This window comes from Pseudopodoces humilis, chromosome 4 (genome assembly GCF_049639895.1).
Source record: "Pseudopodoces humilis isolate 2021_Gansu_Grassland_sample_001 chromosome 4, ASM4963989v1, whole genome shotgun sequence".
In the NCBI taxonomy this organism is placed as follows: Eukaryota; Metazoa; Chordata; class Aves; order Passeriformes; family Paridae; genus Pseudopodoces; species Pseudopodoces humilis.
Window position 1 is genome coordinate 39,617,324 of NC_142203.1, and position 288,358 is coordinate 39,905,681.

Below are 288,358 nucleotides of genomic sequence, written 5' to 3' on the forward strand. Positions count from 1 at the left end.
GGTTCTACTTGCGGGAGGGGAATTGGTGATTGTGTGTTGCCTCCCTGTTATTAATTGTGGGAATTCTGCCGCCACCCGGTTGAAGGGAGGAGCCCCCTCCGTTGTATGGGAGGGTCCCGGTTGTGGCGGCTGGACCGGCAGGGACGGATAGGGTGTTCCCCAGCCTTGCGCAGAAAAAACCTCCGAGGAGGTTGCTGCGGTTACGGTGTTTACAGGCGGGGAAAGGGGAAGGGCTGCCGGCATTGCTGCTGGCCCCGACTCTCCCGCTTGAGACACACGTATCTCAGTGGGTTGGTCTCGGGGGCCCAAGGGTGCTGAGGGCACCACCTGATCTGCAGAGGAAGGTCCTGCTGGTCCTCGATACGGGGGTGGTAAGTGATCGAGGGGTTCCCAGGACTCAGCTCTCGACTCACGTTTTTCTTTTTGTTTTATTGGAAATAGCCCTACTCTGACATTTACCCAGAGCTTAGCGTATTCCTTCTCCTCAGGATCTGAGGGGACTTTGTTCTCCACATAGGAGAACAACTTGTTACACGTCCATTTTTCAAATGTGCCTAACACTGGCCAAGTGAGGTGACTTCTCAACTCCTGTCCTCCCCAAACCTCCATACAATAATGTATTAATTTCTCCTTTGATTTCCCCTTCCTCTGGGGACAATCTTCCCAGTGTTTTAGCATCCACCCCAAGGGACTTTCCAGTGGGATGTCTGGTGATTCCTCCCCCTGATCGGAGGAATCTTTTCCTGTGCTTCTTCCTTGAAGCTTACTCTTTTTCTGCCCCATACTTCGCAAATATATTCTTACCTTTCTTCGACTTCTCCGTGAGTCGATATCAGTTTCTGCGTTGTGTACTTAGGAATCAAAATTTGCCGATACTCACCTTTCAGCGAGCTGAGCTGAGGTCTCTTGTAATCGGAACTTTTGATTCTTCCCTGGACCTCTCCCTGGGTCCGTTACTAAGAGGGTTTACCAGCCTCGAGCTCGACAAGACGTCCCTTCCCCTCCAAGTACCTTGCGATCAGTTCCCGAGACACCCTTTGGTCTCAGGTTTTACGAGTGTGTGTCGAGGGAAAAAAAAAACTTTCACTCTGTATCGCTTCCTTCGCGGCCGGCCAATTCCCTCGCGGGAGGATGGAAACGCGGCCTTGAAGTCCGCACTCGCTTCGTGATCAGATCACGTCTCACACACTCGCCCGATCGCCCGCTCAACCAGCAGTACTTACAGCTATTTTCCTGCGTGGGTGTCCCTTGTGCGCACTAGACGTTTTACGAGCAAAGTAAGCCGCGGCTTCCGAAGGCTCCGTGCCTTCCGAGCTCTCCGATCCGGATTTATCCTTTTTATTGTGGTTTTTACCTCTGCCTAAATTTGGTTCGGATATCGGAATGAACTACGGGGGTTCTCAACTCACCAGGCCGCCAAAATCAGCGGGGGTACCCGTCCTGGGCAGCGAGATTCCCCGCAGTTTCTCCGATCCGAGTCACGGCACCAATCTGTTATAAATACAAAGGCAGATTTGGGTTAAATAAAAACAATTTATTATAAAACAATTTCTATAAAAAATAAACAATGAGGAAAAACCACAATAAAACAAACAGCGCAGCGCTGGGTGGACAGGGGTCTATACCCAAAGGTATAGGTGTTCCCAAATCCACAAAGGAGGGTAAACTGTCCGGGGTTTTTATAGGGATTTTTAGCCTTGAGGCCAAATTCCAGGCAGGCACCATTTATCAACAGTCCTTGATTGTCGTATGAATTGATTTCCTGGCGTTGGAGAATAGAGTCGAATGGACGTCCGGACCGAGTCTCCTCATATGTAAAGAAATTCTGAGTGGCTCTTGTGGTTCAGGCCATCCGGATGGGATGGCTGGATCCGGGTTGGAGCCGATGGATATTTCGGCTGGATTTTTCCTTTTGTTTACTTGATGGCTTCCCCCAACGGTAGCCCGCAAGGCGAGGTGTTCAGGTCCGGTGATGAATATCTCGTCGGAGCCTCTCCGTTTTGGCTTGATGTTTCGTGTCCTGTCTATTCTTCCCTGTTGATGGTCACCGAGCCTGTCCTTGTCAGTTTGAGGAGTTTTTTTTTTTTTTTCTGTCAGCTTGATGGGCCGCGTCCTGTCTATTCTTTTTTGTTGATGGGCGCCGGCTAGGATCGTTATCCTTTGAGTGGGAATTCGTGGCTAGATCTGGGAAGGGCTTGTGTGTCATACTGTACTTTATATTTTATATCATTATTGTTATATACATTTATTTAGATTTCTACGAATTTTTACAAGTTCATTTCTCACAAAACATACAAATGGGCCCACAATCAAAGCATGGACTTGACCACTGATGCCGTTGCTCAGGTTATCCATGACTGCAAAGAGTGCACCATAATTAAATAGGCCAAGAGCTAAAGCCCTTTTGGCATTGAGGATGACGGCTGAAACATCAATACAGGGAAGCCTGGCAGACTGATTTGTCTCTGTTCTAGAAGACAGGTGTCTGCTAGGGAGAGCAGGAGCTTCCCTTGGGATGAAAGAATGTAGACCCCCCTCCCTCCGAATTATTATAATTTTGAAATCAAGGGGCTTTCAGGCAGAGATCTGGGGATAGGAATAACAGTTCTTTACTAGTATAACCAGGCAAACAAACAACAATAACTACAGCATTAACAAGAAAACAGAAACAGGGACCCCGTGACAGCTTTCTCCACTGAGAGGGATGGAGGAGAGGTTTTGTTTTCACAAACCCCTCGGGCGGGCAGTCCCGGTGCTCCTGCGGGGCTCTGAGGAACGGTCAGCTGGAACAGCAGGAATGAGCTGAGATCCTGGGCCGGTGGATGAGGTGGATCAGCAGGGATGAGCTGAGATCCTGGGCCGGTGGATGAGGTGTATCAGCAGCTCCGCGGCGGTGCCTGGCACTGCCACACGTCCCGGCAGGGCAGGGGGTGCGAGGCCACCAACAAAGAGGGGAGAAGGAGAAGCAGCTCTGTCTGGGTGATGGCGAAAATTCCCTTCTCTCCACCGCAGCAGCTCCGCGACCCAGCAAAACGAAAATGTCTTTTCCCGAAGCCGAAGAAAGCCAGCCAAAAACTGTCCCCAGCCTCCTTTCCTGCCCTCTTCCCCGCCCTGGGCCCGGCCACTCTTTGTCCTTTATCAATCACCCACTAAATACCCACAGTTAGGTTGTCTCCGCAGCTAATGGTAAAAATTCCACGGGCAGGCCAGAACGACAAAACCAAAAAAAAGAAAAAAAAAAGGACACCTAACCCTCAACATGATTATATCAGACTTCCATGAACTTGTCATGGCAAGCACCATCTGCTGACAGTGATGGAGATGGCTACTGAATGGTTAGAAACCACGTGACCCATGCCACTGCCTAGATTATTGTTTTGGGCCTTAAAGAGCAAGTTCGGTGGTGACTGAAAAAATTAAATCAGGATTCATTCCTGAAGCAAACTTGTAGCCTGGCTACCTACTAAAGGGTCTGACATCAACCAGGTGATCACATTTCCTGTTATGCACAGCCTTCAGGAAAGCTAACTGTCTGTTAAAAACTACGCTGAGAGTAATAGGTGCTGGTACATTGGGCTGGTTTGAAAGTAAACTGGTAGGAGAAATCTCATAAAAGAGATTTCAGGTCAGAATCCCAGTTTAATAGAAAGATTACAATAATGCAATAATACATTAAAACTGGCTTAGACCCACAGAGTCTGACTACAACCTGGCATCCTGTTGGCCAAGGTGGTGGTCACAGTCCCATCAAGTTGTCAGGAAAATTAATCCACAAACATCAGAGGTTTATGTCCAAAAAGGAGACAGAGGAGTCCTTTTTCTTTATTCGAATAAAGGGAGAGGCCATGGGGCATTCCCCTGGGGTATCTCAAATTTTTGGAGGGTGCATCCTCCTTTTTATCCTAATTCCCGGCTGCTTGTCCCTTCTCTTTTTCCCCATAGGCTGAGGTACTTGAGAGGTACAGGCTTCCTGGAACGCCTGACACCTGGGATACCTTCTCCCCCCGCCCCCCCCCCCTCCCCCCCGCATAATCCCTTCTTAATTCTTAACTTTTGTGGAATTGATGGTGCTCTTTCAGTGCCTCTTTGATCTTTTAGTGGAATCCATCCCATTGTTTCTGTTGTCTCTCACCGATAGCTGCATCTTATCAGCAGACCCACAACTTTTACTTGTTTGTAAAGACAAACCCGTCATTCCTCTCAAAGTGGTGATTGTAGTCCTGTTGAAGTTGTTGTGAATTCATGTTGTAAATATTGGCTTTTCACAATTATTCTGATAAATATATATTACATGCTTTCACTATATTCTTTTCTCTCTTAGCAAGTTATAGGCTTAGATAGGAATTCTGAATGGTATGGATGTGTTTCATCCGGACAAGGCAAGACAATGGGAGGATCAAGCTGTGGAAAACAGGCTGTTATCAGCAGCAGGAAATGGAGAGCAAACTGTTATCAAAAAACTGGTACCAGGACGTGGGCAGGGGGGGAAAGATAAGCTCAGCTGCCCTCAGAAGAAGGATGAGGGGCCCAGACCCTTATCAACAACTGACCATCTGCAGAAAAAAGGAAACCAGACTCCAAAAGAATGCTGACCAGCTAGAATAATGATGACCAGCAAAAAAATTATGCTGACCAGCAGAAAATGAGATTGTGCAAGAGCATGATCTAAGAAGGCGGAACCAGGGAGGGGACATGCTTGAATATGCATTAACCACTCACAGCAAGGAGGGGATAAAAAGGGGATCCCTGAGATACCAGGTGTGCTCTTGGCAGCACGCCAAGGCACCCGGCCGTTTTAACCCTTTGCTTTATTTCTTATGTCTCCTAATTGTCTTTTATTAATATTAAATTCTTTTTATAATTTATTAAGTGAATCTCGTTTTTAAGAATTTTGGGGGCTCTTTCTGGGATAAGCACCTCACCTCTAGGACCACCGGAGATCCAGAACGGGGAAACAGGCGCGCCCCTGCTGAGTTCAGCAGACCCCGCTCCGTTTCTCCTAGCGTGGGCCAAGCGGCTGCAGGTCAAAACCCTGAGGACAAGAAGGAGAGGAATAAAGCAAAGGAAAGGGGAAAAGGCTCCCTAAAAACCGCAGTATTTTTGCTCCATAATTCTTGTGCACGAAGACCCAAAGAAGAAGACAGATTGTAAGTAATCTTTGGGGGAGCGGGAAGCGGGGGTTGCAAGATACCCCCGGGGTTACTGGGACTGGGTCTCAGGGGAGGGGTTAGCCCCTTGGGAAAGGGAGCCCAAGGTTTTCCTGGCACAATCCACTGGGAAAACAGAGTAAAATGTGGATTCTTTAAAACTTTGTCAAGTTGAGGATTAAATCCAAGAAATTTGGACTTAAAACTGCCAAACTGAGGAATAATCCAAGAAACTTGAGATATTTGACATATTACAGTGCCCATAGGCGTATATTAACAAGTAACTGGGAAGTAAAGAGCACCTTATTGTCTTGCTGTGACTGGGTGGAGTTGAATGAACAGATGTGAGAATGCGTAAATAGGTGTGATTGTTGCGTTAAAGTTTGTGGGGTTTTTTTTTGGAATTGTGTTGCTAAAGAGGAAAGGTTTCCTGTGCTGTGCTGGAGTAAGAGTGAACACGGGTCGATGTTTTCACAGGGACTAGATCACGATGGGGACACATGGAGTGATTCGCTTCCTCCCTGCGAGCTCCTGTCATGGAGCCCTGGGGTGGGGGGCAAACCAGAACTGGGGCTTGTAGCCCAGGAGCCGCGGGGGTGTTGTATCAAATCTGTTCTCAGCGGGTCTGGTCTCAGAGCAAAGCCAAGGTTATCTTTAGTGGAGATCTTCCCTCCGCGCCTTTCCTCCCCCGCCCCCGGGCAACAAGAGCTGCTTGCGGGGGAGGGATCGCTTTGGTGAGCTGGTATGTGGTTCAGCGTTTGAAGTTGTTTGTTTTTTGGTTTTTTTTAGAAGTTTTTTTTTTGCCCCACTGTGGCGGCAGTGAAAGGTTTTCCTGGGAGATGGTGCTCCCAGGCCTACTCCCTGCCGAGCTATTGGGACGGAGGGGCGGGTCAGCCTCAGGAGTGCAAGGGAACTCCTGGAGCTCTGGCCGGCGGTGAGTCAGGCCAAACCCTGATAAGATCAGGCACGGAGGGTGCCCTGAGGGGATGAATTCAGCTCATCCCTTTTCAGTAAAGTGAGGGCAGGGGGCCGTCTAAGTCTTGGTGCCCCTGGATTGTTTAAACTTATTTTGGAGCTCTCAAGCCGCAGAGCTGTGTTTAGGTGGCTGCCGGCAGGCTGGATTGAACCACAGATGGTGGTTCGGGTTCCCTGCTCCAGGCACAGGGGGATCGGAGGAGCTCTCAGTGACTCCTGGAACCTCCTGAAGCTGTGAAACAGGCCGGGAACATGCCCAATGGTGAGAGAGCCAGGCGAGTCCCTCTGGGACCCAGGTTTTCTATGCCGGGGTCTTATGAGACCTTAGGCACATTAAGTTCTGTGATTCCGAGAGTAAGGACTGGTGTCAAACTGTCTCAGAGAGCTTTTTCTTAGCCAGATGTGTGAGTGAGATATAGAGCAGTACTGGCGTATGGTATCAGCTCCAAACCAAGGGAGCTGCAAGTTGCAAGCCTTTGTTTTCCTGGGTTCTGAGAGAATTCCGTGTATGATGGTGCTGTAAGCTTCTGCAGCAGTAAGCTGTGTCGGTAATTAAAATTTGAGATTTCAGGAAGAGCAGAGAAGCTTTGGAGAGAAGCTTAGAAGAATTCCAAGAAATGCATCCTGGGAGAAAGTGGAAAAAGAAGTAAGCTCTGTTTGTTTTTTTCTTGAGTGACTGCAATATTTATTTTGTAGAGAAACAAACTCATTTCTTAGTATGCCTTCCAATTTCTTTACTTTAGTGAATATCGTAAAATTTTGTAGTTGATTTTAATTTTAAAGGCAAGTTACAGTAATTTGCATAGTAGTCACTTCTTAAGGTGAAAACTTATCAGGTTGTCAATAAGTGTTAGAGCGGTTAACCGTAATGTTGTTTGTGTCCCGTGCTGATGAGCACAGCCCATGGTTCTTAACAGCAGAACCTGGTACCAGCCTAAAAGCAAAATCCTATGGATTGTTGTAAATCTTTTTAACTGCTGCTGAAAATTATTTTATCTCTCTTTTCACAATATGAAATGCTGATCATCTCTCTGATGATTTCTAAAAAAAGTTATTGTGATGGTGTGTTTAAGTGAAGATCAGGCTCAGAACTGCCATGATTTCTTGTTCTTTTGAATTTGCCAAGAAAGTGCACATGTCTCTAGGAGTGCTTGTGTTGTTTTGCAGCTGTGCTTATTACAGAAGCAGAAGTGGACCCAGTTAAAAGATTAGAATTAAAATTGTTAGTCTTTCAAATTGAGAAGAGAATTGTGGAGACTCTAAACTTGGGCTATTTTAATAAGTACATGTGTTAATTTAGAGATGAGTCTTATTTTGTGAAAGAAGAGTTTGAAAACAATTGTAAGACTGGTTCTTGCTATAGATTGTTCATAGTATATAAGCTGCAAGTGTTGTTGAAACATAAAGGTATTGTCAGAAACTTGTCAATGTATCTAAATTCCTGTAAAAATAAAAGACCTGATCATATCTTGTCATAAAAAAGTTACACTAGAGATTATTCACATTAAGCAGCTGTGTGAGGATAGACTCCTTTGTACTTGTAGAAGAAACTTTAGAGAAGAATGATGTCTGTGTCTTCATTTCTAGCTTGACTGAAGATCTGTTCAAGGCAGTAGAAATAGTAATTGCAGGTTTGTTTTAGTTGGTAAAAGTAGATGGCTAGCTGACTGGTCTCTGTGTCTAGCGCCTTTGGGGCTTTGGGGAGGATCCCCAAAAAGGAGGTGTTAGGATTTTGTAGTTGATTCTGAAGCAAAGTAATTTGTGTAGTGGAGATTCTGGAGAGATGTGGTGTAAAGAGTGCGAGATGATAGTGGCAGAGAGAGAGAGAGAGGTTTGCGATGCCTTTCATTAGAGTTGTAAAGATTTTTAGAAAGAGAGTGAGAAGTGTCTTGTTGGCTCCGAAGAGTGTGCACTGGCTTGTGAGGAGAAAAAACTTTCAAGCGCGATTAGAGGTGAGAATTGTGCCTGAAATAGGAGATGTTAGGAGCATCTGGAGCGCTGGGTTAGGAGTTGCTAGGTTTAGGTGTTGTTTTATTGCTTTTATGTAAAGCGGCTGCAGCAGGACCCGGTCCCTGTGAGTGGCGAACAGCGGGGCCCGGTGTGGCGGCTCCCGGTCCTCTCGCACCCGATGTGAAGGGTGCAGAGTGCAGTTCGTGAGGGGCACTGCTGGAGTGGGACCCGCTGTGTCTGTGCCGGGGTCTCGAGGGGTGCGGGGTGCCGGGAGTGCTCGCCGGCCCGGCAGCGGTGCTGGGTGAGGTTTGCTGCTGAGGAGCGAGCTGGCCCAGCAGAGGAGCCCCAGACCAGAGCACTGTGGACTCCGGGCTCTGCCCCTCGGCTGTGGTGGGAGCTGAGTGTGTTTGAACATGCCAGTCCTGTGTGTGAAGGGACAGCACAGCAGGGAAAGAGGGGACACGAGCTTTGCCCCAGGGTCAGCACGCAAGTGACAGCCTATGGGCCCCTCCCTGCAGAGCGAGCTGCTGAAACAGCCTGCTCGGCCCAGAGCTGCAGCAGCAGGAGGGGGAGAGAGAAATAGCCTGAAAAACTGCTGTGAATGGGAAAGAAGGAACGGAACAAAGGCTGAAGAAACAGACCGGTGTATGATGAGACCAAAGCAAAAGTAGTCTAGCTCGTTAGGTTCTGAAAACCTCATCAAAGTGTTTAATTTCTTGAAATAAGATCTCTTTTTCTCTTATTTTTTTTTTCCCTTTCTTTCTTTTACTCTTGTTGTTAAAAGGGGTTTGTTCTAAGAAACCGATAAAAGAAGTTTGTGAAGCTAAACAAGTAAATATTAACCAAAGGGTAAAAAGGTAATGAATGTAATTTATTTGAAGTCAAAACTAACCTAGCCTTTCTTGTTTAACTAATTTGAACACGCAGAAAGAGATTGGCTCCTATGTTAACTGTTAAATTTCGCTTAACCCAAGAATTTTAAAGAATACTGATGGAAAATTTTGATGTGATGTTTTCATTCTCCCTGTGTTATTAAGAAATCGTTTTCAGGTACTACTGATAATTAAGGCAGAGAAGCTGCAATCTGGACCAAAGAGTGAAGTTGGATTCACACCAATATGATCAAAAGACCTGAGGACTGGACTGTAACACCCAAACAGAGTGATACAAACTGGACTCTTGGATAGAGGCCGGCGGTAATGAACTGAAACAATCCAAATGATCCAATGAATGAGCTAAGAATCACGCCTAACTGAGAAGTAAGACCAAGCCTGTATCAGTAGTTTCAAGTCCTGCCTGGACAAGTTCTGTGACACTTTCAATATCCACCTTGGAGAGGAAAAATCCCACTCCAAACAGGAGGACTGGGGCTGTTTTGGTCGGGAAATCCTAGTATATTTTTGCTTTTGCCTGTGATTTGTATAAAGGAGGGGGGGAGAACCACAACTTCCATCAGTGCCACATCATATACCTTGTCTAAATCATCCCAATACGGGACATGCTATCTGGATTAAATATAAGTGTTTAAATTAGAGAATAATAGGTATTATGGTTCACAAAGTTAAGCCTCTCGTTGCAGGAAGTGTTCGGTGCCAAATCTATTAAGAATAACTTAAATGATAACTTTTTTTACAGATGGGAAATTACTAGTGCGTGTTGAGTGGGAAGTACCTGAGGAACGGTGGGAAACTGCTGCTAAAAGGTGTCAAAAGAAATTTGCTTGGAAATTACAAAAGAGGAAGTGACAAGGAAATAGGGGGCAAGACCAGACTGACCACTACAACTCGCCACCGAGAAGAATATAAAACACCTGCTGTGAGCTGCAACCTCATAGGCAGGATTGGTGGGGGTGTAAGTCATACTGGACCCCTATTATTCCTTCTTCTGTCACTTATCCTTTTCCCTTTTGGGACACCAGCAAAGCCATGTTACAAATGCTATCAAAAGCTCTACATGGAATGACACCGGGTTTTCTTTCTTATTACCCACACCAATATCAATAGTCACTGCTGTAACCCATCCAAGTTAAGTGCTTGTATACATAAATGGGAAAAATATTGGATCACAGAAAACTTAGGAGTCAGTGGTACTAGATTGGGAAGCACTTGCCCAAAAGGGGAAAAATGGATTTGCTTCACGGGGGCGGTCAAGGGAAAGACCCAAGAATTGATAAAAGAGCAAATGATAAGAAAAAAGATAAAACCAACACAGAAACCTAAACCTAACTTAACCTCACGTCAGGACCTGTATGCAAGGCTCAAACAGCAATTAAAAGGGGAAATAGATATCTCAAGACTAGGGAAAAACCTGTTTGTGGATTTAGGGGAGAGGATAAGTAAAGAACTTAACATAACGAACTGCTGCGTCTGTGGAGGAGCCTTGATGACGGAGGAATGGCCATGGAAAGGTAGTAGCATAGGCCCGGTGGAACTCCTTAAGTGGAACCGGACCAATATAAGAGGGGGGACTCGACCAGAAGGATGGATTCTAAGTTCAACAGGATAGGGGAAGAATGTTTATAGCGAACTGGTAAGGAATTTATTAAAGAAATAGGGAAAACTCCCTGTAAAAGGTATAAGGTTAGCAATGGAACTTCTACATGGTGGATCCCAGAGGAGCCAACTCTGTATTGGACTCAAGGAAAAGTAAAAGAAAAGAATTGTGTGTATGATAATCGAACCAGACTCTTCAGATGTAATGGTAAAGGGAAAAATCCTTACTCTGGAATCCCAGAAATATCTAAATTTTGGGAAAATATAAATCAACAGAAAAATGACTATTGGAAGGCACCAGATGGCTTATTTTGGATATGTGAGAAAAGTGCATACCCAAAGCTCCCTTCGCAATGGAAGGGGAGTTGTACTCTGATGAGACAGAAATCAGTTGGGGGTGTTAGTTTTGAAGGTCCTAAAAAGAAATAAAAGAGAATGGTTTTGAGCACCTCAAAAAAATGGGGAGATGAGAAATGGCCCGTGAACGCATATTGGAAACATTCTTGGGCACAAGATGGAAGTTGGGGATATCGAACCCCAATTTTTGCATTATGAAACTCCAAGCTGTTGTAGAAATCATAACCAATAAAACAGCTGGGGCTATGGAACTAATAGCCAGTCAGAAATGAAAAGCCAGAGCTGCAATATATCAGAGTAAGCTGGCTTTAGACTATTTATTAGCTAAAAGAAGGGGTGTTCTGTGAAAAAAAAAAAATTAATACATAAGATTGTTGTTTTCAATGACAATAAAAATGCCATTCTAGATATCACCAAAGATATCAGAAAAATGGCCCATGTGCCAGTCCAAAAATGAAAATCAGTAATGACCACTAATTGGTGGGATAATGTATTGGGGATAGAGTAGTAGAAGAAGCTAAGCTTCTTCCCCTTGTAGCAGTGCTACAGCTGGTTTAATGGTTCTTCTTTGTTTAATCCCCTGTTTAATTTGGCTGATCACCAATATAGTTCAAAGCATAGCAAATGCCTATAGACCTGAAATTAGCTACATCTAGAATGGCAAAAACAAAAACAAAAAAAAAATCATAGTATTAAGAAAACAAAATAATGTGAAAAATCTGTTGGAAGAAGCTAAATTGATTTGTGAATAAATGAACGAGTGCTAGAAGCTAGAAAACAAGAATTATTGCTCAAGCCAAATGATTTATAAAAAAAATAAAAGGAGGGGTTGTTGTGAATTCATGTTGTAAATATTGGCTTTTCACAATTATTCTGATAAATATATATTATATGCTTTCACTATATTATTTTCTCTCTTAGCAAGTTATAGGCTTAGATAGGAATTCTGAATGGTAAGGATGTGTTTCATCCGGACAAGGCAAGACAATGGGAGGATCAAGCTGTGGAAAACAGGCTGTTATCAGCAGCAGGAAATGGAGAGCAAACTGTTATCAAAAAACTGGTACCAGGACGTGGGCAGGGGGGGAAAGATAAGCTCAGCTGCCCTCAGAAGAAGGATGAGGGGCCCAGACCCTTATCAACAACTGACCATCTGCAGAAAAAAGGAAACCAGACTCCAAAAGAATGCTGACCAGCTAGAATAATGATGACCAGCAAAAAAATTATGCTGACCAGCAGAAACTGAGACTGTGCAAAAGCATGATCTAAGAAGGCGGAACCAGGGAGGGGACGTGCTTGAATATGCATTAACCACTCACAGCAAGGAGGGGATAAAAAGGGGATCCCTGAGATACCAGGTGTGCTCTTGGCAGCACACCAAGGCACCCGGCCGTTTTAACCCTTTGCTTTATTTCTTATGTCTCCTAATTGTCTTTTATTAATATTAAATTCTTTTTATAATATATTAATTGAATCTCGTTTTTAAGAAAGTGATGGTTGCAGTCAAAAGTGGTGGTTATCCTGTGGATCCATGCAGGGGTGGTGGGGGTCCCAAGTCTCCAAACACCAAGATCATACACAGTCGGCTTCAGGTGGGAATGCTCAGTACCTCCCCCAGGGCAGGCAGTTGCACAATGGAATGATGTAACACTTTGAGTCATTGCAGCTGCCTATTCACTAGTGCCACTGAGTCCATTATGGCCCATTGGAAGAGATGATCCCCTCAGGATCAGTGGGACTGTGCTGGTGCTTATCCAGAAGGAGTTGGCACTGCAGAGTCATTTGAGCAGAAAAAGAAAAACTCACCTCCTCAAAGGGTTTGGCTCTTCTCCCTTATCTCATTTAACACCCAGCTTGTAGCCTGAGGTGACAGGTGTGGGCTGGGCACCTACTACAAACGACCCATCATTAACAGTTTGTCAGAAATGGTGTAGAGGGCAGTAGAATACTCAGTTTGCTAACATCCACATAATACCAAACTAGCCGTTCCTCTCCTGTAACCAGGACATACATTCAAGCATTGTGAAATACATTTAGCAGAAGTCACTTGGCTAGTTAACATTAGAACTGCCATTCGACCTAGCCCTGCCAAATCAAGGTCTCTGTGCACTGTGGAAAAAGAAAATATCCAAACAGTACACAGGAGAAACTGACTAAAAGAAAGGTATTCCTTTGTCAGGAAAGGTTATACCTATTCATGGGATGGTTTTTGCTCAAGAACCTGTCTGGACTTGGTGAAAGCAGAAAGATGGTCAAGTGCAATGTGTACCTCAAGGTGATTTAATCCCAAGTGAAAATAATTCACTATTTGAGTTTTAAGATGGCAGTGTATATGATGACACTGTATATGACCACTGCTATGGCTGCCACCTATTGACGGTATTACAGCAGAAATCTCTTGCTGCTAGTAACGCTAGAGACAAGAGCAGGAATTCATTGTCATGTTAAAATTTACAGCCTAGTCCAAAGGGACCAGGGCTGGAGAATGTAATGGATGCATATTTAAATTATTGCAAAACATGATTTGAGCTGGGTGTTACAGAAAGTCCTACATCAGAAACTACCTGAATCAAAGAAGGATGAATATCATAAGAAGCAGTTGACAGGAGAAGATGTGTGCTAATGGCTTTACAATTTGATGGCTGAGAATATAGGTGTTAATGTCTTTGAAATGGGTCTTAATATCTCTACTAACATCAAATGGCAGGTTTGTTATATAACCCAGACAGACAGACTCTTGAACTTTAGGGTAACAGACAAATAGGTCAGGACCTAGTGTACTGCAGAACCCAGATAGCCTGAACTTCTGACTTTTGGAGGAAAGTGACAAGGGTCCAAGAGCGGGGGAATATGTGGTAAGCAGTTCAGGAAGGCTGTACCTTCCTTGTTCCTCAGCCAATGGGTAAAGGAAGAGGGCAACAGGCAGCTGGGAGTTTAGGATAAAAGGAGACTGCATCCTCTAAAACCTCCAGAGAGAAACCTGATGGGGGTATGCCCCAGTGGATTAATTCCCTTTATTCAAATAAAGTTGCAGGACTCCTCTGTTACCTTTGTGGACACTGGCTTCCCACGTGTGATTTTCTGCACACAGTGTGAGTGCAGCAGTGTGAGTGCAGCAGTGACCTGACCAGAGCTGCCTTCAGTGCCAAATGATTCCATGCAACACACTACTTCTGCATCCTGAGTGACCATCATAACATATGGAGCACAAAGTCATACACCAAATAAACACAGTGAGCATTTTGTGGGCAATTATGGGCATTTCATAAAACTTTTAAGGGGAAGTAGGTATTTGATAAGGTGGGATCTAAAGACACCATAAATTATATAGAATAACTGGTGGAGAATGTTCTAGTTTGCACTGAGGTAGAGATAGATTTCTTCATGGTAGCTAGTATGGGGACAATGTTTTGGATGTATACTGGAAAAAATCTTGGAAATGCAGAGATCTTTTAGTTACTGCTGAGTAGCACTTAGCATCAAGGCCTTTTCTGCTCCTCATACTACCACACCAGCAAGTATTCTGGAGATGCACAATTAGTTGGAGAAGGACACTATATTTGGCCAAGCTCATTTTGGGTCTAAATGGCCAGATCAACTGTCTTCCAGAAAATCTCACCATAAAATATCTAGCAGACAGATTTTCTGATTTATCTGCAAGTGATGCAATCTTTTGCTGATTCAATCTTTCACTGAAGACAAACAGCAACAGTGTCAGCGCTTTTAGTAGCTTAGTAGCTTTTCAAGATGGAGAGTGTCCCAACAATAAAATACTGTGATGACAAAGCAGGTATGGGGTGAGGCTCCAAGAGCTGTGTGACTCACAGTCAAAACAGGAGTCTACTTCAGCTTCCTACCACTTCTGTGCCTGGCCAATCCCATCCGCATTAGCACAAGTATGGCACAAGTATAATCCCAAACTGGCCCGGTTTGTCTCACAAAACCACAGAAAAAGGCAATCCTTAATTCCTTGGTGAACAAGCTTTCATAAAGGAAAACACTATATTTTCTACAACAGGAAAGAAAAACTAGTTATTTAAAAGATACATAAAATACTTGTCTGCTCAAACTGTAGAACAAAATGTCTGCAGTGATTCAAGATCAATACTAAAAAAAATCCAAAACCTACGTTTCTTCAAAAATAAAATGATTTTCTAATGCCCAATACTGTTTTCTTCTTTAAGACCAGTCTTATCATTTATATGCATCTAGTTGATCTTACTCAATTTATTGAGTTGTACTCTTTTACTATTTCTCAACTTCTCTCTCTTATTACTGATAAATTCAGCAAGATCTGCCAGTTATCTTTCCCATTTCACATGCTAAGTTTACTTTTTCTCACAAAAACTGACTAATTGCATCTTCACGCTACCTACTTAGAAAAAAATCTCAGCTGATCAAAATTTAGGCTTTCCAAGCAAGCAGCATGTGTGTTTAGGACATATGACACTTTTAGCTCATTTCCTCTTATTTTTGTCTGATCATGCATAGAAAATGCTAGTATTTGAGCATACGATAATCCATCTAATTGAAATTTAAATGTGAATCACTGACTTTTACAAAAAAACACAGGAATTTTAGTTTCATAAAAAATGACAGAAACTTTAGACAGTCTTGCATGGCTGCACTAGTGAGAAGCTTTTATCAAACCAAAGACTGTTTGACCCACCAGTAATATGACATGAAACATGCTGAACCTGCATAAACTCAGCAATTTTACTGAAGGAGGAGGCAAGGGGTCAGTTTTCATGTTTGGTACCCTCAGCCACACCTACTTACTGGAATTGTTTTGGTAAGATATGCTATCCTTCCTTGTCAGGTCCTTTCCAGAAAGCATCTTATCAGGAAATAGTAATAGAGGGGAAGCCAAAAATATCTTCTGACTGTTAATGCAAAGCACTAGGCTATAAGTTCCTGTCTTGGAAAGGTACCATAAATTATTCTGGGAAGTTTCTGCTATTTACCTACCTTCAAAACCTTTATGCTTGTACACATTTTGCTCAAGAAGTCTGAACTGGAATAGGAAGGTGAATTTGTATGAGGATCACCTCAAAAGGTTTAATAAGAGTCCCTCTTTTTCATAAATATGAATGCAAAATCATGGTGGAAAGAGACCTGTGGAATTCAGCCTGGCTGGGGACCCGAGCCAGCCGACTATTGCCTCTGAAGAGGCAATAGTCATCTATCTGAAGCTGTGGGAAGTTATAGCGTTTTAGAAGTCTTCCCCAAGATACCTCTCTGTTATGTTAAATAAGTTACGTGTCAGTTACAGACTGGGTAATGTTGCTCCCTATATGGTTAGGCTACTAGAATGTTCGTCCTATGAGGTTACATCATTGTGCCTTCCTTCATTCTCGTCTTTGGCTGGTCACCCCCATGGTGCTCTCCCTGGTTATTGTTCTTTGGTTTTTTGGGCATCGTCCCTATTTTCTTTTATTCCTTATTAAAGTGTTATTTTCCTGGTGCCAACCATCACTCCTGCTCCTATTTATTTTCTTGCCACCCTCTGGCCTGAAATCAGGGGGGTTTGTCGCAGCACCTTCATTGCAACAGAATCTTCTTCTCAACAAGCCAGAAAACTGGGTACTTATTCTCTGGGAGATGGCTGCAATATGTATGATTCAGTGACCAAGATCAATGGCTTCCTGGCCTGTATCAGCAATAGTGATACAGTCAGTGAAATCAGTCACAAATGACATAGGACCAGGGCAGTGACTGTCCCCCTGTGCTGGCCACTGATGAGGCCGCCCCTCAAATCTGTTCATATTTGGGCTCCTCACTGCAGGGGCACTGCAAGGGCAGTGAGGCGCTGGAGCGTGTCCAGAGAAGAGCCGTGGAGCTGGGCAAGGAGCACAAGTCCTGTGAAGAGCAGCTGAATTAGCTGAGGCGCTTAGCCTGGAGCAGGCTCAGGGGAGACTTTCGTGTTTTCTACAACTGCCTGAAAGGCGAGTGCAGCCAGGTGGAGGTCTGCCTCTTTTCACAGGCACCAGATGCCGGGACAAGAGGACAGATCCTCAAGCTGCGGTAGGGGACCCTCAGTTTGTACATCAGAAGTAATTTCTTCACAGAAAGGGTGATCAGACGTGGCAACGGCCTGCCCAGGGAGCTGCTGGGGTCACCACGAACGGACGTTTAAGGAAAGACCGGACGCAACAGTTAGCACCATAGTCTACGTGACACGTCGGTGTTGGCCCACGCACGCCTTCCCAGCCCACTCCGAGCAGCACCGTCCGCACCTCCGGGCTCGGCCCTGTCCCGCCCCGCCCGGCCGGGCGCCGAGGGCGGGCCCGCGCTGCCGGAAGACCCGCGCGGATCGGGCGCGTTGAGGGAGCAGCGCCGCTTCCGTCGCGCCACAATGGCGAGCCCTGGGCGGCGGGTGGGCCGGCGGTAGCGGTATCGGGCGGTGAGTGCCCTTCTCTCGGCGGCCGGCGGCAGGGTGAGGCCTTTCCCGGCAGCGGGCGGTCTCCATCGGCGTCCTGTCCCCCTCGCAAGTCGCTTTGCCTCCCTCTTCCTCTCCCTCCCTCCCTTCGTGGCCCTGCCGCGCCCCTGTGCTCGCGGGCTGTGTCCGGCTGAGGCGGCAGGTTTGGGTTATGCTGCGCCACAGTCCCTCCACCGGCGTTGGGGGTCGACAGGAGGGGGCTGGGAACCTTGGTTAGCCTGTGGGAAGACAAGAAGGAGCGAGCCAGGAGCTGCGGCGTGAGGGCAGGGGAGCCCTGGCCCACGTAGTGTGTTTTCGGTGCCGGTATCGTAACACCTGCGCCTGGGTCCCGCTGGCAGCTTGGCCGGCGCTGTCTGATGCTGCTGGCCCAGCAGGCAACTGTGTCCTGCTTATCTGCGACGTCGATGCCTCAGGGCAGCCCCCTGCCCACGCCAGGCTCGCACCTCCTGTCGTGCTTGGGAGCCGGAGGTGAATGTAAACTTCGACTTTTCTGCTTCCTTCCAGGGCAGGGAGGTGTCGTCATCCAGCCTGGCGGCAGGGTGTGGGCGTTGCTTCTGGGGATAACTCTAAAAAAGGCTGCGTTTAGGTCACTCTGAAATTCGGGTTTGACAGTGTTTCTTACTTAAAATAGGAAATAAGTGCACTATGTGCGTTTGAAACTTTTCTTTCCTCTCCTAGCTGGAGCAACTGCATTACCAGAGGTATACATAACTGGGTAAGAATTCTGGTCTTTAGGACAAGAATTCTTTTTGTTTTGTTGCTTGTGTGGGACCAAAAAACTGTCTTCATTTTAAGAGGGACATAAACAGGAAAAGCCTCAGGCCTATAAAATGCAGATGCTGAGATGCTTGAGAGTGCCTTTGTAGCCTGCAGAATTAAAAAAAAAGAAAAAGAGTAAGATAATAGGTACCCTACTCCCATATTAATGGCAATGGAAGGGCATTTTGTGGTGTTTAGGTGTGTGAAAATGCTCTTTACATATCTTTACAGCTTTATATGCATCCTTTAGCACCTACGCATATTTTGAAGGAGAAAATCTTTTTTGTTTAGTTGTATGTGTCTGTTTCTAAATCGTAAAATATTCAGTGTCCATGAGACCACTGCCACTTAACATTTTTTACACAGTCGCTTCCTGTAGTTCCCCTTTCACAGTACACATGGCTTGTTGGCATCATTTGACTTAGAGCTCTTTGGAAGTGTTTTGCAGTAAGAACATGGAGGTAACCAAAGAAAGAGAGGTGGGTATGCAAGCAATTCAGTGGTCCAGATGTTTTAGACAATGCTAAAATAATATGAAATAGAAGTGCTTAATACTGAGTAATGTGAGACCTCACAGTGGTGGTCTGGCTAAAATGTGCAGAGTGCACATTGTTTCTAAGTCATTATATCATGCTTGCCTGATAACTAGATTGCAACTTAGCTTCTGCTTCTCTGTGTCCTCTGATCATGATTTTCATTCTTAACAAGGTGAACGAAGTGTCTGCTGTGGGCAAAGAAGAATATTCTGATACGTGGAATGGCCTCGGGGCCATCCTCGTTTATGCTTCCTTCAAACATTCTTTCAAAGCTTCCCTGCTGAGACTGACGTAGACACTTAAAATTTTCTATCTGTCCTAAAGGCATCTAGACTTTAGTGCCTGGAAAAGCCACAGGCCGTCTCTGCATTTTATGAACTACTAATAGGTGTTAAGACATACTAAGTGAATAGACCTGAGCTTTGGACTGCCTTTTCTTGCCTTGGTACAAGCCAAGGCTTTGATTGTTGAGATTTCCACAGCTGTTAATACCCAGTGTTCATTCCGTGATTGACTTTAACATACAGCTTTTAACTTTTTGATTTCTAGGTAGGAATCACTAAATTGAACAGCAATAACCATGGGAGATGCTGCAAAACCTTGCTTTGCCAAACAAAATAAGGACCAGGAAATTTTGCATCAAGAAGAATTAAAGGAAAGTCCCTTGCAGAAAGACTACCAAGTCATGGGTGAACATGGAAGTGGCTATAGCAATAAAATAGATACCAGCCTGCAAAAGAAAAAGGGAACTCCAGGTCATTATGGAAGCAGTCCCAGGCGAAGGCCACGAAGTGTTTTGAGCAGCCCAAATTCTCTTAAAAACACAACTTACAGTCAAGGGTCAAAGTTAAATGATATCCAAAGAGACCAAATGAAGAAATGGGTGTCTGATGACCACCGTGGTACTTCTGACACCTGGAGAGAGTACCGTTCTGCTGCCTGGATTCCTGGGCATGGCAGGACAAGAAAGGAGTCTTTTCATGAAGGGGAAGGTGCTGGAAACAGAAGTGTAAGACGACAACTTCAGGAAGATTTATTGAGCAAAGATGTGCCAGACATGCAGAGAGGAAATACTGGTAATCACATGTTCCTTTGTTCTAACATAGCTATCCAGTAAAGTAGCCTCCTACATGTGTTACTGAAAAGTAAAATTTCAGGAATAACTGTTAAAGCAAAGAAGTGGTTTTGTTCTCTCACGTATTGCAAACTATTGACTGCACTATATGTGTAGCATGTCTGACAGATTGTTATAGCAAATAATGCAGAACTTGTTTTATAGATTCTGTTGTCTTTGTAGTTTAGCCTGTGAGTGGTAGGAGTAAGTAGACTGCATCATCTGTGTAGTGTCCCTGTTTGTTGTTTTCCATGTACAGTTTGATGGAATCTGTCAAGGCTGGTAAGAGAGCTTTCAATTAAGCTGATAACAGGTTAAGATTTTTGGAGCTACTAATGAGGTCTTTAATGATGTGCCTTAATGAAGATTGAAAGCAACACCATGTCAAATATTGTGAGAGCTCAGTACAGTGATAACACAAATTTAGTTCTTCATATTTAACTTCTCTGTGGGAAATTGGTACTAATAATCAGAGTACAAACCCAAAGCATTGAAATGTTAGGAAGGACAGCCTAAAGGAGGGTGGACTAATCAATACCATTATATTTTCATTGAATGCAAGTAAAGCAGAAAAAGGAGGCTTCAAAGAATATAGAGAATATAACTTGTGTCTAGTGCTGCTAACATGGAATGCCAGTAGACAAGAAATTCTGTCTAATTTTATTCAGGAGGGGGAGCCAAAGACAGTAGTGGTCAGACCCTCTGCTGAGAAGAAAAGCTATTGCTGGTTGATACCAGGAAGTCCACGAGTTAAATGTCCTTTCTCTTGATACTAGCTGTCACTAAAAAGATAAACTGTGAACAGGTGCCCAGTGTCTCTCATTGTTAGAAGTAAGCTGCACACAGCTCAGCCTCACATGAGGAGAGAGTAGAGTGTTTTCACAAGTTTTTTTCTTCAGTTTACTAGATGATTATAATTAACTTTTTTCTGTGAAACTTCAGGAACTCACTGAAATAGATTTTTGGAACCACTGGCAATCATACTTGAGAAGTTAAGGGAAGTGAGCTACTGATTACAGGAAAGGGCAAATATCTCTTAAAAGAGGAATTAAAATAATTGGTGTGCAGCTTAAATCTTGGGAGTCAATTTTGGAACAAATAATATACTGTAAATATTTGAAAAGTACCAAAGATAAGAAGTAGGAAGTAAGAATTTGTTAAGGAAAACATATGCCAAGCCCTAATTTATTTATTTAAAATAATCATCAGTCCTCTGTGAACCTGGGAAAGGCAGTTGGTAGATACTGCTTGTACTAGTACTGTACTACTTTAGATACTCTTATGTGACAGTTCGGTAAGTAAACTAGTAGAAAAGTATCTGGATTAAATTAATGTAAGAGACTTGCAGAGCTAATTAGGTAACTATACTCAGAAGCTGTTGAAGACTGTCAGTTAAAGAAGGTAGTAAGCAAACGTCTAATGAGTGTGGATTCTATTCCATTCAATGTCTGTTGTACTACTCTAATGATGAATGAAGAGAGCAGACATATTGTGTGCTCTGAAAATTGAATATGCTGTGGAGCTGGTAGGAATGGAATGCAGAAAAGCAGGAAGGTCAATTAAAATAACTTTGCACAATTGGAGAAATGACCTACATATAGGAAGTAGTACAAAGTATGTGTAAATGCCATTGTTTAAGTAGGAATATCAACTGTGCAAATAAAGAAGGAAAAGTAACTATAAAGTAATGTTTTTTTCACAGGAGGATCTGAAATGAGAGTGAATCAGAAGATGATAATGAGTAGTCATTTATCATGGGGTTGTGAGGCATGAAAAAAGATTCACAGTCTGAGGTACCCCTTTTCCTGAGTCTTCTGTAAACTCAGTAGCAGTACTCTGTCCAGTTTTTAGCACCCCACTTCTATGAATAAAATGGAAGCTGTGCAAAGAAAAGCAAGAAGGTTGTCAAGACACATAGGAAATGGAAGCTATTCAAGCTGTGAACAATGCCCAATCTTTCTGCAAAATGAAAAGGGTAGGGAGGCATAGTAATAATCTTCCTCTGCTTAGGAAGGCTGTAAAAAGCTGATGTAGTAAACGATATTGTTTCTTTCCAGTAGATGGGACACAAAGGAATGGGCCTAAAATTGAGAAAGAAAGGTTCAGATGAGGAGTCAGGGCAAGTTTGTAGAGGTAAAGCTAGGGAAGTTCTGGAGAGGCTGTCTGGGCAGCTCATGAAAAAGGTACTTGAAGGCCTTTAAGAACAAGTTAGCTGAGCATTGCTCAGATTTGACAGAGTTCGTTTCATCCTGCTACAAAGCACAGGCATGGCATAGGTCACCTCTTAAGGTCCCTTCAGAAGTTCTGTGTCAAGTAGCAAAATTGCTAAAAATGCTTCTTCTAGCATTGAATTGAAATCTTTTGTGTGGTTATCCTTTTCATTACTGTCATGTCTTTTTTATTGTAGCTCATAAGGAAGTTTACCAAATCTGTGACATTGTTTTTAGTACTTTATTTAGTAATTAACCTATAATTAGATTGTTACTGTTGTACCTACTAAATATTAGAAGTATTTATTTAATTTATAAATTTTTTTAAGTTACTTGTTGGCTACAGAAATAATTGGTAAGTAGGTAGTTGTCACAGGCTTTTTTGTGAAAACAGTAGTACACCTCCAGGCTTGCTACACTAATTAGTTAAAAATGTAGTCAAACAGACGTGGCACATCTTTGGAATTTGAGAAGAAGTGTTAGTGCAAATATGGAGGATGTGGGGAAGGTTCAGAAGTTCAGATTTCTGTTTCTGCTCCCTGGAGATTCCTTTGGAGTACTGGTCCTACAACCTATTAGGCCTAAATTCTCTTTATTGCAGCTAAAACTTTTTCTGCTGCTGAAAGAAAGAAATTATATTACCTTTTTTGTCCTGGTACTGTTTATACCACTAACACATGCTGCTTAGTGAGCTGAATCAAGTAACTGGTTACAAATACACAACTCTGTTGTTTCCCTTTGCCAAGTATTAGAGACAAAAATTGTGGTCACAGGAAATAAATTTTGTAAATCTATTCGGAAGAGCAGTTTATCTGGGGTTTTTTTTGGCCTTTCTTAATTATTACAGATTAAATCCTCATGCTATGATAAAAATTTGGGAGAATAAGGAAGTTGCATAAACTTTCTTAGAAGAAGGGAACTTTAAAAATTCCAGGCATTGGGACATCCTGTATAGCTGCACAAGTGAAGGGCAAGGTGTGAAAATCTGATGTGTCTATTTATTCCTGAGATGACTTTTACAGGCTTTGGGCCAGTAGTAGCTTCTGCTTCAAAATTATGATAAAATTTGCTTAAAAGTAGAAGTGGTATTTGCATTAATTTTTTCTAGAGGTTTTGCTGTAAACACAACAAGCTTTTTAAGCATTATTATTATGACAGTTTTACAGCTTTATTAAGCAATATGCACATACTTAGCAAGTCCATTCTTTAGTCTCTGTAGCCAGCAGTGGTGCTTACTTTTTTCCACTTGTTTATTTAATATTGTGAAAGTAGTACTGATCTGTATACTGGTTTAACTGGAAAGCAAACAACATTATCACTGGTAATAATCCCTTGTTAATAAATGGTCATATGTAATCACAACAGTGCCATATCAGAGTGCTGCTTGATCTTATGAATCATTTAGATTGGCCTACTACTACTTTCTAATTCTGCCATACTTGTAGTCTAGCTTATTTGTCTACCAAAGCCTAACTAGGCATCCTGAAATCTTTGGATATATTCTGTCTTTTCACTATAATGACATACAGGTATATCTATTGCATTTAGTTCTATTTTTTTGCCAGTTTTAACCAAGGTATCTAAATAAGGTCATTTTCTTCAGTAAGACAAATTAATTGATTTATTTGTAGTTTGGGACAAAGGCACTATAGGTTGTGATACTAATATACACTTACTATTATCAGACTTGCACAGAACAAATTGTGAAACCATACCAGGTAGGTGAATTGTGCCTTCTTTGACTCTCATATAAGTAGAATGTTAATTAAGGAAATTTTTTTTTAAATGCTGTGTGGCACTGCAGTTATTTGACGTGTTTGCTCTCATAACTCTTTATAAGAAATGAAGAAGCTTAGAAAACTAAGAAGACCAAGAAGAACTAGAAAAGATGAGTATGATCACGATGAAGTGGAAGGTCCAGTCATAGATGAATCTGTGCTGTCAGCAAAAGAACTTCTGGGGCTGCAGCAAGCTGAAGAACGATTGAAGCGAGACTACATTTATAGACTGAAGAAGGTGCCACTGTCTTTACTTGTATAGATAGACCTCTCCTATTTTTTGTGCATATAAATACATTGTAGAGGGTACACTTTGAAAAATATCTCTGATTGTAGCTAGAAAGTTTAGTTACAGAATTTAATTAAAAATATTGTTGTTAATGGATTGTGAAAACAAGAGGGTTTATATTTTGGGTTTTTTTGCTACAACAATAATAACAGTGTAAGCTCAAAAAATGTCTTCTCCTTTAGTTCATGGAATTACATTGGATATTCATTAAAATGCTGGAGTGGTTGTTTGTTCAATTAATAGGGCATTGGATATTTTCTCCTGTAAAAGATACAGTGTTGGGTGTGATTGACATGGTATCGTTCCTCTGACGTTATATTTGATGTGCAGAGTTTTTGATGGCAAATACGGAGGGAAGGAAGCTAAAGTGAATGGGTGTAGATTTCAGAGTTAGTCCTTTGAACTTAGCAAGGGTATTGAATGAAGCAAAAGTAATACCTTTATACTTACAGGGTTTTTTTTATTATCTTTATTTTAGCAACCTCGAAGCTACCCATCAGCAAAATACACCTGCAAATTGTGTGATGTTTTGATTGAATCAGTGGCTTTTGCTCATAAGCATATTAAAGAAAAAAGACACAAGAAAAGCTTAAAGGTGAGTTAAGCACAGTTGTATGTAGTGATATTGATGAAAACAGTAAGATTTGGATCTGGACTTTGCCATGAGGAGTAGGAATAAGCAAATATAGTTGGTATGGTAGAATTAGCAGTTATAACCTATATGTCAGAATTAATATTTCAGTTCAGAAATACTGTAAAAATTAAGCACTTGTGGAGTACTACAGACTTGTTTATGTAAAGCAAATGACTTGTTTATATGTAAAGCAAATTTGTTTTCAGCATAAGCATTGAAATAACTTACTGCGTAACATCACTTTTACCTTTTTCTTAAAATATCTTCTACTTTCTCTGCTTGAAGTGGACAAAAATATGGCTTCTGCAGATTTTCTGGTTTTTCCTCTTTAGCTCCTACCTTTTCACACTTCATAGTGTTGATTTTTTTTAACATGCCAAATACATGCATATATATCTCTGAACATTACTGAAGCCTCCTGGAGTATCAGATTCTTTATTGCTTCAAATTGTCTACATTACTTGGAAAATTTGTGGTGGTGGTATTACTTGGGATGAGTTGTTGGCATTCATTTTAACATGTTAAGCAACGCAAGAAACTCATTAAAACATCTGTCTTGTTATCTTGAAAGGAAAAGCAAGAAGAAAAACTGCTGGCTGCTCTTCCTCCTCCAATGCCTTCCCAAATACAAGCTATTGGTGTTGCTATTGAAAATGTTGTGCGTGAATTAGGCTTAAATAATGAAGATCTAGAAGAAAGGCTTAACATTAAAACAATGATGGAAAACTTGCTGCGTCAAAAATTGCCAGGTATTATTTGCAATTTAAGTGTTAGATATGCCAACTTATTAAAAACAAGATAATAACAAAAACTGGAGAAAAAAAATCAACCAAAAAGATTCACCAACAGCTTATGAAATGAAAACGGAATTAAAAACCTTTGCTCTCTAAATTCTAAAACAGGATGTTAAGTTACTAGTCTGTTGAACAACTTGATGAAGCAATATAAACCTGTATCAGAATTAAGTTACAATGGTATTCATGACCCAAATGGGCCTGTAGTAAAAAGTGATGGTGAAAAGGATGTGGGGAGGATTTGACCTTCATGATAAGCCTTTACCAACAGCAGCATGGAAGGCAGGATTTAGTAACATTTCCAGGCTGTTGAAGACCCTTCTTTTCCTGTTCTTATCAAAACTAGGTTTATTGTTAAGATCTATTTAGAATGCTGTAAGTAGCTGCAGACTTAAAGTCAGGCATAGTATAAATGAAATATAATTCTTTTTGTTGCAGAGTGTTCGTTAAGATTGTATGGCTCCTCCTATAGCAGATTCGGTTTCAAAACTTCAGACATAAACATAGATACCCAGTTTCCTGCCAATGTAAGTAAGGCCATTTTATGAAGTATGTGTTTGTTGTTTTGAATGTTTGCATTTTCATGTAGATTTAATTTATATTGTTTAATTTATATTTTAAATGTTTATATTTAATTTATATTTTAAATATATTTTATAGTGTGGCACTAACACTTTTCCAAAAGCCCATTGGGTAAAACAGAGCTAGTCTGGTCTTAAAATAACATTCATTTCTTAACAGAACTGTAGTCATCAGGCAGTGTAATACACCTTTGTGTTTTATTGAAAATTCTTCTGAAAACACTTAAAACATCTGTACTCTAGCAGTCCTATGAGACACGTGATTATTGATATTCTCTAACAGCTGGAATAAATGACACTTCTGTGATCTTGGTACTGATCCTGGTTTTGTATTGATATATATTCACATATATACATTTTGACTGCTAGGTTATATTTGAGCCATGAAATGATATTATGTTACTTATACATGGAGTAATTTAAGGTCTTTATTTGTCATGTTTTTCTGCATCTTTGTGCTTGAACATTGAAAAGGAATTAAGGACTTGATTCCATACTTAAACTTATGCCTGTGGTAGTTGATTTGGCAGTCCCATTGTTAGAATTTAACACTTCCTTTAGGAAGCAAAGAGTGATGTAAGTTCGTAAAGTGCATATAACTTTAAAAAGCTGTAATTACAGTCTTTAACATGACGTAAGTCCACTTTGTCAGAACTCAGTCATATTTAAGCACACTGAAACAGTAATTCTCGTGGTGGGGGTTTTCTTACCATAATCAAGTCTTTGATAGAGGTAAAAATAACTTTAGTAACAATTACTCCAGGATTATTCTTTTTCCTTCAAAGCAAGCAGAGCTCTTGTTCCTTTTGATACAATGTAATAATAGTGAAGTACACATAGAGGTGGTTTTAAATTTGAGTTGTTGAAAATCACCTTCTTGACAGGTGGTTGATACAAAAACAGCTTTATTCCTTTTTTTGACAGATGACTCAACCAGATGTTCTCTTACTTGTGCAAGAAAGTCTCCAGAACAGTGGTAAGAAAAAATTGCTGCCTTCTCAATTTCATTAAACTATTACTGCTTAGTATTGTTGAATTTCACCTCTGCTGAACAAGTATACCATGTGCAACTCTTTTTTTAGAAAGATATGAGACTGAATAATACTGCAGAAAATAATACCTTAGCAGAACTACTTACTTTTGGTTTGGCAGTCTGTGTTATGACAGCTGAAGTTCTCTTTTTTTTTGATGATGTGAGGAATTCCTAGTGGGAGGCTGTCCTGGTTTAGGGCAAATTTGAGAGAAAACCTCCAAATGGAGTCCCACCAGAAAGCAAATTTAAGCAGCCCCTCCCTCAACTGGTTCAGCAAAAGATTTCCCTGAAGAAAAGTGGAAAAAAGTGTTTATTTAACAAGCAGAGTATGTACAAGCATAAAAAAATGAGTAATATTGAGCAATAAAACCTCCCACTGTTCAAAGAGATAGCAAATCCAAGAATGTCCTTTTCATGGGGTATAGCTCAGTTCACTCAGTCTCTTATCAGTCCCTCTGGCACTGGAAAGTGCTGAGACCCATGCCCCAGTGGGCTACAGGCGTGAGCTCTCAGGGGCTTGGCTGGTTTTTTCAGTCCAGAGCAGGTTTGAACAAATCCAAGAAAAAAAGGAAAAATAAAAAAGACCACGGTCCAGGAAACTTCTCTGCCTCAGCTTGCTAAAAACTAACTAAAAGCAAAGGAGAGCTCTGTCCCACTGTCTGTCCATGCTGCAGACAGCACAGTCCAGGAGCAGGATGCAGGGGAGTGAGTGCCATTTCTGGACACAAACTGCGCACTTCTTCTTTCCCCACTTCGCGCTCAGAGCCAGTCTTAAAGGTGCAAAATTTAATATGTAACATAAACAAAGCAACTGGGGATAGAAGCATCATAAAGTCACCCCAGGACAGAGGCTTTCTTTTACATTGTAAGTGAAGATGTCATTGCACATGAGGTAGACTCTGCTGCCATCCCCAGCCTGCTCTATTAGCCATTAGCCACAGAAAGCAGCCTAAGTTCTTTAACGTGTAACAGAAACACAGTAATTTACTTTTACATTGAGGTCTCTTTTTCTGTTATTACCTGCATGTGTCTCAGTGCAGGTAATGGCCATGTACAGATGACTGCATACAGACACATAGGGCTTTTTTCAGATAATGAATTTAACTGCACGTTAATACAGGGAAGTAAAGTTTAAGATTCTTTTTAAAATGCACTTACTCAAACCAAGCATATGCAGACAAGAAAAAAAATGAAAATATTGTAGGGGGGGAATGAAAATTCGATTGTTTTTAAATGTAGATTGCAAAAAGTAGCTTCACTGCTTTCTTGCCTTGCTTTTGAGCCCACAGTTCAAGAACCAGACCGTATGGTTCAAAACACATATATTTACTGACCTGGATTTTCTCAGTGGCACCTCTGCCATTGTTGTATGTGCATTTTATTGTCTGGATCATTACGGTCTTTGAGAATGGGGTTATTTTTAAGTTAGATTAGAGGAAGAAGACCCAGATGTCATAAGAAGTTGGGATCACTATTGTATCACAACAGCAAGTAATATTTGCATTAATGTGTGCAAAGTATTCCCCATAAGTTATAAGATGCAGAGATAGAGCATTAGGTGTTTGTGGTATCCCAGTGGCAAAAGTAAGATAATTTTTAATGAAATCAGGTGTCCAGTTGGCCAAGTAACATCACAAAGATCTTGACATTTCAGAATTTTTGAATTAAGTATCTAAAATTATTTGATAGTTTTCTCCCCTCCTAGTGCAGTGAAACCATGAGGTATCAAAAATTAAGTCCAGTTTGGATCAATCAACACCACTAGGAGAGAGGACTAGGGTGTCTGACAGCTGAATCATATTGGGGAAATTACATAAAGATAAGAAGAAAAAAATAGAAAAATCACAGCAAAGGACATCACATCATGTAGGCAACCTGTTCTATATTTACATAAAAGATTGTCAGATAACCAGGAATTTTTTTTTTTTCTATTGTAGTGATGTAACACTATGTTTTTTTATTTTTCACACTAATGTTGTTCCATAGGTGTTGTAGGTCTCTCTGCATGCCTGAATTACTGAAGCTCTTAACCAAAATATACTTGCTTAATTATACCTACTATGTATATGAATTTTGAGAAGTTCTGTTTTTTCTCGGTATTTTCCTAACAGTGCTTGTTGTATAGACCATATTCTTCCCATTATATGTGAAACACTTAAATCACATGTACTTTATTTTTCCTCAATATTGGTCATTGTATTAGAAACTGAAATATTACCTGTGCTCTTCTAGTTGCATCCCGTTCAATGTATTTTTTGTCTACACCATGCTTAATGTGGTTTCTTCTTTTTCTTTTTTCTACTTAGACTCTTTTATGGAAGTTGATGCAGATTTCCATGCTAGAATACCAGTGGTGGTGTGCAGAGAAAAGCAAAGGTCTCGGTTGTCACTTTGTGTGTTCTAATAGTATATAGCAATGTAAATTATATTTCCACCTGATAAATGACGTTTCTGTACTAAATTATTACAGTTCCATGGATCTTGAAACACAAACTAACACTCATGGGCAAGTCATTCCTAGCCTAGAATAAGAGGGTAAGGGTTGTTCTGTCCTCAGCTGTGTATTTCCCAATCCCTTCAACCATTACGGCTTCCAGCATGTACCCTTACCCTTCCATTTGGGATTATTGCTTAAGCAGAAACTTTCCTTTCTTATAGGTAGCATAAACACCATATTAAATGATAGATTTCTGTAAGGATAAGAGCAGTTTGCTTAGCTTCACTAGTATACTGAGAACAAGTTAAAAATATTTTATTTTGCCCATTTGATGAATGTCAATTAAGATTCATGAAACATTCTATAAAACACCTACTGATAAAAATATTACCAGTTATTTGTTGCTACCTTGATTTTTCAGTGTTTAAAAATATTTTATGTTGTGTGAAAACAGCATAGAAAATGTTTGATGGTGGGTGTGGGAAGACATTTTTGTTTCATGAAGGAAATTAGTAATCTAACTTTTTAATTCAGTAAATTGATATTAGAAAAAAAACTTGAATTGTATCTTAAAACACTTGTACAGAAAATTACAATGCATATATTCTCAAACCATAAATCAAATAAGTATTGCATGCTGCTTTTCATGCAGAGATGCTGTCTTTGAGAGGCTGTCAAGTCTTTCCTTACAGCCTTCTGCTACACTGTTCTGTGAGGTGTTATCTAACCAATGGGTGTTCTTACAGAACCTTCAAAATCTTTCATTTCTTTTTGCATTTTAGTGGCCTTATTTGTAAAGTGAGTGCAGGGAATGAGAATGCTTGTCTGACAACAAACCATTTGGCTACACTTGGAAAGCTGGAACCTGCCATCGTACCTTTAGTGATTGCCTTCAGGTACTGGGCAAAGGTGAGAGTCATTTGTATTCCCTCGTCTGTAAATAAATACTGAATGAACTTTGATATTATGCCTGTAGCTATAGTACAGAGAATGACTGTTGAAACAGACCTTGGAAAAAGAGTTGAAATAAGGCATAAGTTTTTATAAATTGTAAATATTATAAATCATGTAATTATTAATTATATTGTTGTGTGATAATGTTCCACTAAATCTCAAAAGTGGAATTTGTAGCTTCATTCAGTGGCATGCAGACTGTAAGTATCCTGCTCTGTTATCAAACTAGTTAGAGGAACATACATGAAATGGAATTGCTAGTTTCTCATAAACTTAATCCATCATGAAAAAAAAAGAATAAGCTGTTTACCTCTATTGTAGGTGAAAACAACCTTGTGAATTAACATAACTTGCTGAAAAATTTGTGTGTCTGCAATTAAAATATTAATTAAAAAAATTAAAAACTTTTGACTTGTACTGTTTCTATGCAAAAGGAGCTATCGTTTTTTGCAAATGTGCTGTATGATGACTGTTTTCCCAGTCTGGGTTCTATGGCTCTTAGACTTGAAAACATTATGGTAATATGGTAGTAACTGCAGTAAATATGCAGGCCTTGAGAACAAAATGCATCTTGTAAGAGCTTGAAGATACCTGCGTTCCTGTAATATTCAATGTGACTGACTTTGAAACAGTAATTACAAGAATACTTTTCATAGTATCACTTGAAGATTTAATGACTGCACAATTTGTTTTTACAGTTATGCTGTGTTGATCGTCCTGAAGAAGGAGGCTTGTCACCTTATGTGTTCGCTTTAATGGTTATTTTCTTTCTACAACAGAGGAAAGAGCCTTTTCTGCCTGTCTATTTGGGATCATGGGTATGTGTATTAATACACTGAAGAGTATAAATGAGAGGACCAGTTGCTTGTGCTGGTATATAATCTGTCAGCTTTATGCTACTCCGAGCAAGCCATAAGCAAGCCATTTCTGCAGGAATTAAGAATGTGAATTTGTGTGTGAATTCCTAGCTCTAAGGTTGCATTTCACAATCCTAGTCATTGAAGTAGTGCTCTGTTGCACCTTCTGTGAATAAGGAGAGCTGGGTGTTGAACAACGCATTTTGCAGCAATTTACTTCCTCATTTTTTTCAGCCTTTCCTCCAGACTGTTGAGAACTCAATCCACATAGCTACATCCCAAAACAATGTCTTGGAATTTGCTATCTAATTCTCCAAAACATAGACCATGGCTGGGGAGCACACTGGTGTGATACTGACTGAAGGGATCACATTAGGAGTTTAAAGCATGTATTTCTTTGGTTTAGAAACTGAAATGCATCTTGATGTCAGTTGTATTATGGATGCCAATCCAGAATCCAGTTATCCAGGCCACCAATTATGTATCACATTCATGGCACCCATTTTTGTACTTGCGGTCTCTTGTTATGTTTAGCTCACATGTTCCAGTTCCTGTAACTGATTACACGAATCATGCAGTTAACAATTTTCTCTACTACATTCCTGACTCATTCAAAAGCATATGCACCTTCTGAATTGGAAGAGAAAAATATCCTATTGTATATGCCCGCATAATTAAAAGATACATATTCATGCTTATCTAGTGTGTGAAGAAAAGTTTGCATGACACAGAATTACAGAATTTTCTGGGCAGTCAGTTCGAGTGTTTGGTCACCCACACAAGTTCTTCCACATATTCATAGCTTCCTGCATCAGTTTCTGCCCATTGCCTCTTGTCTTATTGTTTGGCACCATCTGGCTCCATCCTCTTGACACCCTCCCTCCCTTCACTTAGTTAGACATTGATGAGGTCCTCTCTCCATTGCCTCTTCTCAAGGCTGAAAAAGCCCAGCTCCCTCAGCCTTTCCTCATAAGTGAGGTGCTCCAGTCCTTTAATTATCTTTGTAGACCTTTGCTGGACCCACTTCAGGGGCTCCATGTCTCTGTTGTCCTGAGGAACCCAGAGCTGGACACAGCACTCCAGTTGTGCCTCACCTGGGCTGAGTAGAAGGACAGGATCACCCCCCTCATCCTGTTGGCAGTGCTCATCCTAATGCACCCCAGGTCACCATTGGCCTTCTTGGCCACCAGGTCACACTGCTGGCTCATGGACAGCTTGTTGTCCACCTCCTGGTGGTTCTTCTCAGAGCTGCTTTCCAGCAGATCTGCCCCAGCCTGTGCTGGTGCCTGGGGTTTTTCCCCAGTGTAATGCAGGACCCTGCTTTTGTCTTTGTTGAATTTCAGAATTCAGTCAAGGTAATTTCTGCCCATCTCCTCATCCTGTCAAGGCTCTTCACTCTGGGGTATCGGCCACTGCTCCCAGCTTTGTGCTGTCAGTGATGTGCTGAGGAGGCATCTTCTCTTTGTCTCAGTCACTGCTGAACATATTAAACAACACTGGGCCCAGTATTGACCTTTGGGGAGCACCACTGGTGACAGGCCCATGTTTAGACCCTGTGCTACTGATTACAGACCTCTGGGATCTGCCATTAATCCAGTTTTCATTCCACCTCACTGTCCATATTTCCTGAATGTGGACATTAGTACACCCTTCCAAGAGCACTGAGCTCATGAGAGTTTTTTGTAGAGAAGTATGGGGAGGAGAGAGAAAAACGTTGTGGCACATTCTAGACATGCAACACCAGTTTTTAAACTTTGTTCTACTATGATGTGGGAGCTAATAGTTCACATAATGTTTAGCTTTGTTTATGTTTTCATTTCTTCTAGATTGGAGGATTCTCATTAAACAAATTAGCTAATTTTCATCTGAGAGAAGTCAAGAATGATGCTGTGATTTGGGAGTACAACCCTACTGATGACTCTGATGTGCCACAGGAAACTTCCCCTAGAAGGGGCAAGGTCTGAACTTTTAAATTTCTGTAGTAGTCTAGCAGATATTACTGTTCTCAAAATAGAGCAACCTTCTAATTCAGTTTTGTGTTTATGTTTCAAAACCATGAGCTGAACTAAGAGATTGCACGACTGCTTGCTTCAAGGTCTGTTGCGCTTAGCTCTTGGTGCTAAGGAGCTGGTGGGAAAATAGATACGATTTTAAACTCTTTGATAAGACCGTGAATTTTAATCCTTTGCGGAGAATATAGTTTACAGAAGCAATTTTATCTTGGAATTAGATTAAGATGTGAAAAACATTTCATCTTTTGTTTTGTTTAAATTGTTTAAATAAATTACTTCTATTATAACAACTTTGTAAGAAACAGTATCACTATGTGATTGCATGTTCTAAGAGTTAATAACTCAGCCTGGACTTTGCTGAAAAATAGGCTGTATAGTCCATTTTGTCCTGTGAGATGAGATGCATGTTTTTCTTTGAAATATACAAATTACAGCATAAAGACGTAAAGAAGCAACTGTTATCAATCACTGATGCTACTCTTTGCCATTGCTGCATGCTGTCGTTATGATGTTTTGTACTGTATCTTCCAGCTTTTTAATTGTAGTTTCTATTGCAATTGCAGGAGTCAATTACCAATGATAAATTCTGCCACACTAGATTACAGATGAAATAAAAGAACTATGACAGTTAAATGCCTCTGCATTAAATATTATTTAAGGTTTTCTTCTGTAATTGACAGGTTCCCTTAGTATTTGATTTAGGTCAGCAGTGTTCAGCACCCATTGGTCAGCTCTGGCTTGAACTGCTTCGTTTCTATGCTTTGGAGTTCAGTATGGCTGATTTGGTTATTAGCATACGACTCAAGGAACCAGTGTCTCGTGAATTAAAGGACTGGCCTAAAAAGCGCATTGCTGTGGAAGGTATATAAATATCTCAACAAACTTCAAAGAATTGTAAATTAAATTTTTATATGGTGCTGACTTGGCTGTTGATATAGTGTGTTACAACTTAGAAATTTTTAATATTGGACTGGTTATATAGTAGAATATAGTAGAATATTTTTTTAAAAAAAATCAATTTAATATTTCTGTTGGGTATTATTTTAAACATTATCAGAAATAATTAAGGGAACTTAAAAATTGTCTTCAGCACAATTTGTAGATCTTGTGTCCTTACACAATGTTTAACAGTTACTAGCAACTCAGACTCTGTAAGCATATAAGTGTATTCTTTTTTAAAGAAGTTAACTCTTTCACTGCTGGCTCACTTCTTCTTTCTACTAGACCCATATTCAGTCAAAAGGAATGTGGCAAGAACTCTGAACAGCCAGCTAGTGTATGAGTATATTCTTCACTGTCTGAGAGCAACTTATAAGTATTTTGCCTTGCCTCACAAAAAAAGTGCAAAATGGAGCAAAGTACCCTCTTCAAATGCAAGTGAGAAGTCCCAAATGGTGGACCATGGAAAAGATGCTATAAAGCATGAAGATTCTGATTTGCAAAACTTTGATGGTACAACAAACACAGTCATAGTAGAAGATTACTTAACAGTGAATACATGTACGCCCAATGAACATAAAATTGGTCCTTCAAAACTGTGTGATGGCTCAGAAAGTTTCACAGAAGAAGAATTGGCTGATGATGTAAGTCATCTGGGAATTACCCATGAAGACTCAGACTGTGTAATTGAGGAAATTATTTCTGGAGATAATGAGGATTTTAAACCTAGTTGTGAAGAGACGGAGAGTGAGAATGAAGATGAAGAAGAGGAGGAAGAACATGAACAACAAAAAAGGCAGTGGAATGATATTTTGGCTGCTGAGCAGACAATTGATGAAGACAGTGACAGTGGAGAACTCCCTGTTATGGTGAATGAACACGATGTAGAGACATGTGATACTTCAGACTTAGAAGGTTTTCAACATGCTGCACTTACAGAGAGTGATGAATTTGGCTTGGAGTGCAGTGGTATAACAGATGACAAGATTGGCATTGATGAGGATAGTAGTACTGAAGGTACTGATGAACTGGATGAATCCCCACAAAAATTCCTGTGTTCAGCACAGGGTCAGATATCCCAAATGATTAACTCAGATGATGAAGAGGAAGAGGAGGAAGCACCAGGTCTTCTAAATCAGAGAGAATGCAGCGTTACCATTAGAGCTGGAGGTGAAGTAGATAACACGTATACTGGATCTGGAGATGATGATGCACTGTCAGAGGAAGAAGATGATTTTTCCATCCCCAGTAAATATGAAAACAAACATTTTGATGAAAATGTAGATGGGCCTCTGAGGATCAATTTGAGTCAAGAATGTCTTACTGAGAAGGGAAGCCATTCTGAAGAGACCACAGTAGTAGAACAATGCTTAGAATCTGAACTTTTTTATGAATTCAATAAACAAGCATTTACGAGGGGCAAGGTAAGCAAGCTGTATCAGAACATAAACATACTGCTTATGTTCTGTTAGAAGTTATATGAAAGTGTTGCTCATATTAATTGAAGCACTACAGTTTTTAAAACCAATCTTGCTTTTGTTCATGCAGTCTCCTACAGTAGTATGTAGCTTGTGCAAAAGGGAAGGTCATTTAAAGAATGATTGTCCAGAAGACTTCAAGAAAATTGAGCTTGACCCACTGCCTCCACTGCCACCCAAGTTTTCAGTCATTCTAGATCAAGTTTGTGTCCAGTGTTACCGTAAGTTTTTTTCCTTTGAATATTGTTGTACTGTAGAAAAAGAATCAGAAAAAAAAAAAACAAATCCACAGACTAATGGTGTTAAAAGGTGCCAGTTTGTTTGCTTTCACATTGTCTTCAACTCTTAGATACAATTCTACAATTGGCTTAATGGTAATGGCTGCAATAGAATTGTTGAGTAGTTTGTATCTAGAGAACTAGAAAATGTTTAGATTTGTCTTCCAATTGGCTGGTTGATTACTCGTACAGGAAAATGCATTTTCTGAGGGCCTAATTTTGGGTGGAGTTTTTGATTGATGCTTTTATATTTGTCTGATTTGAATTATGTTCCTTAACTTGCAGTTTTCATAAGAAAAACCTTCAGTATTCTAGAAAAAAGTGTCAAAATATCATTTTGTAACACTTCTCCACTTTTGTTCTTTTCAGAGTGACCCAACTTTCCTCCTTTCTCTCTCGCCATTTCTGACCAGACAAAATGCATTATTTGTCTAATTAATGTTTTTCTTTGAACAGGTATTTCTCTTCTACTTCATCCTTGCTTTCTTTCCTTCACATGTGAATTTTATCTTTTTCTCTTTCCCTTTTCCTGCCCCACTGCAAACCCCTACTTTCACTTGAATCCTTGCTCTTTGCTCTTCCTAAAGGACAGTTGCCTAAATTGTTGTCTTTTTTCCTTCTTTTTTTTAAAGATGATTTTGCTCCAAATATAGTAGAGGATCAGGCTCGGGAACATATAAGACAGAGCTTGGAAGTCTTCATTAGGCAGGATTTCCCAGGTAATTAGGCCATCCTAACTTTATATTTATACTTTTGATTGTTCATACTTGAAGTTTTCCAAGAAAACATCATTTCAGTGTAATAAACACTTTAGTTTTTAATATTCAACCCATATTGTTGCTAAGCATTGAAATACTTCATTACATTAATTTTTGTTCTAAGTCTTTTAAGGCTTTTTATATCTAGGATTTTTTTATTTATTCCTGTCATAGCACGTATTAGTAGGAAGGAATAATGGCAAGTTAAGGAAGAAACAATCAAAGCAGAAGTGGAATAATTTTACATTTGTTATTTTAACTTTATTTATTAATCAGACTTATTTTTGTAACTGCTCTTACAAACAACAAGTTTTTTTGTACTTCCTACTGAAACTCACTGGGCTTGGAATATTTTAAAATACAGGCACAACATCTGGCCTATTCATAGACCCTAGGCATTTGGGTTTTTTTTCCTTTGTTTCTGGAGTTCTTACCAGTAACACCTGGACTTTAGTTCATGTCCTCTTAAAATTAAAAAAAGATTTTTTTTTGGCCGAAGCCGGGTATATCCCCTACCCTGGGAATCTCTGTACAAAGCATTTTTCAATCAGATGTCAGCCTGAACCTACATGCTGATGATTTAATTACTGGAAATTCTGACTTGTTTCTGGATTTGTTGGACTGCTTGAATGAATCAGTAATAGTAGAGATTCTTTTCTCATAAGCAAAGTTGATCAGGAAGTATTCATATTCCACAGAAATACAGTAATGTTTTCATGCCTGTATTAGAAGACATGCAATGGCTTGCAGCTACATACAATTTGAGGTTCTGTGTTATATGTAATTTGATTTTTTTTGTTGATATATGGCTATAATACAATACATGTCTTACAGGAACCAAGCTGGATTTGTTTGGCTCCTCAAAAAATGGCTTTGGCTTCAAACAAAGTGATCTTGATATCTGTATGACAATAGATGGTCAGGCAACTGCTGAGGTAGGTTGAGAAGATTTTGATTTTATGGTTAAATAAATGCAAAATTGTCTTATATTGTGTATCTAGTGTAACAGACTCATTTTTTTATAAAAGTTTTTAATATTATAAGAAAATACTAAGGTACCATTAAGACAGATTATTTTGGGGATATTTGCTGTTGCCCTAGACATGAGTCTAACAGTAAAGTAGCCAGTTTTCTCCTGAATTCTGCATTTCTACCCTCACTTGAGCAGATAAGTAAAATTCTTTATTTCAAAAACTACTGGGAATGGGAAACAATGGAAGAGCACATCAGTCTCCTTTCATGCCTAATATCAGCTTTTAAAAGGTTTCCATTATTACATTATCAACTGTTGATTCTACATAAGCTAGTTTGAAACAATTTCTTGTGTTCACATAATTCTGTATAGCATGAAACATTTGATTATACAGCTTTAAGCTTAATGGCACATGATAGAATGTCTGCCTAAAATACATGCTGCAGAAACATCTTTCAGCTTTTTTTCTTAATGTCTTAGGGACTTGATTGCATCAGAATCATTGAAGATTTAGCAAAAGTTCTCAAGAAACAGTCAGGTAACTTTCTGGAAAATTAAAATAAGTGATTCTGGTTTTATTACTTCATTTGCTGTAGTGACAGTGTTCTGGGGTGCTGTAGATGAAAATCATTAAGATACAACTAACATAAAAGAGCTTATGTTAGTAAGAGTGAGGTTGAATATTGTGAACAACTGGATTTTTTTTGTTGTTTGTATATGTAGGTGTTCAAGGTTATAATGCTATTGGACCACATCTGATCTGGACAGATAGTATATTTATAACTTACATGCATAATAAAAATTATTTAAGACTTGAGGCTTCAGTTTAATAATTATGTACTTCTATTTTCAGTGCATAGGAAGTTGATAGTAAAATATATTCTGATACAAGTCTGCAGTGGGAATCCTGTTTTTTCTACAATAAATCATAGAAGAATTTTGTAGTGCTCATTTTGGTGTATCTCAAATGAGTTGTAATGAACTACCATTTATCTCTTAAGTTTATTTCTCAATAAAGAAATTCTTTACTCTTATTTAGACTGCTCTATATTTCTGAGGGGGCTAAATGTACATTTATATAAATTATATTTAGCAGATGGATCATGTTTGACAAATTTCTAAAATCAATGTTAAAACGTAACTGAAATACAAATTTCATGTCAACTCAGATTTTATTTTGTGGCCTTTTGGCTACAGTTGGAATTTACTTGATACTGTGTAGGACTGTATTGTAGCTATTCAGTAATATGACATTTCATCCTAGGTTTAAGAAATGTCTTGCCTATAACAACTGCTAAAGTCCCAATTGTCAAATTTTTCCATGTCAGAAGTGGTCTTGAAGTAGACATCAGTTTATATAATACTCTGGTAAGGTTATCTCCTTTTTTATTTTATGTTGTGTAACAAAAACTGAGGATCTGTTTCATGAGACATGTTCCAGTATTATATTTTAAAGAAACATTTTTGGTTTTGTTTGTTTGACTATGAGTGGAGTCAGCTGCACAGTTGTGACTTGAGAGTTGTCACTTTCCTAGGAAAATCTATTAGTTCTACAGTAATAGTAAGAAACAGTGGTCTACGGATTGTATGTCTTTCTTAAATGAAAGACAATATAAAGTAACTTCAGCTTTTATAGACTCCACTTAGCATCATGGCTCTTGCCTAGCCTTGAGACCTGAAACTGTGATTTTGAACCTAGCTTACCTGAACTCTAACATACTAGAATGTAAAAAAACCAAAAGAACCCAAAAACAATCCATGTGTTCTTGGCCAAACATTTTAAAAACAGGTTTCATTCATTTCAATCTCTCTAAATTTCAAAACCCTCTTCCTTGAAACATCAAAGGAAAGTTAAGTCTTAGAAACAATTTTTAAACTTTCTGAAGGTTTTTTTTTGAGCTCAAGGGGAGTCTTGAGGAAGATACCTCAACCACTAAATGTGAAAGTTTTCTCCTTGAAGTTATGCATCCTTATGTGTCTGTTGGTAGGTCTTACAGATCTGGACTGAAATCTCTGGGTTCAAGTAGTTACCTTCTACCAAACATTTTGAAACTGTAGTTGGGGATTTAGGCTTCTTGTTTTGAAGTAGTGTTCTGTGAATGCTGTTTTGTACCACTTCCACACAGATTAATGAAGTTGATTGGCTTTTAAAAGAGCAGGTGATAACCTCATTGTTAAATGCTTTCTTTCCCAATATAGAGTCCTACCATGCAGAGCTTCACTATGCATTTCTTGAGGACACAACATAGAGTTTTTGTTTTTCATATTTTCAGCTTATTTCCTTCTTGACTTCAGAGCTTCTTTATTTTCTACATGACTTTCTTATTCTTGTAGGCCTTGCATAACACCAGACTTCTGTCATCATATGCAGCTATTGATCCTAGAGTAAAATACCTATGTTACACAATGAAAGTCTTTACAAAGGTAAGTGTATTTCAGACATTCTAGAAGCAGTAGGTCCTGCAGCAAGGGATGATCACTATGAAAGATAAAAATCTTGTTTCTTTTTGTAGATATGTGACATTGGAGATGCATCTCGAGGTAGCCTGTCATCTTACGCATATACTCTTATGGTGCTTTATTTTCTTCAACAGAGAAATCCACCAGTCATCCCTGTTCTTCAAGAGGTACAGTATATCAGAAAGAACTGAGTGACTGTACACAGTATTTGATCAGAAGAATGTCAGTGCTGAATATGAAAGACTCTTCTAATGAGTTTGAGTATTATTCTTTCAGATCTACAAAGAGCCAAAAAAGCCTGAAATTTTGGTTGATGGCTGGAATGTATATTTCTTTGATAAGATAGAGGAGTTGGTGAGTATTTACTTTGTAGCTTGGCAAATGAATAGAAATTCCTTTTAACGACATTGTTCCCAAATGCAGAGGTTGAATATTGTGGTTTAACTCCAGCTGGCAATTAAGCACCACACAGCCAATCTTGTTCCCCCTCGCTCCTCCCTGGTGGGAAGGCTAATAAAAAAAAAATAAAAAAAATGTAGTAAAATTTGTGAGTTGAAATAAAAACACTTTATTAATTGATAGAAAAATAATAATCCTAATACTTTTAATTGTTACAATGATGATAATAATAATAGTAGTTGTAGTAATTAAAAGAGAGAGAGGACTAAAACCCAGGAGAAACAAGAGATGCCAAATACAACTGCACGGCAGCTGCTGTCTGATGCCCAGCCCATCCCACAGCAGCAGTAAATGCCTCCTGGCCACTTGCCCCTCATTTATATACTGAGCATTACATTCCATGGTAGGGAATATCCCTTTGGCCAGTGTGGGTCAGCTGTCCTGGCTGAGCTCCTTCCCAGCTCCTTGTTCACCTGCTGGCTGGCACAGCATGGGAAACTTGGGAAGTCCTTGACTTAGGGTAGGTATTACTGGGCTGCAAGTGAAATATTTAGTGGGTTATCAATGTTATCAATATTACTCTTTGCTAAATGCACAACACAGAATATACCAGCTACTAAGAACAAAACTAATTCTATCCAGAACAAATACAGGAATGGAAGTGGAGTAGCTGATTTGAAAATCCCTTTCCTGTGTTTTAAGGCTTTTAGAATATGGTTGGTTGTAATCCATCTGTGAAAAAATAAACTCCAAAATCTGACAAAATAGATCACAAAATTATTTTAAGGTGTTAAGGATGATTAATGGTTCTTTTTCTCTCTGGATGAGGATAACTGCTACCACCCGCAGCAGTTACCATCCGCTCATATCTGGTTAATTTCATCGAATAATTCTGTTTTATACAGGCAGTATTAAGTGAATTAATATATTCTTTTCTTAAGTGGCAAAACCTAGTACCAGTTCTATTAATTGTCCATTTTCATTGCTAATAGATTAAGAAATATACCATTTGAAACCAATATTGCATTATCATTATAAATTATGACAGGAAAAATTCTAGTGTAATTCCGTTGTTTTTCTGTATAAAATAAATGATAAAAATACATTATGAAAATCATGAAAATGCTTAATGTAAGTACTGCATGTAACAGTATTTTTGTGATTTTAGTCAGCTGTTTGGCCAGACTATGGGAAAAATACTGAATCTACTGGGCAACTGTGGCTGGGGCTTCTCCGATTCTACACAGAAGAATTTGATTTTAAAGAGCATGTCGTCTGCATCAGGAGAAAAAATCTACTTACAACTTTCAAGAAGCAATGGACCTCCAAATATATTGTAATTGAAGGTAAAAGCATACGAAGTACAGGAATATACAGAACTTCTTTAACATGAAAATTTTGCTTTTTCACAAGACTTATTTATTTTTCTATTACTAGGTTATAAATTGTTATGTGCTCATGTTTTGAAACCATCACAAAATTACCGTTATTCTTAAGGGTTTTTTTTGGCTACTGAAAAGTTGCAAAGCAAACTTCACACTTTTCATTATGAATTAAGCAGCAGAAGAATAGATTTAACAAAATCCTTTTGCAAAGAAATTAGCTATAGTGCAATTGAGGTGTTCTCAAAAATACTAGGTTTAGCTGAGCCCATATTTACTTTAATGATTCAACTCTATGATTATGCTGTTTGTTGTCAATGTGATCTCTGATAGAGAAAATGCAGTGAAGTATTTTAGAAATAACCTGTAAACTGCTTTCTGGCCCATTTCATTTTCATGGAAACAATTTCTACTCTTTTGTCAGCACATTGAGGAATGCCTTTCACGTTTTATTTCTACAGATCCCTTTGATTTGAACCACAATCTTGGAGCTGGATTGTCAAGAAAAAGTAAGTCTTCTGCTAATAATTTTCACTTACAATGTGAAGATCTTGTCTTGGATATTATTTTACATTCTAGTTTGATATTTAAGTGTTGATTTCAGTTTGGGGTTTTTCTTCCACAGTGACAAATTTTATAATGAAGGCTTTTATCAATGGCAGAAGGGTATTTGGTACCCCTATAAAAATATTTCCTAAAGAATACCCATCAAAAATGGTAAGTTCCTTCTAAGAGGAGTATGTGTGTGCTCTTTGGTGTATAACTTAGCCTTTGCAGGACTATGGTTACACTCACTGTAAGCTCTTTCTCTTAATCCACGCTACTCTAAAATTCTTCATTGGAGTTACTGCTGAGTATTGTTTTAATGTTACTTGCATGTAAAATATTTTGCAGAATACTAGTCAAGTCAAGAGATTCATTGTATAGATTATGTATTTTAAGCCAAATCAAAACCAGTTTAGCATTTCTTAAAACTGCAATTTTATGAGTGTGCAGACCTGGTGGTGAGTAGGCTGCTGGTCAAAGAGGAGGTCAGTGCCCTGTTAATTAATTCGGTCTTTCAGGGTTCAGCTACAGACCCCAAGTTTATTTTTTTCTGTAACTCTTACTGCTGTTTTAACACTTCTGTATCTGTCTTGGTTTCCAAGAGTTTGGATTTTCATTTTAAATATATTTCTCTACAGGAGTACTTTTTTGATCCTGAGGTACTAACGGAAGGAGAATTGGCACCAAATGATAGATGCTGCAGAACTTGTGGTAAAATTGGCCATTTCATGAAAGATTGTCCCATGAGACGAAAGTGAGTACAGTATTGGCATCTCTGTGTAACGTTTTTCCTTGGGTTTGTTTAGAAAAGATTAGGATAGTAATGCTAAATCAAAGCTTGTACTGCAGATGATTTTGTGAACCTAAATTACATTTGAAACGTATCAGTACCTCTTTTGGCAGTGGTGTGGATAGTGTTGCTGCACAACTGTTAAAGTATCAATGCTGACTGCACTTCCTTATACAGGAAAGGAGTAATCAAAAAGAATCTAAATGTTCCGGAAAGGAGTAGTCAAGGAGAATCTAGATAGTCAGCAGAGTGGAATAACTATGTGTGGTGAAAAGCATGCATGGATACATTTTATTTTTTTAGTTACTTAATAGTTTCTACTATCAGAATTTTGCTGCTCCGAACAAGACATGATATTGTCAAGTTCACAGGATCATGCAATTCCTATCAAAAGCAAGGCAAGAATGTTACAGCATTATTTTTCATAAGCACACATGTTATGAGAACAATTTTACATCCAAGAGAATGCTTCCTGTCCCTGAGTAGCCATGTCCAATATTCAATGACTCTCTTCTGGCATCCAATGAGTGGCTGAAAGGTTTTTGCTGCTCTTCTTACGAAATATCTAAACTTAAAACTCATCCTCTAACAAAACTCTTTAAAGACTTCATATCTGAAAAATAGTGAAATCTTGAAAACCTTTATGCTCACTTGTAAGGTGGATGGAAAAATCTAACCATTGTTTGGAATCTCTTTATGTTAAAAGCTGTCATTAAAAATCACTTGCACTTTCCTGTAACTAAGTAAAAAAAAAGCTACTAATATCATATTAGATGAAGTGGCTGTTCTATTACACATTACAGATTTGTGAGTTTACATTGTTGATCCTGTTAGAAATTTACTCAGCTTTAGCAATTGCAAGCACAGTAGGTGATGATAGTTTGAAATTAAAGAATGCTGAAGGTGGTGTGAAAGTTTCCTCAACATCTAAACTGCTGTCTTATATCTATGGATTTTTAATCTTGCATTCTGAAGTGAAACACCAGTTCATTGCACATACTAAACTGTGTTCTATACAACATTAGCGGAAAAGTAAATGGGATTGTGCGTCTAAGAGCAGAAATGCCCTGTGGGGTAAAACCACTGATATATTTGATCCTCTGTTCAGCCATTTATTTCAAAAGGGGGTGCTGTTTATGAAGGGCAAACTAGTTGTTTTCTGTAGTCTTTTTTCATGCATTCCCTCAGCAACTGTGGTTGCTGTATAAGAAACGTTAGAGCACATACTTGCCCTGCTCTGGTAATGCTCATTTGTGGACTGGACTTGTTTATGATTTTGTCCTTTTAGTTGTTTTTTTTTGTTTTTTTCCCTGAACCTGATTGTCCTGGTTTACCTTAGCAGTCTTCTGTGGCAACAGGTACAACTGTTCTGACTAATACGTAAAACTTTACTGTATCTGTTTAAAGCTAATCTTATCATCCAATAACTTGCTGAGTGTGCACTTATTCCATTTGCCTATGTCCCTAACAAATGTTGAATAATACTGGTCCCAATACAGATTCCTGAGGAACACCACTCATCACTGGTGTTCGCACAGACATCAAGGCATGTTTGAAGTGCAGCTGTTCAGCCAATTCCTTATCCACTCAGTGGCCCACCTATCAAATCCATGTCTTTCCATTTTAGAGACAAGGATGTTGTGTAAGACAGTGTCAAATATCTTGCAGAAATCCAGGTACATGATGTCAGTCAGTCCTCCTTACCCATTACTTCTGAAACCCATTTTTATAGAAAGCTGCCAGATTTGTCAGGCATGATTTGCTCTTGGCTGTCACTAGTTGCCTCTCTGTGCCTTAGCATGGTTTTCAGGAGGAACTGCTCCATGATCTAACCAGGCAGAGGTGAGACTGACCAGCCTATAGTTCCCTATGTCTTCCTTTATGCTTTTTTTTAAAAAGAAGCTCATCTTGAAGCTCATGCCATTCTTTTGCCATTCATTCAGTTTTGTGAAGTATTTTCCAAGTTTCCAGCCATTAGCAATGCATCCAACGCAGGCTAAAGGAGCCTGGTATCATCTTCAGATTTGGAGGTTTCACTCCTGTCTCCTTTTTCTAGTCATGTATAAAGTTGTTAGATGAAACAAGTCTGGCAGTGGTAGTGCATCTTCACTACTAGACCTTTAAATCACACAGAATGTTAGAAGCTCAAAAGAAGAGACTTTTGGAGTGAATATGCACAGTTTCAGAAGGAAAGAGCTGAGTTCTGGTTGAATTGTGGAAGCAGAAAAAAGCCCAGAACTATAGCCCTATTTTTTTGTACTTCATTAGTATTTTGCTTGGCGTTTCTTCTCTTCCATTACTAATTGAGCAGCCAAATTTTCAGCTGTTCTTATGTTTTTTTAGTACCAATTATGAGGATTTAGGACTGTATTATCACCTAATTGTAAAGTTTAATTATTAAATATGTGTTACATCAGTGGAGCACTATTTGGTGGGAGAGTCAAAGGAAAAGCATGGCAATTTATTTATCCCATGGAATAATTATTTTGTCTAAGGACAGCACATGCATTTCCATTTTTTTTTTTTGACTCTGTGTGAATGTGAAGCCTCTGAATTCTTCAGCACTTTTCTGCTCCTGCAGACTAAGACGGCATCGTGATTATGAAGGTACACAAAGATATGGAGAAATCAAGGAAAAAAGAAGCAAAGAGGACAAAGAAATGCAGAATAAACCAACAGAAAAGGAGCATTTAATCAAGGAGGGAAAGTCACACCTGTGTACACCTCAGAAGAGGAAGCTAGCAAGGGTAATAGTGGAAAGTGGAAGGGAGAAGACTCCCAGGCAGACAGCAGAGAAATGGAAGCGCCTGGAAGACAGAGACGTAAGAGAAAAACGTTGTTTTATCTGTGGGAGAGAAGGTCATATTAAAAAAGAATGCCCTCAATACAAAGGAGTTGCAGGTATGAAACTGATCAAGCTGAGTAGTTTAAATAGTACTTATGGGGCTTTTTTATGTTTTTAACATGATTGACTAACAGATAAGGTTTTTGCTTCATGTAAATGTGGGTTTTTTTTTTAATGTAGTCACATTTAACTGTTTTCCCTTCATCCTCACCTTCCTTTCAGAAATGTGCTGTATCATGAGATTTGGCATGGTTTCTCTTAGTAGATAAGATATTTGTAATAAAAAGGGTGTGAGTATCAGATATGTTGAAATTGCTTCCGTTGTCATCACATTATATGAGCTTGCCAAAATTTCAAGTTACAGCTTCTCTTCGAGTTCATCATAATTACAACAAAACAGCAGCAAAAAAACCTAGCTTATTACAGCTGGTATTACAGCTTTTCACATTACCTAAACCAGAATGATTCTATATGACCCTAAAGTTGGTATGAAAAGTGTACAGATTTGCTCAGATGGAATTTTGTGAATAAAATAATGTTTCTGACAACTCAGTATTTGAAGCAATACAGAAGTTCTTCTTACAGATCCTGACTGAGAGACCTGGATGGAATACTGCTAAGAAAAAGTGTTTAATTGTCTAAGTCATCTTTCAAATAAGGTGGAATTTCGCTCATTGTTTATGTTATTAAAGAATATCTTTCTATGATAAAACTGAGACTTAAGACAGTACGTGGTACTTTTAATTAGCTTCCAAAGGAACAAAGTATCACTGTTTTCCTGTAGGTAAATCTGGGTGCATTTAAATTCAGGCTGGAAAAAAAAATGTATTACTAATTACTCATGACTTTACCTCTTTAAGGAACAGATTGAAGTCTTTTATATAAGCATATTTTTCAGACCAACTTTTCTCTATTTGCAAAAATATTCTGTCTGCTGTAGATATGGAAACTCTTCATAATCAGATGCATTTAGTGGAAGAGGGCGTAAGACTCTGTTAAAACACTGGAAGAGGGAGGACAGTGGTGCAAGTATGTTCAGAATTGTGAATGTATTTAGAAGTATTCTTACTTTGATAGATCACTAGAAGTACTGGATGGACAGAAAAGTTGATTAAAAATTGAAACCATGCTTCATTCAGCTTCTGACCTTTTGAAGGTGTATGTCAAGTCTAAATTTAACTTTTGAGTTTGTTTACCTTTGACCTTTTCTCACTGAACTTCTTTTCCAGCTATTCTGTTTGCCATGATACTGAGTCTGCTAAGGTGGAGGGGAATATGCCTGACTGTTTCATAGTCAATCATATTTAGTACTCTTCATATGAGAACTGTACTTAGGCTGTGCAGTATATATGTCTAAAATAATAAGTTCTGCAATAGGTATTTTTATCTATCATCTGTATTTTGGGAATTAATATGTTTGAATTAGAAAGAGTTGCTATGGGTTGGGCTTTGGCTTTTATTGTTTGTTTAGTGCCTGAAGTTGGATAAAGTACTATCTCTCTAGTTGGATAAAGTACTATGAACAAATGGATCAAAGAGTTCAGACTTCACTCTTTGCATTGCTACATTTTGTGAGACTACAGACACTTCACTTACCACCTTATCTTCATTCATTCTAAGTTCCATGATTCTGGAGGAGGATACAAAGCTTAATTTGTTGTAGGTTCCTAGCTTAAATATGTCATCACATTATGTGAGTTTTCCATGTTACAAAATTGAAGAAAATAACAATGCCCTACATTCTACATTTCCTGATTCTAGATAGAAAATATTTTTATATTTTTCTGTCTTATGATAACTGAAATGGAAACTAGTTTCCAATTAGCAGCTCCTTTTTATGATTTTTTTCAGATGGCTCAAAGCCAGAAGTGTTGTGTGGGTCCCCTTCTTCATTGACTGCTCTCAAACATGCTGGATTAAATCAGGTAAACACCATGTGTCACTTTTGTTTCATCTTTTACTTTTTATAAGCTTTAAAGTCCATATAATGTAATTAAGAAAAGCTATACCTGTGATTTCAAGGAAGACTTTTGACATTGTGAAATTAAATACTTCACTTCTGTTAGTTTATTGATGTGTGTATGTTTTTTATAGGGAGTGCTTATGCATGAAGAAAAAAAGAAACAAAAAGGAAGAGTATTTTTGAGTCCCCAGTCAGGTTTGTATGTCTTCAGTTCAGAAACTATGTGTAAAATCCTGGCCAGGAGAGTGAGGGAGGGCATTCTGCCCCTCTGCTGTGGTTAGATCCCATCTGGAGCCCTGCATCCAGCTCTGGGGTCCCAGCACAGGAAGGACATGAAACTGTGGCAGTGAGTCCAGAGGAAGGTCTCCAAGATGACTAGAGGGATGGGCCACTTCCCCTGTGGAGGGGCTGAGAGGATTGGGGCTGTTCAGCCTAGAGAAAAGAAGGCTTCAAGGAAGACATATTGTGGCCTTTCAGTTCTAGTAAGGGGCCTGTAAGAATGGTGGGAACAAACTTTTTGCAGGGACTGTTGCAATAGTAAGGTGTAATGGTTTAAAACTGAAAGACTAGATTAAAGAAGAAAGTTTTTTACAACGAGGATGGTGAAACACTGGCATAGGTTGCCCAGAGAGATGGTGGATGCCTCATCCCTGAAAACATCCAAGGTGAGGTTGGATGGACCTCTGAGCAACCTGATCTAGTTCAGATGTCCCTGCCCACAGCAGGAAGGTTGGACTAAATGATAACCCAGATTGTTCTATAATTGTATGATTCCTCATCATGTTCAGCTCATTTGCTGAACACAGTGGCAGCTTGAATGGGCTGAATGGGCTGAGGCCACCTATTTTTTTAATCTGGAAAATGTACAGTTTTTGAGTTTTGTTTTGGAAGCAAATCTTGGGCATAACATTTCTGTGCCTTTTTATCATTGACTCTAGTAGATTTATTTTGCAGCAGGGTATGGTGGAGTTATATCAATCTGTCCTGTTTTAACTTATATGGGGTTCTCTGATTCTTCAGGGACAAAACATGGAATGCTTTCTTGTGGGGCTTTCTTGCAGTAATTGTCTAGAATTATATACAATAAACTAACATAGAGATTATCAGACCACATCCTTAGTCTGAGTTGCCAAAATGCAAACAAGTTAAAACTGCATTTAGAAGTAGCAGTGATACTGTACTATAAAGGCCTTTATGTATGCTTTCTCAGTCAGAGATGTTTTGCTTTAAATGTGTGATTAACAATGTAGCTTCCTTACAGTAATTTCACACACTTGTTAACAAGTACAATGAAGATTTTAAGAACTGCTGCTTTTGTTTTAATTAGAATTTCCAGGATGACTCTGCAAACCTTTCCAGCAGCATGGGTATATAATACACTAATCTCTCTGCAGTTGGAGGGGGACCTAATTAGTTTACTGAAGTTTGGAAAGACTTGTCTGCAATTAAGTATCTAAAATAAAATTATCAGTTTTGTTGGGAAGACACATTGGATTTTTTTGTGTTCACTGGAAGGCTTGTAACACAAAGTAGTTTGTCATTAGGTGTTTAGTTCAAGAAAATGCCTCCTTTCCATTTTGTATTTTGTTATTTCCTTCTGTCCTTCAGCAGGTAATGATCTTAAGTTGATCTGTATATCCTTTCATTATAGTTTGACTTAACAGTAATTTTCTCCCATCTTTTTGTTTCAGTTGGTTTATGTCTTTTTATTTTTTTTAAATACCTTTAAAGCATGTTGCTTTCTTCCTCCCAATTTAGGCAGCCTTTCCAATAAATACATGGCTCAGGGAAAAGCCTCACAGAAGAGGACCCAGCAAGAATCATGAGGGATATTAGCACTGACAAATTGCGACACAGGTCCATCGTTCACTTGAAAGAAATGTTTTTGGCTAAAGCATCTGAGTTCACAGGACAGCAGCATAGACAACCTTCAGCTTAAGTTCAATGAAAATATGGGTGTTTTCTTTTAGATTGCTAGTACAAGCCACTGTGGATTTTCATACAGACCCCTGCTCTTTAATAGATTGTTTGAGCATTTTAATAGAAAGCCATGATGTTTTGTATTTGTTTACTAGGTAATGAATTTAGAAAAGGGCAGTTACTAAAAATGGACTGTATTCAGGGTTTTGTTGTTCCACCTGCCCATTTTAAACTGCACTAAAACTATGTGCTAGCCAAATAAATTATATTTTCTTCAAAAATGAATCTTTTGAAGGAGCAAATGATATTTATTAATGTTGATTGTTTACTGAATCCTTGTGCAAGTGTTCGAGATGTTTGTAGACCGGTATATTCTTTTTTATTTCTCCAGAGAACTAAAGACATAGACACTAGTCCATCATATGTAAAACAATCTTTGGATAAGCAATGCCACTCAGATTTTATGAGGTTGTTTTCTGTTCTGTGATTTTATGGGAGTTCATTTGCTGCTGTGCTCGCATTCAAGAAGAAAGAAAGAAAGACTAGGTAACAGGTCAGTCCTGTTTTGTTGCTGCTAAGAATCTTTTTCAAGGCCTTGGGGATACAACAAAACTGCTTTAAGAAACAGAGGTATTATATTAGCAACTGGGGAAAAATAGACGTCCATTTTCATAGAATGTGAAGAAGATCCTTGTACCAGTCAAGAATTTACATTAATTCGTAGCAGGATTTTACTTTACTTGAAGTCCTTCCAGAGGTGGTAATGTACCATCTTATCTTGTTCAGAAAAGAATTAGTTACATGTTGAAATTGAAACCACTGTTAATTTATGAATCTGAAATAAATTTAAAAAAAAAAGTGAAAATCAGACTTAAGTTTCTCTATTTTTTCCTGAGGTTGTAGTTTTCAATATTCCAGACATAAATGTAGAGTTAATGTTATCTTACTATAATTATCTGGATTTAGAACCATCATATTCAGGTTTTTTTTTCCCTATCAATCTACTTTTATGGAATTTGAAAGCTAGAATTGCCAAAGGGGTCTTAGGGAACAAGCATCCTAAGTCTTGTTTTGGTTTTCACCCATTTGAAGTCAGCTATCTGAGCTTTTAGATGTGCTGCTTTCACAAATAATTTCTTCTGTGTTCTTTCCTAAACACATTTTCAAGCATTTTATCTTTGTGCTTTATTTAGCTTTCTGTTCAGAGTTAATTCCAATTTTGCTGGTGGAAATGAAGTGTATAAACCTCTTCTGAACCAGGTGCATACTCTGTCTTTCTTAATGATATGAAGAGACACACAGTTGTTTATTTATGCTGCCTTTTTTATTAGAAAAAAAGTGCTGTCATCATACTTCACATGAATTTCACATGCTTTTGATGTCTGAGTTTCCAAAGTTGAAATATGTTTTATGCTGTGAATAGTAGGTTATCAGTGCTGAGAAAGATCAAGTTTTTCATCTGGGTTTGCAACACAGTTAATTTTCTTATACAGGTAAGTCAATGTCATTTAGGTGTTTAACTACTAGATCACACACATCCATTTTCCCTAATCTTACTATTCTGGTGAGATTAGTTTCATAGCTCTATTTAAAACTGTTTCCCTGTATGTTAAAATTTTACTTAAATTTATTTAATACACAGCAATTTCTTTTATAAACATCTTCACATTTTTCTAAGAGCCACAGAAGCCATATAAAAAATTACCTTCATTAGCAAGTTTCTAGGCGTAGAAATAGCTGCTTAGAATGGAAGTTTTCTAGCATGGAAAGTTGTTGACTTTTTCTTCCGCTGATAACATCAATATTTCTTGTTACTCACTTGAATTAATTAGATTTTAAAACTGATTTTTGCATTTATCTTCTCTGGGAGAAGTCTGTTTTTCTAGTCCATGCTCAGTCTTCCATGCACAGATTGATTCATCAGACAGGGGACTAAGGAATGATGATTGGAAGCATCCTTTGTGCCTGCATGGTGAGTGTGAATGATTAAGGTATTAGCTGCATTTGTACACAAGCTTCCCCCCTTCAAGTGTACTGACTTCAATAATCCATTAAAGCCCACACCCCTAAGTAGGAATAGTTTAGTTGAGAACCATGCTCAGTGTGCATGAATTACATTTGAAGACACCCTTCTTGTAGCTAAAGAAAAATGCAACTTTCTTTACACACCTGCTATCTTTATATTTGAGGTAGTAGTACTGTGCCTCAGTAAAGAGCAGTAGCATAGTTATATATATAAAAAAACCATAACTCATCTTACTTACTATCAAGCTCTTCAGAACTACTAAGCCCAGAATCAGGGAGTGAGGTGATGAGACCCAATGTTCTTGTGCTTGGACTTCATAAACAGCGATTTAAAGTATTTAGCATATTTAAGAATGCTGGAATGTGAAAATGAAAAATAAGTACTTGTTTACCTTCTGATGTAGCCAGCATACTTAAAGTAATGCCAAGAGTGTCCCTGTACCAAGGCTATTGGGGTTTCTTGCAAGTCATGTTGCTGTAGCCACCAGGAGTTGGGGAATGGCAGCTCAGTTCATCCAGCAGCTTTTGAGCTCTCCTCACACGATGCTTCTGTACCAAGCAGGGATAAATAAAGAAGTGCAGTTGAGCCCTGACCACTGCATGGCCATCCTTTCACTCAGCCCCAGACCGGCATGAACCTGTAGGAAAGGGCAGGAATCCTGGTCAGTAGGAGGGCAGACAATGCATTGTCTGTGATGGATCATAGTCACTGATTCCAGGTCCCGTGCACTTCTCTCAGGGATTTGTCCAAACTGGATCACACTGCACATAGATTTTGCCTGCTGACCAAAGCTTCCTATTGAATAGCCATATGCATTGTTAAATGCTTGCCAGTGTGATGGTCAACAAGTATTCACATTCTGTTCCTGTATTTTGTAGGTGACAGACTATGTACTCATGGGCCTCCATTGTTCCCTGGTGTGGGAAAATGCTTGGGGGTAAAAAGATAACAGTATAGAAATTATAGAGGAAAATAGGATTACTACTCCCAGGATGGACTGTGGCCAGCATACCTGACTCACTATACATGCTTAAGGTGGGTGGAATAGCATTCATTGTAGCAAGGCTCTTGCCTTAAACTTTGTGGTCCTTTCTGGCTGCTGAACAGCTTGTATAGCAGCTGAAAACCGACAGAGATAAAGGAGAATGTCCTGTTGTGGAATCGGCTTCTGTGAAATCACCCTCCTTAGGCTGACACATTATATATTCTGAGTTACCTGCCCCCAACATACAACCACCCCTCATTGGGTAAGCTATATGGCTACAGACACTTAAGCTCCATCTAAACAGAAGAAGATAGTACAAAAGTGAATTCACAAGGGTGAGAAGCTAGTAAAGACTCCACTGTAGCTTCTGGAATCAGTTGACAGGCTCAAACTCTCTTTGCCCCTATGGAGACAACTCTGGGGTAAGAATAGTGTTCTATGATGGTAAATGATTGTCTCAAGCTCACTTTTGTTAGGGATTAGAGTTTTTTAATACATTGCTTTGAATTAATATATTGCTTTGAATATGTTTTTCCAGTCAGCTACTCTCACCAGCAGTCCTTGAACCTTAACATGTCAGAATTCTAGGCTGCATCTAAAGCAGCAGGACCAGGGAGGGGATTCTGCCCCTCTTGTGAGACACCACTTGGACCACCATATCCAGCCCTGAGGCCTCCAGAAGGATATGGAACTGTTTGAGTGTGTGGCCTCCTCTGCATTGATAAGAGGAATGCAGCCACCTCCGTTATGAAGAAGGGATCAGAAGGTTGGGGCTGTTCAGCTTGAAGAAGAGAAAGTTATCTGAGACCTCACTGCAACCTTCCAGTATCTGCAGGGGCCCTACAGGGAACTTGGAGACTCTTCATCAGGACTCTTCATCAGTGTTAAGACAAGGGGCTGATTTAGATTAAGTATTACAAAGAAATTTGTTACTGTGAGGGAGGTGCACACTGGAATGGGTTGCCCAGGGAAGTTCTGGATAAGGCCTTGACCAACCTAGTCTAGTGTGAGGTGTCCCTGCCCACAGCAAAACGGTCGGGACTAGGTGATCTTCAAGCTCCATTCCAAACCCCTAGCATTCTGAATTAATAAAATTGTTATTCCGTAACCTGTTAACTTGAACCTTCAAGAGCGCTAACAGACCAATCATTAAAGGGTTTCAGAAAAACCTCGCCTTTCCTTGTGACACCTGGGAGGCTGTTTTGCCGCGGCCTCCGCAGGGGCAGCTGAAGGGCAGGGCGTCCCGGCTCCCTTTGCCGCTTATCTCGGCGCGCAGCCCCGCTGCTTGCGGAGCCCCGCCCTGGGGCGGAGGCCGGAGCCGGACCGGGCGCCGGTCCCGGGGTGGAGCCGCCCCCGCCCGTCCCCGCTCGCGGCCTATGCGCGGTGGCGTCACGGCGTGTGGGCGGCGCTGCCCGTGGCCGAGGGCGCCGGGCCATGGCCTCGTCCGTGGTGCGCGCCACGGTGCGCGCCGTCAGCAAGCGCAGGATCCAGGCGAACCGCGCCGCCCTCACGCTGGTCAGTGGTGCGGACGGGCAGCGGGCGGGACCCGGGGACCGCGGCACCTCGCGGGTGCGGGAGCTGCGCCACGGGCCCCTCCGGCCCGGGCAGTGGGGCGGCACAGGGACAGGGGCGGGAACGGGCCTCCCCGCTGGGCTGTGCCCGCTCGGCCGGGCAGCGCCGGGCCGGGATCCGCGGGCGTCGGTAACCCCAGCGGGGCGGCTGTGGCGGGCAGGCTGCAGGGGGCTCCTCTTCCCCCTGCCTAGTCGAGAGGCGGTATCTCCTACTCTGGCCAGTGCCGCTGAGAGCAGGCCCGGCGCTCCGCCGCTCCGTCTGCGGAACCGCAGAGTTCCGGGGCAGCACCGGTGCCGCCCCTGCGAGCGTGGGGCCTTGTCGCATAGACACCCTAAAAAAGAGTATTTGATTAAATTGTTTTGAAAAAGGGTAATGCGTTATCTACCGAGGCTGTCTCGTTGGTTATTTCCAAGAAGGCATTACATGCTGTTGTTAATAATAAAGTGCGTGCGTTCTGTACTAGCGCCCGTGCTGTAGAGGACAAACTTGGAAAACATGGTGTTCGGTCATAGGTTGGACTCGATAATCTCAGAGGTCTTTTCCAGCCTCTGACTCTGAGAGGGATCACTGCAGAGAAAAGTACGGTCAATTCCTCGCAGGAACAGGGGCAGATCGAGTGCACACAAGTTCAGTCGTTTGTCAGAGCAGGTAATTCTTGCTCAGTAGAGGGTCTCTAACAAGAGTGGTAGTGGTAATTAGAAATTATTTTCTACTGCAAGTGTACTTGGCATTTGCTTTCTGTGTTTAATTCGGCTCATAGTAAGAACTTCACTAATGCTTTTCTCGGTGTCTTAGAAACTTGTGGGGATGTAATGGAAATTTTGACGTTTGCATTGTATTCTTGCATTTCTGCATCAACTAGATCTGCATAAATGGTGAATTTTATCTGCTGTTAAGTTAAAGGCTCCCTTAGGGTTAATAGGGAGACAGAAGTAGACAATAAGCCATCTGTAGCTAACTAATTTTTGTCTGTAATAGGTACACAACAAAATTTTTACAAGAACAGAGCTACTTGATTGAATTAGGGTTGTGATTTTGGGGGGAAATTTTGCAAGGAAGCAACATGGATCTTGACAGGCTTGAGAGGTGGGCTGATACAAACTTCATGAAGTTCAGCAAAATGAAATGCAGGGTCCTGCACCTAGGTCAGGGCAATACCAGGCACACCAACAGGTTAGGTGAAGAATGGGTTGAGAGCAGCCGTATGAAGAAAGAGTTAAGTCTGATGGTTGATGAGAGGCTGGACATGAGCCAGATATGAGCACTTGCAGCCGGAAAGCCATTTGTATCCTGGGCTGCATCCAAAGCAGCATGGGTATCAGGGCCAGGGAGGGGATTCTGCTGCTCTGCTCTGCTCTGCTGTGCATTCAGCTCTGGGGTCTACAACATAAGAAGGTCATGGAGCAAGTCCACAGGAGGCCACAAAATTGGTAAGAGGACTGCAGCCAGCTCCCTTACAAAGACAGATTGAGAAGGTTGGGGCTGTCCAGCTTGAAGAAGAGAAGGTTGTCTGGAGACCTTATGGCAACCAATTTTCAGGGGACCTGCAGGGAAGCTGGAGAAGGACTCCTCATCGGGAGTGATGAGTGATCTTAGTGATCACTTCTTCTCTTAGTGATAAGACAAGGGGGAGATTTAGATGAGGTATTAGTAAGAAATTTGTTACTGTGAGGGAGGTGCAACACTGGAACGGGTTGCCCAGGGAAATTCTGGATGTGGTCAGGGCCGGTTTGGATAAGGCCTTGACCAACTTGGCCAACTGTCCCTGCTCATGGCAGGGGTGTTGGAACTAGATTATCTTTGAGGCTCTCTTCCATCCGAAGCCATTCTGATGTTCTAACAGCCAAAACCCCACTGTTAAGGATTAAGGATTGAATTCTTGAGATACCTGTTTGCTGGCTGTGTGGGTGAGGAGAGGAGAGCTGGTGTGCTCTGTGTCAGTTAGATGGAGCAGACATCTGTTTTACAGCATCTTACAGGCGTCTTCAATACATGTAAGCACTCACTGCAAATAAACAAAACAAAATCAAACGTATATGTATGCTTTTGTCTTTCAGACCCCTTCTGCTGTCCAGAAGATAAAAGAGCTTCTGAAAGATAAACCTGACCATGTAAGTGTAGACAGGGTCAGTCTGTAGGGTATGCTAAGGTATTAGCACAGCTCATGATTGCAAAGCATTTCTAGCTTAGAGGTTTGAACTGAACCCTGAGGTGTTTGTTAGAGATGTTAACATCTTCTTTGGTGGGGAATGCATAAGCTTATTTGCATATCCAGCTTTGTCTTGTTATAAAATGAAATGAAGGAAGCAACAGACTGTAATGACATTTCACTATACAGTTACTGTTGAGATTAATAAAGCTGGAAAAACTTTAAGCTTCAGATATTTTTGAGCTGCATTTTAATGAAACCCATTAGTGTGGCATAGTAGTGATTTCTGATAGCAAGAGAGCTCTTCAGCTGTTATTTAAGTTCTTGTAGGAATTTTCATTGTGAAGTATGCAATAGTAAAATTATATTCATATGCATTGGAGAACATCTAAATCTTAGACAACTTGCCAGACAATGTGTTTTTTAAGTAACCAGTGTTTCACCAGATAATGAGTTTGTCATCTTCTTGAGGAAAAGACACACAGAGTCTTCTTTTATAACCATTGTAAAAACAAGCATTAGTTTTGTTTTACAGTATTGTTTCAAGAATATTTCTTTTATCAACTAAGGCCATTGTTTATTTTGCTTCCTGCATGTTTGCAACTAACTAGATTTATTTGTTCTAATGTTTTAAACCATCCTAAGGAAGCCCTGGGCCTACAATTTATATTGTCAGTCATTTCCTGGCTGTAAATGGTGTTTGCGTTTTCCAACCCATTATTTGTAACAGTTCCTGTAGAGAAAGGTGTTTAATGTGACAGGATCTGATGCAGTTTGTCTGGAGAGTCCATGTGATGAGAAATGTTACATTTTGATACATTTTTATCACAATGTATAGACATAGATGATAAAATCTGCCTCTTCAGTTAAGAAGCACTGGTGTATAGATAGTGATATATGTACTTCTTAAAGATTCTTACAAATAGTTTTCTACTTTGTTAAAACTTCTCAGCTTTTTCCATATATGGATGCTCTTTTTGTCAGACTTGTTGAATGCTGTGAATGTTACAAACATTGACTAAGTTGGCTTTGGTTAAAACAGTACACATGCACATATACTTGATTTAGGGAGGGGTTTGCTTCTTAAGTGAGGCTGGCAATTAATGAAAAATCAAAGTACGTTTTTCAGAACTTTGGTTTCAAGTGGTGGTGTCATTACAAGAGTTCTATGATAATCTAGTAACCGCCCTTGTTTTGGCCTCACAGCTTCATAATTATGTTGCTATGTATAATCTTGTCATTGTACCTGAATTAGCATCTGAGTAAACTGTAATTTGAAGTTACAAAAGTACCTGTCTTTGAAATTTGACTTTCTTTTTGAGACCTCATTCCTACAGGTGTGCCAATGGTTTGTTACTTCAAAAACCTAACATACTATATGGCATGATCCATTCCAGCAAGCATCAGATGGTTTTTTTTTACCTTGGCAGTTAAATTGATAAAAGAAAAAAGAAAGGTACTTCTTATCTGTTACAGTAATTCATTTCTGCATTTAGGCAGTGGAAAAAAATAAAGGTCAGCATTTCATTGTTCTGCATACTTTTTAACTTGATGTAACTTGATAGGTTTTAAAAAGGAAGTCATGCATGTGGTGGTTTTCATTGTTTCTTTTTCTTTAGGTAGGTGTGAAAGTAGGTGTTCGTACAAGGGGATGCAATGGACTTTCTTACACATTAGAATATACAAAATCAAAAGGAGACTCTGATGAAGAAGTAGTTCAAGATGGTGAGTTTCTGGTGCAGCAGCACAAGCTTTTGTGGTGGGGGAATGAAACCTGGTCATTTTGAGAGAAGAAATCTATATTGTCAAAGTTTTGTGCATTTTGTTGGCTTCACAGACTTTAAGAAGGGCTTAAAGTGATGGGTTGACATTACAGACAGTAACCCAATGAAATGGGTTACTGTCCGTAATGCATGGGAATTGTGCACTCAAGGGGAGATTTGTTGCCCTTTTCTACAGCTTATTTCCCTCAGTGTCATTTTTTTTGTCCCCTGTCAAAAGAAAAGACATTCATGTGCACACATAAGTAACAGTTCCAGAATTCTGTCAGACTTCTACAGGTAGAATGAAGACAGTGATGAAAGTGCCCCACATTAGGCCAGGGAAACCAAGTTGTAGTCTTAGCTTCCTTTTTTTTTAATTACCGGTCAGAAGAGAATTTCAAATTGAATGATGGTTTTGTTGTATGTAATTTCTGGTTTTCTGTTCCTTTCAAGGGGTTAGAGTGTTTATTGAAAAGAAGGCACAGCTGACACTTCTAGGAACTGAAATGGACTATGTAGAAGACAAACTGTCCAGTGAATTTGTCTTCAATAATCCAAACATCAAAGGAACATGTGGTTGTGGAGAAAGCTTTAACATCTGAAATTTCAGGACTACTTCTTTGAGCAGCCCAAAACACTTGCTATTACGATTTTCAGAAGCAGATGCATTTTCTTCAGCAAGCGCATTTTGTAGGCTGCGTAAAGTGGGGATACTATTAAGAAAAATAAACTTAAGTATTTGAAAATATAAGCTGTGTGTTAAATTCCACCACTGTTGTAGTTATGCTTTAATTTATGATGAATTAACATCTAAAAGGTAAGAACAGTGAGTGCTACAGTAACATCTCTGTACTTCCACTTGCCAAGGAAATAAAATTTCACTGTTCTTTTCCTCTGTCATTTGTTTTGTCAATCATACTCATACTTCCTCATTCTAAACCCATTTGAAAGAATACATTGTGTTCTGCTTTGATCTGGGGAAAACAAACCAATGAACAAAAAATCACAATCATTTCTATGTGAGTATTTATAAAGATTTATATATACAAACACGCAGTCCTTGCTTACTTTGTAGTTTTCCAATGCTTTCATCTTTTTACAAGTGTGTTTTCTGGTGGTTTATTTTCCCTTATATTCAGGGAAATAAAAATGTTCATGTATTAATATAGTGGTAGGCTATGGTAGCGCTGGTTGTAGATACACTTTGAAGAGGACTAGCCTAATTTTAATTCTTTTCCTTTCTTTGTCGAAAGCACAGTCCCTGCTGTACTTGGTCATTTTCAAAGCATGAAGTATCTGGGCGCTGGAGGGCTAAAAAATGATACACAGGCCTTGTTTTTCACATTTCAGTTTTTCATCTTGTCTCAATTAATTTGCAGTGGTGGTAAAACTGCTTCCACATTCTCATTCCCCATGTTCACAGAATGTGCTGTGTTTGCACCAAAATCTATGAAAACTTTTTTTGAGAGACAGATCTCAGATTTCTCATTACTTTTTTTTTCTTTGTGATCATGCGTGCTACTAATTTTGTTAGAGTTTGAACTCTTTTTCATAACTCTGTAGGTAGTAGAATTTTTTCACCAAACTTTATGGTCCCCTATGTTTAACTCCTGTCTTGAGGTTAACTTGATAACAGGAGAAAAAGTATTTTTAATTAGAAAAAGACCTTTAGTATTTCATATTATTTTTAAATTAATCTAGGCAGTAATTAAAATACTGTAAGAGGATATTTTTTTTTTTAATTTACTTAATCCGAATTATGTTTTTTGTAAACAAGTGTCTTTCAAGCTTACAAAGTCTTCAGCAGTTCTTCAGTGGTGCTGAGACAGAAGTGTAAATGTCTCTCCAGACCGTCCCAAAACCTGGTACGAGAGAGGAACTGTTCCACCCTTTATCTCCTGATTGTCCAGAGATAACACTGTGCAGCTCGGGTGCTCACATGCAGAAAAGAACATAACATTTCTCCTTGAGCAACAGATTTGACAGCTGGTGAAAATGGTGCAAATAAAAGTAGGGGCACAGCAGGAGTCTCTCAGGTGTAGAGATGGGAGTTACCTGAGAGCATTGAGGCTGCGTGTTGGAAATCCAGAAGTCATCTTGATGCAGACAGTTGTACCCACATGCCTGTCACCAACTGCTGTAGATGTAGGATTGCACCTACACTTTAGTTCTTCCCTCTGCACTTTTTCACAGGGCAAAGGGAAGAATAAAAATGAAAAAATAAAAAAAATATGCTTCATCTGCTTTATCTAGTGCACAGGAATAGAAGGTCAGAATTAATTACAGTCTAATAGTAAATACTTGAATTTTGGTTGTATATCACCTTTTGATGTAAAGACACTATTTCTTTCAACAGTCAGCTATTGCACAGTTACTTTATATAGTGATTCAGGAATTGGTGGTAATACACTGGTCAAGTGCTTCTATAGTGATATAACTCTTTCACTCTTGCCAAACAAAAACATGGAGTTCATGTGACATAGTTGCATTAAATCTAAAACTCCAAGCTAAGGGCATTTCTTCAGATTGTATTTCTCTGCTTCTTGCTAGAGATAACACTTCGAATGTGGTAACACTGGTGGTTGCTAAGAGTGCTGGTACTTACTCATTTATCTTGTTTTGGGGTGGAGGGGTTTGATGTTTATTTTAGACCTGTGGCATGTATAACAATCCTTTTTGTGTGTTTGTGTATGCCTTGAATGAAAGTTTGCATTTTTGTACTCACATGAAGTAATCATTTTAAGTTGTCACCTTAATAAGACAACTAATGCACAGTGTGTTAAACTTCCGCTAAAGTGCTATTTACAGTTGCATACAAACTGTATAGTTTTGTTGATTGGTCCATTATAATTTTGTGCAACAATGTATGTAGAGTCCTCAGTTATAATAATAAATATAGCCTGTTGGTAACCATGAAATACTCCTATCATGAATGATTTTTTAAAGTAATAGAAAAGCACTGGATTAAAGAACAGGATTGTATGCTGGGATTACAAAGTACACGCAATGCTATTGTTACCGGATTTAATATTTCCCCAAAATATTAAACATTTCCAGATATTAACAGCATTGAAATGGCATAGAAACATATGGCAAAAAAAATAGTTGCCTATGTAAATAAAAGATATTTATGTATATTGAGAGAGTGTGCTGTTTATGCATAGCCTTCTGTTAAAATTTATGACATGCTATTTTCAGCATTCAAAATTCTGGCAGACAAGATGAATATATTTTGAAGGCTTTCACATACCAAAAATCATTATGGTATGTTTCAATGCAGGATAATAAGCAACTGCTGATGTAAAAGGTTTTTGAAACTGGCTAGGTGTTTCCAGGATGAGAGTCAAAGGGCATTCTTCACCATTCCACTTCAGTACTGTATCATGGCATTCATATTCTGTAGTATATTATGTCCGTGACACTTTTGGAGTTTTCTCTTAGATATAGTCTTTGCACCTCTAAAGGTTCCTTTTGCTATTACGTGAAGATTTTGAACAATAGAAGGTGAAGTAATGAATTCTGGAAAAATGTGAGAGATTCAATTGCATATTGATGATGCAAGAGAGAGAACAAAATCCTTCCTACAGTCAGCAGCCTGGAAAGGCTATCTGTTGGAAGTTCTTATAGAAAGGTAAAAAACCACTTTCTTTCTCAGCCAGGCTGGTATCACTGACCACATTTTATAGCTCTTTTTGGAGGGCTCAGGAAGAAGAATTTGTTTAGGAAAAAATTGAGTAGCTCAGTATGCAAGTCAACTGGACATCAGGTGATGGAACAAAATGAATAGGAGCTACAAAGTAAAATAGATTCAGAGACTGACTTTCTCATGCAAAAGAAACTTTTTTTTCTCTAAGTTAATTCCTATATGCTGTATGTTGCTTCTATTTTGTTGAGCTTTTTCGGTTTTTGGGTTTTTTTGTAACTCTACCCGTGTTTCTTTAAATCAGCACCTTTACCAGTGGAAGAAATCTCCACCTATACCACTGTTGTGCTTAACACTGCCTGGCTGTTCATGACACAAATTTCTTATGATGCTTAAATTTTGCTTTTTATTCTTACAGAAGAATTCCTCAATTGTCTGATGTAGCAGAGTATGCACCTCTGTCTTCATCCCAAAATAACCCTCAAAAGAGTACTTAAATTTTACAATAAAAGAATACTTTGAAATTACTTTTTCTCATGACCAATACAACTTTATGTCTGTGAAGTGACCTGCCAGACAGCGAGCATTTGGTCTGCCACTTTTAACCCCTAACAGATGTCCTGCTTCAATATGGTGAGGAAAATGTGCATACTAAGTGCAATTCTGCATGTATTTGGTCTTGAACAACATTTGAATAGCAAATTTTGTATGCGACTTCTGGCATTTTTCTTAAAGAGAGGTGCAACAAGGGAAGATTAACCACTCGGTTTTAGCAGGGTCTTCACCCTCACCTTTAATGCTCCCTTTCAGTGGGCTGTGCCTCAGCCTGTGTGCTGTACACCCCAAGCTCCTCTCATGAGAACCCAGGAGTCCCAGACCCCGTCTGTCTATAGATAGGGTGGCAGGCTCGCACTGAATTCCAAGGGCTAGTTCATGGAAACAGTTATCTACTGCCACTGGATGGCAGCAAGTTTCCAGTCCACACGTTTCAAAAAGTGAATTGCCTCTTTCCTCATGTCTGTGTTGAAAGTTTCCTATTGGCTTTCCCAAATACCAGAGTAATTTTGCCTAGACAAGTGGAAAACACTGCTCAGCTCTGCTTTTTGTCTTTCTTGCATTCTGTTCTGTGCTTTTTATCTCTTCCTGACACCTGGCAAATGATGGCAGAAATTCAAATTGCCAAACCATTTCCAAGATGGAAAGAAAGAAGAAGAGCTTTCTGACCAGATTTTGTTTTTGAAGCATTGGGGTTTTTCATCGTTCCTCCTCATTTTCATAACTTCCTTCTAAGAGAGAGGCTGGAATTTGGCTGACTTTGGGTTCTGGCCATAAACTCAGCAGAGATATATGCACTGTTACAGCTTCCTTAAGTTCACTTTCTACTTCTTAGTGATCCATTTTATGCACGTATCAACGCCGTTTTCCAGACAAACTACATTTTTAAACTATTGGACAATTCTATTAATCAAGGCATAATGCAGAAAATTAGAGATTTTTTTTCACAGAGCAGTTGATGTCTGCAGTCTATTACAAATATTTTAAGATATGCATATTACATGTGAATTCAAAGAAAATGTAACTATTGTGGACTGTTTGGGAACATGGTTCTTTGTCTCTCCTGTGGTCGTGCTTTTATTTTCATACCCAGCCTGTGATTCTTTTTTATACTCCACTTACATATTAAGATTTTTTTTCCAAAGATGATTTGTTTGCACTGTAGGATGATCAGTTGCTACCAAACTGCAACTTTTATCAAAATTTCTAGTCTTCAAAAAATTTAAGCAGCAACAGAAAAATTCAGTCATCCAAGTATTATATTTTTAGAGTCCTGCACCATCAATGTGAAGATTTTCCAATATGCTTTTCAAGAATTATTGTCATCCCTCACAAATACTAAAAATCAGCAGCAAGGTAACCATGTGGACCAAGCACACATCTCTCTCTTATACTATGAAATTAGCAGTAAGATCTAACAACTGGGATACTACAGTGTGTAACAAACACAGCTTGCTTTCTAATGAGCCTATTATTAGCAATTGGTCACAAATAGATGCTGAAAAATCAACAAGAATAGGAATGAGAATCCCACACAATTCCATATGTGAAGATATCAAACAGTTCTCTAAATCAAAGTGAACAGTACCTGTTGCTGGAGGACACAACAAAGTTGGTCTGCAAGCCATTTCAAAAACTTATGCTTACTTATGTGTTATTGTCAATTTCTTTGACCCAAGACAAATATTTCAGGGGGAGAGAAGGGAAAGAAATGTTGTGCAAAATAAAACACTTTAGGAAAGAGAAAAGACTCCCGTCAACATTCAAGACTTCTTCCATGTCTATATTACACAATTCTGATGGTGAGCAGTCTGTACTGATAATTATCTATGGATGTTTCAGAGTACTACAAATGGAATTATTCAGGAACCACAGAACAAAAATTAAAAGGAGGAAAAGTCTGAATTCCAAGAGCCAGCTTGTGGATATAGGAATTCAAACATTAGTCTCTGAAAATATTTGTAAGTAATAGAAGCATGAATATCCAGGATATGAAAAAAAAATATTTGTCAAAGCAGACATAGGTATATAATCTGCTGCATTTATTTACACAAAACAAGATTTTTTTTCCCACAAAATCATGACAAATATTAAAAACATATTCAAACCCTACAGGCATTTGTGAGCACTTTGGGATCCATGTGCATAGAGATAGTTGATTCCACAAGCTTGTTAGTTGCTCCTGCTGTTGAATTCAGTGGGAAACCTGTCTTGAATTGTGGTGGGATCTGTATAAACATATACAATTTTCTCCTCTTAAAATCATGACAGAGTAAACCTGCTCTGAAATGTATGAACAGGCTGTTTTTATGAATCTACTACAGCTAATGGCTTGCATATACTGTGACCATTTCGTACAGAGAGGTTACCATACCAGTGTATCTTTAGTTCCACTTGAACAACAAAGGGAGAATCTCTGCCAAAGCAATACCTTCTGTATTTCTTCCCTCCTCCCCACCTTCATTACTACAAAGCACTTCAGGGTTACATATTAATTTTTCTTCTATTACCCTCTGTCAGTGTGTGTATACGTGTGTGCATGCATATCTGAGCAGAACACCATGGCTCTGAGTGGCCTTCCTGCATAGCTTGAGAAAAAGTAAAACAATTGTTTTAGCTCTTGGCTTCTCAGATAAAGCATCAAAGCTTCAAGGAATGATTTGGTGGAGGCTGCATATTTTCCACTATTGCAGACTGAAACAAGCTGAAATAAGATCTGGTTTTTGCTTCAAATAGCAGATGCAACATGGGCAGTGTCAGTTCAAACCTGTCTTGGACCTGCAGGCAACCCACTCTTGTAAGAGTGTGCAGTCAAGTGCTGCCATCTAGCCACTGGCTTCATAACTGGCAAGATGAGTGCCAAACAGTGATTATATATTAATTATTTCACCTCATGACTTTATAATCAGTAAAAATTACTCTATTCACCCCAGTGAAATCAGAAGTAGGACTACTTTTTCCTTTTTTCTGCTTTGTTTTTATCTTTGTTTTTTTTTTTTTCTTCTAAGAAATAACAATAACAAACAATGTAGGCATTTATCAAGTGCAGATAGATATCTCACTGAAAGTGTTGGGCCCTGAGCACCAGTTTAAATTACAACATACAGAGGTCAGTGTTCTGCCTTGTTACAATATACTCTGGCTTATTCTAGAGAAAATTTTGTATTGTATGTATGAGTTGAAAGAATACTTTTTTTTGCCCGTGTCAGAAATATCTATGTGACCTTCCACATTTTGAGGTGATTGCAATGGAAAATTTGACAGCACGGTGAAGATAAAAGACACATTCAAAAAAGGATTGAGAGAACCAATTTACAGACCTTTCAAGATACTAGAAGGAACAACTCAGAAGGCACGCTATGTTGTCCCTTTGATTTCTGAGTATTCAGTAATTTTTTCTGTTTATCCTTCACATCCTGTTCTGCATCATGAATTTAAATGGAAAATACTGCAGTTCAGCAGAGAGATTAAATGAAGCTCTGTAGGCAATTTAAGAAGTTACCATTATTTTTAATTATTCTTCAGACTGTAGTACTAGCTGGAAATTGAGTGGGAAGCATGACCTTCTCACGCCGTACAAACACAGCAGAACGATATGACTCTTCCAGGTGTTTTAATGTTCCTCAGATGTGCAGCAGCTGGAGGGAAACAAGCATTCAGAAAAACAATATGCTTATATTTATTTGTCTCTGCTGGAACACAGTATAAATAAAATGTAGTACATATTTTTTCTGTTCAATATAATTCCTAGTCCAGAGAGACTAGCTCGGTTAACTGCTGTCTGAGATATCCCTGGGTCAGGTGTGGTCCTAAGAGCAGGCATGTTCTACAATAACCATCCCACTTAACCAACCAGATTGTGCCCTGCCCAGACTAAGGAACTCAAGTCTGCCCTTCCTCTTCTCTCATCCTTTCGTTTCTCTCTCTTCTTATTTTTATATATTCAGCTCTCTTAATGTATTTATTCGTTGTCTTCTACCCTCTTTACAGACAACGTCTTAACCTTCTTTTGATCACTTTTCCTCTCAGTCTACTCTTACTGGTCATGAAGAAGTCCTTGCATTCAATGTCCAGGGAACAGTCCTTTTCTTTTCAGGAATATGTATAGCACTTATATTCCTCCTTTCTTTTCAATTCTTCTTTAACTAATCAGACTCTCCTGTTTTATGACAAAATTCTCTCAGTCCTGATTACAAAGGAGATCTCTCTGCCCGATCCGCAATACATCTCCAAGTTTTAGCAACACCTTTGGTTTTCATGGTTGCCACAGCTAACCAATTTGTACAGTGATATTGCCTCAGCAGAGACTCTTGTCTTGCTAGGTACCCAGAAACAACTTCAGGCTACTGGGAGGGTGATCCATTGCTGTGGGCTTCCTGGTAACTGTGTTCTTTATCTCTCTACACCATGGAAACAAATTATTCCTTGGAGACATATATGACTATTCAGCACAGTGATGAAAACAGTTATTGCAGCAAGCATGGTCCTGCTGCACAGGATGGTGTTCATGGAGATACCTAAGAAAACAATGCTGAGCTGCCTTAGCTGCTATCCCTAGCTGTTCTCTTGGAAATCCCACTGGGTGAGAGCTGTGCAGGAATTTCTCCAGAGAATTACTCTAAAGCTATAAAGAATCCTTCTCAGATGCATGAGTGGTGTGGTACACAGCAGTGAAAACCTCAGTTTCTACTTTGCTCAACTAGAAACTGAGTAACTAGAAATTTTGTAGAAGAAATATAGTCTATTTTTTTAAGTTTTCAATATCTACTGCACCTATTAAGGAACAATTGGAACTAATAGTCCTCACCTTTGTTAACAGATGTGAGACTTTCAGTGATGGTTGTGTTATTCAATGTTTCATTTTGAAGTGCTTTATTCCACATAGGGTGCTAGAGCTGGCTGAATATGCTCTGCCTGTTCACTGAAGGGGAAACCTTGCTGTCTAATGTCAGTCTGAATCCTGCTATGCAGCAAGATGGTTAAAAATTGTATCTTAAACCTCTCTGCTCTGTTCCTTCTCCCCAAAATAGCTCTCATCAGGTTTTCTTTAGCTCTCTGACATTTCAGATTTACAAGTGTGGATTCTCGTGAAACAAATAGAATCCATAAAAAAAAAGGAGGGGTGTCCTGTCCTTTTATGGCTGCCACTATCTCTGATCCAACAATGCAGTCACACCAGTTTTATTTGCTCTGTAGTAAGTACTGTAACAGCTTGAGTCAGTAGAAATGGCTGGGTTTCAGTGGGTTGTGTTTAATCTCATCTGAAGCTGAGCTTCACTGTGCAATTACCATGGAGTGAACAGAAGACCAGGCTCTTGTGTGAATTATTTATAAAACACAAAGAACCAGGGGCATTTCTTACATTGGAAAGAAGTGGTCCATCCTCAACAGGACTTTATAATCTTCACTGATGTCTTTCTTTATCATTATGTTTTAAGAGTAAGGTGCAGCAGTGGTGTGACGTAGCTGGAGTTTCACTTTGTACAGACCAGAGCAATGAAGCTGGTGAAGTGTCTGGAGCATAAGTCTGATGAGAAGCAGCTGAGGGAGCTGTGGTTGTTTAACCTGAGAAAAAGAAGGCTCAGGGGTCACTTTATGACTTTTTACAACCCCCTGTAAGGAGGCTGTAGCCAAGTGGGGATTGGGCTCATCTCCTAAACATTAAGTGACGGGACATGAGGAAATAGCCTCAAGCTGCACCAGGAGAGGTTCAGGCAGGACATCAGGAGGAATTTCTTCAGGAATGAGATTGTTAAACATTGGAATGGACTGCTCAGGGGGGTGGTGGAGTCACCATCCCTGGAGATGTACAAGAAATGACTGGACACGGACAAGGTGTTGATCAGTCAAAGGTTGGGTGTGATGATCTCAGAGACCTTTTCCAACTTAAAAGATTCTGTAATTCTGTGATTTTTATGTGGCAGAGTCATTATTTGCCTAGTAAAGATTTGCTATGTCTATCAAATTACAGTATTCAACAATTCATCCTAACAGATAAAAAATTTCTACTGTTTGTTAGTTTGTGTGGTGGTTCTAAGGTAAGGCTTGGCTGTGGCGGTGCCTGACAGTGTCTCCATACATTCATGCATGGATTTAGAAATCTGAGGAGGGGGTTCACTGGCTGTCCCTGAGATCTTGAAAACAGACACTTGGTAAATCAAGCTGTGATCATGAAAAGGACAGTAAGAGAAAATTTCAAAAACTTTTACAAGGTACTATAGTTTTGTTGTTGTTGTTGTTGTTGTTGTTGTTGTTGTTATGTTCCCACTGTGCAAGTCAATATTCCTGTCCAGTTAGATTCAGCTTGTAAATTTGGGGTTTCTTCTATGATGTAGCTTGATGTTTCTGTCGTGGTAGATGTTTGGTGCACACACATGCATACATGCACTGGACAACTACCAGCTTATAAGCATTAGAGCCATTGTAAGGAACAAATACATGAATGGAAGTTCAAATACAGATACTGCTCTCCCAAGGTCACACAGATGAAGAAACACAGCTGGAAATAATATTCAAGAGCTGTTTGCTTCAGTTTCTTTATTTGTGCCTTGTAAATTATGCATAATTCCAAAGCAAATATAAATTTTCCTTCTCTTGCATTCTTGATTGTGAAGTTCCTTTGCATTGCCAAAGTAGCACAAGCAGAACTACATGTAAATGTCAGAATTCACAGCTGAAAATTCTGTGTAATGCAGGTGCAAGACCTTGGCTGTGGTTTCCCAAGGCACTGCAGAGAATAGACCCAGAGGGTGCAGCCAGTTGAAAAAAGCATGAAGCAAAAGTCAAGAGTTGCAGATGTGGCATAAACCACAGCAGATACACTGAAATGTGAGAAAGCACAACTGCTAGGCCATGCTTCAAGTTGCTTCATGGGGTTTATCTGGAGGGAAGTGACTAAATTTGAATCAAAACAACTCAAGACAATCTGGATTTTTTTCCCATGTCAAATTACAATCTCTCAGAAAGCAGACATAGAAAGGTGTTAACAGGTCTGCCTGGAAATCCCTCCTTTCTTTAAAATTTGGGAGATGCTTTTTTTTGTTTTCCTGACAAGGTGGTTTTGTTATAAGAGAAGATTGTGAAACTTCCCTTCCTTCTGTGATAGCAGCGTAAAGTTAACAGCATGAGTAGCACACAGATCATGCTCAGCAGTAAAACTGCAGGCTTGGAGTGCAGCCACTGCAGGGGGAAGGGGGAAAGTGAGAACCTGGTTGTGCTCTCCCTTTGTCCCAGAGTATACTGGAACAGGCAAACTTCTGTTGGCAGCAACAGCTGTTCCCAACAGCTTGGGAAATGGTTCTCAAGTCTGTAATTGCTTGTACATGCAGCTGTTACCAGGATCTTAAAAATCAAATTCACACAATTAGGGAAGAGAAACAATCAAGGCAATTAGTTCCTTCTTACTGCACCTCAGGCAGCAAAAGAAACGATCTGTACTGAGCTATGCTCCAGTGGGTTGTCACGGTTTTACTTGAAGTATATTATTCCAAACACATTATTTTTAGACCCTTCAAGTTTATAAAGGCCTACGGGTGTTGTCTCAAAGCCAAGTCTGACTGCACTTCTAAAAGTGGTATCCACAAAGAGCTATTCAGGGTAGTGCAGTGGATGACATGCAGATCTGATGCAGATCTGGTCTATTTTGGGCCGGCTGTGCTTTTCTGTGCTGCAGAGCTACTAGCTCATGAAATGTGCTTGTTTATTGCTGGACCTGAGGCAGTCCATGGCTGTGCAGAGGACTGTGAATTTACTTCAGGACTTAGCCTTGGCATGCTGTAAACAGGCAAAAGGTAACTGATCCTGTACACATACTTATGCTTCAAAGGTTGCGCAGATTCCTCTTCCAAGATACAGCAGCAGGATTACATCACTGTGCCATGGGTGATAAATTTATCACTGCTGCTCCAAATAGTCTTTTGCTCTCTTTTTCCTGTACAAATTCGATAATGGGATTAGAACAGCTAGCATTACACTTTCCACTACTGCTACTGTCTGTATCATTAGTCCCCATGACATAATTTAATCTTCTGGAGACATGATGGAACATAATACTAAACAGTTCCTCTTCTCAAGGAAAACTGCAGCCACCAGTGAGGAGGACAGGTGCAAATATGTGTTAATTTCTGTCATCACAAGGAAGGTGGTAGAAGCAGGAGCAAGGGATTATCTATAATAAAGTCTACATCTTTCCAGCTGTCAGAAAACAACAAAACAATCCAGACAGAACATTATTTAATGTAGAGGCTTTGATGGGATCTTGTCATGGAGGATGCATACTTGCCCAACAGCTCTGCTGGCTGCTGCTAGACTATCAAGTTAGGAGGTACAAAAAAGAAATCCAAAAGAAGCATGAGAACCAAAAAGAACTCGGAGACAGTCAATTTGCAACGATTTATCCATTTATATAGAACCCCAAACTGTTGTTTTCATATATTTTAAAAGCAAAGGATCCAAAATCATGTCTCATAGTTTTGATAGAAAGTTTTTTAGAGGCCCAAGACACCTAGAAAGCAAAGTAGCATTAACATCCTTTGAGCAGGGATGGCAATGACATTGTGAGCTCTCCAAAAGAGCTCACATCACATCACATCTTCTTTCAATATTTCAATTCTTGAATCAGAGAGCTCTACAAACAAGATAGCAGTAATTTTATAGTGGTGATGGCATAGATTGGAGCACTGGATTTTGGGTTGAGTTGGGGTTTTCTGGTTTGTTTTGTGTTTTGTTTGTTGGTTTGGGTTTTTTTTTGCTTTGGTTTGCCTGTGTGTTTGTTTGCTCCCAGCTGCTGGTAATAACCCTTGCAGATGTAAGCTTTGGCACTTCACCCAGAAACAAAGGGCAAAGGAAGCTCCCAGAAGGCCTGATGCACTCTCCCTTATACATACACTCAGCTGTTGAAAGCTTTGTTTCCTATATGTTGTGTTGTTTTAATATCTAGGGAGATTGTGACCACAGATGTATGCAGTCTCTGTAGCTGTATGAATCAGGGTCAGCAGAAATGTAATGAACAACTGTTTTTTGATTAGGAGGTCAGTATTAATTAGTTTTCTATGAGAAAGGGTAAATTTCTATATTTGTCTAGAACAATCTAGAGCCCAGGGTCTCACTGCTGCTTTGGTGCACAGATGGTATTAGCATAAAGTTGTGTTTAAAGATCCTGAGAAAGGTTTTTTTCCACTGTACATTATTCACTTCTACATATCTTTATGCAGAAGCTGTTAGGCAGTTTAGTAAGCACTGGGACCTTCTTGACTTTAGACCAAGCACAAAATTTGACAATTCAACAGTTCAAGACAACCAGTTGTCTGAAGGCTACTGTCAGTAATTTTGCTGAATTTTGCAATCATCTTAATTTTGTCCCCCCTGTTTTGTCAAGAAGAACAGGAAGGATGTGTTCTGCTAACGATAGCAAAGTAACCATGAAGGATGTAAGTCAATGATGGGTTTTGATGTAGAAAATGTTGAGTGGTTGCTCAAAATTTCATTAGTATTTTTATAGATCAGCTTGTTGAGCTAACATGTTTAGGTAAGTACATGAGTGTTTTCTCTTTCAAGAAACCCAGTATAACTGAGAAAATCTGACAGACATCTATACTATGTGTTTGCTACCATCTGGTGGCTATCTCCACATGCTGTATTTTTATTTGCTTGTTATTTCTGTTTCTTCAGGTAACAGTGGTGCAAAATTTATTCTAATGTGCCTGTTGTACAGTAGTACTTGCAGGTTTGCAGGAAAAAAAGACTATCACAGAGGCTGTGTCTAATCTGAAACTTCAGGATTTGCTGACCCAATATTTTATTATTTAAATATTATCCATATTTTTTGGGGAAAAAAGGTGCAAATGCTATAGATGTGATGTATTTCAAAGGTGATGCATTCTTATTCCTGCTGCTGTGTTAGAAGTGTAGTAACACCATTTGTTCAATTTTGTATTTTTCCTGGCTGTGCCTTAACTGTCTTGTAAGTAGTAGAGAGAATCTTGCCAATGAAATTGTTGTGATGTCACTTAATATTAAATCTGGCTTTTGCTGATACCCTCACTGATGATTTTTTAAGTGATCTCAAACATTTGTTCATAACAACACTGTAGCAAGGTGCACCACTGGAGCTAGAATACTGTGGCTCTCAGGTAATATCACATATAGTCTATCATTACATTACTATATCCTCTTATGTAATGTGAACTCTGGCACTAAAAATTGAAAAAATTATCTTTATATGTTTTATCTTCCTATAAGCTAAGTGAGGCAAGTTAGCCAAAACTGCATTCAGTTACATTGCATTACATTACATTCCACGTCAGTTAACACTGCCCTTTGGTGCAGAACTGCAGTTTTGTATCACTGTCAGCTTTTCTGGGTAGACATTCAAGACCCAGAGAGAATTTTTTCAACCCTTTAAATCCTGTTATATGTATTGGACTAGCCATGTGCTACTCCTAATAAGTTAAGCCTCTCATGCCCTCATTAGGTGAAAATAGCATTATTATTCTGACTCACTGAAGAACAAAGAAGACTGATTTGCTCTGTAATTGCACAGCAGAGGTCAGCTATATCCTTCACCTTATGAATTCCAGTCAAATAGTCCTAAGTTTTACAAATGTCTATCCATATTCTAGGAAAACCTGGTTTAGCCTGCAATCTGTGCATGGGACTATAGAAATATGGACAATGTTGTAGCAAGTACTTGCAAATCTGTTACCACTCATTACACATGCAACTGATATTACAGAAAGCTGTCCATCAATACAACAACCAGAGAAAATAATGTCTTCCATTCTTCTTACTGGCCTACACATATGCAAGCCAAAAAAGGTTGAAGATAAGGGTCTTAGCCTTTTATTTATAATTTTTTAAAAGAAAGTAATGCCTTAATTCTCACTCCGTAGACATCCAAGGTGAACTACCAAGAGTGAATACAACCGTAGTCTGCAGGTAATACTTTTCCCAAGAAAATGGCATCAACCAACACATAAGATTAACATCAATCAATAAACCTCCTAAAGCAACACTTAGAGGCATCTCATGAATGAAAAACCTATTTCCCAGAACAGGATAAGTTAGCTGCCAAAATACCAAAGACACAGAGGTAACATGAGGAAAAAGAAGTCAATCAGCGAAACTGACAGTTCATCTAGTAAAGGTCCAGCTCTCCAAGTCAACATGTTCTTTTCTAAGGTGGTATTTTACTGCCCTTATAGTAGATGTTGATTTTGTCCTAGCAAGACCAGCCTGCCTAACTGTAATTCCTACAGCTGGTCTGGATTTTCCATGAAGCTCTTTGTTCCCATAACAGAGCACATTGGGCATTTTCTCTGAATGAGGCAGTACTCTTAAGCAAGAGAACTGACACTTTGAGGCAAGTTCTGAAGAAGCTGAAGAAGCTAGAAAAAATGTTGCCATTTGCAGAAGTTAAGTCCAGGGACAACATTCAGAGTTGCTCCGAGAGAACACACAAAATCTGTGAAAGGAAAAGAAAACTTCTTATTATTGTCTGTGCAAGACTGCAGTAAGATTCCATTTGACAGTTCTTCTGAGTATCCTTGCAGATGCAAACAAATTGTTCCCTGTTTCCTACTTATTTCTTGTTTTGTTTGTAATGGCTTGTTTTTGATATAACATGACAAAGTGATTACCTAAGAACTTTCTGTCTGCAAATGCACAGATCAATTGGAATCCAGATAAAACTCTCAGAAGGCTTTCTTTTAAAATGGAAGTAGAAAATACCACCTAATATTGTTTCATATATAAGCAAATACTTAATCCAGTTTCCAATTAGCACTGAAATTACATATAAAAACAAAGCACAATACATAACCAAGTTCTAAAGATTAAGAGCATTAAAACTGGCTCAATACTAGGTATGCTGCTTGACCTAGTGAATAGTGATGTCAATTTTTGCAGCACATATATTATAATTTTCTTTCTTCACAAGGGCATTTCAAAGCTTATGTAGATTCATTACTTTGTGGAAGAGTTTGTTTTTATTCAGTGTTTCAGCCTGCACTCATTTTACTTCAAGAGTTTTTGGATATATATTTTCAAGGCCAAATGATGTCACTAAGGTGTACATCCTGAAAAATGTAGGCCATAGTTTGACATCCAGTAGGTGGGTGGCCTGTAAGGTTTTTTTGATGACAGGTCAGACCTTGAATGTGCACAGAAGTCTCCACACACTTACTAAAATATGTATGCACACATGTTGTGCAGAAGAACAGTAATCATGCATATTACTTTTTGTCTGCTATTGAAAAAGTTGTTGTAAATGTGATCTTTCAGATCCTGTAATATGCTCAGTACCTCTGAAGCATGTAACAGGGTTTTAAGATGTCCACCCTTGAAAGCAGAAGACAGGAGGACATCATACATCTTTCAGCTGTTGTCTTCAGCTTCTCAGCTCTCTGGTTTTGGTGTTTAGCTCGGACTTAGTGAAATTTGAAAAAAAAAACCAACAACAAAAAATCTCCACTGTTGTTCTTTCATGATAATTCAAAAGTAGGATCCTCAAACTCTGCAATGCATGATATTGCATGGATAAAGCATGTCAACGGTAGACAAAGACATTTGGCAATTTAAATTAATGCTATGTAGAAAAAAGAGAACGTGTTAAACACTGAACTTCATTTTGCACTGTGGTAAGATAGACTCCTATTTCTTGGGATCTTTAGAAGTAATAGTGTAGGAAAGAAGTTTAGCTTACTCTCACCAACACATGACTAATGTCTTTCTTGAATAATTTAAATTTTTGTTCCTCTGCTATCTGAAAATGATTTTCTGAAATTAATTTTTACATGGGTGTCCAGAGGGTAATCTCAAAACTGAAGAAGGCAGAAGCAGAGGCATAGTGCAGATCAATGTCTGGTTTCATGGCTGGTGACATCAAGAAGGCTTTGGCTTTTCTGGGAATGGATTGCACTTCAATGACTGTAGCCTTTTAGGGAGAGATGGGATCTGCTTGTTTAAAAAGAGAGAGAAAATATTTGGCAGCAGCCTGGCCAGTTTGGTGAGGTGAGCTTTACAGTGAAAACCTTGTGGGGTCCAAAGTGGCAATGCTCATGCCTTTGCTTCATTCTGGATAGTGGGCCATGCCAACCAGCAAGTAGTGCTACCATGGCCTCCTCTCAAGGTGAGAATCATAGGGCTAATCACATCAAGGGTGTGTATCACTACAAGGAATGCTGTTACACCTCTTCTAGGGAATCTGGATGCTCGGTTACCTCCCTGATGTACACAAATGCAAAGAGCATGGGGTATAAAGAAGAACTAGAATCTCTGGGCATGTGTCAATGTAAGGCCATTATCTCATTGCATTTACAGAGATAAGGTGGGATAGCCTGTGTGACTGGGCTATTGTCTTGGATGCCTGTGTACTTCTTAGAAAGGAGAGGTCATCAAGATGAGGTTGTGGAGTTGTTCTTTGTGTGAGAGAAACTGCAATGTATCCAGCTCCACTCAGGGACAGACAAGCAATTTGAGAGCTTAAGGATAAGATTTAAGACAGGCTAAAATTGATGACACTGCTGCAAGTGTTTACTACAGACCACCTGATGAGCAGGAGAACATTTGCGAGACTTTCTCTGGACAACTGGAAGTAGCCTCATGATCACAGACCCTGGTTCTCTGGGGAACTTTAATTACCCTGATATTGGATATTATGGACATATTGATATAATGTCGTCTATTGGATTAGTAGATAAGTAGGTCCAAGAGAGCTGGTCAATATTCAAACATCACTTCTTCCAAGCTCAAGACCTCACAGCCCTATGAGCAGGAAATCAGGCAAAGGGGACAGTAGATCTGCATGGCTGAGCAGAGAGTTTCTAGAAAAGAAATTTCTGGGATGTGAAAAAAGAGCCAGGCCTTGTGGGAGTGCTATAGGAATATCATCAGAGTATGCAGGGATGAGATAAGGAAGACCAAGGCCCACTTTGCATTGAATCTGATGAGGACAACTGAAAGGGCTTCTACAAGTACATCAGCAGCAAAAGGAAGATTAGGGAAAATGTGGGGCCACTGCTGAATCCTGGTGTTCTGGTGCCAGAAGACACAGAGAAGTCAGAATTACTGAATGTCTTCTTTGTCTCAGTCTTTATTGGTGAGGCCAGCCCTCAGGAGTTCCAGACCCTGGAGGCAAGAGAGGAAGGCTGAAGAAAGGAAGACTTTGCCCTGGTAATGGAGGGTTGGGTTAGAGATGAGCTAGAGAGACTTAACACCCATAAATCCATGGGCTCTGATGGGATGCATCCATGAGTGCCCAAGGAGCTGGCAGATGTTGCTAAGCCAACCTCCATTATCTGTGCAAAATCATGGGGAGCAGGAGAGGTGCATGATGACTGGAGGGAAGTCAACATTACTGACATCTCCAAAAAGGATAAGGAGGAGCTGGGAAGATAAGTCGTGTCAGCCTCAGCTCTGTACCTGAAAAGGGAATGGAACAGCTCATTCTGGAGGTCGTGCCCAGGCATGTAGAGGACAACTTGGGAGTAGTCACCATGGATTCTCCAAGGGAAACTCATGCTTGACCGATCTAATAAACTTCTGTGGTGGCATGGCAGGATGGGTCAGTAAGGGGAGAGCAGTGGATGTTGTCTGCCTTGACTTCAGCAAGACTTTTGACACTGTCGCCTATAACATCTCACAGGAAAGCTCAGGAAATGTGGGTTAGAGGAATGGACAGTGAGGTGGATCAGGAACTGGCTGAAGGGCAGAGCTCAGAGGGTTGTGATCAGCACAGCAGAATCCACCTGGAGATCAACAGCCAGTGGCATTCTCTGGGATCAATAATGGGACCATTCTTGTTCCACCTGTTTATCAATGACCCCATGAAGGGATAGAATGTACCCCCAGCAAGTTGGCTGATGGCACTAAACTGAGGGAGTGGCTGATCCACCTGAAGGTTCTGCTGCCATTCCATGGGTCCTGGATAGGCTGGAGAGTTGGGCAGAGAGAAACTTAATGATTCAACAAGGGCAGGTGTCAGGTCCTGCACCTGGGGAGGAACAGCCCCAAGTGCCAGCACAGGTCAGGGGTTGCTGCTACAGAGCTGCTCTGTGCAGAAGGATCTGGAACTCTTGGTGGATCACAAGTTGTCCATGAGCTGGCAGTGTTCTTGTGGCCAGGAGGTCCAAGGGTATCCTGGGGTGTATAGGGAAGAGCATGGCCAGAAGGTTAAGATGTATGATCCTGCCCCACTATGTGTCCCTAATGATCCATATCTGAGTGCTGTGTCTGTTTCTAGGCTCCTCAGGAAAAGAAGTTACTGAAGAGGATCCAGCAGAAGGCCACAAGGATGATCAGGGGTCAGTATCATTCCTCTGCTGAGGAAACACAGCAGGAGCTGGGCCTGTTTAGTCTGGAGAAGAGAAGACTGAGAGGGGATCACAGTAACACATATAAACACCTTCAAAGTGGATGTCAAGGGGATGGTGCCAGACCATCAGTGGTCTCTTTTCACCATCAGTGGTGCTCAAAGACAGGAGGAGAAGCAATGGCTGTAAACTAAAACAGTATGTTCCACCTCAACAAGAGTAACAACTTCTTTCACACTGAGTGTGGCAGAGCACTGGAATAGCACTGCCCAGGGATGTCATGGATCCTCCCTCTCTAGAGACATTAAAAACCCATCTGGATGACCTCCTTTGTAACCTGCTCTAGGTGACCCTGTCTCATGAAGAGTTTGGGTTGAATTGGATGATCTCCAGAGCTCCCATAATTCTGTGGTTCTGTGAACTGTTTTGACAATCATATTCTACCAGGAAGATGGGAGTAGTTTTGAGGGCAAAAAAAAGGAAGATGTACTAGATTTATTGATTAGATATGCTTTTCAGTGATAGAATAAAAAGAATTGGATTTATTTAGTTTACCATTTAGCAAAAAAAAAAAAAAAAAAAAAAAGGAAAAAAATAAAAATATAGAAAAAGAAAAATTAATGTTATTAAATAAAAAATAATTCAAGGTAATCTATTTCTTCCACAAAATTTTGAGAGTTGCCCCATCTCTTTCAGATACAAATTATTCAGGAGATACACCTCCAGAAGTCTTCTGCAAATTGCTTTACTTCTAGACTTTTCAGGTACAATAGTACATTGCTTCTACTGCAGGTCCCAAGACATCATGCTAAGATCCTTAATTTTTCTGCAGTGTAACATGTGTACATGTGCCCTTGTGTTTTTGTTAGTTTTTTGTTAAAATATGTGCCTATTTATTTTTTTAAATAATTATACCTTTTTTATTAATATTATTAATATTTTATTAATATTGTGTACTGGTAAGAAAATTTTCCTGTTCTGGTCTAGACAAAGTTATTGTATGAGGTGTTTTAAAAAATAAATATATAATAACAAATATATGTTCTCTCCCACAAGAAAGTTAAAGTACAAGTGTTACACTGATCAACTTTCAAATAATCTTCAAAGATGGGAAGAAAGCCCATAATTTGACATTATGTTCTGACATGTTGAAGATCACTTTTCTTAAGTTTGTGGTCTTTGTTCAGCTAGAAATTTACATATATATGTGTAAAGAAATTATTTTGCTCTTTTTAGAGCTTGCAATTGCTGCTTCACTGATTTTTCTATTCTGCTTCCATTCTGTTTTTTAAAATTCCACTTGCAAAAGCTAAAATGCAGAAACAACATGCAGATTGGGCTGAGAAAGCTGGGGCTGCTTAGCCTGGAAAAGAGATTGAGTGGACAACATAGCAGCCTTCCAGTATCTGAAGGAGACCTACAGGGAAGCTGCAGAGGGACCCTTCGTTAGAAACTGTACTGTTGTGACAAAGAGGAATGGCTTCAAACTGAAAGAGGGCAAATTTAGAAAGGAAATCCTTACAAATTATGAATTCATGAAAGAAATTATTTGCTGTGAGAGTGGTGTTCCAGTGGCACTGGAATAGGTGGCCCAAAGAAGTTGTGGATGCCGCACTCCTGTTAGGGTTCAAGACTGGTTTGGAACATAGCTTTGCACAGCCTGGCCTAGTGGAAGATGTCCGTACCTATGGCCTAGAACTAAATCGTCTTTAATGTTCCTTCCAAACAAAACAATTCCATGATTCTATCTAGATGGTGGAAAGTGTCCAGCAGAGTTAATGACTACCATGAAATAAACAGGTTGACTAACTTTTCTTCTTTTAAAATGAAGAAAATACCAGCATCATCCATTCAGCTGTTAAAAACAGGTATTGAAACAGCCTTTCCTGAGTTTTCTGCTGCTCCATCTCTGATTTCAGACACTCAGCTTCGCCTACGTGCCGCTTTCCAGAAACCGAAGCGCCTGTGGTCAAGACAGAAAATCTGGAAGTCAGCAGAAGCGCGTTTTGGTGAAGGAAGGTAAAGTTACCGGAGCCGCTCGGGCGGAGGTGCAGGGCGGTGCTGGGCAGGGTGGTAGGTACTGCCCCATCTGCTCTGGCTCGCTTTTCTCGCGGCCGGCCGCAAACGCAGGGGCTGCTCAGCCCAGGGCGCTTCTCTGCCGGAGGCGCCAGCGGGACGGGGAGGGGCTGGGTGGGGACGGAGCTTCCCCGCGCCCCGCCCTGCCCGCCCCCTGCCGCCGCTCTCCTTCGCCGCGGGCGACGCGGGCAGCGGGAGGCGACGCACCGGCCCTCGCCCTCCTGCCCGGAGGGGCCGCAGCCGGCGGCACGGAGAGGTGAGGCCGCCGAGCGGGCCGTGGTCGCCGGGGCCGAGAGGGTCGCCGGGCCGCGGCTCTGCCGGCTGTGCCCTGCCGGGCGCGGCTCGGCCGGCGGCGGTGGGGGACGAGCGGCGGCCCCGGCGCGGGGCGTGTGCGGCGGGCGGCAGCCGGCGGGAGCCGGCCGTGAGGGCCGTGAGGGGCGGCCCCGCGCGGGCTCCGTCCCGCGGGCACTTCCCGCTCGCCGGCGCTCGCAGAGGTACCGGGCCGGCTTGCCAGGGCTTAGCTGGCATGCTTGCCGGACACTGATAGCATTTTCTTGTTTCTTCAGCCAGCCTTCCCTATTGAAGGTCTTGAGACGGAAACATTTTTTGAGTATTCGCAGCTGAGGTAAAAATAGTAATGTTAGAAATCAATGCAGGTGTGAGATACCTCCTCCCGGCTACTCTTCCCGGGAAGAGTCGGACTAGGTGGCCTTCCGTGGTCTGTCGCAGCCCGGGCGGTGACCTGAGTCTGCTCATCATCCTGTCCTCCTTCCGACGAGCCCTGGGCAGCCTGCTCCCTGCTTTCCCTCCCTGTGGGCAGAGCTGCGGAGGCCCTACCGGTGCTCGGGGTTGATGGCTTTTCAAAAGTTCGTACCTCCAGAGGCTTTCCCGCCTCTGCTTGGAAAACTATTACCATCACCACTTCAGACACTTTAGTTCTGCTGTTGGGTACACAGCGGGCACTGTGTTTATCGTCTGCAGGCAGGTTTGCCTTGTTTTACTTCCTTGGATTCCCTTGTCAGCATGAAGATAGAAGGAGTTGATCAGGGTTTTAGAAAATCTTGCTCTTGAATTGACTTTTTTTTGAATGGCCTTTCATCTTACATCTTAACAGCACTTTGCTCTTAAAGAACTATTTCTAATGCTGAAATTCTTTTATCTCCTGCTCAGAGGTCTGCATGTTTTACAGTCAAACTCTATGTGTAGTTTTGCAGTGGTGGGGAAATAGTAGCAATTTACTGAGTTTCTCATCACATATCTAAATTTACTGTACTCTGTTTCATCATCTTCATTTAAGATAAGTGGATGTCCTATTAATTGTGATCTTAAAAAGCATATTGTATGGGAAAAATACCAGCAACAAATTATATTCATAAAAATAACTGAGCAGTCTGACTAACTCTTGAGATAGTTCTGGTGTATAAGTTTGCTTATTTAGTTTTGGTTTTGTACAGTATTATAGTGGTAATACTATTATCTGAAAGTACACCTAGGCAACATGTCCAGGTATTCTAGAACGTTTTATCAAGTTATTTTTATTTATTTCAGTTAGCTAACTTCTGTCATTGTGATAGATACATACCTTAAACCTCTAGTGTCTGTTTTGCCACATACCTGTTTGGAAATTCTCTTTAATCAAATAAAGGGCATTGAGGGTGTTTGGTTATTAGCTTCTTGTAAAGTAGTCATTTGAAAGATGAGAGACTTCTTAGGCTGAAATATGATTAATGAACAAGTGGTAACAGTGACTCTGTTTTTGGACAGATAGTCCATTTTTAGGGTTTTCATATTCTTCTGATCTGTTACTTCTAATTTAAAATGCATTAGAAAAGGAAGACCTGAGACCTGAATTGACTGCCAAATGCTTATTCCTGAGCAGGATGAGAGTGAAATTGCTGAATGTGTTGTGATGAAAATGCCCTTCCTTTCCTGTAAAACATGTAACTTGATAACTTGGGTAAATAGTGATTCCGTGACATTCATCCAAAGTATAAAAGTTTGAATAGTGGCTGTTGCTGACTATTTAGGGTGTTTTTTCCTTCCTTTTTTTCTTGCAGTGTGTAAATCCCTGTGAAAGGCATATAGAAAGTTTGTGGTCAGCTGTCTTGAGTTCAGTGCACAAACTTTAAATCTCCATTAAAAAAATATTTATTTGACCTCTTTTGACTTGCAAATTTGAAAAGGAAAACCACCCTCAGACAGTGGTGCTGCAGAGGATGATAAGAAATCTGTATGCTCTGCTTTGTGGCAGTGTGCAGTTCCTTGACCCCTATGTACAGTCTGTGCAGCTTTGTAAACATAAAGGTTGCTGCTGGCTATAGCTTGTTCTCACCATGGGGCTATGAATAGTGGTACTTGCAAGTAAGATCCTTCTGTGAGTAAAAACCAATGGATTTATCTTTTAAAGATAATCACTACTGTGTATTAACCATTTATAAAGTGAAAACTGAAAGGTTTTGACTCATTTTTTTCTGCAGTCCATTTCCACCCACCCAAAAAATGGTAACTTTTTTTTTTTGGAAGACTGGGTATGCAAATGTTTCCTCTGATTCGCTTTTTAAAGAATTGCTTATGTTTCCAATTTCATTTAATTGCTTTTTAAAATAAAACCCAAGTTCTAATAAGTTCTAGTCTGATTTAGTTGTATCTGGGTATAACTAGCTTGTCAATGGAAGAAGTTCTGATTAACTTGCTTGGTTAATCCAGTATGCTTTAATTCAAGCTGTCTGACGTAGGAATTACATGATAATATCTGAAAAAAAAAAAAAACCCAGTGATTTCTTCCAGAAGCTCACTTGGAGGTTGGGAAAGAATCTGCAATAGCACCACTGTCTGTCTGAAGGGCTCCCTTGATGGGAGGAGGTTCCCCCATTCTGGTCCAGTCTGGTTGGGATGTGTGACCTCTGTTCCATGTGTTAGCCCTTAGGTCCTTGTTGGGGCTTTTTTTTTTTTTTCTTCCTTATTTCTTGTCTCTTGTCTCTTTTCTTATCTCTTATCTCTTTTCTCTTCCTCTGTCTTATCTCTTGCCTCTGCTTGTGGCTCCACTTTTTGCAGGGGTTTTAGTAAGGCTTTGTCCTTACTCAGAGTTGCAAATACTCAGACCTCCAGGAAGCTGTGCCTTCACTTTTCAGTGGCTGGTCTTATGGAGATGAAACCGGTGATCAGAGATACTTGGTTTTCCTTCTGGCAAGTCTGAAATGCACCATTTTGTTTTGTCTTCACCCCTAGTGTGTTGGTCTTGAGTCTTGGTTGGCAACGTTGTTGCTTATCTGTAGTGGAACACTGGTGGATACCATATATCCTACTTAAGCTGAATACAGTAAATGAAAAGAATTACTCACTGTGGGAAGTAAAAGTATCCTGTATGTTGATTGGCATTAATATCTCAGAGTCTAAAACATCTCTCTCTCAATGAAGCACCACTAGAAGAATGAAATGTGCTGTTCAGAAGTCAGAAATTTTATGTATATGCTTATTTTTTCATCTGCCATGGATATTGTTGAATTTCATCTTCAGTAAAATTACTTTCTTATCCATAAAATCAGAAACTTATTTTAAATTCAACTCAAATAACTGTGCCAGACCAGATGTTTCCTGGAAAACAGCATGTACAAAGAGATTTTCATGTAAATGTGCTTATTGAGCCGATTTGTTTATCTCTCCTCCAAAATATTAGAGTCTGTATATTCATGGCAGAAAGTTAAATTGATGAGAGAGTCGCTATTGCAACTGAGGTAAAGTTTTGGGTCTGGAATAGGCAAATGGAAGATTCTTTTGTGTCTTTCATACTTTTCCTTTTCCTTCTGTTCACTATAAAAATACATTCTTAATTAATATAAATTATTTAAGGGCAAACAACACTGGCTTTTTTGAGCAATGTACTGAAGTCAAGCATGCATTAGTGAAATCAGCACTTATTTGCCTGTTTGTTTTTAACAGCTGAAAGCAGCAGCAAAGATGCCGATGCTGCAGATTTGTGTGCTATCTAGGTGATGGTTTTGTGCCTGTGCTTCAAGCTGCATGGTGAAGTAATTATTCTTTCTTTGAACAATACAGCTGCTTTACCTCTGAAAATTTTTGAGCTAAGCAGCTAGTCCCATATATTTATCTAGTAGATAAATTACAGTGCAAGCTGTTACTACTGATAATATGAACCATTTTCTCTATTTCTGATAGCTATGGGGAAAATACCAGTTATTTTATTCAAGTCACACTTGGTATGAATCCCTGCATCTTGCAGTGCTATGTTTGTAGTTTTTCCATGTGTCAAGTGTACCTACCAATACTCTTATGGTAAGGAACAGAATACAGATGACATCATGACAGGTTCTGACAGACCTTTTTTGAAATACATTATTTTATCTGGGTACACAAAAGTAAATCAATTCTCTTGTTCTTTGTTGGGATGGCAGTGCTAATCATGCCCTTTGTGCTCTCATTTTTACTACTCTGGAGATCTGGGGGTTTTGTTTTTCAGGGATTATGTGTAAGACATGGTTGCTCTGTACTTGTCAGGTACTCCTAGGATGACAGTAAGAAAATAGTCTGTGCAAGATGTATGTATTTGTGCAATTCATAGCTTTCTACTGGAAATTTGTGCATGTCTCTATGTGTGTTTTAATCAAATGCATCTTAATTTTTTGCTTTACAAGAAAAAAAAAAGCATGGTTCCTTTCCATGCCTTTGCTTCTTAGTGCTGGCCTTACCTTGTCTGTATGTGGCCCTGTGGGTGTCTACTGGAGCTATGCTTCATGTGTCCCTTTGCCCCATAGCTGAGGTTTCCTTTAGGCAAGAAACTCAACTCTCAAGTGTTAGACTTTTTTGCATACTTTTTTGGATTGTTTTGTCGTGTGTGTGTTTATGAAGAGGCAACATTTTCAGGATGCTACATTTTACTCTTGTATCCTCTGTATGTTCCACCCTCAAATACAAATTAGGAAACTTTTCAAATGAACACGCAGATTTGAAACCTTTGTGAATCTGGCAGTATTGTGTGCTGCCTGTTGAGAAAAGAGAAGATATAGTCTATCTTGACTGCAAAGTGGGAATTTTGCAGAGAATGCATGTGGAAACAGAGGTGTAGGTGAGCTGTTGAAGAAAAATGCTTAATGTCATACAGTAAAATCTGCATTTCTGGTACCTACAAAATGCTGGATTGCATTCTTCCCCTGTGTTTACAGTATATGTCCACCTGTAAATCCTTTGAGAGTTGCTACCATTTATTAACTTTTAAAACATTGCTATCTGTCCATTGCAACAGTAGGGAAGAGGTTGCTTTGCTTAAGAGCATGTACCTTGAGAGCTTGAGAGTAATATATTACTAGTAAATGTACCCATTTTAGATTTAACTAGTGTCTTGTGATGCATATATGTTTGCAGTCTGCCTGGTCTTCTGTGCTTATTTTTCGGTCTTTTGTCTGCAGAAGTGGAGGAAAAAAAAAAAAAAAAAGTTAATCTCAGTTTACAAGAGAGCAATCTTCTACAAAATACAGCCTAGATTCCCAGTGGAGTTTGAGGGTTCATAAAGCTAGGTGTCATTAGGCTTATTAAGACCAGATTTTGCCACATTATAAAATCAATGTAGCCTATTTCACCTACCCTTTGCCACTGCCTGTCTTTTAAAATGGCCTATTTCACAGAAATAACACAAGTCTCAATAACAACCAGTAGTATCCCTGGTACTAGTAATCCATTATTTATTTTCTGTAGGATCAGAGAAAGCAGCTGAGGAACAAAATGGGGAGCACTTTATGCAATGTAGTATTGAAGTCAATGGAGTGTCTGCTTATATTTGTATCGTTATTTTTAGATTCTCCTTTAAATAATTTGGTCCAATGTGATTTACATGTTTATTTACAAGCTTGGGAACAAGAAGTTAGAATAGTAGTATCAGATGGAAAAAGTTAAAGCTGTCCAATTTTAGAAGGCAAAGTGCGAATTACTCCTCAAACAGCAAGGCTCAATTTTCTGAGTAATTTAGGTAAAAAGCAATCTGTCCTCTAGCCTACAGTTGTCTACATAGATTTTTGAGTAGATGTGTAGTAAAAGGATATCTGGTTCTCTTTATTGTAGATTTTCCTTATATTGTTAGGAGTATTCAAGATATTCACCTCAAGACCATGGGAAGCTTTATGCACAAGCTAATAGTGTGCGATGACCTTTCTTTGTCTTTCAGATGGAAATATATAGACAACACTAATACATTTACCTTCCTTGCTGGGCGTAAGCCTGTCAGCTGACAGCTGTTGCATTGCAAGGAAAGTTTTATTGTGTGTACAAAATAGCTGTAGTTGGGGATGCAGTGTAATGTGCCCTTTTTAATTTGCAGGTTTCCATACTTGCTGTGGTTCTTTGGATTTGTTCTTTTCTTGAAATGGCAGGACTAGGAAACAGCTGTCGTGGGATGAAGTCCCCACCACTCCTCATGGCTGCCCTCGTGGCGTGCCTAATTGTTTTGGGTTTCAATTACTGGATTGCAAGTTCTCGCAGCATGGATCTGCAGGTAACGTTCCTTTTGTGCTGTGTGTCACTTCGTACTTGTGCAAGTAATAAACATAGCTCACAAGAAGGATGATTCTCCTTCAAGTGGCAAGTCAGGAACTTCAGCTTGTTGTAGGAACTTTCACAGATTTTACAGTCGTTGCTTATAAGTAGTGGGAGACTGGGGGAACAGGAGGAATCCAAAACTTGAACATGCCTGCATGTGTGATACTTGTTGCTTCTGCTCTCACAAAACATTGAGCTGTCTTGTGCTGTTTCACATTAAAGATGTAACAAATGCCATCCTCTGTTTTTTGTCACCTCCCAGCCTCTCAAGTACCCCCAACTTCCTTGCCATTGTGGCAGTACACAAAGTAGAAAAGGCGTTGGCTTTTGCAAGCCCTGCTCAGCAATAACAAAAACATTTATGTTATCAAACCTGTGTTCATTACAAATCCAAAACAGAGCCCCATACCAGTGACTGTGAAGAAAATTAACTCTATCCCAGTCAAAACTAGCACACTCATATCCCTAGATTTGTCTCCGTACATGAACAATAATGTTGCATGCATACTTTCCCACTCAGTACAGGGAAATCTGGGTTGTTCAGAAACAAAATCTGAATTTGTGTTTCTTAGTGATCTTTCTGAAGAAGGACATGCAAGTCACATGTAATAATTACCTTGTCTGATGATAACTATATTTTTTTGATGATAACTGCATTTTTTTGTCTGTTGAGCTTGGGTTTTAATCCTTTCTTGAGCATTTGTTCTGATATATGGTATGTGAGTCAGTTTCTGGTTTGTGACCATTTCTGCAGGACAGGTTTTTTTTTCTGTTTTCTTTTCCTTCTTTTTTAGTCTTTTCTTTGTTATTGTTTTTAACAAGCTAACCTAAAAACTAATGACATGTTGGTTAAACATGGTTAAACATGGCTGATGAGAGCTCCTTCCCAGTTTATCCAGTGAATCCATATGCTTTCTGTAGCTGAGCCAAATTTTAGTACTGAGGGGACAGCTGAAGGAGTTGAACTCCTGTTTCACCTCAGAACAGGGGCTGACCCATTCAAACAGGGCCCATGTGTCTGGCTATGTGGTTAAGGCTATGTCTTATGACTTCTGAGACTCTGGTCATCCCTTGCTTTCCCTTTAGTCAGTTGCCTCTGGGTGGTGGCTACCAGTGGGTAGTAACTGTTAACAATACTGCTGAAGTTTTGCTGCACAGCAATGAAGCAGCTGATGGTGAGAAAAATATGCCACCATTCTAGTTCATCTTGGTCTCAATAACCTAGAGACACAAGGTCCTCTGATATTACTGATGTACTGTACCATTTTGTACATTTCTTCAAAGTTAGCCTGAAAATTATGTCACTTCTGCATGGTCATGCACTCTGAATGGAATAAAAGCATAGCCAAACATGGACAGAGCTTCTAAAGCACTTTGTAGACCCATTTATTTGTTTATTACAAGACTTTGCAGCTGTTATGACTGACATGGAATGGCTGCTTTTCCTTGCTATTCCAGCTAAACAGCAAGTCATTTTCCTTTTTTTTTTTTCTTTGCCTCCTCTCCCTTCTCTTGCGTTCTGTGGCAGAGAAGCAGGGTAGGTGGGTCATGATATGCTACATACTGTGTTATAAGAAGATTTGGTACATTTTCTTGCAGTCTTGGAAAATGCACAGTTTTTATTATATCTAATTTTTAAGCCACCTGGAATTAATCTTTTTTCATATGGATAGATTATGTTGATATCCCCACCACCCCGCATGTTTTTGTATTTCTAGTTGCTGCTGAGGAAAAATTTTAATCCAAAATGTTTAGAAATGACATCCTGCAAAACTAAATTGGTACTTAAAAAAAAGAAGAGGGGGGGAAGAGGAAAGAATGTGAAAACATCAGGCTTGTTTAGCTTATGTCTCTGTCTTTTTATGTATGGGATGTGATGGTGTTAAATTTTCTTTTGACTGTAGCTGCTCTTTGAGCAGTGAAGAATGATTATTTTCTGTTTATGAATGAATTTTTCTCATGTATGTCTTTGTGTAATAGACATATGTGAATTGTTCATGTAAAAGTTGGGCAGTGTTGTCCTCCCTCAACTCTTTTCTAGCTCTTGGAGGAAATCAGATTGATTTGAGAGGTGAATTTTCACACTGAGTTAGTTTAGGGTCAATACTGAGAAGTGTAGAGCTGTCAGAATTGTATGGGCTAAATAAAAAAAAATTGTTTAACCTTGTACTTCAGAAAGATAATAGATTTTAATCTTTTTGTTTATGTTTTGGGGTTTTTTTAAGCTCAAAACCTGATCTTTTCATGTTTCTTAGTTTTTAACTGAAATTTCAACAGTCTCTTCAAAATACATACTCACATTAATTTATATAAAACTAGGGAGGTGTGTGTGTGTCTCTGTGTATGACTAGTATCCCTGGCTGACACAGGACTTTCATGATATCTGCATTGTTAGAGCTGTGAAATTTGCTATTCCTTGAATATATTGGACAAGATTCTGGCAAGGGGGAAGCATTTCTATTTGCTTTGGTTAATCTGCTCTTCCTCAGGGTCGAGTCTTGGATCTGGAAGCCAAAGTCCGAAGGGCAGCAGCAGAGAGGGGTGCTGTGGAGCAAAAAAAGAATGAATTCCAAGGGGAGCTAGAGAAGCAACGACAGCAAATTGAAAAAATCCAGTCCTTGCACAGCTTTCAGATGGAAAATGCCAACAGAGTACATCAGGAAGAGAAGGTAGGGCTTTTTCTAGCCACAGTTTTCTAAGAAACTGTGGTTTACCAAGACACACTCTGCAACAGAAAATGATGCTCACGTGTTGCAGCTTACAGTCAATGTTGGTGTGACAAAATGTTTTATGACTGTATGATATTGAGAAAATGGACCCTGAATGGACATTTTAGCATTTGTCATATAACTTTGAAATACTAGAAGCTGCAAGTAACAGCAGTTCTGAATAAAACTCTTATCTTCTCTATAAATCGTTACCATACTTGGATTGTCGCTTTGGTTTCTTTCCTGTATACTAATGTTTTAAAAATTAAGAAAAAGAGGAAGACGCACCAAGAGATATATTCCCAAATATATTTGTAAGCATAAATGGTTGATGTTTATTTCTAAATGTATTACGAATTTTGTGGCATCTTGACTTTCTGCCTCCAAAACTCAATAGTATTGGGAATATATGAGAAGGTAAGACTTTCACAGCAGTGCTCCTGACAGTTCAACTTTGCCAGGGGGATGGTATTCCTTTGTGAAGAATGTGAACAAAGCTACTTATTTTCCTTGTGTTGCTGATACTGCTTTGCTTAGAGTTGTTAGTAATATCACTTTTCACCCTATTAGCAGAAGTATTTAGTTGAGAGTATTCAGTTGTTTGTCCTGTAAAGTCTCTTGCCTGAAGTTTATAGATCAGCTTTCCAGGATTATTACATTCAGCAGGCTGAACAGACACATCTTGTGATGATAATAGGTACTCTTCAGGTAGCAGGTATCAGGCTCACAGGAACGGTTTGCTTCTCAAAACATGCTGCCTGAGCAAAATGTCATGAGATTAATCTTTGGAACAATTAAGAGGAACAAAAGTTGAGTAAAAATGGAAGGTAGAATCTGCACATCATTGTCATATATCATTAATTTGTTTTGAAATAATCTTTACACCAAGTCTCCAAGGAGATAATAAACCAATTAATTTTACCTCTTTTGAGACAAGCATATTACCTTGATAATTTCTCTCTTCTCTTTGTGTTCAGTCTTTGCATATACTTTAAAAAAGAGGAGGTATAGTTTGTCCATTTGTTTTTTTAATGTAGGTATTTTTAAAAAAGATATCCCAGAATATTCAGACAGGATTCAAGTGAGTAATCAATCTTGTCACTTCTGCTTCCTATTACTGGGTGTTGCTACTGAATGCTGTGGCATTTTCTTGCATTCTGCTTCAGTCCTGAAGGGAGTAAAACACATGAGTGGAAAAAAAAAATTCAAAGGTAAGAAAAGGGCAAATGTAATGCAGTATTATGCTTCCTTTACATAAGTAGATGTCATCAGAGTTACTAAAATGTGCTGAAACTGTAAGGGCTGGCCAGAGAGTTTACAGCACAGTCTAGCAAGATGGGCAGATGTTAAGAGATGGTAACAAGACCTTTAAGGTCCAGAATTTTTAAGGAAGTTTACTGAATGAAGTATTGCTTCTGCCAAGCATGCTGTACCACCTTTTTGCTTCAGATTTCTGGCATCAGACAAATGTTAGGTGGGACCACACAACCCACTTTCCTTGTGGTGTTTTTGAGTCTAGAGGGCTTTATAAAATGTGGCATCTGAGCCAGGAGAAGTAGTGAAACGCATTTTCCAGAACTAGAACTGCTGTTGGACATGGGCTGGAATGTGGTGTCGGGGAAGCATCAAAGTAGCTTCAGGAAAAGAAAGTCTTTCATCTGAAAAAGTTTGGAGTTTTCTTCTGAAGTAGTTGGTGATAAAGGTGAGGGAGATAAGTGAACACGTTCACACCTGGAGTCGCAACAGCTTGTAGAGATATTATGCAGCCGTGTGGTAAGACAGTGGTATTGCAAGGGTAAATGGCAAGGCAAAAGTTACAAAGCAGCTTAGAAGTACACTGAGTTAATTGTTGTACTGTGGGGAAGTCACCAGTGGAGTTTTGGAGTGCTGTGAAAGGCATAGAGAGGAGAACAAAGGTCACCAAAGCTGTGCAGCAATTTTTCTACAGGAATCCAGAGTGTGGTTTACAGGCTGGACAAGAGTCAGCAGAGGAGAGCTGTCACAGTCATCTCCAGGATTCCAAATAGTACAGAAAATGTTTGTGGCTGGGACAGACAAGACAGGGTTGTCCTGCATTCACTGATGTGCTTCAAATGCCATCATCAAGCCGCTCTTCATGCAATAGGTGGTGAAGCTACCAGTGTGTGGCATCCATAATACCCAGTTACAGTGGGTCTGTGTAGGTTAAAAAGCAGCTGGATGACTTGGACAAACACCTAACCCACCACCAGTACCATGGCGTTTGTTCTGTCTCCAAGTATTCCTCAGACAGAAGAAGCTGCTGCCTGGAAAATACTGCGCTTTATGGCTGATTTGGATCAATTTGGCAGTTCAGTGTTAGAGGTGAGATGCTGTGAAAGGTGGGTTTTGGGGCCACTCTAATAGCAATTCCTTCCTCCTAAGTGCTTTTCCCTCTATCACCCTAAAATACAGTTGCGGAATATTCTATGAAGCTTGCTTTGAAACCCCAGGAAGTGATACCCTAGAAAAGTGGTACATTGGACTAATTTCATGTCTTCTGCATTTTGTGACTGGAGAAGAGCATGTGTCTCACTCAGGAGCATGAAGTGGTAGGGTGAGCATGTATGTGCCTGTGCACCATTTTGCATCAAATTAAAAATTGGCTTTTCTTGTGACACACAAACAAATATCCTGCAGAGATGTTGTTTGTTTTCCAACTCTGATTTTGCAGTAGGGAGAGCTATTTTTCTGGAAAGCTGTGCATTTGTCAAAAGAAGACATAACCAAGTTGACATGGATTCATCCACTAATTCAGGAATGGCTCTGATACAGTAGCGGGAAAGAGAGGGAAAACTTCGTTCTCCACACTAATGCCCTTTATTGGAAGAAGCTCTCTAGGATCAGAGGTTATTCTATAGAGGGATGTAGAATATAAGAAAAGACAGATTCTGAGTGCTTTTTTTTGTGTGTGTATCTATATCCATGTATAAATGTGTTTTGAATGTTCATATCTTGTATACGCACACATATCCTCATTTTTTGGCTCCATGGATTGCAGTCAAATCTGGGATTCCTGGGATTGCAAGTAATGAATTCACCCTTTCTAGAATGGGAAGCTATCTCCTTGAACTGAATTTTATTTACTCTGTGAGGATTAGTAACTAGTATTTACCTAGTCAGGAAGAATGAATGCAAATCCAAATCCTGAGACTCTCAACATATTTTACAAGCATTTTACAAACCCTATAAGTAACTAGAGGTCTTTGAGTTACGAGATTTTGCATAGTTCTTCTCGCGTTATTCTTAAAGAAAAATAAATATTATTTCAGCAGCTGTGTAGGAATTGGATTGGTCCATCTCAAACCTCCCATTTTTTTCAGGAAGAAATTATGGTTCTTCTGGCTGTAGAAGAAACTTACATATGAGGCATACTTACACAATCTAGACTTCTAACCAAAAGCAACTCACAAGTAACACTGGAGATCCATCATAATTGCAGTTCATCTCTGCTCACTGTGTCTTATTACTCTGCTGATAAAATACAGAATAATTATAGTACTGATTTACTTTCATACCAAACCAAAACACCAGTAAGGTATTTGTCCAGTTAAAGACATTGTCACTAGCAGTGCAGTCATTACTTTGAGTTAAATCTGCCTACTTTTGTAGTGGAACTGTCTCTGTGCTACTTGAAGGATGAAGGCATAGCAGGTAGGTAGTCTGAGCCTGTTAAACTGTGTGGGCTCACCATTCACTGGGGCAGTGTACTTCTGGAAGATTGCTGTTGTAATTATTTTCTTAGGTCTGAGTATATACAAAACATACATAAACTCACCAGTCTACTTTTTAAAAACCTGCTTGAATTTTTAAGGTTTAGTGTAGATTTAGGAAATGGCTTCTGGACATCCATACAGAAATAGAATGATGAGATGAAGTAATCTTACATGAAAACTTGATAACGGCAGTTCAGGTGTGCAAAAGAGCTGTTTCTAATCTGTAAGTAATTTTGTAAAGAACAGTATTCTCTGTGGTTGTTATTCAGGACTCATAGCTTCTGGAATGTACATAGCCACAGAGGTCTCTTTGAACAGCATAACAGGAAAACAGTATGTTTAATATCTCTTAACTGCTTGAATATGATTTTGCAGTTGGTAATTTTCTTTGGATTTACATAAATCTTCTCCAACCCAAATCTTGTTTTACTGAGAAGGGCCAAGATTTGCATATTCTGTGTGAAGCATGTCACTGTCCTGTTGTTAAGTATCTTTTAATGCTGGCCACAGCTGCTCTCTGGTTCCCTCCCTCTGGGAAAATTTCAATTCCCAGCACGGCCTTCTCACACAAAGTACCTATTGGTATGCAGGGAGTCAACACCTCTCAGAAGGAATTACCAGTAGTCTGTAGTTTCCTATAGTGTAGGAGAGAGTAGAAAGGTATCTTTTCACTGAAAGCTATATGTGTTTTGCTTTTTTTTTTCCCAATACAAACAGTGTTGCATCTTCTAGTTTTGGAAAAGCTTTGAGGTAAAAAAGCACTGCCTCATGTCCCATGTTGGCCATAGCATAATATTACTAAATTAGCAAGAGAAATCAGTGTGCTTCCTCAAACTGGTTCAGTAGAAATCGAGAAGATCACCTCTGTTCAAAAGATATCTTCACATGGTGGGTAGAAAAAAAAAAGGATGGTCTGAGGCTAGCTGAACTAGAGAAAAGGAATTTGGAGTATAGGAGCAGTTTAAAGCGAATTATTGGAAAGTTGCTACCTCTTCACAGCAAAATGAATGGACAAAAAGTCAGAAGGTGCATTAGAGATACCTGTGGAAATATATACAGTATATAATAATATAATATATACAATAATATGTATAAGAAAATATATATTATAGTATGTAATATATATTATATATATATTGATATATACACAATATTCTCGTATCATATTATTTGGTTTTGCTTAAATTGCCTAATAGTGGAGTTTTAGTTAAACATAACAGTAAAGTGAAAGTCCTGTAGTTTCACAGGACTTTTTTTCTCGAGTCTACTTGCTGTTGCCTAGTACCTGTAAAAGTAATTTTGTATTCATGTGTGTCAAATACCACCCTCTTGTGCTGAAATTTTAAGAAACTAACTTTGCAATTTTGGTGGCTTTGAAGGCAGAACTGCATCATGTCATGGTGTGCATGTCTGCTGTGACAAAACAGAATCTAGATTGCTTTTAGCACAGGCTGTGAAACAAGGTTGAATCCCATATCTTTGGAAGAACCACTCTGTAGAAACAGGTTTTTCTGGGGGGGTTTGGATTTAGTGGATGTGTGCGTTGTTCGTTTGTTTGGTTGGTTTTGTTTGGGGTTCTTTTGTTGAATGGGGGCGTGGTTTATTGAGGAAAAGTGCAATTTCGGAACAGAATTTGGTTTATTGAGAAATTTATTTAAATGAACAATATCTCCTCCAGTTTGAGCTTGAAATTTGTTCTAAGACTTACTTCAATTGATGTGACTCCACTGAAGTATACATGAGTGTGCAGCACAATGATTACCTTAAAGAGAAATATTTCCTTAAAAATCTTATTTATTAACTTTTCCCCCACACACTAATATGTAGTTTAACTGTTAGTCTCTTAGCCTGGAACCAAAAACCCTTTTTGTGGCTAGTTGGCATGTTTTTAACACCAGCTGGCAACTGAATACCATGTGGCCACTTACTCCCAACATCTCCCTCTAGATTTTTGAAGAAAACTCAGTGTTAAGAACAGTTTGATAACTGAGAGGAATAAAACCTAAGAGAAACAAGACATACACAATCCAATTGCTTATCATCTGCTGAATGATGCCGAACTTGTCCTCCAGCAGATATCGATGCCTCCTGGCCAACTCTCCCCCTTTACGTCCCAATGTTCTATGGTATGGAATGTCCCTTTGGCCAGTTTGGGACACTTGACAGAGCTTGCTCCTGGTTTCTTGTGCACCTGCTGTCTGGCAGAGCATGGGAAATGGGACAATAGTGTCTTAGTGTAAGCACCACTGAGCAGTAACTAAAACATCAGTGTTTCCAGCATTATTCTCATGCTAATGCCAGCATTGTGGTGGGGAGTCATGGGAGTGTGCCAGACAGAACTGCTCTTTTTCTTTGCTGGGAGGACTTAAATCAGTTTGAGTTAATAATGAAATAAGTGCCCTGCTTTTCCCTGATAAATTATAAATGGCTGTTTCTGCATGTATAAATCTTACCTTCCTGTCTTGCTTTATTTGCAGTTGGTTTTGTTCTTACTAGCAGAGTTACTGATCCTGTGGCTTGTCTTTGTCTCCTTTGTGCTATATTTGTGAATGCAAACCCCGTTTTTACTTAAGTTTTAGTGTTTATGCCTATCAAACTATTTATTTCCTTTTTTTGGTTACAATATCTCATTATGCTTTTACATGCACCACATACAGTCAGTGTTAGAAAGTACTTATGTGCTTTCCACATGAACCACAAACAGTTCCATGTGCTTGAGTTAGCTTGTTTCTTGATAGTAGGAAACGGTGGAGGAGTCATTGTAGTAATTCCTTCAAGGAATATGTGTATGGAGAATACTGTTTGGCATTATTCAGATGAAATGCAAATTTTGATCAGAATCAAGCACTTCACTTTGCACACACTTCAAAGTATGTGGTCAAAACAAAGACTTAAAATAATGTATCGCAAAGCTGTCTCATGCATGTTTCTGCATATTTCTGTTTTATTATTTTTAAACAGTAATTTCAGCTTTTTGTTTCTTAAGTGGAATGTAGACATGTTGTGGTGAATAATAATCAAGTCTTTGGCAGCTTCATTAAAAAAATTGCTGTACAGCTGGAGCAATTTGTTTCCCACACTGCTCATGGAAGTGTGACTTTTGAGTTCCAGCATCTGAAACTCTTTTCCACAGCATTGTCTTCAATCAAAAGACTGGTTTTTTTCCTCTTTGATAATCATAAGGACTTCTGTGCAAACATGTTTACAAATAGAATAAGGTGGTTCAATGTTACAGAGTTACTGTATTACAGAATATCAGATTCTGATATGGTGAATGGGTGTTTTTCCAGAAGCTGGATTTTTTTTGCTCCTGGGGATAATATATATTGTTTTTTGGGCTGAATGGAGTTTAAAGTGTGAGTTTATTTCTAGAACTGAGTATTGGCATGTGTCTGCTGAGTGCTTCCCAGTAGTTTTCATTCTTGACCTGCATAAAACCCCAGAAATAATGTTTGTTTAATTTATAGCCACAAGGTGAAAATTAGTTAACATTTGAATGATAGGAGGAAGAATGGAAGGTCTGATATTATTGACTTAGTCAGATTGGAAGCTGGTAGTTGCAGTACTGTGCTGTAAATTATTAAACAGTATTTCCTTAAGTTAAACAGCTAACTAGAATTTAACAGGTTTTTTCCTGGACTTTTGCCTGCGCATTCAAGGGAGATAGGTATGGCATTGCCAAAAGAAAGTTTTATATGCAATCCAGAAAGACCAAGGCAGACTTCTTTTTTTCCCTGTTTCCCTTCAAACAAAGAGACTTTTTTTTAACATGGAAAGTATCTTTTTTTCACTTCAGCTAATCACAGTTATTATTGTCCTAATGTACAAAACACGTAACACTTGTATGTTTTTACTGGGGGGAAGAGTGGAGGGGTTGGGGGGGCTCCTTAAAATGAAACTCCTAAATGCCAGGATCACTTATGTGACAGTTAAAGAGTGAAAACCAACAAAGCCCCACAAAAAAACTGTAAAAACATAAAATTACAAAATTGCTCTATCATACTGATTTTTCCAGTCCACTGACAGTCTCTGGTAATGGCCAACGCTGTATTATCTTGAAGGTGATCATCCTGTAACAACCTGACTACATTGCCCACACGTTAGCAAAACTTGGAATTTTCACTGAAGTATTAACTTCCTTTCCCCAGTAAACCAGTGAAAACAAATTGATTTTTTATTTACCTGTCCTATAGTAGGAGGAGAGGTAAGGAGCGGGAGAGATATTAAACAATGCTACATATAAGTTGTCACTGTTTTTTGAGTTTCTTTTTGCTTTTTAATAGAAGAGCGTGATGTTTTTTTCTTAAGGTTTCATGGTGGTGTTCACAGAACAGCTGTACATACAGAACAGTGTAGAAATACTTAGCAAGAGCTGAATGACCACCTCTGTGAAGCAGGGCCCTTTAAAGGGTTGTCCAAAAACAAATCTGCTCTGCTGGGTGGTAGCCCACTCAGATTTATTGAAAGCTGCACTTTCACCTAATCAACTGGCTCTTATTACTGTAGCCTCTGGGAGGAAAGGCACTGACAATGCTGTCAGTGTTTCAGGATGACCTGAGCAAACAAGTGGATGCTGTCACTTCTTTTTGGCTGTGGACATACACACACATCAATACTAGAGCAGAAACCTTGAGAAACAGGGGAATTGATTTTCTGGGACCCTTGAAGAGCCCTTCCCAGGACAAAGATAATAGAGGAACTGACAATGAGAAATACCTTCTTAAGACTGGACTGGATCGTTTCAGAAGAATCAGTGGGACTCTTTTGTATTCTTAAGAACTCTTCTGCATTGGACTTGGTAAATGAATGAATATGAATCTGCGTTATCCTTACATCTAGCTCATAGGAATAATTTCACTTAGATGTGACTTGATTCAGTTTTCAGGTGTTTTGGGGTATGTGTGTATTTGAAATGGTAGAGGGAGCTTGATGAAAGAATAGACAAAACATGTTCCTGTGTTGACTACCTCTTCAGAATGAGAGGGAGAACAAAGTGAGGGAGTGGAAGAAGGCCACTCCAACATGAAAGCAGTTGAGAAGATAGGTAGAAAAGGGATACAATGCAAGGGCTTCACATTACTTTAATGGAGTTGCTTTATGCTGAATGATTAATGCTTTCATAGCTCATCTTTGTGTACCTGAATGTATTGATTCCTGAGTGAGAGGGTAATTGATAGTGAGCTATAGTGAATGATATATTCTTCCTTCAAGAGATAAATACAGTAAATCTGACTGTGACTCCAGTCATGAGATTAAATTAGAATAAAGTCACAAGCAAGTTTAATATCTTTAAATTCCTTAAAATTCTTCCACTTTTCATTTGTGCAGTGATATCTTCCCCCACCCATCTTTAAAAATCTTTGTTAAAATGAATGTTTGTTGTTTCCAATAGAAGATCTCTAAAGCAGCTAAAAGGTTTTGTTCAACTGTGACACACAAAAAGTAAATCTTGTTACAAGTGCTTTGATAGGCGTTGTTTATAATGGTAATACAGGTCCTTTGCAATTAAAACACTGGTTTTGTTCTGCTTCTTTCAGGCAGTGCTGATGAATAACATCACAGTAAATGATCGATTGATTCAGAGTCTACGAGGTATGTTGTAGTACCCCTGCAAATCTCCCTCACACTGATTTTTAGGCCCCCTGCTTTTAAGACTTGCATTCTTCTGTGATCTTTTGAGAATCCTGCCTTTCTTCAAGTCGTGGGGGTAATACAGGAGCTGCCATGACAGATATTTCATCTGCATAGCTCCTGTTAAGTGTCAGACTAATCTGCCTGAAAAGGAGGATTTGTCCATGTAGTGCTTGATGTAGTACTCCTGACTCTTATGATATAATATGGAATAGAACTAAGTTAATATATTTTTTCTTCATTTTACCTGGCAACATATTCTTGCATTCTTCCCTGAGGTGTGGGGTCATGCATTTTAGCATCAGAGGAATTCACAAATCCTATATTTAATAAGAAAAGCCAATCTAATAATCTAATAACATATCTATTCATGGTAGTTGTCTTGGTTTGAAAGACAGGTGTCTGCTAAGGAAGGCAGGAGGCTCCTTCAGAATGGAAAATGTAAACCCTCTCTCTCTGAATTGTAATTTTGAAACTAAGGGGCTCTCAGGCAAAGATGTGAGAGAGGAATAACAGTTTTTTATTAGTATGTATAAATAAATTTAAAAAAACAACTACGACTTAATAGGAAAATTAAAATAAACTATAGTAGTACAAAAAATACTGACAGAATCAGAATACAACCTGGCACCCTGTTGGTCAGGGTGTTGGTAGCAGTCAGATTAAATGGTGGCTGCAGCCCTCCTGCAGTGACAGATGTGGTTCTGTTGAAGCAATGATCCTGTAGGAGGGCGTAGTTTTCCTCTGAAGGGCCAGTGGTGGTGTAGATGGGTCTGGTCTTCTGGAAATCCAGTGGAAAAAGGCTGCCTGCAATGTTCCAAGTCTCAGATTATATCCAGGAAGGAATGCTTGGCTCCTCCCCCTGGGTGGAGCATCTCCCAATGGAATGATGTAATTTTATCAGCTGTGCAGTGAGACTCACTGGCCCATTAACTGGCCCTGGAGGGAGGATGGGTTGTGGAGGAGATAAAGAACCCTGCCCCACATGGTAATGGAATTCATGCTTTTGGTTACACCTTGCATTGCAACATAAGACAGTAGTGCTTCAGAATTGTTATTAGCAGCGCATTCCTCTGGAGGTTCTTGGGAATGAGTCCTATAAAGAAGTAAGTATGTTGTGGTATTGTCTTCTGGTGTCCTCTCACAAAAGTTTCTATCAGGAAGAAAACTCTAAATCACAGATGTTCTGTTGCTAAGGAGTATGGCTATAAATTACATATTATTCAGGGAAGCATTGCTAGCTTGTCTGTATATGACTGATAAATGCGAATGCTGTTTCATACTGTGTTCTGATTATGATTTCATAGACTTCAAGATTTTCCAGGTTACACCTTAGCAGGGTTTGCAAATCAGTTTTGTGTATTCCTTAAGAGGAAAAGTAGGTAAAAATATGTATTATACTGTTTTGGTAATATATTATGCTGAAAGGTTATTCTTACCAGATCCTGTGCACTGTTGTTGAATAAATTCAACAATTATCTATGCATTTATGTACAAAATATAGTTTGCATGACAGATTAATTAATTTAGCATTCTTATTATAGATCTATTTCTTGATGTTTCTGTTGTAGAGTATGTACGTATATGTGTATTTTAATGTGTATTTTAATCCTGATTTGACCAGAACACTTGAAAGAGTTACAGATGGAATATGGAAAGCTACAGCTTGATGTTTACTGGTTTCAGAAGAACCAGACTAACCTTCAGAAGAAGTTCTCATATGACCTGTAAGTATGCTCTTCAGGAAAGATGGCTTCCCTAATTATAGGTGACTTGGTTATAACCCAGAGTACTCTTGTGTTAGCTGTAGCTCTGTTAGTAAACTTAAGGAGAAGTAACATCTGACACATCATCTAAAACTGTTCACAGTTGATCTTGGAGAAGAGCATAAACTTTCCAGTGTTTTTCACCTCTGTGTCCAGACACTTCTTGATGTTCCTTCTCTTGCAGGAGGTTTAAGGTAGCAATATTATCACTTCAGAATTGTGGGGGAAAATTGAAACATGAAGAGGCTAAACTGTGAAGAAGTTTGAATTAAGACAGGGGAATACCTGATGAGAAGCTGTACCTTATTGAGCTGACAGATCTTGGGATTTTCTGGTACCATCAGACTCATGTGTTCTGCTTTATATGGCATAACTAGTCATGGCTTTTTCTTGAGATTTCCCACTGAATTATAGAGCATGGAAAACTGAACAAAAGTACTTATCAGTATCCTTACACTAAATACACATTTCTGGTATTTCTAGGAATTTCTTCTAGGTTCTTTTTGCTCAATAATATTCTTGTTTCCTCTACCTGCCTTCACAACCTGTAGTATCTTCCCCTTGTGAATAGATATAAAAAAGCAATAGAATTTGCTGTTTGAATATTGTCATAATGATACATCAAGAATGTAATTGTTGTAGTGATAGGTATTTTTTCAGCAGCCATTGTTTAGCCAGGCCTTGTAGGAATTATGACTAATAGTGGAACATGACACTCAAAGAAGTTGAATTCTACAGGCTACACTTGAAGTATTTTTTCTTTTTGTTTTTCCCCCATCTTAGAATTAAGGATTAGTATTAGCGCTTCTGTGATACTTACTGATTGCCAATTGGTTGTGACCTTTTTTTGGATTATTACTCATGCAATAAAGCTGACCTAGATGTATATATTAGTGGAGCTGTAATATAAGACTTCTAACAGAAGTGTAGAAGGAAGTTGGAAACTTTAGTTTGTACCTGCCTTTCAGTAAGCTGCATTGCTTGTGTGTCTTTTCAGGGGTCTTTTCCCCCTCTGTGTTTGTTGCGCACCATGGTTGTTAATCACTGTCTGTCTTCTGTTTAGTTTAATGACGGACCTGAGACTGTTGACTATCAACTTCTGTTGATAGTTCTGTGCTGGTCAGTGAATCTATTTTCCAGTGTCTTCCTTTGAAGTCTGAGATCAGCAGTAACAAATAGATCTGTATAGGGCATAAATATATCTGTCTGCTGGACATTCATGCCCCACATGAGAGGTACACCTGTGAAGCACTGGATTGATATACACATGCAGGGAAGTGATTCAAGGCAAATGTATTTAGTCTGGCTTAGGAAAACTTGGAAGTTTATCACCCATGTCTGGTGAAGTGTTTATAAGCATGGTTTTGTTGAGGAAGTCATTGACAGAGCACCCCTTGTGCTTGTAGTAGTGTATCACGAAGAATGCCTTTAAGTTTAACAGAAGAAGGTTGTATTCAGAAAGCATAGCTCCCAGGTCTGGGCTGGCTCAAGGTGAAGAGCTAAGCAAGATACAGTGGTAGAGATGGGTTTACTTTTATGAGGATAAGTGTAGAGACAGGTGTGATAAATCAGCCATGTGGTAGCTGAACAGGAACTCAGCTAGCTAATCTGCTGCTGGTTGGTCTTGAGGCAGGCACACCATTTCCTGCAGCACCTATGGGAGTCCATGAAGGCAGTTATCTCAGCCAAGGAGCTATGGTGTCTTCACCAGCTTTGCTACAAAATACTTAAATGTTCATTTTCTATTTCTAGGCTTTTTTCCTAAGAGTACAAGTGAGGAAAATAAACTCTGGACTCGAATTTTCATAAAATAATTTATAGCTTCAGTACTGTGCAGCATTCACGCAGTATTAGCAGGAACATGTATTTTTAAAACATTGCTTGTTGTTTACTGTTAGGTAGGTAGGATGTTTGAATGTTAATATCTCTCTGTTGTAGTAATTTACACAACTATACATTGTGTTTAGGTAATTGCAGAAATGGATACTTGATGGTGCTTGGCTAGGTACATTCCTCTTTGCTATACAATCACCTAACAATGTCATTTTAAATGCTTACAAAACAACATTTTTGGTTGGCTGTGGGCTTAGAAAAATAAGAATTATTAGAAAGACTCCAAATGTTGTTTTTTTTTTTAAATCTGTCCACATTAGGAATAAACCACTGTGTTACCTCTCTGTTTGTCTTCCTTACCAGGGAGGGGCATTAGACCGATTTTGTGCTTCTTCATTCTACCTGGATTTGTATGGATGAAGGTTTTGCACCTTAGGTAGCAAGTAAAACTAGTGCAAAAATAGAGAGACCATATTATTTGTATAATTGAAAATGTTATAAAAAGATGTCAGAACTTAAATGTCTTTTTTAAACAGCACATGTTGTAAATCACTCTTTTTAAACATTCAGTTACTACTCTGTAGAAGGTAGTGATAAAAGCAGTTGTGCATATGGAATGCATAAGAACAAAATCTGTGAACTTTGAAGAAAAAAAAAAAAATCATTGTTTCTTTATGTACCCAAGTCTTGAAATTTCATCTAAGCATTTTCTGGAGCAAGCTTAGTGTTTTCCATGCAGAAGTCAGCAAGACTGGCAGTACCTGGCCTTATGGGTCTTGTATGCAAAAGGAATACACATTCCTCAGCAGTTGACTTTACAGCATACCTCTGGTGTACACTGTGCCTAGTGCTGTCTGGTCATAGTTAGAGCTTCTTCAGCAAAGGCCCACTGTCACACTCACCCTTCTTTCCTGCAGCAGCCAGAGTGAAACAGAAGCCTTTTAAAACTGTTGAATACATTGCAATATTCAAATGCATTTTTGCTCCCAAGAGTTTTGTTTGTTACATAACTGCATCTTTAGAAATATTGCTACATGTAAAAAGTCTGATAATTAGTGTGATTTTTGCAGACCTGACAAATGCAAGAGTGTAACTGCAGGAGTAATCTTTTTCATTAGGGTTGAAAGGAGATGGTAGATGCTCCTGGAGAGCAAAGGTACTCTGTTCCTCATGCTGGGGATAGGTAAATCCAGCAGCCCAGGAGGGGAGAGGCTGCAGATCTGTTCCTGTGCATGCAGAGCACATCTGTACATGGCCAGGTGTGCAGAACACAGAACATATGAAGCATGAGTGCACACAAGACTGGTAGTCTCATCCCTCTCTCCTGAGAGTGTCTGCAAAACCTCCTGTAGGAGTGGTCTAGATGGGCTGTCTCTCCTTCTGCGTTTGTAGTTTGGGCACTTCTCCCACCTTTTGCCTCTGTGCTCCTTTAGGCTCATGGAGATGATCCTTGGATGGGCTGGTGGCTCCTTTGATGGGCCTGGGAGCAGCTGGGGAGGATATTATTTGGGCTCCTTTGTGTGTGTGCAGGCAAGATTTGTGTCACAGAATTAACTATGTAGAAAGGAGAAAACATGCCTGAATTTAGAACATTAGTTTTGCACATTTAAAGTGTCAGGGTGATGGGATGAGGTGGAAAAACTAAGGCTGTCCCTGTACTCTAGAAGTTGTTGTAAGCATGAATAGAGTATTCAAGTCTCCTTTAAGAGGGGAATTCTGTTACAGATGATAAGCTTAAAATTGTGGAGGTTTGTCACAGATGTTAATGAACTTTATTTTAATGTGCAGTGTGAGATCAAAGTGCAACCTTTCACAAATGCTCTATCTCTGACTTCAGGTTGTCTGTGTACTGTATCTATTTCAAACTTCCAAGCGATTACACAATTAATATGTCCTTTTATGTCTTAGAAAATAGTGAATGTGAGCATAACTCAAGCCTATGCTCTTTTACTGTCTCATGTTCATGAGTTTGAAGGACGGCTTATTTTGGTGACTCTTGGTATTAGCATTGTCAAATCAGACTTTAGAATGCTGCCTGGTCTACAAGAAATTGTAATAAAGGTAATTAGTCAGCATGTCTGTCGGCTACTCTTCTTCCTTTCTAGGTATGAACTGCAGAAGGGGGTTTTTTTGCTTGAAAAGCAGGGCTGGAGAAGGATGAAAGTGCAGTAAAAATGAATCACTTGCTGCGGTAGAGTGCACGTAGCCCAGAAAACTCCTTTGGATTGCGTAGCACCTTATTTGCAGCTTGAGACACTGCAACGTGCCCGTCTGAAGCAGCTGCTGTTGCATGGAGGGTATTAACACTCAGAATAACACTAGTCAGAGCCAGAATCAGGAGAAATTCAACCCCCTTCTTAGTCTTAGTGACAGGAAGGAGAAACTTGCAGTATGTTGAGCATGCTGTTACACAAAGGTTGCTGGAAAAGATTTTGAATCCAGAAAGATGTGTTTGCAATGTCTGTAGCTGATTGTATATGTAAAAACTGGAAGTTACCTTTGAGTGGAAAAAACAAGGGAGAGAGAGAAAAAGGAGAAAAGGTTTAAAGATCCCATCAAACTTCTTTGCTGCTAGATCAGCATGGAAAAGAAAATGTAGTCCCCAGCCAAGAGCCTTCTCTTCCTGGGCAGGCTCTCCAGGGCAGTGGGTACTGGCAGTAATGGTGATTTTTCACCACATTTTCCCCTAGTATGATGCACTTGCCATTGGGATCCACTCAAACAAGCTGCTGTTCCTGTTCATCATGGGGTGAAAGCATACTTGGGGTCATATGATGATTAGTTTCTAAGATTTCTGTGTGTGTATTATGGGGTAATGCTTATCTTGGTTTGTTTTTCACTAGGTCTTGTTCTTCCTCTGGTATAAATCAAAAGCTATAAAATGACTTATGAAGAGACTGAGAGAGAAAGGATAATCTTACCCTGACTGCAGCCACTTGCCCTGGGAAACTGAGATTGACAGAACTCCTGGGCTTTGCACAGGATCCCCAGCACATCCAGAAAAAGGGAGAACACTGCCTTGGCAGCTTTAGGAAAAACACTGGGCAAACAGTGGACCAAAGCTAGGAGTTAGAGAGCTGTGAGGGAAAGACAGGCTGCACAGATGCAGATAGAAAACTGCTGTCACAAAGGTTAAGGTGCTAATGGAGCTGTGTAACTATTAAAAGTATGTAAAAGATACAGAGTGCTAGCATGTTTAGGATATATTCCTTCTAGGACTTATAGTAGCTACTAATGAACTCCATTTCTGTAACATATATTTTGTTACATCTTGCAACACTGCACTCAGCTGAAATATTGAGGAAGTGTGTTTAGGTTGCTGACAGTAATTGCATCTATTTTCTACTTCTGATGGTACTTTTCTGTTTCTTCTTTCTGGCTAAAATCAAGATATGAATTTCTGTAATCATACTAGAAATGCTTCAGTCAAAATTGATTTTAACTTAACTGGACTTGAATAGTTAGCAAAGACACAAATTAAAAAATCATATAGGTTGTTGGGCTGGTCAAATAAAAGTAGTTTAAATTAATTTCTTCCAATAGAACTTCCCTGCACTATGAATTTGTCCTTGGGACTTAGGTCAATGCCTCATTTTTTCCTTGTGACTTCTCAAATTTAAGCCCAGGTAGTAAAATTAAGGAAATAATAAATTGTAAGGAAAAAATAGATAAGTGGAAAAAAAAAATTAGAAAATTTTACAAAAGTACATTATAGAAGAGTCTAGATGAGAATTAATCATCTTTTCATGTTTTTTCTCAGGTCACAGTGCATCAACCAGATGAAAGAATTAAAAGAACAATGTGAAGAGAGGATAGATGAGCTTACAAAAAAGAATAGTGATGCACCACAAATCAAAGAAAACAAAGACTTCACAGAAGAGAGCCAGGTATGGTTTGGATAATTTTTTGAAAATACTTTCTTTGTAATTCTTAAGTGTTTCTTCACCTTTCTGCCATCTCCTATTAGCATTATCCCATCTCATTAAATTTTTCACTACTTCAGTATTTGTTGAATGTTTCTGATCTGTGGGAAGTGGGGTGATTTCAAGGGCAGAACAAGGAGATGTCCTGTAGGAGACTCCAAATCACTGTGTCTCTGAGATGGGCAGAATATGAGAGGTGATGCTGGAAGTGATGTGGGGTCCATTAAGGAATATTTACACGACTGAATTTTAGTTAACAATACCTTTTGACTTTGTTAAAGTACTTAGCTGCTTTGTGTGTTAAGAATGAGGATAAATTGTGAATCACTGCAGAGAAGCAACAAACCCTGAATATTGTTGTCCAAGGTGCACCAGCTATGAATTTTCACAGAACTCCTTTATGTCACGATTTTGCTGTAGGAATAAAGGGATAAACAAATGTCTTACCTGTTTCCTGTTGGATATTCTGAGCCAAAGAACCACAAATTCATTGCTGAACCTACCAAAAGCTCACTAGGGTAGGGCAGGCTTGGCAAATAGGTTGGCTGTGTGTCAGCTGGCTTTTTCTCCTGGGATGCAGAGGGTGGCAGAAAAGCCCAAGAAAAGGAAATTTCAGTTCATCCTGTTGTCTTGGCATGGGATTATTGATCCCGTTTCATTGATGTGGTATTTGGTCAGGGATAGAATTTGATTGGTTAAGCTTGGTATGGACAGCCCTGGAAAGACGAAATCAAGCTCTTGGGTGAAAAGGCACACAGTTTATTTCTGTACCAAAATAGCTCTTTCTTCAGGGTTACTGAAGAAACAGAGGTTTCAGAAGTCAGAACTTTTTTACATGTGACTGCAGTGGGGCCTTTTCTGCTGCCTGGGTGGCCTACTCTTATTACAAAGACAGCAAGGGTTTGGTGGAATATACCCTTTTATCTTTGGCTGGGAAAAGGCAAAGTTTAATGACTTCAGAAATGGAAAGGGTAAGGCAGTGAGGAATGAATCTTGGTTTTACAACCAGGTGAAAAAGCGTGTGTGAAAATAGCTGAAATATCTGCCCAGAGATTCCCATAGGTAATGGTTTCAGTCTGTGTCTATGTAAAACGGGGGAGACAGACCTAGTGTAGTGTGTGACCTTTTATCCTGGGAACCTGCACTGTTTGACAGCTGCAACATGAAAGAAACAGAAACAGGCAGTGCTATCCAGTTATGCCTTTAAATAAAAGTTACAGCTCTTGTCAATAGTTTTTATCAGCAGTATCAAGTAAGTAGATAAAAAGTAAACAATAAATATATTATTGTAAATAAATAGAACCCTCATCATTTAGAGATGATACATTAGTTTGTCAAATGTATCTTGTTTAAGAAGGTTGATCTAGGGAAGACTCTAATATAGAAGTGGTCAACTTAATTTTTAGTGTGGCTTTGCAACAGATTTTAATTACAATTACTTCCAGTAGGTTCCTTTTATTTGTTTATTTGTTTGTATGTGTGTGTTTGTTGCATTTTTGGTTCTGTTTTTTACCATTTCCAATTTGAAAGGTAAATCATCTTGGAAGGAACCTGAAGAATTTGATTGAAGCCCCTCTGCAGGATAATTTCAGTCTCCTGCTTGAAGGTGCATAGTTGGAGGCAATTTTTACTCAAAGCAGTTTATCTGTAAGGCAGGGCAGATCATCTCTTATCAGTTTTATATGTAAATGGGATCGTCTCAGATGAATGAAATGATAATATAGCTACTGCCTAAATAATTTCTGTCTCCTTGTGTTCCCTGGTATCTGTGGCAGTGTTTCTTTGGCCAAGCTGTAACTTTCTCAGTTGTTCACTTACCCAAGAATTTCATTTATAAAAACATACTTAGTTACCATTAGTGCAAGATGACCCTGACAAGGTCTATGTATGTTTTTGTCCAGTGTTTTCAGCTGGAATAATTACTATTTTTAAGATGTATGTGCTTATGTAATAGAAAAAAAATCTGCCTTAAACCAGAAATAAAATGGAGTGTTGGTTGGTTAATAACTAAATATATTTAATTAGAGCTCTGTAATTTCAAGAATGATGTATACTTGTTGGCTGAAGAAAATACAACAGATTCAATTACTATGTTTTTATCCAACTACTTCACCTTTAAAAAAATCAGCAAATACTCTTTGAATCTATTGACATTAAGAATTACTTAGCTAGAAATGTATGAAAAGTGAAAGGATTTTGCATGCGTAAGAAAGAGGTAACCTTGCTACTAAGTCCAGGCTCAGTATTTTTGCAGAAGAATTCATGCCCAATAAAAAGTGAAAAATGGTCTTCTGTTCAGTTTCTGATGATTTCTATTGTGGAGAGTGATCTTAATGAACTGAATTATTTATGAAACAGAACCATGTTTAAATGTAGCATTTTCGTATAACTGATTGAAGGAAGATGGAGTTTTGAACATCTTTACTGCAATAACCAAATATTTTGCAGTAACATTTGCTTATCAGGCATTGGTAAGAGTTAATGCTAGATTAGCTGCTGATACTGGACTTCATGGTGTTGACAAATAGAGATCTTGTTCTGCCTGGCTTTCATGGAAATTAAATGCTTTTCAAAATAGCCAAGTAGTCATGCTACAACTCTGGGTTCTTGGTGACTTAGCTACTTCATTCTGAGGTAATTTTTCCAAATATCTGAGTGAACATTTGACAACACAGTGTTTTACTGCCCTTCTTAGATAAATGGGAAGCCTTGACAGCACCAATGACAGCTGGTAACAGAAAACAATCCTTTAAACTCTGAGACTTTCTATACCATAAGATTGCCCGTTCATTTATATTGTAACAGATATTAAGAGATTCGTATCTATAAATGTGCATATGGTTGTTCTTTCTCTGCATATTTGGCTTTATTTTTTTTTTTGTAAATGAAACAAAAAATAAAAATGCAACAAAAAAATCCCCATAGAACAAATGGTTTTGTAACCATTTGTTTTACACCAGTTTTTTTTTTCACTGAACTGGTATAGAGCAAAATGGGCTCCATGTGTATTTCATATTCAATGTTTGCATGAATTGAATTGACACAGCTCTCTGCCAGTTACTGAACCATAACACCATGAAGATCAGAAAAGACCTCTAAGATCCCCCTCTAAGTCCAGCCATTAATCCAGCATTGCTGTGTTCACCACTAAGACATGTCTCTAAGTACCAAATTTTTGTGGCACACTGTTTGAAAACTTCCAGGAATGGTTATTCCTCTGCTTGGAAATCTGTTCCAATGCCTGACCACCCTTTTAGTGAAGAAAATTTTCCTAATATCCAATCTAAACCTCTTCTGATGCAACTTGGGGCCATTTCCCATTGTCCTCTTGTTACCTGGGAGAAGCTGACCCCCACCTCAATACAACTGCCTCCTTTGGGGTTATTCTGGAGAGCAATGGTGGTAATGCAGCAAGTTGATAATGAATGGGGGAGAATTCCAATTTCCAATGACCATGGAAGTAAGCAGGAAGGTAATCCTGAATCTGAGCTTATCTTTTTGTTTTCTTTTTCAAGTCTCTCTTTGATCAGTCTCATAAATTCATCTGCAAACAGCTTAGCTCTGCTCCTTCCTCACTAGCCCTGGCTTTGCACTCTCATTTAGTGTTTCTGAGACGACAGTGGGGAAAGAATAACTCCATATACCAGGGTAAGCAGGGTCTTGACTGCTTGAGCAATGACCATGAAAGGAAGAGCCTGGGTGCTATAAGGGGTACCATATAAGCCATAGGGCTATGTTAGGGGAATCATGGCCACCCCATCTTTTCAAGCCTCCACTACCTCCATTTGACTCCAGAAGCGTGCTGTAGCTGGAGGATCACCATTCTCTACAGGCAGCTCCAGATTCCCCTCCTAGAGAATGTGTGTTCTTAATTTCACCTATGTGAAAGCACCCGGGTACATCCCTCACTTCACTGATCATCTTTCATTTTCACCTGGAACTCATGGTGAATCGTAAGTTGAGTCCTGTTTTTCTTAAGAGATCTAGTACAAACCAACACCCCCAAATACTTAATTCATATAGTCTGGGAGTGATTTATGGAGAGGTAGTGACATGGCATTCCTGAGCTCCATGTTCCCCATGCTATAGATGAGGGGATTCACTGACAGGGACAGCGCCAAGCACAGGACTGCCAGCCATTAGATCCAGAGATGGGGAGGAGGTGGAAGAGGGCCTCAGGTAGGCAATCATGCCAACACTGACATACAGAGAGACCATACATAGAATTCTAATTGCCCAATTAAAGATCTTCAAGATAGTGTACATCTTAGGCATAGTATCTAAGTGGGTCAGATGCTTATAGCAGTCTAGCACCAGTATTCAATACATTCTTAAGCAAGCTCCATCATGTTGAACAGATATTATTTTCTAGTTGGTTAATTTACACTTTTCTTAATCCTGCATTTAATATAGTTACAGACCAGTTCTATACAAGCCTTACTCAGCTGAAGTCTAATGATGACCAAACTCAGTTTTCCTGCCCTGTAGACTATTAATAGCAAATGACATCTGTTTATTTGCTCTGCTGACCCTGACACAGTAGCAGAACAACACTGGATAAATGTGTGGTGTTACTGCTGTAACACTCCCGAGAATAACCAAGGACAGTAATCTTGTCATTAGCTGCAGTTAAATAAGGTATGTTAAAATTCTCCTGATGTACTATGCTGTTAGAAACATTACTGCATATTCAGAATTGTATGGTACTTCTATCACTAATAAAAATTTCAGTCCAAATATTTCCAAGTGTGTTAGGATTTTTTCCCATGCAGAATTCTACTTCCCTTTCCAAATCCAGGTGTGGTTTTATAGACCAGCGCTTATCTGCATACATTCACTTTATAGGTCGATACTCAACTGCCAGCCTTGAAGCAAACAGGGTTCAAGCAGGCTGACTTGGAACAGCAGAAAAACAGTGAAGATGTTCCTAAAGCAGTACCTACAGTAACAAAGACAGATCTGAGGCAGGCTAAAGGTGAGATGGAAATCCTTGCCCCTCTAACAGCTGGTGAACTGAATTTAGAATAATTTTTGTACACCAGATTAAGATGAAAAAAGTGACACCAACAGTCTGAACATTAATCAGGTTTCCTGATGAAGGAAAACTTGTTTCTCTTGGTTCAGTTTTATTGTAGTAGGTGTGTTGCACATAAAGGAAAATATAAATATTTACAATTCTGGAGTAATTTTCTTCATTTAATATAGAGAAAATACCCAACTGTTGGAAGGAATAATTTTCAAGCATACTTAAAATTTGCTTTCTTAGTAAGTTTGACATAGTCAGCCTGGTTCTCCTTCTACCTGTGGAATAGCTGAAAGGTAGATTTACAGCAAATACATCCATACTTCCCATGTGTTGTAATTGAGAAAAACACAAGGAAGAGAAATTATACACTTGGGTCTAGGTTAGTTAAGTCTAATGACTCCTTTTTGCACTAAGCTTCAAAAACTTGAATGGACGTATCTTTGTGTGTCTGTTTTGCATAGTAGTGCGTCTTATAGAAGTTCAGTTCTTAAATTTAATTACTCCTATATCTTAAATTACAATCTTGTGAGCATGTAACTCTCATTTTAGAGAGCTAGTAATTAAAGACAATGTCTAAATATAGTTTAATTGATAAAATTTTATGGTGTTTTTCAAATTAAAAATGCAGATACATGAGAAAAAATATATATGTTAATGTCAGCTAAAAATTACAGCACTCCTGCACTCTCTTCTTCATGTTTAAAAATAACAGACTTGGATACTTGCAAATCTGCCTATGTGATACTTTGTCCTGAGCTACTCTTGAACATCAAATCATTCTTATTGTTGCTAGTAAGATGTATTACACAGAAACCTGATGCTTATATAGGACACCACAATTTTTACATAAACTGTTCTGTTTCACTTGCCCAATTTATTAACCACATGTACCAAAATGTTAAGGATGTAGAAGCATGAATCTGTTGACGGAAAATAAACTTCCCTTCTTAGCTGTTACCAGAAGGAAAAACATGAGTTATCTTCCTCTTATCTCTGGAACTGATGTGATTGAAAGATATTTTTTCAGAGGAAAATAATTTAGTGAGAAATATAAAGCATTATTTATTAAAGGTTTTTAACTTGGTGCCATACCGGAATGCATTATTTTTTTCACGCAATCATTTTTGTTGTTTTCAGAAAGAACAGAGAGCCTAACTGACATCAGAAAACAGGAGCCTAAGGCAGAAGAGGAGCAGCTTTCTAGTCAGTTGGAAAAACCTCAAGAGTCACTCAAGGCTGCTGCAGGTCACGAGGAGGTGCTGCCTGAGTCAGAGAAGGAGCCAAGTCAACCTGAGGATGAGAAACATGTAGCTGGGCAAGATATGTTAGAGCCAGCAGCAGAGCAGGATGCCAGTGAAAAAGTTGAGAGGGAACAGTTCCTAAATTATGACGATAAGCAGGACTTGCCCCCTGGACAGGCTGGTTTGTAGCATGTCATGTATTGTTAAAAACAGTAACAAAATGAAAAGTAAAGAAATTAAATGAAAGTGTGGAATAGGGCATGATTTCTACAACAGTGGCGGAAGCTTAGTACAAGTTTTCATAAAGGTCAGCATGATGTGGAAGGTGTCCTGAGCAATCACGTGCAGTCCATGAATTAAGATGGAGACTTCTGATTATGCAATATGAAGCTGCCACTCTGAGTGCCTCTGCATCACTGTAACAGCCCTACTGGCTCTCCATTGGCTCTACAGTCTTTAGGGAAATTTTCCCCTTTTTTCAGTATTGGGGCTTTAAAAGAACATGGTGCATCTGAAAAGGATGAGATGTTAATCATCCCAAGCACTGATGAGTAGAGGGTTATTTATGCATGGATGTTTTGCAGTTAGTCTTTTTACAATGTCAGTGTCAGTGTGTGAATACTAGCTATTCCTATTTCAAAATAAGCTACTATGAGTAAAGCTGTTAACTCAGGCTTCGGGTATCTGAAGTTTATTGTTGTGAGTCTTCAAAAACATGGATCAGATACTGTAAAGTTTTGCCAGTTTCTGGCATCTGTCAAGTGACCCTGAACTACACATCTCAAGAGCACTGAACAGCAGAGTATTGATGCCGTTTCTAGACCGGACCAATCTCTAGACATTTGTCTGTCTTGAGGGATTTGGTCTCAGTGGCCCAAAGTATTCAAAAGGAAGGTTTATAGCAGTCAGAGCAGGAATTGATGCCCACAAAAAACGCTGTTTGTTTTTCTAGTAAATGCATCCTTAGAATTATAAGTCTCAGTATTAACATTGTTACTAACTTGGCATGGATAAATAATCTCATCTGCATTGCTAAAACAATATTTTTCTAATTATTCCAAGAAGATGCTGGTCAGAGCAGGCTATACCCCAAAGAGATGTAATTACAAGTTACCTAAACTGCTTTCATTTTAATGGAAATAAATAGCCGAAAGATTAAAAAAATCATCCAACAATTAGTGCAAGGAAAAAATCTCTGCCATGCAGCGCAAGCAAGCTCAGTTTCAAAGGTTTGCACTTCTCGGCTATAAAGGCTAGGAGGATGTTCTTAAGGCTTTATTGTTCAAATTTACTGCGTAGATTTCTTGCAGCCAAAGGAGCTAAGGTAGAAAAACTTCTTCAGTAGTCTGGGCATCCATCCTTTTTCAAGAAGAGCCTCTTCTGAAATTTTCAGACCTTTAGGTCTGTAACTATAAAAATCTATTTGATGTAGTCTGAACATGAATGACATAAGGCTTACAATTTTCAAGCCTCTTTCTTAGCCATTTACTAACTGGAAGGCTTATCTTAAGAACATTTACAACAGAGTCTGTGATCCATCTTAAGTGAGATTTGCTTACACCTCTCAGCTGTTACCTTTTTTTCTGGCTGATTATTTGAAAAATAAGGATAGTAGTTTGGAAATCAGAAATGTTTCCATTTTCGTCTGAGTCCTCTATCTAAAATCTTATGATAGTTAATAAATGTTGCTTGAGAGGTGTTAATGACTGGGTGAAGAAAATCTCTTCTAGGAGAAAAGTATTTTTGTGACAACCTAGCACATCATAAAACACTTTGCACTATAATAGTATTCCACTTGCTGGAAAAACTAAAACAAGAAGGGGTTTTTAGCAATGGCTTCAGGTTTTGCCCTTACTTGGGCTGTCCTTGAATGTATTCTGAAATTGTGTAATGCTCTTTATGTTCATCAGAGTTCTAGCTGATTTTCCTATGCTTTCCAAATCCCAAAAGATTGTCATCCATTTAGTTATTTTGATAGGATTTACAACCAAAGTTCCTCTGAAAATTAACACTTCAAAGGAAAAATAATATAAAAACCTACTCAGAACAGCAATTTGTTCAGCAGCAAAGTAATTCTGTGGAAGAGGTTTACAGTCACTCTTTTTGTGTGCAGGTGACCTTATGGTATAGAATGAAACTACTTAATTTTAATTTTTTTCCAGACAAACAGGAACGTGAAGAAGTGAACCAGGACAAGGATGTTGATTACAATTTAGATGTGAATGAAGCTGAATCAGAAACAGACAAGCAAGCAGCACTTGCAGGGATTGAAAATGGTAAAAAAGAAAAAAACACCAGTTTTAACCTAAATATCACACACTGAAAATGTTAAGACCATATATTTCAAGATATCCTGTAGCAAGCTATACCTAACTAATTTCTGTTTGTTTTTTGAACTTTACCTTATGTCTACAGTGTGACCTATTTTCTGTATAGCACCACTGAACCTACTCTTTAGTGGGGGATGTGGTATCTGGTATTACACAGTATTTAACTTACAGTATTTCTTCTACTGTTTTCTAGCTAGAACTTTCTTCCCCTTAAACTTCTGCCTCTTAAAGAGATTTCTGTACCTTTTTTTCCCTCATTAGTTCAAAACCCTGAAGATACAAAGAACCACTTACCTGATCATGGTGAAGGACAACAGAAATCGTGAACAAAGGAAGTTCATGATGCAACTGAGTCACCTCTTCATCCAAATGCAGCAATGATCCAAGCAAAGTGATCTCAGAAGGTTTTGATTATCTTCTAAAGGCATGACTAAGGGCCCAAACAAAGTAGTATTTTCTTGTGACATTTTAGTACTGTTGCAGTGGGGAAAAGAGGTAAATCTCTGGAGGCTTGTTTCAAAGGAGTTTGACCTGTGCAATGACTTTCTCCTTCCTATCAATTATAAAATTGCAATATGTAATAATATGTAATAAGGAAGCAATAAAGGTAGTAACTTTTAAGTTGGCTATCTTGTATAGTCATACTACAGTAAGCTGTGTGTGGATTGGTGGTAAATGATGAGCAGTCCTCTGCCAAAGATGGATCTCTCCTCTGAGCAATGCACAGCAGGGAAAGCCCCAGCTTAGTTTTAAGAATTTAGGAAGGAGCTGTGTTACCATAACAAAACACAGGAAGTATGAAAACCAGGCCAAGCTGCAATCTACTCTTGTGCCTGTTCTGGCACCTTTTTACTGCAACACAGACTGAGAAAGCACAACTGTAACCCTCAGAGACTATGCAGAATGATATATGTACCTGGGCCTCTAAATTAAATTCATAGATTCGCTTCAAAGTTTAAAAAAAACCCCAAAAAGGATCCTGACAATAGCAGCTTCTTGTTAAAGAGATTAGCAAGGATGATTTTTCTGAAAGCTGACAAGGTCAGCACTACAGTTTGGTTTGGTTACCCCTACCTTGCACAAGTTTAGTGTAAAAATTCAAATTCATAAATTTTTCATGACAGAAGCCCTCTGAAATGGTGTACTACAACTACCCTTTACTCCACCCAGCCGCTATCTTCTGTGAAAACAGAGGCATGCAAATGCTTGCCTTGTACAACAGCAAACTCAGCTGTTCAACATGGCTAATCTCTCCTGAACTTCTGACAGAGGTAACCATACAATGCATTTACAAGACATGGAAGTGTTTCCCAAAGGTGAAGCTTTAGTTGTTGTGAAGTCCTATGTTAATCACAATATATTACCTTGTTAATGTTCTGCAGTCTTTTTGTTTTCTGTAAGTTGTTAAATGTAAATTAAAGACTAGTTTACTTGCTGTAAACTTAGAAATACCCTCTACTTATCACTAAGGCACCTTTAACTGCAGTTCAACCACCATGTATATCCAGCTGGTTTGAAGAAATTTTTGTATTTGTGTCTGATCCCATGACCGACACCCATGTTTGGAGCGTTCTTTGTGAGTATGAACCAACCTCTGTTGAGACAGCATGGCAGCAAACAGCTGTGACTAACTTGCCAACCAGCATTCCATCAAAGAAATCACAAATTTGTCTTTGCTTTCTGTTAAAGCACTTCACTTTTTAACTCCTTTTCTGATGTGTCATTCTTCAGTGTACTAGTTTATAGCTGCTGTACCTTAAGATATCTAAATATGCAAGTGGAAGGCTGGCTCTTTTGTGCATGACAAGAGTATTAGTTGTCATCAAATGAAGGTCAGAGTTTAAGTCAAATGATTCCTGTTAAGCCTAAACACAGAAGCAGTTCACTAACAGTTTTTCACCATTTAAGTAAGACCTAACAGGTCTGGGTTACTACAGTCAAGACAGCAGGGAAAACAAATGCTTGTAAGCATCTGTTCTGACAAGTATTGGTGAAGTCAGGTTATTGGCATTTTTTTTGCAAATAATGACATGTTTTAACATCAAAATGTTTACCCGTAATTTGGATAAAAATATTTACCCATCGTCTGAGCAGTTCCTAGGACTTAATCTGTAAACAATTATGCAGCTGAGATTTAAATTTATCAGGACTTTAATATTGATTGTTAAAAAGCATATATTCTAACAGTAAAAAATAGACAGTGAAACACTATATTCAAGTTGAATGAATAGCTTTACCAGTATCAAGTTAAAAATTCCAAAGAATCAAACACTTTATGGTAATTAATATATTGCCAGAGAATTATTTTAAAACTAATTGTTTTGGCTATTCTTCTATACATGTTTGGGCTTCTTCTAGCCAACTGGATGTTGTCCTCCATAAATATGACGACCTCTGGACAAAGCACACTTGTAAACCTCTAAGGGCAAAGGGTCTGAAAACCTGCATAAGATCTATGTTCAAAAGCATGAAGGACTACAGTTTTATTCACAATGACTTCAAGTGCTTCAATCTAGCTCAGGTGGTAGATTTCTAGTAAGCAAGAAGCCTGTATGTCTACTGTATAAAATTTTAGAATTAAAGGACCCTTAGTTGAACAAGAGATTAATTTGGAACCGTCGTGTACATAGTGTTGTCCTCTCACTAAAGTTTTTAGTTGTGTGAGGCATTAGTATTCTGTAACCATCTTGGTGTTATATTAGCACTTTGGTTTGGTGTTCTTTACAACTAAACCTGACCATTTTATGTAAGCATTTAAAAGTAATCTTCTCTAGTATACTGCTGTCATTCTGCACAATCCATCCAGTTCTAATTGCAATGAAAAGGGGAAATATTATTATTGCTATTTTCTAGGTTCTGCAAATCACATGTAATTTGCTTTCTCTTTTACTTGCTGCTTACTTTGGAAAAATAACAAAGGCTGTCCCTGAGATACTGTTACGTTGTTCAGGATTTTTAAGATGTAAAGCGTCACAAAATCTTTCCCAAGATGCCAAATGAATGCCCTGTGCCATTTTACACCTACATATTTCCAGGCTTTTTATTCCTTTGGCAGCTATATGGAAGCATTCAAGTATGTTAATCATGATGATAAGCAAACACGTAATGTAATATACCATCTCCTTAGCACAGAATTTGGAAAAAACATGTCTCCAGGACAGTACTTTTGCTTATTTCAGGAAGCTGCAAATTGTTGGAAGACAAGTGGGTGTTCCACTTTAGAGGTTACTCATTGTATTCAAGTTCTAGCTCAGCAGTGCTGCTGCTCAGGGGATGGAAGATGAAGTGATATTAATCCACAGTAAAATTAGGTGATAGGATTAACACCAAAAAATGTCTTGTATGGTCAGTATGGAGTTACAAGCCCATCCCTATGGCAGAAATTATTGTACAGCAAAATGAAGAGTTGTCCTGTCCACAAAAGTATTTGCTTGTATGGCCTAGGTATGACATAGCCAGGGCCAGGTCTGCTTTTTGCACATTTTTTCTTTACTTGTAGCAAAAGGTTGTTCTTTTGCTACAACACGAAGGCTTACTTCTGTTATTTCACATCTGAAAGCTTGGGAGGCAGAACTATTCCAGGAAGGCAAGGATAGGTTTGGGGCATCTCCTGTTTTGGATATCTACCTGTAAATTACTACAAAACACAGTAGGATCCAGCGGCCCCATTGCAGTCAAAAATGGAGGATAAAGATCATGCACATGCAGCAATCCCTTGTTTGCACGAGCAAATACTAGGATTGTAACAAAGTTGCAGAGTTGGTAAATAGAGTCCTCAGTGTCTGGTGCTATTGCTATTGACTACTGCAGTGTCTGCTCTGCAAATTCTCCAGCATTTTGAGAAAAAAAGACAAAGGAACAAATTCCAACTAGGAATCACTCACTCAATAGCTAAATGACTAATTTTTATCAGCTTTCAGTCTCTAAAAAGATAATTTTAGCTTGAAGGACGTGGTGAGAGAAAAAACCCCAACATTTCTCTGCTCGAAAAGTGAGCAGTTCTGATACAATTAAGCAAAAACATAAAAACTCAGAATCTTTCCAGGTGACTTTCTTAAATGCAGAATTGCAGTAGCTCAGCTGTGCACATCAGATATGAGGCTCTATTGCATGATTTTATTCTGTTCCTAGCCCATAACTTTGTCAGAACTCAGTAATAAAAATTATTTATGATTAGAATCTGTAATAATATCAACTAAGATACAACATTCTTTAATAATACAGTTGATTAAAATCAGCTTCACGCAAAAAATCCAACAAATTTATACAAACCACTTTAAAACAGCAGTTGTCATTCAAATCACATAAAGGCAGCAGACTACAAATATTCCACATAACAGTACTTTTATCCTGGACATCCCTCGTAGTCCAAGTGCAGCACTAGTTACTCCCTCTCCTACAGTTGGTATTTGCCACACAGATATTCTTCAGGTATCCTAAGAAAAATCTCTTGTCCTTCAAACAAGCTTCACAACTGGGAAGTATTTATGAGGAGAGAAGTCGAATTCTGGAGGAATCTATAAAGAAAAGATTTTAAACATTAGACAGCAGTACTACTGCATTTAATACTCATAATGAGAACAACCTGCAGACAGAAAAAAAATTAAACAGCAACAGATTGAAAAAAAATAAGTCCTTGTGGAAGCCAGTACTATCATCCCTTTGTTCGCACAAGCTGCTTGTTCCTGCAATATCATTATTAGTCTGTGTTGTCCCATATGCATTCCCAATTTCTTTTCCTCAAAACATTTATAGGTGAGAATTTTCCATATTTAGATAACTACAATAAATTATTTTCAGAGGAAAAATAAATTAAGCTACTCTTCCTGTTCTTAGAGTAGCTACAGCTTGAAAGTGCTCATTTGGCTCTTAAGAGATCTGTGGTGGCTTTGCATACAATTAGATGGACCATTCAGGTTGGGAAATCTCCAGATCATTGAATCCAACTTTAATGTATGTTTTACTACATTTTATGTTCAATTGAGCTGGCATTTCCTTACCTTAGAGTCTTTCTTATGGCCTCCAGCCAGCAGCTTCATGACCACAATATTGGGTTTTGCAACTTTTAAAATTCGATTGACCTAAACACAAAACAAAGTGTGTAGGATTTGACCTCACAATTATTTCAAAGATAATACTGTAATGTTGGCATACTATTAGCAATACAACATCATATCTTACAGGATCAGTTTAACAGAGATGAGACTGTTTTGGATTTGCTTTTAAGTACAACAGCTGAATTAATTAAATTTAATGAAGGGTGCATTTATTTTAATAGTCACTTTTTGTAAAATTCAACAGACCTTAGAAACCACAGCTTTAACAATTCTTGAACAAAAAACATGGGAACTATGGCAAGTTCTGTGGCACTCACAAAAATAAAGGTATATTTAGACTCTAGGCACCTAATCTTCAACATTGCAACACAATGGTAAGAGGAACTAATGTATGAATCAGGTGGCTTTTTGCATGGAAGTGCTCTGGATCTGCTCAGAACTACCTCTTAAGTATCTTGGCCTCAAATAAATAGCTCACTTGTGAGCACCACCAGGATCCAGAGAGGAGAAAGTGATTTGTAAATTCTCAGGAGGATCTAATCCTGTAACTATTAACCTCCTTAGACGTGGCAGAAGCATCATCCTTGCTCCAAGGTACAGTCACAGACACTTGAGGTTTTAGGCTATGGACAAAGAGGGAGAAATTCCTGCCCATTTACAGCTCAGTGCTAAGGAAACTGCCCCAGGGAACAAGTGCCAGACTCAGTCCTCTTTTGGGTGCTCAGCAGAGAGAGATTTTTTAAACAGTGAGCACAGCTTTATGCTAGCTGATATACTGAAACAGACCACCATGCAAGATGCCACCACTCTCCACTGTCTACTCCTTAATCAAAGCATTCAGCTTTGCTCAGCATTTTGATGAAGTACATTTTGGATCTCAGGGAGATCCAGCTGGAAACAAATACTTTATTTTGAGCAAATACTCCTTTTCCAGTATTTCAGTCTTACCTCATTGTCTGGATTTGGAATGTTCTCAAGAATCATTTTAGCTTGCTGGTAGTGCTTGCTAGCTGCCATGTAGAGATCTGATGACTGAGGAGGTGGGCTATACTTATTTAAATCAGACATTTCCTAGTGTGTTACAGAAATACATAAATACATATTAAAATGTATAAAATTGAAACTAAAAATTGCCAGGAGATTGTTTTTATCACATGACTATATTCAAGAGAAGAGTTATGTCAACTAAATACTATTTTAAAAGTCAAAATTGAAGTTGAAAACATTTATTTAAAATGGCAAAAGCCAAACAACCACACAATGCTCAACTATTACAGTGCCACAAAACATAATGAAGTTCTCATAATCTGTATAAAACAGTCTCTCTCTTCAACAAGTTGCCATTCATTTGCTTTAATAGTGGCACACAACAGGGTATGAAATTACAGGGAAAAATAAGAGAAAAAAAGTAACTATATTGTTTACTTAAAGCTACAGCAAGTCAGATGCTGAAACTGTATGAAATTTCATTTTATGCAATTTTGATTCTTCCAGGTTTTTTTGTTCTTGATTAGGCATTAAAAAATAACCCTTTAATGACAAAGAGAAAACCATGACAATTCCTTAATTTCCACTACAACAGTTCATAACATTAAACTGGGGAGAGTAACTGGAACAGAAAATAGGGCCGTTTCAGTTCAGACTAATCCCACAAGTGAGACTAATAACTAGCTGGGTGAGCAGCCAGGGGTACTGCAAACACCTAGTTGAATACGAGCCAACAAGGTGCTCTTTCTACAAATCAGACAAGCCTCATATGGGAGTATACAAGCAGGAGTATGGTGAGCATATTAAGGAAGGTTATCATCCTGAACTCAGTATTTGTGTTGTGTTGTTCCTTTTGCTTTGTTATCTGAAATACTGCATCCACGGCTGGATCCACTCAGTTCAAGAAAGATGGTGAGAAGTGGAGATGGTTGGGGGCCTACAGCATATAAGCCACAAGGAGAGGTCAGTGGACCTGGACTTTTTCAGTTAGATAGGAAGGATGCTAATGGGTAACAGCAGACAACAACTACCCAAAAGACAGAGCTGTAAGGAGATAAAGGCTCTTTGTTTATAATGGCAAACAATTGATGTGAGAGGCCACAGGTTGTGGCTTGGTAGTTCAGACTGGACATTAGGAAAAAAAGTAGTGCAGCCCTCAACTGCTTTATGACTTAAAGGATCAGAAAAAAAGTAACTGGATCAGGTTTAACCAAAGAGGTTGGAAAATCACCAACCTTGATTTTTTTTCAGATTTGACCAGACAAAGACACAGGTAATTGTAATGCTACTTCAAGAAGGAGACTGGAGAAACCAAGCCTCCACTAGTCCCTTCTAAACACCACTCAAAACTAACTTTTTTATTTTTCCATTTGCTTGCTGCACTAATAAAAATATGCTGCTACAATTAACCACAGCCAAGAAATCTGTTAATAGATTTCCAAGAAATTTTATATTAATGCAAATCAACAGAAGCATCTTAAACTGCCATATTAGATCAATTTCTAAACATTAAGTTTATAAAGACTTCAATGCAATATGTATCTTTCTTGCACGAAAGTAAAGCTAGAAGTCCTCAGCATTTTGACATAGCTTCAATGTGAACTTTGAGGCTCCTTTTACTATGACAATGATATTTAAATCAGGTGAGTAAATGACTTGTATAAAAGCATGGACAGCACCACGTTTGAAAATTACTCACTTTAAATTGCAGGTAGTGCACTGGCGGTGGTGTTATAACACTGTTGAATGGAGCAAATCTGTGCTCATATCGAACTTGTTCACTATCCAGTTCAAACTTGGGTTTTCTTACTTTGCCATCCATGTCAAAAGCTATCATTGTCTAAAAGGAAAGGATAAATACAGTGAAAAATATTGGCTTTATGTCATATTTTGCTGTGAGGAAGACCAAAATTATGATTTAGCTGTAACTGGAAGAACAGAAAAACTGTTCTTTCAAAGAGAATTTACCAGAAAATTAAAAATCTGAACTTAATTTCCAGTCCCACTACAAAGAAAGAAGGCATGCCATGTATGCAGGATCACTATTACAAAAATAAGGAAACAAATAGAACACAAATGAGTTACCTTGTACATCCCAGCACACATATTTTGGTATGCTTGACTCATGGTGATCTCTCTGCTGAGAGGGCGAACTGCAAATTTTATATAAAAATACATTTTTATATTCAATGTATGTACATGTATTAATTTCAGGTCAAAGGAATTTTTCAGAATTTCCACCAAGTCACATAACTCGCAATTATATTTTAATATAACTGAAGTACACAAAGCCTAGACACACATTCCTGCTGACCTGGCTCCTGGTTACATAGAAGACCTCAGGACACACCAGTCACATGAACATAATTCTGCTCTCAATGAAATAAATTGGTCAGTGGTATTCCCATGACACTATAAAACACTTAATGACAGCCTCAAATTTAGTCTGTACACAAGAGGCCTAGTTCAGGGATCTTTTTGACTTCCAGGGCTAAAAAGTTAAAGCACTTTTTATCCTAATAATCCTGACATCCCTCTTTTAAGTTTCCCCTTAGTTTCCTTAGTTTAATTAGTGCCAAACTGCCCAACACTTGGCACCTTAAGTACTTTAGTAATTTTCAGAAGTTCTAGAGACAATGGAATTTAGTTGATATGATCCTGAGCTGTTCAATTGTTTGTTCCTCTTGAAAAGGTGGCAAGGAAAAGAAAAGGGAAACTCACCATTGTAAAATTAAGAAATACGCTTTAAGAACTTTTAAAGCCAAATAGAAATTATAGAAATATGCAGAAGTCTAGTGATTGAATCTAGTTACAGTCACTAAAAGCATAATTCTGCAAGGATTATAAACTCTGAGAAGGTCCAACACATAACACAACGGATGAAACTGAATATAAATGTGAATATAAATGAGTTCATGTTTTTCCAAAAGATCTATTTGAAAGTAAAAATCCTCATAAATAGGAAATTCTTAAAAAGTTTTACATTCAGCCTTCATAAACATTAGGATATTTTTCCTACCCATATCAGTGTTGGCTCATTAAATTTTGAATTTTTATTCTACATGGTTGCATGAAAGGGGAAAAAAAGAAGTCTTGAGTTATCACTCTACACCTAGGTACCTTTCTTCTTTTTCTTCGTTTTCTTACTACTACGGCCTTTCTGTTGTTCCTCCATTATCCTCTCCTCTGCCATCTGGGAGCTGTCGGCACGGCTCAGTGTTGACATCAGCCAGGCATAGAGGAACTCGGAGAGATACCTGCACAGAAGTGGTATGGAGCTGTTACAGGCTGCAGCGCACCGTGCACTCGTGCTGCCCACATCCCGCCGAGCACCAAGGCACTTGCTCCAAGAGGTGAAGGATGTGTCCCAGCATATGACAGTGTTTATGGGCCATGAAAACTCTTTGTTTTGCATGGCTGGAATCAACACATCAGTCTACATCTGTGTTCTGGTTCAGATTCAACCACTAACAGCTCAAGGTATGCAAGCTTCTAACACATTCACTAAATGAAGTCCAAGCTTCTTATTTCAAAACTCCAGTAAGATCACATTTTTCTAGAACTACTCCCCCATCAAATGAAGTGGTTTTTTTAAAAGATACTATGTTAATACCTTTTCTACTTTTGTTACAACTTGTTATTCTGAGAAACATGATAACTACTGGCTTTTTCAAGCAAAAAAGCTGTGATTAATATCCATATTAATATCCACAATATCCATATGCAGCTCTTTCAGAGTTAAAGAGACAACTTTAAGAACATTTTTTAGGAAGTGGAAGCAAGTCCCATAAATATCTTAATTGACTTCAAATCAAATGGAATAGGGGAAAAAGAGAATAGAAACAAAATTTCCTATTTGGAGCACAATAAAAATGTAGGAATAGTTATAAAAAGTTGTAATCAGAAGAAAAATTACTGAGAAATTTGAGTTTCATTTGCACATTACCTCTCAGAAACTGCTTCTCCTTTTTTTTCTTTACTTAAGTAAGAAAGCAATTGACATGACAATTCCAACTAAGAGTGGTTTTATTAAAATAGTAGAGGGAAATATGGGTAGGTAAAAAGAACACTGTCTCATGCAAAAGTTGGTGTTACTTATTGAGTTACTACTTGAAGAATATTGCCATCTCCTGGTAACTTCTGAAATATTAATATTCTCATTTAATCCACTGTTGAAACAACATAGAAACACAATGCATTGAAGTTTGTGTCATTTGAATTGTTTTTAGTCTTTCAGTAAGAAGGCTTATGTCTTACATAGGAATCTCTTGGTAGTTTAAAAAGAATTAAATTATCTTTTGGCTCAAGCCATTAACGATGAAAAAAAATTAATGTAAATGAAAGTGGAAAAATGCAAGTATTATGTCTCCAAATAATGTGATAATTTTCACTGAAGGTGGAATATGTCTTTTCAAATATATCCCAAATAAGAAGTTAATTTTAGCTAGTCAACTTTCAGATTTTAGTTATGACTTAAAACTTTGCAGACCTTTTCCAGAATACTAGAGATCAGTAAGAATATTGATCCTGATACTACGACGGCAGAAAAGAATAAAGGAAATTGCTTTTCTCCTGCTTGCTCTTGATCACAAAAATCAACACACTTTTATTGTCAGTAGACGAGTGAGAATTACTACTTCAGGAAAGAAAAGTACACTATTTAGTAAAGTCTAAAAAACTAGAGACTGATGGATTTTTTTCTCCACTTGTAGTATTATAAATAAGTAAACTAAACACAATGTTGATCAAGCTCGAAATCATAAAATTGTATTTCAAGTCCCTCCTTCAAGTATGTGTAATTATAGCTCTCTGGGTGCATCCCTCCTAGAAGAACTGTCAATAAAGCATTTTCGTACCAATAGATGTAGTAATATTCATGCATACTGTAAAGTTCTAACTCGAAGCCACTGAGAAGATACTGTATCATAATACGAAGGTTATGATATAGGACCCAGGTGCCCAAGCAAGCCAAATGTTGCCTTTGTGGTTCCTGCTTCAGTAACATGCTATGAAGCGCTGCATCTACTTTCTCTGCCTGTTAAGAAAAAAAAAAGACCTCAAAGAGGAGGAAAGGTATGACTGAAACAGTATCCCAAGCCAGAAATAAAATCTTAACCAAATCTTAACAAATTGTTGGTAAATTTATGCTCCAGATTACAAGATGGAAATAAGTCTAGAACTGTCAGAAAACTGTAAAGTAAATTCTGCTGCACAGAACAAAAATATTATATACAGTAATACAGCAAGAACATTACATAGGTAATTTGTAATTTTAAAATGTATTTGTTTATAGATCATTAGCAGTCACATGTGTGCAAACTCAGAACCCATTACACGCTGTTGTTCTATATCAGCAATAATCACTTCTTTTTTTTAAAAAAACCTAGCTGCATTGAAAAAATAAACTTACAAGCTTTATATGCAAGAAACACAGTGTTCCACCAGAGTAACTAAAATACTGCTAAGACAAATTTTGTCTTAAGAAGCAAGTAGTATAGAAGACATAATGATGGAATATCATCAGTAATCCCAAGCAGAACAATCTATACAACCTGCTACAAAACAAAAAAAACAGCGCCTCAGCTACAATACTGCAAAACAAACCATTTTGAAAAAAGCTAGAGCACACAAAATCTCCCTCCAATTCCAAGTTCCTCAATTGTTCTCCTTGCCATATACATCTTGGAAAATATTTTATCTGGCTCTCACTGTTGAAGAAACGTGTTTCTAGCAAAAGAAAATATATTTTTTCTTCTCATCTCTCCCCATCCTTGAGAAAATCAGTTGGAGCTTATATTTTAAACAGTTATTCTTTTACTTTCTTTTTAATCATAAAATTTTGCACTTTACATCTTATGTAGGTGTAAGGCTGAATTTTCAAAGGTGTCTTGTAAGCGTGCCTTGTGGACCTCTCCCTGGTTACATCTTGCAGACTGACAATCACAAGCAGGATTGAGACTAAAAGCTGTGCAGTTACCATTAAATTACATCCCAACAGGTTTTCCCTGAGTCTACTTATTGGACAAAGTTAACCTTAAAAAATGTAGTATGTTCTTGTTCAACACATCTAGCACAAAGTTTCTGGATGCATCCTAACAATTTATTGTGCTAAATATTCGAAGTCCTTGTCTTAAGGATCTTGCATCATTCATTTAGAATTTAGTACAGTGCTTCACTCAGCATAGTAATATACCTGGAAAGAAACTTTGCTGGCCTGCTGCCTAGGACATTACCTCATCCTGTAGTGTGGCAAATTCCTCAAGGATGTGACCCAGTTTATCCCTCTGACGAGCTCTGTTGTGTCCATGGATTTGAATCAGACTACAGAATGGCTGAAAGAAGCAAAGTGTAATTTTAAATTATCAGTGCAACTTTGAGAATACAGGAGAAGTACTATGATGTCTAGACACCTGGTTCATACATCTATATTAGGAGGTGGGTTCATTAATACTCTACAAATAGCAAGTTAGCAGGAAGGCAAATTCTATGGAGTGATGCAAGAGCCAATTTCTCTGTACACAAGTCAATGTGAGATTGGGTCAGCATCCTTTAGGAAGGTTACCAGAGCAACATGCTTGGGGCAAAAGAGGTAGTTCTTATGCCTAAATCCATGTGCCCAGGTGGTTACAGTGGCCAATGGCATCCTGGCCTGTATCGGGAACACTGTGTCCAGCAGGACCAGAGCAGTGGTTGTCTCTCTGTACTCCTTATGGTGGGGCCTTATGATTTCTGGGCCCCCCACAATAAGACAGACATTGAGGGGCTGGAGCATGTCCACAGCAGAGCGATGGAGCTAGGGAAGGATATGGAGCACAAATCCTGTGAGGAGTGGCTGAGGGAGCTGGAGGTCTTTAGGTTGGAGAAAAGGAGGCATGGGGGAGACCTTATCACTCACTCTCTACAACCATGTGAAAGGCATATGCAGCCAAGTGGGGCTCATCTCCTCTGTCAAGTGACAGGACAAGAGGAAATGGCCTCAAGTTGTGCCAGGGGAGGTTTATACTGAATATTAAGAAAAATTTCTTCACAAAGAAGTTTGTCAAGCATTGGAACCAATGCTTGCTTCTCAGGAAAGTGGTTGAGTCACCATCTCTGAGAGTATTTAAAGGATGTGTAGTCATGGCACTTGGGGGTGTGGTTTAGTGATGGACTTGGCAGTGCTGGTTTGAGCTCAATGAGCTTGAAGGTCTTTTCCAACCTAAAAAATTCTGATTTTCTTAAGGTTTTCATTGTGCCACATTGAACAGTAGAATCTTTTAAAACAATTATTGAAAAACTGAAACTGGACAAAATGAAAAAATTATTTTATTAGTGCTATGCATTTGTGACATGAAACTACTCTATAAAGAGATAGTAGATGTAGATTTCTTAAAAAGTGAAATGCTAAATAAAAATTTGAAGTAGGATGAAACCAGCAGTAATTACACTGTCTTTTTAAAAGGCATCACCAATTTAAGATGGCCAACTTCTTCAATTTTGCCTTCATGCCAGGTGCGTAAAATAACTGGTCTCATTTTCAAATGTATGCAAATCTGCCAAATGCTCACACACATACATGTTGTAATTGGAATGAACTTACCCGAACACAATGTGTGACAAAGGAATCAATGTAGTCTTTTGCCTGGTGGTTATTATAAAGACAACACCTAAAAAGGAAATATCCATGTACATACACATTTTTTATAAATGTCACCAGTCGATGCAGCACAAAACAACAAAAGAAATATGAGTGCAGCAACAGCAACTGACTCCTTCATACATAAGCACTAAGTACAAAACGTATGGTTTTTGTACATTTGTCACTGCTCTTGTAAGCAGAGATTATTTTATCAGACATGTAAACACATACAAGTACACTCAAGATACACTTACTTTGGAGAAAGTACTGGAGGACTGACGAAAGACCTTAAGGCATCTTTAACCATGTCTTGCATGAGGTGAGTACCAAACACCTTCTTGTTATCTACTAGGAAAGTTGTCTAAAAGTAAAGATGTGTTTTTAGAAACATGTTTTAAGTTGTAAGTAATGCTCTAGAATTACTGATAGAAAGCTTTGGCAGCAGCTTTTAAATAAAAGAAACTTGTAAGATTGCTTTAATAATTAAAATGGTTGAACTAGATCCAAGGTTAAAGACTCAGAAATACTGAGATCTGACACTTCTGTGGTATTCCAAGGACACCAAATACAGCTCTATTACTTGCATAATAGAGTCCATGCAAAATTGTTTTACTTCTTGGACTTTGAAGATGATAAATCAGACATTTCTGAAGATTAGTGTAAAACATGTGCCTTCTCTGGAGGCAAATAAGGGTATAATTCCAGACTACTGCTGATGTTTTTCAATCCCTCTGGATGCTATTGTTTACATCAATCATGTCCGATACTCATTTAACTTCCCTCCATGAGTGCTGTGTCCCTTTCTTATATGGTTCTACAGCAGCTGAAGAAAAAAGTCTGCTGTCAGACACCCACTGGGATTACAAAAACACATGTAGTGGAAGGTGAGAACACACATGCTATGAACACATTTTATTTGTCCATAGTTACAAGTCCATTGGCTCTACACATGGTTTAATAGGGATCAAATACAAAGAAGTTCTGGCATCTAGGGGCCCCCTATTAAAATTAAAAACTCCTAGAAGGAATATTCATTCAGAATTAAAGAATGTATAATGCACTTTCAAGTAAGAGAAGCAGTGAGAAGAAATAGCCTGTTCTGCACCAACCATCAGTTTTACTGTTGTAGCAATAGAAGCAGTCTATACATTAACTTCTGTCCAAACACGGAGATGAATACAAATACCAGCCCCAAAATGGCACAGCAGATGGAAAGCAGCATAAAAATATGTGTACAGGCAAAGCTTTATGGTAGAGAAAAAAAAATAATTGGATGCTTTCTGTTTTAATTAGGATGTACTAAAAGATCAAAGCAAAAGTATTTAAAAACTATTTTAAAAATTAGATTAGAACATAAGCCTCCACACATAGTATCACAGAGTGGTTTAAGGTGGAATGGACCTTAAAGACCATCTAGTTGCAAACCCCCTGGCCTTGAAGACTTGGTGGAGCATCCACAGCTTCTCTGGGAAACCTGTTCCAATGCATCATCCTCATAGCAAAGCATTTCTTCCATAATATTTAATACTTAAGTATCACCAGAACATTTTTTACCACTTAAATATTATTAACTTATATGCAAATTATTGAAATACTTAATAACAGGAATTCATTCATAATGAATACAGAAGTATTGCATTAATAGACATAATTAGGACTTGCCTGTAACAAGGATCTTGAAAGAACACATGGTGATTGCTCACTAAACTCACAGAAAAAGTCCTAATGTATATGTAAGAAAAGAAAAAAAGACAAATCAGGTTGATATGCCAATTTATGGATGTATAAATGTACACCAAATCAATTTTACACACACACTTGTATCTTTCCTAAACAAATACATACAACTGTGTAAATACACCTCTATTTTGTTTAAAAGCACACACAAACATAGCGTAGCTTATACAACTTGTAAGAAAGAGACAGTGAATAGCTTGAACAGAACAGATTATGAAGGTTTTCTGCAATTACTTGCTACTTAACAAAAAGGTTTCTGAATTTTCAAATACAACAACAAGAAAGATGATAGTACAGAAAAAAATTACTATGGGATTGTTAAGGTCATGACGTAACGACACCAGTATTGAACAAAATTAAGAATTGATTTTAAAAAATTGATTTAAACCCAGGTAAGGTTTAACTGATACCAGATGCTTCATGCACTTCTTTAATTAGTTAACAGGAAATAGGAAGACAAGTTTGATGTAACTGTGTCTCTTATCAGCCAGTGAATGCATGGATACCAAAAAATATTTCAAGCATTTAACTGTCTTCTAATAGATGTAGGCAGTAACTAAGAGTAACATCAATTATTCAGGAAAGAATATAAGCATGTGCTTAACTTTATGCCTATTTAGGGAACTGCATGCTTAAACACCTATTTAGTGCTCTCTCATGTTACAGGCACATGTGCAGAATACTACTTAAAGAATTTGAAAAAAAAACCAAACAGGCATATAGCAAAGAATTATGTTCTGATGCTGCAGACACAGCTCTTCAACCAAAGAAACCTGTTTGGCTTTTGCCACTAAAATGCATAATTATTTAGTGAATTACAGGAATAGTGAGAGGTTTGACAGGAGAAAAGGTCTTTATCCAAAGAAGAAAAGTGGTAACTATCAGGAAGGATAATAAACTTTGAAATTGTACCTAACAGTGAAAAACACCAAATACATATGTAGTGCTCAGTTTTCTCTTCAGTGAGCAAGAGCATGCATATATAGAATGATTTTTTTTGCAAGTCACATTTTCAGATCTTACTTTTTGGCAATAAATAAGAAATATTCATGCTTACCAGTATACAGTGCAAGTTAGTTAAGTTGACTACTTCACATACAGTTTTTATTCGGTCTATTAGTTTGGAAAAATAATTGACCATCTCTTCCCTTTTAATAATTTTTGCATATCGAGGGAAAGTTGGAGGCAGCAATCTCTGATTAACAAGTGGCTCAAACCCCATCATAATAGGATGATCTTAAGGAGGAGGCGAGAGAGACAGAGAAAAGCTACATATAAGTTGTGTTTTCAGAACCCTCTAATAATAGCATAAATTATTCAATTAGCCAAAATTAATTAAATGACAGTTAACTTCCTGAGACTCCAACAACCCAACTAATACAATAATTACTCTTTAAAAAACCCAAGTCCTCAACACCTCAACATACACCTATATAAACAACAAAGTATCATTCCCATTTTAAAATGGCATATACACTGATTCTAAGAGCAATGCACATAATCAAAAGTTCACATTATCTCTGACTTTGAAATGACAGTATTGCTTTAGGGAGAGCCACCACCTGGTAAAATAAATTTAAAATCAAACAATGCAAATCTGTAACAACTTGCATAACAAATATTTTAGTTCATAGTAAGTGATTTCAAAAAGTGATTTCAACTTTTTTTTTTTAAATACACAAATGTATTTACATTTATGAAGGGATCATATCCAGGAAAAGGAAAAAGTGGAGTAATTTGATACGTACCTCCTTTAGTGGTATCATTCTGTGCCTGCATACCATGATGCAGTGAATTGTGTATAGCAGAGAGCAAGTCAGCTGCCTGAGTCATTAGTTTCTGAGCTTCTGCAACTGCACTTGTCTGAATGGCAAGAAAAAATTATTAACATTACAAACCAATACATTTTGACTATCTAATTAATATTAGTATGAAAAAAGGAAAGGCATTAAGATTCTAATATTCTTACACAACCAATTCTGAAAATAACCCAAACAACCCAACATTTTTGTGGGGTAGCATTCTTTGTATTTTATGTATCTGTACATAAATTCGATGCTTTATATTTTGCTGCATAAGACTTTACAATAATTACAACTGAAAGTCTTGTATACAATACATGAGAGTCTGCTGGGGGGGTCATGTAGTTCTATCCCTTTGCCATATAACATGAAGCTTCTTGCCCTCTCAGCAATTAGGAAACCTTACATTCAAGAAACAGTCTAATGGAACCAAAAAACAGCTATGGAATCCAATTAGATTCCTCTTCTCAGACCAAAGATGTCTAGATTTGAATTCAGTATCACACGGAAGGAAAAGTTAACAGTTCTTGGACAAAACTTCATTGGGGTTCTTGCCCCAATGTCAGATAATTCCACAGGAGGAGACTGAACTCAGGCAAGTTTTGCTCATGTGTGTGAAAAGAGTAATTACAAAGCCATAAATATTTTCAAATGTTTTGTAATGAATATTCTGTCTTTCTGCAAGGCCATAATAATGTCAGCTACTAGCCTTCCCTGTGTTTCCAACTTTGAACAAAAACTGATTATTTGCCACTGTAAGGATTTATTCACAGCTTTACCTCCATCCACATCAATTCAAATCTCCTGGATCTACACAGTAATTGCCTGATTTTGAAGAATGAAAAATGGGGATTTCACAGGATCCCAATGCAAATACAAACACCAAATGAACGTACCTCTTTTTTTGTAAAAGCTATTAGGACAGTCAGTAAGACGCGGGTAAACTTGACTCTGCTGAAGACAGCTAAACATTGTTGATGCTGTAATAAAATTATACTGCTAATTACTAAGCAATAGGTATTAGATCACAGAACCACAGAATATCCTGTGTTGGAATGGACCCAGAAGGATCATCCACTCCAACTCCTGGCCCTGCACAGGACCACCCCAAGTGTCATACCATGTGCTTGAGTGTTGTCCAAATCTTCCTGGACTCAGAGAGTTTTGGTGCCGTGACTATGTCCCTGGGGAAACTGTTCCAGTGCCCAGGCACTCTCTAGGTGAAAACTCTTTTTCTAATATCCAACCTTAACATCCCATGACACAGCTTCAGGCCTTTCCCTCAAGTCCTGTCACTGGTCACCACAGAGAAGAGACCAGTATCAGTGCCTGCCCCTCCTCTTCCCATCATGAGAAAGCAATGAGGTCTCCCCTCAGTCTCCTCCAGGCTGAACAGATCAAGTGACCTCAGCTACTGCTCGTACAGCTTCCTCTCAAGGCCCTTCATCATCTTCACGGCCCTTCTTTGGACATGCTCCAATACCTTAATAGCTTTGTTGTATTGTGGTGCCTGGAACTCCCACAGTACTCCTGCCCTCCCTGCACAAACTGCTACACAAAATGCCTTGGTGTGCCCTGACTGGCATGTCCTGCTGTTTGCCAGCTCTTCCTCATGCTCCTGGATGGTCACACTTCCTGGCTGCTTCTTATATGCATGGGTGTCATTATACCGTATTTAAATATCTCATCTACATTCATGAAATCCAGGAAAAAAGCAAACAATTAATTACTTCAAGTTCAACTTCTGGATCTCTCTCTTCTCCTTGTCGACTTCTAGTGCTCTGCAAAGTAAAGAAATGTCAATTAATTTACTAAAAATTGCAAAGGGAAGCTACTGATAAAATCCCTTTGACTTCTCTAAAGCATCCACCTGTTAAATAACCCGAAAAAACAGTTTTCAAATTCAAATTTTTTTAATATATAATCCAGGTACTTGAATGACTCTCCTATAGTAATAAGATCTATCTAAGTAAATTTTGCAAATGAGCAAGGAAAATGCATGAACACCATATATTGTAAGCTGTGGTAAAGGAAAATTAAGCAACTTCTTTAACACTACATAGTATCCCTGCATAAAATCTCAAAGTTAAATACCTACTTTCTGTAACCCAACCCAGTGTTATCGTCTACATCATGATTCCAGCTACTACTACTAGTGAAGCAACTAATAAAGAATTTACCAATAAAATCTGAAGATTTAGTTAGACGGCAAACTAAAAGCATGTTACAGAAACCACTGCAGCGGTTCTTCAGAAACCCCACCATAATGACACAAACCTCCTTTGTTCCTCATAAACCAGCTCCCTGCCCCAAACCTATGTTAAGTACACCTGAAATGTAATTGACAAGACACACACAAAAACAGTACCTTCACTCGTCTTTGCAAGTCATCTTCTACATCTTTTAGCATACCTGGAAAAAAAAATCACAGCATGATTAAAAGCTGAGAAGCCTAGGCACACCTACACCACTCAGAGGAAAAGACATTTTGAGGGGAAAATAAACTTAAAAGTGCTTTGCATATCCATTAGCCAAAGATTAGACAAAAAATAATCTTGTGAGGAATGGTGGAGATGTCTTGGAACAATCAAAAATCAGAATATAGGCTGACTGATGCAAAGCTAAAGTGTGCACAAACTTTTCAAAAATAAATCAGTGAAAAGCTCAAGTACATATAAAAAATTGTGCATCAAAAAATAACATACATACTTATGTATGTACCTAATAAGGTATGTATCCATAGCTCTAGAACTACTATATTGCTTTTTTTTCCTAAAGCAGCCTGTTTAGAGGACAGCAAATTGTGAGGCAAAAAAGTAGCACTCAAGCAATGCACTTTCCAGTGGTCTGTCTCTATACCATTATAAGCTCATGCCTAGCTACTTCACTGGCACAACTAAAAGCACTTCTGTCTCTCAGGCACTTAACAAGAAAACTGAACCTTTTTTCCACGGAAAAATAATCTGATTTTTACCAAGTCATAAGGTCAAAAATGATCTTTTAACCAAGTCAGCAATTTCCACAAGACAAATAAAAAACTTAACAGCTGAGACTCCCAGCAATTCATCAGATGTGTCTGAAAGTAATCACATGCTCAAAAGAGAAAGAGACTGCTGGACAGATAAAAAGGAAGCAAAAACTGTACCTGTAACTCTAAGATCTGTCACACTGTTGGCCATTTTAAATCCATAAGTCATTGACTGAAAATCTTCCTAAAAAAAAAAGATCAAGGAAGTACTGTGTAATGAAATATAAAAGTTGTAGTTACATTTTCAGACTGAGGTTTGAGGTTTTCTTTTTCGTTTGGGTTTTTTGGGTGTTGTTTTCTTATTAGGTTTTGGGTCTTTTTGCTAGTTTTTCTCTTTTGTAGGAGTGGTTGGGGGTGTGCTTGTTTAATTCCATCAAGTATAAAGTCCAGACTTATCCTACACAGATGAATACACCCAGAATGAATACACTGAATGACCTTCCCACCCAAATCCAGCCTCAGGTAATTATTTTCTGCATAAATCCTTAATACCAATATGCCGTTCATATTTTCATCAAGTGACACCCTACCAAAATGTTACTATAGAACTATAAATGTTACTATAGAACTAAGAACTATATCTGCAAAGTAGTATTTGATCCATTTTAGATAACAGTCACCAAGAGTGACTTGTCCATGCTCAGAGGAAACAGAGATTGCTCTGAGCACAAAAACAGAACTCAGATCCCGTTGCCAGATGGACATTTTAGACATAAGACAATCATGACTATCTAACACAGAAAAATAAATAAATTAAACTGGAAAAACACCACAACTGAAAAGTATTTCAAATGGTTAACCACAAAACTTGCACTGCTTCTTGAGTAAAATACTTACGTGGCTCCAATATTCAAGGAAAATACAGAAGAGAGCATGAAACACCTTCACTGGGGAAAACTGCATTTTTAAGGTATCCAGTCTAATACTTTTAGGATGATGAACTGCTATTCCTACAGCAACCTTGAATCAAACACTAACAAATGTCACTAATATGTTGTTTTACTTGCATTATGGTGTAATATTGCATAGTTAACCCCACAGGAGATGGGAAACAAATACCTCCTCAAAAACAGCTGCTTTGTTAACCTTTTCTCTGGCAATATCACAGATTTTTAGGATTCCAAGAGCAAAAGCTTTCATAGCAGGATCTTCTATGAAGTCTGGATTATGAATATAAAGGCAAGTGAATACTGTCTGTGCCAAGGAATGTCCTTCTAACCATGTTATCTAGAGAAAAAGAAATTAAATACTTTACTCATGACAGCCAAGTCCTCATTTTTATAGATCCATTCTTTTTCCATTTTACTGTGCTTCAAAGACTCATCAAGAAACTCCTTATCAAGACAACCTTCCAAGTACCAAAAAAGGGCAAGTGAAGGTGTTTCAAGCCTAGAACTATTTTGTTGGATAAACCTCTTCTATTAAGTTCAGGCCTAACCCCTGTGATTTAGATACGTCATTATGTTAAGATACCTTCACATTTATAAACCTTCTCTGCTTAAATAGTGAATAGAAAATGCAGATGACTACAAGACAAGCCACTAATGTTCTTCATGTTCTCTCTCCTTTACAACATAGAGCTTCTTGTCACAACCCCCTCTCTCTACCACTTTCACATTTCTTTAAGCTACAGGGAAAGACTCAGTAACTTAAATTTCTATCTTGAAATAGCAAAAAATAAAGTATAACCATATTTTTAATATCATCACTGTCCCTTTTGGGGACCAGAAGTAGAAAACAAACGATGTTACACTTATTAGATATACTATGATTTTCACACGTCTTTCTGACTAAATTGATTGGAAATGTTTTAAAAAATACTATTGATGTAATTTTAAAGAGTAATGGAAAGTAATGAGTATAATTTACTGAGGAAATTAAAGCATATACACAAAAAAAATTGCAATTAATAAGGAACTGATAGTCAACTTATTTCTTCCAAATGGATTTATTTTCTTTCTTCAAAATGCTTCTGTAAGCTCACTCAATTCTGGTTGTACAGAAAGGAGCAACAAAGTGCTACCAGTTACTGCACACCCAGCTTTCAACAGAGTCAAACATCAACACACAGAAGAAAATAAAAAAAACCGTACATTTACAAAACCAGAAACTATGAAACCTTTTAAAGGTTTTAAGGAACTACCAGCTCTCTTCCATATTTCTTGTAGTAAAAAAAATTAAAAATTAAAATTAAGCCTTTCATAATAGACAGTGCAAATAACTAAATGAAAAGTAAAATATATGTAGGTATTTTTTGCTTGATGAATCTTTTTTTGAGTTCTGCTGGTTTTTTCTTTTTTTAAGATGCATTAAAGGATTATATTTAGAATGAAAAACCATCTAACCACAGGAACAGAAAAATGCTTACCAAACAACAAAAACACGTGTCCATTATTCCTACCAGTTCAGGTGAAGTGAGATCCTTTATTTTAATGGTGCCATCCTTCAAAAACAAACAAACAAACAAAACAACAAAGACCCTAAATACTATGGAAGCATACAGGCAAAATACAACTTATTTGTACCAAAGCCAAAAAGGAAATTAAAATTTGTTCAAGACCTCAGAGTAATTGTATACCACTAGCTTTACCAACCAGCTTCACAATACGTCTCAAATTCTTAAAAACTCTGCATTCCCATCACTGACCAAACATAAAACTACCCAAAGAGACTGCTGAAGTAACAGTTCTTATTTGTTACTAGCCAAGAAAAGCTTAAAGCCAGTTAACTGCTAACATTAAAATCACAAAACAATACAATCATAATAAAAATTGAACAAGGAATAATATGTAGGACCAATTCTTTGAAGACTGCTTTTTTAACTGGAAAAAGTGTTTTAGTGGAAAGTATTTTACTGCCTTAAAGGTCAACACTAAAAAGGCTACAACTTTGATCATTTAATTTGCCCAGTGTATGCAATCCTGCATACATTCTACATGACTTAGCCAGTGTTTTATGGAGTTCTCTGACTCCATTCCAAATGTTGACTGTAAAAAAATACTTTTCCCTCTGAGTTCATTACTTTTTCCAAAATAATAGCAAGTCTTTCAACCCTGCCCTCCAATTTACCTTAATCATAAATAAAAAGTTAATCATTACTGTCAACATTGGTAAGTTACCCAGCTTCTTCTCAATGCTGAGATACTCAAAGAATGATATAGTGTCAATTTCCAGCTTTTTTAAGAAGTTGGTTTCCATTCAGGTTAAATAGAAGCTAACCAATACATCTTCATATAAAAGACACGTTTTGGGGAAGCACAGAGTAACTTGCAAAACAATGCTGGAAATAGATTTACTTGAGGTATCAACACCCAATAATTTCACAGTACTTTTCACTGGAAGAGTTAGTATCATTGTGTTAATGCAGGTAACAGGAAAGGTAAACATCACAAGCTATTTTTTACTTAATTATCCAAAAGGAAAAAAAACCCACATAAATTTCAAGATTGAAAACATTAATTATGCTGTATTGTGCTTAACTGTAATTTGACAAAACTGTATATTTTTACAGACAGTGTAGGCAAACCCAGGAAGTTCACACAAACCTTAATAGCTTGCTCAAAGTTAAGAACCTTTCTGTTAACTTGGTTTCCAATCATACCAGCATCCATCTTGGGATCCATCATTTCAATGGCAGACATGGCTTCAAAAAGACCAAAACTAAGAACACAAATAAAGAAATATGCTGAATGTAATTATTTTATACAAAACAGTCCTCACAGACTAATGAAAAAGAGCATAGGCTGACAAACCAGGTACACTGTATTCTGACCAAAGGCAATAAGGTATGTGAACATTAGTCCTGATCTTCAGAGATCATGGTTTTCACGAAGTTAAGGATCCCTCAACAAGTTTGTGGGAAAACAGATGGCTAAAAGTAAAAGAAAATTATTAGCCTTTCTCTAAGGATAAGGACATTCCTGAGTGAAATATCCTGCTACTGTAGCTTTGCACACTTGTTTCTATAAACTTCATAGCATCTTCTTAAACATCATGTAAAATCATAGACTGATATTAACTGAACAAGCTGTTCTTTATTACACCACACCCAAAAACACCAAGTAAGATACATCCCCCACACCCTAATGATAATATACATGACATAGACTAATATATATTGAATATACTAGCCTTGTTTAAAATGGGCATGTTGAGAAAACTGATACAAAAAACAAAAACCCACAGCATGTGACAACATGTCACTTATACACTTTAGGGCATAAAAGCTTGCAGAAGAGCCACCCCAGAAAAAGCCTTGCCTACATATGAAGGGATATAGTGCTTCACTTTAGCATGACATCCATCAGAACTCCTGCAACAGTCTTTATTATACAAAAAGTTTATTGCACGTAGCATATCTAAAGTCTGAAAAGTGTACTTGCTGTATTTGCTCTGAAATGCTCTTATGTATAAAACTACACCTGAAAATGTGCTTTGATTCAACTAAGTAAATAGCTGGTGACATCCCTGTGCACGCTTTTAAGCCGGTTTTCGTTTAACAGTGGGCATCTGTTTTCTGAGCTATTAGTTTCAAATATAACTTTTTCCTACTCAGGTGAACACCTTCACTAAGAAAAAGAATTTAATCTTTAAAATATTTAAATTCATCTTTCTTTAATAAATTCAGCAAGCCTTCACCACTTGCTTCTTGGTGAAATACGCTTTCAATGTGTAGAGTTCTCACTTTCTGCTTTAGCACGTTATTTAAGTCGCATTAAAGCATACTGATTATTTATCAAATACTTGATAGTGATGTTTGAGGCAACCAAGTTTAAAGTTTTTCTGGCCCTTTCTCATAACAGCATATCCCATAAAGTACTGCAGTAATGTAATCACCACAGATCATAAGATGTGCTATGAACTTCTGAAACACAACTTCAACCACGTTGAAAACCGTAATGTTATACTTAGAGCATCAGTATGTTCAGCATTCATACAGGTGCAGCATATACACACTGCAAAGAATGTATTATGTTCTATATACTTGAAATATCTTACTTAAAGTCTAAGAAAGCTTAGTTATTAGATAACATTAACATGTAAGCAGTAATCTTATCTAAAAGCCAGAACCACTCTACACACATACTTACAGCTTGTCATGAAGCAGTTCTCCTAACTTCAGTTCTACAAAGGAACAGGACAAAATGAAAAATTACAATCATTCTAGCACAACTTTTCCAGAGCAGCCTTGTCACACACCAAACTGCCTTATGCCACAAGAGAATAAGCTGCAGGAAGCAAATCAGGCATTTATACTTGCATTGAGTTTGCATGCCTGGGTTTGGTAGCTTGTTGCAGGGTGGCTACAGGGACAGTTTTTGCAAGAAGCTTCTTGCACGTCCAGCAGAACCAATCCCTGGTGGCTCCAGACATGGACATGCTGCTGGGCCATTTAGAAACAACAATACCTCTGTGGTAACAGATTTAAGAAGAAAGAAAAACAAACAAAAACATTGCACAGTTTTAATAGCAGATGGAGAAGAGCCAGGTGAGAACATGGGAGAAGAAAAGCCCTGCATGCACCAAGCTCAGTGCAGAAGGAGGGGCAGGAGGTGCTCCAAGCACCAGAACTGAGATTCCCCCACAGCCCCTGGCACAGCCCATGGTGAGGCAGCTGTGCCCCTGCAGCCCGTGGAGGTCCATGGGGATACAGAGATCCACCTGCAGCCCTTGGAGGAGACACATGCTGGAATAGGTGGATGCACAAAGAATCTGTGAACCCAAGGGAGGCCCCATGCTGGAGCAGCCTGTCCTTGAAGGACTTGTACCCTGTAAAAGAGTGACCCAGGCTGCAGCAGCTTTGGGAGGACTGCTGCCCATGGGATGGACTCACACTGCAGCAGTTTGCAGAGTGGACTCACATTGGAGAAGTTCACGGAGAACTGGCTCCCGTGGGAGGGACCCCACAGTGCAGCAGGGAAACATCTCCCCTCCCTGAGCAGTGGGAGAAGCCCTGGGTGATGAACTGACCATGACCCCCATTCCCTGCCTCCCTGCACTGCTGGGGTAGGAGGCAGAGCTGGAAGGAGGGAGAGGTGATATTAGAGAGATATTCATATCTCTAAGTTAAGCCTGTTTTTCCCATGACAGGATTTAGTGAGTGATCTCTCCCAGTCCTTATCTCAACCAATGAACCTTCACTGAATTTTTTCTGCTCTGTCCAGCTGCAGAGGGAGGGGAGTGAGCAGCTTTGGTGGGTGCCTGGCATCTGGCCCAGGTCAACCCATGACACTACTGCTTTTACTTACAAAGCACTTTCAAGACTGAGAGACTAAAAAGACTAGTGGTTTACAGTGTGTCCTTATCTCTCTGTTATTCTAGTAGTTAATGAAGTTTTAGAATTACTAAGCACACAGTGCACTTACAGCCCAAAAAGCTGATATTCTGGGCTGCATCAGAAGCAGTGTGGGCAGCAGATAAAGGGAAGGGATTCTGCCCCTCTGATCTGCTCTGGTGAGACCCCACCTGGAACCCTGCATCCAGCTCTGGGGTCCCAGCACAGGAAGGACATGGAACTGTTGGTGCAAGTTCAGCAGCAGCTAACAAAAATGAATGGAAGGCTAAAGCACCTTTCCTGTGAAGACAGGCTGAAAGAGTTGGGGCTACTCAGCCTGGAGAAGAAAAGGGTTTATGGAGAATATCTAGCATCCTTCTAGTTCATAAAGGAAGGCTAGAAAAGAGCTGGAGAGGGATTTTTTACAAGGGCATGTACTGATGAGACAAGGGGAAATGCTGTCAAACTAAGAGAGATTTAGATCAGATATAGGGAAGAAATTATGTACTGTGAGGGTGGTGAATCAATGGAATAGGTTGCCCATAGAAGTTGTGGGTCCCTCATCTCTGGCACAAGTTCTGTTCAAAGCCAGGCTGGATACAGCTTTGAGCAACAGTCTCATGAAAGATGTCCCTACTCATGGCAGGGGAGTTGATACAAGATGGTCTTTAAGGTCCCTTCCAACCCAAATCATCCTGTAATGATTATTCTGTGAAACAGTAGTGTCTGAATAGCCTGGAATACAGCTGTTTCCTCTGCTCCTTTATTCAGATGCCTTAGTCTTTTCCAGGGGAGACTACTGAAAATCTTGCCTTTCCTTGTAACTTTTAAAGGAGTCTTTAGATATATTTGATGAGCACACAGATAAAAGCAATATAAATAATTATTTAAAAGTAATTTAGAGTAATATAGAGAAATAATATACAGAAATTGTGTTTATCACTCTGTAATATTCTGTGTGGTAAGATGCAGTTTCATATTTATTTTTCCCTAGTGTCACCAGAAAATCAGTTGAAAAAACTGTAAACTAGTAATAGTACCTAATAGTAATAAAGGCACAGTTTAAATGGAAGCAACTGCTTCCCCATTACTGAGATGTGTTGCATCAGTTCAAAAATTTAACTTGTTTCAAAGATGAAACATGATGCACTGATGAACTAAATGAATTATTGGACACTGGAGGTCCAAAAATATACAAGAAAGAAATAGTGTTGACTCTGCATGCAGGAATGACACTTTTGCTTGGCAAAAGAGACAGGAAGATATCTTTGCAAAGGAAAAAAAGCAGACATGAAAAGGCGTAAGATGAAAAAACTTTAATTAAAGACGTATTTATGTAATCTGGAAGAGGAAGCAAAGTGAGGTGGCTCATGATAATTCCAACCTCAGAGTTACCACAGAATCAATGTAGCTCATTCACCTGAAGCTTGAATCTGGGTCAAAACTATTGCTCAAAAAAGCTCAAAGAACTATGCTTAGGCCTCCAAAGGATGCTAAGTTTTCTCAGAATGAAAAGGCTACAACTCACCTCTACAAGCTTCTTCAAAATCCTGGGTTATATCTATCCAGCTGGTATTACTCTTTTCCATCTTGTCAGGCATACCGAGTTCCCATCCTGAATCATCATCTTCTATTGTAGCTTTCATAACCATGATGCCGCACCTTTAAATTCCTGTCAGAGACACCATATATTAGCACAAATTAGAGAAAGTGCTTCACATGAATATTTTTTTTCTTTTCAAGAATCAGGTAAGAATGGGAATTGAACTAACATTTTATCTAAACATCTACTGTTACACAGGACCAACAGAAAAACCCTTACTAACAAAAACTCTTTAAGAAAAAGCTTTTGTTATGCATTATTTCTTTACCAGTAGCTTGTAGGCTGTGAAACCTCAGAAACTAAGGACACCAAAACATCAGCTGTACACACCCATACTAAAGTGTCTACTGTCAAATTAGAAATAAAATCAGAAGCATAACAACAGGTGCAGACATCGCAATTTTCTTTTTGTTCTTTTATACTATTAGTATATCTAGTAATATTATAATTAATTATATATTGTAGTATAGAAGTAATATTATATATTACATATATATTATGATAATAATAACGTTCTTCCTACTGCTCTGCAACACGAATTGAAAAGAGGGTACTGTAAAACTGGAAAAAGGCTTATTTCCTCTGATATCTTCTGCAGAAAGCAGCATCAAGGTTGCAGTACTAAAGTTAAGCAAGTTCAGACTGGAATGTAAGTTTTAAACTCCACCGACCAGTTACTTCGAGCTGGTTTTGCTCTTTCACAACCTCCCCACACGCGGGCAGCCCTGAGGACTTCCACGCTTTCCCGGTCAGCCTGCCTGTGAGGTATCAGCGATACTGAACTCCCACCATGCTAACGAAGCTCTCGAAAGAGACAGCTGCGAGCTCGGCAAGCTCCGAGCAGCTTAACCACAGCCGCCACGGAAGCTTCAAACAAAGGCCCCAGTAGCAGAAGACCTCCCGGGCATCGGGAATTACCAAAAAACAAAGAGAAGGATCAAAAGGCCTTCGAACAGCAGCCCGGGGGACCCCTCGTCCCGGCCAGGCTCAATCTCCGTCGGGGGCCGTCAGGGTGTCACCAGTTCTCAAGCGACCGCAGGGACTGCCAAGCTCAGCAGGCTGGGATGAGGAAAACGTGGGAAATCAACTGTAATAAATTAAATTTCCCCTTGCATTTCGGGACAACCAGGCCCCTCGGGCTCTCCTCTTCCCACAGGTCATCCCAACTCCGGCGCTGACAGAGCCGCCGAGCCGCGCTGCTCAGCGGGCCGGCGCAGCTCCCCGGGGGAGCCAGGCACCGCCGCCTGCCCTCCCGGCTCCTGCGCCCCGCCGCAGAGGAGGGGCCACCGCGCCGCCCGCCCTACCGCGGGCTCCCCCTTCCTCCGTCCCTCCCTCGGTGCCCCTGCAGGCTCTGCCTGCGCTCCTTGCCCCGCACCCTCCCCGGGCCTCACCCGCTACGTCCCACGCCGCTGCCCGCCGCCGCTCCTGGCCGGGCCGCCGCCGCACACGCGCAGACCCGCTGCTGCTGCTGCTGCCGCCGCCAGCAGCTCGCGACCTCGGCCTTAGCGACCCGGCGCAGCCGCACACAGAAAGCTCCGCCGCCCCACCCCTGCACGGCCGCCGCTCCTTGTAGCGGCGAGGCGGGGCGAGAGCGGCCGGGGCGCTCTCGGCACCCGCTGCGCCCGCCCGGCACGCGGGGCGGGCGGGGCTGCTGCGGCTCCGCCCAGCGCCGTGTGGGCTCGGGCGCCATGAGGGCCCGTGCGGGGGGGGGGGGGCAGGAGGGGGACGCGGATAGGGCACAATGCGGGAGCCGGAGGCGGCGGGGCGCTGCCGCACAGCGGGAACGGAATCTGGCTTGAGGTCTGTTGCGGACGCTGTATGAATATCTACAAGGCGTGTGTCAACAGGACGTAGCCAGGTTTTCCTTAGTGGTGCCGAGCAATAGGACAAAAGGCACTGAGCACAAACTGATGCACAAGTTCCACCTGAACACCAGGAGGAACTTCTTTACCGTGCAGGTGACCGAGCACTGGAACAGATTGTTCAGAGAGGTTGTGGAGTCTCCCCCACGGGAGATACTCAAGAACTGTCTAGACACAAGCCTGTGCTACGCGCTCCTGGATGATTATGCTTGAGCAGACAGGTTGGGCCAAATGACCTCGTGTCTTCCAGCCTGACCCATTCTGTGACTCTGGATCGCTGCCAGCGGGGTCCCGGCGCGGCCGCGGGGTTCCCGGCCCAACCCATCCCGCACGCCGGTGCTGCCGCTGCCCGCCCGGGGCGCGGGGCAGGTGCGGCGCTGGGCTGAGCGGGCGGCGGATGAAAACAGACTCCGAGCAGGTTTTGGGGGTTTTTTTTTGGTTTTTTTTTTTTTTCGTCTGTTAGACGTTTCCTCCCCTTCCTTTTGCCCTCCGTTTTAATGAACGTCATGTGCTAGAGGTTACGTAAGTCTGTGTTCTGTACAGGGTCTACGGAGATGTGCTGATTATCTCTGCTGAGAGGGAAGCTAGGTGACGTGAGATGATGTCTTAAACTAGGGTTTTAGTATGACTGAATGCTTGCAGCTTCAGGCTAAGATCACCAGGGTAAAAGACAATGCTTTACCGAGCTAGTAGAGACGATCTTAAGTAGATTTTGTCTCCGCGGTTTTGGGAAACAAGTTAGAGATTAAAATAAAAAGCACTAACTTTATTCATCATCCTTCCTATTCAACATGCAAAGTAGTGAGCATTTGTGCTTGGTGAGAAGCAAGAAATTTCAGTGAGAGCTCCTGTTAAACCAATGACAGCAACCTACTTTATCTGAAAGAATAAGTTACCTTTAGTTTAATGGCTGTTGAAATGTCTGATGGCTGACAACTGCACTGTACTTATACAGAATTCCAGGGATGATATACAACAATACAGCAGATATCTGTAATGATCCCAATGTTATAGTAGAAAGAACAGATCATTATTATTGAACTTGATGTCGCTTAAAACATCTGTACATGAAAACTAGCTGTCTTTATTACAGTTACAATATGATATAATAATATGATATAATGTGACAGCTTGACCAGCACTCTTTTCTGTAGGTGATTTTCAGGGGAATTACATTTTTAGTTTAAGAACAGAAGGGCTGTAGTCCATATAATAATAATTTCACTATAAATTTCTTCTTTTAAAACCACAATATTTAACAAAAATTACTCTCTGAAAAGGTCTGAAGTTTGTCACAGAGTATTCCACTAGGAAATACCTGTTTATGGTTCTGCACAGATTTTATTGTTGCAGTTATAAGCTGACTTTTGTGAAGTAATCATGGCAATGGATTCATCCCAAATAAATGTAAGCAATTATCACTTCCCTTGGCAAAAATACCAAGCATCAAAAATGAACAGCAGGTTGGTTTTGTGTGTATGAAATTACCATAGCAGTTAAAAAATGTAATGCATGTTCACTGCAATAACCTCAAAGCACTTCAACCTGAAATGATACAATGAAGCACCTTGACAAAATGCTGTGAAGGACTGATCTAACTTCTGGTACATGTGATATGCACATGGGAAAATCCAGAGAAATAAAATCGATTTTTATTTATTCTTAGATTACACGCACTTTTTTTTTTTTTTTTTGTGGGGATAGTTTTCAAAAATCACTAGTATTTAAAATGCCTTGGGATAAAAGTATCCCTTGTTTCCTTAGTCTAGTACACCACAAAGTAGTCCTCAATATTAAGCAAGACAGAATAAAAAAGCAACCTTCACATAATACTTGCTGGTTACCTCCAACGCTTGTTTTGTATTTCTGTCTTGGTGAAGTGGGAGTAGATCAAGGATTATGAGGGACTTGCTTCAGTATTAATTGTGGAGTACCTTTGTTCCTGTAGTACAGTTAGAAGATGTCATCATATACTTGACTTAAATAGGCTGCTTTGTTTAAGAAAGCTTCTGCTAACCATGTGACAGTTTAGGGTGTAGTCATTTGACTGACTGCTATTTTTGTCTTTCCAAAATGATGTTACATTAATTTTGAAAGTACTGATGTATTTTGTATGAGTTTGTAATACAGGATGTCTATTTTTACACTGCAGAAGCTCATATTAAAGCATTATGAATTTTATAGGGATACTTAAGAAGACAAGTGAGCAACCTTGTCCCCTGCTATTCGGCTTTAAAAAAAATATTCTGTAAAAGAAATTTTGACTGGCATAAGCAAAAAGGCATTGCCAATCTTTCAAGTACTGTGTGAAATGAAAATCAGATTTAAGAGATTAGTCTGTTTTGTTTGCTCTGAAGAATTTGAAGCGTGTAGAATTACTTAGTGACCTCTTTGTACAAAATTAAAATTGTTTATCATTTTCTAAATAGCAGAGATCTGTTCTCTCCCTCAAAAAGTGTCCTAAGTCATTGTGGAAATGATCATCTGCTGCAGGATATCTTCATAGCCTTGCCCCAAGAAGGAGGAATCTCATATTTGTTTCTAAAGATTATTCTTTACCTTTTGTCGTGCTTAAAGTACTGCTGATTTTTCAGGAACTTCCCATTGCTTTGGATGTCCTTCTTAATGGAACTAATTGGTGCAGGGAGAAAAGGGAAAGTGAGAGATCTCAAAGTATGCATATACATTCATAAATAGAAAGAAGATGAACTTCAGGTAGGCTGAAAATTATACACATAGATTTTAAGTTGTTTTTTTTTTTTTTTTTACACTGTGAGTATGGAGGTTCTTAGACTGAAACAAATGAGATTCATTCCTGGTTTTGGTTGGGTCATGGAGGGGGGATTATGTTAATAATCTACATGTATAAATGAAATGTGATTGTCAGTAGGCATATGGAAAAAAGTGGCTGACTTGGTATGAACCTGTGAAACAGTGCATCACTTTAGAAACTTGTCCTCTTCCTGCACTGAAGAACAGTGCCCACTCCTTCCCACCCCAGTCCCCAGAAACTTAGATGAAAATATCCACCAAATCTTTACATTCTGAATTCTCTCTGAAAAATATCGATGTGTTATTACATTTGTAGAATTACAAAGGCTAAAGTAGCTGAACAAGAAGTTCAGCTAAAATGTTGAAGTTGAACTAAAATGTTTTTCTATACACTGAAATACATGCATAACAGAGCACAAAAGATCATTTCGAAGGTGAAAAAGAGGAGACACAATGTTGGTGAAGTACCAAGTGTTCTAACTTTTAAGATACGCTAGAGATAAAGAGTCAAGTACAAATTCTCCAATGTGCATGTAGGCAAGCGTTGGTTTCCAAATGAAGTAGTGATTGCTTTTAAGAGTGATGGAGAGATCTTAGCTTCATTCTCTGGAACTGACTGGATCTGTTCAGTAATAGGAGTATAGCAACAGGCAAGGCAGATTTAAATAGCAGAGCTTAAGTTTTGATAGGAAACAATTATTATCTAGTTGATAATTACAGGGAACAGGATAGGAACTAGAGATGCTTATATGTTGCTACCCACTAAGTTACTTTGAAGAGCTTTTTCCTATTCGCCTTGCTTTTATCATAGAATCAGAGAATTTTTAAGGCTGAAAAAGTCCTTCACGTCCAACCATCAGCTCAGCACCACCGCTACATTCACCATTACACCACGTTCTCAAGCGGTCCTCCACACACTTCTTTGAACACTTCAGAGAGGCAGTCTGTTTTAATGCTTTACAACCCTTTTCTGCTTACAGAGAGGCTAACTATTATCTTTTAAATTTTTTGGTGATTATTTTAGCTGTGTGATCAGATCCTGGAAGTCATGCTGTACAGCTTACTTAGTAGTAAATACTTTTTTAGTAGCCTGTAAAAATACATGACTGAGGAGCCTATCTTTGTCTGAAAACTTGTGTCTCTGCATAAATGTCAGTAATCCGTGACTCAATTAATTGCTTGTATTGCCTTGTCAACAATATTACATGAACGCAACATGATTTATGTAAACTTATAAGCTTTTTTTCACTTATAACACCTCTGATGTCCTTGCCTTTCCACACAGTGTTTAGACTGGTATGTATTTGTTACTTTCTCTAAGTCCATGGATTGTCCCACTAAAAGGTATATTCCTAAGACTGAATTTCCTACAAATCATAAAGTTACTAAAGCTGGAAAAGACCTGTAAGTCTAACTTTGACTAAATGCCACCATGTCAACTAAACCATAGCCCTAAGTTGCATGTCTAGTTGTTTACTGAACACTTCCTGGAATGGTACACTACCAGCTCCCTGGTTAGCTTGTTCCAATGCTTAAGCACTCTTTCAGTGACAAAATTCTTTCTCATGTGCAACCTGAACCTGCCCCAGCACATCTTGAGGCTATGTGTTCTTCTCCAGTTACTAATTGCCTAGGAGAAGAGGCCCTTGCGTGCTACACTCTCAGGTAGTTGTAAGAGAGGGATAAGATCACTCCTGAACATCCTTTTCTCCTTTTTCTACAAGCTAAACACCTCCAAGTCTCTCAGCTGCTCCTCATAAGAGTTGTGCTCCAGGCCCTTCATCAGCCCCACTGCCCTTCTCTGGATATGCTCCACACTCCTCAGCGCCCCACATCAGGATCTGCTGCTGACCCCTAGTCTTTTTTCGGCTGAGCAGTTTTCCAGTCTCTCTCTACCTTAAGCCAGTAGCCGTGAATGGGGTTGTGACCCAAGGGCAGGACTCAGCACCTAACATTGTTGAACCTCATACCACTGGCCTCAGCTTATTGATCCAGTCTGTCCAGATCCCTCTGCAGAGCCTTCCTGCCCTCCATCAGATCAACTCTCCCACCCAGCTTGGTGTTGTTTGCAAACTGAGGTGGTACTCAATCCCCTCATCCAAATAATTGATAAAGACATTAAACAGGGCCAGCCCCAGCAGTGAGCCCTAGCAAACAGTTTCTCCAGGAAGAAGCTGTGGGAGAGAGAGTATCAAAGGTTTTACTGAAGTCCAGGTAGACAACATCCACAGCCTTTCTCTCATCTGCTAGGTGGGTCACTTGATCAAACCTAGAGATTTAAATTTGGTGGAACCCATTCTGCTCCACAAGACAGTATTACTGTTGCTGCAATTTTCAGACATGCATGCCTGGCTCCCCATTAAGCTTTTACTTGATGGCTCTATAATTTGCCACCACCTTATTTTCAAATTTATTATTTTCTCTGGGTAAATTAAATGTAAATTGTTTGGAATAGTTTTGTATGCTTGTCAAAGATTCTACTTAAAGTGTTAAAAATTTTGTGAAACCAAAAGAATAATGAATCACTATATTAACGCTTCAGAAAAAATTCAGTGGATAAACAGCTCACTTTTGCCATCAGTAGCGTGTTTGAAAACAAAGCTAGGGCATATTCCTGCTGTCTTTGAATCTGAATCTGCATCTGAATTGGTAAGAATTGTTATGTAAATAAGATCAGCAATGCTACTTAATTTGTACACCAGAGTCAGGTTTTCTAAAGATAAAGTTGTCCTCCATAGAAATAAATCCTAAAGTTGGAACCAGTTTACCTGCCCCAAAAAAACCAATTATAGGTTCAATTGTTCAGTGACCTTTAACTTTCCACTGACTTTCTATTTCCATTAACAAATGTTTAGCCAGTAAAAATAGGAGTTCTGCATAGAACAGTCTTTTGGATTAAATAATCAAGATGAATATTCAATTATATTCTGCATTCTTTGTTTACGTTGAGTGAAAAAAATTAATAGATTTCAGTAACTGATACGAGTATTTTAATTAGGCCCATTACTATCATTAATTTTTTCTTAAATCACACTTTTTGCCAGTCTTAAATTAATTTGAGCTACTGCTGGGCCCTCTTTTTTCAGTAGAAAATTCTCATCTTTTTAATTGATTTATTTTTGTCATGTGCCAGGACACAGATAGAGCTGTTTTAAAACATTATTTTCATAACTAACTTAAATAAACTGACTCTGACTTCAAAATATTTGAGAGATTTTTAACTACACGCCTTTTATTTGTCCTTTACTTGCCAGAGCCTGCCCAGTACTATTTTTGTCTTTGCCTGAGTCATACTTGTGTTTATTCTATGTCTTCTGCTTTGCTTTAGACAGTTATGCATTTAAAATAATTCCATTAATAGAATTCACAGACAACTTGTAGCTGTACTGAATTCTGTTTTAAATATTCTCTTACCATTTCCCAATGTGACCAGTGTTATGGAATAAGTGAGACTGTTCCTACCTTTTGCCAATGCACTGGCACAGTTCTGCATTCTGATAACGTGCTCTTCTCATTCATGCTAGGCACCCGGAGAAGCTTGTAAGAGAGGGAGGAAGCTCCTTCCCGATACACATATGTTTTATGATCATAGCCCATGGGTTTACAAGTTCTAGGAAACATAATTAATGTTGAATTATTTGCTGGAGAAAGACAATGTGGATAACTGAACAACTGAATAAATGGACATCTGAGTATCCATTTCTGTTAATATGGTGGGATAAGGACTTAAAATGTATATAAGCAGTTATGCATAAATAGGAGGTAGGAGGATGAGGATCTCCCATCTGTCATACCTCAACAAAATTAGTTAACTGCTTCTCACTTTCATGGTTTCTCCTGACTTGCTAGTAGAGCAGCTTTGTTCTGTGTCCATACTGTACGGGTGTATATGCTCGCTGTGCAAGTCATCTGTGTACCGTTGCATGGCTGATAAGCAGAACTTACCTTTCTAACACTGTACCCCGAGTTAAAGGACTAACAAATAGTAACTGTAAATCATACTTCAGGTGAATCAGCCCTATGGAAGTGTTCTGCAAACTGTCACACAAAATGCACAGCCGCCTCCTAGACCGTAGAAAAGTTTTGGCTATCTTTGGGTAGATTGAATGATATATGTGGGACAGGAGTTGCAAGTGCTGTCACCCTGAAAATTAAACCTTCTAATCTTGTTTTCATAGTTTTAGCCACTTTCCCAGGAAAGTAATTATAAACATAAATGTTTATACATTCCTTCTAAGAAACGTCTTTTAATGGACGTTTTGCATGACCAGTGTAATTGGGAAAGCAGTAATTTAATTATCCAATCCCTGGTCATTGTCAAGAATCTATAAATACTAAAGTCAGAAAAATAAAAGTACCTTTTTTCTATCACATCACTGAGACATGTTTGTGTGAATCATTCCGTGTCCTCTAGCAACAAGTGCTGTCACCAGGTATCTGTACTTTGAAAGGGAAGATGAGTAGAACTGTAAATGTAAAAGATCTGAAACCTGCTTTTTACTGAACAAGAATTAGAATGGGTAACTCCATGGATACACAAAGTTACTGGGAAATTAACTTTGCATAGGTCTGGTACGGATTGTGCCTTTATTACTGGTATAACTGGGATTTGAACTTGATTTCAGTTTGCCAGGCTTTTACTAAAGGGCTGCTTTTCCCATGTCAGAATTGTAAACTCAGTATAAAGATTGGGCTGCAGATTCTTAATAGTTTCCTCATTTGAGGTACTTCATGAAAAAGAAAATAGCTGGTTGTTCCAGTTTAACGAGTGTCAGAGAGGGAGATTAAATTACCCACTTGTAGAAGTCATCAGCGGTACTGATGCATGGTTCAAAACCAGGTGCTAGGCACATGGAGGTTAATTTGCTATAAAATGTTTTGTGAAGCGTATGAGGTATTCTCTTTTGCAAAGATTCTCAGGGGAAAGGTGGGGGGCGGGGGGGGGCATGTGATGAGGCATACAAAGTCTTTGACTAATGAATCACTATGAGTTTTCATACTTGCTTCTGTGGTACCTCAGTGCCCTGGGCAGTAGGATTCTTTGGGTTCAGGTACTTACCTGCCACAACAAACTACGTATAAAGGTTGGGCTGGGGGGAAGCGCCCCACGAAGGCATTGCAGAAACACAGAATCGGCCAGGTTGGAAGAGACGACAGTGGGTTATCCGGTCCGACCTCCGTGCTCGAGCAGGGTCATCTGAGAGTACACCGCACAGGATCGTGTCCAGAGGGTTCTTGAGTATCTCCAATGAGGGGGACTCCACAACCTCTCCGGACAATGTGTGCCAATGCTTGGTCACACGCACAGCAAGGAAGTTCTTCGTGTTCAGGTGGAACTTCTTGTGCATCAGTTTGTGCCCACTGCCTCCTGTCCCACTGCTCGCGAACCACCGAGAAAAGCCTGCTCCCATCCTCTTGCTGCCCTCCGTGCCCGCATTAGACACTTGTCTATCTCACACAAGTATGGACTGCTCAGGCGCGAGTGGCTGGCACGGGGGGCGGCCAAGCCAGGGCTGTTGACACGACTCGTGCGGCTGCCGCTCCCTCCGTGCGGCCGGCCGGGCCGGGCACCGCGCTCCCGCCGGCGGCGGGGCTTGGGCGCGGGCGGGGCGCGGCGGGGCCGGGGGCGCGCTGCGGTGCGGGCAGGTCCTGCCGCCGCCGCATGAGCACGGCGGGGCCGCAGCGCGGAGCCGGCGCCCCCCGCCCCAGCGCCGCGGGGTGAGTGGGGGCTCCCCGCCTGCCGCCAAGGTGCAGCCCCGGGAGTGGGCATCACCTCGGGCGGGGCGGGGCGGAGCGGGCCGCGGCGGGGGCGGGGCCGCGGCCGGGGCTGGGATCGGGACTGGGGCGGGGCTCCTCCGTGCCGGGCTCTCCGGGGCCGTCGGGCGCGTCCCTGTGGGCGCCGGTGGATGTGTGCGGGGTCGCTCGGGCACGGTGGGTCTCTGCGGGAGCCTCGCCCTGCACGATCTCGCCCGCGGAGATGGTCGCAGGCCCTACGGTAGGAGCGGTGCCTGGGTTCTGGGCCTGGCCGCGGTCGGGTCTGCCCGCGGCACGGGGTGGAGCCGCGGGGGGCACGGAGCCCCGCGGTGCAGCCGCCGGGGGCACGGAGCCCGCACCGGGCGCGGGACGATCTCGTCGGTGCGCTCCGCGCGGCGCTCCGCCGGGCCGTGCGCGCTGGCCGCTCTGCAGGGCGGCCCTGCCGCAGCCGGGGCTGCGCTGAGCCCTGGCCCTGCCGGCCCCCGGACGCTGCGGCTCTGCCCCCGCTGCCCCGCCGGAGGGGTAGCCCAGCATGGGCATTGGGTGGAAAATACGGCGGTTGGGATAACATTTGCCTCATGTGCCGTGCGACTTGGCCTGCCCGGCGTCTGTTAGACTTAACGCTCCGTGGGTAGGAGTTTGTTAACATTTGGGGTTTGTTTTCTCTTTTTCTTTCTTTTTCTTTCTTTTTCTTTCTTTTTCTTTCTTTTTATTTCTTTCCTTTTCCGGCCTTTCTTGAGGTGGTGGAAATCTAGTACAGCAAATATTTCTTTGTAGGTATCGGTTCAAATGCTCGACAGAGAAGGTTTGAGAAATAGGTCGCACATCGGGGTGCAGTGGTGTTTTTCTTCAGTGTAAACTGCTTTCAGGCACCGAGCTTTGTGTGAGATGTTTAGGAATCCTCAGCTGGACGAACTGTTATGGTTGCTTAGGGCAGTAAGCTTTTTTGTATAGGCAGAAAGTGAATTCTTTTGTACCTGTGTAGTGTAAAAACACCATGAAACTTCTGTATAGCCTTGTGGTGTGAATGTTGATTTTTGTGTATTAGTTTTTCCAGCATTAGAAAATTAGCTCTCCAATTAGTGTATTCCCATGAATTACGCTCCTTTAACGAAATACATGTCTGCACTACCTTTATAGGTTATATGTCATGAAAAGGCTTCTCTGTTTTTCAGGTAGCTTTCAGGGTGTATTTTGTGTAACACTGAGTGACTGAGTGTTGCTGATGGGATAGCCCCACCTTTTGGTTAATCCTTCATTGAAGTTATGACCAAAGAGCTTTTCTGGAAATTATACTTCATGCTGTGTAGTGGGTGCAAGTCTGTGTTGGAATATCTTTTTATGTCTTGGGCTGGGGAGTGACAAGACAATCTCCTTTCGTGAAGATGTTCCTATTTAACATCAAGATAATCTTAACACATAGTTTCTGATGTTTCAGTGTACTACTGTGTTTGACTTTTTAAGCTACTATAAATTAAGCAAAATACCTTTTTCTTCTGTAAGTTTCATTCAAAAAAATTAATTCTGTCTTTCTTTTTTTCAAAAAGGCTGGAAATTATCTCAAACCAAGGAGTAGTCATGGTGTGTGAAGTGACACCTGATATATGATATATGTTTGTGTGAAGCGATACCTGATCTCAGGCTTAACTTTCAGTTCAGGTGCTGGAGGTGGCGGTGTTCGTATTTTAGTTTTCGTGTTCAAGAAGTTCACAGACTATTTTCCAAACTGAAGCTTTTGAAAAATATTCAGTTATCTTGGCAGAAGATTTGTATTAGTTAGTTTACCACTGCTAGGAGGAAATTCCCTGAAATTACATGTAAGAAGCTACATGTAAAGAGAAAAAGTAGAAGGGTTCACTGAAGTCCTTTTAGCACCTTACAGAAGGAGTTTGCTATTTCACCTCCTGTTTAGGTTTTAGTTTAGGAAAGACATTCAGCTTTTCACTCAACAACTTGTCAGCAGTGTGCCTCATGATTTGCAAAAAAGGCAGCTTGTTTTTAAATTTCTGCTTTTCAGCAGTCTCTTTGACTAGAACCTTAGCAGTCTTTAAAATTTGTGGTGATACTCTGCTAGACATGGTTGAGGATCACCTGTTTTTTGGCTCTTGATCTGTTATTTGAAACGTCTCCTTGAATTCCAGTATATGTGAGCTGCTTGCTCTTAGGAGATTACTCCCGTGATATGAATTGCTGATGTCTAAAAGCACTGAGTGCTAATCAAGTCACCCTGGCCTTGGAGTATAACAATAGTAAATGAAGTGTTGGAACTCCTTAAAGAACTTAGAGAGGAAGTCAGATTTCTGTGAGGGAGTGTGAGAGTGCTGAACAAGGCAGCTGCTTGTATGAGTGCTTAGGAGAGATTTGTAACAGCAGTATGTTTCTGGGTATGTTTTCAGGCTCTGCCACTATCCACAGCTTAACTGTCCAATATCCTGTGCTAAGCATCAAGAAGATTATGAACTATCCAGTGTGTGTCCTGGATACATGGATGATTCAGCATGGTTTCCATTTGGAAATGCAACCATAGAAAGACTGGAAGTAGCAGAGAGAAGGGAGTACCCAAAGATCCTTCCTTTCTTTTGCAACAGCTGCAGAGGCAACAGTCCTGAAAATGTCACCCTAAAATATTTAGTATAGTACAAGGCACATAAAAACTTCCACTACATACTATATAAAACTCAAAACTTCTGAAAAACAGGGTGTCCAGGGGTTTGCATACTGGAGGTGGGTAATGCTGTTTTAATTATTCCAAGTGTAATTCATAACCAAAACGGTATAAATCAAGAGTTTGAAAGTGAAAGGGATTGCTGGGAGTATTATGGGTTGTTATAATTGCATTTCTGCACACCAGTGAGGTTGAAGGGTTTGAAGTATATTTGAGTGGATAAATCTGCAACATGGAGCCATGAATTTTTTTTATTTTTTTTTTTTTTCTCATCTGGATTAAAACCAGGATTGAGTGTTTGCTTTACTCAGTTTGTGAACTAGGAAGTTTAGATCTTGGAGTTGATTCTTTTACAGACTGACCTTAACCATCAAGACAGTGTAACTTAAGGGAGCAATAACTGTGCTAAGTGCTAGGAAGCACCCCTCACATTTACCACTGTATTAATCTTTTCCAAGAGCTGGCAAAAGTTCCTAGGTTTCTTTCCAGTTCTTGTTCAGTTCTTGGTGTAGGGAAATACTTAGTTTCTGAAGTGGCTGTCCTTTTCCTTCTGGCTATTTTTATTGCTTCTTCCTCCCTCCCTGTGCCATTCACCTTCTACCTGATGAAAGGGTTATGCCGGCTGGGCAAGAAGTAGCTGACTTTTGCAGTATTTCTGTCAGCTTAAATCACGTAAGCTTTGAGCGTGATACTATGTGACCCTGATGACAACAAGTTTGTCATATCTTGAAGTAACCCTATGCTTGAAATGCCAGTAACTTTCTAGGAGCTTCTTTCCAGGCAAGATATAAAGTACTGGTGTTCTGCTCCTTTCCTGGCAAATGCTTTTCTTTCTTGCTTGCTTGGCTTTTTTGGCTACTTTTGTCAGACTTTTTTAGAGTCAAGTGGACTGGTGGTAATGGGCACATGACATAGTTGGCAGCCTGCTGTGAAGGTCTTTGGTGCTTCAGTCATCTGTGAAGTTTTATATATGTCATTTTGAATGTCTGATTATATGCTGCAGTTTATCTAGTCACTTCAAAATGTTGGCACTTTGCTATAATGCAGCAATGGGTGAGCTAATCAGCTGACTTTTTTTGTTCCCTACTATAAATATTTATAGCAAATGGCATAAGGGAAAGGCAGTAACTGATTTTCAGCAGTATTCTTTCTTTTACTAGTGAAGGGTGTTAGCCTTTTAATTTTGTTTTAGATTTACAAATTAGACTTTCTTCCACCAAAAACTTCATATTTTGTTTTTCTGCTTAGAGAAGTTGGGTAGTCATTAGATAAGGGATTATTTTCTGCCATTTCCACATAAAGTCTTAAAATTACATCTGGACGAAAAGTATCTCTAGTTTTTCTATCTTGAAGGAATGTTTTCACATGGAAAAAATACTTCTAAGGTACTTTCAGGTATACTATAATAATCTGATGGCACTAAAACTTTTTGTACTGTTATATATTAAAATCTTAGGAAGAGGTAACTGTTCAGTGTGTACTCAATGCCATTCCATCCTATTTTACAATTCAGTTAAAACAACAGCTGGTCCTGATAATTGAATCTCTCTGGGCTGTTGACTAGGACTTCAGTTCCTATGAAACACAGCATAAGCTTTGACATGGAGGGGGAAGCTTCTTGTTTTGTTTTCCAGTGCTTGTAAAGATTCAGGAGCTGGCCTAGGAATAGTCAACTTCAGGAAACAGATTCTCACTACCAGATTAGTTATCATTCTTTATGTATATGGTTCTGTTCACTGGATTGTGATTGAGTACAATGTCGTGTTTACCAACCTGAAACTTAACTGTGAAGCATGAAGGATTTCCCCACATTTTTAGGATGGCTTATAGGTATCCAAAGCTTTTATGGATTGTTCTGTGGATTAAGCTTTTAGGATATAAAGCAGTTTGTACAAATAACTCTGGCATCTCCAAATAGCTTGTGTGATTTTTTTACCAAACTTTAGGTGTCATGTTTTTATTAAGGAAATTGTTCACATGCAATAACTTTGCTAGTTTGTATGGCATTAAAATAGAACTGCATTCTTGAAAAAAAAAAAAAAGCCAAAAAACAACCCACAACCCACCATTTTTTCAAAAAGGTAGTTGTATAGGTTGTCATTTGGAAGACTGAACTGGAAAACAGTATATTAGGTACGGAAGAGTAAAGGATTAAATAGGCAAAGGAGCTACTTAAGGTATAATTGCTGAAACTTTTTAAAATGGGTCCTTATGGTGCAAGAGGACAAGATCAGGGAGACTGCACCACTGTATTAATAGCAGTGGCCATTTCTTACTGCTGTCAAAGGAAGTGTATTCTGCTGTCCTGGTGCATAATTCTCTTGTGCAATATTTGGTAACATACTGCTCATTTCTGTGTGGTGTATTATTTGTGTGGTTTTGCCATATTTAGAATGCTGGTTATCATCGTGTTTACCTGCTCTCTACAAGCTTTTTGGGTAGGTTACTGTTGGTGTAGAGATCATGACTCTTGCTGCCATGTGTTGATGGTTTTCCTAAATTTTTAACAGAGTATATTCCTACAAGTGTAAGTTCGCTTAAGTAAATAGTCTGTTCTTGCAAACAATTTACTTCAGTGTTTAAAAATGTAAACGACAAGTGGTATGTTGGAATTAAGATTGCCTAGAGCATAAACAATGCAGAAGTCTTTTTATATGGTTTTGTTTAAATGGACTTAAAAGTACTTTGAAAAAGAATACTTTGACCCATGAACAGCTTCTGAGACTTTGGGATGCATGAAATAAGACACTATGAAATGTGCATTTGCTTGTGATTTAATCTGCACCAAATTGGGGGAACTCACATGTACTTCTGTGAGAGTTAGAAGTGCTTTTGGAAGCATACCCCAGAATGCAACCACCTTCAGGGTTTCAATATAGGTTTTCTTGTTTTAAGCATTTATGATCTTTTAAATAATTATGTGTTTTCCCAGTTCTTACATCTGGTGTTTCTATTTAATATTTGATTCATTGCGCTTCGACACTATTCTGTCGCCTGAGATTTTGTACTCCTTCCTTTTTATGTGTACTAATTTGCTTTTTTTTTTTGTACTGTAGCATTTACTAAAGATTTTGTTCAGGTACTTGCTTGCACTATCTTATAAGTAAGTATGCATCAAAATAAAAACTTAGTTGCTGCAGACTTGTTCGTGGTTACTTTTTTTCACCTTTCAAATCGATAGCTCTGTGATAATCAAAAGTGGGGTCTGAGCTTTGGCTTTGAAGGTATTTTGGGATTGCAGCAAGCCTTGGATACAAAGCAAAACACAGAAATATGTATGGTTTTGCAGAGCTGTTGTGGTAGATAAACATTAAAAACTTAAATTTTGTTTTTTCTCTTGATAAGGATAATTTGATATGTGGTTTTAGCACATATATATAGACCTAGTATTCTGGAGAAGGGAGTTCATACAAGTCCTCTGTAGGGACTCCCAGTAATGCCTAAGAGACACGTCTGAATATGAGGTCTGAACCAAGCAGGACAAATTAATTTCTTTAACCATTGTTTTGAGGAAAAGAAGATTGATTTGTGATGGTCCTTGCCATTTGGTAGAGTAGTTTTGTGGTTAGAGTTGTTTATCCAAGAACTAGGAATTTAATGGTTTCCATGTTATTCTTAGATTTTGGCAAATGCCAGAATTTCATATGAAAGCTAAATACTGGAGGAGTTGTCCTCTTCGCTTTTGCATGAACTTTTTCAGTGAGTGTCAAATTTTTAGGGTATTGAAAAGCTGGATCAGCAGAGAAGATGACTCAGTGATTCAGTGACAAGGAATTCACCTAGGAGTGAGGCATATATGTGCTTTTCTGAGGAGAAAGGAAAATGTGAAAGTTATATGTAATTTTGTGCAGCCCATTTAATTTATTGTGCTGTTGACAGCATTGTTACAGCAGTTATTACAGTGCAGCTTTCTGATCTTGTGAAGACTGCCTGTTTCCCCTGTCTAGATGGGAGGATGAATGAGATTACATTTCACAGGCAGGGTGTAAAAAGGCAAAGAGAGATTGTTCAGAATCCAGCATTTATTGGCTTGGAATTTTACTTTGTCAGCACTTCTTGCTCTTCTGTGCTTCCCTCCAACTTGAAGTGCTTTCACTCAGTTGTTGTTGGTCCTTTACAAGCAGAAGTGATGCTAGTTGTTCATCTCCTCTGCTACCACTGAAAGGCAAGTGGCATTGTGTAAAATGTATGTAAAATCATCCACCTTCTGCCTTTAGCTTTCTATCAAGTGTTTATTCAAAATAAGGATACTATTAAAAGTTTTGAATTAATTTGTAAGTTGTTTTTTAGCATTACCTAGTCATATGTTAAACAGAATTTTTTTTTTCACTCTAGTATGCATACATGTCCCACCACAAGTCTCTGGATTGCTGCTGTGTGCATTTCTCTTTTTATTTTTCCCCTGATCCTTCTCATCCATTGTTAATTTTGTTGGGTTCTTTTTTGGTTTTGTTCTTGTGCTTTTTCTTTTTTTACTTGACTTTTCCCTTGACCCAGGACATCAATAAGCACTTTAGTGCTTACTGAAATACTTTGTGGTGACTTTAGGCAAACAAACTAAGACCTTGCAGTTCAAGATGGTTCAGCTCAGTAGCTGGCTCCACTTGTACAGCAGTTCAGTACACAATAATATATAGACACTATTGGCACTGGCAGACTGTTCATCATCTGCATGACAGCGGGTCCTACTTTTGGTGCAAGCAAAACAGCTCTTGGTTACTTGAATCCAAGGGTCTGATTTCCACACAGTAAGACCTGCAACCTGGCTGGAATAATCCAGACTCTGTAATTCATGAAATTATCAGTAATGTGGTGGACACAGCTCTTCTCTTGTAACTATTCATTTTGTTTAAAGGATTTCAAGATTTACACCTGAAGGATACTTGGACAAAGCTAGGACACCTGTTAACTTGAGTCAAGCTGGAATTCTTGTGAAAAGTTAAGCATTTTCTTCCTGGCTGCCGGGAAAATATTCTCCTTTCAGGTAAGTCTGGAAATAAGCCTTTTTCATACCTCATCTGCTTTAGGCTTTTAGCAGTGGAGTGGAATTTACCAGCAATAAAGACCTGTTATTTTTAGGTGCTGAACAATAAGCATTTTTGAGAGGTTTTACGCATTTTTGGGTGGAGAAGGGTATGGGGGGGAGCATCTGTGTGTGTATGTAGTTGGCTAAATTTCTTGCCAGCATTTCCCAAGAGTGCTTTATCTTAGTCATTCTTAGTACCCATACCTTTGAACATCCAGTTCCCCCTTTTCTCTGTCTTCTACTTTTAAATTACCACTGTGCTCTTGGAGGACAGTTTTTTGTTCACAGTGTATTTGTCTGTCGTTCATAGTAGATCTCAGATGGAAGTACTGGTGCTCAGTTAATGGTCCTGTAGACTGCAACCTTAATTTCTTAGAGGCACCATTTGAGGAAGTGGTGTGCCCTGAGGACACTATGTCCTTAGATGGATAGGAAAATTGAGTCCTTGGCATGATATGGTTTCTGTCCAAGGAATGTATCAAGGTCTTGCTTAAATAAGAACACCAAATACTCCATGTTTCTCACTGTGCCTCTAGCCTTAGTTATTGTATAGATGCATAAAATAGCAGTCAGAAATCAGTACGTTGTGGCATCTCATAGTATTGCCAAGTAAGTTAAAAAAGTGTATTTACTGGCTTCAGCAAAAACTTCAATTGACAAAATTCTGTCATTGGCAGCAAAATAACGTCTAGTAAGTGACTGATGCAAGTTTCTGTTTTATTGTAATTAGTCTGAGCTTTGGTAGGCCTGAATTATAATGCAGAGTCATACTCCGTACTTAAATGAATAGTTTATTTTAAAAGCTGGATCACATAGTCTGAAGGGAGAAGAGCTTTTGACAGTGTGGAGAAATGCAATCATTGTGAATTAACGTAATTTAGCATTTCTAGTGAAGGGACATTTAGCATGGTGACAGCATTTCTTCTCCAAAGAACAAAATATATCAATAATACGTAGTTGTTAATATCTTACAGGTTATCAGAGATGGTGATTTGAAGAATCATTATTTCCGATATGAACAAAGCAAAAACATCATCTGAAAAAAGGTAAATTTTAAAACTACAGTCACCACTTAACATCAAGGTATTTGAGATTTGTGAAAAATCAGTTTTTATCTTAGTAAGAATAACTTTATCTTATTAGTGGGAATATCTTTATCTTCTTAGTGAAACATAAATAAAATACACATTGTGGATATGTGCAAGTTGGTGTCCTGAAACACTGAGGGAGTCAATATTGATTTACACAAAGTATCTCCACATTTTAATAAATAACATTTCAAATCTAAATTTTCAGTTAGTGTTAGACATGTTCAACTATAAAGTACATACTAAATTTAATTGAAAATTTAATTAATTCCATAATTTTATGCACATATTGGCAAAACACAAAGTTATTTCTACTGAAGGAATTAAAGTTTATAATACTGTGTAAGAAGCCATGAATTTGTCATAAGATGTGTGTCATCCTGCAACAATCTTGCAATCCAACACATTGCTAGGACAAACTGGAGTGGGATGCAGAAGATGTCAGGTTGAAAAGCTGTGTTTGTTATTTTCATGTGAACTTAGCTAGCATTTGAGAAATTTGTGAAATTATCTCTGGAAGACTGTTAAGCTTCAGGAAACTATATAAAGTCTTTCAGTCTTACTTTTTTCTTAAGGTAGCACAGATTAAACCACTTCGTTAAATCAAACAGATTAAATCAATCTGTCAAATCAGATTAAAAAAAAAAAAAAGTCAGCAAAATTGGGAATTTTGGCTTCAGTCTTAGTTTTCTGAAGTACCAGTTATTTTCTGTGTGAGGAGGTGAGTTTGCATGAAGAACATGCTCTACTGTGAATTATGTTTGTATCTTGGGATCTATTTAAAATTTGACTTTAAATTCTTGTACATAGAATCTTTACTTTTGCTGACTTTAGGTGGAACAAGGTTAGGGTTGATATCAGACTGGTTTTTCCTGTTTTTGTGACAGGTTAGGTCAAACGAAATGGTAAAAAAAATCTCTTGTTCTTGTGGTAGTCTAGCCCCTTAGGCATTATGATAAGCAAAGCAAGCTCTCCATCAGCAATGAGTGTTCTTGAAAATACTACAAATTATAATGTATACAATATACTATTACAAAGAATGGTAGATGTTTGCAGAGTTGCTATTGAAGTGCCATTTATTCCTCTTTACTTAGAGACTAAATGAAAGTTTCCATCCCTGCAATTCAAAACAGTTGTTCCCTAAGTGGTGCATAAATTATGGTGATTCTGTGTAGAGAGATAGCTATGAACTAACGAGAAATATCAGTTCTCTAATGATAACTTAGTAACTGGAAGTGGTTGAGAAAAAAAAAACAGTTTGAAATTATTTGTGCTGGACTAAAATCCGAACAAACTCATGAGAAGCCTGCCTGTTTTAAAATAGATTTTAAAGGCTCACGGTGACATACTGAAACACAGATCTATTTGTTGTGGGGGAAGGAGGAGCTTCCTTTTACGTCTTTGTGCTGGCTAACTGCAAACAGCAGTTTCAGAGGAAGTAGGTACAGTTGAGAAATGGATGACATCCTTCATTTGACTATTCTATTTTGTAAGGCTTCTTGCAAGGTGTATAGGCAAAAACCATTCTAAGATAATTAAATTTTTATAAGCAGCCATGGCTCAGAGTTATCTTTCTCATTGTGGGTAGACACATAGAAAGCTACAATGATGTGTTTTAGCATCTGCATAGTGAATGTGGCATACAGTGAGTAATGGAGGATTGTGAATCTAGCACTTCTTTGTGATCAGAGTTCAAATGCTCAGATCTTTTGGGAGTAAAGGAAGTGTCCCTGTAGTAGTGTCTCTGTAGAGAGGATTCTCTCTTTGAGAAGATGTTTTCTTGATGAGGAAGTTCTCTTTCAAATGTGAGCCCCTTGTTGAGGTTATTCTCTGTCAAGTGTGAAGCCCTGAAGTCCTCTGTTCCTCACTGTCTGGGCATGCTTCCTTATTATCTACTTGTGGCTTTCCTGACCAGAGAAGGAGGAAATCCACAAAGCTCTCTGGTTAGCTAGAGTCATGTTCTAAGTTTTGGTAACAGTTGACATAAGGACAGGGGTGTTTCCTTTATGCAAGCAAAGTGGTGATGTGAGGGGCATTTTGAACTGTAGCATTTGAATGTGGGATGAAGAAAGAGTTTCCTGCCTGTGAAGACATGAAGTAAGATCACCTAAGATCAACTAAGCCTGTAAACTTCAAGGCTCAAAGACCAAAAGACTCAAAGTAAAACTCAAGATGCTTAAAGTGTAAATCTATCAGAGAATAATAATTATTGATTATCTTTGGACAGAGTGGAGCACTGACTGCATATCAGATCAGTGGTAGTTGATGTCTGTCAGAAGGAAATGGTGCACGATTTACTTCTGGATGTGCTCTCTCTCTGGTTACAGGTAATGGTGGGAAATATTCTGGTTTTTTTACTGATGATCTGTAAGAGAAGAAAGTTGTTAAAATTACAGACAACTTGAAGCATGAAAGATCTGCAAAACTACTGGAGGACCAAATTATTTCAAAATACTCTGTGAAATGCAGAAAATGGTTAAGAATATTTGATGGAAATGTGTGCAAGATACTGTGCTTAGAGAGGTATGTCACTGGAACAGATAAAGGACAGTCGCACTTATAGTAAGAAGTGCCTGAAATGACAGTATTAAACTTCAGGGAGAAAGTCTTTCATAGGAAGGGATACAAAGAATGAGATTGCCTTTGGTTATTGAATCATTTTTGCAGATCATTAGGGACTGGTTTGGCATATATATGTCATGAACAGCAGCTCTGGTGTTTATCTGTGTCTGAAAAGAATAGTTTTTATGGTGTTATGAAGTTTCATCTGCTGCTCTTTAGTCATGTTTTTAGTAACTAAAGATAATACAGACTCTCTGTAACCCTCAGTGACAAGAGTGCTTTTACTAGGAGGCTTTAGAATGGATGGGGTGAAAATGTCACTCCTAACAAGGAGGGTTTTTCACCTTATGGGAAAACTAGTCTCATATTGTCTCTGCTGCCCTCCACCATCAGTGACAAGCTCAGGCACTCACTGCAGCTGGAGACCTGCAAGTTACAGCTGCAAGTTGGTGCGTGAGGTCAGTCTGAATCATCCCATTCCTTCTGACAATGGCTTTTGACTGAGTAGAAACCATAGTTAGTCTTCTAATTTGATGGGTGATGACTCAAATTTATACTGGATACTCCAGTCAGAATTCTTGAGACTGGTCCGCATTACATTTGTGCCCAGGTTTGACTCCAGGTTCCCCCTAGCAGTCTCCAGTGTCTCATTCTACAAACCAGTTTACTCATGGTGCAGTTAACACAGAAGCATCTTGAGCTGGTGCCTCCTAGGAGCTACCACCAACAAAGGAACCCCTGGGCTTTTGTACCTTCACATTCCAAGCATGGGAGAGTCTCAGCTCTTCCTCCTGAGTCTTCAGCTCCTGCTGTGTCTCTCTGTCTGGTCACCATAAGAGTCTAGCCACAGTCTTCAGGGTGTTCATTTGAGGTTCTGCAATGTTAGCAGCTTGAGAGAAAACATACCTCTGACAGGACAGAGTCCATTCTGACTGTTTCTTGTTGTGGGATTGAAAATACTGAATTCCATGGTGCCTCTCCATTTTGGAGACTGTCTCCTAGATTTGGATGCTGAATGGTTCATTGGTCAAAACATACGTGTTTGCATTACAAAAATGAGAGTCTTACTACAACTTGTGCTTTCATTTTGTTCTGAGATCAAGTGGGTGGTCACAGCAATATTACTGATTGTGCTGCTGTATGTCTGTAACGCTGTAATTCCTGTCCTATAGTCTTTTTGATGTACTGTGCAAGCATTGAAAAACTGTCAAATAGTTTTATAACCACTGTGCAGATTAGTGTAGAATATTGGTAAATAAGAGTATAATTCTTGTTTTAAGAGGAAAAACTCAGCCATAACTAAGAGGAAATCAGGACTTTATTTGTATTTTGGTGTCAGCTGGTGTTAATTTTTAAGGATGCTTTATTGTGTATGCTGAAGACATGAAATGTAGTTAGCTGTATTTATGTTGGAAGACTTTACACAAGATGATGCCTAAAACCATTTTAAAGATATCTCTGCTGTAATAAGTACTTATTGCCATTGGTAGAAGCTCTGTCACCAGGAGGAGATTATAACTAACTCTTAGAACTTGTTATATACAACCTGGTGCTGCGAATTATTTACCCTACCTAAACCTGTTAAAGCTTTTATTAACTATGGAGGAGTTATGTTAGATGCCAGCTTCCTGTACATAGTAAATTGTTTCCATGTGTCAGTGTTGCGTGAATTTCCCAGGCTGCAGCAGTCAAAAATCAGGTTTGCTCTAACATTTTAATGCCTATAAATAAATTTTATCTTTGCAAAAACTGTCTAAAAAAATAGTTGTTGTTATTATTATTATCATTATCATTGTTATTATTATTATGACTACTACTATTACTGTTACTCTTATTCTTCCTGAGCATCAGCTTTGCTTTCTTGGGTTGTTTTCAGCTTTCAAACTACATTAATTTCATTGTGGGACCACTGGTGTACCACGATGGAAGTGATACACACACACAGAAGTTGAAGCAGCAGTTCTCTTACACAGTGGCTTATATGTGGGCTGGTTGGACCCTTACTTGTTTTGGTTGTGGAGCTGGTGAAGATAACATCCTATATTACATCCAACATTGGTCAGTTTGTGTATTGGATCAACAGAGCTGGTGGATTTCTTTACAATCTTGGGTCAATTCTGGAGCATTTCAAGTTCAGTGCATAAATGGAGAAGCAGAAATAAGCAAAACAAAGCTTATGCAAATAATTATGGCTTCATACTATTCAGCCTGGTATTAGATGATCAGAAAGGGTTGGAGTGATTATGCTTTACATACACAAGGAAATTAATGTTTCAGCACCCAAGACAGATTTAATTTCAATTTTTTAAATAATTATATTTTCAAAATTAAATTTCAGTAATGAAAATTTTAATGATTAAAACTTGTAATAATTAAATTAAAAAAAGTTCATTCAAAGTCTAGAAAGCACCTCAGAAGGTGATAGTCTTACTTCAAAATATGAAATTACTTTCATTTAGAAGCTATAATTAATATAACCATTTCTTATTCCTTTTGTTATCAGCTTGTAAGTAATATCCATAATCTGAAATTGATTTTTGGCTGTGCTTTTCATTTAGATGTCAGTGTGAAAAAAGGAGAGTGGTAGGAGCAGTTTCCTGTGCAGCTCTTAGATCAATATGCTTTCTCTGCAGTGTAATTTTTGCCCTCAGCTAACTTTTCTCCTTGATTTTAACATTTTACTAGAGTTAATTGTAAGTGTGAAACCTTCACACAGATGTAAGATGTAAATCAAGGAGTAATAATTCCTCATTGTTATAAACAAAACTGACTGTATTCATAAAGCTAGTATTGTTGACTTTGGTTTTATTGCAGATAGAGCAGTGTGTGTGTAAAATGAATTATTGCTGATTATTGTAGGACTCTAGTGTTATGAATGAAAAGCCAAGGTAGTTAATGCATGGAAGTCATAGTTTCCTGTAGTTAATTGCATGATTACAATTAAAGTGGTAAACATCTGTTTAGGAATTACTGGCTTGTAGGAATGTGAATCTCAAAACTATTCTGAATAATTGTTACGATCCAAAGGTATAGATCAATTGAAACAGTTTCTATACTGACTCTGTTTAGAATAAATAGAGCAATTCTTTCTTTGTAATCTACTTATCTGTATAAATGTCTGGACTGAAGTGGTGTCTTACCCTAAAATAAATTTTCAAAGCAATTTTTTGTTGGCAGGACTATTGGGTTTGCTGGTTTTGATAGAAGAGTGGTTGCAGGGGTAGTTTCTGTGAGGGGTTGCTGGAAGCTTCTTTCATGTGCAGCAGAGCCTGTCCCTGGTGGCTCCAAGGTGGACATGCTGCTGGCCAAGGCTTGGCTGGTCAGGAGTGGTGGTAATGCTTCTTTGAGAACAGATTTAAGGAGAAAGAAAAGTTATTGTGTGGATGTAATTGTGGCCAGAGATGAGTAGGGTGAGAATATGTGAGAGGAACAGCTCTGCAGGCACCAAGCTCAGTGCAGAAGGAGGGGCAGGAGGTGCTCCAAGCACCAGAACTGAGATTCCCCCACAGCCCCTGGCACAGCCCATGGTGAGGCAGCTGTGCCCCTGCAGCCCATGGAGGTCCATGGGGATGCAGAGATCCACCTGCAGCCCTTGGAGGAGACACATGCTGGAATAGGTGGATGCACAAAGAATCTGTGAACCCAAGGGAGGCCCCATGCTGGAGCAGCCTGTCCTTGAAGGACTTGTACCCTGTAAAAGAGTGATCCAGGCTGCAGCAGTTTTGGGAGGACTGCTGCCCATGGGATGGACTCACACTGCAGCAGTTTGCAGAGTGGACTCACATTGGAGAAGTTCACGGAGAACTGGCTCCCGTGGGAGGGACCCCACAGTGCAGCAGGGAAACATCTCCCCTCCCTGAGCAGTGGGAGAAGCCCTGGGTGATGAACTGACCATGACCCCCATTCCCTGCCTCCCTGCACTGCTGGGGTAGGAGGCAGAGCTGGAAGGTGGGAGGGGTGGCAGGGAGCTGTTTTTAAGGGGTTATTTTACTTTATCACTATCCTGCCCTGATTTTGTCAGTAATACATTCACTTTGTATCTCTAAGTTAAGCCTGTTTTTCCCATGACAGGATTTGGTAAGCTGTCTCTCCCAATCCTTATCTCAACCCAAGAACCTTCAATAAATTTTCTCTCCTGTGTCCAGCTAGAGATGGAGGGGAGTGAGCAGCTTGGTGGGTGCCTGGCCTGCCACAAGCATGACATGACAAACCCATGACAGCAGGCCAAAATACCCTTGTATTCAAAATGAACCCAAACTTGGATGATAATTTTGGAAACCTTCCTAAGTTTTTTTCTTCAAAATGCTGTTCTTTTTCTTCAGCTGGTGTGTACTAGTTTGCTCACTTCGCGAATGACATTATTTTCTTCCTTTTCTGACATACCACCCTGTGAGACAAGAAGTCTTTTGGACTGTGCGTAGCCAGTCTTTTCTTGACTGGCAGGTTTGATAGGGTATCCTGTCACTTAACAGAAATTATTAATATAAGTCACTCTAGATAACGTAGTTGAGCAACATTTGTACCTGTATCTGTATTTTACTTGCTGCAACTGATTTCCCTGTTTACAGTTGCTCTTGGAGATGCTGTTACGTACAATTAGTCTGCTGTGGTGCAGGCTTTGCAAAATCTGTAAATCTGCCAGAACTGAGAATTAAGATTGTTTTTCAATCCAGATAAAATAAGGAAGGGAATTAGCCACACCCATTATTCTATCATCGAGTTTCTGTTAGGAGCTTTTTTCTCTGATTTAAATGGAAAAATCCTGTCTTGTAGTGTTTCTGCCAATTCTCGGACTGCATCCCTGCTGTCACAGCTGGAGAAGATCAATTTGGATTCTGTATTAGGAGAATCAGACAATGCCAGATATGTTACCTCAAAGATCCTTCATCTGGTCCAGAGTCAAGGTAATTACCTAAGCTTTGTGGTTTTAGTAGTTTCCTTTTTGACCCATGCTTCTTGTATCTCCCTTGTTGGACTTGAGTTTTTGTTTAGTGAACTTGATTATCTATCTGTTTTTGTCACTGATTGTTGAAAATGTCTGTTTAGCCCATGTTTAATGTATCTAGTATAGTATTCATAGTGCTGAGTCCATTTTGTGTTGTCAAATATCTGTAATTTAAGTAATAATTCACTTCATATGTATATATGTCTGTGTGTGTATATACTTATATGAAAAGTAGAAGGTAGCTGGAAGGTAGCTTTCTTCCTGATTTTTTTTCTTTACTTTTTTTTCTAGGCCATCATAAGATTGTTGAACAATTGAAAACAAAAATTAGTTTTAAAATTGTTTAAGTCTTTTACTTAGTTCTATATACATATATGCATTTTTAATAAGTTTTATTATTTGCAGTGTAAATTTTCTTGTCAATTTGCCAATGATAACACATTTTTTTCCCTCAAGCCAGTATTGGTCTTTTTCTCTGACAGAAAAAACCAGGAAAGAGATGACTTCTAAGGGCTCCCCTGGAATAGAAATTATCCTGTCAACCCTAGAGGTAAAATCTTACCATTTTTATGGTTATGGGTTCGTAACAGTTTTGCATTTTATCATTATTAAATGTATATATTTATTATTATATTCATATTATGAAATATGTTGTTATTCTGTGGAATCTTAAAAGCTTGTGTTGGTCTTTAATGAGTAGATACTGTCTTTAAGTAAGCTACTTTAGAATTTCACTCCCTTATATTTATATAGTCTAAGAAATTGCTTGTCACCTATCTGTTCTAATTGATGTGCTGTACTACAAAGTGTGTTTTAATTAGTTTTGTGGTTAATTTGGGCTGCATAGTGGGATGGTTGCTACTTGGGTACATCCAAAGTTCTACATGATTTTGTGGTGGCAATTCCTCCTAGCTTTAAGTATCCAAACCATGGTATTAGCCTGCTATGTTAAACACAGATTTTTCTTTTCTGTTGCAGAATACAAGAGATCCTCAAACTATTCTAAATACATTGAATATTCTCATTGAGGTAGTCTCAGCTGGTAAGTTTTCATTAAGGAGTAATATATGATTATATTTATGCTTTCTTTTTCAGATACATTTTGGTTTGTTTTTACTATTTACTTTTTATTGTTTGGCTTTTTTGTATATTATCATTACTTTGATTCTTGTTTTTTGTTGTTTGCTTAGCTGTAGCATATGCAGAATTAAAAGAATGTAAAGACTGAAGATAGCTTTCTAATAATCCTACACAATACTTTATGTTGCTATGAGTGTAAGTCTAGCATATTCTTGCATAGCGCAGTCACATATAAAGAAAATATTACTCTTCTAAAACGACATGATTACTGTATCTTAGATATTTAATTGTTCTTTGGCTTTAGATGTATCAGTTCAATTTTAATTTCTAGGTGGTGGTCGGAGGGCAAGTGTCTTAGTCACCAAAGGAGGGACACGGATCTTGTTACAGCTGCTTTTGACTGCCAGCAAAGACTGTCCTCCAAATGAAGAACTAATGGTGCTTCTTCATACTCTTCTTGCAAAAATTGGTCCAAAAGGTAGTATTATGGCTTAGTAATTACAGTTTTATAATTGAAACTTAGTAATCCTTTTTCTGTTATTGTGTAAGCATCCACATACTCAGAATTGTTAGAGAAGGAAAAAAAAGTAGTAAATTAGAGGGGAGGAAAGAATGGTAGAAAGTAGATAAGCATAAGCATCAGTAGAAAGAATTCAGTCCTTTAACTTCTATTTTTTTAACAATTTCAAAATTAGTGTGATTGGTCTTGTGTTTCTTTGATGTCAGACAAGAAGATTGGTGTGAAAGCAAGAGTAAATGGTGCCCTGAACATATCACTGAATTTAGTGAAGCAGAATTTGCAGAACCACAGGCTAATATTGCCATGTCTTCAAGTATTAAGAGTTTATTCAACCAACTGTAAGTATTGCAGAACATAATTTTCTTTCCTATGTGAATAAAGCTTTTTATCTAGATAAGGTTAAAATATCAACTCTGAGTGCTTGTTTAATGTTAGTTATTTAAACTGTATTTTTTACTGAGAATTTTCTCTTTATGCTTCAAAATACTTAAATTCTAGAAATTTTCTTTTTTTGTTCTATGCCATTGGATGTGTGGAATTTTGAGCCATCTAATTTGCATAAATGTTGATGTTTAAAACTCTAAACCAGAATTGCAAACATTTTGTTTACAGAAGGACTTTGAGTTAAATAATTATTCTCTTTATTATTCATTCTCCTCTTTTTATTCCTGATGTTTTATTTGTTTCTATAGTACCAATTTAAAATTTGGTTAACACAGAAGATATATCAATTTAACCTAATTATTTCTTAATTTAACCTTTTCCTTACTCCTTTTGTTCAAGAGCTCCATTCTCCACTATTGGACTAATATTCTTCCACAAGAGCCTGGTTGTTTAGGCAGCCAATAGGAAGTTGATGAGAATAATATTTTTCTTTCTGTATCTCTGCTGTCAGTTAGATGCTCTTAATTTTTTTATTTGAGCTTGAAGTGGTTGTTAATCTTCTTATTTAAGTGCAAGAAATTAGAAATGTGTCCATGTTCCCCCGAGAGAACTGATTTGATAATCTGTAAGATTATGTTTCCAGGTCATTCACATGAGCAGCTATAATTCATAAAGCCCTAATATTTTCAAAGCATGGCAGCTCTATTTCTGTTGCGTTGTTATGTTCTGTTGTCTGACAATGACATAAAGTGCTTCTAAAATGAAAAGTCTAATACAGATAGTTACATTAGTTACATTGTATACCTGAAAACTTGCTTCATCATGAAAATAGGACTGAGTCTCTAATTCAACTTGTTAGATGAGTTATATTTTCTGTATTCCTCATTCTTTATGAAAAGAAAAAGTAGTAGTTTGTAATATTCTGATGAGTAGTACTTCCAGTTTGTGTACATACAATTACTATTAGAATAAGTTCTAACTTAGATTCTGGTATGATGTTGCTGCTAATGATGATGAAATTTCTACTTGGGTTCGTGTACTAAATTCTGCAGTGATAACAGCATTTATTATATTGATGTAAATTCTTAGCTGCTCTCTTCCTAGTTTGTTAGGAGAATGTATTACTAAACTCAGTCAGGAATGAAATTTCTGTGCCTGTGTCAGCAGTTTGTATTTTCAGTTAGCTGTTGTACTTCAAACATATATTTCAAGCACATATTTCTCTAACATAGGTCTTAGCATTATTTATTTTCATCTGCTCCCTTTCAAATATATTACATTTATAATTTTTGTTTTCTGAGGACATATATTCATAACATGTTGTTCAGGAAAGCTATGCCAGTTGGCATTTTTAAATTTTATAACACTTGGATTTATAACTCTTGGATTTCAAATCCTGGTGAATGTACCTGTTTGTCCAAATACTGAAGGGTAATAGCAAGTCATAGAACCTGAAATTTTAGAAAACCTGCTGTTTCAATAAACGGTGAATTTCTATAGAGAAAATTCTTTTTGTGTTGTATCTTAGTAACATAGAAAGCAGAAGCCTGCATTGGAAGTAGTACCTGGTTTTATTTGTAAAGTAATAATTGTCTTATTTTCCAAGTTTTATCAGGATTGGATTGTCATGCTAATTATGTGCAGAGTAGTGTTTGCTTGTCACTGTATGTCTTAAAACACAAAAATGTCTAGCATTTTTTGTACTTCAAAATTAACTTGTGTGAATTTTAGTTTTGAGTGTATTGATCGTTTTCTTTTGCCTTTCTTACTACATTATATTAAAATGGATTGCTTCTGACTTCCAGCTGTAAATGCAGTATCTCTGGGAAAGAATGGAGTAGTAGAACTGATGTTTAAGATCATTGGCCCTTTTAGTAAAAGGAATACTAGCCTTATGAAGTAAGTAAGATTTCGTTAATATACTATATGGTAAAACCTTGTATATTTTTTCAAAACTTACTTGTAAGTGAAAAACAATATTGGAGAAATCAAATGCAATTAATATTTGAAGATTAAACTGAAGAGACATGGGAAGGAGTACCATAAATATGAGAGATTTTAATTTTCCCCAGTTGAGTAGCACAGAATACTTGAATGTCTAGTTGCAGTACTAGTAAAATAATATACATTATTTTTTTATCTGTAATATTCCTGCATGGAAACTGGACAGTGGTTAACCCCAAATCATAACAAACAGATCAAGACAATCACATCATTTTTTTCAGTTTGTTTCTATAGCACCAAGCCTGACAGAGTTCAAGAGCATTTAAACAAAGCTCTCAGGCACAGGGTGTGACTCCTGGGGATGGTGCTGTGCAGGGCCAGGAGCTGGACTTGATGATCCTTGTGTGCTTCTTCCAGTTCAGCATATTCTGTGATCTGCTTTGTGCTTCTGGTGTGACACTGTCTGTTTCATTTGGTAATAGAATTTTCTTTCCATTTTTCTGCAAAGGAAATAGACATCCAGAGCAAGAATATAAAACACAGAATAGGAAGCCCCAGCAATATTTGTCTAGTGTGCTATTGTGTTAAAAAAATTAAAATTCACTGTGTAGGTGAAAGTGGTGACTTTAGATTCCCACTCTGGTGGTAGCTGTAGATTTTGAGTTTTTTGTTTGATTGGATTTTTTGATTTGGTTTGGGTTTTTGGGAGGAGTGTAGGGTTAAAAAGTAGCTAAGTGGATGTAAATGTGTCCTTTCTTTATATTCTCAACCTTTTTGAAGCACATACCAGTGGAAAACTAAATCTTTCATCTGATTAGCAAAGTATCAATCTCATATTGTGCATATTCTAACTTCATTATAAAAGAGATAGCATTATGTGATCAAAATCTGATATTTATGGTCACAGAAGTAGTGTTCAAAAATCATGTCCTCTTCTTTGAAGGCTCAGCTAGAATTCCACATATGAATGTACTATTCTATGATGTGACTAATCATGATATCCTTTTTTATGGTCTTAAGACCAAATGCATCAAGTCCATCTTCACAAAGAGGGAAAAAATAAGTATATACATTTTGTATTTGCACAGTTGAATTGAAAGAAGATGTTTGTGTACAAGAAAAACCTCATGCTGATCATCTTGTGTTGTAGTACAGATTGATGGGCATTGTTTCTGAGTATATTCATATACTGCTGGTATTAATGCAGAGTTTTCTAAAATAGTGCCCTTTACTCTGTGGAAGTACTTGTTCTGCTGCTAACAAAGACATGAATTTCAAATATCACAACCAGTGAGTGCTGGTCATAAGCATTACATTGTCACAGTCTTTTTGCCAAAGCTGGAAGTTTGTATAGACATTGTATTGGTATTTTAAAGTTTTGTCATCAGACTTCAGATATAGCAGAGATATGTGATCTTCTAGTAAAGTAAAATATTGAAGTGAAGTCTGTGCTACAGTGCAACCAGGAAGACATGAAGTTAGACTCTCTATAAGTCTGTAAGCAGTAAATATTTTATCTAGTTTTACAGTGTTGTAGATAAGCTTACTGGTTGGTTGCTGTTTTGACTTTTCTTGTTATGTTGACAGGGTTGCTTTAGACACACTTGCTGCATTGCTAAAATCAAGTAAGTGTTTGACTACAAGAAAATGTGTACTTGAGCTATAATGGGTATGTGTGTATATATCAACACAGTAAAACTAAACATTAAGTCAGTGGCCAAAACAAAACTAAGGCTAGAAAAACTAGAAATAAGTTTCAACTGCAGTTTCTGGTGCTTTATTTTTGTTGTACATACATGTATTTAATACTTGGTTACTGTTTAGTCAGTTATGCGGCAGAAAGGCTGCACTGCTTCTGCAGAACTGATCTGGATCCACAGTAGAAAAACGTGTTTTTACATTCACTCACCTCAGCATACAGTAATTCAGTAGTAGATGTCTATAGCTTAACTCCTGTGCCTCTTTTTTACACATACATCTGAAAATATCTGTTGGATGGCTAGGGAGAATACAGGTATTCTTCAGTACCTTCCTGAGTTACTGTGACTCGGGTCCCAATAACAAATCTGTCAGTGATGCTCATGAAGTGGAATTAAAGGTAACAAAACCAATGGTGTGTTTCCAGACATGGACTGTCTCAGCCAGCAGCAATTGATCCTCACAAATGTCATCTTTGCAGATTTTGAACCAGCACTGTAACTAGCAAGGAATTAAAAACTCCTTTTCTCCAAAGAGTTGTGTTAAAGTGACAGCATTTATAGTAGTCTTAGTGGAGTTGAATAAGAATTGAGGTGTGATGAGATTTGTAGAATACCATTCCACTCAAGTGGTGGGAAATTTCTGTACTATCACAGGGTGCTGAGTATGTTCATGTTTATTCAGTGTGATACCTTGGTCTTACAGGTTTGTGTATGTATGAATTTTGCAATTTCTCCTTGGGAAGTTTAGGGAAAGAAATAGTTCCAAATTGTTGTCAGTATTCTGTTCTGTAAATTGGCAGTTAAACTTTAATATTGGGGAGTAAAATGTGTTAAAAAGGCGTGTCTTTAAAACAGGAAGTCTTGTTCATGTATTTAGGGATGTCTTCTCCATACTGGTTTTAACTTGTAACTTCATACACTTTATACAAGTAAATATTTTCATAATGACATTAGTCTACTATGTATTCCAGCTGTCATACTGTCATACTGTATCTGTACTGTATCTGTACCAGTATCTGGAGTAGAAGTATTTTTAGCTTATGAAATTTGACCGATAGTGATAAAACTGTATGGATTGCAAGTGAAAACAAGTTTGTTTCAAATCTTGTATCTAGACAGTGTGTGTGGATAGTAATGGATATACTTTGTAGAAACATTTTTGTTTTTTAGTTTACTGGGTGACAGCATCTTAAAATTGCCTTTTAAGTGTAATGCATGCTGTTCATGTAGTAAACCATGAAAATAACTGGTCTCAGTTATCCAGTCAGTTCTGTTTAGGTTGATGTAAAACTCTTCTAAGGGTGGCTAAAATACTACTCAAACTGAAACAATTCTGTTACTTGGATAAAAAGAATAATTTAAATATTGAAAGTAAAATTTCAAATTAATTTTGATGTCACTGGACAATTTTAATTTTCTTTCCTAACTTTTTTTGCAAAGAAACAAATGCCAGGAGAGCAGTAGACAGAGGATATGTGCAGGTGCTTTTAACGATTTATGTTGATTGGCACCGTCATGATAGTCGACACAGATACATGCTGATACGTAAAGGAGTGTTACAGTGCATTAAAAGTGTTACAAACATCAAACTGGGAAGAAAAGCATTTATTAATGCAAATGGGATGAAAATTCTTTACAACACTTCACAGGTAAGTTTATCCTGATGGCTTTTTTTATGTTGTTTTCTTTTGCATCTTTCGCCATGACTTCAATTATTTTTATTTCTTTTCTGAGATTCATGGTCATTTCTGATTATGGGAGTAAGGATTATATTCTGTACCATACTGAAACAATGAAAGAGTATAGAATTAAATTTGTATTTGCAGTTATTTTGCTGTGGCTGTCTCTGGGAGGGGCAGTTGAACTTAGTTTTAAAAAAAGATTGGGTGAAAATGTTTTTCTGTTTTGAAATCTGGATTTTTAAAAAAGGTAAATTTGAGTTAGTGTAAGTTTTTCTGTCCTTCAAAGAAGACATGAACTAATTTTTTTGTTAATAGTATATAAATATAGTTTGACTTTCAATTTGAGAAACACTTTTCTTTATTCTCCTGTTAACAGGAGTGCCTTGCAGTAAGAACTCTTGATCCTCTCGTCAATACATCCAGCCTAATAATGAGAAAATGTTTTCCCAAAAATCGTCTTCCTTTGCCAACTATTAAAAGTGCTTTCCATTTCCAACTCCCAGTTATCCCTGCCAGTGGTCCAGTGGCTCAGCTGTACAATTTGCCTCCTGATGGTATGGTGATTTTGTAGTACTTTTATTTGAGTATGTCTAATTTTGCTCTATGGAAGGTGGAATCAATTGCACTTATTTGTGTTCTCTGCTAAAAGGATTCTGAGATACTTCTCAATGAGTAAAGGGTCTGTGACTGTTGGTGTGGAGCACCAGTTTCTAATGTTAAGTTTAAAGTGATAAAAATTTTGTCCAGACACATGTGGTTATAGAATGAAGGAGGAAACAAGGACTAAAAGGTGATGTTCACCAAACTGAATTGCTGTATTCAAACTTAAATGGTCTCTCAACTCATGTTTACATTCTCCTCTGTGAAAAGTGTTGTAGTGTACATCCTATCTTAGAGGAGCATGTGTCCCCTCCTTCTGTCACTCTGGTAAGTTAGGATGTGATGAATTTAGGTTAATGTGTGCCATCTGAAGCACTGGCTTTTTTATGTTACTGTGGTTATTCCTTCATCAGCATGATGGGAAAATAGAGCTGCTTTCTTGGACCCTGTTGCAGTCTCTTAGAAAACACTGTACTGCAGACCATTTATATGGTTCTTTGTAGGAAATAAACTCATCCCATTGTGAGCACCTTTCATAATTTTCAGTTAATTAATACATATTTTGATAAGGTAAAACAGCTTCAGACCTGGTAAGCAACTAATGAAGTTGCTGTCAGAAAGTTAGTCTAAAATGAAGAGTCAAAGTCAGCTTATTTTAATATCTTTTATTCATGATATTTCCTGATACAAAATGTAATCATAGTCTGAAAGAATTAAGCTATCCTATTGGGGTTCATGTGGATCAGACTCCAGCAGTTCAAAGATTGTTTATGTTTTGTCTTCAAAGTAGTAAATAGATTTAGAAGCGCATTTCAAAATCCACAGAAATTAAATCTCTGCTTAATACAGTATATTGGTACTGTATAATACCTGTTTAGAAACATCCTAGTTTACTAAAGCGAACTAATGATATGTTTTTTTAATAGGTTTGTTATCTGTTACAAAAAGAAGTGAAAAACCTAAGGAAATAGGATACATAGTGCTTTAGAAAGAAAAAGTTCTGTACTAAAAGACATGTGGAATGTTGGGGGTGGGTAGAGGTCTGGGTTCATTAAAAGTATAGTCTTGTATAGTCAGTACTGTAAAAGCAGTACCAGTAATCATTCTGAGTAGAAAATGAGCATAATTTGTAAACGTTTGAATGAGCCTTTTAATGACAATCTCCAAATTTCCTGCATAAAAAACACTATGAGAAAACTTTACAAAACCCCCTCAGCACTACTTTACTAGTTGATTTTCACAATTTTTTTCAAGGAGTAAGTGAAAAAGGAATTAAACCCAGAACACAGAAGATCTTCTATGAGCATGTATAATTGGATTAAATGTATATTATGCCTTACAAAACCTTTTTGTGTTGTAGTGGATGATGTAGTAGATGAAAGTGATGATAACGATGATGCTGAAACAGAAACAGAAATTGAAACTGAAATTGATGATGACAAGGACGAGCATTTTAAGGTTGGTAGAGATAAAATTAATAAGTAAAAGTCAGGTATAGCAATTTTTTATTTAAGTTGCTTGAATCTGGTATATAAATGCATGTAGTTTTAGAAGCAGTTTAAGGAGCTTTTCAGGACAATTTCTAAAATTGAAAATGCTTCAGAAACTTAAAGAAGGTGGGTGCTGCTTGAAAATATCAACTGTCCTTGTTCAGATTGCTTCAGGATTTTTATCAAAATTTGTTTGCTTCACACTTGTTGTGTCTGGAGTGCAGTGGAACAGAACCAGAGATTGCTTTAGCAGTGTTCTCTTCCCAACTTGTACTTCTCTCAGCCTGCTTTTCTTGCACAAGCTGATCCATATGTAGGAGCTGCTCTAACCTTTTCCAGCATTCTGGACTGGGATTGACTAGATCAGTGTTCCAACAAGGTAGCTGAAGTTCAGCCAGCTGTAGTGGTAGACATCATACCTCTCACTGTTGTACCACTTAGAGAAGGTATTCTGTTTTCCAGCTGCCAGCTGGGACATGGATAGATATTTTGTCAGAACGGCCTTATTCTTTATTTTTATGTTATGTGTATTAAAGGGTTAATTGAATTGTCTGTCCATGAACTGGAAAGATATATTTTATTCAAGGATCTCATGAGCTCTGATGGAGGGATTATCTTCCCTCCATCCCCAAATGGATGCATTATATCCCCACGGAAGTATTGCATTGTCACTGCAATCAGATGAAGTCTTCACATTCCAAGTTCCAGTACTGGGAATATGCATGGATTTCATGTAAAATCTGATATCTGTGTATAATAAGTTTGGATGAAAGCAAGAAAATTGAAATATTTGTAATATCACTGTTGAAAAGGAGGCTTAGGCATAATAACAATACTGAGCAGTCTAAATCTTCGTGATGGAAGCTGCAGTTCAGCTAATTTTGAAACAGTGGTATTTTATCTTTTAAAGTATGAATGTGTTAGGAGTAAAGGTGAATGTTTCAGATTAATGTTGTAGAAGTTCATTAATTTTAGATGCAAAATTAATTTGTTCTGGTGATCTTTCAGAATGATGATATTGAGACTGATATTAATAAACTGAAACCTAGACAGGAATTGGGAAGATCCAAAGAAGAACTGAAAATGTATGAGCATTTTTTCCCAGAACTTTCAGAAAACTTTCAGGTAAAGTATATGATTCCCAGGACATTTCTGGCCATGTCAGGTTGACTCTGATGAATAGTTCCTCTAGCCAAGAATCATGGATCTGCAGTTCTGGACCTGCATATGGGAGTACTTTATCCTAGGTTATTTAGTTAAGTGTTATGGTTGCTTAAGTCCTATTGAGAAATGGGTACTGTGGGTAGATGTAAAGGAAAACTGTTTTCTGGTGTCTGATTATTGCACACAGCAGAAAGTAAAATAGTGAAGAAGGACATGATATTTTTGAGGGCATTTCATTTTATTAGGCTTCTTAAAGCTATGCATCTGCTTAAAATAGGTAGTTGAAATATCTGGGCAGTTACTTTGACTTTATACTTTGTTATTAATGAACTGCTTATTATTGCTCTAAGGCCATCTTGTAAAAGATGAAACTTCATTGCTCTGTTTCAGTGTGATTTTATAATAGCTGTCACCTTTTAAATTACATTTAAAACAAGGAAAGAGAAATGTTTCTAATATGTGTGAATCTTGGGAACTGTTTACTTTTTTTGTTAATAATTTTTTAAATTATTTTTTCACCTTTGTTTTTTAAGGAATGGGACTTAGTTTCCAAGGAACCAAAGCCGTTTGTACCTGATGCAAATTTGAGTGGACCTATTGTTGTTCCTACAGCCAGTGAGGAGCACTCTGCTGAAGCAAACCCGTCAACAAAAGGAGTTGCTTTAAAGGAGTGCAATCCTTTATTGACAGAGGAATACAATAGAAGGCCAGTGTTTCTGGAACTACCAAAGAAAGATAACCTGAAAGACAGTAGTTTACATCAGCAAAATGATCAAAGAGACATGCTTCCATCATGCGAGTGTCTAAGCCAAGAAATTGTGAAAGGCTTGGACAGAATCAGTCTCCAGGACAGTGCAAAAAATGATCAATATTATGGTTCAGAGCTTGTAGTAAAGACAGAAAGCAAAGCTAGCCTTGCCACACTTGCTTGTAGTAAATCCTGTGAGCAAGTTTCACCCTCTGGAGGTGGTCTCTTTGAAGGATCATCTGTCCAGCTGGGAAAACTCTGCTGCACTGGAGTGGATTCAGAGGAGGAGGAGGAGGATTCCAGATCTAGTTCACCAGGAGAGCATGTCATGCTTCAAGTTTCTGATGTATCACCAGTTCATGACTGTGATCTTTATCTTGAAATGGTGAAGCACACAAAATCTGTTCCGGAATACTCAGAAGTGGCCTATCCAGATTATTTTGGCCATATTCCACCCCCATTTAAGGAACCTATTCTGGAAAGGCCATATGGGGTGCAGAGGTGAGTTGCCATACTCCTTTTCTTGTTGCTGTTTTCATGCCTTTGAGAAACAGTGTTTAGGATGAGATAAACCTGATGATCTCCCACCCAACCCTAACTATGCTGTGATTAACAAGCAATGTCTAAAACTGTTTCCAGTAAAAAGCAGTTGGAAGGTAGGTAAGTTGGCATTGATCAGAGCAGAGCCGTAAAGAAAACAGTCTGATTTCTGTGACTGCTAATTCTAAATACGAAATTCAATTTATTATTCTTCCTTTCTGCATTCCCACCATTTCCCATGTAAACTTTGTAGTCTGCAAAATAACAAACCAACCTATAAAATCCCAGCTCCATAGTGGAAAAAGTTAAAAAATTAATACACTAAAGTATTTGGCTTTAGTGTTCACAGTATGAAAGAATTTAGAGGTAACAAATGCACGGGTTGCAGTCTGTGGTAGGTCCTGCAGAATGACATACAACAAAAGCATATCAACACACCCTTTTATTTCTTCACTGAGAGATAATAGAAGATGATGAAGAGTGATGAGATTCTTAACAGTTTGCAGAAGTGGTATAAAGAGTTGACTAATATACATAGTGAGTTACAGTAAAGACATGTGAGTACACTAGCAGAACATGAAGTAGTAGCTGTGAGACCTCGCCACTTGCCTAATTATGAAATTGAATGCCTTTGCCTTTATACTCATAACTGTAACCAAGTTAATGAGTTTCTCTGTACTTGCATTTAAGTATTAAAATTATTAAGCAATTCAGTGTCTTTAGATGGTTGAATGAAAATCCTTCAGCTGTTTCACTGAAAAAGTGAAAAAGTGATCTTTGTAGTGAAATGAGAACTGCTGGAACACTAATGACATAATGAATATATTGTTCAGTGTTGAAGGAGGAGAATCTTTCCTAGCAGGTTATTTATTAGATAGATTCAGCTGATTTAGAAGGGAGATAGTCTTGAGTCAGGAATCACTTAAGAATTGCATTGAAGCAAATCTTGCAAATTCTTATGTATGTTTTTGTAATAAATAATAATTCTGAATTTTCCTGAATAAAACTGAGTGAAGTCAGATACAATTTGTCAATCCAGTGTTTGTTAGATATAAAGCACTGGAAAAATAAACTTTGTACGATTATTCATAAGGCTGATTTCTAGATCATTAAGATAATTTTACAGTATATTTTAACTTGAAAATGTTTTATTTTTGTTGTATTTTTTATGCTGAAAGTAACTTTTTGAGATCTTGTGTGAACAAGAATTAAATACCAGGTAATATGGCTAACCTTGAACCAAAAATCCTGCATCACATTTTTAAGGAACACTGTTTTAAGAATTCAGTTTTCTAGAAATGACTCAGTCTTGTTACTGCAATGTAACAAACCTCTGAGAAGGTAACTTGTTTAAAAAGGGCATAATTATTTTATAATTTCATAGTTTATAGCGGATTGTAAAAATTAGTTTGGTAGTGGACATGGAAAAGCTTTAAAGTCTTTTACAAAGCTGTGTCCAAACTCTTGGCATTCAGTGTGATTTATGTTCTCTGTAATGTAAGCACTTACCTACTGCTCATTGGGTAAGTCCTATTGAGAAAATAAATGGTTGATTTAATCCATCCATGTAATGTGAGAAAATATTTTGTGGGATCTAAGGTGTGACTTAATATATTTTCTTCTTGTTTTTATTAGAACAATGTAAGGTTTGGGTTTGTTGGTTTTTTTAAGTCTTGCAATGTGCCAGGAGATTAAATGTTTTTGATTTTCTTCTCTTTTAAATTTAGTAGCATGTAATTATCACCAAATATCTTACCTGTGTATTTTTGTATGGATAAATGATAATAGTTAAAGTATCTTATACTACTCTATCTTTTTAGGAAGACAATTATTATATGAAAAATACCCTATAAATTTGGGGTTAAATTTCTGCTTTTTTCTATTCCTTAAAAAATTTGGTTGGGTTGGGGTTTTTTTCTGTATACTTCAGTGTTTTCTAATCATCAGGATCCACAAAGGAGTAATCTCTAAGCACATGCCTCACAGCCACAGTGTTGGTTCTAGAGTTTTTTTTTCCTTTAATTTTCTTTAAATGTCTTACCTTCATTTTTTGGAACATGAAAATGTCTGCTACTACTTTTCCTTGTCATGAGCATCTTGAATACTATTTATTCTTTGCTTTCATCTACACTGGTTATTATAATGGTATCTTAATGCCATTATTATTTTTAAAATACTCACAATGGATTTTCATTGATGGATTTTGTCTTGGCAAAACTCCTGTGATATTATGGAGTGTCATTACATTTTAGAGCTAAGGTGTGCCGAGATTGAATGAGTTTTCTAAGATAATTTCTAAGGTCAAAAATCTGTAATTCTGTCCTGAGCTGAACCTATTCAGATGGATTGTGGTGAGTCAGCCTTGTCACAATGTTGTCAGTACCTTCAACTTGTGACTTCTTTTCTTTTTCAGTTAATTGCAGTTTAATAAAATGTGCTAGAGTTGTCCACTTACCTTCTGTTTTTCATTTGTTAGCAGTATTTATTTTAATTAAATCAAGAATTTACAGCCTGAATGTACTTTAGCATTCTGTTTCTGTATTCTTCATTGTTAATCTGCCTCCTTTTCTTCTTATTGCAGGTGCTGTGCAAGCTTTTCCACACAGCTCTGCCACTATGTTTCATTCTTGAACTGCAACACATTCTTACTTTTCCAAGCCAGGACCTAGATACTGCCAGTTGTGCAATGGCTTTATGATCTGGATAAGCACACAGCTGACATTTGGCTGACTTCACCAAATTCTTTCTTATTTGTTACGTAGTCGATAAATGAACCTAGATCTCTGGAGGTGAAAAGCTAGTTCACTAACACACTCACTGTACAACCTACTCCCTAAAACTCTTTAATTTTGTTTATGGTAGGATTCATGTGAGTTACTAATGTTATCAGGTGTTGTCATGGATTAAAGCATTAACATAAGTAATGTTTGAGTAATTTTTGCTTCTATTATGAAGTATGAAAATGCGTTTTTTTCCTTCAGATAAAACCCAGTGAGTTGTGTGCATGAAAACTCAGATCCCTCACATACAAATTCTGGATTCAGTCAGCTGTGAATGCAGTTGTTTAAACTTAAGTACACCTTGAGTTTGCGCACAAAAGTGGGGGTGAGGCTGAGGTCTGTCTGAACTGTACCACTGTCTTCATGTCAACTTTGTTAGTTTTCCTGTATAAGACAATTCCTCTTTGTGATTTGAAACAGTAAGTGACATTTTAAATGAGAACTCTGCTTCTATTTTTTAGGACAAAAATCTCTCAAGATATTGAAAGGCTGATTTATCAAAATGACATTATAGATAGAGTTGTGTATGACCTTGATAATTTGAGGTAAGTTTTTACCTTTCTGTAAGTAATATTCAAGAAATACTCTAAGCCACCTCTACTTTCTTTGTGATGTGACTCATAATGTTTACAGCAGATTTTGTACGAAGTTTCATCTGACATAATAGGGTCTTTTCTACCCAGGCTGTATTTAGAGGAAGGATCAAAATAGTTTCTGAATTGCCAAATGAGGACTAAAAGAAAGCTATTTGATATATTTGGTTTAGCTAAGTTTGTTTTATTCATTTTGGTCCCTTTTTCTACTCATAGTTTTTCTGTACCAGAGGAGGCAGATGTTTTGAAGTTTAATTCCAAATTTGAATCTGGAAACCTGCGCAAAGTTATTCAGATCAGAAAGTAAGATACTTCATGTCTTCTTTTCATGGTTTAGGCCTTTTATTTCTGCTTCTTACGATCACTGATATGTTTTTGTTAATTTTCAGAAATGAGTATGATCTAATTCTGAACTCAGATATAAATAGCAATCATTACCATCAATGGTTTTACTTTGAAGTCAGCGGAATGAAAACTGGCACTGGTTACCGGTTTAACATCATCAACTGTGAAAAGTCAAACAGTCAGTTCAACTATGGTAAGATATGTTTCCCAGACTTCGAGAAGAAATATGTAAAAAATACCTGTTCTAGTCAACTTAGCTGTTTCCTTCCCTCCTCCACAGAATTAGCAGTATTCATGTTGTCAGTTTAAATTCTTTATTTTAATAGTATTGCTAGAAAGTATTTTGACAGCTGTATTTAAAAAGAAGAAATGCATCTTAAACCAAGGGCTGTCAGTTTTTAATACGAAGTTTTGTTGTAAGTGAGGCCAAAGCAGAAGAAATTTACTGGTAACTGCAGCTACAGTTGTCTTAGGACTAGTGAGCTGGGGAGGGCAGCAACAAAACCTGTTGATTCACACAGACCAAGAAGAATGACAGTGGTTATCATTCTGTTCATCTGTTTCTGCATAGGGGTAGATGTGAATGTAAGTGGAGACATTCCAAAACAGTTTTGTTTTATTGACGATAAGGAGAAGTAAGTCTGGCTTGAAATACTGGGGTTTATAAGTGACCATTGCTGTCTCTAGTAAGTGTAGTAGTGTTTGCAGTGTGCTTTTTTCAAAACTTTCAAAGGTTTGCAAATGGTTTGGATTTTTTTCCTCCTGTATATTCTGAAATTTGTCCTTTAAGAAGGAAGAAATTTCTCCTCCCATCTGCAGCTTCAAACTCTTGTTACCGAGTAATATTGTATTCTCCTTTGTCATACACTTTGTCATTCTCATAGATAAAGTCACAGAATACCAGGTAGTTTGACTGCTAATAAGATGCTTTTAAGTTACTTACTAATCTTCATCAATCATCTTAGGTATTTTTTTATTTATGTTGTGCATACTTACTTAACAGTTTAATTTTTTTGATAAATTGACTGAATCAGTCAGTGTGGTTGGCTAATTATCTAATGAGTAAATGATACTCAATTAGTATGTATTATTTTCTCCTTTAACTTCATATTTAGTATTCAACTTGAGTATGCTATCAAAGAAACAGACTTTAAAGAGTTACTTTTTAAAAAAATTGTCCTTAAACATCAGTTATTTTCCAGTTATTTACATGAATGGATGATAGTATGAATTTTTTATGTTCTCTGTGAAGCCTTTTTGTAGTGTGAGTTGAATGGATGCTCATAGTCTGCCATTCATGCAAACCTCAACTTTCATTTAAACATTCCATTTAGGTCTTACTCTTTTCTTTAATTGTTATTTTCTGAAAATCATCAATCTTTTGTCACCTGGTTTAAAAAGCACACAATACAATACCCAAACATTAATGAAAATGCATTCAATGAGTAAATAAGTAGAGGTAATTTGTAGACTTGTATGTAAGTGTTGATGTGGTCCATGATGTGCTAATGTGTTTCTGTTTAATGGTAAGCATTAAAGTGAGATGCATATCTTCTTTCAGGTATGCAGCCCCTCATGTATTCTGTTCAGGAAGCACTACGTTCTCGACCATGTTGGACTCGTGTTGGGACAGATATTTGTTACTACAAGTAAGTACACACACAGACCAAACATGCAGCAAATCTTACACTGAAGATTAACATGAGGTACAATTTTTGAGAAGAAGTACTTGTTTCTGCATTTGATAGTTCTGTGTTACTCTGTTGTGAAGAGGGTTTTTTTCTGAGTTACTAAAGAGAGTAATATATGTGTTAGAAATACACAGGATCTCATTTTGTAATCACACAACTAATATTTAAGCTGTTCATATTTTAGACTTTCCTTCGAAATTGGACACTGTTTCTGGGAAGCTTTTAAGGGAACATATATATGCATGCCTACTTGAATTCTTACTAGTAACTTCCAGTAATACTGACCTCATGGTCTTTGGGATGAGCCTTCTATAATCTGTGGTGGAATTATTGTAGAGGAGTTCTAAAACACAGGATCATATGGTACAGCATATCAATATGTAGTCCTTCTTGGTTGGTAGCTGTTTCCTTACTTTTTTGTTTGTTTTATTGTGTTACTTGTTTTTGTTTACTCACCTTTTATCAATGTGAATAAACGTGTGTGTCACTGTTACAATAAAGTATCTTTAAAGCTGGTGACAACCTGTATTTAACCTGTATGTACATAGAAGAGAAATACAGTCACTAAAAAACCTTCTGACTCTTAGAATGTGTGTTTAGAAATAATGAATAGAGTGAAAAAAGAACCACTCTAATTTGTGTATTACCTTAATTTTTTAATATAGGAATCACTTTTCAAGAAGTTCAATTGCTGCTGGGGGCCAGAAAGGAAAATCTTATTACACAATTACATTCACAGTGACTTTCCAACATAAAGATGATGTGTGCTACTTTGCTTACCATTATCCATATACATACTCAACTTTAAAGGTGAGAAGCTTATTTTCTGTTACATAAATTAATATTTATCGGCTGGAAGCAGTGCTAATTTGATGGAGTGTTTGTGTTAAATTGCTTGTATTCTGCTGTTCTATATATACTTTTTGATAATTAAAGCTGCTATAACTAAAATAATTTGAGATCTTTTTAGGTTTATGAATAGTCTAAAGAAGTCTTCTGAAGCTTTTAATACTAAGCAAAATTAATTTGCCTAGAATGTCTCGTTTGCCTCTGTCACAGCAATAAAAGCAAAGCAGAGGATTCAGTGGCCGGTGTATAGAAGCTTTAAATGCAGCTTTTCATGAAACTATGCTGGCTTTTGAAAGGGGTACCTCTTAAGAGATGTTATAAGCAACTGCTGCTTCCAGCAGCTCCTGGTCCTGGAGGTTCCTCCTGCCCAGCTGCTGGAGGCCAGCCAAGGGACCTGGGGGTCTCTGTTCCAGGCTGATGGATGTTGCTGCTGCTTTCCTATTTGCTTATATATTCACTAGTCTGAGTGTGTATCCCAGGAAGAGAAAGAGACTTATGCACAAACACTTGTGCATGCCCACTCCCCCAGGCAGGGCTGGCTATAGGGACTGGCACAGACAAAGTGCACCGCTGTCTGCACTATCCTGATTGTGTACCTGTTACAGACACCCCATCCTCCTCTGCAGTAGGTATGGATTGCTAGTAAAAGTGCTAGTAAAAGTACAAGTCTGCCTATTCTCTAGGATCACAAGCATGCTTGTGGAACATTGGCATGGCCGATCCATGGCATAGCCCTGCCTTGATCCCAGGTCTCTCTTATCTGCTGTGCAGACCTCCAGTTTGTGGTCTAGTCCAGCCTCATTCTCACTAGCAAACAGGTGTGTGCACTTGCACACTCCTCTCAGAGGCACTCTGCACTTGTGGCTCTGTCCCAATGCCAGCAGGGACTGCCTGCCTGCTAGATACCCCTCCCTTGACCTGGGGCCCTTACTCGCTGGGTAGTTCACCTTCAAGTTCAGTAGCAACTTTCACATGTGCCCCCACATGCATCGGCTGCAGGGAAGATGCATGTGCTTGCCCCACCCATCCCTAGCAGCTGCCACCAGGTACATGGTCTTGTAATGCATGTTCCTGCTTCAGGTGTTGTCACTGAGGAACTCAACCCTGATTGTCCTACCAGACGTGTTTTGATGGACTCACTGTCCTTGCCTCAGTGGCTGAACACCAATTTGTTTACCCACTGCGGTTGCTGGCAGTGAGACATCCCCTTGCTTCTTTGCTGACACCACTAACTGAAGAGTGCCTACAATCCCTACAGCTCCAGCTGCTGGTGTCTGCTTTGAGTCCATCAGTAGCTGGGACTTGGAACTCATAGCTTGTAGTACCCATTGAGATGCTTCCGAGAGGCTGGCTTCTCCATCTACTGATGCTGAGACTCTTGTGCATTCCAGTTGTTGAGCCCAAACTGAGTTACATCTGTCCTTTTAGTTGTGTGAGTCCATACAGCACTTGGATGCACAGGGTAGAGAGAGTAAGGCTGCACAGAGAGATGGCTAAGGGCACACTGTAGGAATCAGGTGCTTGGGTTCTGTATGGTACCACAACCCCATCTCAAATGTCCCAAATTATCCAGTGCCTCTTGTTTATGAGGTGATTCTCTCCAAGTCTTTGTCTGTAGATTCTTAATGGCCTCTTCAATGAGAGGCTGGTGACTTTGATTGCTGTGGGTTCCATTACATCTCATTTCTCTGCTCCTGTGTATTGATTCTTCCTCTATTTATTACTACTTTGTGCAGTGAAAAGGTCCCTGATCAGACAACCTTAATGAAGTAGAGGTTCTTACTTTCCATATACCCTTATATATGTTCCATCTGTGTACAATAATTTGCCCTCTTCATCTTTCTCAAAGCAGTTGGAAAACCAGACTCTGAACTGTTCAATCAGTCAGAGACATAGAAAATGGTATTTCATGGTCAAAATTATCCTGGAAACATGAACATTTTTTAGAACATCTCAAAGATCTGTTAACCTTTGAAATATGCTGTCATATGTGACTGCAAAGGATTTGAAGTATTTTTTCATTATTTTTGGGATGAAGATGCATCTTAGGAAGCTGGAATCTATGCACAACCCTCAGCAGATATATTTTCGGCATGACGTTCTCTGTGAGACCCTGGCTGGCAACAGCTGTCCATTAGTCACTATTACAGCCATGCCAGAGTCCAATTACTATGAACATATCTGTCAGTTCAGTAAGTATAAGTCTTCTTTCTCATCAGCTGAAAATAATGTAAAAATTGGTATTCATAGAAAAAATTTAGTCTTAACCATTATGCAGTGCAAAAATAGCAATGTAAAATAAAGTTAATGAATTTTGTGAAACTAAGAGACATCAGTGTTCAGGATATGCTTTGTATTTAATAGTATATATTTGTGGTAGTCAAAGATATTTATATCTTAAAATGTAAGAGTATTTATTCATGTATTTTAAATTTTTCCTACTAGGTTTGTACATTACATTTTGCAGGCAGCACTTCTTGGAAAAGAATACTGGACAAGTAATTTTTTTCTTAAAATGCTGAGGTTATTTGCTTGTCAAAAAAAATCTTTCATAAAGCTAACATCTAACTGCTGTGATTTGAAGTGAGCTTTTTCTATTTCCTGGTTTGCTTATTCACCTCAGTACTTTTCTTGGCTATTGGGAAAAAGTCGTGAAAGTCATATTGTAACTGCCAGCTCAAACTAGTTGTATGTGATCAAATTTAAAGCTCCATTGTGATAGTTCTGTAATTATCAGTCCTTCCAAAAATATTGTGGCAAGCTCTGTCAATAATACCCATACTCAGTAATACTCAACCTAGAAGTGTTTTTTGCATTGTAATAAATGCAGTGGGCTATTGGTTCTTTTTCCAGTCAATCAATCAATCAATCAATCAAACTGTTTACTTAGCTTAAATCATACTTTGCAATTTCTATGGATCTCTCTTTTAGGGAATCGTCCTTATATATTCCTATCTGCTCGTGTACATCCTGGAGAGACTAATGCAAGCTGGGTTATGAAGGGAACACTGGAATACCTTATGAGCAATAGTCCAAATGCACAGTGTTTACGGGAATCTTACATTTTCAAAATTATTCCCATGCTCAATCCAGATGGTGTCATCAATGGAAAGTAAGCATATATTTACTCACAACTATTTAACGTGTACTCTAATTATTTGCATCAATGTTTAAAAATTAAAATCTAAACTAATCCTGCAAAGATACAAATGCAATAAAGCAATAAAAAGCAACAGACACTTGCAATATTGCTAGAATTTTTGGCTTCTTAAAAGGCAGTTACATTCCTTCACAAATTTCAGTTTTACAAAAATAATTTCAGTTGTTCATGTATGATAATCATTCCTACATGATTTGACATGACATTTTAATTGTCTTTCTGTCTTGGATTTCTGTAAGAGTGTTATATGAGATCATACCTGCATTTAGGAAAAGCTAAACAAGTTCATGGTCTACATGAAAAAAAAAAGTGCCTTGTATTTGAGAAAGCCTTTTGCATAATATTTTTAAAAGGTGGGAAGTTAATAGGTGTGCAAGACAAAGGGTAAGGGAGTGTCCTGGTTTGATTGAAGTTATTAATAGTAGTTATTTCAACTTTTTGCTACACTTTTCTTAATAAGTTTAAGGGATATTTCAGAACCTTTTGAAACTGCTATGAGTAAACATTGAACAGTCTACATTTACTTGGTTGCAGGGAGTTCATATGAAATGGAGATTTTGCTATGGTGAATCTACAGTTTCTATTCATCTATTGTAGCTACTATTTTAAAAGGTTTTGTGAACAAAATAGTAAAATTAAAACTAGTTACAGATTTCAGTAGAACCTTGTCTTTTTATATGTAAAAGGATGCGTATACTAGAACATGTGTAATTAAATAATTCAGGATACAGGGGCATTTAAGAAAGCTGTTCCAGTAGACACAGTCTAAAGGCAAATGTAATGATGATGTCTGCATGTTCATGAAATCCTGCAAGTTTAAATGTTCTTGCTGATAACTGACTGAATACAGAGATGATATTTTTGTTTGATGGGTTGTTCGGGTTTATTTTTGTCCTTGTTTTTCTCACAGCTTGTTGTCTCCTAACATGACTTCACATGTCAAGTATTAGATTTCTTGTTGGCATTAATCTTTAAATTACAGAAGACACCAAAATTGTAAAGATACCATATATATGAAATTACTGATTTTGATCTAGAATTTGGATAGAATTGCAAGCCTTCAGTTTCAACAGCAAATAAGTAATATTACAGTTGACTTCACATAAAAGACTACTTCTATTTATTTTTAGATTTTCTGTAACATATCTTAGAGCACCCCAAACATTTCTATTATTTGGCATGTTAGAAAATTTAAGTTTGTTTCTTGCCAGACTCCTTCCAAAGAAGCAGTGATGATGAGGAAAACTTGAGGTGGGGGGGAGGCTTATTTAAAAGTATGATAATACAGACTACATCATGCGTTTTTCCACCCCCCCACAATAGCCACCGTTGCTCTTTAAGTGGAGAAGATTTAAACAGGCAGTGGCAAAATCCAAATCCAGATCTGCATCCCACTATTTACCATGCTAAAGGGTTACTGCAATATCTGGCTGCTATAAAACGTTTGCCTTTGGTAAGTATGTGTGTGTAAGCAATTCTGAATCTTTTAAACTTTCTCTATGTAGCTAGTCTATAAATTAAACATTTTGATATGGTCTTGTAAACCATGTCACACTTAAATTTGACTGGAGAACTGGTCCTCAGCAAACCTGTAGATGTAAATCTTTTACCTTTGCTAGGCTAGAAGATTAAACCTTCCTTAGATGAATCGCACACTTTTTGTTTTAATGCACGAGTTAATTATGTAAGGGATTGAGTTGCCCAATTCTTTGGAGTGTTCAACTGTACAAATAAAAAATAATTGTCTATTACGTTCATAAAATGTTAATTCCATATGCCTTGGGTTTATTTTCCTAAATGATTTATTATAGGTCTACTGTGATTACCATGGTCATTCTCGTAAAAAGAATGTATTTATGTATGGCTGCAGCATCAAAGAGACGATGTGGCATACAGGTGTTAATGCTGCCTCTTGTGACCTGATGGAAGACCCTGGTTACAGGGTAAGTTTGACATTTGTACCTTTTATTTGGCATGGGTTTGGAACATAATTTTCAATTTGCTTCCTGATCCTATCCTGCGCAAATAATGAGTCTATACCTTAAGCAGACTTATTTAAAATAACCTCTTTTTAGTTTGTGAGTGTACTTTGAGCTTTAAATATTACACATATGCATGTTTCTTTACACCAATATTTACTTTTTTTGTGTTTAATATTAATTTTATAGAAAAAAGATGGAAAATATGCTTCTGTGCATTTATAATTACCATATTAAATAACCAGTCATCAAAGCATGGTAAACAATATTCTAGTGACAAGGCAAAAATTAAATGGAATTGTTCTGAGAAATACTTATTTTTGTATATGGAAATATGCACAATTCCTTTTTATTTATTCTTTATATAAAGATGTGTAGTTAAGACATGTAGTTAAGCCCTTAATTAGGTATATATAGTAAACTTGCACGAACATATCCTCTGCATTGTATAAGCTTTCAAAAATGACTTTTTTCTTGAAGTGTTACCTGTTCCTTCTGTGTCTCCCTGCACTGCTGCTTCATGGGAACTGCAAACCTATATTACCTATAGGTATCCAGGCCCCATGTTTTTTTGAAAAGATTCAGAGTTAAGCTTCAAAAGCATGTGAATATGTGTGAAAACACTTGTTATGCATCCTTGAGTGTAAATGAGTACAGTTGCTTTCTGATTTTTTTTCCTCTTTAAATCTCCCCCACAAAAAAAAAATCTGTGGCTTCTTGATTTTCCTGTGTGATTTCCTAGATGTTGAGCCAGATACCAGTCTTGTCTGCTGCTCTTAACACATTTATGTGGGGTTTTGGCACTTCACCCTGCACTCCTGTAGTGCACAAAATACAGTAATCAATGAGGGCTGTTGGAAAAAGCCTTTCATTTTCAAAAAGGTGGACTGAAATGTTTGGGCAAGCTTACACTAATGGGTTATTTATTACTACTGAAATAATAAATTTCAAGAAGTAATGTGTTTCATCTTAACTGACACCAATAAATACTGAAAAGAGCAGTCATTTAGCATTAGTTAAAAATATATATTTGCTTGACCTTTTCACTGAAACTGTCATGTAAACAGTTATACTGAACTTTGATTCACATGCTTGAAGTGAAATACGCACCTAGGGCCTTGCTGAATATAAATGGATTTTATGTATTAATAAAATACTGCTTTTGTTGGTTCTGTAGATGAGATTTCTGAACCAATCTGCAGTTGAATTAAATATTTATGTGGAGTATGTGTGCTTAATTTGAGCAAACTTAGCTTGGTGAGTTAGGAGGGATGGTGATCAGCTGAAGAATTCTCTTGTATCCTGATCGTTATTCAAATGACTAACACTTTTAGTGACTGAGCCTGAAAAAAGGGATTTTAAAAGCTAGGAAAAGCCCTGAAGTCACTGTCACTTGCACACACTGAGTTTTGAAAACTCAAGATGGAGAATTGTTTCTTTCTTGTATTTTTTTTATTTTAAACTACACCAAAATTTCTGGTAACAGTTTGTGATTATATGGTCCCTTTTCACCTCCTTCTATATGAGAAGTAAAAGAATCAATTGCTGTATTTTTCAAATTGCTGTCCTGCAGGCACTCCCCAGGATCCTGAGTCACACTGCCCCTGCATTCTGCATGGGCAGCTGCAGCTTTGTAGTGGAAAAGTCTAAGGAATCTACAGCACGAGTTGTTGTCTGGAGAGAGATAGGAGTACAAAGGAGCTACACAATGGAAAGCACGTTATGTGGATGTGACCAGGGCAAGTATAAAGTAAGAGGATACATCAGTTCAATATTTCTTACTTTTTAGTTTCTTCCCTTTGCATTGGTATCTTATTCTGTAACCCTGCTTGCTAAATTCTTGCTTGCTTTAAGCTTCTGAAACCTTCTAAGGTCTATGTACACTAATGCTAGGATGAAATGATACAATTTTCAACTTTGTAGGTTGCATAGCAGTTGTGCTTATGGGCTGTTTTAACAAGATTAATATTAATCATTGCTTGTAACACATGGGTATGCATGTAGTTAAAAAAACCCAGAACTCTTCTGTCCATCAGATTATTAGAATTGGGTAGTAGTAATGCAAATACTATAGTAAAAATTTCCTTTACATATGGCCATTTCAGACTTCACCATGGCAGATCATGGTTCTTCAACACATATCTAGCAGTGTCCCTTAAAGAATTTTCCCATAAAGCTGTGGAAATGGGCTTAAAAATCAAAACTCTTTCAGGTTACCAGCACTACAAATTACACATCATGTCTGAGCTCACATAGGTGTGTGGCTTCTTGACTTAAAATTTGCTTTCATTTTCCCTCCTTGAAAAGTGTTAACAGAGCTGTGTGAAAACAAAAGGTGACCCTTTTGGTAGTATCTCACTGCTAGATAGCATGCATGGAAGAAGTGGAGTTTCTCTGCTCGAAAGTTGAGTTTAGGAATGCTAATCAAGAAAATGATCATAAACATCAAATAAGGTGCTTGACAGAAAGAGGATCAGAAGTCTGGAAGGGCCAAAACAAAAAAAAAGAGTTGAAACAAGATATATTCAGTATATTAATGTATGCTCCAACATCTGTGCTTATATCCCTAGACAGTAGGAAGACAGATACTTTGTCCAGAATTTCAGTAGGCCTGTAAGAACTGCATTTTGTCAATTAACAACAGATGCATTCCTGCTGTTGTCAGAATATTCCTCAAGTGACATTATTATAGAGCTTGTAGAAAGATAATTCACCCAATTTGCTTATTTAGAAATTTTGAAAATATTCTTAAATGGACTCTCATGGCTTTAGCAGTGTTGCTTCGGGAAGTGCTTATGAGAAGTGAATTGAAGATGCTTTGTGGACAAACTTTCAAGATGCTTAAACATCCAAAGCTACTCTTCAGTAATGAACGAACAAAATGGCTGAATTTTGTGGAAGAATCATTTACTCAAGGGAAGGGCATTCTTTTATGTCATATAAACTAACTGATGAGACTAAATTACTGTTCTGCCATTCATTTTATGGAGTAAAGTGATTTGTCATGACTCAGAGCTCTTAGTCATCTTCTGAACATACAGGAAGATTCTTAATTTTTTCTTCACTGTAATAATGCTCTGACTTACTAAGGAAATACATCTAAAAAGTCAAGGTGACTGGACTTAAGCAAAGAGCTGCATTTCTCCAGTGAGAAGATAGAAGAGATGAGAAGGCTTAAGCTCAGGGTTTGGGGGTGGGGGGCATTTTTATTGTGTAGTTTGGTTTATTCTTGGGATTTGTTTTGTGGAAAGAGTAGGGGCAGTAACTCTGTCAATAAACTTGTGTTATAAATTAGATTACATATGTCATAATATGTTATTCCAAAACAGAGAGAGGTTGAACTATAGAAATTCCCTTTCCTCCTACTTCCCATCCTAAAGAACACGAGAATTCAGATCTGAGAGATGAAAACATAAAGGTCTGAAACACTTGCTAGTCTCATTCTGGTTTGGGATCCTTGCTGAATTTTTTTCCAAAGCATGAAGACGATTACTTAACGATTTGGATCTTTGTGAAAAGAATATAGAGTCTTTGCCAAAGCTGACCATAATTTTTCTTTTTATTCTAACTTATTTTACTTGTACAGTGATGAATCTAGACTATTTCTAGCCAGAAAGCTGTTCAGCTAAAGTTAGCTATTCTTACCTCAGTTTAGGATCTCTGGTGACAGAGTTGTCTCTGGAAGCAATTTTTTTTGAGCTGGTCACATGGAATCTTTGTAGTCTATTGACAGTAAGTGCTGCAAATATAGGTCAATGATCTGTGATTCAAGATGTGGAAAGATAAACTATCAGGTGTAAGGATTCTCCAGGATCTACTATGAAGCATAATTAAGATGCCAGACAAAAGTACAATGTCTTCAATGACTCATGCCACCTGAAAACAGAAATCAGTGTCTTTCCTGATTGTAGATTAATACATTTGGGAGTATTGCTTGACTTTTAAGTTAATTGAAAAGATCCTGTTATCTGGCAGTCTTACAGCACACATAAAGAGAAGACTGCAGGAAATAAAGATTTGGTTAACAAATTTCTCAGAAACCATGATTTTTTGGTCTCTAGAATTCAAGTTCTCAAAAATGATTATTTCATTGTAACCTCTGCTGAATAAGAAATCAGAAGACCTACACGATATTTTACTGTCCAATTGACTTCTCCAAATCTTTCTATGGCTGTTTTATTAAGTACATATTATAGGAATATTCTTCTCCACTTAGGTCACAGTCTGCTGTGCCTTTGCTTTGTATCTTTTTTTTCAAGTAGAAAATTTACTCACTGAGATAATCTACTGATATGAAGGTACCTTCATGACATGCTTAGTAAGGAAGACTTTAACACTCCATTTAAAATCTTGTTGTTTTGAAAAAATCGTATAAGGTATAGAGAAAAATAAACTAAATTTTGTTTTTTTTTAAAAAAAAAAGCTACGTAAAGATGGTTTAAAAGCAATGCCTGCATCATGTAAGTAACTTTAATAGGCCTCAGTTAAAGGTACTAGAACAACAGTTGAAGATCATTAGAAGATAAAGAAAAGGAGTAGAATCAAGGCTTCAGTGAAAATAAACTTGACCTCATAAACTTGACCCCTTAGCAAGGGAAACTGATGATGATGATGATGATAGCTAAACCAGACTTTGGATCTTGTTTCATGGAAATGAAGAGGTTTGGCTGATGGAAGAATCAATTAAGAAATTTAGTATTTGGCATTTGTGTGATATTACATTCTCCCTTATGATTAAAATAAATGAAAGAAGCAAATCAAGATTCGGCATGAGGCTTTTACCACAATTTTGTAGACCCTTCAGTGAAGTAAGTTCAAAATTTATTCTTCGGGTATTTCCTGATTATCCACCTCCAATCTGATCCATTTAGGTTTCTCTTTAGTTACATCCTTTTTCTGATGTGCTAAAAATAGCAGCTACGGAACATGCGCACGCTATTTATCTTTATAACAATTGTCTTTGCACTTTCCTTCATGCTGTACTCTTGTCCTTTTTCAACTTAGAGACACTCCTGTTAGACATAGCCTGTCTTTGAGGAACCTGCCAACTAACGATAAATTCTTCAGCAACAAATGCAGATGGTAACTGGAAAAGTTTCTGAATCATCAGGCTGTGCACATTAGTAATCTGTGTAACAGTGAGATTACTGTTACCTTTCTCCTTCCTCTTCTACATACTTGTTGCCTCTTGACCTTAATGTTATTTTAATCTCTTTGGGGCAGGGACTGTGTCTTCCTGTGATTAGCGTAGTGGAGCCCCAAAGTTAATGATGTGCAAACAAATAGAAAACAAAGCCAAAAAATTGGCCTCTGTGGATAAGGTACTGCACTGAGTGAGGAGAATTGATTTCTGTTCCCAGCGGGGTCAGTGACATGCTGTGAGACACTGTGCAAATCGCTTCAACCCTCTCTGCCTCCATTTCTCCATCAGTACAGTGAGGATAATTCTTCCTTTATTAATAAGTGCTTTGAAACCTACAGCACAAAAGCATTATAAAAGAGGTAAGTAGTATTACTATTAAGAATAATACTCAAATATTCAACTCTTGTTCACTGCTAACAGGTTTCAGTACCATTTGACCGGAGGATGGCACTGTTCAGAATCATGGATATAGCTTTATCTTTCTTGTTACCAAAAAGAACCTTGTTTATGAGTACTACCAAGGCAAAAAACTCAGAAGAAAATCAAACTTTTCTTCTTTTAAAAATGTTCAATACAGCACATGGAGAATGTGTGGGCTGTACCATTTCTGAAGCAACATACTTTCTTTTAAACCTTGCATTTTAAAATGCAGTGTCAGTGTGGCAATACATACAAAGCTTGTGTGGTTTTATTTTTTTTCCCAGCTTTTGGTAAAAAAAATCCTGTTTCATTTTTTTTTGCCTCTTTTGTACTTGATGTCTTAGCTTACCACCAATTCTGGTTCTTCTGTTTTCCTGTTTGTTTTGTCAAAGCTTCTTTTTAACTAATCTGTGTATTAAGGGGCTTAGAACATCCAAGCTAAAATCCTTTCAGATTCTACAGAGATACAGAAATTGCAGAGGGGGAAATTGAGTTGAGTTGAATTTGCTAGTGTATATACAGTTAGTACTAGCTAATTGCGTAACTGTTGAGGCTCAGTCTAGATTACTCTCCTTTCACAAAGTAGTTGAGGTTAGAGGCCATGTCCCTATATACTGCACTTGTGGCTAAATTAAAAGTGTGGAATTACCTGATGGGAGGGTTTATCGGATATGTAAACTTGAAGAGCATTGCATAACTTCTGACTTGTAAATAGTCTTTTCACAGGACAATGCCTGGCTATATAATTCAAGTTAGAAAAGAGCTGTGACTTTTGAGAATTTGTTTGTTAGTTTTAATTACTAAGTAGGTGAATAAATGCTTTCAGAATTAACACATGTAGCCTCTAGCTTATAGGTGGGGAAGAGACGTCTGTCTTATGGAGTAACTGTTGCCTTAGATAGTCTTACCTATGTGTCAAAACATAGCAATGAACTTGATCACAGCTATGATATTCTCTCCTTTTTTTTAATTCTGATTGATGGAATTTATGTTGAGGAATCTTATATTTGAAATTATTTCTATAAATCTTGTCTGAAATTTTTAAAAATAATTTATACTTATGAATCTAGACACTGTCTCCCGTCTAATGCTACTGGGAAAAGGTTTGTTAATATTGGTGTGGTAAAAATGTAGACTAGGAAGCTCCTAAAAATGTGGATGTGTCTGTTCAGCCACTGAGGAGTCATGTAGAAATTCCTGAGTCTTCTCTGATACTCTTTCTAAGTGCTTATTCTACAATTCTGATTTGTTCTGGTTTTAAAGCAAGAAAATGTATTAAATAAAGTAAGAAAATATTAACCAGAAGAGTTATTCTGCAGTATGTGTGGGTCCATCTGCATGTACCTACTTTGTATTTTTGAATCTTTTTTTCAAATTAGGGGTTGCAGATAGGTACCAGAGAACTGGAGGAGATGGGAGCAAAGTTCTGTGTTGGCTTGCTGCGTTTAAAAAGGATGTCCTCACCTTTGGAATACAATCTGCCTTCTAATCTGTTGGACATTGAAAATGACCTGATTGAGTCAAGCTGTAAGGTGACAAGGTAGTACACTTTTATTATATTAACTTTTCTTTCAGGAAAAAAATTGCTTTGTTTCTCAAGTGGTGTAAAGACTCTTCCAAAAATATTCTTCCACTCACCAAAAATAACACTGGTGTGTTGTGATCTGTTACTGTAACAATAATCTGAATATGTTGGAGACCTATTGGCTTTAAACTTTTAAAAAAACCAATGCAGACAGACTGTACGTCACATTTGTTGCTGGGATAAACACTAGCAATTTTAATGTAATTGGGGAGTTATTACAGGCCGTAAAATTAAGTAGTAGGTCTTAGGTCTCAATTGTCTCTTTCCAAGTTTTTTTTTTTGTTTGTTTTTTCTTTTTCTTTTTGATTTGCTGTGGTATTAAAAATGTGTTTAAACAGACTTAAAGTATATGAGTTAAAGCACTAAGAACTGTAAGTATTTCTTCCAAACTTTATTTTTCTTGTTTCTTCTCTGGTGGAAATATATAACAAGCCTTGAAGAATTTAAAACATATGAAATATTTTGGGTCACAAAAGAAATTTATATGCTCAGTAGCCAGGTTACTAAGTTGCCAGATCTTAAAACTATATAGAAATATAGATAGAATTGCAAATGTATGCATACATTGCATTTTTCCATTCATATAATTCATCACTAAAGTATCCACATGTACATGGTAAGTAAGGATGGACAGCAAATAAGTGATTTCAAATGTACAAGCATACTTTTCTGAAAATGTGGCTGATAGACTAATAAAGCTGAGTTCCAGACTTGAACTGGAATGAAAGAACTTTTCATTGGAAAGGAGTATGGTTTACATGGTATACTATTTCTACTAATGTTGGCTCTAGCTCCAGTCTGGCTAAGGTAATAAAGTGGGAATTTGGGGAAAAAATGAGATTCGTTACTGCTTTTGGACAGCTGAAGCAAGGAAGTACTTGATAGTGAGACTTACATTGGATGTTAGATAAATAAGTAATTTATCTGTAGACCATGAAAACCTAGCAGAGCTATGGGAGGGCATCTGTGACACCCTATGATTGGGAAATAATGTTTATTTTCCTCATTCAGACCCAGCAGTGTTACTGGAATGCTGAGTATTGAGAGAAACCAGAGCTTTTTTACAGATAATAATGAAAAGTGAAGCATAAGCTTGAAGGTGGTAAGACCAATAACAACAGGAGGATGTCTTAGGAAAGTGGTTAAAAGCGTATGAATAGTAATTTTGATATGCTGGCTCCAGTGATGGTTGGATTCCCCCCAGTATCATTTGCTCACTAGTTGAATGTCAGGATGTTGGTAATGACTGAAATTTTACTGTCAGAAAAAGTTTCATGCTTGGTTAAAGCTGAGTTAGTGATTCCTGGAAAAGATAGTGTCAGAAGGTGGGTTTGGGGTAACCAAAGAAGAACTTCTTTAAAGTGTGTAAGTAGTAAAAGAAATTTTAGGGGAAATACAGGCCCACAGATGGATGGGGCAGGAGCCCTGGTGCCACAGGTCATGTAAAAGGCTGAGGTACTGATTGCCTTCTTCATCTTAGTGTTTACTAGAAAGATGAGCTCTTGATGTGCTGAGGACCCAGACACTGGGGAAGGATTGGAGCAAGGAAAACTTACCCATGGTGGGAAAGGAACAGGTTAGAGAATACCTAAGCAAGCTAGTCTTACCAAGGTCCAGAGGTCCTGATAAGATGCACCCACAAGTACTAAAGGAGCTCACTGATGTCACTGTGGGGCCAGTAAATAATTTTTGAAGGATCACAGTGACTGGGACAGGTGCTTTTGAAGACTGAAGGAATGAGATGTCCGGCCAGATGTCTTCAGGAAGAACAAGGTGGAGGATCCAAGGAATTACAGGCTGGTCAGTCTCACTGTGATCCCTGATAAGGAGATCAAACAACTAATCCTGGAAAGTATTTCCAGCTACTTGAAGAGGAGGTGTTCATGAGCAGTCAACGTGATCCTTCCCCTCTCCTCAGCACTGGCAAAGCCTGCATATCTGGAGGATTGTGTTGTTTAGTACAATAGTGTCATGGACATACTGGAGATAGTCCAGTGAGGAGCTCCTAAGATAGTGAAAGGGCTAATGTACCTCCCACAGGAAAGAATGCTGGGAGAGCAGGGACTGGAGTAGAGAAGGCTCAAGAGGCGTATTATCAGTGGATACAAATACCTGAAGAGAGGTTGTAAAGAAGGTAGAGCCAGTCTGTTTCCAGTGGTATCTGCTGACAGGCTAAGGTCACAAGCTGTAGAGGAAATTGCTTTCACCGTTATATACATAGAGGGGTGCCCTAGTTTTGGCCAGGACAGGGTTAATTTTTTACCATAAGCAGAAAGAGGCCTGGCCAGACCCTACTATTATTTGATACCATCTCACATCACTTGTCAGGGACTGGAGTAAGAGACTCCCTCATTTCTGGTCAGGGTGGGGGGAGAAAAACTGTGGCAGGTGAAGAGTCTGGTATTATTGCACTTTCTGTGTGAATCATTTTGTTGTGTTTTACCTTTTGTTATTAATGTTGCTGTTACTCTTCCTTTCTTCTCTCATTGCTGCTTCCAGGAAATTGTTATCTCAACTTGTAGTTCCTCCAGTTAACTCCATTCCCAAAGGAGAAAGGAGGAGGGGGTGGAGTGAGCGAGCAGCATCTGGTTCAGTAGAGGCTTGGTGGGGGTACTGAACCACAGCAAATGGTTATATATTTATATTTGTTGTGAGGATGCTCAAGCAGTGGAACAAGGTACCTGTGGAGGATATAAAGTCTTACCTCTATAGTGGTAAATAGGGGATATTTGAAAGCTGTCTCAGTGTGGTCCTCAGCAAGCTGCTGTAAGTAGTCCACTAGAGCAGGGGTGTTGGACAAAATTACCTCCTGAAGTCTCTTCCAAGCTCAAACATTCTGTGAAAAGGAGGAAAAGTCTTCAAGTATTTTCTCAAAAGGTATTGAATGCTGGTGTTTTGGACCCTACAAATTTGAGTGCTAGTGCCGGTAATTAGAACACAGAGTTCGAAAAATCACAGATTAGTTGCATTTGTCTCTCCAAGAACTTAAGCAGCCAAGATCCTGTTCCCTTGGCAGTTGTGTCATATATGCCATCCTGGTTCCATTCAGCAGAAGATTAAATTTTGCAGTAGTTAGCAGGGATGTTAATCTATACCACCTCAAATCATTGTCAGGCACAGGAGGAAGAGACTCTCTAGGGAATGAACGGTTTTCTCACAGTAGAGAAAACATGGCAGAGAGAGCAATCTGGTATTTTTTATTGTTGGGGGCTTACTCTGTGGATCATTTCTTATATCTTTTGTTATTAGTATTTTGGCTGTTACTCTTCACTTTCTTATCCCCTTGCTGGTTCCAGTAAATTGTTCTTATCTCAACCTTTTGTGATCTCTGCCTTTTGTCCCTCCAATTGGCAGGGAGGGGAAGTGACACATGGTTTTGCAGGAATACTGAATTGAATAATACTATTCCTAGACCATGACATACGCTTTAATAATTTTGTAAATATCTTTTTTAGTACTTTAATTTTATATATATATATATATAATATGTCAATTATATTATATATTAATATATATCTAATATCTGTGTTAAATATATTAATTATAGCATTAATTATATTGTTTTATATTTCTTAGTAAGTATATATTTTGCAATTCTTCCATAAATAAAGGCTGGCTGTTAAGCAGTTTCATTTGACAGCTATTGTGAATGGTCTCTAAATGATAGCCTTTCAGCCAGCACATGTGTTTCTTGAGTTCCTCAGGTGCAGCATGTTTAACTTGGAAATTGTGTCTACACCATCTTACACCTATTAATCATGGTTTGTTTTTTTTTTTATTTGCAGCTACAATTATATGTTAATAAGACTATAATATTTTCCCATTTGTGTTATATCACTGTCAATTTTATTAGAACTAAAACTTCAGTGTAAATATGTCTCTTTCAAATATTAAACTTAAGTTACAGCATTTTGAATCAAGATGTGGTTGTGAGCAATTAATCCATGAGGGTGGCATTGAAAAACAGCCCCAGATTTCCATGTAACTATATTACTGGCTGCCTCAGGCATGGGATCTCAATCTTCTATTGTGTCTTGGGAGAAAGTTAGCATGCTAGTTGACAGGTAGCTAGTGGCTATTCTGTGGGAAAAAAGTTATGTGCTGGATTTGTTTGTTAGTGTTACTTATGGGAGATTTTCCTTACAAGAGGAATGTCATTATTGAACTGAGGAATGTCATATCATACACAAGTCACTCCCCTTAGTATCTGCTAGAAAGCTGAAGACACATCAAAAACACTTTAGTATCAGAATGGGATAAGAAAGGGTGAAATGTTATGTTTGCTTTCTGTTTGATAGCAAACTTGCATAATGCTAGATGAGAAAAGGAACAAATGGAAACACATAGTTTGTTTTAATGTTATGAAATAAAGCAAATCCTGGCATATGAATAGTTTGAACTTCCTTTACCAGCTAAAATGCTTCATTGGTCCAGCTATCTCTACAAAATTATTATGTATGAAAATTAATTGCATTTGAACCATGCTGGGGCAGGGGGAAACTCACTCTGGTTTGATTTGTATTTCATTGCTGGGAGTGGCACAGGGACTGTTTTAGCCTCGATTTTCAGAAAGCACTGATAAAAGAAATCAATAGAAACAGTAAAATATAAACCAGAAAAATACGCAACATTAAATGAGAAATTAGGTACATTGCTCTCAGTTTTCACTTATTTCACTCTATGTGAGAATCTGTGATGCAAAAACTGAATGTGAGAATTCCAACAATTTAATTTAAAATATGGCATTAAGACTGAAATGTGTTGTGTATTTGTGCCTGGGTTTCTGAGCAATCTGGTGTCCTTGCCCACAGCAGGGGGATTGTTAAGGTCCCTTCCAACTCAAGCCGTTCTATATTTCTATGATGAACAAGAAATTACAACTTTTTTCACAGAACCTTCACTATTAGCAGTAAAAGTGCCATATAATATTTAAGTTTGCACATTGCCTTCTTTTATTCTTTGCCAAAGGGATCAATACTGCCATAGGTGGAATTAAGAGGTGGTCCCATTCATTTGTTGCCAGAGGCTCGGAAGCAGAATTTTGCTGTATACCTTAGGCCATATTAAAAAAATCTTGTCAGCCAAGGTGTGCATTTATTTTCCACTTGAGTGGTGGGAATATACAAAGAGACTCTGTCAAGCAAAATTTATAAAGCTGATTTCTATTTCTCTTCAGAGACAGTCATGGGTAAGGATATAGTCACACAATTTCTTGTTTTATCTGCCCAAACATTAATTCTCACTGTTCCATTACTATAAAAGAACTGCTTATACTTTCTTTATACTCACATGATTTGCTGCTTTTTACTTGTCATTACAGAAAAATGAGAAGCTACCTACAGAAAAAGCAGGTAAAAAGTTAATCAATAGAAAGTATAAAACATAATATTTTTAGACAACTGTAGCATTCTTTTAGGGTTAGAGTAGAGCAATTACTAAGATTATGGTTATCTCCTTTACTTTTGGATATTACTGTTATTACTTTTTACCAAAGCAGAGTTTTAATGCTTTAGAGACTAAGCAGGCAAGTTTAAACATAGAAGCACTGGTTTTATTTTTGGCAAATTATTTTGAGTTTCTCAAATCCTTTTTGGTTTTCCAAGTTGTAATTACAATGACCAAGTATGTGTTAATATTTTAGAATATATTGCCAATATTTCATTACACATAGCCTGAATTTGCATGAGTTCATTTTGAACCATGTCTGAAACAAGAAAAATAAAGCAATAAGTAGATTTATTTCCCTCTGGCAGTGAACTTTAACATTTTATGTGATGAATTAAACACTTAATTTTTCTTTAATTATTTCCAACCCATTTGACAGTGTTTTCATCTGTGCTTTCATTCCAAATGGAAAAGATTAGACTAAATGTAATACTAGTCTTGTATTGAGAATTGTAGTTGTTGTGCTGACAGGTTTGGTGGGGCCTATATGTAATGAAACAAAAACATATGACTGCAGTCATAACTGTTTTGACATAGTAGACTTGTCCTCTGCTCAAAAACTTGACCACTTTGGAAATTCTAGTTCATTTCAATGATTCTTTTGAGGCTCATTGGTGTGTTCTAGAACATGGTGTTTTTGTGTTTGTTACTTTGATTTAATTATAGCAGAGAAGCAGACTGAGCTTTGGGACCCAGCATGTCTAGAAAATGGTAGAAAAAGCAGACAGGCAAAAGGAGCTGTGGGGAGGGAAAAACTTGATGAAAAATCCATTTCCTGCACTTAGTCTTACACTTGAGAAAAGATATCAGACTGGTGAGGCAAGCAGTGAGGGTATGTATATGCAGTGGGATTGGGTACAAAGTCTTGCAAGAGATTTCTGTCTAGGCTGTCAGATAGAAACTGGTTTTGTCCTATTTTATTTCTCTCCCTCTTAATCAGTTTTAAACTTTGCCCAGACATTTGTATAATCCTAATCTTCTTCACCTGGGAATAAAGGTTTTTTCCTTCTTACTCTTGTGCAGGGTTGGAGCTTTTCTTGGCCTTTATTCCAGTACCTTAGAAGTACAGCTTTGTTTAAAAAAAGGCAGCAGCTTTTGTCCAGTCTGTCCCATTCCAAATATTGGAAGAAAAAGCTGTTAAAAATCAGGTTCAGAATTGCACTTGAGAGCTTGGTAGCCGTACCCATGCACCAAGACCTTCCTCTGGCCTCAGTGAAAGCGATTGCTTTTAATTTTGTGTAGCATCAGAGTACTGTTTGTCTTCTCTAGGGCAAAATAAGGAAACTAGTAATCAAGGAAAAAGCCCTGAAAGAACCAGAAAAAAAAAAAGCATGAGGAACATCTTATATATATTCATACCATTCTTTAAGTTTTCTTCTACTTCTGATGGTACAATCCAAATACTACTATGGGCTACAGTTAATGATTGATGAATCCCAACTGATTTGATTCAGTTTTGAATTTCATAAAGTGTATTTCATGGTGAGAACACGTAGAGGGTGTTGATGTTGCTTGGGATTAAGCTGTGGAGATAAATTTTGTAACTCTAAACGTAAAGATATTTAAAAATAATAATTAAAGATAAACTAAAAATAATAATTAAAGAGTATTTAATTAAAGAAAGATCCAGCTTCTTATAGCTTAGAAGAGAGTTGGATACATTCTCCCCTTTAGCCTTGGAAATTCCCTTGAGAAAATATCCTTTTTGCTTACAAAAAACAAGTTAAGAGCAGCTGAGCTGGACAGCACTTGTAGTTGCCTTTGTGATGTTGCCTCCTGCAGCAGGATTGGTAATCTCCAGAAGAAAGGAAAGTGTGGAGAAACATTTTCTTTGTGATATTTTGTAACTGTCTGTCTCATCTAAGATTTTTTTTTTCCTCCCATGACAATGCAGTTTTAAAATAAATCATTAGTGCTTCAGAATTCTCCCTCCTTTCCCAACTCCCCAGGTAGCTGCAACTCTCCATACTTGACAGGGAATATTTCTTAATTTTTTGTTCCAAAATTGTAAAATGTATACACATCCCCTGTATAAAGAGTGTCAAGAAATTGCTGATCTCCATGGGGTTGAAATTGGTAATGGTTACATCTGCCTTGTGGATTAATTCTTCTGTAATTGAGTCTTGTGGATAATGAAAAACCCAAGTATATCTTTCATGGGACAATTAAAATATCATTTTGAAAACAATATACCTTGTTTGTGAAAAGCTTTATTAAACTTTTATATGTTTGGAATATTAATGTAAATGAAAAACACATAGAACACATAGTAAGGTGTTATCATTTAAAAAAATTAAATGGAGTCATAGCATGGCTTGGATGGGAAGGGATATTAAAGGTCATCTAATTCTAACCCACCTGGCAGGGACAAGGATGCAGCCCGCATGATGATGTTTCTCACAGCCCCATCCAACCTGGCCTTGAACACTTCACGGGATGGGGCATCCACAAATTCTTTGGTCAGTCTGGTTCTAGTGCCTCACTGCCCTCACAGTAAATAATGTCTTCCTAGTATCTATCTAACTCTCTTATCTTTTAGTTTAATAACATTCCTTCTTGTCATATCCCTTTCTGACTGTAAAAAGTCATCCTTCCTCTCTCTTGTAAGTCCTGTTTAGGTACTGGAAAACCATAGTGATGAATCTCTGAAGCCTTCTGTTCTTCAGGCCCTAGAGCCTGAAGAACTCTAGCTCTCTCAGCCTCTCTTCATAGGAGAGATGCTCCAGCCCTCTGAGCAGCTTAGTGGCCTCCTCAAAACTCACTCCAACAGGTCACTGTCTTTCTTATGCTGGGACCCCAGAGCTGGAAGCAGCACTCCAGCTGTGATCTCAGCAGAGCAGAGCAGAGGGGCAGAATCCCCTCCCTCACTTTGCTGGCCACGCTACTTTGGATGCAGCTCAGGATACTGTTGGCTTTCTGGGCTGCAAGCTCTTATACTATTGACTCAATGTCCAGCTTCTCATCCAGAGGGCTTTGCAGGATTGCTCTCAGTGACCTTTTCCCAGACTGTTCTTATGTCTGGAATTGCCCTGATCCAGTTACAGACCCTTGCCCTTGAATTTGTTGGACTTCAGGAGGTTCTTGTGGGCCCAGTTCTTAAGTTTGTCCCTTTGGATCTCATCCTGTCCTTCTGTTGTGTCAACTGCACTGCTCACCTTTGTGCTATCTGCAAATTTGCTGCAGGAACGCTTGACCTTACTGTCTGTGTCATTGAGGAAGGTCTTAAAGGGCCCTGGTCCCAAGACGGAGCCCTGAGCAGCCCCGCTTGTCACCAGCCTCCATGTGGACATGGAGCCTTTGATCAAAACTCTCTGGCTGCATCCATCCAGGCAATTCCTTGTCTATCAAACAGTCCGCCCATCAAATCCACATCTCTCCAGTTTGGAGATAAGCATGTCATGTGGGACCACATTGAAGTCCTTACAGAAGTCTAGGTTGATCTTCTCATGTTGACTGTTGTACTCATTCCATCACAGAAGGCCATTGGATTGGTAAGACATGATTTGCCCTTAGTTTCCAGGTCTGGGGAGAACACTGTCTGTGCTCTTGATCCCTTCAATATATTTCCAAGAGACACGAAATCCCTTTTGGTATTTCACAGTCTCATTGTTGCAGCCTCATTCAGCCCTACATGAAAGAGTAGGAGTGGTTGCTAATCCTCTGGTTTTACCAGCCTTACTAGCCTCTTTGTAACATGATGAATGTGGCCCTGATAGGCAGTTTATCTTGCTAGAGAGATTGGATGGTAAATGGCTGCTTCCATGAATTTTAGTGGGGATTCTCCAGTAATTACCATGCTTCATGCACTTTTGGTGGCACTCATTCTCATATGAATGGTGGATTTTACCAGTTTTATAGCACTGTCCTTATCTTCTTGACTACTTATTGTGGAGTTTTCTCCTCCCAGCCTCATAGTGTCATATTTGTTACGTAGGGGCAATTCAGTAGCAAGGGGGAGAATCTTTGTTTCACTCAAAACAGAGATAAGAGTCCAGTCTCCCTTGCCTTACAACTCAACCAAGCCTACCTCAGGGCTGGGTGCTAATGTACCTTCTGTTTCCAAGGTCATAAAGCAGCACTGTCTCTCTGCCTGTGTCAGTGCGTAATCCCATGCATGTCTCCTTCTTGGATTCCCAGATAGTATGTTGCCTGATGAGCTCCTTACACAACATGGCAACCTGCACAAAAGGCTGGTTATCTATCTGGGCACACTTGCACCCATGACACCTACCTCTGCCTTCAGGGCCCAGGAGGACTTTCAGATTATGGAGTTCCCTGCGGCTGAGAGTCCAGGTAGCTCTTTTAGTCTTCAGCAAGTCTGTTCAGGTCTAGACGTACACCCAAGGTGGCTGTGGCCTCTCTTGGTTTTAGCCTGAGAGCTGCAATGTGTAGATGCCATTTTTGTTATAGAAGACTGCTCCTCCTTTCTCCCCCAGCAGAATTAAGTGGCCTTTTCTGTGTGCCCTTCCTGGAGAACTGCTGCGCCATGTCCTGACCACGCCACCACACCCTGGTCACTCGCACTCCGTGGGGCCATTTAAATCTGCTGGCAACACGTACACCATGTCAGCCTCACTCATGAGAGCTGGTGTTTCCTGGTGGGTCTCTCTGCTCCTACTTATGTTTCTCTGACTGTGGAGGCCCTGCCCAGCTTTTTCTAGCGCTCAGCCCTCAGAACTTGCCGTGGCTGCCACAGCAGTTGCTGCTACCACTGCTGTGTGTGCCTGGCTGACTTTAATAATTAATGTTTTAATTAGTAATTAAAATACATTTTAGAAAACTATTGTATTAATTCCTAAATTCAGTGTATTCAGTGGCAGGTGATGAAGAAAATATCCTTTTAAATAGAAGAGATATTCCTAAGGTTCTTCATAAACTTGAAGACCATAGTATTATATCAGGTGTATTAATCAGGCATTTAGGAATTAATCTTTTTACCCATGAAATGTTGTTTAGCTAAGATACACAGAACTTCAGAATTGCTTATGATATTCTCTTTTAACAGCCATGACTTCAAAGAAAATGTACAGATTGTGGCATCCCTTACATTACAATACTTTTATGTGGGATAAACAACCTCTGCTATCCTGAGAAAAATAATAGCTTCCTTTTAAAAGAAAAAGCAGGAGGTGTAGGAGTAGAGGAAGAAGGATTATTGAGAAAGTTAATTAGAAAGAGCCCAAGGGAAAAGTTAGGAAATTAAAACCCATAGAATCAGCATGACAGCAGCTAAAAATATATCGCTACAAGATACACTGAGGGTGGGTAGCAGCAGGGAGGCAAATAAAGAATTTGATTAAACAGTAAGACATTTTTTCAGGTATTTGATTTCTCTATTTCATGTGATCCAGCCTCAGTAAAAGAGCAGAGTAATAATTACACTTCTCAGATTCATGCTAACCTTTAGAACGGAGATTACTTAAAAGTTACATTCAAGGCTAACATTTGCTACATCAAAAGACAACGTGTCATAGGAAAGCAAATATACAAGTGGTATGTGGCACAGCTTGGATACAACTTTATGAGGAATGAAAACTTAAGAAAGGGAAAGTGGAAAAAATAGCCATAGTAAGTATTATAGTGATATTTATTTTGAGTAATAAACAACTGAGAAGTCATGGTGTGTTGCTCTGGATGGTAGTAGAAAGCTATTATGAAGCAGATTTCAGAGGCAGTTTTTATTTTAAAGGTTTATGTAGCTTTCTAAGTAAGATCTGTTCTAATCTTTGATCTTCTCTAATGGTGCTTCTCCTGAATAGAGAAAATAACATAAAATGTTGGCTTTTGCTTTATTAGATGTGAAACATATTCCTCAGTTCTGGATGTACATGTGCCAGAGCAAATGTCTAAAATGTGTTAGAGCTAACAGGCTGGCTTTTGATGATTGCTTACAGTGCCTGAATTTTCAGAAGTTAGGGGCATACCTACATGTTTAAACATACATGAGTAGGTAAAATAAATTTATACAACTATAAAAAAGGTATATTGAATAAACATACTTGTGTGGTTTTCAGGATTATATAACATAGGATATATTATATGAAGTGACAAGACACTTTGAAAAGGTGAACTATTTGGTTCCCTTGTGTGTCCAGTTCTTTGTTTTATTTTCCATAAGGCAGGCTTTGTTGGTTGCTTTCTCTTAAGATAATCAGCTATGTTAGTTTGGGATCCAAATAAAGACATTTACTAAAAAAAGGAGATAGAATTTTTGAGAGCTTTACTATTCTAAATTATACCTCACTAAGATGAATTTTTATAAGTGATTACTGTAATGCCTTAAACATCCCATTCTCACTGGTTAAATATTTCTCCTTGTTCATTGTAATTTTCAGTCAGTGTCCAGAACCATTACATAACACTGGGTCAACATTCAGATTTAATGGCTTCGTTTCCTTTGAATTACACAGTCTGTTCTCCAACTGAAGTGTGGATTCCTTACATATGAAAATTAATTAATCAGCACCTGTGTTAAGTGATTAGAAGAACAAATTGAAAAATATCTGTGGACTTGTCAGAATGTGGTACATCTGGTGAAGTCCCTTTCATTGTTTCTTTAAATAACTGAAACATTTAAATTTTTAATTTTCCTGATTCCATTCTTCCCTAGAGGAATTGTTGGCAGGTGGTGACTTCCTAGGACAGAAAGCATCACTGGATGAAAGCACAAAAAATTTGTATTCCTTTGCTGGTTCTCCCACAGGTGCTTCATGCAAAGCATGTATCCTTATTGCATGTTGGCTTCTCCATATGTGAAATGAATGAGACTTCTTAGCAAAGATCCTGGTTATTTGCTTCACTCTTTGTCTCTTTTAAATGGAAACCGTTTTGTTTTAAATACCCAGTTCATTATCCAACAGTGGGTTATTGCCCTAATTACTGCTTAAATAACCCGTAAAGTATTTCGTTTTGTGGAGCTTTCTGTTTTGCACAGCTGATTGAGTACAGGTTTTTCAGTGAACCATGATGCAGATAGTTTTGAACATAAATATTTTTTTTCCCTCTAAGCCAGGGAACAGTTTTTCTCTCAGTATTTGAATTAACTGTCAACAGTCCAAAATGTTAGAGTGGCCTGTCATTGAGGCTACAGATAGAGGAAGAATACTGTGAAATTTATTTATATTGAATAGAGGTAGCATTTCATATTTCAAGTGGTGCCACTGAGCTCCTAAAAGGTCTTTAGAAAGAATCAGTGATTAAGAAAATTCATTAAAATTAATATACAAATATTCCTACCTGTTCTATATGACGCTTCTCAATAAGAATATTCTCACTGTTTTGTATCAGTTCTGTATGATTTGATTATTAGGTAAAATGCATTACAAAACCTTCCTAGGGCTTAAAATGAATGTAAAAACACTTATGAAGTATTTAGGAGTACTTAGTGCTTTTAAGCAGATAGCTTTTTATGTCCCAAGTGAGTAAAACTGGGTCTGGAAAACACTTTTCTGCCTCCCCACTCACCCCCTTCCTCTGTTCTAGGGAGGCAAGAGGATCAGAAAGTTGTATTTTAACTTTAAGGTGTTAATCCTCTTGTTCTTCAAGGCCATTAGTTAAGGGCATATAGACCATTCTGTGGGCAGATCATCAGTTCACTAAATGCATTGCCTCAGAATTCCAAGTGTGGCAAACTTTAAGTTTTACCAGGATGCAAATGTGTGAGAATCTGACAGGAGTTAAGTGATTTGTGTGGGAACTTAATTGTAGGTGTAACCATGACCCTTTCTGTCATCTCTGATATGTATAAAGTAATTGCTTACAGTGCTTTTCAGTAAAGTGTATGGTTCAATAAAATACAGTGGTTTGTTTATACCCTACAGCAATGGCTCTGTCCTTGGGTAGTTGGATCAGCAACTTCTGATACTGCTCTATATACATTAAGTTCTTATGGGCCATTAGTGTAGTGGATTTGCTATGGCACATTAGGATAATGAATTGTATATGACTGACTAATTGGCTCAAAGCATTACAAACATGGGTTTCTCTCAGTTGTTTGATATGCAACTAAAAACCAGTCCCATTTCAGGTTATGCCCCTTTCCTGAGGTAATTTTTGGATTACTGTATGTCAGGAAAGGGACAGGGCACATGGTCTGAATGTGTTAATCCAAATAATACTTTTAACATGATTCATGGAGTTCTTGTTTGTTATAGCCCCACTACGTACGTTTTGGATGAAGACGAGCCTCGCTTCCTTGAAGAAGTTGATTACAGCGCAGAGAGTAATGATGATCAAGACGTTGAAGTAGCTGATAATGCAGGTGATTATGAGGCAACTAATCAAGATGACGGACTTTCAGACACAGATTCAACAAAGATACTCCTTTCTTGAACCAGCTTTGCTGCCAGTAACAGAAAATAAAGTATCCTGGATTTCCAGTAATCTTTCCTTGCTGTTTTCTATAAAGGGGATAAAGCTTCAGTTAACACAAATAACTGGGGCCTGCATAGCTCAAGGACAGTAAATATTTCTGATACATTTGCATTTGTTTTATTTAAGGACTTCTGTGTATTCTTTAAGCCCTAGATAAATTTATTTACCAGTTCATTTTCTACTAAATAGTACTGCATGGCATTTTGTGTCCTTAAACCCTATCTTCAGAAAAATGGTTTATAATTTTTAGTGTTTCAAGGTACAGAAACTAATTTTTTGTGGTACAGTTCCTTTGAATTGCTTCCTGAAGAATACAGATGTACAGATTTTCTAAATTAATTTGTGTGTCTGTGTATATGCGCGTGTGTATACGGAGGTGAAGAGGTTATTTTTCAACATTATTTCAATGATACTTGATTGTGTTTGAAGCAATGTAGTGCCTGCTCTGAAACCATTCAGTAATTACTAAATTAAAAGTGAGAACACGATGTACGAATTACACTTGTTTCTTGCTTCTTATGATTATGTGGTTTTGCCACAGTATTAAGTAAAAATTCTTACTAATGTCTGTTCAGAGTTCAAGAATTTTGCACAGTGACCAAAGCAGACTGTGCTTAGAAGAACTAGACTCTTGTATAAAACTCACCCATAAAATAGGCATGATTTCATTTGAAGAAGTTTTCTTGTTAAGTGTACATGTCTACAGGAAGAGGTCAGGTATGTATACTCTATATATATTCAGCTACACAGCTGCTCTGTTTTTCTTCTTAAATATGCACATAGTTAAAAAATGTTCTCTTTACCAGAGGCACATTAACTATATACCCAATTCAACTGCTTTAAGGGGGATGATGTGTTTCAGTTTAAACCTTTTTTGCCTGATTGCAACCTAGTGCTAACTCTGCTCTGATAAGGAGACTGGAGTGTAACTTCCTGAGGTCTCTTCCAGGCTGAATAATTATTCTGTGGCTCTGTATTCTTCATGTTTAAAGTCAAGCTGTCAGGGATGTGTTTTGTACTTCTTCATCTTCTCCTATTGTCTTCTAATTCTTATTGCCTCTTGCCTCTGCTTAAAATAAGATTTAATAGAGAAATGAAGAAAGTTGTAGTCCATGGTTTACAGAACTGACATGTTTTGCAATGAAAAATACTTTGAAAATTTATTTTTACTTGATGTGACCCAGTTGCGGCATTCATTTTCTTCTCTATGTGCAAGGGCTTTAAGAACATGAAGAATAACATTTCTAATTTATAGCAGGTTTTTAACTGATGGGGATTTTCTGTATGTTTTTTGTTCCAAATAAAACTGTATTTTGGAGGGGAAGAATGTCTTCAGTAGAGTGATTAAAATAGAATAAAATCTATGAGAATTAACTGTATCAGTGTTTTTCAGCCAGGAGATGGATTGCACCAGGATATGTTCTTTCAGATTCAGCATTTGTTGGTAACACCTGTCCATAGTATTCTGACTCTGAAACTGGGGAAGGGGTTTAGATCCCTTGTTATATGTGACTGTATTTTTGTTTAAAGGCTTAAATTTATATTAATAAACATGTGGACACATGTAGGGATGGAAAACATGGGAAAGTTGGAAGCATTTAGAGTCTTGTTCCTTTGTAAGTTTTTCTCTGTAGTGAAAATTACCTTTCCTTGTGTTCTGTGAACTACATACTGTAAGTAAGAAAATTTATTTATTACTCTGTTAAAAGAAGAGCCCTCTGCATTGAAAGCAGAGAAATTTGGGAATCTGTCAAATAGAAGAATTAACCTTGCCACAGAATTTGAATTATTTTTCAGTCCAATGACAGCTGTTCAGAATGCTCATACTGCCCTGTCAATCTTATACTACTTATCTGCATAAATACATTTTCATCCTTCAGAGCTCCTCCTTCAGTGGGAGTAGTATTCATAAATAAAATTATTCATAAACAGTTTCACTTACATTTCAGAGAATGCAGGATGCCACGTGTTTGTTAACTCCATTGTGCATGTCTCCTTAAGTTTCATTTGAATTTGTATTAATCTTGGAATGCTATTTTTATACTACTGGCAAGAATAGAAATATACTTCATCCATTTAGAAAGAATTGTGGCTTAGTAGTACAAAATTGTCTTTTCCTCCTGAGTACATATGTATATTTGTTCTTCTCATGACTTCTACAGCTTTTAATCTCTGAAAAAAAAAAAAAAAAAAAAAAAAAAAGAGTTACTGGCTATATGTCTCAGGATAACATGTTTATTATACATTAGATTGTAATGCAGTTATGCATTAGATTTCACTTAGGTGTTGGATGCCATTCTGGCATGTTGGTCTGAGCTTCTACCAGAGTAATGCAAGAGGTGAACTTTGTCCCTATCTTACACATCGTTGAAAATGTAAAGGTTGTTACCTCAGACGTTTTCCAGTACTTGCCTTTTGAAAGGTAAAGTCTCCATTCATGCTCAGAGAGATGCCAGCTCATGGGAAGAACTACAATGAGAACTGCTTCGTACTGTTTATCCCTTCTCCAATACCTGTAGCCATTGTTTCAGTGGTGTTGACAGATAGACGCCGGTGGCCCCATTTATGTGTTTTGGTGGCAAGTCTGGTGTTTAGCTGAAAAAGGAACAGCTAACACTTGAGCAACACATTCCATTTTCTTACTGTGGCATTCACCCTGAAGAAATGGGCAGAATGATAGCAAAGAACGGCAGCATCTTTGATTGTCACAAATCAGTCATTGAGCACGGTCTGTCCCAGACAATTGACTGTCTTTATTCTATGCACTGGGATTTCAATGTGTCTTTGGTTTTAAATTATGGTATTTGCTATAAGCATGACTGGTTCTGTGTAGGCAAAGAACATATCCCTATATCTTCCTCTAGTAATAATAAATAAGACTATAAATAATAATTACATCTGTATCATTTACTGTCAATTGCTTCTAAGTAACTGGTGGACAATGAATTACTCTGTTCCCTTTCCAGAAATAATTCAAGTCGCATCACAAATCTTGGTACTGTGTCTTCACTGGTGACACCCCCTGGTGTAATATAACTTAAAGCAACTTGTGCCAAAATCTTGCCTGAGCATCATTCAAGGTGGATTTCTTTATCAGCCTGACTTACCAGGGAGTTTGGTTTGAATCTCAAATAAGACTGCAGAAGCAGCAAACACTGTTCACTAAATGAAAAATACAAGTTTTAGATAATTTCTGTTGTAATGCTGTGATAGATTTAATTGTTGCAGTGTTATTATGCATGCCCCAAATACCAATACCTATTAATAAAAATGCATAATAAAGAATTAATTACAATCTTTTGCTTCCCTATTATTGGATAATGATGATTAAGGATTCCTCATCCTAGCATTTGCAGCAATATTCTTACCTGTAAGGACAGCAGTATGCATAGCATTTAAAAAAAAATATTTTGTTTTCTGTGAAATTAAATTCAGTGTGCTACAGGGTTAGAGTAGCATATTAACTGACTGAATTATAACTATCTAAAAGTTTTTGAGATTTGGCAATGTTTGTAAAACTTATGAAGACTCGATGAACCACAATGAAGGTCTTTGCAGATCACACAGAAGAGCCTTCTGGTGAGAGTCTTTCCCTCCCACACATTTAATAGGATATTAATCTGATCTAGGAAAGGCACAAGATTAATCCTCAATAATCGTTTTACAGTTCCCTTTACAGTCCAACTCAGACTGCCATTGAGGATTTATTTTTGCTATATACTTTTTTGTAGTAGCAATTTTGTGATTCCAACATTTTTTGAGGGAAAGTCCAAGATAAAATGAGGTCATGTAGTGTTATGCAGCTCTCTAAAAAGAGTAAGTGATTATTAGAAATCATCATTGTAGCTTCTGGAAATAACGTTTGCAATTTATTTAACTGTACCTTTCATGTTACTTTAAGTTGAACAGCTTCACAGACTTTTTTGTCTAAATGATTTTAAGGATCTACAATAGTCACAGTGTCAAATTAGTCTTACTTTTATCAATGTTTCTAAAGTGATCGGGATGCAAGTCATTTGAGATGTGAGCTCACACCTTGTTTGCTTAAGTAAAGTAACACAAGGTTTCTTTGAAAGATGGGCTTTAAATACAAAATGCCAAACAGCTGTGACACCTAGTGAAGAATACATTGTCTTAGCTACTTTTAACAGTATCATATAAAGAATTCATCTAGTCCCTAAATAATACTTCACAACTATGAAAGACACCCCCTTATTTCTGGTTATTAGAAAAATTAGGTGCTGTATTTTTTTTGCCTTTTTTAAAATAAAACAAAAAAGAAACAAAAAATCTACATCAAAATACAGTAGTGTTAGTACACTCAGTATGGCTCTTATTAGAGCTCTTGTACAGTTTGGAAAGCTTGTACAGCTCTTGAAACAGTTTGGAAAGACTCATTGGTGCAAAATACGGGTTTATCATCAAAGGAAATGATCCCCCATAGGATTTGCTGATCTAAATTATGTGGTTATGAAATGTCAACCAGGTGCTGCCTCTTGTTGCCCCTACAACATCTTTACCACAAGATGTACATAGAGTGTGCCCTTCTTTCTGGCATGGGGTTATTTCTCATGCAGCTTTTTTCATGGTAGATTAGAAGAATATGTACTAGCAGCACCTCATTATTACATAACTACCATAAATTTTCACTGGGCTGAATGCTAACTAATAAAAGAATCTGACTAACAAAATTCCACAATAGTACTTCCATACATGAAATGCTGCTGTTAACATAGAGAGGGGATATTGACTTTAAATAAACTGAAATAGGATTTTTCTTGACTTTATATGACCTAAAAGAGGACTTTACACTGTCCCTCCATACATATAAATATAATAAATTACTATGGTAGCATAAAATGCTCTTAGCTGATAGCATTATGTTCATGCTCATTTTGTTCCCAAAAGAAAATGGGCATGGAAAGATTTCAGTACAAACAAGACATGAAGCAAGGAATAAGGAGTAAGAAAGACAAATGATCTTTAATACTTTCTATAGTATTTGCTTAATGGTACCATATTTACATAAGCTTTAATGTAAGTTTAATGATAGTATGTTTAATGATATATAAGTTTAATGTAATGTTTAATGATAGTCCATCTGACCCCTCAGATTAAAATGATTCGGCTGTACATTTTATGAAAAGAAACTGAAATGAGATGTCCTGCATAAACCTTCAGCCAACAGGCTGCCTTAACACTTTGCCTTGATCATCATCCCATGCAGTTTAGTACTTTATACTGCCAAATGAAAAGTCTTAAACTGGCTCAGACAGTATTCCAAAATAATAAATACCTTAGGTTTTTGTCCTGTGAAGATTGTTGCAAAATTTTTAGATTCTCTGCAACAATCATCCTCCTGTTCTGGCTTTTGTGTAATCACAAAAGACACAAGACCAATTTAAAAGGACACTGTGCTTGTCTACACTTTACACCTGCTTAGTTTAATCCATGTTTGCTCTAGGTTACTTTGCTCTTCTAAAGCATCCAGTCTAGTCAAGTCAGTGATGTTAGCTTAAGTGATGAGCCAGTGATGATGTCCTCTTCTTTTGGGTCTGACCTCACTGTTAACAAAAGCTTTCTCTTATGAATCCCATCAGTCAGAGTTGCTTGAAAATGCTGCTGTTATCAAGTATACACCTGATTGTGTTCCAGAATGAAAGGAGACTCCCCAATCCATCTGTTCAAGTACAGTAGCTCATTTGTCAGTAGGTCAGGTGCATGATCCTTTTGTCCAAAGACAAAATGTTTAGAACATGAGTAGCAATATTTTAGAAGAATAATTTTTCAGATCTGAGTGAATTCATAGACATACTAACTCTAAAAATCCCTTTATTCTAAGCACAAGACCCCAAAATCTAATAGGGAGATGGATCAAATCTGATGAATGCAGGAGGCCTCCTGGTCAGCTAATTCTATAAGGAAACCAAGTCACTTGGCATTCCTTCTCACACAGCTTCCTGTGTTGAGAAAATGCTGTCAGTCACAGCAGAGGAAGAAGTCTTCATCTTGACATCATTACCTCACTGTGTCTGCCTCACAAACTAGAGATTGGAGGACACATTTGTCTCTCAGATGTGCTCTATGGTACAGTGAGAGGGACAGAAAGATAAATTACAACTAGTGATTATTATGGGTCACACAGACTAGTGCTTAAGAAGATTCATGCTCCTCCATGGCTTGTCCACCAGGGCAAAGTGGCTATGGGCAAAGTCCCCCTGTCAGTGAAAAAAATGTAGTAAGATAAACACAGTACCCTTTGTTTTGTAGATGTGAATAGCAGAATCAAATGAGTCCTGAGCAAAGACTTGGCCACCTGTGAAACTCTCTGTCCACAATTCTTGCATGAGCTTCCCACCATGCCATAGCTGGAGGCCCTGATGGGACACTGCTTGCTGACTAGCACTAGCTGCTGGCACACCTATGGGAACATCCTCACAGTGGTTTGAAAGGTAATGCTGGAGGTGTGAGCAGGGTCATTGAGATGGGATCATTGACCAGTCAAGGATTCAAAAAAGAAAACACCAGCATAGAAGTCTTAGGGAAGAAGAACAGGGAGCAGCTAGGTAGGAGTCACTGGCTGAGCTATTGATGCCAATGGGTGCCAGTGGGCAGCAGGTGTCTCTCTGTGGGGCTGGACATTGCATAGAAGCCTGCCCTCCACCACCACCATGGCCTACCTGGACTTCAGAGCTTTCTTGGAATGACCAGCAGACTTGGACTTTGACTAGCAGATCACTAAATCCCAGCTGCCTTTTGTCCATGATAGGCAGTGAGCAAAAACACAGAATCATAGAATTGTTTCACTGGTGAAGGTCATCAAAGATCTTTGAGTCCAACCATTAACCTAGCAGTGCAAAGTCCACCACCACCATGTCCCTAAGCACCACATCTGAACATCTTTTAAATAGCTCCAGGAATAATGACTTAAGCACCTTCCTGGGCAGACCATTCCGATACTTGATAATCTTCTCAGTGAAGAACACCTTGCTAGTATCCTGTCTAAAAACTCCCCTGGTGCAACTTGAGGTAATTTCCTTTTGTCCTGTCACTTACTACTTACAAAAAGAAACAGATCCGCACCTGGCTATAACCTCCTTTCAGGTATTTGAAACCAGAATCTTAGCTACAACATCATCCCTGTTAAATTTAGTGATTTACATCACAAGGATTTATGTTCACCCTTAGCAGGTGCTCATACAAATGGAATAACAGAATCAGAGTCCAACAACAAAACTTTAGAAATATTTTCCGATTTGAGGGTGGAAAGAATGTGTCTGAGATCCCAGCTTTATGTGTGGGAAGCCTTGTGTGTTGATTGAGCTCTGGGGTTTGCAGGAAGAGACATTTAAGCCAAATGTGTCTTCTGGAGACTGATTAACTCTCAGGAAATTTGAAAAGACGTTTTCTCACTCTCAGCTGAAAGGTTTGATATGTCTCTAAGTGCTAAGGATTTAAATTATTCCAAAAGAGGAAGAGAAGAGGTTATGATGTGGCAAAGTAAGGATATTTCAGAAGCTTAAATGTTCTAATTTTTAATGCATAAAAAACAAGAGGGAGAGTGGGACATGACACAGTTCAGGTAAAAAAAAATTCAGTATAATTTCTGTGATCACTAAAACTCTGGAGTTTCTAAAATTTAGTTACTCAGTGAATTTTTCAGCTAATTAAGTTTTGGTATTTTCTTGACTGGAAAAAAGAAATTTGCTGGTATGCAGCAAGAAGAAACAGTACTATTTCCTGCAAAAGACCACTTACAACTTCAAGGCTATAGCCATATACAGCATGAGCCTGTTTTCTCTTCTTCTTTTTACTGATGACCTTGAAAGCTTCTTTCATAATGTAGGTCAATGCACTTTCCAGATCAAGGTTTGTAAGATGTGATGGGCATTTATATTACATCATTTAAAGATATGAAATATTGATTGCTATAATAAGAGCTATGATGACTGGTAGTACACTTAGAATGCACTGCCTGATAGTATTACATATGCAAAATATTCACATGCCCACATGATGCCAGTTATTAAAATAATCCCCTTAGGAATTATAAAACTGTGAAAAAGCAGCCCACATGACATTCTGTGGAGTGTAGCATGTCTCAAAGCTGCAAGACTGTTCTGAGGAGTATCTGTTTTATTTTTATACAGAGTTCCTGTTGATGCATCTGAAATTTCATTATTTTCACCATACACCTGGATGCCAGTAAATATGTTATAACACAATAAACAGCAGAAGGTTGCACACCAGTGCTGTGGAAGTGCTAGGGAGGAAAGCCATTTTTGTGGACAGGAGACTTTCCAAGCAGCAATGAGTGTCAACTAAAGGCCATATTTATATTGTGTTTCCCTGGCGACTCTCCTGTTGAATGGGTGTCTTTAATGATGAGGCAAGACTTGGCCTAATGGAGTGGTGAAGGAGGTGTCTTTCAACAAGTATTGACCATGAAACGCTAGCAGGAATCATTAAATAAGACTTAACCTTCTTCCTCTGGTTTGTTTCAATTTACTCTACTGTATTGAATAGTCAGCGATTGACCCATAAATGAGGTGATACCAGAGGTATCCATATGATAGCAAAAATATCCAGTGTGTTTCCTTATACTGACACAATTTCCATGTTAATATATCTATTTTCTCACAGCGTGGAAAAGGTATAGGAACTGTGCTACTGAACCAGGGAAAGGGTTTGTAACCTCACTCTGCTATTATCAAGTGTTGACAGATCTAGGAGAGATGAAGAGCCATTTAACCTAGGCATGGCATAATTGCCCCTAGAAGAAACAGATTATTTAAAACCCTGCAGCAAAAGAGGCTTGTTTTGTTTCCCTTCATTAATTGACCATATTTACTCAATGTATGCAGACGTTGCTTTTTTGAGTATTGTTTAATATCTTCATTTAAATGAAGTTCTGTGGCAGTTTTATCCCTGGGAAAGTCCTGTGCCACAGTTTTTTCTGCCATATTAAATATTCTGTTTGCTGTGTCTGAAATTATAGGTGGCTACAATCCTTTTGTATTTTTAGGTGGAAATGACTACAGATACAAGCCAGTGAAAACCCATGATGCCTATTAAGACTTAATCAATGTGCTTATGATGCATTAAACTATTAGTGTGTGTTCAACATTAACATGTAGGTATCTAAACAAAGGAAGGCCAGGACAGAAGCCCTCTATTACTTTAACTTTGGTAAATAAAGTGGTGAACATCACTGTATTTAAAAAAAAAATAAATTTCTAAGAGTCCTGCAAGGAAGTGAGGATTTTGGTTTCAGAATTACTTGAATAGTGTGAAGTTAATAAGGCAGGAGATCCTTCACTGAACAGTAGGTACAAAACAGCATACCAAAAACATTAAGTATACAGACTCTCTTTCATGCAGTGAAAAAGGCACAGATGTAAGGGAAAAAAAGTTTATACCCAATGATTGCATCCTAGTTTATAAGCATATGAGACCTGAAGAGAGTCTGTACAGGCAACTTTCAAGTTGTTGAATGCAGCTTTATTACTACACTAATGCAATTTTTTATGGAGCACACAGCTGGACTTCAGGAGCCAGTAAATACTGTTTCAGTCTCAATATCTTCAAATTATTTCATCAAGTGTTGAAAAAAGCAGAAAAAATCTGACAAGAGCTTTTTCATCTCTGTACTAACATATGTAGAGCACACAGACATTTTGACAGGGTAACTGTAAAATACTATTAATTCATTTGCATAATAAGAAAGCTCAACATTCGCTAAAACATCCCCAAACAAGAATTCAAATTCCCTTTTTTATCTTGTGCTTATTTTGAAAGGACAGTAAGCAAAACAATAATGTTTAAGGCAGAATGAGAAATAGTAACTTGCAAAAACCAAGTTATGTCCAGTGTTAGATCCTCCACTTCAGAATATAAATTGCTTTTATTTTAAAGTTTTTTAAAAGGGCTATTATTCATGCTTTTGTTTGCTCTTTATGTCAAAGCAAAAAGGGATAATTGCTTTTCTGTTCCACAGACCTTGGGAGAAACAAAGTTCCAAAAAGCAGAAGGAGGATTGCAAACTTGAAGTCTGTGTTTGATGTTTGGGATAATAATTGAAATTATGAAAGTAATTCTCCTTAATGTCACAAAGAGATTACAAAAATATATCATTCATGTCCTCATTAGCCTAGAAATGGACCACAGAAAGAATTAATTCTGGGATGCTTTTAAACATGCAAAAGAAAATTCCTGTCTGCCATTTAGTTTTTCCCTACAACAATTGCTAAAAATACCAGAGAAATACAGAAGATGCACAAATATGAAACACAGTGTTTTGGTGATTCAGCATGGCTAAAAAAAAAGACTGGGATCATTAGCAGCTTTATAACAAAAAGCCACAATAATTACTGTCTTCAACTTTCCTCAGTTTTGCAGGGGGTACAACATCCTGTTAAATGTCTTCTGAGTGGAAACATAATAAACTGTTTGCCCTAAGTTTAGGTCCTGGCCAGAACATTAAAAATTCTATTTAAAAAAAAAAAAAGGTCTTGCTTTACTTATGCTGTCTTCCAAGACCTAATGGATTTTAATATGGGGATTTAGCTAAAAGACAGAAAGATTTAGAATGGATGTTAGGAGGAAATTCTTTACTGTGAAGGTGGTGAGGCACTGGAACAGGATGCTGAGAGAGGATGTAGACTCCCCATCCTTTGAATTGTTCAAGGCCAGGCTGGATGGGACTTTGAGCAACCTGATCTAGTGGGAGGTGAACCTGCCCATGGCAGGGGGGTTGGAACTACAAGATCTTTAAGGTTTTTTCCAACCCAAACCATGCAATGATAGTAACAACAACTTAATATATGAGGTGAGAATAGAAGTAATGGAATTTGTGAAGTTATCAGCCCATTTTTCAGAGGATAGATGTTCACTTGGTCAAGTTCCCTCTTTTAAGATATTTCATTCAGTTCTCCTTTTATTAAGGAAAAGAAAAAAAAAGGAGAAAGAAAGGAGATTGCCTTGGTTGAAAAATGTCAGTCACACTATGAGCTTGTTTTCACTGCCTTGCTCTCCTCTGCAGACCTTGAAGATGCTTCTGTACCATACCTCTCCCTCCTGGGAGGGACATAGCAGCTGTGGGACTGTGGTATGCAGGGCTGTCTGCCTATAGACAGGTCCCATGCACAGAGAACTGGATGTGTGGAGAGAGGGAAGTATTGGGAAAGCATATCCTGGGGGCTGGGACAGGATAGGAGCTTTGGAGACGGCAAGATTCCCATGCCAAGGCCAGAGATGGTCCCAGATGGCCCCAGGCACACAGCTGGAATGGGTCGGAGAACGGAATGGAGCGAGGCTCTGTGGGCAGGCAGAAAGCCGCAAGGGTGAACCAGTCACCACTACTCTGGGGCTGCACAGAGGAACCGGAGGAGAGTTCACAAGGCATGGGATCTTTCTGGAGACCCCACAATGCATGAGAACAGCCTCAGTCTGGGGACCTCATGAGTTCATACCACACTCCTCAAGCTCAGGAATAATTCATATTCACTCTCACATAATCTGCTTCAGCATTCTTACACAAGAATGACCCATCTGGCGAGATTGCTGTGTCTTCTCTTTCTTTTATGTGATGTGAGAAGACCATGTTCCCTGACATATGCACACCTTTCCAAAAGTACTGAGCTCTTGAGACCTTATTGTTGAGAAATATGGGGAGAAGGGAGAAGCAGATTGAGGCATATTCTAGGTCTGGAACAACTATTTTTAAACTTTGTTCTCTCTTTGTTTGCTCTGTTCTCATTTGGCTTACTACTGTGGGAGAAGAGGGGTAAGATTTTAAGTTCACATGATGCTTAGCTCTATATTTATTTTTCTGTTTCTTTGAGATTGGAGGATTCTCATTAAACAAGTTAGATAATTTTCATCTGAGAGAAGTCAAGAATGATGCTGTGATTTGGGAGTACAACCCTACTGATGACTCTGATGTGCCACAGGAAACTTCCCCTAGAAGGGGCAAGGTCTGAACTTTTAAATTTCTGTAGTAGTCTAGCAGATATTACTGTTCTCAAAATAGAGCAACCTTCTAATTCAGTTTTGTGTTTATGTTTCAAAACCATGAGCTGAACTAAGAGATTGCACGACTGCTTGCTTCAAGGTCTGTTGCGCTTAGCTCTTGGTGCTAAGGAGCTGGCGGGAAAATAGATACGATTTTAAACTCTTTGATAAGACCGTGAATTTTAATCCTTTGCGGAGAATATAGTTTACAGAAGCAATTTTATCTTGGAATTAGATTAAGCATATGAAAAATATTTTCCCTTTGCTTTGAACTGTTCTCACAATTTTTTTCTTTTATAACAACTTTGTAAGAAACAGTATCACTATGTGATTAAATTTTGTGAGAGTTAACAATTCAGCCTAGGCTTTGCTAAAAAATAGGCTGTATAATCCATTCTGTTCTGACATGAGATATGCTTCTTTCTTTGCAATTTATAAATTATGGCATAAACATTTAAAGAAGAATTTTTATTAATTATTGATTCTATTTTTTATCATTGCTGCAGTCTTTAATTTTGAAGTTTTATAATCTGAGTTTATACAACCTCTTCCAATTTTTTAGCTGCAGGTTTTATTGCAATTGTAGGAGAAGTGAAGCAATGATAAATTCTGTCATACTACACTACAGACAAAATACAAGGAAATGTAGCAGCTAAAAGCCTGCGTGTTAAATATGACAAACTTTTTTTTTCAAATAGACAGGTAGGTTCCTTTAGTACTTGATTGAGGACAACAGTGCCCATTATCTGCTGGACTTAGCATTGGAATGGGGAGAAAAGCACAGTGAAACCTGCGTACAGACAATGCCTGAACAATACCATCACCAGAAACAAAGGCAGATGATAAAAATTTCAGTGTATCTAATTAGCCAGAAAGGACACTGCTGAAAGATTTTGGTTAATGTAGTAAACTTCCAGATCCACTAACTGAGAAATAAGCCCTATTTCAAATGCTTGATAATGGAGCATATGAAGAAAATTCAGGGCTTTGAAGATGATTACAGTGCATAGAGGAAGATGCCCTGGGCCTTAGCAATATCCTATAACTCTACTGTGTTACATTAAGATTTCTCATGTGAGCAAAACTTATTTTAATATGAATTAATAGGCATTGTACCACCTCAGTAACAATTCATGAAACAACTCCATACAGCAGGGAAAACAGCATCAGTTATTTACAATGTACTGCAAATAGACAATTACTTAATTTTACTCCAGAGTCACTAAGAAAATATTTTTCTCAGGACTTGCTGAAAGTATTTTCATTTTGAAAAAATATTATCAAGTCTTCCACAGCTTTTATAGGTCTATGGAATCTTATTTCTTCTATTTCACACACTTTCATAAACAGTACATACACAGTTTGAAACATTGAGGACATGTATCCTTTCATTAACTTCTCCGTCATTCACCTTCTTGTAAGTCTGGCTGCATCTGTTTAATAGTTTCTTTAATAATGTTTCTCCTTCTAACTGACTGGTGCCTAAATACAGGAAAGCCACAGATGCAGGATGAAGCATTGCAGCTGTAATGCCTTTGGATGAAAAATGAGAAAGAGAAAAATCTTATTAATTTACAGACAGCATTATAATTGTCTGTGGTATGATGTGAGTGGATGAAAAGGCTCTGTCCATCATTTAGCAACTACTTGAATATGGCCTTGGGATAGGGAATTCCAGAACAAACTACATCTGGTGCCAGGAAGGAGAGACTCATAATGTAGTTTTGAAGCAGAGATAGGCTTTTGCAACCAACCGTTTGCAGGATATCAGTACATAGATGAAGTACATATAAATAAAGTGATCCATTCTGTCTAAAACTGGCTGTGCAACTACCGTGTTAATTACCATCTGACATTTAGGCACATCACTACCTCTTTTCAATGTTTTCCTGTCAGCTCATTAACTGAACCAAATGATTCACTCTTCTTAGCTATGCAAATCCAATTGAAAAAAACTGCTAGACTGAGGGGCAGGTTAAAATTTGTGTGACGATAGCTATAGCCTGTGATCAAAATTTATCCCTTGAACTTTTTTGTTTATTTTACAGCAAATGAAAGCCATTCTCTCAAATGCTTGGGGAAAAATGCCTATGTCTTGCAAATGTGTGATGATTAACTACCTCTTCAGAGACCAACAGGAACTGTTCCTTCTCCCCATGTTCACAAAGGCAAGTCAAGAGTCTGCATCCTTTAAATTTCCTTAAAGCACATCCTTTATCTGTCTATGGCATATAGACATTGTCTGAGACCAGACAATGACTGTTATGAGTTACTTTCTTTTGGTTGGGCTTTTATGAAAACCATGGAATGGACAGCAGTAGTCAAATGCTCATTGATCTTTTGCTGTGGTTATGATTCTGACACTGTTCCCTAAACCAAAGAATCATTAGTGTTGGTTATTGTTGGGTCCAAATGCCAGTATTAACCTTGCTCTGCCTGAGGACTGTCAATCTTGGCAACCAAGAAAACTTGGAAAATATCTGTAGCTTCTTTTTTTTTTTTGTGTGGGTGAGTTTAGACATGCACAGGTGTGAGGAGAGACAATAAAAAGAGCATCTGGCCAATAAAACAAACTTGGACATTAGAGATCCCAGATGCAGCTGGCTATCAATCTACCTGACACATTCACCAGCACAAGACCATGCACTCTTGTCATATAACCTTTTCTGTCAGATGTCCCTCCATTTTTCTCCCTTTTTAGTTAATATCATGCATTCATCACTGCCTGTTTTAAACAAACAAATAAATAGTGGATGCTTTTACTTATGAAAGCAAATACGTCTAGTTTTAAGATTTGTAACTGTATATACAAGAGAAAGTAGAAAGAAAATTAAGTCATGACTACAAAGAGAAGCTGACACCCCTTTAACTGCAGCTGTGTGACTTTCTTCACCACATTCTTTAGAGATTATTTGGTCTGTTTTGCCAAATCAATGAATAAAAAAACCTCCTTCTGTGCAAGCACTCTGTTTTAAAATGTTGCTGAGAAGTATCTTAAGATATGCCAAGCAGTACATTTCTTTGACTTCACAGTTTTTATGGATATCAAGTTTCTCTGCAGGCTCCTATTACTCTGTTCTTCAAAAACATTCACAGAAGCAGCATTTTAACTCAGTGGGATGTCTCACAGGCACAGACTAACATATTAATTTGATTCAATGAGAAACAGCCACAAATAACATCTTTGCAGAATTTTATAAATAAAGCAGAAAAAAATAAAATCACAGGTGTTTGCATCTAACATAAAAGTAATCATGTTATCACACTAACGCAGTGTTAGTAGAATATTTATGTTCCTTTATCTATGTGTTTCCAGCCATGGATTGAAATTCATTTCACTCCTTCACAGGACAGCATAAAATGGGCTTGGTGACAGTGTATAGGAACCAGACTTCTATGTGGCAGCAAATGTTACAAATTTAATGGCAAATGTTGAAAATAACTTTCATGATTTTTTTTTTTTTGTGGTAATCAAAATGAGATGCCAACATTCTGGAAAAAAAATTTAAATTAAGGCTAAAACTAAATGACCCCATCCTTCACTTGTTCAATGGATTGATGGAAACTCTTTCCCTTTCTTTTAATGAGAACTGGTGTCACTACTGAATATTTCTGTAAAATGTTGTTGTTTAAATAACTGATAACCTCAGGGTGTGGAAACACAGCTGGTAAATTTCTGATCTTCTCTGAACAGCTGGATCTGCACATGAGATGTAGAAGCTTGTGTGATGCCACATAAGTCTATATCAGCTAAAAGAAGAATTTTCATTCAGGTGTGGTTTGAAGAGAAGATTTGGTCCAGCTTTAATTTTACTAATTATTTTACTTAATTGCTAGTTAATTAATGTTGATTTTCTACTCAGTGTTCTCCAATGTAATACCTAGTAGCTTTTTAGGCCAAGGAAAATTTTGTTTGCCAATGCTGTAAAACAGCTACTACTTTTCCTATGCAAGTGAGCTGTATCTGTGCAGAGAAGCATCACAACATCCTTCACTACAAATCAACTGTGTCACACTGTTGTGTGAGCTGTGCCACCCTTCCACAAGCTCCAGCACACCAAAAGCATCTGTATGGGTAGTTCAAGGATTTGTTAATGGACTAAACCCCTTTTCATATAGTTTGTTGGTGTGGACAGCTGGTTCTTTTCAAGAATTATATAGATAAGTTGGTGTGTATATATATATATATATATATATATATATATATAAGTTAGTATGACAAATTGGCTTGTTTGTAATCCCTTTCTGGGAAACAAATTGGTATCAAAGGCCAGTTTGAAGCACTGCAGTAACAAAGTCCACCAGACAAACAGCAATACCCTGGCACCTGCAGCTAGGAGAGTTGCAAGCAGACCAGAGGATCCACCTCTTGAATGAGGGGCCCCCACTTTCCTGGCCAGCTGCTGCTAATGAGGCTGTTCTGGGAGGTGCACTTGCTGCATGGCAGCACTGCCATAACAGGGCTGTCTGTTGGAAAGGAAAGCAAAGTCCAAGAGTCCTCCAAGAAGACACTATGGCAGCTGTCCCCTGGGAGATTGAGGGAGAGACAAGTGAAATACCCCTGTGGTCAGCTTGGGTGGCGTGGGAAGCTGAAAAGGTTGGGAGCTGCTCTGCCTTGCTCTCACAAAAACTGATAGGAGAAGCAGAGAAATATCCCATGCCTGAAATATGGGGCTCCAGGGGAAGTTTGAGGTTGTTGTTTTTTTTTCCATAAAACTAAACTAATGTTCACCCAGACATGGCACCATTTATTTAACTTTCTCCCTGCTAAACATTGACTTTTGCCCTTTTAAACTATTAAGGTTTTTTTTTCAACCTTCTTTGTACGAAGTTGTGCAAAATTAATCTCTATGACTGTTGCAAGGCATTGAGGGAAATGCATAGTTTTCTACTTCCCTTTTGTTCTAAAGCATGTAGGAGGATTTTTTTGTATTCATGTCCTCCAACAAACTTTCTAAGTATATAGTTCTAATCCAAAAGGCTAGCTTAGAAATTTCTGACTGAAAGGTAAAAACAGTAGAATGCTTTGTATAGCTGAAAGCAAATGTTTATAACAAAAATAGTTTAATAAACTTAATCCTCTGTGTTGTGGTCCTTGAAGGTTCAGCACTCCTCATATATGCAGTTCTCATATAGTACTCTACCACATTCCTGGGCAACTTGGAGAATAAATCATAGCTATAAGGTTACAGTTGTCTGCATCTCTCACTTAAAGCAGCCACAAATGAATCCCTAGGATTATGACTGGGAATTAAACAAGGTAATTAGTTCTCATCTCCATCTCTGCTGGAAGTTGCATGTTCTTAAGCACTTAGTTGATCATCCTGTTTATCATCCACTGCACTCTGAGTGCTGTGTGGATGTTAGCTTCATATGGCAGAGAGAGAATGGGATCCTTGTGTCTGCCACAGAAACCTGTCCATGATCCCTCTTTTTTATGGGCTAGATGTATGGAAGACAAGTTGCAGCCTGGTTTCAGACGCCTTAAGGGGAAAAACTTGGGATTTGAATCTAAAGGAGAAATTCAGGTAAAATACATTTTAAGGATCTTGTTGCCAAGCAAAACTATTTGATTTAGAAACTGGAGCTTTAATGAGGTTTGCAACAGTATACTCAATGAACCAGCCTTCACAAAAAAGGCAAGAAACTTCTTGGACTGCTTAACTGTAATATATCTCTTATGAACTTGTGGCTGCAACACTTATTCTACCCTTTATTAACCTAGAGGTCAGTGAGAAATTTTTAGTGGGTTCTGTGGCTGCTTTTCCCCAGAATGCAGATTAAATTACTTTTGTTTTTTGTCCCTAATGAGATGCACCACAGTTTTCCAAGTGTTTGACTCTTTTCTTCTGTCAAAGAATCATTATTTAAGTTCTTCCAGACGTGAATGGAAATATTGACAAATAAAACATTTTTCACTGCAAACTGTCCATCAAAGTGAATCCTACATCCTTATCCATTTATCCTGTAGTTTGTATTGATTAATGGGGCTTAATTAGAACCAAATTCCTTAATGCAACCCGTATAACCCTTTTTGAAAAAGCTGTTATTTGCAAACTAATACTTCTATAGCTATATTTATATAGTGCTACGCAAATGAGAACTTCCTATTTAATTTCCTGTGTTAATTGTGTGGCTAATTTACTAGAATAAATATGACAGTAAGCGTAGTACATGCTTGGTTTTTGTATTCCTGCTAGTGATATTGGAGTAAAAATCCCTGTCTACATGTTGGAAGAAGGAATGTGAGGAAGCTTTTTAACCTGTTGATTTGCCATGACTTGATGAACAGATGAAGAAGCTGGACCTGCTTTAGGAGAAATTAATTTTTTAACTGAAATTTTATTTGTTTTCTTGCATTCCAGATTCAAAAGGATGGTTTCCAAATTAGCACATGGAAAGAATATACTTACATGTTTCTTGTCAGATGATTCCTTGAAGAAAGGGTTTCTTAGGTCTTTGTAATCTCAAAACCACCCACAGAGAGAAGTAGAACCTTTGTGAAAGAAAGCAGTGCATCAGTGCTGAGTTAAAGAGAAAGGTCCTAAAAAGAAAACAAAAAACTTAATGCAAAATGCCACTAGCTCATTTGCCTTCAAATGAAAATATCTTGCAAAATAATGTTTCTTTGCTTTCTGCTTATAGAAAATTACTTATAAGGCAAAGAGAAACAAAAGAAGCTAAATTAGCAAATCACACAAAAGGTAACCCAAGACATGGAGAACAAAGTTTCACCCCTTTTTTGTAGGCTGATTGATTTAGCTTCTGATGATTTGTACGAAAAACAATTGGAAACATGACTTTCATTACTGCATTGTGCCTTTGATTTCTCTTCTCAACTGTTACTTGTTTATTTGTTCAAGCTATCATGACTCTGAGTCATTTGTGATGTGTGGAGCAACACAGCTGAGCTGACTGGAAATAGTTCCTAAGAAGCTCCCTCTAGATGAAGTCAGGATATGTCTCTCCTGAGCACAGTGTTCTTTGTGTGGGATCAGCAGAAAGCCTGCACTTTAGGGGACATGTTTTTTTATACCGTGTTGAGTCCCACAGCGTGCCAGCTGAACAGACAGATCAAATTACTCCTGGGGAAATATTAGTTCCTATTGGTTTGGCCCTGTGGGATTCTCTGCTTAGCAAGGATCATGATTTCCCTCCTTCCCTCCTTCCTCTGTATCATCATCCATCTTTCACTTCTTTTTCCTTTTTCCACTACAGCTTCTCCCAGTATAGTAATTGGCCTTTCTCTGCAAGTAGGATCACTGTCCCCTGCCTGCCTCACTTCAAAAATTGCACCATGTCAAGATGAGTGTCTTTGTCCTAATTTCTTTGATGCTCTGTGTTCTAAGTAAGGGGAGTCTATCACTGAACTTTTTAATAACTAGTTAATAAAACAACTGGTTATGCATCCTTAATACAGAAATTACATCAATATTATAATATCAGGCAACTTTTCTGTTGGAAAAATTTATAGCTAGAAGTCCTCAGATTATTTCTTCCAGCAGGTTGGAGGATGAGGGCTCATACGGTACCAGGTCTGTTGTTCCCTCTGACTGCAGAGAACTGAATTAATCCTTCCTATCTGATGTTTATCGATCCCTGCAAAGGCTGGCTGCTGGCAGTCAAGCTGTGGTTGTTACTACCAGCAATCCTGCCCTTGGACATAGTAACAGCACTCACAGAAGGAGAAGATAGGGCAATTTCAGATTCTAAATTTGTAAATCAGCAAATTATGTAAAGTTATAGTGGTAGTTAAAAAATAAGAGGAGTGAGGCAAACTGGGAACTACTGGAAAGAGAAAGTACGCTTCTGGCTTCAGCATGTGTAGGATGTGAGAAATTTCTGTCTCTTCTCCTTCCTTCTTCTTTTGGAGGTGATTTGTGCCATAAAGATATCTAGATTGGAAAGACTGGAAATGAGGCAAAAAAGGTGATCCTCTGGGTGTTCTGGAAATAGCAGAGGTCTGACATCTGCTGGTAAGAGAGAGTTCTGTGTATCAACTTCTGGCTTTCTGCTATGAATTTTTGCTATTTTAAAGAAGTTTTTGACCCTTTTGGTTGTTTAATGTCTGAATTTCATTTTGGTTTTGTCAATCCCACTGAATAAGTGGTGGGAGGTTTCTCACTTAGTAAAAGCTATGAATGCCTGGTAGCTAAAGAAGTGGCATTCTCAGGAGGGAGACCATTCCCCTGTAGAAAATACCCCAGATTTTTCCATCTAGAGCTGTCATCGTGCTGACTGAGAAGCAGCTGGAGGTATCCTTCCTGACATCCTCTCTGACATGCTCTTTGGGAAAAAGAGATATGGTGCATCTCCTTATTAACTGCTTCATAAGAGCTACACTGAAGGGGGAATCTGCTTGGCTATATGGAATGTGGCTCAGCTATAGTGGAGGAAAATTCTGTCTCCCTCCTCTCTTCCACTTAAAATCGGAGGGACAGTCATACTCCAGGAAAATGAGAAGCATGCTCTTATGGGGATAGCAGAGCCCACCCTTTTCACTGGGTAAGTGTGTGATCCTCACAATGACATCTTAAAATGGATGAGAACATTTAACAGCAAGGGCTAGTAATGCATACTTAGCTCATGTAAGTGTTGCTAATAGAGATGGTCTAAAAAATTTCTTCATATTTATTGGTGCCCCTATATGCAAAGAAATAGAAAACATCTGCTCCAAACAAGAAAATCTGGATACTGTGTTTGCTACAGGATTCCTTAGCACCAACAAGGTCTGAATTCTGGAGCCAGATGCCCTCGTAATTTAACTTAAATTGCTATCCCTTTGAATGATGACAGATACAAGTTTATTCTGTATTACTTTATCATAGTATTGTTAGTGGCAAGTTCAGAGACTTCCCAAAGATTTTTAACAATTTCCTGCTTTTTGGGGTGCCTTATTACTGCATACATTAAAACATCAGAGGGCCTAGCATCTGAGAATGGATGTTTAATGAAAACAAAGCCAAGACTGTAATCATGTCTTCACTCTCTGAAAATTGGTGACAGACAAATAGAGAAAAAAAATTTAATTAATGAGGTATGTTTTTCTGCATTTGGACTTCAACACACTGCTGGATGTCTTTGAGTAATGTCATGAAGTGGAATACAACCTGCCTATCTAAAAGGAAAAGTTAACAATAAAAATAAGGTAAAAGAAGACAGATTAGTCTCTTTTCAAAATTACTTTAAGAGTAAGATTACTTTTTGTAATAAATGCACGATCATTCACTCTTTTGCTGAAGAAAATAAAACTGATTCTGAAATTTTTAACTGTGATTTTATCTTTTGGCTTGTAAAGCAAAGCAATTCTCTTAAAATGATTGAACTAAAAAAGTTCAAAAAAGCCTGAATATGTTGAAATCAGTGGGAAGCTTTCTTGATTTTAGTTGTGTACCAGTTTCTTTAATTTGATCCTCTTTTATTTTTGCTTCTTCTCCTTCATTCTTTCTTCAATATACAAGTAGGAATAGAAGGAGAAATAGGAGGAAGTCTTAGAAGGTATGGTATGGCTACCACATGTTTTCCCATGCTCTACCTTCCTTCTGAAATATGAATTTCTGTTCAGATGCGTCATATAAAAAATAACATTGGGTTATGCATGCCTAACAATATTTGCATTTGCATCCAAACAATAACATACAGATATTTATGTCTATCACAATATATTGTCTCTAATAACAGAGAGGGATAAATGACTGCATTTCAAAAACCAGTATTTGTGGTTTTGTACACAAAAAAAGTACATCTTGGCTTCTCACAGCAATTTAAAAATAGCTGATTCTCTGTATACAGACAGGGAAACAGAAGGACTGAAGGATTTGTCAGAGGGATTTCTATCCACAGCAGATCTGAAAACAAAATACTTCCTGACTGAGCACTCTGTTATAACCAAAATGTATAACTTCTCCCATTTTTGAATGCTGATGTTTCTGAACTGACACCAAAATCACCATCAGAGAACAATGAAATACATAGATCAGGATCAGTGGTGAAGGCCATGACCTTTTGAAAAAAAAAAGATTAACCAAATGAAAGCAATTGAAATGAATTTTTACTTCTAATGCAGTATTTGGGAATGCATCTGAGCAGTTCTTTTTATGTATTTCTCACAAAATAACACAATTTCTCTCGTCTCCTCCACACACAAACAACTTTGCAGACCAATGGGAGCAGTATACCCCATTTAAGTATATGTATATCAGGTTTAGTTATTCATTAGTAAAATAAATGCAGAGATTATCTATCTTGGTAGGATGTGCTGTCTGTTTAGTGTTTTTTCTGATGGCTGGGCTTTTTCTTTTATTGTTTCTGTTTCCTCAACTTTTATTTTCATAAACACAAGAATAGCTGTTCTGTTTTCTCAGCTGAGAAGCAGACTTGTCTCAGCTGCAAAACAGCAAACTGGGGCTAAGACGTTTCTTGCAGACTTAACATGGTCTCTGCATTGAATGTGATTTCCTGTTGGCTGATCTCCTCCCCAGGCATGGGAATCTCTCCGGGTTCGCTGCAAAGACAGAATGCTGATGAGTGCAAGGGGTCTGAGTGCTGGGTCAGTGGTGGGGAACAACAGGCCTTCACAACCAGCCCCACAGCACCAGCAGTCACAAACAGGAAGGAGGCCCATTTTGGGAAGACACCTGCAGTAAGAAGTCCACCTATTTGGAAAGCCTTAATACAGAAGGTTTTCCACTAAAGGCAGAAGAGACAGAGAGAGTTGCTGATCCTTTTCCAGGTGGTGACTGGCAAGACACAGAAGGCATGTCAGCATTCTTTATCCCCTTTTCCACATTCTTGACTGCGGATCTGAGTGTATACTTGTGCCCCTGGGGTGAGATGAGGTGCCAAAGCATGCACCTGCCTCATGTGCATGCAGCCAGTACAACATAAGCATTGCTTATAAATCCAGAGTTGCTTGTACCATGGCAAGAGCAAAACAAAAAAATAAGGTGTGAGGCAGAAGTGGCAAGCCTTTGGAAGACAAGAAAACCACCCACTGGGACCTGGTTTTGCAGATGGACTGTGAGATGCCCAAACACATGTGGGCTATCTGCCTGGGTACCTAATTTTTGTGCTTTGCATGCAGTAGTGTTTAAAAAGTGTGTGTAAAATAAGACTTACTTCTTACTAATTTTTTTTTAACTTAGAATATTGGAGTTTTTATCATTAGTATTCTTCTTTAAGTACTCAAAAGAAATTAGTTAAATACTAGACAGAAACATGTTTATTTTCCTTTTTGTCAGTACATGTGCATCCCTCCCTGCTCTCTTGTGCTCTCTCTTCCTCTCTTTTGTGTTTACATCCTCCCAGACAGTTCTTGCGCTCACAGCTTTCTTTAACAGGACTGTTTTATTCTTCGTAAAATTGAGACTTATAAAAGAAATAAATCTTGCTATTGTTCTCTTGGGGTGCAGCTGTGCTAAACTGCAATCATGGGAGTTGAAACAGGTTTCCTCTCACAATAACACTTATATTCGTTTCCTGACACTCTTTCTTAATAACGAGTGTCTTCAGCTGACCAAGGGGAACAAGATTCCTCTGCTCAGCACTTCTGAAGCTAAAATAACACTAGTGTAGCACAGAACAGTTACTCTTATATTGCAGTATTTTAATTATTTTTATTTTTGCATTGGATAAAGATCCGCTAGATCTCTAATTTCTGAGTTAATACTTCCATTTCCTCCTGTTCCTTCTCTGAAATTTCTCCTACTACTGTGTCATATTTTTTCATGGAGAGCGAATTAATCCAGGCCTTATCACTTATATTACCTGCTTCTCTTTGTCTTTTTACTAAAGGATGAGCACAAAAAGTAGATCAAAACATCTGAGAAAGATGCAATATAGAGCTTGTCAAGTCTCATAAGGATGGAAAAACATGACACTTCCAGCATATTGAGGCACTTCCTCTGACCTCTGCAAGTAACAGTGAAATGGGTATATTTGTGTTTCTGATTTTTCACTTGTAAAACTTATTAGAGTAGTAGAATGGTGTTAACCATATCTCCTCTGTATGTCCAGACCTTTAGATGAAACATGTGGTAGATATTACTCAGATTTTTATCAGTGATACATACACAAATGTGATACTCTCAGTTTGGAGGACAGATTCTAGCAATTGATACCTTTGTGGCTGTCAAAAATATGTCTTTTCCTCTTTTTATTTTCCTGACATGAATAAATGCTGTTTACAGAGCAGTTAAGATATTACAAATGTTGCTGAAAACAGGAAAGAGTGAGTTCTTCTCACTTTTATTTCAGAAGATGTTGTTATGGAAAGCAATATCTGCTTTAGTTAAGTTTGAAAAGCTGTACAGGAAACTAATATTTTTTTATGTTAATATTTTTAACCAATAAATTGTCTTTCTTTGTATATAACAAGGACTTCAGGAAAACCTCCTTAAGTATATATAAACAAAAAACTGCCTCCTGTTGTGTTTGCATCTTCCATATCTGCCCTGCAGCTGACGCATCCCTCTGTATCTTTTAATGAAGATGAAAAGCACTGCAAGACCTTATTATTATAACCTTTCCTTTAACACAGGGGAGAGCCTGGATCCGGTACTAAGCAAGAAAACATGAAAAGGCGCTTTTTCTTTTTTTTTCCTTTTTCCAGGGGAACAAGGTCATGAAAATAACAATCTGCAGGATGCAATGCCTGGATAAACTGCTGGTGTGGAAGTAGCTGCCAATAGGAAGAACACCTGCAAAGGGCTCTGTACTATCTCATCCTCACTGTGTCTCTCTTATTATACACAAAGAGCACTTTTTGCAGAGTGCTGTCACAGACCTTTGCTGCATATAATTCTTAAGGGCAACATAACAGATCCAGGCAGAGAGAGTGGGAAGACTGTTTCACTGATGTCTGTGGCAACATTTACCTGCTCTAGGGTATTCACAAGCTTTGCTACTTATTTAAGCATAGCATTACAAGGATTTCAGAACTGACTTCAGGAGACTTGGATGCTGTACTCCTTAATACACAAAATTTATCCTGCTCAAAAGCAGTAATCAACAATGTTTTGAAGGGCTATGACATACTGGAGAAAAATGCCTGGCACTTGGAATTCATATGGCCTGACTTCAACTCTTTGTAAAGCTTACTACTTGGGAAAGACATCTAATGTACATTTAATGTGTGTCAAGTTCTTCAGCGTGAATAATTGTTTTTAACATCTGTGAACTTCTATGAGATCTACAGTGGAAAAGCACTAGGGAGGCTTGATCTATAACCCTATTCAGAGCACTCCCGCCAGTCATCCACATGTTTCTGTCATGACTCACTCCTAGCTTTTTCCTTCTTCTACCAGCCTGAAGCAAAGCTGTCTGCATGGGTTTTGCCTGAGGTTGAATTGTTTGTGAAAGGTTGAGGAGAAAAAAGGTCGTTACCCTGTGCTGAAATGTGAGATGGAGGAAGGAGGAAGAGCCCTAAACAAACAAAAAATGAGCAAATGTGTCCTGAGGTTTTTATGTGAACATCTGGTAGTACCAAGGCCACGTGAAGCCAAAGGCTGAATTTCTGATTCTAAGAAAGGACTTAATGAATATAATAAGCACTACTGATAGTTTCAACGAAGGATTTCTGGGATTTAGCAAAAATGAACATTTGAAAGCCATCATTTTAGTAATTCTGACCATAGCAATGTTTTCAATCATGATTTCCCAACTTTCCAGTGAAGTTCATGTACTTTGTTCTTGTCTGGATGGCTGATTAGTCTCCTTATTAAAAATACACAAGGTTAAAACTCCTGCCAATGGTTCCACAAAGTCTCTTGCTACTATTTTAACTCTGTCCCTGACCTTCACCAAAACATAAGCACAAGGTCACTTGAATTACAATTACCTGAATAAAGGTAAGAAGGTGTTTGTAGGTTTACAGGAAGGTTTGGGTCTTTAACTGGTTATTCAATTACTTGTTAATTACTGATTACTTAATGATAGAGAGTTGACTTCTATGATATACATACAAAATGTCTAATTTTAGCATAAAGGTGATCTAATTCTCTCCCTTCAAACCACAGAAATACAGTTTATCTGATTTGGACTTTATATGAAAAAAAAAAAAAAAATGTCAAAAAGTCAAAACCTGCCCTTGGATGCAAGTACAACCCCCAAAGTCATTTGGAGACCAATGCCTGTATCTAAAAATGGAATATAGCTCCCAGTTTAGGTTAAAATTCAGCATTGCTATGCCACATATTAAGGTGCTGTCATAGGTTAAACCAGTGATGATCTCCTTCCTCAGCACTGATTTAAAAGGCTGAAATCATCCCCCCAGCCTGCACCCTAAATTTTTATGTAAAACTCTGTATTCTGAGAAGTACAGTAGATTTGGACTTAGTAAATCAAACTTGAAAGAAGATATTTCTTATGATAGTTACAGCATATTTCATAGGAAATACTTCTCTGCTTGGAGAAGTAGAAAGGAAGTCATCGCATTAGTACTAATACAAACAGACTGCCTGAACACTCTAAAAACTGTGTCTTTGTGGTTTTTCCCTGTCTATGCTCTCATCCTGCAAAGTGTCAATATAAATTACGCCTCCTTAATTTGAACCTATCTATCTGGATTGATACCTGCCATCAGCTGTTTAGATGATTATCCACTTTGTGTCAGGTCATTTTCCAAATAAAGAACAAGTAACCCAAAACAAAATATTAAAAGGTACCTTTCTTTTTGGTGCTTATGCTGAAAAAAGACAGGCAACAGTTAAATATTTCCAGAGAACTCTGCTGAGTATGTTGCCAACATTTTTCTGATAAAAATGTAGACTCTAGTGTTGTTTGCTTCTTAAAACAACTTTTTCCTTCTACAGCTTTTCTGTGACTGCAAAACAGAGCTCCAAGGATATAAAATATTCACTGTCTTCTTTATATTTATTTTTTGGCATATGTACACTGGCAATTTAGTAGAAGGGCAATATATATATAATGTACAATGGCAGGAGAAAGGTTCACTCTCTGAAAATTTTCTTTTACCTTTGTAAAAAAAAGTTATAAACACTCATGAGATACATATGCTAACAATGGATAATCTGATATAAGTAAGTAGCTTCATTGATTGAATTCTTCTGTTGATTTATACTAGTTTAACAAAAGGTGAAAGTTTCTTAAGTATTGAATATATATATGAGGCATCTTTATTTGATACAGTGTGGTAAGTATGGATGTCTTGGAAACAGTTTGGACAGAATTACAGGGTTTCTTAGGAAATGGTGTCAGAAGGCCACATGGTTCAGAATGCATCATTCATGTGGAAGATTCTGGAACTGAGATCTTCACCTTTGCCAATATACTTCTCCAGTACTTATCCTATCTCTCAAGTATTTACATGGTATAATTTTATGTGATCTGTTGCATTTCTTTCATATTCAGCAGCTTAGGATCAAGATAATAAACAGAAAAAAAACCCCAAAAAACCAAACAAAAAAAAGCAACAACACAACCCAAAATCCCCAAAAATCCAAGGCCCCAAAAAATCAACACACAAATGTTCTTTCAACACTAGTTTTCAGGAGTTTTGTTATGCTTAGCAAAAAGCCACTGCACAGCAAAAGTTTTCCACCATTTGCAGTAATGCTTCTAATCGTACTACTTATGGGCATTATGGGCATAAAAACTGATTAAATTATTTGTGTTTAACATGACACTTGTGTTCTTCGCAGCTGTTCAGTGGTATACACACAGACAAAAAGATACAGACACTTACTTAGATATTATTGACAGCTGGAGAGGGGCTGTTCACAGCAAGTTAACCCCACACTAGCTAATTGAATGCAATCTTTAAGTTTATATCAGATTTTCTTCCCACTACACAAAAAATAGAAATTGAAGGATGTGTATTTGTCTATTGATTGTTTTTGTTGAGGCAAAGCATAGAACACAAGAAGGTGATCAGGAGTAGTCAGCACGTATTCTCTAAAGATAAAATATGGTAGAACAACCTGATTGTCTTGTATAATGGAACAACAACCACTATGGTAAAAGAGAGAGCAGTGAGTATCATTTACCTGGACTTCAGCAGCAACATCCCCATATACAAACTCAGGAAGTGTGAGTTAAATGACTGGACAATGAGATGGATTGAGAACCGGCAGAACAGCAGATCCCAGAGGGTTGTAATGAGTGGCACAGAGTCTGGTTGGAGGCCTGTCTCCAGTGATGTCCCCCAAGAGACAGTACTGGGCTCAATGTTGTTTAACTTGTTCATCAGTGATTTGGACAAAATGACAGATGCCTCCTCAGCAGGTCACTGATAGCACAAAGCTGGGAACAGTGGCCAATACCCCAGAGTGCTGTGCAACCCTTCAGAAAGGCCTCAATAGAGGGAAGATAGAGAGATGGGCAGAGATGAACCTTCTGAAATTCGGTAAAGGCAAATACAGGGCCCTGAAGTAGGGAGGAATAACCCCAGACACCAGCACAGGCTGGGGCAGATCTGCTGGAAAGCAGCTCTGAGGAGAAGGACCTGGGGCTCCTGGTGGACAACAAGCTGTCCATGAGCCAGCAGTATGACCTGGTGGCCAAGAAGGCCAATGGTGGCCTGGGGTGCATCAGGAAGAGCACTGCCAGCAGTGTGAGGGAGGTGATCCTGCCCCTTTACTCAGCCCAGGTGAGGCACAACTGGAGTAGTGTCCACTTCTGGGCTCCTCAGAACAAGAGAGATGTGGAGTCCCTGAAGAGAATCCAGTGGACAAAGATGATTAAGGGATTGGAACAACTCTCTTGTAAGGAAAGGCTGAGGGAACTGGCCCTGTTCAGCCTTGAGCAGAGATGACTGAAAGAGGACCTCATCAATATCTGGAAGTATCTGAAGGGGGGGTATCAAGAGGATGGAGCCAGGCTCTTTGTGGTGCCAAGCAATAGGACAAAAGGAAATAGGCAGAAACTGATGCTCAGGAAGTTCCACCTGAATATGAGGAAGAACTTTACCATGTGAGTGATGGAGCACTGGAACAGATTGTCCAGAGAGTTTGGGGAGTCTACTTCACTGGAGAAATTGTGTGAATTGTAAGAATTGTGTGGACACAGTTTTGTGCCCACATCTCATCTCAAGCCTGGCTGGATGACCTGACCTCAAGCCTGGACCAGATGACCCACTGTGGCCCCTTCCCCTTCCTGTTCCCCTTCCCCTTCATCTCTGAAACCCAAAGTCTCAGTCTTTAGAAAAAGCTTTGTTTGTGAATAATTTAATGCAAAATCTCTATTTGAATTATAAAGGAAAGACTGCAGCCCAAACTATTACTAAAAGCTACCATCTGGACTGTGATGCAAACCTAGCCCCACATTACCTGCAATCCAAATAGGCACTACGTGAAGGAAGCATGCTTAGAGAGAAAAGGTGACTTTTCCACTGATGCTCGGAGCGCAACCCTAGACCCCAGACTTCCAACAGAACAGTTATATTCCTGCTGACCTCTGCCTGGCCAAAAACCACCTTGATTTTCTGCCATATTTGAAGCTAGAATGGCTTTGTCTGAGACAACACACGATCTGCATGTTTTACAGCAGTAAAACTTAGTATGCGCCATCTCTTATCAGTACTGGGTATGTTTCCTTGGACAGTGTTAGAATAGTGATTTTCAAGCCCTTCTTTATTAGGCATGCACTGGACCCTGCATCCTACTGCTGACCAGCTGTTGAGGAGCAACTGAAGTGGTTCAAATACTGTTAAGCAGAAAAACACTATAAATCCTTATGTGTGACAATACAAGTACATGCATAAGCTTGTACTGATGTTACTTGTTTCTATATTCCCCAACACTGCCATGATTGCAAACCCTAGTGCTGTTCTTATTCTTTATTTTAGATAGCCATTACTTGTCCACCAGACAAGGAGATGGCTCTTTGTGCTAGGCAATACATAAATTTTCTATAAGCTTACTTAAGAAGCTTAAAAAACATTTCTAAAATTTGTATATCCTCTGACTTTTCACTGGCATATGTTTCTCAGAAAGGTGGTAGAATCTTCTTCCTTGGAGATCTTCAGAAGCTCTCTGGATATGGACCTGGAAACCTGCTGTAGACAGCCCTGTTTGAGCTCAAGGTTGGAGCTCCAGTGGTTCCTTCCAACCTTAACCATTCTCAGAAACTTTCTGGGAAATTAGATTTGTCCTTCCTAAGAAGCATATGGTGCACAGAAGCAACACAGACAAGAAGGCAAGGCAGAAAAAGGTGAAGAAAGCCATTTAATTTATCTTGTGTTTACAGAATAATGATTCATTTAAGGTGGCTACATAACACCCATGCAATTCTAAGATGTGAATTTGGATTTCTTGAAATGTCATGGCAGAGATCAGTCTGATTCTGCTGAAGGTTCTGTTTTCTGTCAAGGCAGAAGTTTTATCACCCAACTTGGACTTTTGGTTTCCTACCCAAATTCATGTCTGCCTATGTGATCAAGAAAATATTTGACCTCACAAGATGCTGGACTCTTTACCAGCCACTGAAACTGAAACTGAATTCAGCAGTAGTGTGAACATTAATGAATGGGGAAAAGCTTTTAATTGTGTCACAGAACCAGACCCAATAATTAAAACCAAATAACTAATTAATAATACAATCAAATAACTTTGAGATCTTAATTTTTCATTCCTTCTGCAGCAATTGTTTTAGCTGAATTTGGACATTAAACGAGTGATTCATGTGAAGCAGTGATTTCTTTTACAGGAGGTGAAGAATAATAAGGAGACCAACAGTAGCTGAAGGAATTGGAACTGGTATATGGCAACTGTAAAATGTGATGTTTGTATAAACCTGATGGGAACAGATCCTTTAATCAGAAGTAGATCATGAAGAATTCTGTTGGAAGCAGACACAAGGAAGCTATGTTTAAAACTATGTTTGAATGCTCCTGAAATTTTTTCCCTGGAGCAGATTTGAAAAAGAAGAGGAGGGAACAGCAAGTGATTCCATATGACTTCTTTTGGAAATTACTTTTTTTTTTCCAAGATCATCTCTGCTGAAATCAATTTCCCTTAATGGACCTGACCCAACTACTGTTCTATATTAAGGAGCCAGGTGTTCTGCTTGGTCTGCTTTGAATAAATGGCAGAGTGTATCTAAAAGACATTTTTTAATTTCTACTTTGTCATATTTATTTGGCCTGTTCCTGTTTTAAATTGATGACTTGGCTAATCTAGAATAAAAAGGCCTACGCTAAGCACTTTCAGCTCTTGTTTGCTTTAATTAGAATTTTAACGTGATGTTATCTTCCTAGTAAAAGTCCATGTTTATAGCATTTGAAATACACTCATGAGTAAAAAAAGGACATACTCCTTTTGGCCAAAGAAGCTAGTCAGGATTTTTAAAATAGTTCTACAATGTGAAGTGTAGTTTCTGAAAAATTACATCGCATCAGGAAGTTCGCCATTTGTCTCAGATATGACATGTTAATATTTTACATAAGGTCAGCCCAAATGGCTTTGAAATATTTTGTTTTGTTCAAACAACCCCAAATATTTTTATTCAGTAAATTAGGATGAATCCCCCTACTGTGGCAAGCTGTTGCTAGTGAGTATTGCTCTGCTCATTTCTCCTGATGCGCTGTCATCCTTCTCCCAGATAACAGCCCACTTCTGTCTGACTGCAGACTTCATGGGAGATGTAATCTGGCCCACAAGGACCCTTGGGAGAATCTAATAAACCACAGCTCATGTGGTCAATGATACATACAACACATCTACCCCATAAGCAGCTGCATGAATCTCTGAGAGTGTAAGTGGGATGAGGTAAATATTTTTGGCATTAGCAGGACTTCTGCATTTCCACAGCAACATGTACACTGATGTGGGCTTGCAGAATACACTGGAAACAGAGGACTAGTGTTTGAACTAATTGTGTTACATTGCCTGATTCTGATTAGGTAGTGGTGTACTCTTGCTGAGATAATTGCTGTAGTAATTTCAGCACAGCTTTCTGTAAGAAAAGCTAGATATAAACTGCTACGACTAAGGACACTTTCCAGTGTTTTTGTAAAAAAGGATTATTTTCTCAAATTTATGATGACCACTTAAATTGTCTATCTTAATGTTATTCAGATGAGCAGTAGAAAAACAGAAGCATTTGACTTTCATCACTGTATAACATAAAATACACACTCTTTCAATGTAATATAGTCCTGGATTCCTGCTGTGGCAAAAGAAGGAAAGGTGAGAAATTACTCTACATAAGAAATTACTCTATATAAGAAAAAGTAGGAAATTACTCTAGGTGGTTCGTTGTATGGTAACAAATCTAGAGGCTAGTACAGGATGTTGTAGGTTTAGCCAAGTTAGAATCTTTCCAGACTGCCACTTTTGCAATATATTTCTCAAAGGCAGTTGGAAGGTGTCCATGGATTTCTCTGAACAAAGAAAACAGGTGTTTTACCCCCCATGTATCTAAACACCAACAGTATTTTTCTGCTGGTTCAGTCAAGGAATAAATATTTGCTGTGATGGGTTGACATCTCCTTCTCCATGGTCTTCACCCAGGGTAGCCTCTGCTCCACCATCTGGACCACCCCCTCCCTCTCCTTCTGCACTGACTTTGGTGTCTGCAGGGCTGTTGCTGTCATGTTTTTCTCACTCTCCTCTCTCAAAACTAGTATGAGAGATGCTTTTTACCCATATTTTCTCCAAAGGCACTACTAGCTGGACTGATGGACCACTCACTTCTGGCCAGAGGGGGTGCCATTTTAGCACTGTCTGGAACAATCCATGCTGGGCATGTCCCTGAGCTATACTCGTGGAAACCACCCCTGAATTCCCTCCTTGCCAATCCCTGGCAACACTTTAGCATAGCTCATTTTGTAGAGATGCTCTTCCTCTGTTTGTGTTGGCTGTGGTGGTGAAGACCCATAATCCACCTTGAGTGCAAAATCACTTGAGTGCACATGAGAATTTCCCTTTAGACCCAAAGGATGCTAGTCTCCTATGCTCACGTCATACCTTCTTTGCTCCCGACATGAAGCTGCCAGAGCTCTTGCTGGGACTCCCTGGTCTCCATGTCATGACCCATCCTGTGTGTCCAAGCCCTACGACTGTGATTAGCACCGTACATTGTTTTGTCCCAAGTGGCAGCAGTGACAAGGTGTGTGAGCTGTGTTTTGGGTGGCATGCATAGATTAGACGGCATGGTTTTGAGGTATTATAAGGATGAGTGCTTAGCTTTTTGAGGCAGAGAAGACAGATTCAGGAACAGTGTGAGAGAAGGTATTTTCCAGGGCATTGCAACAGTCTGACAGTGAGCTCTCACTGAAATAAGGACACTTGTTACTGTTCCTGTGGTTCACATTTTTTAGAAAACTATCCAGCCTTATTTTCTGGGCAAGTTGTGTAAGAAAGAGAGGAGCTCGTTCCTGGGATGACATGGATAAGTGGCTCACTGCTACCTGCCCATTCCCACAGTACTAGAAATCTAGGAGTACTGCACTGGGCTGCAGAGCACTGGCTGTGGGCAACTGAAAGGAAGACTTCATTGTGGAGAGCAAACCTATTGTGGAATGACTACATCAGAGAGCAAGGGAAAAGCCATTAATATCATTCATCTGTATTTCTGTACAGCTTTTGATATGGTTTTCCATAGTACCCTTCTCCCTAAATGAAGAGATATGGCTTTGATGGATAGCCTCTTTAGTGAATGAGAAATTGGTTGGATGGTTGTGTCTAGAGGTCAGGGGCTCAATGGATGGAGATCAGTGATAAGTGGGGTCCCTCAGGGGTTTGTACTGGGGATAGTGATGTTTAATGTCTGTATCAATGACACAGACAAAGGGATCAAGTGCACTCCTAGCAAATTTGCAGATAACATCAAGCAGAGTTGTGCAGCTGACATTCCTGGGGACAGGATGCCATCCAGAGGGACGTGGCCAAGCTCAAGAAGTGAGCCTACGAGAAACTCCTGAGATTTATCAGGGCTGAGAGTAAGGTGCTTCACCTGGGTTGGGGCAGCACCAGACATAAATATAGACTGGGAGAAGAACTCCTTGAGAGCAGCTCTGTGAAAAAGGACATGGGTGTGCTGGTGAGTGAAAAGGTGGACATGATCTGACAATGTGCACCTTCAGCCCAGAAAACCACTTGTATCCTTGGCTGCATCAAAAGAAGAGTGGCCAGTAGGTTGCATTATTCTGCCTTTCTGATCCACTGTGATGAGATCCATCATGACTGTTTGTCTAGCTCTGGGGTCCTCAGCACAGGAAAGACATGAACCTGTTTGATCAGGTCCACAGCAGATCTACCAAAGGACTGAGGGATGAAGCATGTCTCCTATGAAGACAGACTGAGAGAGCTCAGGCTGTTCAGCCAGGGGAAGAGACAGCTCCAGTGAGACCTCATTGCAGCCTGTCAATAACTGAAAGAGGCCTACAAGTAACATGGGCACAAAACTTTCAGTAGAATCTGTTGTGATAGGACAAGGGATGATAGTTTAAAACGGAAAGAGGGTCAATTTATGTTAGATATAATTCGTTTTTATGATGAGGATGATAAAACATTGGCACAGGTTGTCCAGAGAGCTCGTAGATACCTCATGCATGACAACATTCAAGGTCAGGTTGGTAATTAGGGGCCTGATCAACTGATCTAGTTGAAAAGGGCCCAGATTTGTTGAGATCATATCCATGGATGCCAGCATGCATTAAAAAAGACTGGGGGTGGCTGGATTATAGTGCCAAATCCTATTTAACATTTCTAAAAGATGGGAGGGTCTTGGGGGTTAGGGTTTTTCCTTTTGCTTTCTTCTGTCATGGAATTTTGTCCCATCTCTCGCTAAGAAACCATAACAATTGGTACTCAGGGAGACGAAAGAAGCTGCCATGCTCAGAGGGACGATGACACCCGCCTGCACTTCTCTCATCTGAGGGTTTTCTCTTGGAGCAGCAGAGATACCTGGAGATTTGGGCTGGGGGAAGGGCTTGGGCACTGCTCCTAGCTCTCTTCCCTGTCGGCTTTGGAGGGAGAGACAGGCTGCAGTTGCTGTGGGGAGAATTCACCGCCACTGCGGGGTTCCATCTCCTCCTGCCTTCTTCTACCATAAGAGCTGCCATTACACTGGGACCTTATTAACACACTACTGCACTAAAAAAAGAACTTCCACCATCTGCTCGGGTGCCTCAGGGAAAACCCCGGGACCTTGAGCCCCTTTCCCCCCCAAGGGAGCCTCTCCTGGCTGTGTTCAGGAGCGGGACTGCCGCTGCCACAGCTGCGGGTTTTGTCACACTGTAGCTCCGCACCCCTTGCCTGCACGGACACCCTGAGGTTCCAGTTACAGCTGCAGAGTTTCTGCTGCCTCTCGCTTGCTGCCCCAGGTGAGCCCGCCCTGACGTTCCAGCCGCTACTCCCGCTGGGCCCCCCCTTTGCCAGCCCGGCCGCCATGACGGCGTGAGGGAGCCGCGCCACAGCGCCCCCTGCAGGCGCGGGGAATCACCGCCCCGCCCTGCCCGCCGGGAGCCACCAGCGCCCCCTGCCGGCTGCGAGCGGAACCGCCCCGACGGGGAAGCGCCCCAAGAGCGGGAAGAGCTGCGCTGGGCTCTGCTCCCGTTTGCTGTGTCGGCACTGCCACTGTGTGTCTGCCTGCTCACACACACACACACACACACACACACTAGTAAAGAACTGGTACTCCTTCTCCCAAACCTCGGCCTGAAAGGGCCTCATTTCAAAATTATAATAGTTTGGAGAGCAAGGGGTCACACTCTCCATTCCAAAGGAGGCTCCTGCTTTCTTTAGATGACACCTGTCTTTCAAACCAAGACAGGGGACATCAACACTCTTAATAAGAAAAACACTTACTTAGGGCAGTGAGAGGTGATTTCTTAACCTTAGATTACTCAGTTTATATCTCTGGTGAATTTAAGTCATGCCATTTACTTTATTGTGTTTATCACTCCCCTGATTTCCCATCTGTATGTTGTTTTACTTATTTCAGTCATTATTTGTGCTATGGTGGAGACTGAACTTCAAAACATAAAAAAATATCTGTAAGGAATGGGCAAGTATTACATTTGTAAAAAAAGTGTATTTAATAATTCTTGATATTTATTAGCTTACAGCTGTTCACTTTCACATACTGTCTTAGAAGCTAGTTGCCATGAATTAGCTATCACAAATTGCATTGTCATTATACAAAACTGTAGGTTACCATTTATCAAGAGAAAACAAATTCAAATCTATATGAGTGAAACCCATCTCAGTAGCCTTTGGACCCCTGTAGCAGAAACACAGGACACACAGAGGGCTTTGGTGTCTCCATTACCAGAAGTCAAATAATGACCATTTAGTGGGATTCTATCATATTACAGGAAAACACCCCATGGTAACTTGAATCCCCACAGTCATTAAAACAAAATTCCTTGAAATACTAGTCCGTTTCTATTGTTTATGTGTTGACTTAACTCAGATTAGAAGGTCAGACTGCCCAGATTGCTCTTCACTTCTGTCTTAGTGAAAGATAAATAGTTTAATTTTCTCACTAACATTTTCAGTTGCATGACCTGATGGAATAGCAGCAGGCTGTCCAACTCTCTCCTTAGCAGGGCCTCTATGTTATATTAATTTCCTGGTCATTTCCTGGTGACCATTTACTATGTCATTTAACTCTCTTGTCTTTTCAGTTTCTCGGGCACAGTATCTTTTAAATGCAGGATCATAACTTTTCTGGCTAAATGGTGGATGATAGTGGATGTTTCCCAACCCCCAATTACAGCAGTCATACCAGGAATGCTAGGCTGTGTTCAGGGACTGTCATTTCAGCTGTAAATACCTTCTGCAAGTCAGGCAGTTCAAAGACTACTGGGATAAAGTAAAAGAGCTTGGATTTCTAATGCACTGTGGTGAAAAACCTTTGGGTTTTTCTGTATCTATCGGAGGCATTTCTCTAGTGCTTCTTTCTGCTATGTACAATATACATGTCACAGAGAAACTGCATGAATTAATATCACAGAAGCAGGCCTTTTAGTTATATACAGCCATAAAACACAGGCATGGTTGCAGGGATTTAATTTCTGATATAAATAACACACATTAGAGAGTCTGGCTAAAGACATGTTAATTGCTTAGCAATAACAATCCTCTTGAAGATATGACCACAGTGGAAAATGTAAGGTAAAAAGCATGTCACATGTCTTTTAATTTTCCAGAATATAACAAAGCCTTTTCCTTTTTTTCATCTTTTGTATGCAGTGTTTTTCTTCAGGGCTTGCTAGGTTCTTTGGACAGATATCAGTTTTACTAGCACATACAACTCCAACTGCACACCAGTGTTTTATGGGGCTACCTACAGTGACCACATAGAATCTTAGGGGTTAACAAGGTTTTTTGTGTGTGTAAAATTGCATTGCATATTTCAAGGTATTTCTTCTCCTGGATGCTTCTTAAATGGCAAAAGATGAGTTAAAAAAAGGACAGATGAAAAGTGAAAGAATCAAATACAAACCCATCTTTTCTCACCTAGAAAAATGTTTGCAAAAAGAAGAGATTTATTTCTAGGCTGAAATGATGTTCACACCATGTTTGCTTGGAAACATCTTGCTCTTTCAATGGCCTGCTTTGGTTGGTAAACAACCATTAAAATTCTGAGCATATCTGCATAGCTTGCAGGAAAACCTCTCAAAACAGCTGCAGCCTCCTTTCAACAGATGGGAATTAATAATAGCCTTTGTTCTCCAGGCTCTTTCATTTTTACCCACAAAATGGGGTGAAAGTTGCTTCTCCTAGACTGCTAGTGGCCACAGGAGTGTGACCACTCCTAGAGTGGGAGCTGTGGGCTGTGGATGAGCATGGGAGGGTGTGCATAACACCAACCTCTCTTCCCCCTCCTCTTTGCCGACCCCTGCAGATAACAGGGTTGAATCCAGCTGATACAGTGAGATACAGATCTGGTCTCACACCTCATCTCCTCTCCTCTCGGTGTGGGTGAACCCACTGAGGATGCTTTTGATGCCTGCTGTGTCTCCAGGACATGTGTGTTTAGGACTAAGAGTATAGCCTGATGCTTGGCAGAAGGGCCACAACAGGCTTGGGGATTTCCAGCAATGACGATGGTGCATCACCAGAATGGATGAAAGGCTCATGTCTGCTGGCAGAGAGATGCTGACAAATGGTGTGAGACATTCCTGAACCCCAACCATGGAGTCAGCCTCTGGCCTCTGTAGATGCCTGCATTGATGAAGGATGCTGGCCTGTGCCAGTGAGTGAGTGCAACTTAGCTTCTCTTTATTGACCCAGAATGTATTGTTTTGACTGCCAGAGTTATAAATTTTTGCTAAAACATCTGGCCAGGCCCTTTACCCTCTGCTTGATAATTCTGCATTGGAACTTTTGTCCTCTTATTTTGGAGCAATTGCCAGGTATGTCATTTGCTTCCCAAAAGTCCCTTCCATAAGGCCTAGAGGCTGAGCCAGGCCGAGTCTTGAACACCTGGAGTCACCCCCATCCATCCCTGCTGCCTGTAGCCTGGTGCCCTGGACTTTTGTCCTTATGCTTCCTGTGGGTTGGGACCCGAGCGCTGTAGAAGCTGCCAGCCCCTCTGAGATGTCTCCGGGCAGCGCTGCCCCTCGCGACCGCATAGCATCGAAGACAAGAGGGAAGCATGTGAGATGCAGAGACAAAATGTTCTTGGCTCCCCGAGGAAATGAGAACCTGCCAAAAATCCCTGGGAGACCACAGCATGCTGCAAAATCTTCCCCTACAGCGGCCCTTTCCCACCCTCCGTCCCTGTACGAGAGGATAAACAAGCACGGCTCGGAGAAGGCTGGGGCGAGATGAGGCCTCGAGGGGTGTGCTGCCGGCGGGGCGGGGGCAGAGCAGTACTTCTCAGCAGCAGCGCCCGCAGCGCCCGCAGCGCCCGCAGCGCCCGCAGCGCCCGCAGCGCCCGCAGCGCCCGCAGCGCCCGCAGCGCCCGCAGCGCCCGCAGCGCCCGCAGCGCCCGCAGCGCCCTCAGCGCCCGCAGCGCCCGCAGCGCCCGCAGCGCCCGCAGCGCCCGCAGCGCCCGCAGCGCCCGCAGCGCCCGCAGCGCCCGCAGCGCCCGCAGCGCCCTCAGAGCCCGCAGCGCCCTCAGCGCCCTCAGCGCCCGCAGCGCCCGCAGCGCCCGCAGCGCCCTCAGAGCCCGCAGCGCTCTCAGAGCCCGCAGCGCCCGCAGCCCGTGCCGCAGCCCCGCCGCGCCGCCGCTCGCCCTTAGAGGGCGCTCCGCCGCCGCCTGTGCGGGGCGCGGCCGCGCGGCGCCCCGGCTCCCGCCGCTCCCGCGGGTCCCGCTCCCGGGCGAGCCCCTGCCCGCAGCAGCCGTGCCACCTGCGCCCGGCCGGGTAACAGGCTCAGCCAATTGCTCCGTTACGACTTGTTAGGTGCGTTGAATATTGTTAATTTGCCTCTACTGCTGTGTTTAATTTCCGTTTGGGAGCCTAGAATGGTGCTTCAGTATTGTAATTCCCCCTTCCCTCTGTTTGAATACAGAGCAAACAAATCTTTATTGCTGACTAGTAGAATCTGCAGAACACATCCGTGAATGACAATTTTTCTGTACTGGAAGCTGAAGAGGTCTGCTGAATTTCTGACACACTGACATTTGATTCAAGAAGGAGAACATATTTCTCAATCCTTTTTAATTTCAGTAATTTCCTTGCTTTGTTTGGAATTGTTTAGGCCTTGTAATTTTTTTATGTACATGTTGATGATGTGTGCCTCAAAATCTTTTTGCTCCAACTATTGTCAGATGTCCAGTGCACCAGGATGTGAGGTTCTAACTCAGATGGCAGTATTAGAAGTGTTGCAGAGAAACAAGAGATTTTCTGCATAGTAAAATTTCAGAGACTGAATTTTCTTTTCTTGTTCTCTTTCCCTACTGCTGCTCTGATAGTATACTATTCTCTGTTAAAAAAATAAAAAAAAAATTAAAAAGCCATGGGATGTAAGAATACTGCCTATTTATCTATTCTTTTTTCCCTTTCATAGTGAGATGAAAGCAGGAAGGCTACTTTTACTGTTTGATGGTTAGTGGATTGAACTATCAATTTAAGGACAATAGGAAACATTTTGATGTGGCAGCATGACATCTCTTAACATCTAGCAAAATTGGGTCTATTCTGGACTAGGGATGTACAGCTAGGGATATGTCCTGTATTATACTTAGACGGTAGCTGTCTCCACTTTTCCTTTCTAGTGTTTGATGTTTTGCAGTCTGCTGAGGTAAGTCTGCAGTATTAGACTTGCAGTGTTTTGGGAATGCAAACCTAGTTCTCAGGTAAAACAGGTTTTGCTTATTGTCTTATGGGCAGTAAGGCACCAAGTTACTGAAAAAAGTAAATCCCAGTTATCCTCCAAATGCCAAAGTTTCCAAGGGATTGGCAGGGCGGCAATAAGCAATTTAGACTGATCACCATCAACAACCATGTAGGACTGCTGCTGCTCTTTTCTGATGACTCACATAATAGCATTGTTTGGTTCTATTTTATAGAGAGAACAAACATTGCCTCAGTGAAAGGAAAAAAGGAAACAGAAGCAAACTGATAATGATTGTACTTTCTAAAGGAAGAAAAAGTCAAGATGTCTTTCAAGGATGACTCCTCTTTCAGCACATTGGTTGAGATGCAATCAGTTAGTGCATCTGAAGTGCACTCAAGATAAATTTAATATAAGTTCATATCAGACCTCAATTTTTTCCCAAATTTGTAAACATTTAGTCAGAGTTTAGACACATCATGTAGCTACCTGAGTCATAAATTAGGCAGAAGTCAAAGAAATAAAACTAAAATATTTGCGAATTCTATCACAAATTCACATCACTGTAAGTATGAATAGGGTTTCCTTGTAATCACTTTACCAAGGGGAGAAATAAATATATATATATGTGTGGAAATACAAACAGAATTAATTTTTTCCCAAACAGGTAGAAGATTAGTTTACTGGGGTACATATATTAATTTTATTGTGACTCACTCACTATATGTAAAGATATTTATACAGTGGTTGTTGCACTGGACACATCTATGATATATAGCTTGTCAGGGACTTACAGTTGTGAAAACTGTGGCAAAACATCTGCTTTGCTTTACTGGAAAAGTCTGTTCAGATTTCAGGGGAAAGTCCCAGAAGAAATGGGAAAAGGAAAGAAGGAAAAAGTGTTTTCTGTTCTGCCTTAAAACTAAACAGAATAGTAAAACATATCCAAAAAGTTACACTAGAAATAATTTTGTCATAAAATTGAAAGTCTTGAGTCTTGTGTTTCAGGATCAAGAATAATAAAATCAAATAACCTGAACCAGTGAATGGTTTGGGGCATCACAGGAATCCATGTGTATAGAGTAATTATGCAGCTGATGATTTCAGAGAAAAGAGGACAGTTAGAGCAAAGTGGATTGCCTCTCTCAGATACATGAGAACAAATAGAAAGCATTTTATCAGTTTGCTGGGCAAAGAGCACTATTGGTAGGAAGTCCATCTGTTAATAAATAGGGAGGGAGATTATATTAAAAAAGAATTAGCATGGTTGAAAAACTGAACTTGCTTTGCTTTCATCTAAAAAAATATATACAAAGTGAATGGAATGAAAAATCAGAAAATACAAAAGGGAATAAACTGAAAAAAAATTCAAAAAAATTCTAGACATATACAGGTCACCTGGAAAACACACATCCTTAGGTGTTAAAGATACTGTTTCCTGAATAATTTTCTTCCACTTCTAACTATTTGAAAACAGGGGGCAACTGCTGAAGTGCTGAAAGATGGAAGGAAAGCAAATATCACATTTCTTTTCTAAAACAAGAAGCAGAACAATTCCAGAATTCTACCCAGACCTACAAGTCCCAGCTCTTCCCGAAAGGTAGAGCCCATAGGAACACCCCCTCCCTCCTTTATCCTATTATGTCTGTCTCAGCTCAAGGGTGCGCCTCAGCTACTCAAGCCCAAATTTCTCTTAAATTATACGTAAAGCTTAGGTGTAAGTGCTTGCTTGGATCTGCACCCCTGAGAAGAAAATTTTTGAATATTTCTGAATATTCAGACTCTTGGCAATGGAAAATTAAGATGCAGATACACAGGAGATGCTGGAGAAAGAGATGAATGGGATATAAATACTATTTTCCTTGATATTAAACATCCAGGATTAGCACAGCAAAATGCAGATGATCTGAAAACTCATAGAGTGAAAATATATTGGTGCAGCACATCACAGTTTCAAGAATAAAGCAAAAAATCTGCAGCAGTATTAAAAAAATACAAAAATAACCCTATTCCTGAGGCAGGATGCTATTGATTCTGTCTTTTGTATGCTGAATAAACTGGAGAGGTACAAAAGAAATAATGAGATTCATTTGCTATTTTTAATATGCAGCAATGAATTTTAGTCCCTAAAGTGCCCCAGCGGGTGTAGATGTGATTGTGGAATAAAGAGATGCATGAAAATTCAAAATGATGAACAGCTCAACAAAAACTTGCAATCTACTGGCATTATGAAGAATATCAGTATATTATTAATTGTGGTAATTTTTTTTTGTTTTGAGAGAGAGCTCTTCTCTTTTGGGAATGTGAATATACTCACTGCAGCTTTATTAAAGGGTTTTCATAAACTAAGTTTCATTAAAGGGAAGATCTGCAGCATTTCATCATGTCTCCAATGTCTGATTTGGACAGATCAGCTCCTTGATCTAAGCTTCTGATACTTGTGTAGCCCTGATTCAGGGAAGCATTTATATTCAGAAGCAGCCCTTAGTATCAAACACAGACACAAGCGATTTTCTAAATGGGAAAGGCCTCAAAGACATATTTAAATTCTTGCTTGGCTCAGGGTTGCTTGCTGTCTTTTATGATGCTGTGAAACAGAAACAAATGTGACGATTACTGAAGTATGAGCTGTGAACGGCAGCAGTTCCAGCTGGAGAGCCCTCTTCTGTGAGCTTCTGACTGCCCTTGCATAGCCTGATCCTAAAGTAACTGGGACCATGCTTTCACTGGGTTAATTTCTTTTTTTTCCTTGAGGATCTAGCTACATAAAAAAACCCAAATCATATGAAAGCCAAACAAAAATCTTATGACCGAAACCAAAGCCATATATACAAATTTTGAATCCTTGAGTAGAAGGGAGAATCTGCATGTCTGACCTGGTAGAAATTATGTCTTGTGCAAATAACACAGTTTTGTGTGAGGAGGCTTTTATTTCTCAGAGCTTTACTCCCATGGAATAACTCAGATGATGTTTGCAGAGCAAGATTTTTCTGCCTGGAAATTCAAAACTCCCTTCCTTCACTGCAGACCAGGGTGAGACAAACAGGGCCCTTCCTGGTGGATCAAGCTGGAGTCTGCCAAGGAGCATCCCAAAGCAAGGAGGCTTGACCAGCTTTAGGACACATAGGACAGTACAGAGACATCCATGTGTGGAGCTGCCCCACTGCTGAAGGCCCACAGGGGAGGGACTCAGGGAAGGGAAGCACTTCTGCTTATGCCTCTCCATTTTCTCTTATCTTGTCATCTCCTTTTTTCCTCAAAGTGTTTCTCCCTCAGCCCCCACAGCGCCACAGGAAACCTCACCCACTCTACTTATTTTTGCCTGTTGGCATGTGGGCAACATACCTGCCCTGTGTGCTTTAGCTTGGCGCTGCATCATGGAGCAAGCACTTTTGTTCAGAGCTCTTTTTAAAGCTATTAAAATTAAATAAAAAAAAAAAAAGAAAAGAAAAGAAAAAAAAGAAAAGGAAAAAAAAAAAGAAACACATACCCTGAAGCCTGAATAGCAGCATTTCTATCATCTGTTGTCATGACACACAGCTGACGTGGGAACACGGCAATAAGGCTGACTGCTATATGGGTTTAATTTTGGTGCAGAAATTTGCTAGAAGAAGCTTTCAAAAATATCTCTGGGTGGGAGGAAAACAGGTGGGTGCTGGTTATGTGTATGAAGCAGGAGGAAATAGTTGTCAATCTTACCTAAGCATTACTTTGCATCCATCAGCCTTTTGGTACCCTCACTACTCAAGAGGGGAAATAAATGATCCAGTCTCTCTCTGCTCCTCTCTCCTGTTACTTCTGGAGAAGGTGCTGGTGAGCCACAGAGTGCAGGGAAACTGAGCATGGCATGAGCAAATAGAACCATGGTTGTCTTGGTCATGCAGTTTTGGTAAAGATACCTGTGTGGGAAGGGGATCACATATCAACCATTGGAGGCAGGCGACAGTGAGATCCACTCAGGACAGACTTCTGGGACAGTATCCTCATCTAAAATGACAACTGACATTGGAGATGGGTGGTGAGTAGTGTATGGTCCATAGGGACTCCTAGGCTAAACCCTTTTTCTATGGTTGTCCATGTAGGTGAGGGAGTGGACTCAGCTCAGCCTGTTGTTCAAGGGGTACGTTCAGCACTGTGTTCCTATGCCACAAACACACTTTTGTCTCAAAAGTCTCTCTTCTGTCCATGTCGGCCTACCTAGGTAAATCAGACCTAGTCAGTTTTTAGATACTTCTGAACTATCACAGCTTCTGCTGGATTTGGAAGAGTGTAGGTGTTCAGAACTATTCTCTAAAAATCGCTCTTCTAACCTGTTTCTAGCTCATTTTCTTTTACCACAATTACCTTTTATTAGTACATTTCTCATCTGTTAGTCATCTTGACTAATGACTTTACTCATCTACACTAGTTTACTCACCCATTTCAATACTTTAATAGATCACAGGAACATTTTGTGAGTTAATTAAATAATCAATTAGAAGCTCAGAGATCTTTGAATGAAAAACATTATGTGATATAAGAGCAAAATACTATGATTACATCCATCAGAAAATATAATTAAATGTAGGGATTTTTCTTCTCCACATTTGGTGTTTGAACATCTGTTATAACTATGGTGGTAAAACTGGAACCCCCAGCACTGAGAGGTTTGAAAGAGAAACATCCACTGTCACAAGTTGGTCGTCTGTACTGAGTTTGAGGCGGAGGAAGAAAGGGAAGAGAGAAGGTGCCCTGGAGTGGAAGGACATATAAGCCTGTATGAGCAGAGTAATTCAGAGTACCTTTTGCAGAGAAAAGCTTGCACCTATTGTAGTCATAAAGCCAAGGGAATCATAGCAATCGATTTTATCCCCTTTTCATTGTGTTTCAACACAGTTTGAAAATCTGTTTTTCCCATACCAGTGCCTCTGTTTACTCAATGTGTGAAATTCTCCCTACTGCAGTCCCAAAGGAAAAGCCTTGTTGAGTTGAAAATTTGATAGCAATGTATCCTTTGCATCTTTACTTAGCTTTTTTGGGTTTGATCCTGTCTCTTTGTCCTCCTCTGATTCTTCTGCAGCTTTTAGTTTCCAGCCTCTACACTGAATATCTCATAATGTGCTCAATAAAAATTGAAGGGTTTTCACTAGAATTCTAAAAATGGTTTGCCATTTCCAGAAAGTGACAGTATCAATATTATCATCAGTCTCTTATGCAAATTGCCACCCTGTTGCTGCTCACCAAAGTATCTCATATTTCTCTGAAACCAGGCTCCACATTCATCCATTCAGATTCTCTGGAACTCCTGACCTTTCTTCTGGAGATGCCCAAACCACTGGCAGTCACCTTGCTGCTGGCTAGAGTAGATCTTAATAATTTAAATGGTATGAACAGTCATCAGTTGGGAAACTGTCCTTGATACTTTCCTTTTGCATATGAAGAGAAACAAAGAGGATCTAGGTGGCTTGTCTGAATTCTTATACTGTCCCTTTCCCTTTCTTGTTCCCTTTCTCTAAAATCTAGAGGGCTGGAAAAAAAAAATCAATTCTGAGTTTGTCTTTGGGGAAACATAACCATCTGGGAAAAATATAAGCTCTTGCTGTAGGGTCGATCTAGCTTCCCATGCTAAACAAAGAGATTGATTTTTTCTTCTTTTTAGTTATTGCACTTGACATCATTTTTTTCAAGCCACCTTGAAAAGATAGCCTGGAATAGCATTCTTCCTATACAAACAACTCTTGTTTTAGTAAAAATGTTGCTTTCCTTTACATGGGTAGCAGCCATGTGCTCTCAGTCAGAATACCCTAAGCGAGAGAAGACTCAATTACATTTTTAAGAAGCACATATTCTTTGTAGACTCTCCACTGCCTGCTCCAGTCTGAAGACAAAATGACTGCCTGTCTGAAGACAGCAGATGCCTCAGAGATGTAAATGCTCATCAATCCTGAATCAAAGCCCCCACCATAGCTGACTATCCCCCTGTATAGGGACAATATTGACTGTCTTTGTGTTTGTTTGCTTTATGTGTAGGGCGTTGAAAATGCACGTGATGTTTAAACACCTCTTTAGAGTCATTACAAGATATTTTGCAAATACAGTTATTTTTCCCTGTTAAGCAGGCATGAAATGCACATTTGCTTATCAGAACAAAACAGTTCCTGGGGAGGCCTGATGTCTGTCAGGTGAATCATCTAATCTTCAGATTTAATGTATTGAACAGGGTAAATAAGTCACTTTCTGGAGATGTCTAAATATACATTTCCCTGAGAGCTTTTTGAGTCTCTAGGGTAAAGAAATCTTTCTTATATAGACTGAGGTTTTGTTTAAAAGGTGATTACCTGAAAAAAAAATCTAAAAAATAGTGATATAATCATGTAGTGCACACACTAAACAGACTTATTTCCAACATTCATCCCCACAAAAGGGCTTATTGCCAAGCTGCCTCAGCCACTTATGATTTAATAATCTGCCATAAGATATTTCCCCGTCCTGTTTAGGAGAAAAAGAAAAGCAAAAATAAAACAGATACAAATTTCGCAGTCAACAGAATTGCCATACCTCTTAGGAATGTTTAAGTTACAATATAGCCTGACAAAAAATCATGAAATTAAAGTGCAAAACCAACCTTCTGTCCTTAATTCACCGTTTGTGCTTTTCCTTATTATCATGCAGAATAACCGTGCCATTTCTGCTGTGAATCTTTGCGACACTAAGCTTCCTTGCTGCATTTTCAAGATGACTTATTCTGGCTGTTAGCTACCTCCAGAACTGTTACAGTAAGTCATCTAGTCCATCTCTGCCATAGTGCAATTAATCCCTACTGCACATTTGCAAGGGCTTATCCTGCTTAATGTAAATATCCTGTATGAGCTGGCTTTCTCTTTATCTTTGTTTTACTACTGCATTACTTTTCCGCCTCAGAATATGTTAAAAAATAGATTTAATCAGGATCTTTTCCCTGACTTCATTAATTTTGTGCTAAAACAAGTGCTTGGTATTTCCCTGCAGCTGCACAATGTTCTTGACTGTACTTTTCTTCCCAAAAGCTGACATCTGGAAGTATTGTCCTGGAAGGAATGCCCAACCTTTGATCTCACATTTGGGAGGGGTCCTTTACACCCACTTTTCCATTGCAAGGTTGTTGTGCTTTGGCACCTGCTTGGGAGTACCATGTCTTCAGTTTGTCTGCCTGGCTGGACTCCTTCACTTCACAGCACTGAAGGGCTTAGTGTCAAAATCCAGTGAAGGTTTGTTGTGAAAGTGGTTTACGGTCAGTCACTGTCCCTCTCTTCCTGTTCTTATTTGCACATCCCACCTTGAAGATCCTGGCTGGATTTGAAAACCTGTTGGATGACTTGGCCTGAAAGCATGTGCCTTGGGTGCATGTGTTTTTCTCTGAAAACAACATTCAGGCTGTTTTACCTTTCCAATCTCTCCCTAGGAAAGGGCATTTAAAGACCCAAACCAACTTTCTCCACCATGCCTCCTCAGCCCCAGCAGCATTGCCCTTGCCTAACCTTGGTTCTTCCCATGAAGCACACAAGACAGAACTTAGCTGTGATTAATTGATAATTAATTATAAATCACCAATTAAGTAATTATGTATTAATTAATTAACTGGCAGGGTCTTCACAACAGGCTGATGCCATGGTTTACAGTCTCTGAGCAAGGTGCAGATGCTCAGCAGAGATCTTGCATCGCAAAGTCTCATGTGGCCACGTCAGAGCAAGACTATGAGAAACTGCCTGCCTTGCCCATTTTGATGTGTAGCCACTTGTCCAGGACACTTGTTTCTCAATAAGCAAGGGATTTTTCAGCTGGCTCCCTGTGTTCTCAGTGATTTTTCCAGCCTACATTTAATTTTCCCCAAGGCTCAGCAGAAAAATAGAAGGAAGAAGCAGAGAAAGTTTTTTCAGAACTTTTACTCTCATATGTAAATTATGAAGAGCTCCAGTGGGAACATATTTCCCACTACAATAAAAGTAAGTAGCAGTATGATTTAATGTAGCCATCATCAAGAAAGAGATGATAGGGCATCACTGTAGAGTCCACTTTACTGTTACGAAGCTGGAAATAAAATGCAGTATTTTAGTAACAGCCTTTAACATTTCCCTTATTTTATTTCCTTAACCTTTAACTATGATGTGAAGCTGAGCCAGGAAGGAATTGCTTATTAGCTTTGTTAATTGTATTGTCCATGGTAATTGTTAACAATTTTGCTGACATCCAGAGGATGGAACAAGGCATAGGCTGCTTTTGAAGACTGTGATGGAGCAGAGTCAAGTTGAAGTTCCTAAATATTGCCTGATTCTGAAAACAAGAGTCTGAGCTCAAATTTTACATTCTTTATATTTATAGGGAATTTTGCTTGATTTCATTGATAGTATAAATATTTAAATGCTAGGCACAAACATTTCTATTGTTTTTAATTGTATAATGAGGAAAGGAAAATTAAGGAACTGGACTGTCTGTCCTTACTTTGACAACTGAGTATGGGTTTTTCTGTTTATTCTTATATCTTTCAGTGCCGACCAGACAAGAATATTTAATAAATATTTTCTTCATCATTTACCCTTTCTAAAGAAAAGTAGCTTCCCCATTCTTCAGGTGGCTGAACAAGAGACAGAATCATTGCATATTTGCCTATTATTCAGACAATGGAGGCAGGAGCCAGGCTGCATTCTCTGACACAGGTGTGGAGCAGAACAAAATTAATTTCAGAAAACCAGTGCCAGAGAGCATGACAGGAGGGAACATCATCATTTTCTGGCCACTTCTCTTTACACTTGCATTGTGATCTGGGACTAGTCTGTGCCTGGATGGGACCTGCAGGAAAGTTAATAAGATTTTATTTTAAATGTATTGGTAAAATTGCATTGCCTCACTCAGGTGACTTTTAAAAAAAATTAAAATAGGCCTTAATTCTGTTTCTTTTAATTATCTTTGTAATATAATGTGGTTTGCCTGATCAAATTTAAATCTACACCTTAAATTAGGTCAGCTTACATTTCCTCAGCATCCTCACATAGCCAGGACCTAATTTTGTTTTCTAAATCTTGAAGCCATATCCCCATGTAGGAAGGACCTAATCTTGTCTTCTAAGTCTTGAAGCCATGTTCTACCTCTTCTCAGTGCACCTGGGAGATTTCTTATTTCTGCACTTCACAGATTGCTCTCTGCCCTGCCATCACACAGTTAATATAATCAGCTCTTAAAAAGGTCAGTGATATTAACAGTTTTTGTCGATACAGAGTTACTTAAAAAACCTGATGATTAAAAAGAAGGTGTGAAAGAACAGGCTGAGATAATAGTTCACAGAGTAAAAATGATGAAATGATGGAGTAATTACAGCCTGCAAAATCAAAAAAGCCCAATATGACCGACCAGCTGTGGGACTTGTGACAGTTTTATTAAGGCGAGGAACTGAAGAGAGGGTGTGAATGGGGTTTTTAAAAACTATTTTCCTGGCACGAGGATGCGGAGGACCTGGGTTTGCACTTGGTGGCAGTGCTCTCCTGCCCTGTCATCAGCCCTGCGCTGCCCTTGCTCTGCTGCTGCCTGCAGAAGACACAGAGCAAGAGTGGGTCTCTGCAAAACCCAGGGCTCATAATCTGCCTAGTATAGTTTTCTTAATTAATTTTAAATACTGTTCCTTTACTCTGATAGAGCTCTGCTGCTTTAGAGATTTCGTTGCTGTCTAAAGGACTCCCTAAAGAGAAAGGGAGGAAAGAAATTTCTTGAAATGAGTGGAAGTGTTTGTAAATATTGCAGGAACAGTTATTTCTGTTATCAGAGACTCTTGAGAGTAAGGATAGATGGCAGAAGGAAAATTGTTGGTAGGTCTTAGGGCCATACTTGGTATTTAATTTGGGAACGCACTGACCTTCATGGGCTGGCCCGATTTTTTGCTGCCCTTCCTCCCCCTTTTTTCTCCTTCCTTTTTCCTTCTTTCCCTTCTTTTCTTCCTTCTTCCCGAGCAGATTGTATTCCCATAGAGTAAATGCTGTACCTTCCCCACTCCTAGCTGGGACATATTGAAAGTGAAGAAATACACCAGCCTACAGCAAATACCCATTGTCAAGGCCTTTATTGACTGTCCTTCAGCTCTCCAAGAGGACAGCAGAACTGGTGCTGAAAGTCAGGTTCATTGCAAAGTTAGCTGTCAGTGACAGCTCCAGAAACCACAGATTGCTCTCAAATGAAGTTCTGGTCCTTTTGGGATTCACAAAAATTATGAGGATTAAGTGTACTGGACCTGAGCTGTTGCCTCTCTTTCAATATGATATCCATAGCACCACAGGCTCTTCAAATGCCCTGTGTCTTCTGTGATAGGAATCTTCCATTTATGTAGTGTCCTGACAGACTCTTCTGGTAACAGATGGGAGTCCTCAAGAACCTCTTTAGGGTGGGCTCACTGTCATTATTTCAGCACATGATGACACAGACCTACCGATGACTCTGATCTACTCAAATAAAGTAGAATTTATGCAGCGTGGTCAAGTCTCACAATTTGATTATGAATTTCAAAACAATAGATGTTCTTCTCAGTGATTGTCTTCATTCACATGACACACAGAGAAGCTAATTTCTCTTATTTAAAGGGAATGTGTGGTTTTCATCTTTGTGTGGAACAGATAAAAAATGTGAAAAGCAGAGGCTTTGATTGTAGGAAACCAACTCCCTCTATTTGCCTAGTAAAATGCAAGGCACTTTCGTGTCATGATCTTCACAGGCCTCAAATGACCAGTAGTTAAGATTAGTGGAGTGGTCTCTGCTTCAGCTTTACAGACCCATTTTCTGCATAACAAGATGAAATGTCTGAGACTCTGCAGCAGTTTCTTCAAGGTACATTGGTTGGTAATCCACTGTGGTGGAAAGAACTATGTAATCAGATAGTAATAATGCTGACACCAAGAAAGAAAAGTTGGGTTAAATCTGGCCTTGTATAAATACAGGATGAAATAAGAAGGAAGCTTTATAAAAATTAGAGGGAATCTGGAGATACCCTTATTGAAGAATCAGGAGAGAGAAATCAAATGATTTTTAAATGAACTTGTCTCTGAGAAGAAGGTGAAGTTCACCAGACCAGACACCAGTGATGCAGGGGACATATTTATTTACTCATATTTGGAGGCTGGTTATGCACCATGTAAGTTCCTAGTCCATTCTAGGTGCAGAGGTTAAATACTTGATGTTCAAATGGGCCCAAAGCACAGAAATCATCTCTACCATGACACAGGGTGAAAAGTAAGGCTAATGTGGTTTCTGTGGCTGATTGGAATAGGTTGTTCAGCAGTAAACATTGGTCATGGATTTATCTATCAGCAGAGATGAACCTCATTGTTTTAAAGTTCAGTGGAGCTGCTGATCAGCCCAATCAAGGTAATGAACAAAGGCTGTGAAATAATTTGTATCCTCTATTAGAGACAAACAAGCAAGAAGACCACTTAAGGAAGCAATATAAATAATGAATGAGTAGAGAAATATGGCCCTTTCTGACAGAAATGATGCTGGTTTTAATTTGTGTTTATGGCACCTAAAGTAATGGGCACATGAAATATGCATGGAGAGAAAGAACCAGAAAAAAATCCCTGCAGAACCTGACCGCAATCCCCTGGACTCTGACCAAATCTTGCAATGGGAAAAATGTAATGAGTCAAAAAGAAAGCTCCAGTAGGAAGAGAAAATAATAAACACAGGAAAAATACAGCACCTATCTTTCTCTGGTGCCCGCTACACTACTAGGAAATCAAAACACTTTTTAGGAAATGAGCTCAAAGTGTATGACTGCCTAGTGAGACACTCTTTAGCATTTGGTATAATGAAGTCAAATCTTTATGGAGAGAAAGACAGTGTTTCAGTGTTGCTTGTGTGTAGAAAGTCTGTTTAAGATATATTAATCCCTCTTTCAGGAGTTATTCAGAGTGGTTTTCCTCTAAATTTAAGAATAGTATGCCATGACTCAGAATAAAATAAGAATGTAGCCCATCATCATGGATCTTACTCTGGAAAAACTGGTTTAGTTAAGTTCTTTCATGAAGAACGTTTTAGAAATTTGTAAATAAGGAATAAAATTATTTTGGCTTTCATAATTGAAATTACTTGTTCCTGGACTTTTTAGAATCTGGAGAGTTTACAGAGGTGTTAATATGTCTGAATATGATAGGTAGGGTCCTATGTTTGTTTAATTGAGGTGCTGAACAGTAGTGTCCCAAACCTACAGTGACTAGAGTGATTACAAGGTATTGGTTTTTGTCCTAGAATAAGAGTGCAAACATTTTGTTCGAGCTTGACCATAGAATCTGGTTTCCCAAAGCAGCACATATGATTTTCATCTCAGGAAACGACAGGACAGCCCTTCCAGCAGTGCTTAGAATTGAATGGGATACAGGTGTTATATATTTGAATTTTAAATGCAGATTTTTCTGAATTAATTTTTCCACAAAAGTGATATGGTACCAAATATTTCATAAGAGGACTTCTGCATATTATAACAAGACTCCTGTACTTTCTCTTCACAACTGTCTGAAGCCATGTGCCTAGAACACTCCTGTACATGTGTAACCCACGTATCAAAATCACATCTCCAAAGATGGTGTCTTATCCATCAAAATGTTTGTATTGTGTATGCATGGCCTGGTTTTGGTAGCAGTGGGACTACAGGGGTGTCTTCTGTGAGAAGCTTCTGGAAGTTTCCTTCATGTCCAGCAGAGTCAATCCTTGGTAGCTCCAAAGACAGATATTCTGCTGGCCAAGGCTGGGCCAATTAGAAATGGTGGTAATGCCTCTGTGATAACAGATTTAATAAGAAAGAAAAGTTATTGTGCAGATGCAATTGTAGCCAAAGAAGAGTGGAGTGAGAACATGTGAGAGAAACAACTTTGCAGACACTAAGGTCAGTGCAGAGGAGGGGGAGGAGGTGCTCCAGGTACCAGAGCTGAGATTTCCTGGCACCGGTGGTACAGCCCATGGTGAGGCAGCTGTGCCCCTGCAGCCCATGGAGGTCCATGGGGATGCAGAGATCCACCTGCAGCCCTTGGAGGAGACACATGCTGGAATAGGTGGATGCACAAAGGAATCTGTGAACCCAAGGGAGGCCCCATGCTGGAGCAGCCTGTCCTTGAAGGACTTGTACCCTGTAAAAGAGTGATCCAGGCTGCAGCAGTTTTGGGAGGACTGCTGCCCATGGGATGGACTCACACTGCAGCAATTTGCAGAGTGGACTCACATTAGAGAAGTTCATGGAGAACTGGCTCCCGTGGGAGGGACCCCACAGTGCAGCAGGGAAACATCTCCCCTCCCTGAGCAGTGGGAGAAGCCCTGGGTGATGAACTGACCATGACCCCCATTCCCTGCCTCCCTGCACTGATGGGGTAGAAGATACAACTGGGGGGGAGGGGAAGGTGTATTTGAGAGCTTATTTTACTTCTCACTGTCCTGCTCTGATTTTGTCAGTAATAAATTCACTTCATATATCTAAGCTGAGTCTGTTTTGCCCCTGATGGCACTTGATGCGTGATCTCTCCCAGTTCTTATCTCAACCCATGAACCCTTAGTTATTTCTTTTTATCCCCAGTACAACTCTAGAGGTGAGTAAGAAAGTGGCTTTGGTGGGTGCCTGGCATCTGGCCAGTGTCAGTGCACTCACCACCATATTATACTTTTGAATTCTGGAGAGGCTGTGTAAAAGTCTCTGATTTCTTTTCCTCAGGATCAGGATTGATGAGCAGAGAGATGGGTTTCGCGTTCAGACTTAGACTGCTTATTTTGCCTTATCTATATTACATTCTTACAGTCATTAAATACTTCACACTAATCTAACAAGCTACAAATGGCAACCTCAGGCTCTGTCCACAAGGCCTTTTAAGCATAAACTATCCAATTATCAAATGCCAAGTAACTTCTTTTTACTTTTAACCCAATAACCAAACACCTGTGTTCCACACTGCCTATTTTTCTGTCCAATCAACCAATACCACCCAAATCCATGAGGAAGAAGGAAGAAAGGCAAAGATAAGCCAATGCCCAAGAACTTCTATCTTGTCTCTTATTCACTATTATATCTCAAACTCTAAACTCTATGTTTTTCAGCCAGTGACTTAACATAGTTCCATCTAATTTATACATTCACATTCCCAGCTTCTCCACTCAGTTTTAGAAGCCTACTCAATGGTCTTAAGTTAAACCCAATGTTCTCCTGAGTGCCTGAGCCTGTCAGCACAGATAAAGGGACGTTTTCTGTCCCTGGGACTCCAACAAGGCTGTACTGAAAATTGTTAGTCCCCTACAAAGTGAAAGATAATAGTCTGTAGACAGAAGAAAGTTTTCAGGAAAGAGAATAGAACCCCACTTCACAACAAAGAACAAACTCAGAGACAAAACTTTCAAAGGGTTAGGACAGCAAAGGAGTAGGTGTCTTGATGGTTGAGTATCTTTCTCTGAAATGTTAGAAAAATGTCAGAGTGCAATTTCTGTCCAGCATGACTTTGGCACAGACAATTCTTCAGGATCATGGCGTTAACAGGCATGTGGCAGGAAGATGAAGGAAGCTGCTTGAGATCTTTTTCAGTTCCACTGGTTCAGTGAGCTAATGTAATGATGCTATTGTTTGAGAGTTCATTGTAGTATTTAAGTTGTGGGATTGCTCTAGCAAAACTCATTAGAATTAACAATACATCTTGGTTAGAAGGGTAGTGTGATATGCAATGTCCAGCTTCCAGGGTGTATAGGGGTCTTTGTAGAAATCCTCAGTATGTTTTCTTTCTCCTTGGTTGAAAGATTGGTCCATGCCAAAGGGAAAATAATCAGTCAAGGGTGAGCAGAGCTGTGTTGGAAGCAAAAGACCACTGGTGGGAGAACGGTTCAAGCCTGGGCTTCACTGGGAACTTTGATTGTCCTGGCAGGTGAAAGTGGAACAGTTCCTTTGTGTTTTGTTTGTGTGCCTAAAAATGCATTTGAGAATGCATCTATCATTTTTTGTTGTCAAATAGGTACCTTAAGTATTCACAAACTATTGTGTCAATTTTTTTCAGCTGAAAGTCCTTTGCAAGTCCCATCTGAATGTGCCAAGAAGTCTGGCCACTCAAAACATGAATTTTCCAGATAATTTGCTGAAAAGGGGAAAAAAAAGGAAGAAGGCCAATCTCTGATGACTCTGATGACAAAACCATTTGTCTGCAAGTACTTCTCCCAGATGACACAAGAATTTAGTGTTTACCCAAATGTCTTTGGGTCAGATCTTTACATAATACAAACTGGAATATACCTTTATGGAGCTCAGTCTTTTTCAACTGATGCTTCAGAAATTTTTTATGAAGAGCCTCCACTTACAAAAAAGAAAGTAGTGATGTTACCACAGTCCAGGCCAAAATGTACCAATAGGATACAGGCTGGAATCTTCAGCAAGTGGAAATCAGTCTATCTCCAAGATTTAAATATTTATATAGGCCCTAGCTGGCATGAACAGCATATGCATTTCAGCAAGGACAAAGGAAGAATTCATCATTCCTTTACAAGGACTCCCAGCCAGGTATTTCTCATTCTCACCTGTTCCTTTCTCCCAAACAGTCCACAAAGCCCAATCTGTGACAGTCAGCAAGTACTGGATGACAAGCATGGTAGCAGAAAAGCCTCAGCAAGCCTAAAATTCACTGGGTAGGTAAAGGAGAACTGTAAAGAAGTGCCCTTTCCAGGATTCTGATGGGAAGCATAAACAGGCAAAACTGTTCTTTTCTTGCATGCTGACTTTTCACTGTGGATTTCCTACTCAAAGGCCTTCTGACCACAAGGCAGCATAAATGAAAATATATCAAGCTACTGGTAGAAATGTACATGCCCCTTAGGCTGTTATTCAAAAGGGTCTGTGTACAATGAGCAGGGATCAGACTTTACTACAGGAAATATGTATACCATGAGCTAGTATACCAGTTAATATCTCTTGGTCTGAAGAGCTAAACAAATATGTTACATTTTATTGTCCAGAAAACCAAACAGTGTCCCCCAGCAGGTAGTACCATAGTTTTTTGTTGCATCGGGCTCTGCAGGAATCCTGAGCTTCAAGCAAAACATGATCTTGAAAAAAATACAAAACTTCTCAGCAAGTCCCAGGTTTACAGTAAAAGCAACAAAGCTAATTGACAGAAAGAAAAAGCGCAGCTGTCAAGGCAAGATGGACATTGTTTTCAAAAGAAAAGTAGCTTTCTCTGTTCAGGGGCTTTTGCTTTATTCTTATCTGTGCTGTAGTGCAAAATGGTGGGCTCAAGATAAAAGGCAGCATTCAGTGCCATAAGAACTCCTTTACTTTTGCTAGCAGCCAGTGATGAACTTGCAGAAACCTTCCAGACCCTTTCCAAATGGGACCAGGTTTGGGCTAGATCTACTTTGAAAATTGTTGCAGCGCTACCTTGGTCCCTTTCATGTGCATTTAAAAATAAGGTAATCTGGGATTCATACTGCTGGTCTGGAAAGAAAGACTTCCTCAAGAAGACCTCCTAATAGACCTCTAGTTTTTCAAGCTGAACCACATCCTCAAGTTGAACATCATTGTTAATAGCAATACATTTCCACTGTCCCACCCAACCCTATGATGGGTCATGCTTGACTAGAGGTGTGTCTGTTTTGTGGTGCTGGGGTAATCCTGCTGAGGAAGATCATAATTCTGGGGGGCCAAGACTTGTGCTCTTCACAAAACATCTTAAAACTCTCTGGAGTGGATTCCCTTTCTTGTGCAAGATGAACAGGCAGCATAGTAGATTTTGTACTATTAATAAAAGTCAGCTCGCCTAGGAGGGTCTGATGTCTGCAAGTTCTTAAATATTAACAGGACCACCATCTTTACATTTAAAGAAAATAAAACAAAACCAAAACCAAACCACACATATTTTGCAAATGTATTTATTGGAAAAATTGCTTAACTAACTTTAAATTGTGCTTCAGATGAATACATTTCAGACAGAGAAAAGCAGTACAAAGCAAATGTATAAAGTGATACCACAATCCCAACTGTATCATGCATAGCTCTAAAATAAGCAGATTTTTCTTTGATAAGTCACTTAGAGTATTTGAATATTGACTGGGAAAACAAGTCTTCATGGAAGAAATTACTTTTTCTATGCACTGTGAAAAAAAAATTCCTAGAACATGGGCAGGGCAAGAACTAAAATCCCTGATGAGTGCTATTTGTTATGAAATATAATGCTTTGTAGTTCTTTGGAGGAGGGATTTTCTTGCCACAAAGACTATATTATTTCAACACTTATTTTAATGAAAATGTGTCCAAATGCATTTGTTTAGCTGTTTTCACTCCTGTTTCATTGAGCAGGAAGTTTCAGAATATATGATTTTTGAAAACTCTACGTGGAAATTGCACCAAAAAATGTGCTTTGAAGTAATGGTATTCTTTTATTTTATCATGATGAAATACTGAAATAACAATTTGAAACTCAAGGTTTACTTCCATATGTTGATTCAACACAATTTTTTCTTAAACATTTAGTCTACCATCACAAAAATCAGAATATCAGTAACCTCAGAAAACACCAGCACTATACCCCAAAATACACAATGTCTGTGTGATCCCATTATCACTGGGAAACTGTTCCAGTGGAAAGTATTAGCCATTATCAGACGTCATTAAAAAATCATTCCTATTGGCTTTAATTCTTTATTACTTGCCAGGAGAGGAAATTTTTCTGCATTTACAATTTTTTTTTCTTTTATATGGAGTAGAGACACCACAGTTCTTGCTTCAGTTGTGTGCAGAGAAAATTGAAAATGGAAAGACATCCAAGATCTTCTGAGATTCTGGATTCCAGTGGGGAAGGCTGACCTTTTGCATGTGAGATGAGTAATATCACACGGAAATTTCAGATTGGTGCCAACCCCAGCACTGATTTTTTTCAGTTCAACTGCTGGCTGGCCATGAGCTATACCAAAGCTGCCAAATACATTTCTCAATCAGGAGCAAGTGATTGGCCCTGACTCTATGGCACTGCAAAGATGCAAGGTGTGCAAACAGCTGATTTGATCATGTCTCCTTTGCCTGGCATTAGGCAACTTATGACTTTGTCAGGGCTAACTGATGTTTTCTATAGCAGAACCCAACATTGTATGCTGTTTGATAAACAATGAGAATTTCCTTGGCAGTTCAAGGAATGGATCTTTTCAGCCCAGTGTCCTCATATTTTGCAAAATTCCCATTCATCTACACAAGGTTGCCAAGCCATGAGAAGATATTCACTGTGAGTTCTACAAATTGGAAAGAGAGGCTCACCATGCAGGAGGGCCACCACCATCGGCCAGGTAGTGCAGGGACAATCAGGTCTGGGAACAGGCACCAGAGATGCTCTGGATGGCCTCTGTCACTGCAGCCACAATAGGAGGGGAAGGGACACTATTAGGACCCCAAACACTCTGCTCCAAGGCAGAAAGCTGTCTCAGCCTCTGGAGAAAGGATGCTACCACAAGATCTGGCTTAGGGCTGGGAAGAAAAGTGTTTTCTGTGATTGTCACGGTGTGATAGTACTTTTGATCCTGGGCAAGCCAGAGATCACACAGAAAGAAAACCAACAACCCACAAACCTGCAACAAACAAAAATCCACCCCCACATTAAATTAAGGATCAGATTGTTCCTATTTTAACTCTGTTGATTCATCTAGATTCATCTTCCAACAAGATTCCTGCACAAAGAGCTTGGGGCATCTAAAGAACTAAGGGCTTAGGGTCTGGAAATGCTTAGTTAAAATTTTGGGTCTTTCACTACCTTGTGCAGTTTCCAGCTGGGTAATTCGTGTTTCAGTGTCTCAGATGGTTCATCAGCAACTCAGAGCGACAGCAGTGTCCTCATAGAAGTAGAGATCAGGCAATAAAACCATGTTCCTAAATATGTAGATTATTAACAGTGAAAAAGAGTAAACACAAAGGAGAAAAACATGCTTATTTTTATGATGGAGTAGCTATGTAAAGGATTGTGATCTTGTCTATCTAGGTAATATAGCGCCTAGTGACTTTGTGAGGAAAAGTTTTAAATTAGTTGCAAGTTGACAGCTGTTAGTTATAGTCATCTGAATGACGTATACAGTCATATTTGTGTATCTGAAGATTATGGTAAATTACTTTTATTTGATGCCTGTATTAAATGGTATTTAAGGAGTGGGATGACTGTAATGTGCAACTAAAAGGATAGAGTTTATTCTGTCCCTGGGGATATAACTCCAAATCTTTGTGACAGCTATTCTGAGGGGCTTTACAAAGCCAAAAATAACTTAAAACTGCAGTTGAAGAGATATTATTCTTGGTCAATGCTATGTGAAAGTTCATTGAAGGGTTGTGAACACTATCCATTACTCCTGAAGAAGGACCCCTGCCGTCCTCATAGACATAAATATTGTCTTTGGGGTGGCTTGTGCCATTGTGCCAGACTTCTGCCTGCAAGGGGTCTGGATTTGTTTTTGCATTGACCTCCAAGGACGCTGCATATGGCCTTGTTTCCTTGCATAACATTTCTACAATGTAAAAAATTACCTTAAAAAAGAAGAATGGTTTTGTTTTGCCATGGAGATAGGTATAAATATTAAAAGCAGGCACAGATAAAACAATAAACATTCAAAACTGAACTTTGAATATTTCTTTGTTTTGGAATACATTCTTCCAGCATGCATGGATTCAGATATATATGACTTTCCCTTGGGACTGAAAACTAGGAGGATTTCCACAAGTCACCTGACACATGACATGGTGTATGCTCTTGAAATGCTTGCCCACTCTCTCAGAAAGCTCTCAGAAAAGGTCTCCCTCTTTCTCTGACACAGACTGCAGTTGTTTTAGAAAAGCTAAACTTTGTAATTCCTGGGATGATTTCTGTTGCAAAGAAGGGGTGGGCTGATTGACACCTGAGTCAATCAGAGTCAGGATGTAACACACTTACATGTGTGTCCCTCTTTGAGGAAATCTCAGGAAAGCTGACTCACTTTGTCTGTGTGTGTGCATTTGTTTGTCCTGAATTGCTGTTGTGATGTGTTTGGCTCTCAGTCAAGCAAATCTTCTCATCCTGACACTGAGCTGCTATTTCAAAGCCTTTCCTTGGTTTGCACTGGGGAGGTTCTGACAGATAACCATTGTGCTACTTGCCAGAGCCCCTTCAGAGGGAGCGCCTCTGAAGTAATTTTTGGTGTGGGGGGACCTGCAACAGGACCCTTAGTGTTCAAGCATGGCTTAAGGCCCAGCCATTCTAGGGGAAAGTACTTGGTTATAAGAACAGGTTATTGTAGCACATGGGTAAAATGTCAGTTTTGTAGCTGTCCTAAGCATGAATGTTTTAATTTGGACTTGGAAGAACTACCTTTATTTCTCAATGTTATCATGAAATTGAAGGTAGAGAAATGTGTACCAATATATAGATGCTACATAGCACAGATAAGGTAAATTGCTATAAGCTCTTTACAAACAGTTGCATTTTTCTTTCTCCAGACAGAGCTGAAGACAAAAGAAATTAACAAAAGGTTCTTACGTCACACTGTAGACTATTCCACTCCCCATACTTTAAAGAAGAGGTGATTCCAGAGGAAAAGAACCTATGTTCTTATGGTGTGTCTGATTTTGAGATCATGAGTCACCACTCATGTTCAAAAATACACTTCTCACACACCTCTGTAAGTATTTATTCATTTACTATAATTCCTCAAACACAGGAGAACTAGTGTTCCAGCATTCCAGCGTCCACTCCACATGCTGTGTCCATTCTAAGCCATTCTCCGCTTTTGTTTTACACATGAGTTTACAAGAGAGACAAAGGTGGGAACACTGTTCACAATTTTGCTGGCCAAGAAAACACTCCCATAATTCCCATAATTAGCCTCCAAATTTTGTTTACCTAAGAAACCTGCTTTATTTTCCAGACTGTGTAAATCAGAAGCCTCAAGTGTCATGGCTTAGTAATGGTGTTCCCCAACTTGGTTCCTTCTCCTGCCACACTGATACTCCAAAACCACATACTACTCACTGGCCTCCCCTTCCCCCACTTCCATCTGTAGATGGCCAGAGAGGAGAATTGGAGACACAAAAGCAAAAATCATGGGCTGAGACAAGAAAAATTTACAGGAAACTGCAATGAGACAAAAAAACACCAAAAATCCAAACCAGTAACAGCAACAATATTAATAATAAAGGCAATAAAAAGGTGGTGATCTCAATCCAGTGGCAGCCACACCACCCAAACCAATCCCACGGGCTGGTACCAATGTTACCTCAGCACTCCATCTGCCAGCCTTGCTGCACTGGAAGAGGAACACCTTCTGTTCTCAGATGTGAGAGAGAGTCCCTTTCCCCAGCTCCTAGCAATAATGTAAATTGCTATGGAATATCATTAGCATCATAGCCACACCCAGACAGCTCCAGGCTCTGCTCCCTCACAGCTGTTCTGGACCAAAACCAGTACATTAAATCAACAAGATTTTTGACATACCCTTTGGGAGAAAACCGCTGCAAAAATACACATGAAGATCCACTGGATGAAAAGAAATTCTTATTGTATGTGAGCTTAGCTTTAACAAGGAACTCTGTTTTCATGTTAAAACAGTAGACAGAAACAAGAGGCTATCTGTTGCAGTTTATGGTTTCTGCTATAAGATTCTACTGTAATTTTTGGGAAGTTAGCTCTATTCTTCACCTTAAAATGTAGAAAACTTGACAGTAAGACACCTTTTCCCCATATATGGAATATAAGGAAAGGTTTGTCCATAAATGCCTCTCAGACAGAAGAAGACTTCTGTATTTGCTGCTTCTGAGCTCCTTTACAGAGATTTCTGGTTTGCCTGGAAACATCACTCCAGTCACTGTCAGCAGCACATGCTAAAGTTTTTGAAGAGAGGATGTGTTTTAGAGCAGTTAGGTTTTTTTGGAATTTGACAGCATTAGACTGCTAGACTCTTAGTTACGTAACCTGTGAATTAGGAAAACATCCAGAGGTTTTCAGAGTCTGCTGATGAATTTAATCACAATTTAAAGGCTTTGTCAGATGAGTACAAAAGGACTGTGCTGTGTAACACTCTTCTGCCCTCTCAGTATAGTTATTCTGTGTTCAAGTATTGTACCTGAATCAGCAGTTCGAAACATTAGAACTTTCTTGTTCCACCTAAAACCAACCCCAGGTTGTTGATAGTCCAAAGGACCCCTCCTGGCAAGGTACCTACTAGTTCAAGAGGAAAAAAAAAAAGAAAAGAAAAAAAAAAAGAACAAAAGGCTTTTAACTTGAGCCACACACAATAATGATAGCGTGCCTTCAAAGAGCCCTGGGGTTTTTGAAAATCACAGGAGTGCAAAGAGGTCACCCATAGATATTTGAATTATTAACATATGTTTAACCATTAAAGAAAGATGCATTGATAGAATATCAATGCGATTAATTATTTAGTTACGCAAAGTACAACTTAGAAAACAAATTAAGTATTCCCCACTGTTTGGGAAAGACAAACCTTGAATAAATGCATCATAAAAGGGTTGTTACTACAAGGCCTGGTAATAACAGATGATCTCAGTGTATCATGGCACATGCGTTTATGTTGGTTGTGTTTATTTCAATTACAAGATGAGCCTTCATCAGTTGTTCTGTGGTGACAGGGAATGGAGAAAACCACAAAGAAACAACTTTGTGCTTGAAGGGAAATGTGGCAGCTTTTCAGCTTGTGGTTTTCAAACAAATAGGTTTTTGAAAGAAGTTTGTACAGATGTTTGGAGAAGAAAATCTACCTAGTAAATACCTCACACATGTTGTTTTCTGTGTCTCTAGTAAGTACCTCTGACTGTATTGTTAATTCAGATCCTGTGGTAAGATCAGGACATCTCTCTCCTAGTCATCGTTGACAGGTGAAAAATACTGAGCTCTTGGAACCTGTTGCTCATTCCTGTTTTTGTCAGCTGTGGCAAATAAAATCTTGAATCATTGCCTACCTACTTGTGATACACTTGTGGCTGAAATTCCAACATACGATTATTATATCATTTCTTCAGTCATTGGTCAGCTGTTCAAACAATTCAAGCAGATTTTTGATATTAAGTCTGCAGGAGTACAAGATAAGTACTTTTTTCCTATGTATGTGATATTAGAAACATTGAATTAGTAAGCATAGTTTTGGGAAAACCTCCTAAGGTTTGCCTTTATTTTATTTGTAGTTTGTGGGCACTTGGCTGAATTAGGTGTCCAATACTAAGCAGTGTGTTTCATTGACAGTCAGGCTGCATGAGCTTCTCTACCTTCAGTGCTGGAGGACTTGCCACAGAAGGTGAGCTTTGTGTTGGTGTTTTCCATGCCTAGAGACAGACAGGATAATGACTGCCAATGTATCCATTTGTCCCTTGGTTGAGACAAACTGAAATAGTATGTCCTCTTCCCCAGGCGCTGGAGAGGAACCTCTCTCACAGTTGTAGCCCTGAGAGCACCCCCATAATGACTGGGGACCAAATGGCTGTCCATGGCCACAAGGGGACAGGGGAAGAAGACAGTCCAAAGTCACCCAGAGTTTCTGTGGCACAAGTGAGAACCAGGAAAGTTTGGGTACCTCTGAGTATAACTTCAGGAGTAAGCTGAACTGGAACACAAGTATTGGACGACACACACTTTGTGATGACTCCAAGATGGGAAAAACACTCTCAACTATCTTTATATCACTGTACTTTTCTGATGCCAGAAAATATACTTCTGTTTTAGTGTGAGGGTGGGAGATACTACAGAACATAGTCAACTTGAAAATTCAACAGTAAAGTTGGTGTCCATGTGGAAGAAAGAAAAAGAGGAAAATGCAAGATTAATAACAATAAAAAATTAATCATAGCCAAGAATTGTTCAAGTAATTCTCATTGTGCTGGAAATTAAACAGCTAAACAGTGACACATCACATGACATCTTATCTCTATTGTGTCTGAAGAATTGTATCTGAGACATTTTTGTTCCTTTATTTGGTTTGCTTTTTTGGGTGAAGACTTTCAGCTTGTCAGTCATGTGCATAGTATTCCACCTATGTATCAGTATTAAAGCACAGCAATCATGCTGTAATTCATACCGCTGTTCATTGCTCCATTTTGGCAATTGCAGTTGTCTGGCGTATGTGGGGTTCCAAACTCTAGGCTTCCTAGGAAAATCAGGTTCCAGGCCATCTTGGAAGCAGATGTTCCATGCATCTCACTCAGGAGAAGATGGCTACAATTCAAACTATGTAACCATGGCACAAATGAAAATTTGTCTTTAACCCAGTGGGGCAGAGGCAGCTCTCAGTTCAGGTCACTTTGGTCCAGGGCTCTCACAGACCTTGTCCTCCTGACTTGTCTTGGGGTGTAGTGATAAGGGAACAAAGGCACTATTTATTCCATGGCCTTGGCATGTGAAACATAGGGAGGCTGTGGAAGTGGGCTTCTAGTGTTTTTGAGGGAGAGTTCTCTGTCCCTTGTTTCATAATTTTAGGGAACTTGCTGAATAATTTAGTTCTAATAGGCTGTAGGGACTTCTCACGTGTAAGTCTTCTGCCAGTTAATAATACTTAGTACGTATATTACTCTTTGCATCTGCAAAGCACTTTACAAACATTAACTAATTAAGCCTCACAACACTCTGGGGAGGCAAGTATAAGTAAGTTATTATTGTTACGTAAGGAAGGCTCTTGGCACTGCCCTTACTGGAAGTCTCAGGGGAAATCCTAATCCTCCACACTACAACCCGTTCTGATCTTCAGTGCCACTTGTGAATTACATTTACAGGGTGAATTCAGAAATGAAGCCATGCTCCCACTCCTTGTGCATCCATAAGGAAATTTTACATACTCTGAACTGCTTACTTGCCTCTTGCAAGTGAACAATTCTTGGTGCCAGCAGAGACAGCTTTAGGGATTGCATAAATCTTCTGTGCCTCTTCTCCTAGGTCTTCCCTAGAATCCAGCATCTTGAAAGGCTGCAGTGATCACAAGTGTAATGATGGTTTTCTTGGAGAAGTGAGAAAGCTTGGAGGGAAAACCCAAATAAAAAACATCTATAAGAACACAATATGGGGAAAATCACATGAATTTGTACTTAGAAAATGGAAGTTTCTACTTTAGAACCTCATCCAGCTAATGGTAAAGATTCTGTTGATGTCACTCACACAGGAACAGCCTGAACAAAATTATTAGGAATCCCTGTATTTTCAACAATGAATGGATTTTCAGCATGTAATTTCCAGAAAAGCTAGTGGAAACTGTGTGGCCAAATTCTGCGCATTCAAGTTGATAGCATTTTATTGAGAAAGGAATCCCCAAATGCCATGTCAGTGAAAGCAACATCAACCAATACTGGTTTTTTTCCAGATTCCAGAAGAACTTTTCTGCAGATCTTGGACCAGATTTTTTTAATTGTGCAGATGTTTCTGGCAATGCCTCATGCAGAGGTGCTATGCAGGGAGGTCTGAAAACACTCTCAGATGTGACCAGCTAAGACTTTGGGAAGTGCATGTCAGAAGCAGGAAAGCATGCCCCACAGGTCACAACATGAACTTCTGACGGGGAAACACTCTCTGTGGTTCTGATGGAAGCTGGCTGATGACTCCATTGAAAAAGCACGTTCAAATCTGCTCAGCAGAACTCCTTGTGAAGGTTTGGGGCTTAATGTTTGTTGTCATAACAGTGCTGTTAATATACCACTTTAAAGAGGCACTTTGAAGCTCTGAAAGGGCAGTGAGAGAAAGCAGCATGGCAGCTGCTCTGTCAGTCACTTATTTTTCTGTGGGAACCAGCTGACTCTTACTATCACTTACTGTTTATCATTTAAGCTAGACTTGTTACAAAAAAAGATAAAAGAAACAAGAACCCCCAAAAAGACCTCCATGGCCAGAAAAAAAAGTAAAAGTGGTCTGTGGGGACCTTGGAAGCTTTTTGTGGTTTGATACATATTTAAGCTGATGATTTTTCAATACACCACTTCCTCTTCCAACCACCTTAGCTGCCATATTAAAGTGATCAAGTTGACCACAGATTTACTAAACAGAAATATGCAGTTCACTTAGTCTTTAAACCACATGAATACCGAAGAGGGATTTCTCCAGTTTCCAGTATTCATCTTGAAACTACTGCTTAATATTAAATCATTAGACCTCAGGCAATTTTTTTTCCCCACAACCTATAAGCAATCATTTAAAATCTCAGTCATCTCCCACTAGAAGTGAAATGAGTATGTCCTGTGGAGTTGATCACCAAGGGCAAATTTCTAGTGAGGCTGAAGAACCTTGAAAAGTTAGCTAGTTGAATAAAAGTGCAACATGGTCGAAGGTAAGTTGACTTTTTGGAGGTCCTTGTTTTTCAACAGCTGCTAGTGGCTACTTAAGTATGTGTTTTCAAGGGAACTAGCCTATGTGCACTTCACTGAGGCACATATTGACTTCTGTGCTTTATCTCTGCACATGGTGTTGTCTTTGGTATTGTTTGAAGGGGATGTACATCTGCATATTTGTGTGGGTCTGTGTGCATTTATTTACCTAAGTGTCTCTTCAGGGAAAACAAAGATTAACACTCTTTTAAAAAGACTCATGCATATGAAATTTTCTAGATTTGGAAAAAAATGTGTAAAGACACGCTGGACTGCCATTCACACTAAGCAACCAAGTAGCAGAGCACTAGCATAACCATCTGCAGACACCAACGCAGGCTTTGCCCCAGGCTTTGCTCCTTGCAAAGACCACCCCACTCCATGCTACCGTCTGACAGGCCCCTCCTTAAGACTTCTCTCCATTGTGACCCTTATATAAGACATGACAAGACTAAGCAAACAATTGGTATGCGGTAACCACTGTTTATTGTGCTTATCTCTGTTGGATTGCCAAGACATTCTGCTCTTCTCATCTGCTCATTACATCCACCTGCTATCTATTGTGTTATGACTTAAATCAGACCTTGAATAGATGTGTGTGGAAGGATAAAAATCAATTTATTGTGCAGTAGTACAATCTCTAGCTGGACAGTATCCATGGGCAGCACTGCAGGACAGTCAAATTATAACAATCAGTCCCAGAGAACTGGAGAAACAAATTAATTTTGTTTAAATTAATAAATAAGTAATTGACCTTTTTGCTCAGTATATGTTTCGTTGCCAGGGAGCAACATTTAGCCACCAAGCATAGGTTAATCCAGTTAGCTCAGATGAGCACAGATTTTGAGTATATTAAGGTGGTGTCACTTGGATGGTTCTGGGAGCAACACAAGAAAAAGCCTTTTTCCATGCACAGTGAAGGATGAGATGGTCCCAGGTGATGTTGCGTGCCCCAAGGTGCTGTGAGAGCACCTTGAATTGTCTTGCAAGCATGTGGCTCAGCAGAATTTGTGTAGAATAACAACACCAGTCAGTAGAAGATTGCCACACGTGTGTCCTAGTGGCACTTGAAACTTCTTTCAGTTGTGTTTTTTGCTGCTTTTTCCTAAGTTCCATCCCAAAGAACATAAGGGCAGTGATCTGTCTTCGTTTTCCTGGACTTCAGGAAAATTAAGAAAAGAGATCCACAGAAGTCTTTTTACATTAGAAAAAATGTAATTTTTCTCTTGCCAAAATATTTGGGAGCCTGGTTCACTATGTAATCTTTGATCAACTTTTGCACTTTTGTTTCCTGGGTACAATCAAGTGCAAGTTTATACCCGCTCCTGCACCTCTTCCTATGCATATTGAACACCAGATGTTTCTGCATTGTTCAACTACCTGAAAAGTCATTCTTCTTTATTCTTTGTTCTAATAAACAAAAAGCAATTTTGTCCTCCTGCCACAACTCAGAAGAGCTTTAAACAATCATAATTTTTGATCTGTATGTCAAATTGTGTTCCTACATGCTTATGTATGATTTCTGTAAGTATTACATATACATTTCTGAGGGTAGAACTTGACCCATCAACATCTTTCACCATGAGCCAGCATGAGGGAAAATGAGTTTGTGTTGGAAAAGAAATTTATCCCAAGCAGAGTGGGAGTATATTACACATACGCCATTGATTTTTGTGATTCAATGTTTTCACTGAGAGGATGGTAATAATCTGCACAATTAATCTTTTTCTGAAAATCACTCTTCAAGCAACATTTAAATATTTATGGGTGAACAGTGGGAATATTTGGTTTGTAGTGTCTTTGTTTCCTGTGGGAAGTATGCTTCTGCCAGGACCTGTAACTTGTAGACAGGCAGCACGCATGCAAGGAAGGGAGGTGCAGTTCTAGCATGTACTTGAATTCAAAGGATTTCCAAAACTGGCTGTTTTATTCACACTCAGAAGTCATCATCTTTCAATATCTTCTTCACATGAAACAGGAGTTTTAGGTTTAACTTTTAGGAGAAGTGGGTATGCTTTCTTGATGAACATGATTGTGACAAGGAGACAACGGTAGGTTAAGATGAACCCTCCAAGGTAACCATGAGTGGGAGATATGAAGGTCCTGCAAAGCATCCACACTAAAGTGTGGGTCTCAGTTCCTCTTCAAGTCCAAATTCACAGGAAAAATTAGGATTTTACAATCATTGCCTGCAAGGCCTCAACTGAAGTTACAGTACTTGATGTTTGTGCCAGCTTGGAATCCTTTGATTTCAGTGTTGATACAGAGTTGAGGGCTGTTGCTCACCTCTGATGATAATGATGTTCTTCCAGAGCACAGCCACTGCACTTATTTTGCAGATTTCATTCAAAGATTTCTTGCTTTTAAGAAGAAGAGACCATATTTTAACATGGGAGCACTAAACAAGCAGAAGACTGTGTTTTGACTGCACCAGGTGAATTCTTGCAAATATTCCAGTGACTTCGCCTGGACATGCTTCAAAGAATTAAGTCCTGGGAACTATGTCCTTCTCCTCACTCTCAGCAACCCTGAACCCACTGTGCAAGGCATCTGTAATTCCTTTCCTACCCGCAGATTTCGTGATAGGGAAAACAGTGTTTCGAGGTATGTGAATTACGGTGTTTGAGAGTTACAGTAACTGCTGTTTTAAAGAAAGTAGCTCAAAGCATGGTGTGACAGAAAGAACAGGGAGCTTTAAGTGCCTTCTATCAACTCTGTAGCACACTACTCACAAAGCTAGTGTCTTAATGTTATGCCAGCCAAGTTCCCCGACATTCTTAAAGCCCAAATTTTTTGTAAGGTTATTATTAGACATTTCTCGCTTTCTGAAGCCGAGGGAGAAAAATAGCAACTGAGGTAAATGCTGAAAATCTCTCAGACTGTGTTTTTGTTTGTGATTTATGATTCAGATGCAGACATCCTGTTCTGGTAGAAAGAGCCTTGCTGGTGCATTTGACACCGTGCTTCAAAAGGTACTTATTGAACAGAAAGTGGAAATAAGAAGGGGGTAGTTGAGCTTCTGAGGACTGTAAAAGAAATCAGCCTGTCTGTGGTGTGAAGCACTCTCCTGTTCCCCTGGGGAGAAAGCTCTTAGTGGATTTCAGCTCCTGTGATGACAACGATGTTATTTTTCAAGCTTCTTACTGCACTGTAAATAACATTATGTTATTTACGTAACACCCAAAGTGTCTCCAAAGGTGGAGAAAATGCATTCAATTAGAAACAACTTCTACTATTTATTGTAAAATGGACAATGATTTCAAGCAGTCTAACTACAGTCATTGCACCTGTTATTGTTCATACATGAGTTCATTTTATTTCCACCTTTTTGTTCTGTATAATGGAGGTTTAAGTCTGTCCTGGCCTTGTTATTTATATGCTAGTTGCCTGCCTCCAAACTTATTTTAAAAAAACTTATTTAAAAAAAATACTTATTTAAACCAGATGTAAAAGTTTTGCCCAGATCTTCATTCAGCCTCCCAGTAGCATGAGTCAAGTAAGCAGACCAGAGGTGGTAACAAAGAACAATATCTGATAGCAGTCACAGAAATCCTGCAAGCTGATAGAAAGTGATACAGTTCATTTTTAGCATAGTGGTTTTCCATAAATACACTGAAGTGGGGTAGGAGTTCTTTAGGGCAGACTGTTTATCTGTGCTGAAAGGGAAAACTGGAAAGTTGAAAATCAGCTTGGGTATTGACAAAAATATTCAGCTGTATTATTTAACTCTTTATTAAATTTGCTGCAATTCGAATCACTTCTGATGACACTAGATAGCATCCTGAATGAACTGTGAACTTTAAACACCAGCTGTGTGGTGCCCAAAGGATGGAGGAGATGAATTGAAACATTTTTCCATGCCTGAATTCCTGCTATGCAGTGTAGTTTGCAGTGAACCTGAAATAACAGAGCTACAAAGGGAAAAAATTGCTATGGCAACAAACTATTTCTAATTTAAGTGAGCTTGGTGTAAGAAGCAACAGTGTGATTTAAACAGAAACAGACTTTGCAAAATAAGATATGCAATAATTAATTAAAAAACAAATCAATAATTTAGCCCTCTACCTGTAACAATTTAGCATATCCACCTGTAACTCTCTTTTCTCTGGTATTTTATGAACTTACAGGGACAGAGAAAAACATTTTATTGCTTTAGAAACTAAGACGGGAGTTAATTGAGTCCATCTCAGGAGAGACATAGGAGTCCCTAAAAAAAACTAGGTACAGAATATGCATGATTCAGGATGTAAGGTCAAGATTACCTATAGCTGGTGTTAGGCACCAGATGAGGAGCCCAAATCAGGAGTTGTTATTGTCAGAAGTTATCTCCACATTCAGTGAAATCCAGTAGAGTAGTATGCCCATTACATCTGTGGCTGGATTGTCAAGAGCCATGGCTCTTTTTCAAGCCACAGTCTCTCTGACTTTCAGGGAGCACAAAAGGACTGATTTCCTAGTCAGCTATCTCAATTAGAAGAGGAACCAAGATCAAAGGCCTTTATTCACTCTGGTGGTTGCTAGTAACTATAGAACTGTATTCCAATGCAAATTAATGCCACTCATTTACCATCCTCCAAGCTGCAATGATGATTTCCCTGACTTCAGGTTAACTACAAGGAGCAATGTCTGCTTTTTCTAGAGCCTTGCTGCAAGATAGTACTTTGGTGAATGGATAAAATTAAGAATCTTCATCTGATAACCAAGAACTTTCTTCTTGTTAGTACAATGGAAGAAAATAAAAACAAACTCCTTTTCTCTCTCCAAACCTCTTTACAGGCAGATGGCTTGGCTGCTCTTTTGGGTTTTTTTGTTGTTACATTTTTTTTTTATCATTTGTTTGTAGTTTTTTTCAAAGGATAGACCACTCTCTTAAAAAAATGCATTGACAAAAGAATTTTGTACTTCTGTGTAATGCTTTGTCTTTGACTGATAAACTTTTATTATCTCAGTCACTTTTTGGGAACCCTCAGAAACAAGTCCTCAGGGTGTGTATGTAGGAATGTACTGATTTGTTGAGAAGGGACATGGTGTGCTCTGTATGAAGCAATGATGCTGCCTGCAGTGCCTGAAGGAGTGGACTCTGCTGTCTCTAGCCCTGCAGGAGACAAGGAGAAAGTTTTGGGAAAGTGCAGTTGGAACATGTGGGTGACCCTCATCTTGAATGCATTGCCTCTTGGTGATCAAAGGTCTGAAAAGGCTTAGCAAGCAATGGATGACATCTTTTGAGCTCTACTCAGCTACTTCAAAAGCTTCTGCTTTGCCATTAAGGCAAGCCAGATGATTCAAAGACTTACATTTGATTAAAAAAAAAAAAAGATAACTTAATTGGCCAATCAATTTCAAATAGGCTCTGCAGTAAATAAATGGCAACTTGTTTATTTTCTGTTGCCATGAAACACAATTTGATTTGACTGGAGGAAAGCAGTGTCTTATCCTATAGTATTTGGTTACAGACTTTCAATTGAAGATAACGGGGAGAAAAGAATCTCGAAAAATGTTGAAATACCATGATTTCTTAATTTTAAACTTGAACATGTTTAATATTTACTAAAAGATTAAATGGCATTTGAAATTTAATTGAGTGATTCAAGCTTGCAGAATAAGGCTTAATCTTTGGTAGTTTTGCTTCTGCAGAATAAAATGATCTCTGTAGTCAACATGTTTTTTTTCAAGTATGTTTACTGAGCATTTTTTTGTAAAACTGTCTTCATTGCCTCTCTCTCACTGTGTTTTGGGCCTGAGTTTGGTGGTTTTGTTTGCTTTTGTAGGAGTGTTTGCTTTTTTGTAGGAGGTTTTGTTTCAATCTACTCACACTAATTTTGTTTGCCTCACAGCTGGACACACCAAGAAGAGGTAATTATATTTACTGTGTGACTCCTGTGACAGACCTTATTAAATAAATATACTGTTTTGAAACAATCAAGGCTTTTATGCAGAGTATTTAATTTATGTAATATCATCATTTTTTAGAGTTAGAAGGGACTAGTCATTCCCTGATCAGACCTTCTCTAATTATCCTAAAATCCCATTCAGTCATTCCTTCATTATGCCAAATCACTAATGAGTAGAGGTGCAATAAACACTTTTAAACAGATACCAAATCTTGATAAAAAGAGATTGCTGTGAGGTTATCTAAAACATATTCTAAGTTTCCCAGTATACAGGTTTTGGCCGTTACTACAAACTTACATTTTTAATTGTTGGATATAAGATCTTCATTTGTCTTGGTATGGTGGATTTGTTTCCCAGCACTGTTTGCTGTGTCTTTCTGTAATATCTTTCCTGTTATTTATAATTTCTCCAAATTCTGAGCCATTATGGACTTTATCTGCAGCATCTTCATTCTTCCCATATCTCCATGGGTCAATGTCTTTCAGACTCCACAAAAAGAAGAAAATTCTTTCTAAGGTCTTTTAATGGAAGATCTCAGATTTTTTGTGATTTGTGAATCATTCATTAAAGAGATGCTTCATTGATGCATTGTGTTTGTATAGGGTAGAATTTTGAGGAATGTCTGGCTTCACAGGAAGTTATCAGGCTGTCTTTATTAATCAGATGTGTTCCAAGTTTAATGGTATCACCTGTTTTCTCCATAATCATCTTGATTTATGAAAATTTTATTTTCAAGGGCTTGAAGACTTTAAAATATAGAATCTCTTTTCATGTTTCATGAGAGGAAGACAGCAAAAAAAGCACATTTGAAAAGAAACACAAGTCTGAATTCTTTTAAAGGATTTGATACTGGTGCCAATGGTATTAAGTGGAGATTTTGAGAGTCCAGTATTCTAGCTCTGTTCTAGATAGACTGGCATTGTTTGGAAATAATTACATTTCCGTAGGATATATTTTGTGTACTTGCCTTGCAGAAAGATGTAGACTTGAAATGCACAGAGGAACCCAAGAGAAAAACCACTTTACTGTAAAACATCTCCCACCACAGATGGTTTCAAGCTGAAATACATCATAATGTATTTGTATTGCTTCCACTGATGGCAATTTTTAATGCCCTTTTCATGGTAGAGAAATCTTTTGAATACAATCTTTGTTTGAGAGGAATATTCTCAAGCTGAGGAGAATGAATGACAGAAATGGTGAGAAAGAAAATGGTTACAAAGAGATGCATTTAAGGCACTTAAGGAATTTATGAATTATGAAGAAAAATGGTCTGTTAGAGAATACTGTTTTTATTACGACATCCCTGAAATTAAAGGTGAAATTTTCTTATTTAATCTATTACCTAAGAATTTTAGTAGGTTATCTGGCTTGCATAAAGGCACTCCCCCTATCATTTTGCCTTAGGAGTGAAAAAAATAAAATATTTTCATTAGCTAATTATAGAAGCTATATATTGCAAGGCTATGAGTAGAAGATGACCCTTGAATTGTTTCTTCTGGTGTCTATCTCAAAATACATGTTCTATCTTCGAAGCCAATAGATAGCCACCTCTCTCTCAGGCTGGGAGTAAGGGTAATGAGCAGCACATCCTCCTTTATCTGGGATCCAGGTTCAATGTTGTGTGCCATCTTATTGTGCAAAAGAAAATTCCATAATTAAATGTTTAGGATGCAGTCTCCAAACCACATGGGTCAGACCTTCTTTATGAGAGTGAAGGGCCCTGAAGAGGCAGCATAGGACATAGTAGGCTGATAGTAATTAATGAAGGGATGACAGAGAGTAGGAAGAAGTTTGATCAAAGTGAATATAGCACCTTCCATTGCAAACTCACATCCGTTTCTAGCTCAAGACTCTTCTGTTCTTTACAAAAGAACAGATAAATAACATGGGTAACACACATAAAGGGGTACACTGTGTTGTCTAGGAGAAAAAAGAATTGTGAGAAATATGTGGTTTCAACATTCAGCATCCCATCACATTCGGAGAGCACTCAAATATCAGCAGAGGTCACTTGACCTGTCAGCTGCAGTCAATGAGAAGATTTCCTCCAACACTGCAGGTGAAGACCCCTAC

At 38.8% G+C, this 288,358-nt stretch overlaps 5 protein-coding genes across 25 annotated transcripts; 4 read left to right on the top strand and 1 right to left on the bottom strand.

Annotated features, from left to right (window-relative positions):
* Positions 1–17,190: 17,190 nt before the first annotated feature.
* On the top strand, positions 17,191–50,944 carry TUT7 (terminal uridylyl transferase 7). 3 transcript variants are annotated; one of them, XM_005522623.3, is made up of 29 exons: positions 17,191–17,324; positions 19,205–19,731; positions 23,820–23,995; positions 24,525–24,641; positions 25,252–25,429; positions 25,913–26,001; positions 26,980–27,031; positions 29,395–29,464; positions 30,308–30,434; positions 31,178–31,297; positions 33,163–33,294; positions 34,029–34,209; positions 34,573–35,711; positions 35,836–35,986; positions 36,676–36,762; positions 37,636–37,736; positions 38,255–38,312; positions 39,039–39,142; positions 40,109–40,198; positions 40,288–40,401; positions 40,511–40,588; positions 41,802–41,979; positions 42,477–42,524; positions 42,641–42,732; positions 43,200–43,315; positions 45,933–46,252; positions 48,048–48,121; positions 48,291–48,354; positions 49,918–50,944. In XM_005522623.3, the coding sequence occupies exons 2-29, from the start codon at positions 19,236–19,238 to the stop codon at positions 49,983–49,985; spliced, it is 4,620 nt and encodes a 1,539-aa protein (XP_005522680.2). In that variant the 5' UTR covers positions 17,191–17,324; positions 19,205–19,235; the 3' UTR covers positions 49,986–50,944. The 3 variants fall into 3 exon arrangements, with proteins under 3 accessions (XP_005522680.2, XP_087910327.1, XP_014107823.2); XM_088054201.1 differs by having other exon boundaries at positions 17,261–17,357; XM_014252348.2 differs by lacking the exon at positions 17,191–17,324 and adding an exon at positions 17,406–17,828.
* A 3,524-nt stretch (positions 50,945–54,468) lies between these two features.
* ISCA1 (iron-sulfur cluster assembly 1) lies at positions 54,469–59,474 on the top strand. Its single transcript, XM_005522625.2, has 4 exons — positions 54,469–54,605; positions 56,720–56,773; positions 58,431–58,536; positions 59,028–59,474. Exons 1-4 carry the CDS (start codon positions 54,525–54,527, stop codon positions 59,174–59,176), a joined length of 390 nt encoding a protein of 129 aa, XP_005522682.2. The 5' UTR covers positions 54,469–54,524; the 3' UTR covers positions 59,177–59,474.
* A 20,608-nt stretch (positions 59,475–80,082) lies between these two features.
* On the top strand, positions 80,083–116,912 carry GOLM1 (golgi membrane protein 1). 6 transcript variants are annotated; one of them, XM_014252219.2, is made up of 11 exons: positions 80,335–80,412; positions 83,211–83,342; positions 86,485–86,658; positions 89,192–89,371; positions 98,682–98,736; positions 100,400–100,502; positions 106,135–106,261; positions 111,143–111,272; positions 112,461–112,745; positions 114,727–114,840; positions 115,156–116,912. In XM_014252219.2, the coding sequence occupies exons 3-11, from the start codon at positions 86,530–86,532 to the stop codon at positions 115,218–115,220; spliced, it is 1,188 nt and encodes a 395-aa protein (XP_014107694.2). In that variant the 5' UTR covers positions 80,335–80,412; positions 83,211–83,342; positions 86,485–86,529; the 3' UTR covers positions 115,221–116,912. The 6 variants fall into 6 exon arrangements, 4 of the variants coding, with proteins under 4 accessions (XP_014107695.2, XP_005522800.2, XP_014107694.2 ...); XM_088054090.1 differs by having other exon boundaries at positions 80,388–80,412; positions 83,288–83,342; XM_014252220.2 differs by lacking the exons at positions 80,335–80,412; positions 83,211–83,342 and adding an exon at positions 80,083–80,099.
* Positions 116,913–119,090: 2,178 nt separating this feature from the next.
* NAA35 (N-alpha-acetyltransferase 35, NatC auxiliary subunit) lies at positions 119,091–144,584 on the bottom strand. 5 transcript variants are annotated; one of them, XM_014252345.2, is made up of 24 exons: positions 144,392–144,583; positions 143,919–144,059; positions 142,926–143,069; positions 140,214–140,247; positions 138,669–138,783; positions 137,492–137,566; positions 136,183–136,350; positions 135,241–135,307; positions 134,464–134,507; positions 133,826–133,876; positions 132,992–133,075; positions 132,042–132,156; positions 131,351–131,529; positions 130,219–130,278; positions 128,811–128,917; positions 128,518–128,584; positions 127,172–127,270; positions 125,795–125,973; positions 124,059–124,195; positions 123,024–123,091; positions 122,638–122,778; positions 120,900–121,022; positions 119,895–119,975; positions 119,091–119,411 (listed from the first exon to the last, which is right to left on the bottom strand). In XM_014252345.2, exons 3-24 carry the CDS (start codon positions 143,047–143,049, stop codon positions 119,352–119,354), a joined length of 2,178 nt encoding a protein of 725 aa, XP_014107820.1. In that variant the 5' UTR covers positions 143,050–143,069; positions 143,919–144,059; positions 144,392–144,583; the 3' UTR covers positions 119,091–119,351. The 5 variants fall into 5 exon arrangements, with proteins under 5 accessions (XP_014107820.1, XP_005522683.1, XP_087910212.1 ...); XM_005522626.3 differs by lacking the exon at positions 143,919–144,059; XM_088054086.1 differs by lacking the exon at positions 144,392–144,583 and having other exon boundaries at positions 143,919–144,178.
* Positions 144,585–144,759: 175 nt separating this feature from the next.
* Positions 144,760–213,898, top strand: AGTPBP1 (ATP/GTP binding carboxypeptidase 1). 10 transcript variants are annotated; one of them, XM_088054127.1, is made up of 28 exons: positions 144,760–144,800; positions 160,909–161,037; positions 162,054–162,125; positions 164,395–164,494; positions 169,503–169,633; positions 170,157–170,224; positions 170,653–170,716; positions 171,086–171,232; positions 171,481–171,612; positions 173,464–173,557; positions 175,190–175,227; positions 176,743–176,951; positions 177,361–177,538; positions 178,945–179,042; positions 180,083–180,199; positions 180,772–181,487; positions 184,768–184,851; positions 185,116–185,202; positions 185,289–185,437; positions 186,806–186,893; positions 187,601–187,745; positions 189,823–189,976; positions 190,716–190,896; positions 192,268–192,397; positions 192,756–192,887; positions 194,497–194,673; positions 199,866–200,026; positions 213,670–213,898. In XM_088054127.1, the coding sequence occupies exons 4-28, from the start codon at positions 164,433–164,435 to the stop codon at positions 213,845–213,847; spliced, it is 3,720 nt and encodes a 1,239-aa protein (XP_087910253.1). In that variant the 5' UTR covers positions 144,760–144,800; positions 160,909–161,037; positions 162,054–162,125; positions 164,395–164,432; the 3' UTR covers positions 213,848–213,898. The 10 variants fall into 10 exon arrangements, 9 of the variants coding, with proteins under 9 accessions (XP_087910253.1, XP_087910252.1, XP_087910254.1 ...); XM_088054126.1 differs by lacking the exon at positions 144,760–144,800 and adding an exon at positions 153,265–153,352; XR_001331458.2 differs by lacking the exons at positions 144,760–144,800; positions 213,670–213,898 and adding exons at positions 153,514–153,629; positions 198,284–198,425 and having other exon boundaries at positions 199,866–199,943.
* The last annotated feature ends 74,460 nt before the right edge of the window (positions 213,899–288,358 follow it).

What these genes read in the sequence shown, in the direction of transcription:
- TUT7 (XM_005522623.3), top strand. Translation starts at nt 19,236, where the DNA reads ATGGGAGATGCTGCAAAACCTTGCTTTGCCAAACAAAATAAGGACCAG. An exon ending in CTGTCTATTTGGGATCATGG is followed by an intron (nt 31,298 to 33,162) that starts GTATGTGTATTA and finishes CATTTCTTCTAG; the next exon opens with ATTGGAGGATTCTCATTAAA. An exon ending in CTTCCCCTAGAAGGGGCAAG is followed by an intron (nt 33,295 to 34,028) that starts GTCTGAACTTTT and finishes TGTAATTGACAG; the next exon opens with GTTCCCTTAGTATTTGATTT.
- AGTPBP1 (XM_088054127.1), top strand. Translation starts at nt 164,433, where the DNA reads ATGTCTGTCAGAAGGAAATGGTGCACGATTTACTTCTGGATGTGCTCT. An exon ending in TTATCCTGTCAACCCTAGAG is followed by an intron (nt 170,225 to 170,652) that starts GTAAAATCTTAC and finishes TTTCTGTTGCAG; the next exon opens with AATACAAGAGATCCTCAAAC. An exon ending in AAACAGTCAGTTCAACTATG is followed by an intron (nt 185,438 to 186,805) that starts GTAAGATATGTT and finishes ATCTTCTTTCAG; the next exon opens with GTATGCAGCCCCTCATGTAT.
- ISCA1 (XM_005522625.2), top strand. Translation starts at nt 54,525, where the DNA reads ATGGCCTCGTCCGTGGTGCGCGCCACGGTGCGCGCCGTCAGCAAGCGC. An exon ending in TGAAAGATAAACCTGACCAT is followed by an intron (nt 56,774 to 58,430) that starts GTAAGTGTAGAC and finishes CTTTTTCTTTAG; the next exon opens with GTAGGTGTGAAAGTAGGTGT. An exon ending in TGAAGAAGTAGTTCAAGATG is followed by an intron (nt 58,537 to 59,027) that starts GTGAGTTTCTGG and finishes GTTCCTTTCAAG; the next exon opens with GGGTTAGAGTGTTTATTGAA.
- NAA35 (XM_005522626.3), bottom strand. Translation starts at nt 143,049, where the DNA reads ATGGTTATGAAAGCTACAATAGAAGATGATGATTCAGGATGGGAACTC. An exon ending in CCTCCAGTACTTTCTCCAAA is followed by an intron (nt 128,585 to 128,810) that starts GTAAGTGTATCT and finishes TTTCCTTTTTAG; the next exon opens with GTGTTGTCTTTATAATAACC. An exon ending in TGCACTACCTGCAATTTAAA is followed by an intron (nt 121,023 to 122,637) that starts GTGAGTAATTTT and finishes GTAACACACTAG; the next exon opens with GAAATGTCTGATTTAAATAA.
- GOLM1 (XM_014252220.2), top strand. Translation starts at nt 86,530, where the DNA reads ATGGCAGGACTAGGAAACAGCTGTCGTGGGATGAAGTCCCCACCACTC. An exon ending in AAGAAGTTCTCATATGACCT is followed by an intron (nt 100,503 to 106,134) that starts GTAAGTATGCTC and finishes GTTTTTTCTCAG; the next exon opens with GTCACAGTGCATCAACCAGA. An exon ending in ACTTCACAGAAGAGAGCCAG is followed by an intron (nt 106,262 to 111,142) that starts GTATGGTTTGGA and finishes TTCACTTTATAG; the next exon opens with GTCGATACTCAACTGCCAGC.